Consider the following 288,358-nt stretch of genomic DNA (forward strand, 5'->3'; position numbering starts at 1 on the left):
CCCCTTTTCTTTAGCTGTGCTACTCCCTTTTATTCTATTGGCTTTTGAAAGCCAATAGAATAGACTCTCTTGAATAGAGTTTAATTCTATTGGCTTTCAAAAGCCAATAGGAATTGTCCAGACTGTCTCTGCCGTGCTGAGCCCGCCAAAAGTCCCATTCTGCAAACGGTGCTGCACCAGTTGAGTAGTCCTCGACTTACGACCGGTTGAGCAGTCCTCGACCTACGACCGGTTGGGGGTCACGGCATTAAAAAGGTTGAGAACCACTGTTCTAGAGTTTCAGAATCTTTATTGTATCATGATGACCAGAACTGGATGCAATATTCCAAGTGTGAGCTCACTAGTGCAGAACAGAGGAATACTATCAATTTTCGTGATCTTGACACTATCCCTCTGTTGATGGAGCCTGTGCATTGGCTTTTTGGCAGTTACAGCATACCGCTGGCTCATACTTAAGTGATGATCCACCAGGACACCTAGATCCCTCTCACAATTACTACTGTTGAGTCAGGTACTGCCTATTCTGTATCTGTGCATTTGGTTTTTCCTGCCTAAGGATCTTACTTTTCTCACCACTGATCTGCTTCTTGTTGGATAGCACAAAGAGTACTGTATATGCCGGCGTATTAGGCGATCCGGCGTATAAGATGACCCCCGTCTTTATCGCCAAGCTGCATTCCTAGAACGTCATCTTATACGCTGGAAACTACCAGTATTTCTGGCGTATAAGACGACTCAGCGTATAAGACAACCCCCGTCTTTGGCGCTGAGTTTAGCGCTTCCGGAAGTCATCTTATACGCCGGCATATACGGTAATATCAAACACTCTTAATTGCTTTCTGCTTGAAAGTACACTATAGGCAGTGGTGGGATTCAGCCAGTTCGCACCACTTCGGCAGAACCAGTAGCTAATTTTTTGTTGCCCAGGCCCAAAATGGACTTCCAGAAGCAGTATCCACACAGAGAATTGGTTGTTCACGTACTTGAATCCCACCACTGACTATAGGGTAGGTGCCATTTAAATGTGGTTGAGTCCTGAGGATTGTATGCTCAGTTGTTTGTACTTTGGCTTAACTTTATCAATTTGGCATAGATTTGCTTTCTGCTCTCATCTCTTGTCTCCAAGTTAGAACTGGAATCTCTTTATGCCACAATGTTTTTTATCCAGATAATTTGAAATCAACACAAGAAATCTCTGATGTCATGAATAAAAAAGACATTTTTTAATAATGATACAAATCTAATTGCTTATGTTCTAGCATTACATGAAGCTTGTGCTTTACATGCTTGAGAAGGACAGATTTTGTGTCATATTTTGGATCAACTGAGTCAGCTTCATTTAGTACATTAAGATACAGATGAAATGGCAGATGCTTAAGATTAGCCACTCTAATGTTGTTTTCTATTTTGTATGCAATTGCACTTTCCTTTAGATACTGGAGTCATAGTCACACTCAGTTACACCCTAGCTCTATCCACACATGAATAGAACAAAGAAGTCATTTTTACGTTGATTAACCAAGCTTATTGGGATGTATCAATAAAGATACATTTTGTTGGAAGAAACACGAAGAAGAAGCCTTGGTTTGCTCTGTTTTTAGTTTACTAATGTCTTTGTTTCCTGACATTCTTTGTATGGACAAAGCATGAATTCTCTGTTTTATATATAGTATTAAACTTGGTTAGCCAAATACAAAATTCATTAATAGTACCAATAAATTGTTGGCAGAAGATGACATGCCAGTAAAGTTGCCACTAAGCTGGTCTTATACCATGGCTTAGTTTGATGTGAAAATTTACCTATTGTCTCTCTTCTTTAATTGCCTTGATAGGTGCAATACTATCACTCTGTATAGTGTGTCTTTGCATGTGTGCAGTAGTCAGAGTAAAACCAATAGTTCAGACTGTATAGAAACAAGACTTGATAGACAAGGCTCTTAGTGTAAACATTTAAAAAATCAATTGTATATCTATTCATTTTGTAAATAGATCACTCACAAGCCTGATTCATAGAATATGCTAAACCCAGGTTAACAAAATATAGTAGTGTCATATAAGCTTATTCTGATTAAACAAACAAACCATATAATAGATTGATGATTTTTCTTGAATCACTTAGAATGCTAAGGCAATAGTTAGGTTCCCACCAAACCTTCAGTCTTAACTTAATGTATTGTTGGAGAGAGACTGGCAGAATCAGGGGGGAGGAGTCAAGCAGGGGATTAGTTTAGATTACAGTGATGGCAAACCTTTTAGAGACTAAGTGCCCAAACTGCAATCCAAAACCACTTATGTATCATCGTGTGCCAAGTGGGCGTGACTCATTGGGTGGGCTGGCCAATTGGGTGGGCATAGCCAATTGGGTGGGCGTGGCTGCAGTGGTAATGGCAGACTGGGTGGGACTAAAAGGTTCAATCAATCAATTCCAACTTTGTGAGATCTTTTTTTTCCCACGAGAACTTGAAATTGATTGATTGAATCTTTTTTTTTTTTTTGCACATGGCGGTGGAGGCCTAAAGTGAAAAGGTTTTATAAAACCCAGCTGAAGGCCTAGGACTGGGATGACGATGCGTGTTCCCACAGAGAGGGCTCTGCGTGCCACCTGTGGCATGCGTACCATAGGTTCGCCACCACGGGTTTAGAATCTCTGCAAGAGGGCAAAATCCAGCCTCCCCCATTGAATGCTATAGAAAAGATTCCTATACATAAGGCTTTAGCAATAAAACAGTAAACTGAACCCTTTATGGATGGACCTGTTGTTTGCACCTGACATCTACTCTGTTACTTGAATTCAGCCAATGTATATAAATATGACAAAGCCATTAATTCATTTTTGATGTGACTAATAAATACTCAGGTATAGGCTGACGATTATCATGATGACATTTAGCTGTAGCAGAAAGAAAGAAATGTAGTATAAAATAAAATGCAATTAAATGAATTTTTAATAATTTAATTTTGTACATTAAAAAAATCCATTTAAAAATCTACTTTGATTTCTTTTCTGAAAGAGACAAATGCCACCCCTTCATCCAGAAATTTTTCCTTTCCATTTTTGAACATTATCTTCTGAGTTAGTCAAACTTTGCATTTTGTTCATTAGTCTTAGTTCTGTTTTTGGTTAACTTGCTCTGCATAGTTGTATAACCGTGTGTGCAATTTGCAGCTTCGGAGCAGCTTTTCAAAGGCTGACCACATGGATAGTTCACCTTTTGGCAAGAATATTTCATACTTTCTGTAGTAGAGAAAAAGAAAGGTGGATTTAGTTCTGCCCATTGCTTTTGACTGAATTGTTAGAGATATTATTGCTTCTGACTATACAAAGCAAAACTGCATCCAATGATTTCTGTGGATCAAAGTGCTATTAAAGCCACAGAAGCGAGCATTTATTTAAGCAATTGGCAATTCTTTTCAGCCCAGCTGGTAGTCTTCTTCCATCTATTCAGGTGGGAACTGCATGTCCTGCCATTGATCTGCTTGCTGTCTGCATGTTATAACTAGAAACCAAGTCCCAAACATATCTGATTTGCAATTTTTATATGCTGTTAATTGAAAGCATTCCATTACATCCATACTATTATTGTTCATAGATTTTGCTTATTAGTTAATTGTGTTTCAGCTCCATGTTTAACACAGAAATCCTCTTGTAGCTGAATGTTCTTGGCATCAACATAACTGTTGGCTCTTCCTGAAGAATTTAAATACATTTCAGTTCACTGAAAGAGCTAATACAAATTTTGACTGATTTCCATTTCTGAATACCTGCTGATAATTGCAGTCAATTAAAATCAAACTGAATGAATATTAAAATCTAAGAGTTAGCTAGATGGTAAAAATGTGCATATATATATATATGTGTGTGTGTGTGTGTGTGTGTTTGCACATGCATGCTCTGAGGGAAATATGAAGTTTATTAGGTTTCTTTTCATTCTCTATCTATCTATCTATCTATCTATCTTCTATCTCTATCTTCTATTTATATATCTATACACACACACACACACACACACACACACACACACACACGCACACTGTATTTATGAATATACATGTACATACATACATACTAGTCAATTTTATTTTACTCTGTTCTGCTGTCTTATTTTCTAACAAAGAGGAAAGTGAAGAGCAGGAGAGGGCAAAATTCACCAAGGCAACATGCAACAGCTTCTTCTCATGCATGGAAGAGCTTGAATGAAACTATTTATCAAAGGAAATGTTCTCCTCGTGGAAGACCCACATTTTGACTTTCATGAGGCTGATAGTCACATGACTATAAAAGGGTATGCAAAAAATATTGCATCATGATGTTCTGCTGCTGGCAGTCAAAATACAAATGATCATGAAATTACAGAGCCAGATGGCCAATTAGAACCCTGTAGTGCAGTGGTTCTCAACCTTCCCAATGCCGCGACCCCAACCATGTGGTCGTAAGTCGAGGACTACCTGTATTTCCCTGCGGGCGGGGCAGGAGGAGCGTGCATGCTCCGCCTCCTCTCCTGCGGCTGCACGCAGGCCATCGCCCAGCAACTGCCTCAGCCCAGGAGCGCCGCGCATGCATGGTGCTGCCTCCTGCGCCAGCTGAGGCGTAGCTGGCAAGCGGCAGCGACGGCGCAGGCCGACCACCGGCTGGGCCACCAGCTGGCCCAGCCCAAGGGAGGTAAGCCACCTGCTGGGCCCCACACGCACCAGCAACCCTCCCTGCGCCCGCTGCTGTCCCGCTAGCCTTACCTTGGCCACCGCACGTTCGGTGCGGTGGCAGGCAGGCCCAGGCGCTCCTGGGCGGCCATGGCATGCGGTAGTGAGGGCGCAGGCCGACCACTGTCTGGGCCACCAGCTGGCCCAGCCCAAGGGAGGTAAGGCACCCGCCGGGCCCCACGCGTGCCAGCAACCCTCCCTGCGCCCGCCGGCCTCCCACCTCCCTCCCCTGGCCCTCTTTTACTTACTTTTAGTAGTTGCTCAGCAGGGAGGGAAGCTTTCCAGAAAGTTCGCCTTGTAGCACCGTTTGCAGAATGGGGCTTTTGGCAGGCTCAGCAGGGCAGAGACAGCCTGGACAATTCCTATTGGCTTTTAAAAGCCAATAGAATTAGACTCTATTCAAGAGAGTCTATTCTATTGGCTTTCAAAAGCCAATATAATAAGAGGGAGGAGCACAGCTAAAGAAAAGGGGAAAAATGGCGGATAGCCTTGTTTGGCGACCCCCGTGAAATGGTCGTTCGACCCCAAATGGGGTCGTGACCCATAGGTTGAGAACCACTGCTGTAGTGACTGACCTCTAAAGATTGTTCCTCTTCCCTGTGACTTAGAATGACCGTAAGGGAGATTTACTTCCATTTTCTTAAAGCCTTGCTTTTCAGGTGGAACACCTTCAACCCATTTCAGTTTGTCTTCTTCAGCATACTAGCAATGAGATAGTAGCTCTGGGAAAAGATAATTGTAGGGAGGCCTTCAAGCTACAGCAATGAGGTTGTGTAGATGAGCACAAACAAGAACACTCTAACTCTCTGTCTGCATCCCACTGCCCTAGTAAATTGTGCAGTGCTGAGACGCAACGCATCTGAAGTCACATCTTCACCACCATTAACATGTCTACTTGCTAAGAAAGCTTTTCTAGCTTCCTCTACAGTGTTATTCAGGAGTATTGGATGAAAATTCCCATATCAGTAGCTATCATACAGGAATTTACCATCCAATACATCCTGTTTGGAGAAGCCCATTGAAGAATTACTGACTGATGGAGCTAAAGATGCATAAATAAGTTGACTGGCTAGCATTATCATTACAACTCTAGTTACAGAGATAATAGTTATTCCTCCTTTGCTGCAGTCGCTAAATAGTCTTTTCCAGACTGAAAACATGTTACAGAGCCAGGATGTAGTGTAGTCATATTCTTGGACTTAGAAGTGAAAAAAGTGGGATGCAATCAACTATTCTTTCTTACAGAGACAGAGGCAAAGACTCTGGGATTGCTTGAGTAAATAGAACATAAAATTGCATGCCTGTGTGTGAAAGACAGAAAAGAGAAACAGCTGACATCCCCAATGCCTCAAAGCACTTTTTCCACTAGGGATTCTTGTTCTTGTAGACCCAACTCATCTGGGACAGATGTTAAGGAGCTGGAATGTCAACCACTACTTCACCCCTTTTCTAGCTGAGACTGGGTCATTAAGAAGCAGGAAAATAGGATCCAGAGAAAATCAGGATAAAAACATCAGCCATTTGCTTCTGAGGAATTCATAAGTAAACATTACTATTTAACAATGTGCAACAATCTGAAATATTGCCATGAATTTAACAGTGTTTATCACTGTATTGCTGATTTCTCTTTAAAATAAAACGAGTGTTTTATTGACCTAGAGTGACCTCTAGCGGCCATAAAACATCTTCCTATTTTACAACTCCAAACAAATTTTTCCATAGTCACAACTACTTTTAAATTTCAGTGATATTAATGACAAAATCTTCTTGGAATTGATTTTTGAATAAATACATGTATTTTAAATGATTTCATTTTTTAACCCAGAATGCATTAGGGTGCAAAGTCAACCCCAAAACCATAATGAGCGAACTGAGTTTTTGAGGGAGTTATTGTCACTGCAAAATTGTCACAACAGTGATATGGCACTTAGCCAACTCTGGCTGCTCTTGAAAAGTTCAGCAGAGGCAAGCTGCTTAGCACTTGGACAGGAAATATTGTAACTGACAAAAAATAATCTTGAGCAGGCATGGACAACTATAGTAACTTTAAGACCCGTGGACTTCACCTCCCAGAATTCTTGCGCCCAGCAAGAACAGGAGGAGGAACTGCAACCAAGGCATAACAGCCAGATAAAAGAAATCTAAGTCTGGACTTGAAATGTAATTTGAAAAAGCATTTCATATATGACCTTCCTAGTTCTCACGAAGATAAAGAAAGCGCATTCAGACTTGCAAGATTCTGTTATTATAACTTTATAATAAAAGTAGTATTGCCAGTCTTTGATTTTCAGATTTTGTCTACCTTGGTGGCCCCCCTAGAATTGTTCAGTTTACTTTTGAAATGATTTCTGATCTCCTCTCTTTGAAAGTGCTGAATATAAGTGACATATGAATTATTCATTAAATAAGTAGAACATAGTTTTCTAGGAAAAAGCTAGAGAAAGCTTAGTTAGATTAGATAATCAATATTATTCCCATAAAAGAAATTTACATAACTTCTTTTGTTACATAACAAGAATTTCTCATGTTTCTACTCATTGACTGATGGCAAATGGAGACTATTCCAAAAGAGGAGAATATTTGTAGTTTAAGGTTGAACTGTGAAGTCCTTGGTGCTCTGTGAACTTGGATGTTTTCTTATAGACATTTCATTACCCAACTAGGTAATGTCTTCAGTGTTGAAGATGAAATGTCTGCAAGTAAACAGTCAAAACAACCAAACTCAGAGAACACTAGGGACTCCATAGAGACTATTCTATTTACATGCTAATTTTTCTTGGTGTAAGGAATAGTTCTATCACTTCTTTTATTCATGACTTGTTTTCACCTCCTATACTACCGTACAAAGGAATATTGCCCCCAGATGCATGAGAATTTGAACTGTTTTCCAACATCCAGAACCCACAGCCAGTAAATTTAGGTTTTATGGATCTTAATGTTATTGTATATATAATGAGCATTGGGCCTTTTCCACACAGCACTCAGAAATCTGCTTAGTCTGCTATTTCTACTTTCCTATTATTGCAACTTATGCTCTATGATATTATGACATTTGATGCAAAACATGGTATATTTAAGTGTCAAAACATGGTATATTTAATTGTAAGTAGGAAATAGAATTGGAAACCATTATCACTGAAAGCTCATTTTCCTGTGTCAACAAGCATCATTCAAAGAGAGATTTAATTATACCCCATGGTCCTGAAGGTGGGGAAAATGAATCAAATTGCTTTACTAATATTTAAGTCAATGTTTCTGCATTTTAAAGGAAACTGTTCTAAGCTTATTGTCTTTGAAATCAACTTGCTATATTAATACCATTATTTGTTTTGTGCCTTCAGATCAGTGTTGACTCCAGCTGACAGTTTTTTTGATAGGATTTCCAAAGTAATAGTAATAGTAGTAAAGTTGGAAGGAACCTTGGAGGTCATCTAGTCCAACCCCCTGCTCAGGCAGGAAACCCTACACCATTTCGGACAAATGGCTGTCCAGTCTCTTCTTAAAAACTTCCAGTGTTGGAGCATTTACTGCTTCTGGAGGCAGGCTGTTCCACTGATTAATTGTTCTCACTGTCAAGAAGTTTCTCCTTAGTTCTAGGTTGCTTCTCTCCTTGATTAGTTTCCACCCGTTGCTTCTTGTCCTGCCTTCAGGTGCTTTGGAAAATAGCTTGATTCCCTCTTCTTTATGGCAGTCCCTGAGATATTGGAATACTGCTATCATGTCCCCCCTTGTCCTTCTCTTCGTTAAACTATACATACCCAATTCTAGCAACCGTTCCTTATATGTTTTAGCCTCCAGTTCCCTAATCATCTTTGTTGCTCTTCTCTGTACTCTTTCTAGAGTCTCAACATCTTTTTTACATCGTGGTGACCAAAACTGGATGCAGTATTCCAAGTGTGGCCTTACCAGGGCATTGAAGAGTGGTATTAATACTTCACATGATCTTGATTCTATCTCTTTGTTAATGCAGCCTAGCACTGTGTTGGCCTTTTTGGCAGCTGCAGCACACTGCTGGCTCATATTTAGGTGATTGTCTACTAGGACTCCGAGGTCCCTCTCACAGTTACTACTATTGAGCATGGTGCCACCTATGCTGTAGTTGTGCATTTGGTTTTTCTTGCCTAAATGTAGAACCTTGCTTTTTTCACCATTGAATTTCATTTTGTTAGTTAGTGCCCAGTGTTCAAATCTGTCCAGATCCTTCTGTATCTTAAGCCTGTCTTCTGGAGTGTTGGCTATTCCTGCCAGCTTGGTGTCGTCTGCAAATTTGATGAGTTCCCCATCTATCCCTTCATCCAAATTGTTGATGAAGATGTTGAAGAGCACTGGGCCCAGGACAGAGCTCTGGGGCACCCCACTACACACTTCCCTCCATATAGATGCAGTTCCATTGAGGACCACTCGCTGAGTACAGCCGGTCAGCCAGCTACGGATCCATCTGGTGGTGACTCTGTCTACCCCACATTTTTCTATCTTATCAAGTAGTAGGTTGTGATCTACATTAGTAGATCACAAAAGTGGTTTGCCATTGCCTTCTTTCTAGGGCTGAGAGAGAGTGACTGGCTTAAAGTCACCAGTTGGCTTTCTGCTTAAGGTAGGCCAGAACTCAGGGTCTTTTGAGTTCTAGCCTGGTGCCTTAACCACAATATTAAACTGACTCTCACAACAAGAATGGGTATTGTGATGTAGTAAATAATACTTTTACTTGAAAGCTACTGTAGTTACATGTGAGTTATCAGCATACTTCTGATTTTACCAAAATGGAATGGAAAAGTGGGAACCTAGTATCTATAGAACATGAAATAGAAAATGTGGGTTCTCAACACATTTACTCTAGCTGAGATCCTTTTACATTTAATTTCATCAAGCTTTTAATTACACTTATTTCAGATGTTTTGATTGTATTGTGGTTTATAGTTTGCCTTTTGGTTTATTTCTGTAAATTGGTTTGAAAGCTTGAATATACAGGTGGAAGATAAATGTGAATAATGATATAAATGTATGTAATGGGGATGATGATATGACAGCGGAAGAGGAGACTTAAAAATATATTTCTTCCTTTACTTTGTTCTAGCAGACTCCCAGCTCTTGAAAGATTCAAAGAAATAATTTGGTCTCTCCAAATTCTACCTTATTTCCCTACAGGCAGTTATTGCTAGAAATTATATACTTCAGCATTCTGTAAAGCTGTGTTCACATAATACACTAATCCAAAAAGCTTGATTAATGAACACAAGCACTGAGCCGTCTTATACTTCCCTTTATTGCTGCTGTTTAACCAAGGTTTGCAAAGTCATTCTGAAACCTGACTTGGTCTATGTTATCCTGGCCTAACCATTTGGGAGCTGAACGAATCAGACCTTTTAAACTTCATTATTGTTTGCCTGCAACTTGTATTAAAATGCAGATAGGTTGGTGAGATATAAACCCTAATTAACCAGGCTTTCTATGGCTCCATTTCACTTCCAAAATCAACAAGAATAATCGAATTTTGCCTGCACAAGAAGGAAATGTCTCTTTTTCATCCTGTTCTTCAGCTAACTCAGAACACAGGTAGTCCTTGACTTACAACCACAATTGAGCCCAAAATTTATGTTGCTGAGACAGTTAAGTGAATTTTGCTTCATTTTACAACTTTTCTTGCCACAGTTGTTAAGTGAAATAATGCAGTTATCTTAGTAACATGGTTGTTAAGTGAATCTGGCTTCCCCATTGACTTTGCTTGTCAGAAGGTCCCAAAAGCTAATCATATAGACCCAGGGACACTGGGCCAGTTGCCAAGCATCTGAATTTCTTCACCTGACCATGGGGATGATGCAATGATCATAAGTGTGAAAAATGATCATAAGTTACTTTTTTTCAGTGCCGTTGTTTCTTTGAATGGTCACTAAATGAAGTGTTGTAAGTCGAAAACTACCTGTACAAGAAAGAAGTAAATTTTTGATGTTATTCATATGTAAGACAGAACATGCTTTTTGGAAAGTCAGCTGGTTTAAAATGAATCTAACACACACAATTAAAATTAGACTTGTTTATTTAAATATGCTTCGTTTGAAGCCTTTATTTTTGATTTTAACCATACAGCCAAGGCTTTTGTTTTATTTTTTCCCTTTTTTTCTCAGTAGTTTACACTTCCTGTAGACATTAAGACAGAATCTCAATTGCATGGAACATATATTCTTCACACATCTAAAAAAAGGAAAACTATGTTGTCTAACGCACACATTGAAGATACCATAACTGCCTACATCTAGAAGTGACTGCGTACTGTCACTTTTAGGTTACACTAACAGCAAATGTTAACGTATTTACATTTCATCTAACCATGTTTCAAATTGTCTCTTAGAGACAAGATGTAAAATACGTACAAAAGAAACCTACAAATATCAAGAATTTTTGAGGTTTCAAAAGCCCCTCCTTTTATACTTCATTATGACCAAAACATTGGATTTGGGTAGACTGAAATTACTATTTTAAATTAGGGTTTTAGTGAACACTTGGGAGATTTCCACTAAACTTTAAAATAAAATTCTGAATTCCTAGTATATATGTTGGTGCAAATGTAACATAATACAACATACGTGCACCAAGCATGGGCTTCCTAGGTGATATCTTGCATAGAACATTGGTGCATATTCTATGCATTGCAGAACCCTTTGCTGTGTACACACATTTTAAAAAATTGATCCTTGAAAGTGATCTAAACAGAAGGCATCTTGAAGTTTTTTCCAAATTTACCTCCATGATTAAAAGGCCAAAAATTTCTTAGGTGCGCATTCAATAGCCTTGCTGCCTTTCATACAGTTCAGAAATGGCTAAAAAAAATGGTTTCCAATAAAGACCGCTGTTTTGAGCAAACAGACACACTGCAATTCTGAAAACATGTCATGATGCTTTGTATTCAGAAATAGATATAGGCAATCACAAACACCGGTACACTTTCTCCTGCTAGACATTGTAGGGTGCTCTTTACTACTTCAAGTTACTTTTTACCTTTCGGAGGGAAAGAGGCGTATCTTCAAATACAGATGTGAGCTACAAACCATGTATCACTAAATAAGCTCGTTGGCAGCCCAGCCTCTCATTTATTTATCCATTTTAAATTTAAAACAAATTCAGATGGATTGAAAGCCTGGAGAGGCACCTAATATCTCCAGGCACATTGGTATTGGTGGGGACAGGTAGTCCTCGACTTACAACAATTCATTTAGTGACCACAGTTACAGCAACAACAACAAAAAAGTGACTTATGGTCAGTCCTTGCACACAGCATTTCCATAATTTTATTATCAAAATTTGGGCATTTGGCAACCGGCATGTATTTATAAAGGTTGCAACATCCTGGGATCACACGATCGCCCTTTCCAGCTGTCTTCTGATGAGCAAAATTAATCAGGGAAGCAGGATTTGCTTAACGTCTACTTGATTCATTTAACAACTTCTGTGATTTGTTTTACAACCACAGCAAAAAAAGTTTGTAAAATTGGGTGCAACTCACTTAACAGACATCTTGCTTAGAACAGACAGTTTAGTCTCAATTCTGATTGTAAGCCAAGGGCTACCTCTACTAGGTTTCCTTCTCTTCCTCCAGATATTAAAGGGCTGAGCTTCTGCCTTCCAAATGCTTCTTAACCCCAATTCCTAGCTATGTAGCAATATGACCAATGGTGAGGAATGAATTGCAACACAGAGTACTCGTATAGTTGGCAAGCCTTGCTTTCTCAATCTCCACAGTGATGCAGCATCTGTTAGTGGCTTTCATCATCTGGCTGAGGTTTACAAGAACTGGGAGTCCAATATCAGCTGAACAGCCAAAGGTGTTCATTCCCCAGAATGGTTGTTCACATCTGGCCTTAGAAAGGGTGAGAAGCATTGGCTCAACTTTGCTAAACTATGGGCAATTATTTCTCTTAGATTTTATTGCAAAAGGAATAGACTATGTGGATAGAATAGGAAAACATTTCCTAGTCCTGGGAACTTCTAGATGTGCTTCTAGATTTCGATTCCCCAATTTCCCAGCAATGGCTGTGTTTTCTGGGAAATGCTGAGATCTGAAGTCCAGACAGCTAGAAGTTGCCAAGGTTGAAAAAACAGTATCACCTGCCCTACTCACTTTCCTCTGGATTACCAGAATTTTTCCAATATCTGAGTGCCCCAGTAGAATTAATTTGGACTGTGGCTATAATTGCAGAGGCAACAATTAAAGTGATAACAGTATTGGGGTTTTTAAAAAATGGCAGAGCAAAAAATTTAGTTTAAAGCTGAACTATTAATTGTACTGATTGTGGAGAAAAGCCAGAATTCCCCTTGGAAATCAGCATAAAACTTTTGCTTTGTATTTAAGATTTAATTTATTCCTATGGAAATAACTGGATAATATGGAGTACCAGTGCTACATGGAAACCTGGGAGGAGCTAAAGTTGCTTTTGAACAATTATGGTCAATAGTCTTTCTAACAAGTTATAGCAGACAGATTTATTGGTAGCTGGGAAAATTAAATGGTCACAAGGATGCAAAAAAAAACCAAAAAACCTGATCTGAGAAACCTATCTCTTCTTAAACTGGACACTTTTTACTGAAATGTTGGGCTAATGAACATGAGCCTAGCCAGGTCTAGCAAGCTTAAAGTATCAGTGCTTTATGCATACTAAACCAACCACATTAAAGCAGTCAACTGCAGAAAATCAATCAATTACATAATTTTGGTTTAAATCTTTTACATTTGCATAAAACTAATCCCAAATATTTTTATATGATGCATACATATCCTATCTGAAAAATGTGGAACACTGTTATTTTTTCCCCACCCATTTACTGAACAAATCAATTCCTTTGGGGCAGAAGGTTCTATGGTGACGAATTGGTAAGTACAAAAGTGAAATACATATACAGCGGCATGAAAATGTTTAGGCACTTCTGGTCAGATTTTATGTTTTCACTGAGGCTGAAAAAAACTTAAGAGGTTCAATAAGGTAAAGATCCAAACCAGGTCTCCAATTCAACATGACACTTTTTTTTAAAGAAACAGGTTTTGGAATGGCTTTCACCATTCTGAGGCTTGAACATTATTGAACATTTCTGGGGAGATCTGATACAAATAGTGCATATAAGAAAATCTAAGACATCTTCTGTTCTAGGAGGCTTCTGCAAAGAAGAATGGAAAAGAGATCCATAAGCAAGAACAGAAAGATGTCTATTGTCTTAACAACAGAAAATGTTTGGAAGCTGCTATTTCTGCTAGAAAAAATACTACAAAGTATAGAAAGGGAGATCCCAAAACAATGAATATGTCCCTGCCATATTCATTGTTTTGTTACTGAATCTATACAAATTGTGTATAAATAGTAGTATCTGTTCAAATTTGAAAAAAAGATGGTGTGCTTAACTTTGTATCATGGAAAGCTTTTTGTCAGCCTCAGTGTAATTAAGGATTCACTGAAATATACAATTTAACCAGAGGTGCCTCAACTTTTGCATGCAATTTTATAGTCTTTTTTCCTATTTCTTTTTAAAAAATCTTTATGATAGCCTTAAAGGTTAAGGGTACCTTTTTCTCCAAACATATTTGGTCTTGGCTTGATAGAACAAGACCTGTCAAGATCTAAGATTGTTTACTGCAAGAAACTACAAACTACTCTTCTATAGAGTAACTGCTCTCCCAGCAACTTTTTGTAAGCTTAAAAACACTGGCTAAGTTAAGAGGTAGTTTTTAATCCCCTCCACCCCTGCTTCCTATTCTCTTTAAACTTCAACAGCCTGTAACCTTTTTTTTTGACTCCTTAGCCTCCAGCATGAGTGGGAAACTGCAGAGGTCATGGGAGTATTTTCTTCAAAAGCAGAGCCAACTTTTAATGTACGGTACTTTCAACTCAAGCTAGGACCACACAAAAGAATAAGATAGCTTCCTCTGAACTGAAGTGACCTGGGGAACATCCTATTCAGTCCTCTTCAGAGCTGAATTGAACTTCTGATCCCTGGGATTTGACATAAATGGCAAATATCAACAAAATCAAGATTGATGTTCACAAAAATGCTACAGGATCATGAGTTCTTGGCTAGCTTCTGCTAGAGCAAAACTAAGATAGAACACTAAGCTTTCATTTCAGAATTACAACCTAGAATAAGCTGCTTCACAGAGGTAGCTGCAAAACCATGTATTTTTGTCTTAAATTCAATTAGAATAACATGTAGCCAAGCAGAATGTACATAGATACATTGGTATGTGCATCCGTGTACCATCATCAAGGAAGACAAAGAAATACACCCTTAATAGTGACATGAGGTTGGCATGAGACTACAGTAGAATGGTTCTTCAGCCACTATGAACATATTTCTATTCTACGCTTATAAATGAATATGCACTAACCTGAATACTTTAATGTTCAATTTTCACACTATTGCCTTTAATAGGAGAGATTAACATTATGCATGGCTCACTTACTGCAATCCTATATTCCTTACTTAGGAGTAAACTCCAAGAGATCTGAACTTCAGGAATATATGTCTAGCAGGGTGATCTATAAATACTTCATTTTGGACTGAGTGACAATATATAGCAACTAAGCACGGTCCACTACCCTGTCACCTGAGCTTGCAGACAAGGAAGCTATTCATCTATGATAATGCAGTTTGGAAGAAGAGCAGAGAATAAACTTTTCATATAGGCAAAAACTTTCCTAGACAGGGTGGGCAGATATGGAAAAGAAGTAAGATAGTGAAAGTTGAGGAGATTTGGGGGAAGAAGAAAAGATGATGATTCGAAACCAAAGTGGATTTTAGGCAGTTTGAATTGCTGAAGGCATGCTGGTTCCAGAAGAGTTTGGGGCAAGGGTTCTAAAGTGTTCCTGGGTGGAGTCCAGGCAAGACTACTGAAGAAGAGAGATAGCCAGTAAGGGATGCATCTTCTCAAGGCAGATGCAGTTAGTGCTGAAGAAGATCAAGTCCTGCCAGTTTGAGAGACCAGGCCAGCCAATGGAACGAACACTCTCTTATTCCTAACTGGGAAGGAGCTTGTTGTACATCTGAACAGCCTCAAGATTAAGCCAACTACCATTACTCTTAGAAAAATCAGTTAGCCGAGGATACACTGGCACAAGCAGTAATAAATCACCACCACATTCTTATTCCTTTATTAGCTGAAGCAGAGAAAGGAGGAAGGTGTGAGGGAGAAGAATTCATGCTTGTTTAACTGTCTTAATTGGATTCTGTGTAAATAGCTTTATGTGCCTGGAAATGAAGGTAAGAAATCAAAAGGAGATTTTGTGTGCCCTGTGCTGAATAATTTCCCATGGATCCAAAGCTCTTATGACAGACTGGATTGTGCCTTTGGAGATCAATTAAACTGAAAATATAGTTGTGCCATAAATCTATAATTAGTTTGTCTACTCTGCTTGCAGTGTTGCTGTTACTAACCAGTGTGGCTTAGAAGCTTTTGAATTCACAATAAATATTGTTAGTTCATTCCTACAATATAGAGAAGCTTCTGTTCAGAGAATAGTATGCTTATTATATATTATATTCTCTACAAAAATGTGCATCTTTGTTAGCACAGACTAAAATATGAACAATGACAAACTTTTCCTAAATCAACAATTGCCAAAATAATATATTTCCTGTATGACATTTGAAAATACTGCATAAATCTATTGTATTAATTTACCACTTTTACAAGTAAACGTTTTGCTTTTTCCTTCTCATGAACTGCAAATTGACATTTCCCATAGCCTAAGGACAAAATGAAAGCAAAGTTATAGTATATCAGCAATCCTAGAGAGTTTTTATTAATTTTCACATAGGTGCTCTTACATTTTTAATAGTAATAAAAACCATGTGACTATTGCATTTTATTAGGCTCTATGCACCCATAAATCTAAAGCAAGAGGTTTTTTTTTTCCTAATTAAGAACTGGTCATAAGTTAGAGTAGAAATTATTTAGTGTGCATTGCTTTAAAATAAATTTAGAACTATGATAAATTTCAATAAATTATAATACTGACTGACTGCTATATTATTATAGAAGCAACATAGTATACATCAGCTGTTTTGGACTGTAACTCCTATGGTTCCTTGTTGTATGCCATAATAAGAGTTGGAACCCAAAACCTTGGAGTAGAAGGCCACTAAATAGCCTATATTTGCTGTATAGTGTCGTTCAAAGAAGAGGAACATGTAACTCTTTTGATATTGGTGAGGTACAAATCTCAGCTCCACCAATCAATTTGGCCCGTGATCAAAGATTCTGGGAGTTACATTGATAGTGACAGGTTCTTTGGACAAAATAATCATTTAATTGACTGATGGTATTCAACAGGTCAAATTCAGTGAAGATTTTGCAGAACTGGGCAGTGTCAGCTTCCTGGTTCCTCCTCCTCCTCTGTTCCTACTCTTTTTTCAAAAACATTCCTGCAGGTCAAGATAACCTTTGGCATTATGCCATGGCACCAATGGGAAATTCAAGGAATTTGTTGATGAACTTTTTCATTTGTGCAAGGTATCTCTAAATCCAAATAATAGCATTAAGCATATTTCTTGTTTTTACTATGCCTGATTGAATATTCTGAGTTTGTAAAAATGCAGAGATTTGAAATATTGTCTATATGATATGGGTATGACTATTTTGTTTCAACAGAAATACCACATCTCAGGTCAAGCTCTTCTATTATCTCAGCCTGTTTTCTCGTTAAGCAGGAGCTTTTTCTCCAAGTGAAGACTGTAAATGTCTATCCTGTAACTATTTGAATGATGCCACTAATTCTGAATAACCATTTGTGCAGCGTGCATATTTTTGCCCTTCATTGACTAGGTGACTAGCCAAATTTGGCCTTTTAAAATATTTGACTGAATATAATATGTACTCTGTAATTGTTTACAGCTATTTTCCTGCTAGCAATGAATTTTCTCTTCCTCAGACATTAAAAACAGCTTTCAACAGACTGCAAATGAATACATTTGCTGGTTCCATTTACCTGTCTTTTTACCATGATTATTTTTCATAGCAATGCTGCATTTGCATTTCCATAACACAATTAAACCGTTTATTCCGGGCTATAAAAAAATCGGAAAGCTTTCTGAAGTCTCATATGCTTCAATGTTCTGAACAAGAAACAACACTGGAATAGGAAGTAGATTTCAGTCATTCATCTTTCTAATACTGATATTAGTGTGCTGTCAATATACTGATATTAATATGTTAAGCAGTGCAATCCTAGGAATATCTCCTAAAGGTTAGATCTACTGAATTCAGTGGGATTTATTCCCAAGTAAATAGGTTTTGCAGATCAGTGATTAACAGTCCTTTAACTCTTGCTTGACACTGTTCTGACGTACATATTTCCAAGATGTCTAGTTATGGCAATGACCCCCAATTCTTTTAGTCCTACTTTAATTTAACACATATAAAATATTAGTATCACAAAAGTGATGGATCTTACAAAGAGTCAACATTTTTTGATAGTTCTCAATAGTGATGGACAGAGTTGTGCAGATAAAGAATATAAATAGGTGTTGAGAATATCTATTCATTTCTAAAAGATTTTTAGTTTTAGTTGAGTTAATCTCATTTACAAATCAACTCATAAATAATGACAACTCGTATGCACAAATGCATCAGCAAGAACTTTCCAAATGGTCCTAAGTAAATGATTTTTACATTTTAATGATTCAGAGTAGTTCTGGTTTTATTTCTGAAGTTGCCTCTAGTGCAAAATTGCTTCATGTGCCTTAGCATATACAACAGAAACTTCAGGTTAGCTGACCTTGATATTCCTTCAAGAAATTAAAAACAAATCATAAAGAGATGCTATTGCTAGCAGTTTAAAACTAGTGCAGCGGATTGTTCCGTTACTCTACAAAAATCCTGATGGAAAGTCAGGACTTAATCAACAAAGGGAGTGAAAAAATACAATAGGTTTTCAATAATCTCATCTAGGGCCCTAGAGCTCAGTTATAATGGTAAAGAGCTGGGAGAAACTATTTTGTTACGGCCCTCAAAAATGCTGTAGCTAACACTTGCCTAAATTAACTGATTCTAGTTACAGCCACATAAGAGTTTGGACATGCATCTCCTACTAACCAGGTAAAACAAGATTATTTTTTAATTTGTAATTCTTATTCCACATACCTCAAAATTTAAGTACTATAGAGGTTTAGAAAGGTAAAAAATTAAAAAGAAAGCCATTTCACTTTTTGGTTTAGTATTTCCATTTTGCAGTATAACCATAGTTAATGACTCTGGTGCATTAGTTCATAATTTTACTTCATTTTATTTATTTAATTTCATTTTATTTTTGATTTTTTTAAAATAGGCCTTTAACTTGAAGATGCCTCTTCATTTTTATTCAAGCATGCAACAAAATAAAGATCGGGGAAGCATATTGTTATTTTTCTTTCATCACCCAAATAATCTGAAGCTAAAACTAGGAAACCCATCCCGTTTTAGACATTACGCAAAGACATAGCTCTCTGGAAAAAGTTTTAATGCTGGGATGGGGGAAGGAAAAAAAAGAAGAGGTCAACAGGACAAATGAGTGTACCGGTGGAACTGCTGAAGGACCAGGTTAGGGACAGATCATCATGGAGGAACTCTATCTATATAGTCTGCAAGAGTCAGTATCAACTTGATGGCATGTAATCATTCAATCAAAACTAGCAAACCTAATAGTATTTTGAGAATCTAAGTAATGTCTCTAAGAAGACATAACAAAGGCAAGAAACAAAGACATCAGAAGCAACTAATGCACACTTGGTATATCTTAATCCAGAGGTGGACAATTATGGCCTTATTATGACCTATGGACTTCAACTCCCAGAATTCTTGAGCCAGCCATGCTTTACAGGTTGTAAAAGGGCCATAGTTGCCCACCCCTGTGTTAATTCACTATATGAATTTCAAGTTACCCAACCACTTCAGGGATGGACTAAGCCACCTTCCCTATTGGCTCTGAGTTAATCCTCTATATACCAACGGAGAATGAAATAAGATTAAATAGCACGTCACAAATTATTAATCCTGGCAATGTCCAATTAATTAGAGCACCTTAATTAGAACATCTTTGTAGCAATCTAATGGGGCATTTTGACTCATGTTTCTATAGTTTTGATTCTAAATTACAGCCTGTAGACATGATCAATATTCCATATATTAACAAGTCTAATTTTATTTTCTTTTGGAAATATAATGCTATTTCAGTTCCTCAGTGATAGCATCCATTAATGCCTCTTCTGCTTGCAGAAAAATTCTACTGGATCCATCGTAAATCAGAATGCCTGGTCATGCTTCATAATTTGAATGACAGAAAGAAGTTACATTTTGAATGATGCAGCAAATAGCTCAAGGTCAGATACCATCACTGATTACAACAAAGTGTATCTTGTTACCCAAAGCCTTCTCAACCTTTCACTTTCCAGATGTTGGAACTGGAATTATGAGAACTGCAGCCCAACACATCTGGAGCTATCAATCTGCAGAAAGCTGATCATGAGATACGCAAATGATAGGCACACTGGAATTAAGCAGCCAGCTTGTACCAAACTCCATAGATTTTAAATTGCAGCTACTGTATATGCAGGCAACACTTACTACTAGGCCTGGCTTATGATGATTTAGATCATTAAATATTTAAATTGTAAAACTTGCTTGCTAATTTTTCTGTTTTGGAACAAAGCTTCACTGCTAATGAAAAAAGAAAAAAAATGCTCTACCTGTTTTTTTCACCAGTTTGGCACTAAGTTCCTATTTCAGTTTGCTGGCTTCATTAATATCCTAGCCTTATCCTCTAAATACCAAGTTTAGAAATGCTAAAGTCTTATATCAGAATCTTCTAAGCTAAAGATACATTTTATACCAGTTTTTGATGTCTGAATTGCACAGAGTTACGACCCTAAACTAGAAACAAGAATTAATTCAGCCCATCCAGAAACAAGAATTAATAAAGGGGACATTTTTCAATGAGCATGGACCTCAAAAGCTATCTACTGGCTAGATTTTTAAAAAGAAACAAAGATCATTCAGAGGCATGCACACAAACCTTAAAACATGGCAATGGAAAAGCTCAATTGTTTAATGCTAATGATATAGCAGGATGTATACTAACGGGAAGGGACAGTAGTTGCGGACCCATTGATACCTCCTTGTTTTGAGTCAACAACTACAAACTGTTAGCTACCTGCCTTTGTTCCTTTTGCAGTTTAACTAAGTTTTAACTAAGCAGGTATAGCAATATGAAGGAGACGATGCTAGAATGAATAGTCACACTGATGGCAATCCTATGCCAGTCTCAAGTCTCATATCTCAGCTGCCCAAATCCAAATGCAATTCTAAGCTATTATATGAAGACTAAGGGAATTGCAGACTCTGAAGCAGGAGTCACAGTCCTTTATAATTGAAGGATTTTCTAAGCTGAGATCATTAGAGATCTAGAAAATAAAAGAGATCCTTTTCATTAAAAAATAAAATAAATTGAATTGTTGACTTTTGTTTGCTGTGTTTAGCAAAAAGAGTGGTTTTTCTACTTTCGTTTTGGGATGTACAACTTTAACACTAATATACTTGCTACAAACGCCTACTGTGTTGAATGTAAAGGTTAAATGAAGAAGTTCACCAAGTGAGAGGCAGAGTGTGGTATTACTTTTCTCTTCCTTCCCCCCCTTTCTTTCTCTTTTTATTGTTCTTCTACTTTATTGCTGCTTTTGAACTTAACCACCATGACTGTAATGTTGTCAGGGCATCCCCTGTAAAAAGACTGGAGCACTATACTCTTGGCTCCAAAATGTGGCTCATCTAAACGTTCTTTGATGAACCGCACAGCTTCCTCATTACTGAAAGCATCCCAGAGCCCATCGGAAGCTAAGATCATGAACTCTGGCTGGAGTTTGTCCAGATCAAAGGTCAAGATATCTGGATCAGGGATGACAACATTCAGATTTTTCAGCGGGTAATCCCCAAGAGAACGAGACATGGCCAGGATCCCCTGAACACGCCAGGAACCATTGAAACTGATGAAGCCACCTGGAAGAGAGAAGGAGAGGAAAAAAATGATTAAATTGTGTTTATGGGAAATTGTTCTGAGAAGCTTCCATGACACTAGGTTATTAAATCAGTTAGGAAAACCAAGTAACTTCACCATGTTTTTTCTTAAGAAAACCCTTTCTTATAATGTACCAGTATGTCTGTTGCCAAGACATAGGAAGGAAATCTTGCTCATCAATTGATCCCTGTTTTTTTTCAACATAGGGAAAGGATTCCAAACTTAAGGCAAACATAGCCAGAAAACCATAACTACATGCCCCTGTCTACCTTAAAATCACTAGGTATTTTGAACCAGCAGATACATTTGAAATTTTGAGAGCATACCATGGTCACAAAAGACCCTTTTACCATGCAATAAACTGGTGAAACTGCTGTCTGCATCTCAAAACTACTAGGATTATAAGGGATCTGGAGACCATACCCTATGAGGAATGGTGAAGGAATTGACCAGATTTAGGTTACAAAAGAGAAGACTGAGAGATGAAAACAGTTTGCTTGTGTGTGTGTATATATATGCACCTACTTTCTATTCAGTCTGCTTTGACTCTTGATAACTACAAGGATTAGTCCATGTTATTATCTAGGCAACATTTTGATAAATGGCTTGCCATTATTGTCTTGGTTGGGCTAAAAGTTTAATGACTGGCCCAACATCACTATCTAAGGCTGGTGCCTATAAATATAAAAAAAAGAAAAACAGGAAGAGGAATCTGTTCTCTGATTGAAGTAAAGAAAGGGTTGAAATTAAAGGAGATGCAAGGTGAATATTATAAGGATTTTTTCCATATTTGTGTTGTAAAGGAATCATCTTTCTAAAATTGAACTTTGTCACAGGTGGTTTTTGAAAGGGGGCTAATTTTGAAACAAAAACTAAGTTGGGATGGTTTAGTGCAGGGATCCCCAACCCCCAGTCTGTGGACGGGCACCGGGCTGCAGCATGCCTGAAACCGGTCCGCATAAACAAGTAAAGCCCCATCCGTGAGATGCAGGCAGTACATGAAACCAGAAAAACCTCTCTCCACCGAATGGGTCCCTGGTGCTCAAAAGGTTGGGGACCTCTGGTTTAATGGATTTGTACACTGAGCAAAAGCTTAGATCTCACCCCTGAAAAACTCTATAAATCTCCCACATGTTATAATTTTAAATTTTAACAAATGGAACACAATAAATGAATTACCACCAAAAGCTTGACAGATGCTAAAGGAGATGTTATTGGACTCACTTGTATTGTATGTGACCCAGCTTACAATCCAGTGCTGAAGTAAATATGGGCTCTGCAGTGGGACTTCCACTTTCCAAAACTCTGGATCCTGATTTATCTATTTTCAGGAAGTTTGGAAAACACTCTGGCTTTTTAATTATATTTGGCCCACAATCCCTAGTGCTGGTGTTCCTTCCTATACTAATTTTGTCTCTGGGTCTTACATGCATACAGAGTAAAAAGAAAATGGCACTATTAGAAAAACAAAAACATATTCAGAACATATCCTTTTCTATCATGATACATTTTATGTTTTGAATCTTATACCTGATGCAGAAAGTACAGGAAATATCCAAACGTTGCCACAAGGAGTTAAGATTAAATCAATATCCTTGCTGTTGCTATTGAAATGGTAAGACACATGGATTTCCGTAGGCAAGTTCATCCATATATATGACAAATTGCTGATCAGGAAGAAAATTCAACCTTCATCTCTGTTGTTTGCAATATAAAGGACATTTTCTTTCCTGTGCTCAGGCAATCTCCCCCTCATTTTAATCATGCACTGTGTATCCCTCTGGGATAATTCAAGAAGAGGTACACACTCATTTGCAAAGATTTATAATGGAATTGGGATATCAGACCAGTCATATAAAAGTCAAAATCTCACTCCAGGGCATGAAAAAAAGAAAAGCGCATACAAGCAAAAACTTATCTTTCTCATCAAGAACATCTGGTTGAACAGGAACAGTAATGATTCAGAAAAAAAGCTCTTGTGAAAATAATTATCCTTCACTTTTGGATTCACAGGCAGAAATAGAAGAAACAGGTAAGGAAGAGCCACATTTCAAAGCAATGGGACAAAGTACTTTGGCTGGGTACCACTGAAATACTGTAAGAACAGTACCTGGGGTGAGAAGATTATTAGCAATACAGTCATCAATAATACCTTGCTCAATAGTAGTAACTGTGAGAGGGACCTCGGATTCCTAGTGAACAATCACCTAAATATGAGCCAGCAGTGTGCTGCAATTGCCAAAAAGGCCAACACAGTGCCGGGCTGCATTAACAAAGGGATAGAATCAAGATCACGTGAAGTGTTAATATCACTTTACAATGCCTTGGTAAGGCCACACTTGGAATACTGCATCCGGTTTTGGTCACCACGATGTAAAAAAGATGTTGAGACTCTAGAACAGTGTTTCACAACCTTGACAATTTTAAGGCATGTGGACTTCAACTCCCAGAATTCCACAGCCAGCGTTGCTGGCTGTGGAATTCTGGGAGTTGAAGTCCACATGCCTTAAAATTGTCAAGTTTGGGAAACACTGCTCTAGAAAGAGTACAGAGAAGAGCAAAAAAGATGATTAGGGGACTGGAGGACATGATAGCAGTGTTCCAATATCTCAGGGGCTGCCACAAAGAAGAGGGAGTCAAGCTATTTTCCAAAGCGCCTGAAGGCAGGACAAGAAGCAAAAGGTGGAAACTAACCAAGGAGAGAAGCAACCTAGAACTAAGGAGAAACTTCCTGACAGTTAGAACAATTAACCAGTGGAACAACCTGCCTCCAGAAGCGGTGAATGCTCCAACACTGGAAGTTTTTAAGAAGACTGGACAGCCATTTGTCCGAAATGGTATAGGGTTTCCTGCCTGAGCAGGGGGTTGGACTAGATGACATCATCATCATCATTATCATCATCATCATCATCATCATCATCATCATTATTATTATTATTATTATTATTATTATTATTATTAATATTTTCATCATCAGTTACTCAAGGAAGTTCCATCTAGCTCTGAAACACTCCAACCAGCACCTTTCTTAGGTATCAAAAGGAGAACAATAAATTCCCCTGGTACATTTTACAACTCTGTCTTAATTGCAAACAAAACAAAACAAAACAAAACAAAAACAAAACAAAACAATCTTGTGCGAACATTTCCGTAAACTTCAATCCAGTTCAAATTTTGAACTGGCCCTTGGAGCTCAATTGGAGTCTCTGAGCTTGTCTACTAATGCTCACATAGGTGGTCCTCATTTTAGCAACTGCTTCATAGAACGACCTTTCCTAGTTATGATGAAAGCATAACCGGAACTAAGTGTTGGTTTTCAGCAAAACCGTCATAAAATGCAGTCACATGTTGCCAAGAGCCCAAAGTGGTGTCATGTGACCACAGGGGGAGGCTGACTGTCAGAGCCTCATATCTGGGCCATGAATTACTTTTTTTAGGTAGGTTGTAACTTCAGTCACTAAGCAACCGTTATACCTGTAACAGATACTACCTGTACTTTGGTCCCATCTGCTGATTTATATCACCTAAAATAATGTTATATAAGGAAGAAGAAAAAAGAAAGGAAAAAAAAACCCCTTCTTAGCCCACTATGTAAAACAAGATATTTTGGCAGAGTTTTTGCTTCCAGCTCAGCTGGCCATTTCCACTTGCCTGCTGCCTTCATTGGGAGATAAAAGAAGTGAAGAGGCAAAAGCCTGAACCGATAGAATCTCCATTGTTCTACAGTGAGAAAAAGCTTTATTGTTTTTCTTAAAAAAATCTTTCATTCCTTTATTTCTTTCTTTCTCCCCTACAGTCCGGCCTGATGCTTATTTTCTGGGGGGTGGGGGGTGGTTGTATCGTCTTTTATTACTGGTCAATCTTCTTTTTCCCTTTTCTCTTTCGCTATAGATTAAAATGCATTTTTTTTTAAGTGGAAGGATTTACTGTCTCTGAGTAAAGGGTTAGGGTTCACCTCCTTTAGTGTATGGTAACAGAAAGGAATTAATGTTCATTTGTAAAGTGCAAATTAGTCTTCTACAATTATAACTTCTCAGAATTGGGTTCAACAGTTTCCCCAAGAACTTCACAGCAACACCACCCAACACACAAGGAAACTGAAGCAAGAACGAATTAGGGAAATGGAACAAGGTTGTTTCTTTTGCCAAACTTTTATTTATTATTTATTCATTTTAAACATGATTGCATTGCTTGCCATTAAAAGAATTATCATAGTAATTTACAATTAAACCCTTTTAAACTGGTAATTTGCTTTAAGAAAACTGACTTTAATTTTTTACTTTTGATTTTAATTGCACTGATTCTATTGTCCTTTTTATTTTGTATTCTAAAACTGTTGAAAGCTACCTTGAATGTTTATAGAAATGGAAAAGGGCAAAACCAAGGATAAATACAAATAAAAATAAACTGGGTATAATCTGCACTTCTATTTTTACAACTATGTAAGCTCTTATTATCCCTATGCTCTCAACTACCTTCCAAACCCACACATATTTTATTGAGCTTACTTTATGCTATTTTACATTAGTAAAATGCCACAATGCCTAAAGCCACAGAGTAAAGAACAATGGATGATGGCTGGATGATTTGATCTCAATAATGATCATAAAAATACAGACAAGTATAAGAGGAAAGGTATATACTTCCTTGTTCAGACTTTACAGTTTGCAAAAATATATTTGAATACATTTTCAAGCTGCACAAGCTCTGCTTTTTGTATTCCTTTTTCTCTCCTTGTATCATTTTTATAGAAAAGAGATGGCTGATGGAATCAACTCTATTATCCTAATCTTTGAGGCCAACAGATATTCCTAGGAAGGTGTTTTTCTGAAATCTTATAACTTAGAACAATGGCTCTCAACCTGTGCTCCGCAGACACCTGGGGGGGTTGCAATATCCCACAGGCAGTCTGCGTAGCCTTGAAGAAATATTATGATTTAAATCTTGAGTTTTTGATGGTCCATGGCCACGATCTGTAGCCACAAAAGGTATTTAAACGGGCTCCGTGGTGAAATAAAGGTTGAGAACCACTGACCTAGAAAATTTAGTGTTTCCTACTGCTGGATAAGAATAATTTTCTAAGATTAAAATGTACCCTCACAAATCACTTTAGAAAACACCCTACATATCTCAAGTATTCTTAAAAATTCTCATATTAAACAAATATTCTGTATGTTAAGATGCTGTTGAAGAAGGAATAATTTCTGATTTAGGCACAGCTGCATATTATAAAAGAGCTCAAGCTGAAAGTAAATGAAAGTTCTTCCTGAGTAAACTTAATTTATATAAGGAACAGACATTTTACAGCTCTAGAGCCTAGTAAGCTCTCAGTGAAATGGCTGCAATATATACTCAGAACTGAATAGAAAACCGCCTGTCCTGATTGTGTGTCTAAAAAAACATCACTAGAATATTGTAATTTTCTCTTTGGAGAAAACTAAAAATAACATGTCCTTCAATGTCCAGTACAACTTAAAATTGGAAATATTCCCTACTGGCTAATGTATTCAATCTAGCATTTCTATCTGGTGGCCAACTTTGTGGCTGAAAAAAGTACAACAGTTCTGAATTTTTCTGCTTTATTCACATCTCATTTTTGGGAACATTTTGCTTGATGAAGTGTTACGGAGAATTCCAAAACTTTTACATTATTTTGTGCCATTTTGGGTGGCCTCAACCAAAGGATGGATGGATTTTTCTAACTTAATCAAAAGATTGCTCATAACACCTTTCCAAATAGGAAAATATACATTTTCCAAAAAAAAACATTAAATTAATAGCACATTAAAATATACATGATTTTAGAATGAGAGATAGGTACTCTCCCCTATCTTTCAATACTATAAATTGGGATCATTCAATGACCTTGCTTCCAGTCAGGCTGTTCATCACTTGTAGAAATGGCCAATTTGGGTTACGAGATATTGTGAAGATGGCACTTAACATGAATTTTTAAAATGCAATAGGACCTGCGCAGAATATATTGTAGCCTAAAGAATTCCAGTCATCCCTTCATTCCAAGGCTACTGAATCTTAGACAGTTTGCATTAGTATTTTTATATTTCCATAAACCCATCTTCCTTCCTGTGTGTGGAAATTAGTATTGCTTTTTTGGGCCATGTAACAATTCAGACATTAAGACCTGAGTTACAATGCAGCAGATGAAGTCTTCAGTGTTTTAACACCCTGTTGCCTCTATTTAGGTCTACTATGCAGATCCTTTGATTGCATTTGTATGACTTGTATGATGTTGTACAACATGTTGAGGATGCAATACTAAATACTGATATTAGAGTTACCATGAGAATGAGGCTATGTTCAGAAACTGCAGATAATAAAGGCACCAGGAATTATGTATAGTGGATCTGTTGTCATGCCCAGCATATAATATGTATGTATGTATGTATATGTATACATACATACATACATACATACATACATACATACATATATAGGTGTCTTTGGTTATTCGGGTTTTCTCCCGCATAAAATTGGAAGTGTCTTGGCGACGTTTCGATATATATAAATGGAATGAATAAAGCGCGTTCACCAGGAGAGTTTAAAGTTAAAATACTTTAATTAAAGTATTTTACTATATTAAAAGGTTGCCAAGCTTTCGTTGGGAAAAATTCCCCAACATCTTCAGGGCTGAGAGACCGTTTCTAACAAGGTGATTGAAACGGGTTCCATAGACGTCTGCGCGTGGTTCCTAGACTGTGCTAGCATTCCCTGCTGAACAGCTGATAGGTGGGAGGGGGAATCAGAGTAAAGATTTCTTCCGTCGTTCTCTCGAGCACTTTTGTTCACATATCCGTCGACCTCAGGGGGTATTGTTAGTTATGTTCCGCCCTCTCCCGGCAGTACTGGCTCTCGTTGCAGTGGGGGGATTTAGTTTGATGTCATTGTGTATCCTACCATGGAGGCGGGGCTTCATCAACTGCAATTTAACATCTTTCCTCTGCTGCGTGCTCCCGTATTTATATTCGCTCACATGTACAAGCATCAACTGGATGTGGTATTTTTCAATGTTTGAATCATCCTCCTCCATCATGGTGTCCCCCATGCTCATCTTCCCTCGTAGGTTAATATTCAAGTTAAATCCCCCCCATTTCTGTGAGCAAAAGTCTGTTGGTATTTGGGCAGATTCCCCGCTCATGTTACTTTCCCTTTTATCAAGCGAACGGGTCGTCATCACATGTTTTTTCTCCCCTCTCTGTATGGGATATCCACCTTTATTATTATTATGGGTAGTGCTAAATTTAGTGGTTCTATCCTCAAATTTCTTAAGCGCTCCAATGTCATTGTTGTTGTTTTCTCCAATTAAAGGGGGTGTGGTTTCCCCTTGATATTGTTGGGAGGTTTCTGGGTAGTCTATATCAGATTGTTTCTGGTAGGGAGGAAGTGTAGCTCCTGGTTTAGAATGTTGTGGATGTTGATTGTAAGGTTTGTGATATAAAGGATGATGGTTTGAGTTCCATTTTCGTAGCGCTTGTTGTGCTGGGTGCAATGTGACGATTGATTGAGTTGTTATTCGAGAACCAGGCTTCTTTTAGCAGCCGACCTCCCTTCATGGCATCACTGGCTATGATAAGGGTGTTATTGAAGTCAAACTGATGGCCTTGTTGTGCCATATGCATCCAAAGTTGTGAGTGTAGTTCGCCTCGTTTTATGGCCAGTTTGTGTTCGTGGAGGCGAGTTTTCAAGCATTTGGCTGTTTCTCCCACATAGTTGCCTTCGCAGTTTTTGCAATTGATCTTATAAACAATAGAAGATTTCTCCATGGTAGGTAGGGGGTCCTTTGGACGCATAATTTTTGATCGTAGGGTTTGGTTAGGTTTGTGAGCTACTTCTATACCATGGGGTGCTAGTAGTCTGGCTGTGGCCTCTGAGATGTTACTTATGTATGGGAGGGAGATGCGTGTTTTTTGTAGGGGGGAATCCCTTCTTCGTTGGGTGGTCTGGTGCTGGAAAGTTGTACAATGTCGTTTGATAAATTTTAATGGATAACCGTTATATATGCACGTACGGAAGAGGTGTCTTCTCTCTTCTTTCTTATATTCATCCGTGCTGCAGTGGGAGTCAACGCGTTTAAATAACGTTTTTATGCAGCTGATTTTATGGGAAACAGGATGATTACTCTGATAATGGAGGATTCTATCCGTGTGGTTGGTTTACGGAATACCTTCGTATGTAGGTATCCATCTGGTTGACGGTGGATGGAAACATCTAAGAAGGCAAGAGAATTGTGTCTTTCTTCCTCTACAGTAAACTTTATGTCAGAGTAGATGGAATTTAATATTCCCATAAATGTAGTTACATGTTGTCTTTTGACAATGGCAAATGTATCGTCCACGTATCGAACCCAAAATTTGGGTTGGTATAAAGTCATAGCCTTATGTTCAAGCTGTTGAAGGACTACCTCAGCTATAATACTGGAAATGGGGGAGCCCATCGGGGTTCCTTTTATTTGTTCATAGATGGTACCTTGGAATGTGAAATAAGTCTGGAGACATATTTCTATCAATTTCACGAGGTCTTCCGTCTGAAGGGAATCTTGGTGATGACTTTCACTCATAGATGTCAAACGTTCTTTCAGGACAGAGATGGCTAAGTCCTGGGGAATGGAGGTGAAGAGAGAGGTGACATCGAACGACACCATCATCTCATCATCCTCCACCCTAAGGGTCTTAATTCTAGTTAAAAATTCTTCTGCAGATTTTTTTCCCAACGAAAGCTTGGCAACCTTTTAATATAGTAAAATACTTTAATTAAAGTATTTTAACTTTAAACTCTCCTGGTGAACGCGCTTTATTCATTCCATTCATAATTATGCCCGGGAGTCGCATTTTCACCATCATTATTGAATATATATATATACACACATATACATACAGACATACATACACACACACACACACACACACACACACACACACACACAAAACCAATCTATTGTTTTGAAGCTAACCCAACCCCTTTACCAATGAACCCTCATTCCCAGATTCCATTTCCTTTAGCATTTGGAGAGAAGCAGAGGCACCAGCACCAGGAAGAATCCAGCCTGATTTGTGGCACATGGTCGTCTGAAGATAAAACCCACATCCCATACACACAGCATCACTGGTGAGATTTAGATTGATCTATATTTGTTAATTGTTATGTCCCCTAGTAATGAAATACTGCTTATTTTGTATTTGGATTTTTATTATATATATTTCTATTTTTTCCCAGTTTCACCCATCCTGTTCCTTTAATAAAGCATTCATATCTATGAACACGGTCTGTTTTATTGGAGGATAGGTGGGTTTAGCTGCATGTCAAGCTGCACACACAGTAACGTGTAGTAAGGACAGAATAGTTACAGCTGATGGAAATCCATCAGCTTGACTTTGGAAGATGGAAAGACAAGGGTAGACATTATTTCCACCTTTGCTCACAACAATTTGTTTAATACTTTTTCCTCTCCTCTTCTATAGTGTTCATCTTTTATTTTGCCACAATTCTCCAGACAATTCATTACCATCACATTGCAATAAATAAAATGACGAAAGAATGGGGAAAAAATGAACAAATATAACATTCTGCCATAATGTAAAACAAAGAAACAAACCGCACATCCTATATTAGCAACTTACCAGCTCTTTTAATCCTCTTTCTTTCTTTCAGCTGATAAGGCTTGTGATCATGAGACAAAGGAATAGCATTTCCATCCTTATCGCACAAAACCCCCCTTGAATCTCCAACATTGGCCACTGTGAGCTCTTTATCGGACAGTAAAGCAATCAAACACGTTGTTCCTGAAAAGGAAAGAGGAAGACGGAAGACCTTTAAGACAACTGAGTGAAAAATCAGTACTGCTTCCCTTATATTCTTTTCCTCATCTACCTCATCTGCATTCGGGAGCAATCAAGAATGGCAGCTGCATTTGTATCTGAACAAAACATCTAGTACTAGGATGACAGACTATTTCATGACACTGATCAAATCTGACAGACAATTTCTTCTTTCCACAATATATTTTTTTCTGTATCTGATATTTGGTTGGCATTTCAGGGGCTGGTTCTCATCTAGCTTGTCGTTGAGAAAGCTTGCAAGAAAAAAAAAAAAGGCCTCCGGCGCCAATGGCATATATGGTATATATACATTCATCCTTATTCCATTTGTTTTCCTCCCACTACGAATAACATGATAAGTGCAAAAACGCTGGGTAAAACATACAAAGGGGAAGCCTTACTGTGCACAGCAAATGTCACTGAAAAGCAGATTCCATATTACAAACCACAAGAGGACTATATTCCCAGTGAAAAACTGATGTCGGTCTTCTCCCAATAGGCAAGAGTAATAAGGGAAAAATCTCCTATTGACCTATCAGTTTTCTTGTAGCTGTACATGACTGACAACAGTTTCTACTTTACAAGGTGTAGGAATGTTGTTTATCTGGAACAGATGTAACCCTTCATTTGTTATGAAGCAGACTGCAAATCCGGTTTTTAAAATTCAGATGAAAGTTTTCTATCATTATGAATTGTTAAATTATCACTGACAACTTATTTGCATGTGTTACACCCTGTCATGAAAACCTTTTACGGGCAATTCTCATATATGATTTATTTTAATTATTTACTGAATATGAGTAAAGATTAGTGGAGTTTTGACATTTGGTCAACATATGTACACAGATACATACAGTATATACACAGACAGAGGAACTGTTAACATGCGTGAAAGGCCAAAGAAAACTACACAGGCTGGAACAACTTTTCTTAGAAATAAAGTGAATATACAAAGAGTATGAAATTATACATGGTGTGCTGAAGTAGAAGAAGAAACGATTCTTTGGAAAGGTAGACATTGAACTGAAATTCAAATAGTTTGGCGACCAATTGAGAAGAGAGGAAAAGATCCTGCTGTTGGGAAAGACTAAAGGCAAAAGGAGAAGGGGATGGCAGAGCATGAGATGGTTAGATAGTGTCATTGATGCAGTGGGCATGAGTCTGGGCAGGCTCTGGAAGACAGTGGAGGACAGTGGAGGGTTGGTGTGCTATGGTCAGTAGTGGAATTCAGCCGATTCGCAGCACTTCAGCAGAACCGGTAGCTAATCTTTTGTTACCCAGTCCCAGAATGGATTTCCGGAAGCAGCATCCACACAGAGAACCGGTTGTTCACATATTTGAATCCCACCACTGGCTATGGTCCATGGGATCGCGAAGAGTCAGACACAACCTAGAAACTGAAAAACAACGATACCTCCAGGGCCAGAGAAAATGTGTTTCTTAATATGGATATGATTACATGGACCCTGTTCTGATAAAAAAATTAAGAACAGTCTTGATGGATCAAACTAGGGCTTAGCTTAGTCTGGCATCTTCTTCCTCTCAGAGGCCGTCCAGATGCCTTTGGGCTGTTCACAAGTAAGATATGGAGATATAATATCCATTGTTTCCCTGCAGCTAATATCTGAAGACAGGCTAACCCCCAACCTGAGGTATGAATTTATCTGATCCTATTTAAGTCCATCCTAATTACTGACTATCATTTTGCTTTGGGCTAATGAATTTCACAGGCTTATGTCTTGCATTTGAAGGCCCCTGGCTGGCCTTTATGGGAACTAAAAACAATTAATGGGCCTTCGAGTCTCATCCAGCATTAATTTTTTTGTGCCTACTATTACTGCAAAAGCAAGCACGTTCAAGCCTGAAGTATGGCAATGAACTTTATTTCTATCGGCAGAGAGCTATACTGTCAGAAATCCTGAAGTCTTTTTTTTTTTTCAAGTTGTTTAAGAGTTTCTGTTATGAAGTAGCAACACAATGTTTTAAAAAACTGTTAACTATTTCTAAGGAACTGAGCTGACATTTAACTTCTCCTATATGCTAAAATGAATTTATTTTTACATTACTGCAATTCATGTTCCAGTTTATCATTTAACGGTAAATAAAATTAATTTCATGCTTGCATTCTTTTCCTTTTAAGTGAGCCAGAGAAGTTCAAGGTAAATTTTCACCTCAGTTAGTTAATTTACATCTGATTATTCATAAGGTTGAAACATCTGCCTTCGCATATAATGGAGTTGGGGGGGATTATAAGTTAAATTAAAGAGTATTAAAGTCCTTATTAATGTATACTGATAAAATGAGAGAATCATAGTGGAAGAGCTGATCCTAAAATTCTGATGCCCTTCCAGGTTGTAACATGAAAGAGATGCCATTACAAGTTACACACCATGTAAACAGCAACAGATCTTAATGTTACCAAAACTGAGATAAAATAACCAGCTTCAATGCAGAAATTGTCATCCATAAATTAAAAAAAAAAGTAGGATGGCTTCAGTTTATCTCATCTACAGACTGCGGCTGATAACCAGAAAGTCTTGAGGGAAAATGTTTGTGTTGTTGACTACATCGCTATGGATGCTCCTGAACAATCACACCCTTACAGGTAGTCCTTGACTTACGACCATTCAATGACTGTTTGAAGTTACAACAGCCCATGGAAAAAAGTGTGTATGACTGGTTCTCACACTTATAATTACTACAGTGTCCCAAAGTCATGTGATCACCATTTGCAATCTTCTCAGAGGACTTCCAACAAAGGAAGTCAATGGAGAAGCTAATTTTGCTTAGTAACTGTGGCAAAAAGGCCATAAAATCGAGTGTAACTCACTTAATGCCCATCTCTTAGCAACAGAGGTTTTGGTCTCAACTGTGGACATTAATTGAGACTACATTCAGGGATTTATGATAACACAAAGGTGCCCACTTATGCTGGCTTTTCATTTAAATCTTCTACCTAATATGAAAAGAACTACAGAAACAACAAGGAAAGTATGGGATATTGGAGTACAAAAACAGCCATACGGACTTACTTCCCTTCCCCCTATTTTTGCTTTGGATTTACTTAGGGCCAATATACACCTTCTTCATAGGTTTTTTCAGCCTCTGTTTCTCAAATGTGATACCTGTGCAGCCACAAAATCTTCCCTGAGTACAATACAGAAACCTAGTCTGTTTGAGCCTTCTCTCCCTTTGGGGTTTGGAAAAGCAAGGGGACAAATGAATTTAATAGAACAGTTTTGATGTTCACTTTTTAATCATGGAAAGAGAGCTGTTTGAATAAACCCATGAATTAGCCAAATATAGCCAAATGTATTTAAACATAGCTTAAAAACTGAACAGATGAGTCTGCATCATTCAGAAATCATCTAGGCCAGTGGTGTCAAACTGGCAGCCCGCAAGCTAGATGCCATGCCCACCCTGGCTCTGCAAAGGCAAAAAACATCATGATATTTCACAATACACCACATGACATGATCAAGTTTGAACCTGTGATTTAGGCTAAAGACCAAACAGAAGTAGTAAGCACACCTGATTGCAAAGAGAGGAGCCCAGTCAATCTCTGCTCAGTTGCCTATGGTCTACATAGTAGACCCCTTTTCCTTTGAAAATGTCAGCCACAATTGCTGGCAAAATATCAGGTAATCTGTTGTCTAGACAATGGTCACTAAATTCTGAAGCCCAACACTGCCCAGCTAAACAGTTATAATTCAACATGCTTGGCTTACATCTACTGTCCTAGGCAGAAAAACTTGACAAAGTTAGGTCCTTCTAGCTACATCTAAATATGTATACATCTAAATATTTGTCAACATTGTCTAAACCTGTTGCAATTGCAGCTTTCAAAATTCCTGGTCAGCAAGAAAGTGGCATACTGGTGAATGTTGACATAGACCATAATGACATTTTTTTTATTTAACAAATCTGAAATTTTGGTCTAGGTCACAGGTGATTTGAGGGCTGGCAGCTGTATTATTACACTACTTTATTTTCCCATATTGTTATGAAAATGGAAGAGTTCAATTAGCACAACAGTAAAGAAAAAGTTTATACATCCCTTGCCTCAAAACTACAATTTTGACAAAATGAAAGCATTTCTCTTTGTTTCTAAATTGTTCAATTGCTATAGGAAATCTGACCTTAAAATGTCCTGTATCACGACTGCTTGGCCAGGGATATTGATTTAGCTGATACCACATGTATGATTGCCAATTTTCAGACTTCAGTCTCTACTAGGGCCACCAGAGCTAGACTGCAAAAATCTGGATGACTACTAAATGTCATTGTTTTTGGATATCTTTGCCACCATCTACCGGTAATAGTCATCTAGAATTTTGCATCCAAGACCTAAAAGCCCTAGTCTTTATTTGAAAATCTGAGGAGTGTCAAACTTGTCGGCTCTTGGAAAATGGACTTCCAGGGATTCTCAAGATTGTTAAGTTCAATAAAAATACTGAAAAAAAAATTGTTAAATTTATTTGCCACCTTTCTCACCATGGGACTACTTTAGATGGCTGACAACAATAAAAAGGAAAAAATGAAAAGAGTGTAAATAGAACAGAGGTAGGATATTAAAACAATAAAATAAACAATGAAAAAGAACACAATGAGAATAAAATGATATGATTATGAAAAAGAAAGATGAATGGGTGGAGGGAATATCCACAAAAGGCAATAATGACAAATATCATTGCCAAGAAAACTATATAGATATGTCTAGGAATCAAGCTTGACTTAAAATTTTATATTGGTGGATACAGTCTTCCAGCCTAATACTCTTATATCAAGGTCTTCTTAACCTGCATTCTCTCTTTAATTTCAGTTTTTTTTAAAGTATCCAGAAAAAGCTTGTCAAATTATAGAGAAATACCATTTCAGATGATATTCCAGAAAAATATGCAAGTTAATTAACACTGGTATTTATCGGAGCTTTTTTGTATTTACCTTAATTGCCTTCCACAAAATATTTACTTTTGATACTGAACCCATTTATTTTGCCTTTGTACAATACACTATTGCACAAGGTAACATACAGATAAGATCTACCTTCTGAACTTGCTAAGGCACAAAACTCAAAATTAAAATGAACACTAACACAGTATATCATTTTTACATAGTTTGTACTTGACCTATTTCTGTATAAAGCTCTTTACTTTTTAATGTAAGGTAAGTTTATTTTTATTTCTTTGCTCCTATGTACAAAAGGAAAAAAAATACAATAGTGGGATAATAATATCCAGTTTGATTTATGAAAATGTTGAAGCCACTGACCGCATCCGGCAGGCTGCCAACATACAAGGAAGCAAAACCTAATTCTCTTTGTCTTCACTGCTGTCTACTGTGATTTAATCCACTTAACCTTGTATAGGGGAAAAAAGGTTACTCTTCTCAATTGTCTCCACATTTGATGTTAGTATTCAACAGAAAATTCCAAAGATACAATGTACTGAAATTGAGAATACAACCCCAAATAAGTGCATACAAACTGATGGAAAAGAAGCCATTAGAAATTTCAATCAAACCACCAGCTAGCTAGCTAGCTAGGGAAAGGAACATTAAAAGAACAACAGTGTAGTTCAGTGTTTCTCAACCGTAGCAACTTTAAGATGTGTGGACTTCAACTCCTAGCCAGTTGAAGTCCACGTATCTTAAAGTTGCCAAGGTTGAGAAACACTGCTCTAGATCAGCTGGCTGAGGAATTCTGGGAGTTGAAGTCCACAAGTCTTAAAGTTGCCAAGTTTGAAGACCCCTGATCTAGATCAAGAAAATGCCTTGTGAATTTGCACAGGTGTAGAAAGCACTTTTTTTCCCATACTCATTGTAATGCACGTGATTGTGTATGAATATATGTGAATGTGTAAATGTGTATATCTATGTATCTTCATATTTACATTTGCAACGGTTGTAAATGTAACCTTTTGGACCACAATTACATGAAATTACAATCACACTAGGCTTCAGAATTAGGAACAATGACCTCTTACATAGAATGAAATTATAAACAGCAACATATAGACAATAGAGCTGAATGGCAGCCTCTAATACCTGGAACCAGACCTCTCCAATTTTATTAATTTAATTATCAATCAATTAATTATATTATACTTATTTTTTATTTATTTTAGATTTTTTATCATACCTTTATTACTTTTATAAATAATTCAAGGTGGCGAGCATACATAATACTCTTCACTTCTCCTATTTTCCTAAGAACAACCTTGTGAGGTGGGATGAGCTGAAAGGGACTGGCCTAAAGTCATCCAGCCAGCCTTCATGCCTTAAGGTGGAACTAGAACTCCCAGTTTCCCCCCACCTCACCTAATTGGTATATTATTAATTATTTAAAATATTCAGTTGCAGTGATTATATTTCTGTATCTCAATCTATATCCCCTTTTGCCCAAATCCTACATTCATCTGGTAAAGAAAAATACTATACTGACTTTCTAAAAGCTGGATGTTTTTGTCGTTATGGCAACAAAGACTCCATAAATTACTATGATCAATAGAATGCCAGCCGACTGAAATTACAAAGAGGGCTTTTCCAGTTTTTCTTTTTTGTGCTGTTGCTCAGAAATTGTCTTTTTAATTAGCAAGAATGTACAATCAGGAGGAAGAGATGGGGAAGGAAAATGTATTACTCAGGCCTGGGAAGGGAAATAAAACTAAGCTAAGGATGTTGCCAAGTTGTGCCAGCTAAAGAGTGAAGTCAGCTGCTACCAAATTAAGGTATTCTCTTTTTAATTTAGATTCAGCATCTTTGTGCAGTCATGTCTCATAAATATAATGGGACTTGGTCCTGATTTTGTGCTAGTCTCCACAGTCTATACAGAGTCAAAAGGAGCCTAATTAGTTGAGCTTCTAAATTGGTAAATTTCAGCTTGAAATTCAAACTATGTCATGAATATTACATGATTTTTTTTCATCTTTATGAAGGGGAACAGAACTTTATTTTTACATTATACCTAGAGTTCCTTGTTACATCAAAATCTGAGGAAAACACTGATTAAATTAAACCAGGAATGGAGGACCTGTGGTCTTACAAGGTAATGACTTACTTCTTGTGGAAGTACAACTCTGATCAATTCTCACCCTTAGTGATACCAAGCTTCTAGGACTGAGGAAGAGGACTAAATAGATCAGTGGTTCTCAACCTTTCTAATGCCGCGACCCCATAATACAGTTCCCCATGTTGTGGTGACCCCCAATCACTTATACATCACCGGGTACCAGGGGCGTGGCCAAAGAAAAGGGGAAAAAAATGGCGGACAGCCTTGTTTGGCGACCCCCATGAAATAGTCGTTCGACCCCAAATGGGGTCCCGACCCACAGGTTGAGAACCACTGAAATAGATTCTGCAAGAGGAAGAACCCTTTCCCTGTCTTTCCTTTGTCCTGAAGAGGAAGAAGTAATGATGGTGATCAGAGCCTCCGTGTTGAACCAGTTATCTGTCAGCCAGAGCAGCTATTAGGAAAGGGACTATTGCCTTCTTAGGGTTCAGGCTGATTGGTAATTTAAAAGATAAAAGATCCCAACCCAGGATGAATAACCAATGTCGTCTGTCTATGTTTGCCTTAGTTAGTATCACTAAGGGTGATGGTTTACATCTTCATTTGTATAGAGAAGAGAATAAAAGTTCTTCTTTATATCTATAATGTGTGTTTCTATTTCTCCACCGTCCTCCATATATCTTTCTTCTGTTTTCTTGTCTCTCCAGAAGCTCCTGATATCTCTCATTCAAGAGTAACCTGTGGAGTGGAGATTATAGCCTCTAGTCTCCTTACCTTGTGTTGTAGGAAGGCAACTAGTTTATACTTTTAACACATCTAGTTTTTGTTGCTTTCAGAGAAGAAAATAAACATGGTCTATCTCCTGCATGTATGACAGCATTGTCTTCTGTCTCCATGTTCCTCTGATAAACAGAAGAAACTCTTCGCATGTTTGCTTTCCCTGTTAATCCATTTAATTAGCATATTTTCTGGAAAAGTGGATTCCTTATATGCCTCCTGAAACTGGCTCAACAAGGTCAGCAGCAGACAGTATTCCAATCATATACAATGGGGAATCAGCAGTAATCAGCAATACAATAGGGAATCAGCTGCAGTAGAGAAATATCCAGCAACAACAGAATTTGCGGTTTCCACCTTCTTGCCACTGTGGGAAGTCAGCTCCCCAGAGAAGGAAATATTAAAAGGGCAGAAAAATATATTTCCTCAAAAAGGATTTTAAAAACAGAAGCCAACCCTGCTCCCAAGTCTCTCTGTCCCAAGCAGAAGCCAGCCCTATACAAATGCAGATTTAAACCATCAGAAAGGCCTCAGCTAGGAGATCAAGAAGACAAAGACCTAAAATCTGCATACCCCACCTGAGATGGGACATAATAGGACTAACCCATCACCATCAAGAATACCAGAGAGGCACACCTAGACTCAGGTCAGAATACCTGACACAGGAAATAGCTTCAAAGTTCATGCTATAGGAACAGGAAACTATTCCAAACAAAAGGCTTTCAGAGGGTATAAAAACCTATTATCCATGTGCTCAGCCTTTCTTTTCTCTGGTCCTTCCTGCAAGAACCATCTTTCTGGCTCTTCAATAAACTGCAACCTTCTTTCTAAAGAAGTCACCATGTTGTTTATTTATCCCTGCTTAGATGAACGAGGATGAAGACTTTTCTTTCGATACCACTTTTACTCTCCTCCTCCTCTTCTTCTTCTTCTTCTTCTTCTTCTTCTTCTTCTTCTTCTTCTTCTTCTTCTTCTTCTTCTTCTTCTTCTTCTTCTTCTTCTTCTTCTTCTTCTTCTTCCTCCTCCTCCTCCTCCTCTTCCTCCTCCTCCTCCTCCTCAGCTGAATCCTCTTGTCAAATTCCTGTTTACTCTCCTCTTCACTTGTTTACTGGACTGCAACGGTGGCAGAATGCAAAAACAGAATGCAAGAATTAAAGGATTTGGAGAACCTGCAATTTGACTAGGTAAAGTGCAATAGTGCAGAAATGGAAGTTTTGCAAAAAGCATTATTTATTCCCCAAACTGCTTCAAGTAATATAAATGGAAACTCTGCATCTGGATATAATCTGAAGGACAATATTCGAATGAAACAGACTATATAATAGGAAATACAAAACCGAGAAGTGCTATCTTGTCAGACAAGACATCTGCAATGATTATGGAACAGAAGGTGAGTTACTAACTAAAAATATACAGGTTAAATTTAGAAAATTAAAGAATAAGTATACCGCAAGATATATCCTGGAAAACACATACCAGAATATAAGGCCAATGTGTGGAACAGGTTTATGGTACACTTAACTTAGGCAAAAGAGGAAAGAAATAAGAAACATCAAGATCCCACATCTGAAAGTATTCCAAAAAATTTAGAGGAAAAGATCAAAAGGCTTTCAGAATAAGTTACTGTGATAGCCAGAGAAGTGTAAGCATCAAGAAGAATATATGGTTCAGTAGAGACTTTCAACATCAAACAAGAAAGGACAAAAGAATATATTTCCATCAAGAATAGCAACAAGAGGATAAACATAGCAAGAAAAGGAAAATGAAAATCAGAAAAATCAGAGAATGTTATAAACTAGGACTAGGATTATTAACGCAGTAGTTTTTCTAAAAATACAGTAAATGAAAACATACTGAAACTCTTTACAAATGGAATTGCAGAACATATGTGGAAAGAGAATATATTAAGGAACTGACTTCATTAGAAAGTATAACAGCAATAGGACAGCTGACAAAAAGAAAAATACTAGAGGAAAATGAAGTACCTTATTTAAAGGTAAAGGAACAGAGGCTTTTAAAGTGCCAACAGTTCCACAGGGACAAATTGAAAGAAGACTATGTGACATAAAGTCTGGAACATTTTATTTTAATTTCAGTGACAGAATAATTATGAAAGCTGGGAACCGAGAAACAGCAAAAGCAAGAAGATGCTTTTATATGGGATAACTCAATGCAATAAATGTTATCTGCCACTGTTTCTTCAATGGAAATAATGTTGAAGAAACAGTGGTAGATAATATTTACTGCATTGAGTTATCCCGTGTAAAATTGTCCTGCAATGAGTTGGCCGCAGCAAGATGGCCGTGGTGAATTCACCACAGCAAGATGGTCATGACAAGATGGCCAGAGTGAGATGTCCCATTCTTTTAAAAGTACCTAGAATGTACTTCTCCGTTACAATTTTCATACAGATCCTTGTGAATTTTATTTAGTGGAATGCATGATGTTCTGGATTACAGTTCCCATAAGGTAGTTACTGGTTATGTTGATTAGATTGGGTGAGATTTTCAGCTGATGACTTCTGGCTAACAACATGCTGGAGAAATACACACACATATTCACAGACACCTATGTATAATTTTATTTATTTATTTATATTCTGCTTTTATTATTTTTATAAATATCTCAAGGTGGTGAACATATCCAACATATCTTTCTTCTCTTATTTTCCCCACAACAACAACCCTGTGAGGTGAACTGGGCTGAGAGACAGGGACTGACCCCAGGTCACGCAGATGGCTTTCATGGCCAAGGCAGGATTTGAACTCACAATGTCTTGCTTTTTAGCCTGGCGCCTTAACAATTAGGCCTTCCCAGAATATATACCAGAAAGCATATATTGGCGCTTCCAACATATGCTTTCCTTTGCAATCACTCTTTAAAAAAAGGATGTAAACATGATTGGGTAGATGATTTAAAAATCTTGCCAAGAGAGAGAGAGAGAGAGAGAGAGAGAGATGAATGCATCCAAATCCAAATGTATTTAAAGGAAAAAAAAATGGTAAACTTCCTTTGGAACTAAAAAAATCTGAAATAATTCTGAGATCCACATAAAACAAAAATAAAAACAAAAATGTACATTTGTTTTCTCCCTACCTGCCTTTTATTGCTTCCTTCACTCTTCAAATGCCTGCAGAATGGGAAAGATACTGTGATAATGATTTTTCTTCTCCTGGTTGGCGGAAGCTGAATATTAATTACCACTGCTAACTGGGTAAGCAATACTTCCAGCTACATTGCCATCTTTTGCTATCATTACAGTGTTTCAAAACGCCTTTGGTGATTCTGCATAATTCATTTCCCTCTTCTGGTCTGACTTTTGAGCACTGCAAATTAGAAGCTAATAAAAAATGAGAGTTAATCTGTACAGTGCTACATGAGGAAGAACTGCTTGACTTTTTAATTCTGCTTCTTTGAAGATAGTATCATGGAGATTGAATATTTGCAATGAAAATCATGCAAGAAGTTTAATCATGCCTACATTCTTAGCTCACCCATGATCAAAAGAGACAGGCTGCAGGATGTTGGATCTATTGCTTTGGATCTGTTGTATCTCCCAATAAATTCCTCTCCTTCCAGACAAGGAAGTGGGAGTCAAAGTCCATTAAAATGAAAGAGAGGCCAGGGGGTCAGCTTGCATGTTGAAAAAACAATAAAAACGCCATGAAATATCAGAAGGATAAGGAAGGAATGTGGATACATGTGGATTTATAGTTGACAGATTAGAATAAAAAGCAAAAATGTAATGGGAAGTGGTACTAATTTATGGTCATAGACACATTCTGAGGCGGAAGAAATGTCTATCATAGTGCAATAAGAAACACAAAGATATTTCAGCAACAGACCAGAGTTTTCCAAGCAAGCAGTGACTGCTCTGAAAAACTAACTGGGCATAAAGACAGTGATTCTTCATTTCCCCATTTTGGCATTTAGAAGAATAATACACCTGGATTGAAATGTTTTATCTAGAAATCATTTCTTGATGCCAGTGACAGGCTTATTTATGAGGGAAGCCTGAAAATGTTGTACAGAGTTGATTTGGATGCAAAGTGAATTAATATGCATTTTCTGCATTAATATGCTGCAGATGTCAAAATCTGTGAAATTGTTTTTTGGCTTTAAAACACACACACACACAGACACACACATACAATGCATAGACATTTAAAAAAAAAACTCCTGATGAGATGTATTTATGGGAGAAGAAACAAAATTATCATGGATCATAAGCCTTCTCATCCTTCCAGCTTCTTATTTGGCTAAGTTTAATTACAAATGAACTATTAAGGAGGGGAAAAGATGCCAGTTATTTGTGCACCTTTCTCTTCATTAGTTTAATGAAGAGAAGGATGAGAGGGACATGATAGCAGTGTTCCAATATCTTAGGGGCTGCCACAAAGAAGAGGGAGTCAAGCTATTCTCCAAAGCACCTGAAGGCAGGACAAGAAGCAACGGATGGAAACTAATCAAAGAGAGAAGCAACCTAGAATTAAGGAGAAACTTCCTGGCAGTTAGAACAATTAACCAGTGGAACAACCTGCCTCCAGAAGCGGTGAATGCTCCAACACTGGAAGTGTTTAAGAAGAGACTGGACAGCCATTTGTTCGAAATGGTATAGGGTTTCCTGCCTGAACAGAGGGTAGAACTGCATGACCTCCAAGGTCACTTCCAACTGTTGTTGTTGTTGCTGTTGTTATTATTATTATACCAACCTGTTCTCACTTGCACACTCTTATTTCAAGTGTAAACACTGATGGGTGAAAGAGGGCTTGGAGCAGATGTTGATGCTTCCCTGATACTGTGCTTCTTTTACATTATATGGTTTGATGATTTCTATGGATTAGGCCAGAGATCTTGTTTATTACTTACTTAAAATGGTGTTTGAATTCATATAACACAATGAGTCATAATGTAGTTCTCTGTTCTTAGCTTAGCATATTGCATGAATTAAGATACTGGAGTGATTATCTTTTGATAGACAGATTCACACTAACGCTTCTAGGAATTTTGCAATGGTCTGATGCCAATTTTTCTAGTTTTGCAGGTCTGGAGAGTTGGGTCCTTTTTTTAAAAGACTCAAATCCATTTTAGGATTTGAGTTTTTTTTTTTAAAAAAAAACAAGCTTTTCTTGTGATTCCCACTTCAAGTGGTGGAGAAATAACCTTTGTATTTTTAGCAACTGGGTTGGAAAGAGTCCAGGAACTGTAAAAAGTAGATTTGGAGACTGCACATTATCCTGGGACCTCAAATTGTTTATTTTATTTTACCATTTACTATGAAAAATTAATCCAGCTGTATCTTCAATACCAAACTATAATGAATCAAACTATGGTCAGATATTTATTTATTTACAGTATTTGTTGGCCAACTCAATTGGTTTAAAATTCTGTGTAGTGAACAAGAAAGCATGAGTGTAAAAGTTAGTTAGGTTAAGTTAGTCAAAACTTGGCCACAGATTTCAGATAAGAATGGCTTCAAAGGAAATGGTATAACATTAGACTAAACAATATATAGAAACTAATTGAAGAAGCAGAGAAACCAAAACAGATCTTTAGCTGAAACAGAGTATTACAAGAAATACAAAAATTTCCCAAGCCACAAATTTCTTAGTGCCACAGTTATGCTGGTGGGCATAGTAGGAAGTTGTTTGTTCACCTTAAATTATTTCACAATTACACAATCTAACAGCCTAAGTTAGCACATTAGCTTAGTAAATTGATATTATGAAGAGGGAATTAGTACTGGCTCAAATGATTCATAACTCTGAAAAGAATGCAGTCTGCTTTCATAGGAAGTTGACTGGCCATCTGGTTTTGAAAGAAGGGAAGAAAATAAAACATATATATATATATATATATTTACAGAAACCAAATACATGCACATCTCATGACTGCATCCTGATTATTACATAGTTGCTAAGTAGCAGAAGTGCAACAATATCCCCCTCCAAACTCTTGACCGTATCTCCACAAAAAATAATACAGGATTGATTACACAACAGATGTGCATCTGAAGAGGGCAAACTGGACTGTAGATATATCTAATTTGGGAAAGCATGATACAATATAGGAAACTCTATTCCAACCAGTTAGCCATGCCCTCCATGAAGATATTCTATTCCGTTTCTCTCACATGTCTCTTTCTACAAATTAAAATATACCCTTTCTGGCAAACCCAATATCTCTTACAGAAATTTCAGTTGTTGGTACCATTCTGAAGCTACAAGAGAAAAAACAGTTATTGCTCCTTGATTAAAGATGAGACTTAAAAATAGCCAGAAGTTAATAAATTTAATTTTTCTTCATGAATTCCCTCCTATTGCTCTCCATCTCCTTTCAGTTTCTTTGAAATATCTTTTGCTATTTTGTCTGAATTGGAGAAAGACAACTTTCTCTGCAAATATAGTGCAGTTAGAAATGAGTTTTTAGTTTTAGATGTGGAGGCAACCAATGATTTTTCCATTTTGGCTTTAATAGCAAGCTATAGTTTTTCTGAACTCCAGGAAATTATGAGAAGGCAAAAAGGTACATGTGAATGGCCCTGATTCCTGAACTTAGGGCCTCTTTATCTGAGGGACCACCTATTTCAACATGAACTTTGGTGGACACCGAGAGCTGACCCACCCCTTGAAATAAGTCATCATTTCTCAAAATCTACTTGCAGGGCACATGGCCTTTTCTTGTTATACCTAAACAAGGGAATGTGCTTTCTCTTTCTCTTTCCATTTTTAGAAAAAAAGTCAAGCTCTTCAATTAATGTCAGCAGTGACTGTTAACTGCTTGGGACAAAGGAGATATATAAAATCATATAAATGACTCACCTGAGCTATATTCAGCTATATTAGCATCACTATATGAAAGTTTGAACTTGAATAGAGGACTGAACAATGCATGATGGTCATGTCCTTGCATCACAATTTCTGCTTTTGACACTGAGCAAGAATCTGAAGTAAAACAGTATTTGTAGTCACTTGCACTTGAGTACTGCTTTCGATAATATCTGAAGATTGTCTTGCATTGTGTCCATATAGTAACTAGGAACTAAATTTAACATTACTCGGTAAAGGTAATGTGGGTTTAGCTTTACCATTAAAGATACAAAAAATAACTGCAATTAGCAACTTTTTGGGGATGACATTAAGCATTAAAGCAAGGAAAATTAATCATTTTGTTTTAGTAATGCTTTCATCTTCTGTATTGTTCAGCACACTGCCTTCTGACAGAATGCCAAATATATAAAAAATATCATTGCACAACATCAAAGGAGAAATCAAAAGGAGGATAATTAATTATACTTTAATTTCTTTTTAATAAATATAATTCAAGATGGAGAAACTTAAGTTCAGTGATATTGCTTTTTGCAGTTTTTCTATCAGCCCAGATCTGTTGAAATTCTATAAGAATGTATGTATTTTCTTATATGTATTGGGATTGTAATTCCTAGAAGTTGCAGTCAATGTGATATGGGTTTGTTGAGAATTCTGGAAACTGGAACTTCAAACCTTTGAAATTTGGCAGGCTGAGAAAAACTAATAGAGAAAAAAAAATTAGAGGGAGAATATTGTGTTACTACCTCTGTTTCATTCTTAAAGTCCTTCCAAAATGCTCCAAAGGAAAATATTTGCTTAGTTAATTGGTGTGTTTTTTTTTAAAAAAAGAACCTTAGGCTTCTACAAAATGTTATTTTGCCTTTCCTTAATACTTCTGTGGCAATCAGCATGTTTGTTTGTAATTATTTGAATTATCAGATGTGCGGGTTAGAAAAATGGCTGTAAGCAAGAAGACAAGGTTATGTGTCATGTGTCAGCTGTTCCCAGATGGAAGTTAATGCATGTAATGATTTGCAGTGCTACCAGCACATCTGACAATCTGAATAATTACAAACAACATGTTGATTGCCACAAAAATATTAAGGAAAGGCAAAATAAAATTTTACAGAAGCTTAAGGACTTTTTTCATCACTTTAATAAACTAAGCCTGGAAAAACACAAACCAAAAACTGCATCCAGTTTTGGTCACGACAAGGTAAAAAAGATGCTGAGACTCTAGAAAGAGCACAGAGAAGAGCAACAAAGATGATTAGGGGACTGGAGGCTAAAACATATAAAGAATGGTTGCTGGAATTGGGTATGTCTAGTTTAACGAAGAGAAGGACAAAGGCGGATATGATAGCAGTGTTCCAATATCTCAGAGGCTGCCACAAAGAAAGCTCAGAGAATAGTTCAGCAGTTTGTGTTATTGCAGTTTATTATTATTTTTATTTCCTTCCTACTAATTTGGCTTTCTATAGCTGTTGGAACAAGAATGTAAAATAAATTCCAGCTGAAAGAAACAACAGGAATACAAGGTAAAAATACAATGAAAGTAGCAATAAAAGTCTTCTAATAATAGCTGAGTAGCAAAGTGAGGATATTGAAAATAAAAGCTTAATTGCACAAGGATTGGGGGGGGGAATAGGGCTTGGGGGGGCTTTTTTGCTGGGAGGGGAAGGAGAAGCTCCTAAAACCATTCTTCCTCTCAGCCATAATTACACTATGCAACATCTTGATAAAGCCTTTCTTTTAATAAAGCAAACTATAAATCCATCGTTTTATAAAAAAAGTTTGTATGAATTATTGCATGGCATTTACTTTCCAACAAAGACATCATCATCCAAACCAGAAAATGGAGATTAGGATCTTGCTGGGATACAGCTTCCTAACACACTAATTTCCCTGTTTCATGTCAGCCTGTCCATCTGTTATGGAGCAAGATGCATTATCATGTCTTTGTCTTTATGCTAAGCCTGTTAGACAGGGCTTTTCAACTTTTTCACCCATTGTACCACTTTTAGGATATGGCAATATCCGAATACCACCAGTCACCTAGCAAGGTGTCAAAAACTAGATGACCCTCCCCCAAAAGGAAAAAAGTGATAAAGTACAGGTAGTCCTCGACTTACAACAGTTCACTTAGTGACTCTTCGAAGTTACAATGGCACTGAAAAAAGTGCCCCCCCCAAGCCACAGCCGAGCAAGACACCTGCCTGCCCACCCAGCGGCGCTCTTCCTCCTGTCCGAGGTTTTCATTGTTGTGAGCATTTCTGTTGAGGATTGGCAGTGGAGGTGAGGTGGGGGAGTATTTGGATTTTATTCCCCCCATCTGCTGGGTGGTTGCAGCAGGTTTTGGTCACTTCACATGACCCTGGGACCGTCATAAATATGAATCAGTTGCCAAGCATCTGAATGTAAATCACAAGACCCTGAAGATGCTGCAACATTCCAGCTGATCGGTGTTTCTTCTGGGCTCAGAAGCGCGAGGATCAGCGCCGAACTCCAACTGGAGCCTGGCTCTGATCCTGGCGCATCCGTTGAGCACTGACCGCCCTGCAGCTTCAGCCATCTCTCGCTCAGGCTTGTGCGGTGCTGCTACTGGTTCAGCTCATTCCCCTCCCCCACTACCACTTTTCTAGGATGGTCACGTACCACCTGCCCGGTGCCAATGTACTACAGGTGGTACTCATACCACTGGTTGAAAAGCCTTGTATTAGACAATAGGTCAAAAAAACTCTACAAAGTTTTAATACGCAGGTGTTCCTATTTAATTCCTATTGGGAATATGTTTTATGAGAGTCCACGGAAATAATTTTTGTATTAGTATTTTCTATTTTGTAAACTCCCCCCTATAACCCCATACATGTCAGTGTGATACCGTTACATAATGCTGATTCTTTTTAATCTGATCATTAGGTACAGCTATACTGATAGAAGAGAATATTTGCTGCTCAGGATTGAACTGTAAGGTCCTTGGTACTCTCTGAGCTTGTTGGTTTTCTCGCAGACATTTCATTACCAAACTAGTAACCTCATCAGTCCTAGTTAGATGATGCTGTTACCTAGTTTGGTAATGAAATGTCTGTGACAATACCACCAAGTTCAGAGAGCACCAAGGACCCTATAGGTACAGCTAACCAAATTATGCTCTTGTTTATTCTCAAGTACCTGATTAGTTCAGTTCTTTTTATCTTCCCATACTTTTGCACTACTGCTTGGCAGATTACAGTCCTAAGTATTTCTCCTTATAGAAGTAAAACATCAGGAATCTGGTAGCACCTTTTCCGACTAACACATTTTATTAAAAGGAATCAGATACTGGGTTTTTCTTTTGATCCATACTGCACTGTGGCAGCGAAAATGATGGTGATTTTTATCTTTCATCCTGACATACAGTGTATATGCTCCTTTTTAGTTATTTGCCAATCTTAAATGAAATGATTTGGTGCGATATTTCTAGTCTGCCAAATCAGGTACAGAATTAAAATGATAATATCTTTCCATTCAAAAGAAGTTGCTCTTCTCTGACTTCCACTGATTATAATTCAGCTTTATAATTATAAAGCGTGATAGAACATAATCATTATCCATCACCATTATCCATCACAGGTACAGTGGTACCTCGGTACTCATCGTTAATTGGTTCTGGAGGCACGTTGAGTACCAAAAACAATGAGTCCTAAACAAATTTTTCCCATAAGGAATAATATAATGAATCACAAGACAGCCGATGTCGACAGGTTATAGCTTGTGCATTGAATACCAATAACAAGTACCACAACAAAATTTTGGGATCAAAATGTGTTAATTACCAAATTTGATGAATTTCAAAAGTCGAATACCACTGTATTTTGTTACACACTGTACCTTGAATAGGGACTAAAGCAGTTGTTCTCAACCTTTCTAATGCTGCGACCCCATAATACAGTTCCCCATGTTGGGGTGACCCCCCAACCACTTATACATCACCAGGTGCCAGGGGCGTGGCCAAAGAAAAGGGCGGAAAAATGGCGGACAGCCTTGTTTGGCGACCCCCGTGAAATGGTCGTTCGACCCCAAATGGGGTCCCGACCCACAGGTTGAGAACCACTGGACTAAAGGATCATGAAGAGGGAATGCCATATATTTCTCTGAAAAGTTCTTTTGTGGACAAGATTTAATATTATTAAAACACTACCTATATTCCTAAGATACAACTGAACCTATATAGTTGTAGCTAAGCATACAGGGCTCCTGCCAAATTTGGTGTCTTGTTCATTCAATGGAAGGAATACTTCCATCCAAACATTTGTTTTACGTGCAATCCCTTCCACTGAAAGAATATGTTTGCCAGCATGTGAGGTCTATATGCCTTTAAAAGCTCACTTCTTAGCTTTGCAAATTTTGAATCTGGTTATCCATCCATCTTTGTTTTGCTACATTTATAATTAATTATAAATATTAATTTATAATATTTTAAATTATATACAAAATTACTTTGGAATATATATTTGTAAATATGTTTTTTTCTCAAAATATTAATATTAACTTAAACTTATTTTTGGGTGGAAGCCTGACAGCTCTCTTGAAACAAATGGAAAACATGGAAATTAGTGGCTAACTATGTTTTGGGAAACAATAATCAAATTAATTTGTATCAATATTAACAAAACTTGAATTCTGTAAACATTCTTATTCAGGAGAATTCTGCATTCATGAAGATTAATTAATTAGGCTCGCATCACCAGATTCCTTATGACACCTCAGTAAGAGAGTATTTGTGGAATTGAAGTCAATGGATTTTTAATCTTTTTGAAATGATTACTAAGCAAAGAAAGACTATCTATATCCCCTATAAATTATCTTGTGCAACTATCTTATTATAAGATGTTCCAAGGTATATGAAAAGAAATCAGTGTAATGTTGGCTTAGGAAAAACTGGCTGCATTACCACAATTTCTAGATGACATTATGTAGTGGCTAAGATTGCAATTCTATAGACACTTTTCTGCGTACAATATCCACTGAATTCAATGGATGTCATTTCTAAGTGAATTACATGACATATGAAAGGTCCTATCAGAAAACTGTTGGGCAACTGTATTTGGGATAGCAGCTTTTCTACAAGGTCTGAAGTTTTTAGAAAGATATACCTAGAATATCTTCTGGACCATGCAAAATCTTGTATGTTCTATAACATATAACTTAGCATCATCTAGTGACAATGAACGATTCAGTCAAAGACTACTTGCACTTGTTTTGGAGGCTTCAGTTGATCTGTGTGCTGCAGTAACGGCATATATTGTAATAATTGGTTGGCTGTTTCCAATATGTTTTTAACTTATGGTCGAGTTATCCGTTTCATAGCTTGTATTGGTTGTGATATAGAGGGTTGAGTGGTCAGGCATTTTTGATAAAGTTGTTTGGGTGTTCATTTTACTGAAATATGTTGTATAGGCAGTCTGCTTCATTTTTGGGTATTCTGGATTATTGCAGTACTTTTGAATAATCAACACCCAATGAACAACTAAAAAACCCCATACAACAGTCACCATATAAATACTGCACATGAAAGTGCTCAAGGCACACACTCTGCTAGAGAGAAGTTCCCTGAAGATGGGCTCCAGCATGAGTCCAAAAGCTTGGAAGACTAAAACTCTGGTCCCAATGACCGATCCAGATTGGATCCTGCATCTTCTGTTTATTTATATTATTTTATGTTTTAATTTTAGTGTGATTGTGGATGTTTTAACTGTAATTGCATATTTTATCATGTTGCTAAGAGTCCTTTGGGGTTGTGGTGGGATGAAAATGTAAGGGATAAGTAAACAAATAAGTAAAATATGTGTGGCTGGATTGCAGGTAAAATTTCAGTACTGTTTAGGAAGTGACTGCTACTACTTGTTTCTTTTTAGAACATTTAGAACATTTCTGATCATAAATCATAGGACAAAGTCTAAAGATTTGTTAAATAAATAGGAACAAATAAATAGGAGCAGACAGTGAACATGACTGTGATAAAAATTTAACAGAATAGCTCTGGATTTGGGACCTTCTCAAAAAAAGACTTTGGAGTGTGTAAGCCTCACACAACACAACACCCATCCTCCCAAGATTCAAAAGGCAGCCTGTTGTGGAGCTCTTCCAAACTACAAAGGGAACATTGTAAACGTTATTGTTACCACTTGGGAGTCTCTTATCCTAATGTTTGCACACAAATAGCAGGACTTTAACCACAATTGCAAAAATATTCAAAACTTGTGTCTATGTTAATACTTAGCTTTTGCATCAATTTCATCAAAATGATGTCTAAGATCCTGGAAGGACTGGTAACACATAATAAAATACAAGATTATATTAGTTATTTGGAGCATGGCTATAGAAGGCAGAAAATGGCAGAAAATAATAAGGATTCAGATCCTACACTGGGATTTTTAGTATATAATAGTGTGTCATGTGTATATATCTATATATCATGTCTACTAGTAAAATTAGAAATCTGTAACCAATACAACTAAGTCATAAAGTTCATATTGGATGAGAAGCATATATCTATTATATGCTTAGTCATATAGACATTTATGGAAGGAATGTTCTTTCTTTACACATTTTGTAGAGTTGCTCCCAAATTATTTTATTCAAAATTAAATTGTTCTCCACGTTTCAATTTCTAGAGGAATTGCTATTATTTTTAGAAAACATACATAAAAATCTTATTACAAAGATATGTAAATAACTATAGGCTGTCATATGTTGTATTTTCTGGATAGAAGGTGTAGGGTTCCTGCCTGAGCAGGGGGTTGGACTCAATGACCTCCAAGGTCCCTCCCAACTTTATTATTATTATTATTATGGATCATCGCACAGTCAGCCAGATGTTCAGACTGGATTTGGCATTTTGTCTACATATCGAGTCCTTACCCAGGACCTGGGATAGGCAGATGTGGATGTTTGATGGTATTACAGATATCGTCGCAGGATGGAAGCAGTTCCTAGTAAGGCCGCCTTTTGCAATTGACTAATAGTGAATTTGTCAATGCCAATGGTGTTCAAGTGGTGCTCCAGTTGTTTTGGGATTGCACCCAAGGCACCTATGACTATTGGTACTACCCTTGCTTGCTTTTGCCACAGTCTTTCTATTTCTATTTGTAGGTCTTTGTATTTTGTTATCTTCTCCAGTTCTTTCTCGTCTATTCTGCTGTCTCCAGGCATTGTCACGTCCACTATCCAGACTTTTTTGTCTTTCTTATCGACAATCGTTAAGTCTGGGGTGTTATGTTATATTATTATTATTATTATTATTATTATTATTATTATTGAGACATGGGGAAGGAGGAAATTCAGGTTAAGAAATCACATACCCCTTCACTATCGACATATTTCCTCTTCTATATGACCCTCATAAATTATTATTCTCTGCATGGAATTCCAAACATTCACACATTGGCAATCTCTCCATGAGGAAGAATTTAGAGCAGCAAATTGTACAGGCTGTGAAAGAATTAACCATCACTCCTTCCTCATTTTTAATTGAAATAGTAATTTTCCATATTGAAAAGGAACCAATGTATCACAGCGATCTTTGTGTGTAACATGTAGCCTGTTCCTTTTTCTTTTAAAAAATAAGGATGATGCTGGGATTTACTTAAACAATGTCTTCAAAAGGTCTTTTTCATGAATAGCTGACTTCAACCAGTCTATCATGTAAAAAGGGTTGAACCCTAGAGTTCAAAATTCAAAAATCCCAAAGATTTGCCAAAGCCTAATAATAGGAAGTTCCTGCACTCTCAAAGAAAGTTAACATCAGATACACAGAAAAAGAAAACTCAATCCAACATCCAAGAAAATATTATTCCAAAGTATGAGTTTTAATCTCTCCATTCTGAAGTTTTTTATAGATAGTATGCAACAATGTGTTATAAAACAATCATACTAGCACTGAAATGAATGCTTCCTTGACATGGTTTATTTCAACTTCATTTCTGCCACTCTTCCTATTAATTCTGAGAATTATAGAATGCATAATCCAACAGCATATGGCACTATTTGCAGTCATAATAAGCACTTTCCTACTGTCTAAAAATCTGTCATCAACGCAGCTTAATAAACAAACGACAGATTCATTCTGTAATATAAAATGCATAGAGCCATAAATTAAGGAATGAAAAGAGAAATACAAACTGAAAATCTTACAACTTCAAACATTTTTTTTTGCATTTTATTTTTTGCTGAAGGATGGACTTCACACCTAGATACATTCTCAACAATTTGAAAAAAACTGAAGCAGCATCTGTTCCATAACTTCAAGATAAAATGAGTCCTATCCAAAGTTTTTGATGTTTGTTCCAAAATTCCTTATTCATTATTGAATTATGATGTCCATAATGTTAGAAGTGTCAAGTTATTACACACACACAGATTAATATGAAATGCATTTAATTAAGTTAATTTTAATGAAATGTAATTTTTTTTTTTGCCTTATTACCTTCTTTTTTACCTCACCCACTTTTCAAAGAACAGTGAACCCCTCTAGTTAAAAATTCAAGGGCCAATTTAGTTTTGTTTTTTTTAGTTTGGAGTCCTGGATTCAGGACCATAGAAAATGATGCATTGATAAGTTTGGTTTGTGCAAATTGAGTCCTGTGGATGCTTGATGATTGTAAACCTAGGCTTATGATTTAGTTTGACTTCTGAACACATTTGATGCAGTGGAGCAATTACAAGATTGAAGCTCCCAAAAGGCTTTTCTTTGGATTTTAAAACACAATAGCCATGGGAAATGGATGGCTGAATGTTTTCTATCTACAAAAAACAGATGAAAATACCAAGGACATGAAACAGGGTTAAGTTTTGGGAAGGTAGTGGTAATTTTTATCTCCGTTATTTCTCGTTACCTCCTTTTCACCCTCCCCACCCAAATCTTAAGTCATGAAAGTCATATAGATAATCATATAATAATTTTATTTAAATATAAATCTACAGAAAGAAGAAGTTATTACAAGGAGTCCTCAACTTACAACCACAACTGAGCCCCAAATTTCTGTTGTTAAGTGAATTTTCACCATTTTACAACCTTTCTTGTCACAGTTGTTAAATGAATCTTTGCAGTTGTTAAATTAGTAACCCGGTTATTAAGTGAATCTGGCTTCCCCATTGACTTTGCTTAACAGAAAGTTATAAAAAGTGATCACAGGACTCCAGGACACAGCAACCATCATAAACATGAACCCGTGGCCAAGTATTTAAATTTTGATCATGTGACCATGGTGGGGAAGCTGCAAAAGTTGCAACTGTGAAAAATGATCATAAGTCACTATTTCAGTGCTGTTGTAACTTTGAATGGTCACTAAATGAATTGCTGTAAGTCGAAGACTATCTGTATTTCATGGACGGAAGAGAAAGGCTTTTTAAAAGCCTCCTCATAACAGTAGTAATATGATTCGGACATCTATTCTCCAGGATACTACTTAGAATTCTAATTCTGACTTGATTTTAAAAGAGTTGATTTTGATTGCAGTTATAAAAATACCATGGCAGGCAGGCAAATGCAAGGGCAAACAAGTTATATTAGTGGGCAAATCCACAAGTATTTGCCTCATTAGAAAATCTGACTTGTTACCTATGTATAAGGAAAGAAGGGCACAGAAAAAATACACAGCTGGACCTTGCATATGGAATACTGGGAAAATAATACGTTAATGTATATAAGAGGCTACATGATGTAGGAGATGAGCAGGTTTAGCGGGAAGGTAGGGTTAAAAGTGTCATTGGTTTTGAGCTCCTGCAAGAGATTTAATTCTGTTGACCTTTATCTAGCACCAATTTAGCTTTGACTGTTAGTTGGCTAGATTCTTGTATATAGGTAGCAATAATCTTGTCAGTGCTTTGAACTCAGTGAGTGCTTCTGGTTCCTTGCTCTGACACATTGTTGTTGTACAGTAAGTCTTAAAATAAAAATGAGCTATCTCTCTTTTACATACTTTGTTCTTCTTAAACTGAGTATCAGTCCTGAAAAAGATGAGTCACATTGAAGCTGTCTTGAAACATAGGGCTGTAGCTGTAGAAAAAGGAATAGGTTGATAGAACAGTAACTGAGGCCTCTAAATATTTGTTATAAATGCTCTAAGAGAATTCCCTTAGTCCTCTTTCTGCCCCAGAGGCAGCCAACAAGTCTCCCCCTTCTTTCTTATCTTCTTAAGATGGTTGGAACACCATCTTAAGAAGATAAGAATTCTTTCCCGCTTTTGTTTCTGCTTGATTAAAAGAGCATTTTGGTCAAATTCTATGGAATGAATAAAAAGGCAAAGAAAAAAGGGTGAGATGAATGTAGAATACATTTGTAGAGTATGAGTCCGTGTGGTGTATTTGTGTGTGCACGTGCATGCATTTATGTCTATATAGGTATAAAGAAAAAAATATCCCTATATTTTTAGAACTCACCCCCCCCTTTTTTTTTTTAAAAAAAAAATCACCCTCTCAATCTTTATCCAACTTGTAGAATCAGACATTTAATTTTAGCTATATCACTAAACATCAGTATCATCTGAAATGGAGCTGGGAAAAAGCTTGGAGGACCTGGGCTTTGATCCTGCCCCAAATCATTGATATTTTTTATCAGGACATTTATGGTTACAGAAGTTGTAAAACTGAAGCCTAACTATGGCCATAGTGCTTGAAGAGAAAGATAAATATTAAAGTGGTCAAGAGGATTCTATGGTGCTGACACATTTGTTCTCCAGGCTTTCAATAAGCATCTCAAACAAGGTCTCAGCTGGTAAGTTCTTGAGTCAAGTTAAGGGATTTAATTAGCAGTTTCATCTCAAACAGTATAAATAAAGCCTCATTTGTAGTCTTTCAAGACATCTCTTGATTACTTAGTGAATTATAGGGTGAGCAGCACCCATCTGCTAGAAAAATCTCCTTCCATTTGGGATATCACATTTGACAAATTGTTTCAGCTACAGACACGCTATCCCTGGGCTCTGACAATCAGGCTTTATGAAGGACTAGCAGAAATCAAGCAACAAAGCCACCTATCAGATAAGCAACTAATTTCATTAGGGCAGTCATAAATAACTGTCCACTCTCCTACTGGCTTCAGGGCATTTTAATACAAAGGCTGCTTACATTAGGTCCTTAACAACTGGAGAAAAGCCTCCCATTAGTGTGTGAAATTGTTATAGAAGTTTCTAAACCAGAACTCTTTGAAAAGCAGAAGAAAACAATTTGGACTGTGTAATCTAATTCAGAAATGTGACAGAGCAAATCAAAGTCACAATAAAAGCAACGTTATTGCCATAATTGGCATCTGGGTTTGGGGTAGCTAAGGAGCTGCTCAAGGGCCTCCGTATCAAAAGGATCCATTTGCTCTGATGTTGCAGAGAGAAATCTGTTTGAAAAGAACAGGTTTTTGAAGGAGTTAAGCCATTCCATTCCATGCATTTACTGTCATCTTAAATTATCCAGAGTGCAATATCTGACTTTATGTCATGCTTTAGTCAAATCTGGAATAATATCTGGTATAACTTAAATGAGAGGGTGACTACAAAGAATGGATTAAATGCTGACTGGGGACATAGTGGTTGTTGGTTCAGCAATCCAAGAAGAAGGGGGACATTGGGTGTAAAGAAGACAATTAGGCATGTCTGTCAGGCACAAAGAATTGTGACCATTCATTAAATTGCAGTACAGAAGATTTAATCAAGTGTATATCCCAGAATTTAGTCCATTAAAATTCAGTACTAAATTGGTACCAGAGAAGGATCAATGGAATTCAAGAGGGGTTGGACTTGAATAGGTTGTGGCAACATAAGGACTCTAAACTGATGACACATTTAATTCCACTGCCTCAGTTCTGCCTGCTCTTCTTCCCCAGTGCCCTAGCAATCCTGGTCATTGCTTAAATATTGCCCCTATGTTGTGCTTGTACCATGGAAACCTTGATAGAACTGGGCTGAAAGAATATTGTTTGTAAATTAGTCTAGGGATTTCTTATCTATTCTGTCTATTTGCCCAACCCATTTGCAAAGGAAATGTAATGACATATTATATTAGTATCATTGTATGAAGACTATTGTGAAGCACTGTTAAGTTTCATAGCAAAACAGAATGTTTGTGAGAGAGATTTGCCTAGCTTTACATGGACTGAGATGGTAATCAATATTTTATTATTTCAATTTATCTTCTTCAACCAATCTGACCCTCATCTTTTCAACAAACAAGCTAGAATGTTATATAGTTCAATATTTTATATCTTGAAGGAAATGATATTAATATCCATTTTCTAGGATAAGACTCAGGAAAATTAAAAAATGTTTCCTTGAATTTGTGTGTGAAATAAATAATAAGCATAAATATTACAATAATAAAGTTAACAACTCCCTTGTTTTACTGAAGAAATGTACTTCTATAACAGGAAGAAAGCAAAACAGTGTCTCATGCAAACTATTTTTGCTTATGTTTCACAATTTCCTACCTGACCCAAAACAGATGTACTAATAAATTCTACCACTAACCAACATAACAACTATTGACACAAGATTAAAGATTGACACAAAATTAAACAGGAAAAAATATCTGATATCTGATTTCCTCCCCCTCCCTCAGACAAAATAGCTGAATCTTTGCCTTCTATTTTAATGGCCAGGATATAGACTAGTTTGCTTAAAGATCCAGTGACATCTTGTGTTTGATAGAGCTTCAAGAATATCCAATGCTCACTTTCTGCTGTAGTCCCACTACAGAACATCACTATCTAATATTAGATATGTCCAATTATACTGACATAGCTGGTGCTCTGGCAAACAAAATATCATGTAGGTGATTCATATCCTCCCTTGAGTCATTACCAAGCTTTACTAAATGCCAACCTGGGTCAGTTCATAACACAACAAAATTCCATAGGTCATTACATTGCAGTTAATAATATTCCTTTGCCAGAACAGAATCTCTCTAGATTGGGCAACAATCTATAATAATTTGGACATCAAAATGAACTTTCCTAAAAAAAAAAAAAGAAATCTAATGCCCTGTTTTTTTTTCTCGTAACTGCTTTAATCTTGAAGAAAGAAGCAGAATTTTATAATGTGGAAGGTGGTTAGATTGTTTATTTATTAGCCACCAAATTACAAATTAAAGATCTCATTATTTACTGCTTGATCAAAACTGTCATACTCAGTAAAAACCTTCCTTTTAATTTTGTTCTGCATGAATACCTATCCTTGCAATCTTACCTACAATTATTTATTCAACATCGTTTTTGATATCATAAAAGTACATCTAAACAATTTCTCATTTTTAATTCTAGCATTAATACAAATATATATATTTGATTCAGTAAGGTTGTTTGAGAAATCATAAGTGGGAAAAAACCTACAGTACTTGACATATTTAAAAACTTTTCTATCAGTGACTTTCATGTTATTCTTAAATTTAAATTGCATGCGATTTCAGGTAAGGCTGAAGGGTTAGAACAATGGTTCTCAACCTGTGGGTCGGGACCCCATTTGGGGTCGAATGACCATTTCACGGGGGTCACCAAACCACGCTGTCCACCATTTTTTTCCCTTTTCCCTAGCTGTCCTACTCCCTCTTATTGGTGGCCACACCCACTTGGGGGTCACCACAACATGGGGAACTGTATTATGGGGTCACGGCATTAGAAAGGTTGAGAACCACTGGGTTAGAATGAGGCAATAATCTGTGTATACTTTTACAAAAGTATATTTGATAGTTTATGATTGGATAATTTGCACTATAGGATCACATGTAGCCACTAAGACATTTTTCTCCTGGCTTCTGGAGGCATCTCTGACAATAAATTAGTAGGCATTTTTCTTCTACGGGTAGGGAACACATGTCAGTTGTGTTGTAATACAGTCTAAGAACATATCTCCCTCTTGAAAAAAAGAGAGAAATCTCAGAGGAGCATGATGTGACCTCTCTACTGTACAATACAGTCCTTGCCATGGTGGCAATTACTGATCTCCTAATTCTAAATATAATCTTTGGCCACCCAGCTTTTTCTATTCTTAGAGTTCTCAATGAGCAAACAGCACTGGTAGTTAGGAACATAAATAATCTTGGCAAAATATTATGAGAGTAAAATGAAATCAGAAGAGATAATGAATATTAAAAGGACAATGTCTGATCTAGTCCAGAAAAAAGGGGATGTATTTGGAATGGGTGATCAGAGTGAAACTCTCAAGTCACACACATAGTATTCAGCAGAGTGATTAACTAATGGTTCATGTGGATATGATTTATGTGAAAGTTATAAATGCCCATCAGATTTATAAACCACATAAATTAATTTCAAGTTCACTGATTAAAGAATCACTGAATGTTGCAGATCTAAATACACATTTAATTATAGTGGAAATTAAAGCATCATTGTTAAGTGGTGTGCAAACAAACCAGAAGGCATCCATGTCCAGGCTGACATAAAATAGACCTTCCCAAGGGTCTATTTTACAGGTGTGGGTACATGCTGTTATATAGTCTACAAGATCTAAATAAAGCCCAGTGCTTTTGGACCAGAATCTTAAGGACTCTGAAAGAACAGCTAAATGTGAACCTTTCCCAAGTTTGTGTGTTCCAAAGATATAGCTCTGCAATTCTAAAAAAAAGCTTAGAAATTTTGAAGTAGTAGATCCCACCTACCAAAAGTTGGTGAGAACTTCACTACTTTCATTACCTTCTCCAAAAGGAAGAACTATAGCTTTCCTTGGTGCTATCACTCCACCTGCATTCTCATCTGCAAACATTTTCTCCAGTGACAGAACCACTACTATAAGTTACCAATTACATACCATCCATTCCCCTTATAAATCTTTCTATAGGTGTAGATAGCTCCAGTAGCTGGTTGGGTAGGAAATCCATCTGCAACCTGAGTACTCCATGATTCCAGTGACTATAGGGTGCCCAGTGGTACAGTTAGCACTCTGGACAGTTAGGTATTTTAGACATAATAAAACAGCTGCAGTGAGAAGCAGATTAGCAGGGCTGTAATTTGGAAATGGCAGAATTGGCTCTCTATCATAGTCTATCACCCAGAGGTAGCATCTTTAATCTGCTTGATGAGGACAGTCTTGTTCTTATTTTAGAATTCTTCCATTTGGGGTTATTTATTTTTGAAGTGATGTCTCACTAAGCTAGCTTGAACAAACTGTCTGCAAAAAAAAAAAAAAAAAAAAAAGCCAGATGTATCAGCTCCAATGTTTTCTGATTCATTTTCCTCTCCATTTTTAAAGTTGGACCTTATTTTTGCTGAGAGCCCTTTGCTAATATCCATAGAGGTGGTGGGAATTGGGAGATGAATTTCCTCATCTACAAGGTTGACATCTGACCTTAACGTGTTTTCCACTCTCATTATTTCAACGATAATCTTACAGTGCTTCATAAATACCAAAGAGATCGATCTCCTTTGTGTATTTATAAAACCACTGTAAAGGTTATGGCCAACATAATCTTTGTATAAGTCACAAATGCTGCATAAAATTCAATCCATTCTAAATCTGGATTTGAATCTTTTAATGGCTGGAGATTAAGAAGAAGTTGTTGTTTTGTTTCCCCAATGTACAGATCTGCACATGGCTCACTGCATTGTACTGCATATATACCATGTTGCTCAGTTTGTGTCTGGTTTGGGGTAAACTACTGATATTCTAGAGCAGCATTGTTGAATGTGATGTATTTGCATTCAAAATGAATGAACAGTAGTAGAATCCATCTTCTTTTACAGAAGGCAGATGCAGAGCAACAATCCAGATGAAGAATTAGCATTAGAAAAAAAAACACCCCTTATGTAACTATTATACATATACATACATACATACATGTGTATGTGTGTGTGTGTGTATATACAGATATCTTCGTTTTTCATATATATATATATATATATATATATATATATATATATATATATATATATATATATATATATAAAATGTGAAATAAAATAAGGTCATCACCAGGATAAAATCATAAACACAAGTGTTTAATCTACAAAATCAAGCTTTCGTCGGCTATACTACCGACATCATCAAGGTTTGATGCATGCATGTTATTTCAGAGTCATAAATAAAAAACAAAATTTGAACATATTTTAATATAATAAAAAGGACTGATTAAATTGGGCAACACTTTTTTTAAAAGTTCCTTTTCTTTTTACAGAAACTGCAACTGGCAAATCCTGTGCTACAAGAAGCATCCTTGTCCATTCGTAGACAGATTAAACTGAAACTTCCATTATGAGTTTTGCAAAATATGTATCCAATCGATTGAAACAGTCCAATCCTTGCAGAACTGCACTTCTTTAGAGCAGCAGCAGATGCAAGAATGGTTTTTATAAAAGAGCATTAGGAAGGGGAGATAGGCATTAATATTCTTGTTAGATGAATTTTGTTCAAAAATGCAAAAGAGCAATCTTGTGTACAACTTTTTGGTGTAGGTCATAATCTAAAAGATGCTATCTAAAGCTTTCCTCTTTAGATATCTGCATGGCTAATTGTGGTATGCCTGGGAGTTAAGACAGAGGACAGATGGAAGGAAAAACTCAGTAAATCCTAGAGAACTTCTATATATTACAGATGAGCAAACCCAGCATGTTGAATTCATGAAAGAATATATTCCATGTGCTTCATTACCTCTACCTCTAAACCTGTTCATGCATATCTCCTTTTGGCTATGTGAACATATCTAGAATCTTGAAAATACCAATGAGACAAAGTTCCCTAATGCAGTCATTGATTTAATCTGGAGCAGCATTCAAAAGTTGTAAACCTCTGTTATTTCATATGTTATGTGGCTGTAAATTATAGTTTAGCTTTATGCACACAACGTGTGTGTACTCATGAACCTTCCAGGGCAACCACAAAATGAAAGAAAACATCCATTTTCATTTTTTAAGTAGGAATGGAGTGAACAAAAGATCCATTCACATACAATAATGGTATCCTGAGGTTGAACTCTATTTTACTGTTTATGCATGAATCCATGGATACTTGACTTTGATTGCTTCACTTGATTGCTGTCTTCCCTCCTAGGTCAAATTATCTTGAGAATGCCACTTGCAAAATGACAGGATTTAAGCAGATTTGAATCCATCTGTTATTCTTGGCCTGGAAAGCTTACTTACTTATAAAACTTGTCAACACATATGCCTATTTTTAGTGGAGCTCATTTTGCTGGATGGCTTTTTTTTTTTTTTTTTATTAATGGAAAAGATTGTCAAGAATGTGGAGGGTATTAAAGATATGGTATGGCTGTACAGCCAAGTTAATAAACAGAAAGGCATTATATAAAATGCTAAAAGACAGAAGAGAAATCTAACCAAAATAAAGTTATTCTATCAAGAGCTTGAAATTTTAATGAGTTAGAACTAATCTATATTATTTATATTATATGATACAGCCACATAGTTGTCCACAAAGTGATCAACTCTATTGGCATTTCCTTCAAAAAAATCTTATGCTTTAGATTATTTGTAATAGAAATATAGCCATTATTACAATAACCTTATATCATAGATGCACATTTTTCTTATGGATTTGAACTGTATATAGTTTTTTAATGCTGGATCTGGAACTGTATTCTCAAAAGTAAATAATCATAAAATGAGTGAGTTCAAACCAAAACTAATTTCACAAACATACACACAAACACACACACCTTTCAAAATCAATAATTCCCCTCAAGTTATATTATTCTCTCTTTTGAAATAAATTCTTTTAAAATCATGTATTTAGTAAAACTGTACAGAATAAAGTTCCTACTCTGTGTTCTTACTCAACCAAGGAAAAAGGACACCAGCAGGTGAACAGATTCTTAAGTGGCTTAATGGAAACTGCCTGGTAGAATAAACATAAGAGTTTTTTTCTGACTGTGAAAGCTAAGATAATATTTGGTTGTGTAACTTTCTTGTTTCGGTCAGAAACCAGACCAAGGACATGCAATGGAGGACACAGCAAATGAATGTGAAGTCTTAAAAGTCAGGATATACTGAAAAAGATAGCATGGTTCTTAAGATCTTTTATTATTGTCATTTTTTGAACTTTATTATTACCATCTGTATTGTCATGTTCACATTTCAATGAAATAATTTTCAGTCAATGATTGATTTTCAGGACCTAGGTGACACATGTGGAGATGTGAGGGTTGAGGCAGCTAGCAGCTCTGGCCCTTGAACACAGGGAGGCTGTGGTGAGCCCCATGGCAGAAAGACATACTTTGAAGAACTTTGCGGTGGGAAATCAGATTTGTTTTTCTATCAACAGCAGATTCACATGCCATATCACATCAGGTAATCCCTTTGGTTTCAAAATAATTTGCTTTAAGATACTTGTACATGCTGGTGGTTGCAACTATAATTGGGGAAATGGTATTTAAAAACTTGTGATTAAAATGTAATCTATGATTTGGTCCTTATTAAAGTCTGAACTGGATGTTACACAATGTGTGAAATTACACCATTATGAGAAAACTAGAAGGCTGAACTTCCACTCTGAGTAAGTTGTCTAATCCCACTGACTTCTACAACACAGTCACCCAAAATGTTTAGAGAGCAAAGCAGGGGAAGTTCAGGTTTTTGGGGGGAAATTGTGCCCAAATGCAACCAGTTTGGGGAGAACAGAAAGGAAAGGAACAGTATGTGTATGTGTGCTGGATACATAAATGGTCCCTCCCCCTCCACAATTTCTCATGGAACACCACCAATTTCTTTCATAACCCTATGATTCCATGGAACACAATCTAAAAAAACTAGATTAGAAACTCTCTCTGAGTAGTCTACTCTAATATTTAACAGTGAAGCAACTATTTTAGGGAGCATGTGTCGTGGACAAAAAGCAATGGCTCCTAGTTATTTATCTCTATAGAAAGCCAAGGTTGTGTTTACTGTTTGGCCTACTAAATTTGCCAGCTGCATCAAGGACCCTAGAAAAGACCAGTTGGATTTTATATATGGCACAATAAGTAATATGTAGCAAAATATGTCAGATTGCCTTGCTTTTCTACTTTCCTCTGGCAAAGCAAAACCTGGTCTCTGAGAAACATCTGTTAATCTTGACATTTTGTTGTATAACATGAGAATCAAATCTGAAATTTGTATCTGGAATCAAATCTAACCATTTACCATTCTGGATTTTTGATCAAGCCTAGCTATTTCCTACAACAGCAATTTTGCATCCGCATATCCTCGTGGGAACCACGTTGCAACACTGTCTGTAAGTTTCTAAAGCAAAAAATATCCAGTTTGCAAGACTTTAATGCTATCAGAAATGGGGTACCATTGCAGGCCATGTATGTGGTACTCTGCACAGCATAACATATCCTCACAGATGAGATTTTTGACTGGAACTCCAGCTGCTTGTGATTATAAATGTCAAGTATTTCAGAGGCAGCCTAAAGATGTGTACTTTTGTCATCCTGCTGATGCAAATGGAGTTATGCGGTCACCTGAAATAGCTATAATTTGCTCCATTTTAAAACAACGGCATCTCCTGCCCATCCTCAGTCATCTATCTATTCACAACCCAGATAGAGCTGAAACCGGTTTGACCTTCTCATTAAAATGAAAGGTGTTGATAAAGCACTGAAATCTACCATGACAGGAGGAAATGTTACCTTTGGAATTGCTGTGAAGCTGAATGATAGGAGATTTCAAATCATGAACATCTGCTGCAATTATTATTATCGTTATTATTTTAAAACACTCACTTCTTTGCACAGCAGTCGCAATCAGACCCTGTTCAGAACAGGTAGCACCATTATAGCTAAACAAGAGCTTTGATTAGAATGCCAAGCCTGTCATTCAGCCTCATTATGGATATAAATACAGGACTTCCATTCATAGTATATATACACCATATAATGGTGTTTTTTAAGTGCACAGCACAAATATATTTTTGTGTTTATTTTACAGTTGGTCTTCACTCATATTTGATTGCTTTACTTCAGCATTAAAAGCTACCTTTGTAGAAAAAAAAAATCTTTCACAAGTTTTCTATTGCACAAACATTTTTGAGTGAAGGCAAAAACATTCCTTCCCATGTTTAAATGTCATTCTTTATAATATAATAGATGTATAATTTTCCTTCTTCGTTCAAAACAGAGGAGTGGATAAAGGGACATACATAGTGTGCAAATTTAAAAAAGGTTTTTTATTATCAAAAAGAATAAACTAAATGTTTTTTGTTCCAAAACTTGAAAAACTTGTGGATATAGCTGGCCCTAGTTTAATGACCATTTGAAACTGTAATGGTGCTGAATGAGTGGTAGTTATAAATAATTCTCACGCTTATGATGGCTGTGGCAGCATTCCATGGTCATGTGATCCCCATTTGTGACCTTCACTTCCAGCTTCTGATAAGTAAAGTCAATGGAAAGCTGGCAGTAAGTTGCAAGTCACAGTCAGGTGAGACCCCTCACTTAATAACCCACCTGATCCCTGCTTAATGACAGCAATTGGAACTGCTGTTGCCAAGTGGTGCAGTCAAATTGTTTTTCATCTTACAACTGTATCACTTAACAATGGAGTTTCCAGTCCCAATTAGCGGTGTTAAATGAGAAATTCCTGTATCACTATTGAACTGACGAAAGAATTTGTACGTGCAAGAATGTTGTTGTAGGACATAGCATACTAGAGTGGTACTAAAAATTACATAGGTAAAATAGGAGAGGGAAAATAAGAATGCTAGTTTTGTGTATATCTTTCTTTAGCATTTTTATCTCCCTCATCATGTCCAGAATGAACTCCTGTCATGGAAGGAGTTTTATAGAAGATATTGTAGATTATATAGAACAGAATCCAGTTTCCCCAGCTGGAAGCAAAGATGGTTTGCAAGATTAGAAAGGTATAAAGAAATGTTGTGAATAATGTGTAAACAAGATTTCCTGTTTTATCCCCTTTGTCTTGCCTATATAATTTGTACTCTTTTTCAGGACTGGAAAGGAATAGGATGATGGGCATGTATGTATGTCGGTATATTTGAAATTCTGAAACATGCTATGAGTATTCACACAAACTCTCTGCCACAAATTGTGTGAACAATCATCTCAAAGGCAAATATTGAGAAGCAAAACAAGGTGGCTGCTTCCTGCCATTCCCTCAAACTTTTCAGGATATTATCTGCCATATCACATTATCCTTCTCTTTTTTTATGGGCAGGGCACAAAATATTTCAATATGGCATTGCTAGAAAAACAGAGTATTTTGTGGATGGTACTTTAGTTTGAGGCATATAATTTTCTCATTTTCTTATATTTAAAAAATCCAAAAATTCAACTGGGCAAATAATCTCACTATCATCCAGAGAGAATACTGTGGTGACTAATGAGGCAAAATTTCTTCAGAGTAAATTAATGTGAATTCTGAATATGCAGCACATTTTGCTCTGAATTAGCATATCCTTTTCAGTGTTGACTGAAGGAATTGACATTATAGGAAATGAACAAGATTTGGTTAAATGAAACAAGCAAAAAAGGTGGAGAATTCTACTGAAATCGCTATTTTTCTGCAATATGGAAAAACAATAATGACTATGCTAATGATGTGAAGAGTCAATCTCCTTTTTAAAAAGGAAGTATACTATTTAATTCATCATTCTATCTGCTTGGCTGAATATACCAGCCAATGCTTGGCCAAGATAATGTTAAAATAAAATAAAATATAGAATCATTAATACAATAATACTTCTGTTATATGACAATAATATAGAAAGGAGCATACTGTGTTGCATCATTAAAGCTAGTTTCAAAGAATACCTAGGTAAAGTATCTGTTATATGGAGCTAAGCCATAAAACTGTGGCCACACTTCCACTTAAGTTGTCAACCAACATACCTGCCTCATCATAGGATACAGTCAATTTTTCCAGCATTTCTCGGTCAACTGAGAGAATTTGTTGCTCCAGGATGGTTTGATAGGATAATACACTGTTCTCCTTATCTTTCTCATAATCTTGAAGGTGTTGCTTTAGGACTTCTGGTAAACGGGACTTCACATATTCGGCTGCTGACTACAGAGAAGAAAGAGGGGAGAAAGAAGAGAAAGAAACCAAAGTTGACTTTTATATGCCATATTTCCTTTTGTGTCATATACACAAAATACACAAAATACATAGATAGTTTTAGGATTTTAGAGGACATGAAATATGAGAATTTAAAAACCACAACCTATATATCTAATTTTTCTTTAATCACAGCCCATCTTAGGCATCCTCTTCAGGTTATTCTTGATTTCTTTCACTTGTCAGATTGAGAAATCAGATCCACAATGTCTAAAATATACTGAAGTAACTCCCAACATTGAAACTTTTCTATTTTATCAGCACAAAAGAGTTCCAACAAGAACAGGCTATAGAAAAGGTGGGTCTTTCTGGAAGAATGTCACAAAAACTGCCAAGTTACATCAAGAGAAGTGGACACAAGAAAAATTTTCACTCAGATTTTTCAAATGAAAATGTACAAATCAGCACACACAACAGAGAAAAGCATTCACAAAATTACATCTGCTCAGTGGAAAAAAGGACGTGCAAATATCACAAAGGAAAACTGTACAAAAAATAAGAATATTTCATGTATCTTTTCCACATGGTTTATGAATTATGGAACCAAATTATTTACAACTTTTAAAGACAAAATCCATGAAAGGGAAACAGATAGAATCTGCCATTTCTCAACAAATTATGACAATTGGCCAACTGAGAGACATCCACAGCACAGAATCACTCCTGCTACCCACAGGGGATCATGGCAATTTAAGAAAAAGTTATTTGATTTCCAGAAACTCCAGAAAAAGTATTTCAGGCTCATGGCAACTGTGCTGCTTACACTATTAGTCTTAATTCTCTGAGAAGACATGCTGCTATGGCAGATGGAAAGGGAAATAAAACACTGCAGGTGTCCAAGGCAACTTTTACTCTATATTTTTATTATATATTACAGTATTATAATATAAATGTTACCATGTTTACTATGTATTTTGCTATATTCTTCCTAGCAATAGAAGACATTAGTTTAGTTAGTTTGCATTATAATTGTTGGCCCTGAAATAGCTGTTACTCTATTTTTACATTTATAGTACTTTTCACATCTCTGGATCTGTTGTGAAGAATGGAAAATGGATCTATGTTTCCTTGTCAAGTCAGATAGGTTCCTTGCCTACTTGTGATGAAGGCTATACTTCATAGTCAATGAATTGGTATGCTTCTACTTGGTAAGATAGTACTGTACCTCAAGGCATAAACTGCTGCTGCCATATTGTACCTCTTGGCTGAAGTAATGGACCAGTTAAGAAGGTAGCCAATGAGAAATAATTCAATATAGCATTTAGATTAATTTCTCAATGTCCAAAATACATGAAATGTCATATATGAGATCTCACAAAAATTGTTTCCTGTAATCCAACTATAGCTAACTGAGTTAGCTCATGATATCACTAAAGCTGCATTCAATTTGTCTAGAGCTAGGCTAGGCTATACATAACAAAATTATTTCCTGAAATACAATATCCTGCAACATAACACAATAAATTTAATACTAGATTTTAAATAGTCATTTATTTCCAGCAGTGGAGAAAAGAAGATATACTACATAACCAATTTTATGCGTACAGTTTTATAACATAGAGAGCCAGTTTGGTCTAGTAGTTAAAGAACCAGGCTAGAAAGCAGAAGACTGTAAATTCAAGTTCCCCGTAGCCATTAAATCCAGCTGGGTGACCCAGGGCCAGTTCCTCTCTGTCAAACCAACCCACCTCATAGAGTTGTGGGGAAAATAGGAGGAGGAAGACGTATTGTTTGCGTTCGCTGCCTAGAGTTATTTGTAAAAATAATAAAGGTGGGATACAAATAAGTAAATACATAATAACAACCTTTACCAATCTGGTGTTCTCCATAGGTGTGGTGAACTAAAACCCAGTCCACATCATTTCTTACATCTTCTGGGAAGCCAGAAGATAATTTCTGGGTCTGCTAAATTGTGGTCTATGGCCTATAAAATTCACAGTTATGCAAAGGTGAAAAGCCAGTTTGGTCTGGAGTTAAGGTACCACACTAGAAATTAGAAGTTTATAAGTTCCATTCCCATCTGAGGCGTTAAAGTCAGCTGGGTGACTTCAATGGAAGAAATGCTGAACTATCTCCAATCTCTATAAAGTTTAAACATCTAAGCAATTAAAAAGGTCTTTCCTTAATGGAATTAAGATTGTGTGGGATTGATGAAACATTGTGTCAATGATACATCAAGACCTCAATCTATCAAAAGAGAGATATAGTTTGTTCAAGCCAAAAGGATGTCATTTACATCATTTATGCTATTTTTGTAATTATGTCTAGACTTGTTTGAATATTCTTGACTCTGTCTACTATTTGGAAAGGAGGCATAGGCACAAATTTTGTTCACTGCATTATAAATCCATTTCATTAAGGTTTATTGAAGCAAGGCACAAATTTTGTTCACTGTATTATAAGTCCATTTCATTAAGGTTTATTGAAGTAAGGCATTGTTATAATAATAATATTCTTATTATTACCCTATGAATATGTTAGTATGGCACAGTATTAAAGAGAGCATTCTCCCCAAACCCATCAATAGTGGAATTAATAAGGGCTAGTTTCAACCCCAAACAGCTAGGCTTGTGCTAGCTTAAACTAATGTTCCTCAATCAGCTGAGAAAATTAAGAGAGAGTTTATTTTCTCTTTCTGCTGCTGGAAATGATGGAGCGTTGTGAACAACCCTGCAAAAACAGGGGAAAAAAAGAGGAATATATATATTTCCCTGACTTGTCTGTTAAAGCCATGAGCCTCTCAGTCACTTTTCTCATGGTTGAGTTTTCTAGTAAGATTTCTAGTGGAGAACCAGTTTGCTCTACTGGTTAAGATACCAGACTAGAAACCATGAAATTGAGTTCTAGTCCTGCCTTAGGCATGAAAGCTGATTGGATGACCTTGGACCAATCAATCTCTCTCTCAGCCTAACCCACCTCCGAGAGTGGTGGTTGTTGAAAAAATAGGATGAAGGAGTATTAGTTATGTTTGCTACCTTGGATTGGAAGGAAGGACTTTTTGTATGCTTCTGAAGTTATTTAAAACAGAAACATTGGGAATTTGATGAAAAACAAGAAAGACATATTGATTGAAAGAAAATAGCATTCTTAACATAGCAGCATGGCAGCAACATTTAAAAACTCAACAACAGTATTTAAATATTAATATTTGATCACTTCAAAGGAAGGAAATCACATAAACTAATTTCAGTTAAGACATGTAAAGTTATCACTGGTTGCAAATAAAACTAAATACGATTGAAAATAGTTTTAGCAAAAAGGAGGTTATGGGATTTGTAAGATGTATGTATCAGATTCTAAATCTAATGAAACTGAGATTGCAACTTTTATTTGAAAAAGCAAAAGCAAGAGTGTTTCCAATTCCCTCTCATATATGGTTCTAAGCTGGCAGACTACAACATACTGATGAATGTCTGTTAATTTAATGGAAAACTATATAAAGATCCAATAGCCAATGTCTGCAACTCTATAAAGGCTGAAGTAAATCTATAATTTAGACAACTTTATATGCTACAGAGCTGTGAAAAGTTAGAGGTGTATTCTGTATATATTTCTAAGTTCAGCATATTTAAGAGTTCTCCGGAATTTGCTAATATCCTAAATTAAGCAAGGTCTGTCTAAAAATTCCAGAATGTTTTTTGGCACCTCTACGTCAAAACTTGAAATTCTTGGAAAATGCTTCACATTCCAGAGAAGTTTGGCTAGGAATTTCTACCGTAAGTGGAATTTGCTAACAATTTATACTATTTTTCTAGAGCAAGTTGAGTAAAATATTAAGATTCAACTCCCAAATTATTCTTAGAAGTGGAGAGACTTGGCTGTAAGGCAAAATGTTCTTGGTAATTTAAATCCATAGTTAAATAAGATTATTATACCATATACTGAATAATTTATCCTGTAATATTAGAGATTAAAATTTGGTAAGCTTTTTGAAGGGGCTTTAGGGATTCTACCCAATGTATATTTTAATCTCCTCTGGTCTAAATTATCATTTTATCAGACACACAGTGTGTTGTATATGCATGTTTTTATCTCTCTGGCTCTTTTACCAAGTTGTTTTATTGCATTCTGTAACACAATGTGTTATAGACCACTGGTAATAGTTGAGAATAAATTCCATCTCGTATAACTATTAAGACTGATGTCGATATTCATTAATGAACCATAACACCATTTTATAGGGATTTAATCTAAACTTATTTCCTCCCAACCTGCAAGCATTAATTCAAGATTTCTACTGAGGCTCTGGGTTGGCCCAGCATATTGATGACATCTCATTTAAAACTTCTAGATGACCTTTCTCGGTGGTTTCATATAGACATCAAATAACAGGAGACAACTCTAAGTCTTAAGGGATTCCACGTGGAGAACCCAAGGGATTAAAAACTTTTCCTACCATCACTGATTGGAACTAACTAATTAGAGTTTAGGTAAACTATAAACTCTTTAGGGGGGGGGGGGCAGTTGTGTATCCAGTAGCAGATGGCATTATACAAGTACACATACTTTCCCTCTCTTTCAATGGTTATCAGGAAGAAATGTAAATAGGTACAAGGGAAATGAAATGCAGAATTTAGAAGGTGTTAATTATACCAGCACAGCATACTTAATTTAGCAGGGAGAAATTGACTAACAGCTGTAGTGTCCCTATTCAAATGGTAGGAGATAGAGTAGTAATGAATTACAGTTCATCTTTTTAGCATAAAAATCTAGCTTCTTAAGGTCCCTGTTCACAAATTGCAAACTTAAAGACACGGCCAAACTTCTATTCATCCAATAAAACTGACTAGAGTTTTTGCAAATATTCTCTTCCAGAAATATCTGACATTCATTCTGGAATTAATTTTCTATTTTTTAGAAAAATACATATTCTCATTTAATAAGACTGTTGAAAAAAAAAAAAAAACTTCATCAGGATCCAGTCCAAGCCGGGAATAAACAAAATGGAGAGTGCTTTAGAGAAAAGGTTGTAGTTTAATTAAAAGCAGCACCATAAGACATGAGACTCTGAAGCAGCTGACCACAGGTTGCTGGGAGTGATGGGTTTTTATACCTTCTTGGGCTTTTGTGTTTGGAGTTGTTCCTGTTTGAGGCTTTGTATTTTGACCTGAGTTTGAGTGTGGCCTTTTGGTATTCTGATGGTGATGGGTTAACCCTATTATGTCCCAAACATCATATCCTATTTCTCTGGGACTGTGGCTGATGACTATGTCCTGTGTTGGATTTTTTGGGGGTGAGGGATTGCTGGTTCTAATTCTATCACTCTGCTATTGTTAGCTATCAGTTTTGCTGTAAGGGATATCAAAATATCCTGTCTTGAATGGGCTTCTGCCTGGTGGTATTTGCTCATGAATGGGGCTGAATGGGATTATCAAATCTGCATTTCTAAAAAGTGGTTTCCTGAGTTTCTACTGGGGGCTATTCAGAAAATTGGGCTTGCTTCTCTGCCTTTAATATTCTGCCTTTTTAATATTCCTCAAAATATTTCTTTCTGGGGGGGGGGGGGCTGACTTCCCACAAAACCATATGCTAGATTTGGTCTAATTTTTCATCACTAAATTAAATGGGATATAATAATAATGCTACTGAATGCATACATACAATTGAATTGTGTTGGGAATAGTCTTCTCTGATATTTTCCAGATTAGGAATTTATTAATTTATTCTTTATTTATTAAGAATAAACCCTTGGCTTGGAATTTTCTAGCAAAGATGAATATCATGAGATATTTTACGTAAACATTAATTCAAATCTATAGACACATAGAAATTCTAATTCTGATTTTAAAAAAAGCAAATAACACATCAAACTGAACACACAAGAAAGAGAGTTTCTAAAAGGGATACATTTTTTTTTTTATTATCTGAGGTCCACTTGGCTAGTAAAATATTGTCACTAAAAAGAAACATCTCCTTAGGAAGTTTACATTTCCATTGTCAGCTACTGTAAAATGTAACAAGTAAAAGGATTGGCAACAGTTGGAAGTGTAGAAAGATAAAAGAGGTAACAAATTTATTCAGTGTCATGGAACTGTCTGGCTTGCAAAGAAGTCTTGATTAGACTGACCCTTTGGTTTGAGCCAGAAATCTTAGGCTCATCTAACAACAATTTTAACATCCCTGTAGCAAAACATTATTCACTCCCAACAGAATTTATACAGCTGTAGAACTGGGTATGTGTAGGATGTATGCTATATTTTTGAGATGCAGATTTTGGACATAATTAACTGTAATATTTCACCCAACCATAAAAGGACCAAAAATGTATTCCTTGTAAAAAGAATACGCTTCTGAAAAAATGCATGTGACATGTTACTTAGGGTCTTCTATTTTTCAATACTACTTATAACACATCAAACTCTTCAATTTAATTTGGAAACCCCAGATTTTTTTTAAAACCCTGTAAAGAATGATTTGTTTTTGTTATTATTGTCCATTTCAACTCTAATTCTACAAAAATCTATGTGGAGCTTAAAATAGTTTGAAGTCAAATCTGAGGCATTATAACTTGGACTGGTGGATTAAATAAAATAACCATAATGATTAACTACTTGGAAAACAAGCACTCAAATATCTCAACGCTGCTGAAGTTCTGTGGAGGATATGTTTGATGACGACAAAGCTTACAACCTGTAATTCAGTTCAGAGAAATTTGTCTGTAGTTCAACATATTGAAATCATATATAGTACTGAATATATCTTGTAAAAGAATCGCTAACAAATTTATTACTGATTTTCAAAGAACACTAATTCTTCTTGAGTTCATAACAGAATCATTTTGGTCATCAAATCCACATCAGGTTAGAGACTGGCCAATAGTTATTTAAAATCATTAGAACAGATACAGGATTGGGATCTTCAGCTTTCTTCAAGTTTGTGGGCAGCTACCTCTCCCACACTGAAGTGTTTACAACTTCTCCAATGCAAGTGGTCAGCAGGATCCCAATCTACAGGTAGAATGCCAATCTAAAAAAACCTGATCCACACACTTGGCAGTGGACAATCTAGAAAAAATCCCACTTCCTGGAAGTTCATAGACCAAAAGGAATTCCAGATAACATATAAAAGACTCTGACAATGAGAAGTCAAGACTTTGATCAATCCAAGCAACTTTGTCAGCAAAATGCTGTGCAAACTGGTCACAGTGGCCAGGTGGAGATCTGACTCTCCTTAAATGTTTATAATCCTAAAGAAGGCAGCTGGACAACTACTGTATAACACAGGATACATAAAAAGAACTTTGCATCCCAAATCACTATGAAATAAATCTAAATATAAGCATATATCCATATTTGGTTGGATTTGTTTTCTGTCTTCTTCCGCTAGGCAACATTTCTGGAGCTTTATTTTCTGAAGTAAACAATGAGCCAGGGCACAAATGGGATTGGCATCCAGAAAAAGCCTTCTTGGGAGCAATCACCTCCAAAAGTACTGGGTTTGTCTCCTGTTGTCTGTGGCTCACCAAGCACCAAGATGAACTGTCCACTATTAAGCTGGGGAAATCCTCAAGTTCTGTGTGGAAACCAATTGCTGAACTATTATATCTACATCATTGCTATAATCAACTAAGAAAAGATCCCAATTTTTTTAAAAAGATATGTTTTAGTATGGGAAGATTTGCTCTTGAAAAATCCAAACTGACTTTTGTTCAGCAAATGCTGTCCAAAATGGTTAGAAAATCAGTTCTATGATTGCACTAGAATAATTTAGAGTATGGAAATACGTTGATGGCAAACTGATGTACAGTTTGCTGAATCTTCCTTTTGTTCCATTTTTGAGGATATGGACATTTGTACTGTTCAGTATCTCAACAGGTCTCTCATATTTCTCATAGATAATACATAGAGAATCAGTCAGAATATCAGTGCCTTAAATAATCTGCTTGTGGAAACTAATACTCATCTGAAGTGAATCTCTGAATGTGTTTCTATTACTCTTGGGCTTCAGTCGTGACTCTCTCTTCCGAGTAATTTCCTAGTGAAATGGTAGAACATATACATTTTTGTTGAAGAATGAACTAAAACAGGAGTTCAGAAGCTCTGCATTTTCTTAGTTAGCTTTTAGCATTTTGCTGTCTCCACAGAACTACTGGTATTTTGTTTTTCAAGCATAATTTAAGAAGCTCTTTTCGCTATTCTTAGCATTGTTCACTAAGTTCAATATATTTGCACTTTTTTCTTTAATTGCACAATTCTGGATGACCTGTCTGCACCCTCCTTTGACCTGGTTCTCACTCCATTCCTTGCAGGGGTCCTTTTTTTGTTAACTTCAGAACTTTAGTAAGTATTTTTAGTAGCCCTATTCCCCCCCCCCATTGTTCTCCAGTGTTTGTGTGTGTGAATATATATGAAATCAAAATTCATAGGAATATAAAATAACTGCAGTTTATACTCCAGTGAATGATGATAATGGAGGAAACCAAGGATGAATCTGGGGCAATGATCTAAAGAATTCTAACTTGGGGGAGGCAGGGGGATTCTGTTAGCTGATGAGAATAATTAGAGATATAAAAAGGGGTTCAAGGAATTTTAATTGAAATGTATGAGGTGACAGGGAACATTCAATGCAATGTATAATGTGATAACATTTATTGGTCATTTGTTTACTTAGATAAAGCCTATGATGAAGTGAATAAGCATGAATTATACAATGCTTTGTGTGATTACAGGTGGTCCCTGACTTACAACCAATCATAAGTTCTGGGGTACTCATGACCTGGGACTGCATGTGGGCAGTCTGGTCCACATTTACGGCCATTTGTAGCATCCCATGGCCATATGACCAAACTTTATGATGGCTTTGCCAAAAACTGGCATTTACTATGGGCAAAACTGGCCCTTAGCAAACTACTACCATTGTTTAAATTGCTACATTGTGGTTTACAATTCATTATTTATAGAAAAAAGATTGTAAAATCAGGCCAGTTTATGACCATCATGGCTTACAACCATAATGGGCAGGCTCCACGACAGTTGTAAATTGAAGACTACCCTTGTATGATAGAGCATGCTTAGTGAATAGTTCAAAACTGGGATGGAGTAAGGTAAGGATATGTGATTCTCCATTTATTTATGGATAACTATTTAACATGCTGATGGCAACATCAGAGGAGTACAATTAAAGACATAAATGTGCATGTGTAATGCAATGTGGCTGAATGAGGAATACAAATATGAAAGCTACCAATTTCACTACTTTTTTGATATACTAGACAAAGACAATTTGATTTTCTCAGATTTTAAAATCAGGTTTAGCTTTTATATTCTATTTTAGCCTGTGCTTTTTTTTGTTGTCCATCCTTTTTAGGGTTCTTTTTTTCTTGTTATATTTAATTCAATTTAACATATATTCATTTTATGTTACATTTGGAATGTTTTCTTTTAAAATCATTATAAGTGCCATATTTAGTTAATCGGCTAGAAAATATAGCAGCTATTCCTACTTCTAGATTTAAGAGCATAATTCCTATCTAATACACATATAAATAAAGAAATCACAATACAAATGTTTCAGCAGTCTTTTTGTCTACAGTCTACAATTAGACAATGTGCAAGAATGTAATAAATCACAGCTGTGAGGATAAACAACATAAGTACCCATCGGCATCAATGAGCAGTTGCAGTGCCATGTCCTCCCATGTGCCCATTAGCCTTTTTTTTCTTTTGATAGGAGGAATATCCATTGCTGTGATATTATGCTGCCCAGAGTCACTTCTTGAGATGGATAGTTATAGCAAGTAAATGAATGAATGAATATTGAACCAATTTCTTTATTTGATTTACAGTATATGGTTTCCCAACTCCAGCAATGCAACTGTGGGCTGCCTACAATAACACATACGCACACACACATATACCCCCCCAACATTTCATTAAATCAAAGCAAAACTTCAACAGGTGATTACGAACTCACTATAATATCTTGTCCCAGATGAAGATATCACTCACCCAGGACATAGCACTAGAAGAAAGAATCAGACTTTCTAAAGCAGTGGTTCTCAACCTGTGGGTCGGGACCCCATTTGGAGTCGAATGACCATTTCACGGGGGTCGCCAAACCACACTGTCCACCATTTTTTTCCCTTTTCCCTAGCTGTCCTACTCCCTCTTATTGATGGCCACACCCACTTGGGGGTCACCACAACATGGGGAACTGTATTATGGGGTCACGGTATTAGAAAGGTTGAGAACCACTGTTCTAAAGACTAGCAGGTTAGGAGTCAAACTTTCACAGAGGTGGAGGAAGATTGTTTAACAGAGCAGGTGCTGCAACAGAAGAAGAACATCTCCTGGGTCCAATCAGATGGCAATGTTTCAGAAAGGGAAAATTATTTCATAGAAAGATTAATCTTCTTAGCTTTTATTAAGTTTTTTTTAAAGAAATTTGCATGTTGGAAAGTAAAGCATTTGTCTCATAGACATCTTTAGAGAATAAAAATCTATTACTTTGTTTTTCCAGAAAAAAACACAGTGGGAAGCAAGGGTGATAGACAGCAGCAAAACAGCCTAATGGGAGTAGCGTGAAGCAGGATTGCCATTTCAGGCTTTTGTGATTGACATAACTATGGTGGCAACCATTTGGAGAATAGGGAAGTGCCTCTATGGCAGTCATTAGACCTCTATGTAACAATCCTAGATATGGAAGTGTCTATAACATGTCTACAAAATTCCCAATACACCCACTGGATCCAGACATCTGAGACAGTCATGCTATAAACTCTTGAACTATTAATTGGGATCATTTTGGAGGAAATAAGCAGATGCTGATGTCATTCCCAAAACTTGGCACGTAACTTGCATAATGCTTGCAACCGACTGTAACGTGTCAGTTGCTTCTTTGCAGCACAAACGAGTAAAAACAACCTTATGGTTACAGAATTATGTGTTTCCTTCAATTCATTTCAAATGAACCTATTATAAAAACCTCAAAGGAACATTCCATACTAGTTGCACAAGATAATTGCACCAGACCGAAAGATAATTAAATCTCCTTCAGCTACAGTTTATTTCCACATCAGACATTTTTATTTAATAAAAAATACTTATACTGTAGTCAAACTAAAGGAGCTAAAAAATATTTTGAATCATTGCTGCAGTCTAGCGTGCTTTGTGCAGCAAACCAACTGCACAACTAAAAGCACAGTTCCTTCATAAATCTATTGGAGGAGGAGAAACAGACAAATCATCTATATAAAAAAGAGAAATAGTACATTTTTACTAATAGTGATACCTGTTTTGGACTTCTCGTCATTGGTAATATGGACTTAAACAACATCTTTAATATAAATAATAATACAAAGTGCTTTAAGATCTTCTTGGTCACAATTATTTTCAATTTACACCTGGGAAACTGAAATGGAAAGCTCAACCTAGAAAAATATCCAGGACCGTTAGAGGGATACGTGGAGAATATTAAGGATCAATTTTTTAAAGAATGCAGACATAGGGAGATGCTGGAGACAGACAATTCTACGGACAAATTTAAATATAGCCCTTTGGAAGGAGAATATCTGATTTCAAATATTAACTGGTATAATGTGTACCTACATGTGAATGTGTGTGGATGCAGAACTTAGCATAGGAAGAACTGGCACCTGAGGCTTCAGAAAGTCCAAAAATATCAATGCACACACAGATGATTTAGTTCATATATATAGAAGGATTTCACCAAAAGGTTCTAATCACCTAAGAAGGGTAATTTAGAAATGTTGCTTTCAGGCATTCACTTACAACAGGGGTGTCAAACTGCCGGTCCGCGGGCCGGTTTCATCATAACAAAGCCGTGTCCACCCCATTGCCGGCAATGCAAAAAGAGTCACGATACGTCGTGACACATCATGTGACGAGTTTGACACCCATGACTTACAATATATGGAGACAAAGGAAAAGCTACCACCTCTTAGTCATTCTACTCATGCACACTTTTTTAGCTACTAGGCACCAACAACTCAAATGCCCAATAAAAATTTAGAATGTAAGAACATAAGAGATCTTTCAAAAAAACTTTTTAAATATATAACTATCTAAAGCAGTGTTTCTCAAAAATAATTTTTAGATGTGTGCACTTCCAGAATTCCACAGCCAGTGGAAAAAAAGAAAGAAAGCTTGTGAAGAAAGCTTGTTTGTATTTGCAATCTCATTGTCTCAGTTTTTTGCCTGGCCATTGAGCATGTCCAAGATGACTTCAGAGAATAACATATAAAAGTGGAGAAGAACCTCAAATAGACCAGATCCCCTGATCAAAAGGCTAAGAATTATGCAATGTCATTGCACAAATACCCTCATCCTTTCCACTGCATGAATTGGGGTGCAAGGGCTTAATGTGTCACGGAACCGCAACAAGTTCTCATGAAGTTCTGGAGTCTACAAAACAGTCTGAGAAAACACAGACTTATAGCATATTTTATTTATTCCATTTATATTCTGTCTTTGGATCAGCTGCATCTGATGTACATGTTACTATCTAATTTAATTTTATTTTATTCTTCTCAACCAATTTGAAAATAAGCAAGTAGTTAAATACAGAAGTAAGTATATTTTAATGTCATCTATAAAAATATTCTATGCATGGTTGAGGATGATAAAAATATCATTTTGAGGAGAAAAAACAAACTAAAACATTCTGGTTTTCTGCAGATATACATGAGAGAAAACCAAACATGATCTCAAGCTCATTCCCCTAAACAGGCTATTGCTCTTAATCACACAAACATACTGAAGTTACCCAGAAATAAACAGATCTACAAAGCCCTGATTTTTTGTAGTTTTTTTTAGCATAACATAAAGTCTTTAATGTAAGATAAGCCTGTCTTATGTAATGCAACTGAAAAAACTAATTAAACAGGTGAAGGGCATTATTTCAAAAGAAGACTTTTCTGCTTCAAAAGTTTATGACATTTACTGTTATTGGGTTAGCAACTTGTCCTGCAATGCATGCTTCTAGCAAGCGAATTAATTACAGCTAAAAATAACCCAGGTTTTTCTTATGTTCTAACCATTTTCCTGAACTATACAAAACAATTCCTGGCATTCTATGTCATCTATTTCAGAAAGATGTAATCAGACATTTAACTTGGTAATACAGAACCTCTTACTCACTCTCACCATTATCCAGTCAAATAGCCACCAAGAGTGGCATTGCAGAGTACAATGCTAGGACCAGTTAACGGCTTCTTCAAGCAAAGCTCGAAAAAATTCTTGAAATCCTAGCAAGCTTCTGCAGGTCAGTGTCAACAATACTGGGTTGGACAGATAAGACAAGATCATACTTTCCTGCTAGTCATAAAAAGTAATATTAGACTAGATGGGCCTCCACCTGTTCCTGGCATTTTCCCACAAGTACCAGATCATTTTTTTTCTGATCAACCAAGTGTTCATTCATTGGTTGTGACAGGAATTGACCGTCCAAACAGCTTGGCACCCAAGCCTGACGTCATGGGCTAATAGAGAGTAACTGACCCAAAGTAACACAGCTGGTTTTCATGCCTAAGGTGGGACTAGAACTCAGTCTCCTGCTTTCTAGCCTAGTGCCTTAACACTAGATCAAACTGACTCTAACTAGTCCAAATTAGACCAAATTGTTAGATGGGCTAACAATGTTCTTCTCTGTGTCAACTCTATAAATGAGCATGGCTGCAGCCATTTTTCCTGTTCATTTTCAGTTGCCACATAGAATGGTGGGAGGGGAGTTGCCAGGTGTTTCGCTAATCAAAATAATCTTTTGTCCCATGGGAACAAAGGTTCCCGAGTGCAGCCTGCACGTTGCATAAAAAGCCTGCCAAGCAGATGTATTTTAGTTGCTTGCATAGTTTTAGGGGTGGGATTTTTAACTTTGTATTGGGGAATTGTTTATGTTTGTCTCCAGACTTGGTTTCACTTTTGACGTGCCGATATGTTGTAACTAATAAACACATTTTTGAGGAATTTGCAAGCCTTAGAGTTCTGCTTTATTCGTCTCTATTGGAACCATGGCACTCTGTTTACTTCCTGTTAATCTCCATGGTTATAACTTGAATTTATTTTTGGCAACCCACTTTCCCCTTTTGTAGTCCTGATGTTCTGATTTTGCTGCCTTTTAAAGTCAGAGATTTATCAGAACCATCTAGGTCAGTGGTTCTCAACCTTTTTAATGCCGCGACCCCCAACCGGTCGTAAGTCGAGGACTACTCAACCAGTCGTAAGTCGAGGACTACTCAACTGGTGCAGCACCGTTTGCAGAATGGGACTTTTGGCAGGCTCAGCAGGGCAGAGACAGCCTGGACCATTCCTATTGGCTTTGAAAGCCAATAGAATTAGACTCTATTCAAGAGAGCTATTCTATTGGCTTCAAAAGCCAATAGAATAAAAGGGAGTAGCACAGCTAAGGAAAAGGGGAAAAAAATGGCGGACTGCGTTGTTTGGCGACCCCTGTGAAATGGTCATTCGACCCCAAATGGGGTCCCGACCCACAGGTTGAGAACCACTGATCTAGGTTAAATCCAGCATAGTCAGGGAATCATAAGTTACTCATATCTATTAGTGTAGATTATGTTCCCCTTTAAATGCATGAAAGAGGTTGCAATTTTTGCTCAATGGATAAACTTCCCTTACAGGGCTAAGAGTCCATTCCGCTGGCTTAAAAATTGCCTGGCAATGTCATACTGTAGATGAGAGGAACATGAGGTGTTCAAAAGGCTTAGCCAGCTAATGAGAGATGTTGTTATTTAACAACTTTTGTATGGTAACAAATCAGTTTTAGTGAACAAAAGTGTAGTACCACATTATTTTTTTGTCAAATTTCATTAGAATAAAAAGACAATGCAAACAGTAGAAAGCAAAGTTATCTTTAGGTTAGCTATGTTTTTAAATCTGCCATGTTGAGTTTCAGGTTTCATAATCTTGTGAATAAAATTAACTGTGTTCTACACTTATAAGACCTGGGATAATAGGATGGCTGTGAGTCATATTTCATAGTGGACAGTACTTGAATGGAAAAGCTGATAAAAGATGTGTCTCTGAAAAGATTTTCCATTTGAAGACCTTCAAGTTTGGTTTAAAGATAAATCAGAAAGGAGACTATGGGGAAAGGAGACTGAAGTGGGTCAGAAAGAAACCATGAGGTTAGCAGCAGGCCAAATATCTATTTTAGCTAAGATACTTTCTAAATTTGCATAAGGAGTATGCATATTTTATACAAATCTCAGTCGATTTGACATCTTTAGGAATGTTTAAATGACCACTCTACGGTATAATATAAAAGCTAGGTAAGAATGGGAGATACAGGAGAAGATTTCCATATGAAGCATGTGTCCAAACTTCCTGTCCAAGATCCAAATAGGATTTTCTGTGGAACCTAAATATAAGGGGGTCTTATTTTCTATTTTTAAAGTTTAGTTTATATTTTGTTATTAATAATTGACTTTGCTTATTAATTAAAGTTATGTTTATTCTGTATTTTGGGTTTCATGCTATTATTGGTGGGAATTATATTAGCAGGGTTTTTCTCCTCGCTTCAGAAGAGCAGGTAATTTTAATGCTAATTCCTGTAATATTAAAAAAAGAACATAACTGTTGGAAGATTCACAAGGGGAAGCATTAAAAAAAGGGAGGAACATTGACATTTTACTTTTTAAAAACAATTTTGCAGGAAAACCACTCATAATACGAATACTCTCGTTATACATCAAGTATTTTGGAGTTTCTTTTTTTTTTATACAATGTGACTTCTGCAAAAATAAATAGGATTTTCACAAGCATATATAAGTTGCCCAGAATTGTTTAAACTGTGAAGATGGATAGCATATAAATTAAATACATTCTTCTGCTATAGATTTCCCCAGACATATAATTCACAAGATTATGCCAGGACTAATAGAATTCCATGTTCTATTTGGCTAGGAGTTCTTCAAGGTAGAATCCCCAACCAAGGTAAAACACTAGTTGTAGGACTTCACCATGGTACTTGAGGAACACTAAATCCCAGTTTTGCTACAAAAATGCAATATAATACTATCCAGTATTATACTTGCTGATCAAGGTTCTTCCCTTCCAGTCTTCAGAGTATTAAAAAGCTCAACCTCAGAAATCAGCAGCTAGCAATTATTTCTTAATGTTTCATAAGGCTGAATGCTAAACATGAACCTTTCTGCAAAACAACCACTTCTATAGCAGCCAAAATATGGTATTTCTAGCGTTTTTATTCAAATAAAGTATCATATCCTCATGAGAAAATTAATTGGGTTTTTTAGAGATGTGAACTCTGAATTAGTATTCAAATTGAAGTGTCAAGGATATATTAAATCCATAATTACAGTAATCCACAGCTGCTGCAGTTATACAAAATAATGAGCTGGCCGGTGAGAGCTGGTGTCCATGAAACTGAAAGAAAATGCCATCTGGTCTAGATGATGCTCTAGCTTAATACTCTTAAGTACAAGAGGTCTTGATCTTCCTTGACAGGATCCATTTATGGATTTATGGTTATTATTTTTCCAAGATGAGAGCACTACAAGTCTGAAGCAAGGCTTTTTAAAAAAGGGGGAAAAAGGAATACAGGACATGCTTATCATACGTATATTCAAAAGATTCTATCATTCCTTTTTTTATAGAAGAATTTGTTGATTCAAAAAAAAATTGGATCCATAAATGTTAGTTAGTGTATTTTTTTTCTTGTGGTCAAAAAATCAGTTTAGATCATCAAAGTAATAACACAGAATGCACATGTTTATGCATCTGTACATTTTTTTCCAGGAAGATTAACCAGATTTGGCATATACAATCTAACAAAGAAGTCATGTTTTGAACTACAATGGCATCTTTCATCAAACACTGCAGCTATGTGAGATACTAATCCTGTGTGAAGTAGTTAACATTAAAATAACATAAAATTTAACAAAAGGGTAGATAAAAAATATAGCTGCACACCAAGATCCATGCAAATTAGTAGCATGATTAGGCCCCAAAATATTTTTTTCTTAATTTTTTGTATTTGACTTAAGCTGAGTTTTTTTGAAATTAAAAGTATTTTACTCTGTGTCTTTCTCTTTAACAAATGATTAAGATAGCTTTTATTAACTGCATTTAAAAGGAACTGATTTTTTTAAAAAATAGGAATGAATAACAAATTATAATAGAAAGGATGATATCTTAAAAAGATCTCAGCATTTAAGAGAATATAAAAAGCAATCAATCATTCCTGCCTCAAAGCTTTTAAAAGTCTTCAGGAAAGGTATGAGATTATAATTGATCCTGGACACCACTCAAAAGCAAATTATATTATTTCTAATAAGAAAGGGAACACAGAAGTGTAGAAAATTAGCATTATATGCAATGTTGCCTCAATTGTTTGTACAACTTATAAGTATTTGAATATTTTATAAATTTGAATAAACAAGCTATCTAATAGATACCAGTTCAGAAATGGCAGAAACTGAACTGAAATATGGTTTCTGTAATTTTAATGGAAGTTTTGTAGTCCACAGATATTGAGAAAGCTGAATATATCAGTGAATGCTATTTACACTGCAGACACACATTAATAATGTAATGGCACTAAGGTGGAAGTACCAAGTGTGTAATGAAATATAGTGTTCCTTGAAATGAATGAAAACAATGGATTTGCTCTTAAAATTATGCTGAATTATTACAATTACAATAGCTGTTGTTGTAATCTTAAAAATGCAAATGGGCTCTACATTGTTCAGTTTAAGATTAAATGAAAGATAGCTGCATACCATACTGCTATTCAAGCCATGAGAATACAATCCCTAGTAGATGTGCTGAAATTTTATTTCATGCACCAAAGGTTTTTTTTTTTTTGAGAACCAATCTAACTGAAATACACCCACTAATATTCACAGAAACACACACCAAGTTAATGATGCACTTCTTTTTATAACACAATACCTCAGGATGTTTTGATGATTGCTAATAAAGATACTTCAAAATAGACTAGAAACATTCATAATAGATAGGCTATTAGTGCCTATTATCTAGTAACATGGTGATTGCAATGTCCATCTTCATAATGATCAGATGCTGAGGCAAACATTAGCAAGGGTAGTTATTATCTCTCCCAGTTTGCAAGCTTTGCTGGGTCATTTGGCCGGACCATGCCTGACTGGTCAAAGAGATATATTGTGGGTTTCAACCAACAAGGTGATTAGTGCAGTCTCATGACAACAACAAATGTCATAGCATTTCTTCCTGGGCACCTGTGATCCCTTTTGTGGATGTCCTTGCATGAAGATTCAAAAGGCTTCTTTATTTTAATTTCTGTTCAGGTCATAAAACAGAAAAAAGGAGAGACTTAAGGAGCGTATAAGTGAAAAGAAACCACTTGAGATAGGATTTCTGTGTTTTGTAACCTTTTCAAAAATGTTTTGTAGTAATCTGGCATTTTATTAATATTAATACTACAGTACAGAACTGCAAGAGAGTTCATCAAACAGCAGGTGCTGACAGCAATTAAGGCTCATTAGGAATTACGTAATATATGGAAATTTGTGAATTTCAGACATGGCTGCCTATTGAGTTAAATAAAGAAAAAAACTAAGTTGCTTAGAAGAATAAAATAGAATGACGATTTTTCATTTTACTTATTCAGTCAATTTAGCTCAAAGTTAATTTAGTCTTCTTTGAGTGGTTTTTTGTTACACTAAAGTAACTTAATTATACATCAAAGACTTTAAAATGTCTTCAACATTTTTATTAATGACCTGGATTAGGAGCTTGAAGGAATGCTTAACAAATTTGCAAAAGGCAAAAAATTAGATGGGGTAACTAATAGTCTAGAACATTTTGTATCTAAAATTCAAAACTGTCTTGACAGTTTTGAATATGTTCCAATGTGTTCCAATATCTCAGGGGCTGCCACAAAGAAGAGGGAGTCAAGCTATTTTCCAAAGCGCCTGAAGGCAGGACAAGAAGCAAGGGATGGAAACTAACCAAAGAGAGAAGCAATCTAGAACTAAGGAAAAACTTTCTGACAGTTGGAACAATTAATCAGTGAAACAACCTGCCTCCAGAAGCGGTGAATGCTACAACACTGGAAGTTTTTAAGAAGAAACTGGACAGCCATTTGTCCAAAATGGTATAGGGTTTCCTGCCTGAGCAGGGGGTTGGACTAGATGACCTCCAAGGTCCCTTCCAACTTTATCATTATTATTATTATTATAAAAATGAATTGACAATATCAGAATAAACTATAGCAAAATTCTTCCTTAAGGAAGCAAATTGAAAGCATGGGGTGTGATGCTTAGTAATATTATTTATGAAATAGTAGTTGGTTGAAATATTAATCAACAGCATGAAGTGGTTGCCAAGCAAGAAAATGAAAATTTAGGTTGCATTCACAGAAACATGGTTCCAAGAAACATAAGCAAGGTAGAGAATTTGGGAGTCAATCATAACTTTTTATTTTATTAGTTCTGGACAGGGTCAGGGACCTGTTAGAACAGTGGTGGCGAACCTATGGCACAGGTGCCAGAGGCGGCACTCAGAGTGCTCTCTGTGGGCACGCACACCATCACCCCAGTCCTAGGCCTTCAGCTGGGTTTTATAAAACCTTTTTGCTTTAGGCCTCCGTCGTGTGCAAAAAAAAAAAGTTCAATCAATGAGTCTATTTCAATTTCTCGCGGGAAAAAAAAAGATCTTGCAAAATTGGAATTGATTGATTGAACTTTTTAATCCCACCCAGTCTGCCGTTACCACCGCAGCCACACCCAGCCAATGGGCCACACCCAGCCAATGGGCCACACCCACCCAGCACCCGACAATGCATAAGTGGGTTTGGGGTTGCAGTTTGGGCACTCAGTCTCTAAAAGTTTCGCCATCACTGTTAGAAGGAATACTCTGCTGTTTGATTTTCAATCCTGTGTTCTTTCTTATTTTTCAGTTAAACCTATTGGTGAGAGGTTCTTTTTTCATTTACATTTGATTTTACCAACATTGTCTCTTTCCTCACTAAGTTTGACCTGGTCTCTGTTGCCCATGTAATTGTTACCTCTAATGCAATTTTGTTAGAAACCTTTTCTACAAAATCTACAAGGTTCAGGATGTCCAAATTGATACGGCCAAGTTTCTTTTGGGTGTTTTTCATCAAGAACATGAGATAGTTTTTCTGGATCAACTGTCATGGTTTCCTGCTGCTTTCTGAGTCATATTCAAAGTGCTTATTTTAACAAATCAATCCCTATATGAACCTCACTTACCTCATTTATCACCAAGTTATCTCTCAGGAACTTTGTTCATACTAAGGAAATGCTCTGGGTACTATCTAGAAAGAAGACCTGGCCTTCTCAATGAACATCCCTATTTGGTAGAATTCCTTGCCCTCAAGATGTGGATTTTGTCCTCTCTCACTGATTTGAAGAAGAATCCATAACCTTACCTTTATAAGCAAAATTTTCTGTCCTAATTAGTATACTATAATTAATGTTTTATATGAATGCACGATATATATTTTATGTTGCATTACCAATATTATTTTTGTTGTATTATTTTATAAATTGTAGTACAGTACTTTCATGAACCTATTAGCCCAGCGGTTCTCAACCTATGGGTCGCGACCCCATTTGGAGTCGATCGCCCATTTTTCGGGGGTCGCCAAAGGTGGCGATCCGCCATTTTTCGTGGTGCCGTGCACGCGCGCCGCGCATAGGGGCGCCGCCGCGCACGCGCGCCGCGTGTGGGGGGGCCGTTGTGCATGTGCATCGCGCATGGGGGTGCTGCCACGCATGCGCGCCGCGCGTGGGGGGCCTGCCTCCATGCGCACGGCCCGGCGCATGCGCAGAACATTTGTGTGACGGGGGTCGCCGTCACACAAACATTGAGAAGCACTGTATTAGCCATTAGATTCCATAAGAATTTGGGTTATACTTTTCAGTTAACAAACAAAATGCCACTGCTGCTTTATTTTTGTTTCAGAAATTGCTACACTCATTCCAGGGATATGTGGCTATTAATTCCACAATAGTTCTACTCTATTCTGCTCTGATCAGACCATGGCAATTTAAGGTGCCACTCTTTAAGAAACATTCAGACAAATTGGAACAGATTCAGAGAAGATATTAAGGATGGTTAGTGAAGTAGAAACTATGTCCAATGATGAAAAATTGAAAGAAATGGGAAGGCTCAACCTTGAGAAGGGATGATCTGAAATGTCACCAAAACAAGGTTGAATTTTGTTCTCTGTCATCCCAAAGGCAGGATATGGAATAATGGATTAAAATGAAAGAAAAGGGGTATTGTCTTACCTGAACGCCTTTTCTCAGCACGGAGATGGAATAAGTTGGGTATAGCCAGGGCTGGCTCCCAACCGAAAGGACTGTCTCCGGGCGTAAGGGTTGACCCGTCTGTCGGTACATTTGATAAGATAATAATAATAATAATAATGATGATGATGATGATGATGATGATGTCCACGCAGTGACATTGACAGACTTTATCTACCAAGGCAAATAGGTGGGCATGGAATGCTACAAGTACATCAGATGGTTGAAGAAGAAAAAATGGCTTTGGAAGAATATCTGAAGAACAATGATGAAGATGCACTGAAATTAGTATATCAGGAAGGCTTACTAACTACTGGAGAGACCAAACTGGCCTACAAGAAAGACCAAATGAAGAACAGAATAGAGGCATGGGAAGACAAAGCACTACATGGCCAATACATTAAAAAAATAGCTGGGAAAGCAGATAATAATAAGACCTGGCAATGGCTAAGAGCAGGAAAATTGAAGAAAGAGACCGAGGGTCTAATTCTGGCTGCACAAGACCAAGCCTTAAGGACAAATGCATATAAAGTCAAAATTGAGAAGACAGCAACAGACAGTAAGTGCCGCCTATGCAAAAAAGCTGAAGAAACAGTGGACCACCTGGTAAGCTGTTGCAAGAAGATTGCACAGACTGACTACAAGCAGCAGCATGACAAAGTAGCAACAATGGTGCATTGGAAGATCTGGGGAATTGGGAGAGAAATAACCAACTCCACCCTGGGCACCTGCGACCTGACCTCGAGAGCCCACTCTACCGCCTGAGCAATTAGCACCTGAAGGCGGTCCTCAGGGGGAAGGGTGACCTGTTCGGCTGTCCTGAGTCCAGCGGCCATGGGAATAAAGGTGGATTCTGGAACCGGTCGCTGGGTTCATGGAACCGGTGGAGATTGATAGATATTGTGATCTGGACCAGGTGGAACTGTGGAAGTGAGAAGTTCTCCTGGTGACCAGACCAGGGAAGAGGTAGAAGGGCCCAGGGGTAAATCAAAAGGAGGGGCCTCGGCCTGTTCAGCCTCTACCCTGGCCTGCTTTTGTGCTTTGGAGAATTCTTTCTCCAGGGCCTGGTGTCTCCTGCTGGCATGCTTCTCTGCCGTTTTGGAGGTCTTCCCAGCAGAAATGGCCTTGGCCTTGGCTGAGATCCTGCCGGCTTCCTCCTGGTTGGAGGATCTGTGCCATTTCCGGCCCAAAGAGGTAGATAAGGTATCCTTGCTCATAGGGACTGAATTGTCCTCCATCTTGGCGAAATAAACACAGGTGCATGAGAAGGTACCTCTGGTTTGTTTGAGGAGGCATAGGTGGGAAGAAAGAAAGGGTGAAAAGAGCAGGGGATGTACTGGTCGTCCTGCTCCCCTGGTCACCAGACCGGTACTGCTTGAGTGACTGGTCGTGTCTGCGGCTGGGCGGTGTTACCAGGCCAGCTACTTGGAAAGATGGCAACATGGCTTACGCAACAGATGGGTCTGTAAGACAGTGAAGGCCCTGCCCGCAATGAGGTGACCAGGTCTGGAGACACCGGCTCAAGACCTTGAGGGAAAATTGGCAAGGAGAATATATATGCACTGCGCCTTTATTATTCTAGGCAAGAAGAAAAGGAAAGGTAAAAGGTGCTGCACCCTAGGGATCTGTGAGGAATCTCTTGATGTGGCCCACAGAAGACTTAAGGCCTTGAGGCCTGTATGTCAGCAAAGGCGCGGAGAATGTCTCCCAAAATGGCGGCAGTGATCTAGAGGCTGAACTCCTTTCTTTGAGGAGAGAATGCTGGAGACCGGGGGTGAATCTCCCCTTTTGGCCCGACTGACTCTGTCCACCCCTGAGGCAGATAAGCAAGGGGGTGAAGAAGAGCGGAAGAGGGAGCCCCCTCCTCTGCGTGCATCCCTCGGTCAATAAATCTGACGGCCACGTGGTCCGCAAAATGATGGCCGCATGAGGAGAATGTCACCCAAGCCTCAGATGTGGTAAAGAGGACAAGCCGGGTCATGCTGCCTTCAGAGAAGGTCACCAGCAAAAATGAAGTGTTCGCACCACCCAGAGGGCGGCTGCCGCGTCCTAAGGCTGGGAGGGGCTCATCCGAGCACCCTCCGAATGAGCACTGAGTCAAACAGCCGACTCTCAGCTGGCTTGAAAGCGGCCGATTCTCAGTTGGTGCGCGTGCATTTGGCTGCTGGAGCTGCAGCCACAGGCTCCACCGAATGTAAAAAAAAGAACTGAGGGACTTAACTGAGGAATTGAGAGGAGCTACAGCACTGATCCCAGTGCTGTTTGGGGAGAGAGAAGGTAAGCCTTTCGTTTTGAGGGAAAACAGAAAGCTTGGGGCGTTGCTGCCAAAGGAGAAGGGAAAGAACAGAAACCTCCATTCAATAATAGAAGGGGAAAAAAGGAATCTGGAGTATGAGCAGTCAGTCTGGAATAGTGCTTAATTCAGCATTGCCCAGGAGACTGGAGGAAAATGGAAAATCCACCAATGGTAGTCTACCTGCCTAAGAGCCAAACTTGCACGTCTGTCCTGGGCAAGATCAAATTGAGACTGGGACACCCTAGCCCAGGACAGGCATAGCACATTTGGCTGACTTGATCTGATTGGACAGGAACACAGTCTAAACCCATTGGTGGATTCTCCATCTCCTGTGCTGGAGAACAGACTCCTGCTCATTATTAAGAAAATGTTCCTAAAAGTAGGAGGAGCTTGTCTCTCTCCATAATTAATGGGCTAATTATGCAGAGAGATGTTGGGATTCTTTTACTTAATATATTCAATCAGGAGGCTGAAAAACAATCTCTCAAGGATGCTCTAATTTGGGGGTTCTCACATTTGAGATGATCAGCATCCTCCTTCTCACTCTGCATGGATGTAGGCAACATTTGCCAAGCTACAAGTCCTGTGAAAGGCCATGCGCAGGATACAAGTGCTGAAGCTCTTTACTTCTGGCTTTTGCACAAGATTCTCCATTTACCATTGACTTGGCTGGGATGAAGGCACTTGGCCTCATCTTATTTCTTTTCCAAGATGGCTTTTTTCTGGACTTCTTCCTGGATCCTGGCACTAAGACTGAATGCCAAGGCATATGCAGGGCCAACATGACAGCCCACGAAAAGCTGCCCTTGGTAGAAGGAGAAGATAAGACTAAGCAAGAGCACTTGATTCTGGCCAGATCATCTCAGAAGTGCTCAGAAGTGAATTGGGCTGAGGCAGGAAGTATGGTTGTAGGTACAAAGGTGATCAAAGCAAAGTCCTGGCCCTGGACCTAGTTCTGAAGTGATTTCAACTTTAGGCATGCAAGGGTAGTTTGCAAGATGCATTGCCTCCAGGCTGTGCTCTGTTGTGCCTAGACAAGTCAATGGTCGTCTTGTCCAGAAAGTGTGGTGGTTCTACCTGAGTGTAGTCTGATGGTTCTATTTCATAGGTGGGAGATGTCACGTAAATTCATTCATTATTTTAATTGTGGTCACAGCATCACAAATCCCTGTTTTAATTTGGATCCTATACTGAGCAAGAAACTGACTCAACCTAAATGATTTTCTTCCAATAATGAATAAATGTTACGTAATTTCAGTGATATCTCTAAAATGGATTGTATTTGATCTTATTAATATTGTTGCATCCTCTGAGATTATTAAATCTTCAGTGGGTACTCTAATTCCAGAACCAAAAAGAAGAAAGATGTACATATGAATCTGATGTGTTATAAAGAAAGACATAAAAGAAAATAGACAAGAAACTTAATATGTCAGAATCTTAACCCATGTGTGGTTTAAGACCTAATTTATTCTGAATATGATAATCACAGGATAAAAGGGGTTATATGGTTAATTGCATTCTGTGAGGAAGGAAGGAAGGAAGGAAGGAAGGAAGGAAGGAAGGAAGGAAGGAAGGAAGGAAGGAAGGAGGGAGGGAGGGAGGGAGGGAGGGAGGAAGGAAGGGTATTATAGGCTCTATCATAAAGGCTTTTGATTCGCTATATGCTTTTGATTTGTCTATATTACCAGCTGGTTCATGACACTCATTTCAGACTTACATTTTGAGGAAAAAAAGGGTCAAAATCAAGAAATGCAGTCTCTACTTTTCCAATAAGAGAAGTTCGGTCAAGGATTAAATTAAATGTGTCCACTATCATCCTGACTACAGGACTGAAAACATCTACTTTGTAAGCTCATCATAATCTTTGTCCACATCACCTCATCAATTTCAAGTTTAAACTTAAAAATAAAGCATCTTGATGTTTTTAAAAATAGGTGGAGAAAAATTGAAGGTGAGTGCCCCCACCATTAACAACAGTTCAATAATCAAAACCATCAGCATAAATATGGCTGGTTAGCAGCACAGCATTCAACTTAATATCTGGTAGTTGTCAACGCTTCCACAAAGTGCTAAGGGGGAAATAGATCAGATAACTGTGCTCTGTCTCTATCAAATTTCCCCAAAGGCCCAGAGGCATTTCCTTTTAGTGGTGCAAATGTGGATTAAATTTGTATGGGTAATGACATTTCAGATTCAGTGTGTTCTGCATAAATATCATTATAGTTTCTGCTCTGATACTCATTCTTCATTTCAGGTTTTTTTTTTCTTTTTAGAGAACATAGCTTCTGATTTCTGCTACCAAGGCTAGTGAAGCCCTTTTACCCTTGTTTCATTCTCTTTACCCCAAAGCAATGGGGCACAGCTTGCAAAGAAAATCTAAGCAAAGCTTTTCATATTTTTCTGCTTCTTCTCATTTATTTATGTAATTACTACTTTTGCAATTCCAAAATAAATGCAGCAGAGGAAGGAACATTTAATTTCAGCTTATACAAGAATGAGATGTCTCCCCTTCCTATTTCTTTTCCTGCAGCCAATATTAAAGCAGAATAATGCACAGGACTGAACACACTTGTTTTAGTGTATCCAGAATGGAGTTTTTCATCAGAAAATCAATCCAACTATTCATGTGAATGATCTCCATTAAACAAATCCTAACAAATAATTGAAATATCACACTGAAATGTATATGGGGAGAGCAAGAGAGAACATGCTATACCACCACTGTTGCAGCTTGCCTTATTTTCTCCAATTCTGCTGAAATATCCAAACCAATAGTGTTTCCTAAGAGAAATGGAGAATGGAAATTTTTCTAGCAGTAAAAATACTGTTCTTCTAGTATACCTTTACCTTTGCAGATAGGACTGATACTTCTGCCACTTTCTAACTTGCTTTTTGGGTTAGATTTGGAATCTTGTATTATCCTATTATTTTTTATTCCTTATTTTCATCTATTTACTGCTTCATCTTCTTTCTGTTCTATTTTCTTAGCCAGATGTAACTGAACTACAGCTCCTTTTCTTAACCCAGTTCCCTTTCAAACTGGCTGCAGAGCCAATTACTATAATGAGTAGAGAAAGAATAGAGTGTTACGTTTCAATAGATGGTATGTCTTCCTTATACCGGACAACTACTTCAAAAATTATCCCAGATCAGAGCTTCCGGTGGGAGGCGACGGCGATGGCGGCTAGCTTTTAGCCGTCCAGCTGGGGAAGTGTTAGAGCCGCGGAGCGCAGCGCGCATCAGCTGGCCCGCGGCTCGGAAATCCCTTCCCGGGCAAAGGGAAGGGATAGAGAACGCAAGAGTAGAGGTAGAACCCCTGAACCCCCTCTGGATTTATTTCTAGAGGGGGTGAAAGGAGTGTTCCCTCGGAGCTCTTGCTGATCTCCGCCTCCCAGCTGTTTTTGCTTCCTTGGAAGCAAAAGAAACCGCCGCTTCTATCTCCGTGTTTACAGCATTTTGGTGAGTAATTTTTAAACGGACGGAGCAGTTTAAAGGACTTTTTCTTATATTTTAGGTGTTTATTTTTTTATCTTTTGATTTTACTATTTTTCCTCCTTTTCTTTGTTATACTAGTGAAAGGACTTAAGATGGCGTTTTGAAAGTGTCGGAGTTTTTTTTTCCTTTCTCTTTTGTTTTACTTTCCCTTTTTAAGGATTGTTTTTTGCTTTTGCTTTTGGCTTAGAAAATTTTTTTTTTGAATTGTTTGCTCTTTTATTACTTATTCTTGGGATTTATTCTGGACTTTTAATGATTATAGTTTGTCTCTTTTTAAAAATTCTTTTTTTCTTTTTTTCCTCCTCCCTTTTTGGCTGGAGGGGAAAGGGAAGTGACAATTGTGCTTTTTAAAATGGCTTCAAAGAGGCAGCAGCCTTCCTCAGTACCTAAGGTTATTTCTTCTCCTATAACTTCCACTGCACAGCTACAACAACAATCTAAACATGCACCACCGGCTCAGCCACCACCCTCCCCTCCTCTACCTGGACTTTCAGTGCAAGAGGTTAGAGGCATAATGGGAGAGATTGTAGTTCAAATGAGAGAGGAAATGACTCAATTTGTTTCACAGATTAAATCAGAAATTAAATCTGATCTCAAAGAAGAGATAACGGGGATAAAGTCTAAATTGCAAGAAAATAATAATGAATTACGACAAGATATACTGGCAGCTGTTTCAGGTTTGGCTACTGTGGTGGTTAAGCTCGATGCAAGGCTTGAGGAAGTGGAAGACAAAGTTGACTCTTTAGATGACAAAATTCAAGACGTGGAAAGGAAGGTGGACTCCTCACAAGAAGATATTTTGATGTTTCAATACAGACAAATGGAGTATGCTCTGAGGATTAGAGGCCTCAAGGAAGATATGAATCAAGATTTGATGGAGGTGGTTCTTAGTGATCTGGCGCTGGCTTTGGATATGGATAAAGGAGAATTACAGAGAGAAGTAGAAAAAATTTATAGACTCAACTCCTGGATTGCTAAGCAGAAGAATTTGCCCAGAGATGTGGTGATTTACTTTACAAAGAAGTCCCTGCGGAATGAGATTATACAAGTTTTTTACAACAAAAGATTTCAGATTGCCGCCCAAGATGTCATCATTCTAAAGGAAATCCCATCTAAAATTTTAAGAAGTAGGAAAGACTTTGCTTTTTTAACCAATGAGCTTAAAGCTAGATCGATGCCATTCAGATGGGAAATTCCGATGGGTATCGTTTTGAGCCATGCTGGGACACGTTATAGATTGAACACAGTTGACAAAGCTAGAGATTTCTATACTTCGGTCCTGAGTGCAGGCTCAACTTCATCTGGTCGGAAATCTTTGAGTGCTAAGGAACCTGAGCAGCAATCTGAGGCATAGATTTGGTTTCCGCAGGGATGATAGAAGTGGCAAAGCAACGCCAAATGGAGGCTAAAGAGCAGAGGATGACTCGTGCAGCTTATAAGCGTAAAGAGAAAGAGCAACGTAAAAAAGAGCCCAAAGAGAATTCTCCTGGAAGTGCATCACCGCCGGTGGGAGGAGCAAGACCCAAGAGTTATGCAACACACGCAGCTCTGTCAGAGTTTGATGGTGTCTTCTCCAGGCTGCGTGCCAAGGGAGATGGCAAAGTTTTTGACCTGGAATGTTAATGGATTGAATTCTCCTCAGAAACGGAAAAAAATCTTTTATTATTTGAAACAACATACCAATGATGTTATTTGTTTACAGGAAACTCATATTCTACTTAAAGATCAGAAATATTTAGTTAATGCTCGTTTGGGATCTCATTTTATATCTCCTGCACCTGGGAAGAAAGGGGGAGTTGTTATATATGTCAAACAAAACCTGCCAGCTTGTCTGGTAGAATCAGATCCCCAGGGGAGATATGTGATGATTGAACTTGGTATTTATGGTAAGAAAGTACTTATAGTTGGACTTTATGCTCCAAATCAACAACAGGAACAATTTTATAAACAGTTACACCAAAAAATAACTTTGCTTGATTATAGATCGGTGGTATTAATGGGTGATTGGAATGGTGTCTTAGATACACAAAGGGATAAGAAAGGTTCCTCTCCTTTTCTTAAACAAGCAAGGCTACCTAAAGCCTTTTTTGATATGAAAGAAGACTGGGAATTAAGGGACTATTGGCGGGAACGTAATCAAGAGGAGAGAGACTTTACTTTTTTTTCTGACAGACACCAATCTTTTTCAAGAATTGACTTTTTCTTGATTACCACGGATTTGTATAATAAAGTAAAGAATGTAAAGATTTTTCCTAGATCACTGACGGATCATAGTCCAGTTTGGATGGAGTTGATTCAAGAGAAAGAGGAAAGAAGATCCTGGAGAGTTAATGAAAATTTGTTTAGACAAGAGAAGAATGTTCAAAAACTAAAGGAGTGTTTAAAGGACTATTTTGCTTTGAATATGTATAAGGGGACTTCAATGTCAATGGTATGGGATGCAGGTAAAGCATTTATGCGCGGTGTTTTGATAAAAATGAATAATTTTTATAAGCGAAATCAGACTCAGAAACGTAGAGAACTTGAAGATGAAATTAAACTAAAAGAAAGGGCTTTGATTCTAAATCCTTCTGATGAAAGTACTAAAGAATCTGTAAAGTTATTAAGGTCACAATTTAATATGTTGATAGCAGATCAAGCTGCAACCAATTTATTATTTATGAAACAAAATACATTTTGTAATGCTAATAAGCCGGGGAGATGGTTGGCTTATCAATTAAGAAAGAAACAGAGACTGAGAATAATAGAGAAAATAAATTATAAGGGTAAACTAGTTTCTCAGAAGGAATTAATTAAAAAATCTTTTTTGGATTATTATCAAAACCTATACAAATCTACTAATGTACAACTGTTAGATATAAATAAATATTTAGCTGAGGCAAGTTTTCCTAAACTGACTGAGGATCAGAAATATGAAATTAATGGTTTAATTACTAAGGAGGAAATCGCCTCAGCAATTCAACAATTGAAATTAGGGAAAGCACCGGGTACGGATGGGTTAACAGCTGTTTATTATAAAGCTTTAATGGAGGAGATGATTCAACCATTAAATGATCTTTTTAATGGTATCTTACAGGGTTTAGAGATTCCTCCTTCATGGCGTAGTGCTTTTATATCATTGATTCCAAAGGAGGATCAAGATCTTACTTTACCAAAAAACTATAGGCCTATATCTCTTTTAAACGTGGATTATAAGATATTTGTAAAAATTTTGGTAAATAGGCTTATGAGGGTGGTGCATCATCTTGTGCATAAAGATCAATCAGGGTTTATAACAGGAAGGTATATGAAAAACAATGTTAGACAAATTATTAACTTATTAGAATACTTAGATAAGAACAACCAAGTTCCTGCAGGGCTCATATTTTTAGATGCTGAAAAAGCATTTGACCAACTGAATTGGCATTTTATGCTAAGAGTAATGGAAGAAATGAATTTTGGTGAAAACATATTACAAGCCCTTAAGGTAATATATCAAAAACAAACAGCACAACTTATTGTTAATGGAGGTTTGTCGGAGGTTTTCACAATAGAGAAAGGTACTAGACAGGGGTGTCCTTTATCGCCATTGTTGTTTGTTTTAACATTGGAAATATTATTGATTAAAATTCGAGAGTCTCAGGAAATTAAAGGAATATATGTTAATAAAAAAGAATATAAGTTGAGAGCTTTTGCGGATGACTTGGTTGTTACTTTGTCGCAACCTGATTATTCTGTAGTAAACTTATTACAGTTGATTCACCATTATGGTTTGGTCTCGGGTTTTAAGATTAATGTAAATAAGACTAAAATTTTACCTAAAAATTTGTCGAGTCAGGAGAAGCAGATTTTGGTTAACTCGACGGGTTTTGAGATTGTTAATAAGGTAAAATATTTGGGGGTGATGCTGTCTGTTTCTAATGCAAAACTATTTAAAAATAATTATGAAAGGTTGTGGGTCGGGGTACAGAAAGACTTGAAGAATTGGGAAAAGCTGCAATTATCCCTCATGGGAAGAATTGCAGTGATAAAAATGAATATTCTACCCAAGTTTCTTTTTTTGTTTCAAATGTTACCAATTTTGAAAAATGAGATTAATTTAAATGAGTGGCAGAAGGGTTCAATAAATTTATTTGGGCAGGGAAAAAACCAAGGGTTAAGTTCAAAATTATGCAAGACTTCCGTGAGAGGGGCGGACTCAAGGTACCAAATTTGAAATTATATTATGATGCGGTGGTTTTAACATTAATTAGTGACTGGGTAAATTTGACAAATCTGAGATACTTTATCTAGAGGGATGGGATTTACTTTATGGGTGGCATGCCTATTTAATATTTAATAAAAAAATAGATTGGGCTTTTAAATCTCATATTTTAAGAATTTCTTTACTTAGGATTTGGAGAAAATATTATAAAAGTGATTTTAAAGTACCATTATGGGCTATACCTTGGCATGCGATAGAAGGAATAAAAAGAGGGGTTAAAATGGATATGGTGTCTTACAGACAGTTACTTAAATGGGATGGACAAAACTGGCAATTAAAATCACGGGAAGAATTAGCACAAGAAAATTTTACTTATTCTTGGTTCAATATAGGCAACTACTAGATAGATGGAAGATGGATTGTAAGGTGGGTTTCCTTAGAGAAGATGAAAATCTTATTAAGCAACTGAAGGATCAAAGACAAACCCACATTAAGAGAATTTATGGGGTTTTAGTTGAATTGGACTCAGAAACGGAACTAATTAAAGATTGTATGATTAGATGGGCGCAGAACTTTGGTGAGCCAGTTTCATTGGACACCTGGGAAACTATTTGGGTGAGAAATGTCAAATTTACTCAAGCACAGAATTTAAGGGAGAATTTTTATAAAATGTTTTATAGATGGCACCTTGATCCACAAAAAATGTCTTACATGTACCCTGACGTGCAACCTAAATGCTGGAGATGTGGTTATAAGGAGGCTTCCTATTATCATATTTGGTGGTCATGCAGAGAGATAAAAGCATTTTGGATCAAAATATGGTGGAATATCCAGAGAATTTTTAGAAGGAGGGTAAAATTTACTCCGCAATTATTTTTGTTAGGTATTGTTACAGATTGTGATACAAAGGAGGTTGTATTGATGTTAAATTTGATCACAGCCGCGAGGCTGTTAGTTGGACAATATTGGAAGAAGGAATCTTTGCCTACATTGCAGGAATGGTTTTTTAAAGTAGCTTATCTGGCGGAAATGGCAAAGATTTCGGCTTTCTTAAAGCAACAAACGCAAGAGAAGTTTTTTGCTATCTGGGACAAATGGATAAAATTTATACAATTTAGATTGGGTATACAAAAATATCATATAGCTTTTTCATAAGTTTTATTTTTATATATATTATAGATATCTTTTTTGTATATATAAATATAAAGTTTTTAATTTAATTTTTATTTTTTTTTATTGCTTAAGCCTATATTCTGCTCTGGGAAGCTCAGGGGGGGGGGAAGGGAGGGTTTTTGGGAGGGGTGTGGGGTGGGGTTTTTTTTTTATATGTATTGTTTAATTTTCTTTTTCTTCTGTATATGTTGTTTTTTGTTTTGTATTGTTCTTGTTTTTCTTGTAAAATTTATAAAACTTTTAATAAAAAAAAAAAAAAAAAAAATTATCCCAGATCAATCAGTCTTTCGGGATTTTATGACTCCAATCTAATGAAATAATACAATTGCATTATCTTTAAGAGATGTAATAATACAGTGATATGTAGATCAGCTTATCCAACTCAAGGCATCCAAATGTGTTGGGACTACAACTCCTAAAATTCGGAACTAAATCAGAAAATTGGGAAGAAGTAGCCTCAAAACATCAGAAATGTACCAGGATGGAAAAAGACAACCTAGATTATCTGGCCACATAGAGACCATTATGTCTATTACCTGGACCTTTTCAAATCAACTATATCTGAGTGCCCTGAAAATTATCAGTGATCAGTTACCTTCCAGTTACTTAATTTCTAGCTACTTAATCTACATAATTACCTAAATATCACTGACTCTGTAATTTACATTTACATGAAATGTAAATAATAAACTTTTTATATGTTTACAGTTCTCATTTACCAACATTCAACAACATTCTTCTAAGAGCCATGTTTCTTCTTTATCATCAATGTTGCTGTTTTTCTGCCAAATGTTTTCCACATTGGTACTGATAAAAACTCATTCATACCTATGCATTGATATTCTATTGTTTTTTCCAGTGGAAAGGAAAGGTAGTGCAAACAATGGAGTCAATTAAAGCTACATCGTTTACTCAAAAGTAAATCGAACTGTGTTGAATTGGATTTACTCCCAATTCCGTTCATATAATATTGCCAAACTGAAGCTGTATATTTTTTAGGAATAGATTGCAATAAATTCAAAATATGTATTTATGTATATGCTGAATTAGGAGAGTTCTACAAAATTAACAATTAATGTGATTTATAATTCAGGGAACACAGATATGTATTTTTTTAAAAAAGAATTTTGCTAGTTTTTATATAACAAACACTTTGAATAGGTGATCAAGTAGAAATGATTAATGAATAAAAAAGAAACAATTACTGTTTTGCTGTACAGCATAAGAAATGAAGCTTATATTTTATTTTCAATTATAGTTAACATTACAATTGATTTTTGAAAATAAATATTGCAAAGTAAGAAACAATTCTGCAATACGAATTATAACTTCCGCAGAATGCCAATTATGTATAACATAGCTAAGACTTACACTAAATCTGATTTTCCCATTCCAGGAAACAAATTATTTTAAATGTACCTGTAGTAAAACAAGAAATTTTGGGGGTCAAAAATGAATGTGTGATTAATGAATGTGAATTATAAAAGTGAGTGGCTACTATAAGAGAAGATCACTGAGACAATTTAGTCATACTGAAAGAATGAACTAGGACTGAATCAGAAAACAAAGAAAAGATGGAAAAAGTTGTTAGCTAGAACTAATGATTCTCAGAAAGAGAGAACCAAAAACTTTAAAGAACATCTAAAGAAGCTGTGTATGGAAATTGTGGAAGTAAAAATGATTTGCAAAAACAGAAAGATTTGGAGGCATAGTAGTTGGCATTATTCTTCATTTAAAGTTCTTCTCATAACCTGCTTTGCTTAATATTATTGTTTTCTGCAGTTTATATAGTGTTGCTTGCCCCAAAAACATTTATCTAATCTGGATGCTTCCAGAGAATAGGGAGAAAAACACTATTACAAAATAATTCCTAGTAATACCCAGGTTTTCACAGGAGTTCCAGTTGTTCTTTCTAAATTATAGTTAAGCTGAAGAGCAACATTGGACTCCACTTTAAAATCTATACCATTTAAGTACTATGTCCAATTCTGAACACCTGAATTCAAATATTTCTGAGAAATTAGAACTGGTGTTTTTAAAAAATAAAGTAATAAAAAAGGCTGAGGAACTGTAAATTAAACGCATAAATGAGATAAAGTGGTACCTCAGTACTCAACTGCTCTGAAACTTGTCAAATTCGGAACTCGATGCATTTTGGCATTTTGTCCCGGTACTCATCGTTTGTTTGGTACTCAATGCACAAGCTAGAACTTATCGATGTTGGTTGTCTCGTGACTAATACATTATTCCTTATGGGAAAAATCTGTTTGGTACTCGTCATTTTTGGTACTCCTCGCATCTCCTGGAACCAATTAATGACAAGTACGGAGGTTCCACTGTATTTTTTTTTAAAAAAAAGGCATTGAGAAAAGATATTTGAGAGAGGATATGGTAGTACCTGAAAAGATGATACACAGAAGGTCAGAATTTGTTCTTCCATGTTGACGAATACTGAAGCTACAGAATTTTCAGTTTACATTAAGAAAATTTTCCTAACAATAAGAAATTAATTATTAAAAAAGGGGCCGGCTGCTTTCTGTGCTAGAGAATTCTAATAAATGAACTGATGGTCTATTGGGGCTACTTTAACTAAATTGTTCCAATGAACACACAGTAGAATAGAAATCATTGATCTGAATGATCCTTTCAACCTCTATGATTTCAGATTTTCCAAGGATTATAGCAATCCTGCTAATACACTGAACATAGCACGTTACCTGATGGTTCTTAAAATATATTTGTTTTTATGTACATTCTTTGCTTGATACTTGGGGGGGGGGGAGAATTGCAAAGCAATTCTTTTTCCTTGGCTACACTTTCAAAAGTAATCAAATTCCATCTAATCCAGCCCATGGACCTTTGACCACTGGAGAACAACTAATTCATTCTGCCCAACTGCAGTGATTCTGAAACTCATGGATTAGTGAGTAATATGCTTACATCCATCATTAACTTTCCAAGTGGTTTTCTGTATGCAAAACCATAGCTCTGAAGTGGGTCTGACATCCATTAGGGCATGACAGACACCTAAGAAGATATTGATTTCTTTATAGCACAGATTTACCCAACTTTCTGGGCAACTGGGAGTTTATGGGCAATACTAAGCTTTAAAAGTAAAAACCAATTCAGTACTTTTTAAATATGGTGACTAAGCATTCTACTAGTGCTCATATCTGCTTAACACATTAATTTCTATGTTGCTAGCACATTGCCTAATATATATAATAGTTTGTACATAGCAAATCTGCATTAATTAGCACCTTTAACCTTATCATCTGGTATTTTTTTAGCATTTCTAATCTTGACGCCTCCGAAACTCACGTAGAAGTCAGTGTATCAAATCAATAGTAAGCTCAGTTTATTTTCCTCAAATAAAAACAAGCTAAACTCATAAAAAAATGAAATAAATGATTATTAACCAAGAACAAATCAGCACGACAAAATTAATTGAATTCAAGAATCTTTTTCCCTTTCAAAACTTGCTCTTTGAAGTCACATTTAATTTTACAGTTAACATGCTCAGTAAAATGTTGCAGCACAAATATAATAAGGAAAGACTGAGAAACTGCAATAAGTTTTTACAGGTTTCCATGTATATTGGAATACAGCTCATTTTTTAGTCATCAAAATGGTGTGACAGTAGACAAAAGAATTTTCTGCAGCTAAAAAAAAACGAATTTACTTTGTTGTGATTTTTATACTCATTGACATGGGCCTAAAACACAAATATTCATGGTATAAGCTTTTGTGGTTTTTACAAGAATTTGTATTAGGTTGAAACAGTCTGGCATATGTCCTAAGTCACAGACAATAACCAAAGTGACAGAGATTTCAGGAAATAAATGTACAACAACAAAAGTGAAGATATATAAAATACCTAATTTCATTCTACAAGAGAAGCAATTGCCTTTATTATCCTTAAACTAACCCAATCCCAAAAAACATAAATATTATAACTATTCAAATCTTTCTTTTCATTTGGAGCTGATAGAACAATATTAATTTTCTCACTATCAGAATCTTTCTGCTTCTACTGAATTCTTTTAAAGTCTTCATGCAGTTTTCATTTTCTACTTCAGAAATATAGTTTAAAGCAATCCTGAAGGATAGAAGAGATTAATCACGTGCATAAAATCTGTACATAGTAATTTGTATGTACAGAGTAAATTTAATCAGAATGACTAGAATTTAAATATAATATACCATCCCACTGTGATAAAGACAATGATACTAGCCAAATCAGCTTCAATTTACCACCAAGGTTTGTTCTTAATATAAAAGTGAACATGTCTTCTTTAAAGGAAATTGGGATAAAAATTCAGGGTAATAAAATTTTTATTCTATCTTTCCTCATGGAACCTCTACACAATATTATTCAAATTAGTATTCCTTTGTAAAGGAGGTTGTTTTGAAGAGTATGGTATTCATATTCCTATGGATGTTAGGGTGGGGTATAGCAATCAATATTTTTGTATGTTACTTAAGTGCTCTGCTAGCTCTCTCTTTCACTGAAGCAACCAACCCATTCTGAAGAATATGATGTTTTGAGCACAAAAAGTATACTCTACAATTCTTTGTACAGTGGTACCTTGGTACTCAGTTTCTTTGAAACTTATCGAATTTGGAGCTTGACGCATTTTGATGTGAAAATTTTGTCCCAAAATTTGTTGGTACTCAATGCACAAGCTAGAACCTGTCAGTGTCAGCTGCCTGATGACTCACTACATTATTCCTTAAGGGAAAAATTTGTTTGGTAATCATTGTTTTTGGTACTCATTACGCCTCCCGAAATCAATTAATGATGAGTACCCAGGTACCACTGTAGCAGTGGTTCTCAACCTTTTTAATGCCGCGACCCGCAACCGGTCGTAAGTTGAGGACTACTCAACCGGTCGTAAGTCAAGGACTACTCAACTGGTGCAGCACCGTTTGCAGAATGGGACTTTTGGCAGGCTCAGCAGGGCAGAGACTATTCTATTGGCTTTCAAAAGCCAATAGAATAAAAGGGAGTAGCACAGCTAAAGAAAAGGGGAAAAAATGGCGGACTGCGTTGTTTGGTGACGCCCGTGAAATGGTCGTTCGACCCCAAATGGGGTCCCAACCCACAGGTTGAGAACCACTGCACTGTAGTAACAAATATTCAGTAATATATCTGGTGTGTCTTTTTTCCTTTTATAGTAATATTTGGGATGGGGGATTTAAAGATAGTAAAAATTCTACAACAATCAATATAGTTGTTAAGGGGGGGGGAAGAAACCTACTGCAATAATAATGTTGTTTAATAGTCCTGAATTCCAAAGAAGCTTATCAACAGCAGTCCTTCAATCAACTTTGTTTGGATTGAATATTCTGAGTTAATATATGCAGATATTCTCCCAGGCTACACAGCCAAGTTTAAGATTCTCTGTTATAATGAACAGTAATAGGTGCATCAGCTCTTAAAAACTCTAATGGGATGCTTTCTACTGAGTTTATTTGCAAGAATTAAACAAAACTATTTTTATTAGATAAATATATAGATATGTTTGTGTGTGTATGTGAAATGGAGAGAGAGAGAATGAGATATATGAAAATGATTTTATAGAGTCAAGATATATAACAAGCATGTGATTTATTTGCACTACTGAATTGTCCTTTGAAAAAATCAAGTTGCATGTTTGTTTTTTTAAAAAAATGGCTATTTTGTTTTGTTTTCTATTTTCTCTTAAAAGACAAGCAAGAGACTAGCTATCCAAAGTCATTTCCCTTCTATTCATTGAGCTGACTTTAGCAGCTTCCTCATAAATAAGGGCTGAAAAACCTTTTCCACTTGAAGAATATCAAGAATATTAAACCTAATCTTTTTGGGATTGGGCTAGCAAGGATTTTATAATCTTTTGTCTCAAAATTGAAAACTAAAGATTTGTCAAGAGACTAACGTCTCAATGGAAATATTGTGTGTCACGGATGGAAGAAAAAAAGCTTAAAAATCAAAATTCAATTTGTTTTGCAGCAAAATAAGTGGTATTAGGAATAAAATTTATGTTCTGTAGAAAAACAATACAGTCATAGCTATTAAATACAATGATGATCTGATCAGAGCCTATCCTAATTATACACTAACAAGAATTCCACTATTTTTCTTGATGCAAATGCCATATCAACAACAACAAAACCCACAAACAAAACAAACCCGATTAAAATACAAAAAAAAGTACCTGAAATCAAAATTGGAATTCTCTTATTCAATAAATAGTTACCATGCCAAATAGTATTCAAATACACTACAGAGCATGGAAATTGTGATTGAAAAGCTTATTCAAAAAATACAAACAACTGGAGGAGATCCAACAACAGTCTTTGTTTTTCAAACTCAGTAGATTAGTGTAAGTCACTGATTTTTTTCACTCAGATGAGCCAAGAGGAAAAAACCCCAAGGATACATAAATCTTATATAGAATGTTGATTAGACTGTTTAAGCATGCACACATCTATGAAGACAGTTATTGCAAGGGAGAATTACTGATAATTACTGATAAGGATGAAATATAATAAGAAGGAGGAAAAGAGTGTCATTCAAAGTGTGAAATACTACTGTTATATTCTTTGAAGCAACCTTGATAAATGAGAAGTGTCAAGACCCTAATTGTAATTCTAATAAGCTGATCCTGTACTTAACTCCAGAAAGAATAGTGGTAAGAATTACACCCTTGAATCTATAGAATTTCATTATGGACCTCAATTCTATAAGCATCACCGTCACTGGCATAACACTGTTTAATTCTACAATTAAATGAACAATTTATGTATGCAAACTTTAGTTACATATGAAAATATGCATAGGTTTTTTTTTGTAGATTCTTATTTTGTTTTTCTTCACAGAAATTCAGTGCATCTGTATAATTACTAGAAGAACCTTGTGAGGAAAGAAGAAAAGAGGAGGCAATTTGCCTCTTTAATTTGAGGTGAAGAGATGGCAGAGATGAAAACAAATGAAGTTGCAAATAGAGTTTCAAGGTCAAATTCTCTTTCTCTGGGACAATAAGTTAATAATAATAATAATAATAGTAATAATAATAATAATAATAATAATAATAATAATAATAATAATAATAATAATAATAGGTTGGGCTGAGAGAGGGGGACTGGCCCTGGGTCACCCAGCGGGATTTAATGGCTAGAACTTGAATTTACATTCTTCTGCTTTCTAGCCTAGTTCCTTAACGACTAGACCTAATTGGCTCTCCATGTTATAAAACTGTACACGTAAAACTGGTTATGTAGTATATCTTCTTTCCTCCCTGTTGGAAATAAATGACTATTTAAAATCTAGTATTAAATGTATTGCATTATGTGGCAGGCTATTGTATTTCAGGAAATAATTTTGTTATGTATAGCCTAGCCTAGCTGTAGACAAATTGAATGCAGCTTTAGCAATATCATGAGCTAACTCAGTTAGCTATAGTTGGATTAAAGGAAACAATTTTTGTGAGATCTCATATATGACATTTCATGTATTTTGGACATTGAGAAATTAATCTAAATACTATATTGAATTATTTCTCATTGGCTACCTTCTTAACTGGTCCATTACTTCAGTCAAGAGGTACAATATGGCAGCAGCGTGTATGCCTTGAAGTACAGTACTATCTTACCAAGTAAGTACTTTAGAAGCATACCAATTGATAACAACAACAACAACAACTGGTAAGCTGTTGCAAGAAGATTGCACAGACTGACTATAAGCAGCGGCATGACAAAGTAGCAACAATGGTGCATTGGAAGATCTGCAAAAAATATCATTTGCCTGTAAGCAAAAACTGGTGGGATCATAAAATAGAGAAAGTCATAGAAAATGATAAAATTAAACTGCTCTGGGACTTCAGAATTCAAACAGACAAGCACCTGCAACATAACACCCCAGACTTAACAATTGTCGATAAGAAAGACAAAAAAGTCTGGATAGTGGACGTGGCAGTGCCTGGAGACAGCAGAATAGAAGAGAAAGAACTGGAGAAGATAACAAAATACAAAGACCTACAAATAGAAATAGAAAGACTGTGGCAAAAGCAAGCAAGGGTAGTACCAATAGTAATAGGCTCCCTGGGTGCAATCCCAAAACAACTGGAGCACCACTTGAACACCATTGGCATTGACAAATTCGCTATTAGTCAATTGCAAAAGGCTGCCTTACTAGGAACTGCTTCCATCCTGCGACGATACCTGTAATACCATCAAACATCCACATCTGCCTATCCCAGGTCCTGGGTAGGACTCGATAGGTAGACAAAATGCCAAATCCAGTCTGAACATCTGGCTGACGGTGTGATGATCCATAATAATAATAATAAAGTTGGAAGGGACCTTGGAGGTCATCTAGTCCAACCTCCTGCTCAGGCAGGAAACCCTATACCATTTTAGACAAATGGCTGTCCAGTCTCTTCTTAAAAATTTCCAGTGTTGGAGCATTCACCGCTTCTGGAGGAAGGTTGTTCCACTGGTTAATTGTTCTAACTGTCAGGAAGTTTCTCCAGAGTTCTAGGTTGCTTCTCTCTTTGACTAGTTTTCATCTGTTGCGTCTTGTCCTGCCTTCAGGCGCTTAGGAGACTAGTTTGACTCCTTCTTCTTTGTGGCAACCCCTGAGATATTGCAATACTGCTATCGTGTCACCCCTTGTCCTTTTCATTAAGTTTTAGAAGATTCTCGGAAACACCATGGATACCAAGAAAACAAACAAATGGATCATAGAAAAAATCAATTCACAGCTCAAAGCAAAAATGACAAGCCTCAAAATATCGAATTATGCAAAAGTCCAGTTTGCCTGAGAAATCCATAGATAATAGAAGAAAATAGAAGATGACCTGTAACAAGACGGACAGACTCAATTATACTTGTGATGGGTATATATAGTTAGAAGACCTGAAAAGTCACATTGTAAACAGATACTTCAAAAGAAGGTCTAACTATGTGATCACTAAAAATTGACATGGACTTCATGGTGTATAATTGATTGATTGATTGAGCAATCGATCATTCAATCAAAACAATTGACAATGAAAATTTCTGATTAAATTCAATCCAATAGATAAATCTGCACATTCTTTTTCCCCTGTACTAGAATCATTATAAAAATCAACAAACTATGTGGCTGCTATCCAGATATAAGACTAAATCAGATTTACACTGGAATATTAATTCAGTTAGGTCCATCAACTTATCACACTCCATTCTGACCTTTTGCAACATTTTCTCAAAGACAATGAGATTCATAACTATTTGCAAGGAGCAGGATTTCCTCCCCCCGAAAAAACTTCAGTTAAGAGATGATTAAATTCCAGAGTGGCTTAAACCTGCTTTACTTGTAAAGTATGGAAGCTAGTAATAACCCAAATGGACTTTGGAACTGAACTGTGATGGTAATTCTTTTTCTTTTAATGACCCTTAATTCCTTGCATCAGGGTGGAGTTGGGATGACTGAATGGAGCTGAGTGTTTATTGCAGTGGTTCTCAACCTGTGGGTCGGGACCCCATTTGGGGTTGAACGACCATTTCACGGGGGTCGCCAAACAACGCAGTCCGCCATTTTTTCCCCTTTTCCTTAGCTGTGCTACTCCCTTTTATTCTATTGGCTTTTGAAAGCCAATAGAATAGACTCTCTTGAATAGAGTCTAATTCTATTGGCTTTCAAAACCCAATAGGAATTGTCCAGGCTGTCTCTGCCCTGCTGAGCCCGCCAAAAGTCCCATTCTGCAAATGGTGCTGCACCAGTTGAGTAGTCCTCGACTTACAACTGGTTGAGTAGTCCTCGACTTATGACCGGTTGGGGGTTGTGGCATTAAAAAGGTTGAGAACCACTGGTTTATTGGCTGGATGCCTTTCCTGTTGTCTATGCAGAGCTCACAGCAGACATTTTCTCTTTGTGTCCAGAGAGAGAAAGATCTCCCGCTACCTAGAATCGAACTTTCAGCCTCCTTATTGTGAGGCAAGATCTCCACTTCTAGGCCACCATGCCACTCTGAACTGGGATGGTAATTAAGATATTGAATTAGGACTGGGAGATCTAGTTTCCAATCAGCCAAAGAAATTGATTGCATGATTGTGGGCCAATCACCTGTCCTAGGACAATCTGCTCCACAGGATTGCATTGTGTGTGAGGGGGAGAAATGAAAAGGGGTGGGGAAAGGGATTGGTGTCTTGAATTCCTGGAAAAAAGAAATCAATATTTGGCAATGCACGTTGTAAAAGGAAAGATAAAAATAAAGAATTCTGGTTTACAAGTTGAGAGGACTGGATTACTGCAGAAAACAGAATGTTCCAAAGACTGGCCATCTAATCATGAAAATAGATTCAAGAGAAGAAATCAACAACAACCCAAGCATTTATAATTTGTGAATAAAGAACTTTGCCTCATCATTCATAAAACTAGAAAAAACAGACCTTCTTGTATTCTACTGAGATAAAATGCAGTGCACTCTACCAGCTTTTACCCTTAAGAAATCTACAGGATAATAAGAACTCTTAGGAGACATTTCTGAGTCCCTTCCAAAACAATGCACATTTAAATCTCCAATACTAAAAACTGAACATAGTTGATTGTCTGGTTTTTTTTTAATATTGTTCTTTTGATTGCACTGCTTTTTCTAGAAGAGAAGAGATGGAAAAAGAGCTTTGAAATTGTTATTTTTTTTCCACTGCTCCAAAGTTTGTATTTGTTCAAGCTACTTGCTTGCAGTTGATTTGTTCCCTGTCTAAGCCCCCCAACCCTACACACACTGGAGAAACATATATTCTGTTCCATGACTGGGACAACAGAATAAAGCAAAACCTCATTCTCTAAGTGTGGCAGCAGAATTTTTGGTACTTCATTCCAATGGTTTTCATGCTGAAGCTGGGGCATGAGACTCCTGGGATGAGGTTTGAAGCTGATGAAGATATTTCCTTCAAGTGATCAAAGCAATGAGCCTCTCTCTTTAATTTTGCAAGAAAAAAAGACCTATGGCATTGATGATTTTATCATTAATTGTGCCTTCCACCAATTTACCTGAGACAGAAATTAAAGCTTAACTTAAAAAAAAAACAACCACACAAAAAAACCCTAGCATTATGCTGGCAACTTTTTAATGAGCTACACCAGCTGCCATACAACATTACCATTTTTTGCTGGAACCTTAAAAGCAAATCCACAGTGAATTGCCAAGAGTTCATTCTTAAATTGTCACTAAAATTTAAAACCTCTCTCTGCCATCATTATTTGGTTGAAGCACATTATTCTTGTGACATATTTTCTGGGGGAAAAAAAAATCAGTTCAGGAACAGGCCTCTACCCAGACACAAAAAATTACATTCAGCTTTTCTGTAATTGTCTGACCTTCCACAAGGTACTTCCATTAATCATCTTGTCATTGAATGATCCAGTGGCTTCCCTAGCTATCCTCCTATTTCTAAGGTGTTTAAATTCAATGTATTGTTGATTTTATTATTATTGATTATATTCTCATCAAAGTTTTTTTTTAGCATCCCTTACTGTAACCCTTTCTGGAAGGGTGAGGTTTTTTGTTTTTTGTTTTTGCATTGGCTTCATTTGGACAAGACCTCCATTTCTGAAAGAAGCTTGTCTCTATTATTTTTCTGAGCATCATTTATTAACCAGGCTGACATTTTCCTTGGACTATGTCATTCCTGATGCACATTGTTTCTGCTGAGGACCTGCAGTTGAGGTTTTCAAGAATTTTTCAATTCTTGGTTATAGAACTTTCCTTTGTGCCAAATCTATTATTTTATTTATTATATTTCCATAGCCACCTATCTCAACAAGAGGCTCTGGGTAGCATACATCATAAAAACACTAAAAACAAACAAACAAAATAAATAATAATAGCAATAGACTTAGAGTTATATACCACTTCACAATGCTTTTCAGCCCTCTCTAAGTGGTTTAAAGAGTCAGCCTGGGTCCTCATCTTACTGACCTTGAAGGATGGAAAGCTGAGTCAACCTTGAGAATCAAACTGTCAAACTGCAAGCAGCCGGCAGGGAGCAGAAGTAGCCTGCAGTACTGCATTTTAACAACTGCACCACCATGGTTCATAAATATACATGGCAGCCAAGTAAATTTATTACCATGGATGTTATATAGCCAAGAAATGGGGCCCTTAACATACTTGGGGCCTTAGGTCTGGGCCACTAAGCAAGACTTCATAGCCTTATGAAAGGCCATCAGAGAATGTTCTTAGGGGGCAGGGGCTACAGCAGAAAGGCACATCTGGTTCCTGTCAGCTTCCATTCTTGGCTGACAGACTCAGAACACCTCCAAGCTAACAATTTGGCAGAGTAATTTCCTCTAAGTCATTATCCAGAAAAGCAACATTTTATGGTAGTCAGAATACTCTTACTTAGTTGATATGATTTGAACCAATCTTTTATTCGTTAAGTATCCCTCTAGATATTTCTCTGATTTCATTCTCTGAAAACTTTTTCTCAGATCACCATAGGAAATGCATATAGAGATAATTAAGACACAAGAAAGGAATTCGTATCTACTCTTATCAGATATAGAAAAGTTAATCCTGGCGAAAATTTATCTAGGTAATTATTAAGAGCTGAAATGACTTGTTGACATATAAGCATCGGAGAGGTTAAAAACCCCAGCAAGGGGTGGAAATTTTGACTAATTACACAAGCCAGTTTTTAAATTTAATCTTGAATATGAGTACAACTCAACCAACATGCTTCTGTGAGCCCCTAAACCAATGGTTCTCAACCTTCCTAATGCCGTGACCCCCAAACACGTGGTCGTAAGTCGAGGACTACCTGTATTTCCCTGCAGGCAGGGCAGGAGGAGGCGCGCATGCTCCGCCTCTTCTCCTGTGGCTGGAGCGCACACTGGGCAGGCCGAGGGTGCATGCAGGCCGTCGCCCAGCAACTGCCTCGGTCCGGGAGCACCACGCATGCATGGTGCTGCCCCCTGTGCTGGCCGAGGCATAGCTGGCAAGTGGCAGCGATGGTGCAGGCCAACCCACCGGCTGGGCCACCAGCTGGCCCAGCCCAAGGGTCGTAAGCCACCCGCCAGCAACCCTGCCTGTGCCTGCCGCTGCCCCGCCAGCCTTACCTTGGCCACCGCATGTTCGGTGCGGCAGCAGGCAGGCGCAAGCGCTCCTGGGCAGCCATGGCACACGGCAGCGAGGGCACAGGGCGACCACCGGCTGGGCCACCAGCTGGCCCAGCCCAAGAGAGGTAAGGCACCCGCCAGGCCCCATGCATGCCAGCAACCCTCCCTGCGCCTGCCGCTAGCCTTACCTTGGCCACCGCACATTCGGTGCGGTGGCAGGCAGGCCCAAGCGCTCCTGGGCAGCCATGGCACACGGCAATGAGGGCGCAGGGCGACCACTGGCTGGGCCACCAGCTGGCCCAACCCAAGGGAGGTAAGGCACCCGCCGGGCCCCACGTGTGCCAGCAACCCTCCCTGTGCCCACCGGCCTCCCACTCCCTCCCCTGGCCTCTTTTACTTACATTTAGTAGTTGCTCAGCAGGGAGGGGTGGAAATGCCCAGAAAGCTCGCCTTAGCTGCAGACAACTTGCAGCACCGTTTGCAGACTGGGACTTTTGGCGGGCTCAGCAGGGCAGAGACAGCCTGGACAATTCCTATTTCCTTTTGAAAGCCAATAGAATTAGACTCTATTCAAGATTCTATTGGCTTTCGAACGCCAGTAGAATAGAGTCTCTTGTATAGAGTCTATTCTATTGGCTTTCAAAAGCCAATAGAATAAGAGGAAGTAGCACAGCTAAGGAAAAGGGGAAAAAATGGCGGACTGTGTTTTTTGTCGACCCCCGTGAAATGGTTGTTCGACCCCAAATAGAGTCGTGACCCACAGGTTGAGAACCGCTGCCCTAAACGCTTTAAAGCCCTTTCAGAATTTGACAGCAATTTTTCTTTCTAAACATGTTAAAGGGGGATATTATTAAATAAATGTGAAGTAAACAATTAAACTAGAATGAATAAATGTAATTAAATTAAAATAAAAGAACACTGATCTTTCATCATCATTGCTGAATCTTTTTTTTTTAAAAAAAAAACCTCTGGTGACTGTCTGGACTACTCCCTATGGTTCCTTGGCAAGATTGAGAAGTGGTTTACCATTGCCTCTTTCTTAAGGCTGAGAGAAAGTGACTTAACGCTTAAGAACTGTGGAAACGAAAGTCATAAAATGGGGCAAAGCTCACTTAGCAACTGCTTGCTTAGCAACAAAACTTTTGGGCTTAATTATGGTCATTAGTCAAAGACTACCTGCATATTAAAAAAAAACAGGTGGAACTTAGACCACACCGTTGCAACCACCTCTTGACTTTTTTGATCATACCATGCAAATATTCCTAGTTCTGACGGAGAACACAGGACCCAAATCATGCAACCTTTTAAAACAGAGACTTTAACTTACACACACATGAACAAACCAGATTAATATAAAGAAAACCAGGGAACTGAAATTACAGAAAGAGCAAATACTTAAGAGCAAAGTAGAACTTAGTTTGGATGGTTAGTTACCAAATTGTGAAAATATGGATAGGTGCATTTAAAACTAATGTTCATTCCTGATGTTGCAATTAAAACCATGGGGTCTTTACTATTATCAATATCTGTTTGAAACATTAACCAAACAATTTGAGATGAAGCGCCATCCTGACAGACTTCCTAAGTGGTTGATAGAAATGCCCAAGTGATTAGTAGATATACAATGATTAATTACCTCGTTATCTTTCCATTAGCAGGAAAGACAACATAGTGTATATGTATGCGTGTTTGTGTACGTGTGTTTTATATATACAGTATGTATATGTATGTGTGTGTGTGTGTGTGTGTGTGTGTGTGTGTGTGTGTATAAAATCAATTATTTACATTGCAGGATGAAAGCATCTTCCTCATGTTTCTAATTCATATGGTCCCGAACTTTCGTTTGCCAATTGGCCCTGCCATACTTGCTGATGTCGTCAATCCATCCTTGACTTACACAGTTCATTTAGTGACCGTTTGAAGTTACAATGGCACAGAAAAAAGTGACTTGTGGCCATTTTTCACACTCATGACCGTTGCAGCATCCCCAGAATCACGTAAATTACATTTGGATGTTTGACAGCTAACTCATATTTATGACGGTTGTAGTGTCCTGGTGTCATGTGATTTCCTTTTGCGACCTTCTGACAAACACAACCAACGGGGAAATCAGATTCACTCAACAACCATGTTACTAATTTAAGAACTGCTGTGGCGAGAAAAATTATAAAATGGGGCAAAACTGACTTAGCAAATTTCTCACTTAACAACATAAAATTTGGGCTCAATTGTGGTTGTAAATTGAGGGCAACCTGTATACATACACACATACACACAGAGTAGATATATATCATCATGAAAACATCAGTTATGAACAATTGCATTTTATTCAAAGTGACATTCCTCGATAGCTCTTGAATTGGAATATAGCAAGCTGCCAGGTACTGTATACATAGTTTAGCCCAGGAACAGGCAACCCGGTGAACTCCACATGTGTTCAATTACATTTTTTACAGTCCCTTGCTATTTCCATGGCTAGAAATAGTGGAATTGATTTCCAAAACATTTAGAGGACTCTAGTGTGTTCCCCTTATCTAACTCAATATTTTCTATTCAACAATTGCCTTCTGTCTTTATTATCAACTTACTATGTAATCAAATCACAAAGTGGGGAGGGTTCTTAGAGATCATTTAGTTTAATCTCTTGCTCAGAGCTGAGATCATCAGAGCTTCTTTGTCAGATAACTCTCCAGTGTCTGTTTGAACACCTCTGTATAAATAATCATTCCCTAATATTTAGGCTGAACTTACTTCATTATAGTTTTAACCTTTGGAGAACTGACTCTCATACTTCTAGTTGGGAGAGGGAGCTGATGAAGAAACTCCACTTGCTAGGTTTTATGGGGGATGTTCTGGAAGATTATGGTCTCAAGGACACCCAGTTTAGGGTAGTCCAACGGACATAGATTTGCAATACTTAAGAGCCAGAGCCAACAAAACCTGCTCCCCTTTGATCTTCAGCCATTCTAATAATTACGGATTGAGATTGGCTTCATATTTCTACACTCTAACCATCCCCAAGTATAGAAGAGTCTTTTCCCTAGCCCATTTCAATGTCTTGCCCTCAGCACTATTCGACGGGCGATTCAAGAGGCTCCTGTTTAGTGAGCGACTATGCCCCTGTGACAGGGCTGGAGTTGAAACTGTGGAGCATGTCTTATCATAGTGCCCTATGTATAACACAGCCAGAATTAAATTATTCTCTCTCCTTGGAATTGATCCCTCTTGTTCTAATGCTAGTAATTTGGTCTTATATTGTCTAGGGGATGGCTCCTCCTATATTAATTCTCAGGTTTCTAAACTTCTTTTGAGAGCTGTAACTATTAGAGGAGAACATTGTAATTCCCTTTAGCCAAGGCTTCTGGTGTTAATTGTTTGTGATTATATTTTTCTTGTGTTTTCTTTTGTTGCACTTGCATTTTGGTCTGTGACCGCAAAATAAAAATTATTATTATTATTAACCTTTGGAAAACAAATTTACTCTCTCTTCTAAATGACAACCTCTCAAATGTTTGAAGACTAATATCTCCCATAAGCCATATCTTTGAGAGGCTAGGCTTACTGAGATGCTTACTGTAATTCTATATGAGTGCTCTTTGTGGGGCTGCCCTTGAAGACCACCTAGAAGCTTCACTTGATCCAGAATTCAATGGCTTGAGCAGTGATTCCTTAGTATTCTCATGTAACACTTCTGCTTCAGGAGCTGCATTGGTTGCCAGTTAGCTTCCAAGTGTGATCATTACCTATAAAGCCTACATTGCCTAAGGCCCAGTTACCTGAGTTATCTGTCCCCAAAATATCTACCAGGTCAATTTGATCTTTCAGGGTTCCTTTGATTAAACAGAATCATCTATTACAGTGGTGACGAACCTATGGGAGGGGGGGCAGAGGTGGCACTCAGAGTGCTCTCTGTGGGCGCGCCGTCACCCCAGTCCTAGCCTTCATCTGGGTTTTATAAAACCTTTTCGCGTTAGGTCTCCGTCGCCGTGTGCAAAAAAAAAAAGGTTCAATCAATCAGTCAATTTCAACTTCTCGCGGGGAAAAAAAAAGATCTTGCAAAGTTGGAATTGATTGATTGAACTTTTTAGTCCCACCCAGTCTGCTGTTACCATCGCAGCCATGTCCACCCAATGGGCCACACCCACCCAATTGGCCACACCCAGCCAGCACCCGACGATGCATGTGGGTTTTGGGTTGCAGTTTGGGCACTCGGTCTCTAAAAGGTTCGCCATCACTGATCTATTAGGAACACAACCTTCTGGAATGAGGTTTCCCTGAGGTCCAGATGGCCCCACCTTGCTGTTGTTTAGGAAAATATTGCTCTTTATACAGGCATTTGGTGAGGAAGACTGAGACTCCCTGTTTCATTCCACCTGGTCTGTCCACATTTGTCATCTTTGATTGTTTTTATTGTAATTTCTTTAATTGTTGTGAGCTACCTAGAGTCATTGGGAGTTGTGTAACCAAGTTTAATAATTATCATTTTCTCATGGAATAGAATTTTGAGACCTATCATTACCGTATCTTGGTAGCCATAATCTGTCAAAGCCCCCTTTTAACTCTGATGGCCCCAGTATTCCACTAGGTGTCTGACTAAAACACAGAATCATGTAACAATTACTTCCTTTGTTTTGGATTCTATTATCCTGTTAATCCAATCCACGATGGCATTTGCTCTCTGAACAGCTGCATCAAAATGCTGGCTCATGATTTACGTCTGGTCAACAAGCACATATGGATCCTTTTCACACGGCTTACTACCAAGCCATTTAGCATTTATGCCTTTTCATACTAAGTTTGAAAATTATATTTTTCCCTTTTTATATTCAATTGTAGTTATTGCAACTCACTAATCAAGGCTGTTTTTATCTTTTTAAATTGTCTCTTCCTTCTTCTCTCCTCTAAAAATATTAGCCACTTCTCTTAGTTTTGTATCATTTGCATTTTTGATCAGTGTCTCCACAACTTTCTCATCCAAGTAATTGATAAAACTGTTGAATAGCATAGAGTTATTCAATAGGTCAGAGCCTGGTGGCATTCCACATAATCCTTCCTTCAAAGATGAAGTGACATCATTAATGAATACTCTCTAGTATGGTCATTCAGCCAGTTGTAAATCTATTTAACAGTAATTTACCATTTTATTCAGCAGAAGTTGTCAAAGGCTTTACAGAGATTTTGATGCATGATGTCTAAGGCATTCTTCTGACATTAAGTTAGTAATTCTAGTAATGTTAATCTGACATGATTGATTTGTGACAAACTTGTCTCTCCAGTTAATTGTTTAATAATCTGTTTGAAGACTGTGCCTAGTCAAGATGACAGATGTCAAACTGATGGATCTGTAAATTCCTCCTCCTTCCTTTTCTTGAAGTTACAGACTGCTGATCTCCTCTAGTCTTCTGAGATGGGGCGTTGACTTACCTGAACGCCTTTTCTCAGCATGGAGATGGATAATCCACTCAGTGGGTTGAGACTGTATTCCTGTCCAATCAGATCAGTCAGCCAAAGTTGCCACGCCTGTCCTGACCACGACTTCCCAGTCTTGACACAAGTGAAGTGACAGTAAGACGTTTTGGCTCAACTAAATATACCCTATTATCCTAGTCTATAAGGGTGGGTGTGGATTATCCATCTCCGTGCTGAGAAAAGGCATTCAGGTAAGTCAACGCCCCTTCTCCAGCACTGGAGATGGATAATCCACTCAGTGGGACATACCGAAGCCTATTTTCTCTTGGGTTGGGGAATAGACTGGTCCCGCGTGTAACTTTGGTCTAGAACCTGCTGGAGAACCCTCCTACCGAAGGAGGCCTCTGCAGAGGAGTACTTGTCGATTTTGTAATGGCGAATGAATGGAGAGGGCGAGGCCCAAGTGGCCGCCCTGCATACCTCTTCAATAGAAGCCTGCATGGCCCATGCTGCTGAGGTGGCAGCGCTCCTTGTGGAGTGGGCCGTGATATGCTTGGGGACTTGCAAGGACTCCGCCTGGTATGCCCCAGTGATGCATGCCCTAATCCACCTGCCAATGGTAGAGGACGAGACCTTCCGGCCCCTAGTGGCGGGGTGGAAGGATATGAAAAGTGCTTCCGAGCGTCGGAATTCCGCTGTGCGTGAAATGTAATATCTTAGTGCTCTTCGTACGTCCAAGGTGTGCCATTGTTGCTCCAGGGCATGAGCTGGGTTTGGACAGAAGTCTGGTAGGACTATTTCCTATGTTCTGTGAAAAAGGGAGTTGACCTTTGGAATGAAGGAAGGGTCTATTCTTAAGACTACCTTGTCCCTGTGAAAGTGACACAGGTCCTTCCTCGTTGAGAGAAAAGCTAACTCGGATATCCGTCAAGCTGACGTGATAGCTACTAAGAATGCTACCTTATGGGTCAGGTAGTGAATGTCACATGTTTTGAGTGGTTCGAAGGGCGCTCTGGTAAGAGCTTGTAATACTTGTGGTAGTTCCCATGATGGATACCTGTGCACGGTTGGCAGTCTGATGTTCGCAGCCCCCTTGAGGAAGGATCGTATTAAGGGATTCTTGCCCAAGGTTTCACCGGGGCTGGTTGAAAGTATAGTTGAGAGGGCGGCGATCTGCCTGCGCAGTGTGTTTGGCGAAAGGTCCCTCTCTAAGCCATCTAGTAGGAATTCTAGGATCTTGGGGACTGTGATCCCTTCGAGTAACAATTCCTGTTTAGAGCACCATGATTGGAAGCTTCTCCAAGTGGCCTCGTAGATACGGTTCGTGGAGGGGCGCCTTGATGCCTGTATGACCCTAATTACACCCTGTGAGCAAGACCCCTTGGCTAAAATTGACCGTTCAAGTGCCAGACGGCTAGTTGTAGCCATTGTGGCTCTGGGTGGGAGATCTCCCCCTGCTTGAGGGAGATCCTCTCCAGAGGAATCCGCCATGGATTCGTGCGGGAGAGACTCCTCAGGTCTGCGAACCAAGGTCTCCTTGGCCAATAAGGGGCCACAAGGATTACCTCGGCTCTTTCCCGCAGAATCTTGCGTACTACCGCCAGAAGGAGAGGTAAGGGTGGAAACGCGTAGAGGAGTTCCCTTGGCCATGGGCTCCATAACGCATTTGTCTGCTCTGCTCCCCTGGATGGGAATCGGGAGAAGAAGCGAGTTAGGTGGGCATTGGAAGGAGAGGCAAATAGGTAGTTGCCACTCCGAGTGATCTATTGTTGATCTGCTCAACAGATCTGCCTGGATGTTTGCCTCCCCCGATATGTGGTCAGCCTTTATGGAGGCCAGATTTTGTTCCGCCCAGGCCCCCAGTAGGAGGGCCTCGGCCGAGAGCGAGCGGGAGTGTGTGCCCCCCTGACGGTTTATGTGGGTCTTGGCTGTCACGTTGTCTGTCAGGACTAGTACGTGCCTGCCTTTTATGTTGCTCCGGAAATGTCTTAACGCTAGATGAATAGCTCGTAGCTCGAGCCAGTTTATGTTGTGTCGGAGGTCCACCGCTGACCAGCGGCCCTGTGTCCACTTGGTCCCCAAGTGAGCTCCCCAGCCGAATAAGCTCGCATCTGTCGTGACTACTATTCTGTCTGGTTCCCTGAAGGGAGACCCTCTGAGGAGGGCCGGGGATAGCCACCACCTGAGGGATTGTCGTACTCCCAGGGGTATGCCTACCCTTCTCCGGGATGCACTGAGTTGCTGTCTCTGAAACGGGAGCATGAACCACTGAGGTTCTCTTGAGTGCAGCCTTGCCCAAGGAACTATTGCTATGGTCGATATTATCTTCCCTAGCAGCTGGGAGAGGCAGACCAGCGTCACTGACTGACCGCGGCTTACCTGTTTTACAGTTTTCCTTATGCTGCTGAGGCGTTCCTGTGATAGATAAACCTTGCACTCCTTTGTGTCTATGACAGCTCCCAGATGGAGTATTCTTGTAGTTAGGGTTAGGTGGCTCTTTTGAAAGTTCACCAAGAAGCCGTGGTCCTGCAGCAGTTTTGTCACTAACTTTAGGTCCGCCTGAGACTGTTGGGCAGACGATGACTGGATTAGAATATCGTCCAGGTAGCACTGAACTCTGACTGGGACATTTCTTAGGTGTGCTGCCAGAACCGCCAGAATCTTGGTGAACACCTGGGCGCTGATGACAGGCCGAATGGAAGTGCCCTGTATTGGAAATGGTGCCCCCTGTAGGCGAACCGTAGAAAGCGGCGGTGAGCCAGAGAGATAGGGATGTGCAAGTTTGCCTCCGTGAGGTCGATCGATGCCAGAAAATCCCCTTTCCTTATATTTCCAAGGATGGAGCGTAGTGTCTGCATTTTGAATCTGCGGTATTTTGGGTAAAAATTTAGCCTTTTTAGATCCAGAATGGCTCTCCAACCCCCCGAGGGTTTTGGGACCACAAAGAGGATAGAATAAAACCCCTGGTCTCTCTGGTTCATAGGCACCGGTTCTACGGCCCGTATGTTTAGGAGGTGCTGAATGGCCTCGTTCATGAGCCTCCTCTTTGTTGGGTTCGTGGGACAGGGGCAGGGGCGGAAGCGTTTCGGGGGCTTTGAGAGAAATTCTAGGGATAGACCGTGACGTATGGTGTCCCTGACCCATACGTCCGTGGTGGTCTCTTCCCACTGGGGAGCAAACCCTGCTAGTCTGCCCCCTATGGGAAGGTCTGCGCGGGAGTCATCTGGTACGGCGGAAGGGGCGGTTGTTCCCCCGAAAGGGCCGTCTTCCCTGCGTCTGCCTATGTCTTGTGTTCTGTCTGTCCCCGTCTTTCCCTATCCTGCCTAGCTTGGAAGGGTTGGGAATTTTGAAAGTAGTTGACCCTGGTTTCCGTACGAAAGAATTGTTTCCTTCCCCAGGAGCCGGGTCTCTTGTCCTGTCTTTTGAGCATGTGTTTAAGGACCTTGCGCTTGTCCTTGTTCTCTGTTAGATATGGCGTTAGAGCCTCACCAAACAGCTTTGTCCCTTGGTACGGAGCCGAAGCCAATTTCCACTTAGATTTGATATCAGCCTGCCAGTTCTTTAGCCAGAGGAGGCGCCTGCTCGTGTTGTTTGCCGCCATTGCCTTGGCTGAAAACCTGGTCGCTAAGAGTGTCGCGTCCGACGCATATTCCGTGGCTGCTACCATTTTGCTGAGTTCCTGGTGAGTATGTACGTCCTCCATGGGAACCCAATCCTGTAACTCACGAAGCCAACAGAGTGTGGCTCTGGTGAAAAAGGATGTGGAGGTAGTCGCCCTGGTAGCCCAAGCTATTGCCTGGTGCGTTCTCCTGTAGTTGGACTCACTCTTTCGGTCCTCGGCTTTAAGAGCCTCAGCAAAATCGCCTGATATGGCCGTGTCTGATATCAGGGGTCCTATGGGCTCGTCCACCACCGGCACCTCCAAGGTTCCCTCTAGCTCCCTTGCTACGTTAAATAGCTTCCTCTCCGCATTGCTAGGAAGCGGTAGGGAGGTTGGCGCTGCCCACTGTTTCCTTAGTGTGTTTAGGAACATGGTCGGGCATGGTATGCGGTGTTGAGTGGTTATCTTTTCGGCAAACGTTGGCTCAGCCTCCGTGCTGACTGTGACAGGGTCCGCTATTGTCCCATGCCCAAGATGGGCTGTGGCCTCAGCCTTGCACAGAATGGTAACAAAAAGAGAAGGGTTAAACAGGCCGCTGAAGGACGGCCCTTGAGGTGAGGTGTCCTCCTCCTCCTCGGACATTTGAATCCCTTGTGATGTACCTGGCTGGTCCAGGTAAGCTTCCTCGGAGACCGACGAGTCTGAGAGGGAGGAGAGGTCCTGATGGTCCTCCGTTTCCTCCCGATGCCTCGTTCTAAGTCCTAGAGGCTTGGCTTTGGAGGTCTGAGCCCTGGCCTCAAATGCTCGGTCTACTGCCTGCGCTATTAGGGTAGCTAGCAGATCCCCCGTCAGTGCAGGAGGAGTAACCATTGCCTGCGACCCTGCTGGTGCTGTGGTTAGCGTGGTCCTCGGGGTTTCCTGTATCCTCTGTGGGGAGGGGGATCGGGAGAGCGATGAGAATTCGCCTGTCCTGCTCTCTGCCTGGGACTGTGATGAGTTCCCCATTGACCAAACGCCCCGTGGGGATGAAGAGAGTCCCAGCGGTAGTTCGGGGCCTATCCCCCCACTGCCTATTTTCAATTCTGGCCTTTTCTGGGCTCTGTTGAATTCTTTTTCTAGGGCTTGGTGTCTTCTGATTGCCTGCTTGTCAGCCTTCTTTGATGACTTCCTTGCAGCCTTTCTAGGGGCTGCAGAGGATTCTGAATCCTCTGAAGCGGGTGCTCCAGAGGATGAAGGCAGGGCTCCAGTGGAGGGAATGATTGCTTCCTCCATTCTCCACTAACGCCGGGCCACGATAGGGGGGACCCAAATAGTAGGAGAGCTCCAATTCTGAGTAAGGACAGGCGCACTACAGGGGGCATCTGGAACTCAGCAGCTGACTCTGCAAAATGGTCAGAGTTAGTCACTGTGCACGGATAATAACAGGCACGCTAATGGGAATGCCTGGAATCCGGCTTGACTATGATGGGTGAGGACAGGCACGCGACTGGGGATGCCTGGAACCCACCACTAAATCCGGAAGCATAGGGGCCACTAATGGGGGACCCAAAGTCCGGAAGGAGCCAAAGGCAAACTCTTCTTTCTTTTTTTTTTTGAAGGCACCAAGTCCTGGAGTACAGCTCTGAGAAAACGCCCTTTTAAGGGAGTTGTATCACTGCAAGGAGCTCTATTCTCCTGTGCAGAAGAGCTCCTTACCCTTAGGCCGTCCAAGAAGTGGTCTTTAATATCCTTATTCTATATCCTAATCCAAATCCCGGCCGTGCGTGCGCCCCTTCTGGCCGTCCACGCTTTATGGCTCTTTGTCTGTTTCTAAAGGGGCCCCCGTAGGCCGGTAGCTACTGAGCATGTGCTAAAATGGCTGCCGTGCATGCTCAGTAGCCCTCCTTGTTCGCAGAGCCATGTGCATGAGGAAGACAAAGGCCGCGCGTGCGCTGAGCTGCCCCTGCAATGGCAGCTCTTTTGACACCTCTCGGAGATCGCCCGGTGAGTTAAAAAGTGGCGACTCACTTCCCCAGCTGATTAGCACCGTCCACCAGCATCCCCGGAGTTTCCTCCCCGCGCGCGTGTCCTTTTCGCTCCCCGGTACTAACGTACGTTAAAAGGAAAACCCGTCCGACGTGGATAACCGAGGGGGAGGGAATTGGGACAGGGAAGGATTCTAAGAGCCTCCCTCCCTTCCTTACTAGGGAAAAAATCCCTTTTGGGGTCTAAATTTCAGTTCCCGCTCTAGGACAATTTAGAAAATTTTTAGAGTATTCAATTAAAATAACCTGTTTAATTCCAACTAGCTTAAGCTAAAAAACCTGGCTACAGTAGAAATAATCCCCCAATGGGAGAGACTATACCTGCCTAGGAGCCAAAGTTGAGACGTCTATCTTCTGGGCAAGATCAGTCAAGACTGGGAAGTCGTGGTCCAGGACAGGCGTGGCAACTTTGGCTGACTGATCTGATTGGGCAGGAATAGTCTCAACCCACTGAGTGGATTATCCATCTCCAGTGCTGGAGAACTCACTGGTTCTTGGAAGCTCTAAATATTACTGATAGTACTTGCATAATCACTGCATCAGTTTGTTCAGTACCTTAAACTATAATCCATTTGGCACTGGAAAAGTGTAATTGCTTAAATTAACGAAGTTCACTCTTATCTAATACTTGCCTATTCTACACTGCACTTCTTTCCTTTTCCCCTTGGCACAATCATGATGAGCCAAGCCCTCATTTCCATTCTGAGAGAAGACAGGAGCAAAACAGAACTGAAGAAGCTTCTTGGATGAATGCAAAATATTTTCAAAGGAAAAAAAAAACAAGAAAGAACAGTTGCCTTTTTCAAAAAAGAACACCTTCTGGACAACCACGATCTGAATCATTGAAAAGCTTCGTAGACATTTGAGCAAAACAGAAGTTAAGAAGTTCTGTCTTTTCAACACCGGGGTTCTCAACCTTGGCCACTTTAAGACTTGTGGACTTCAACTCCCAGAATTCCTCAGCGAGCTTTGCTGGCTGAGGAATTCTGGGAGTTGAAGTCCACAAGTCTTAAAATGGCCAAGGTTGAGAACCCCCATTTCAACATCACTCATTTTGCATCAGTCTGCAAAAATATGGATGAGAACTAGATGGCAGGGTAGAGTTAGATAACTCGCCTCAGTCTGATTCTTTAAATGTAAACTTGGAACCTTATGCTTGGGAAATATTTTTCCCAAAAGTAAGTTGTGGTATCTTCCTGTTGAGACTTGCTATCAAAATGCCACTTGTAATCTCAACTAAAGGGCATGTTAAGCAATTCCCCTATGGTTCACAAATCAGTCAGTAGCTCAGCTCAAGCAACTGAATGCAAACCACTCTGCAATAACACCATTGATTATCACCAGGCATACAGATTAGAATGATTCTCTTTCTGTATGTCAAATTATAATTATTAGCACAATTATATGTTTTGGCAATGCATACATAAACAATGAACAAAGAAATACAAATTTAGTGCCAATAAGATCCCTCTAGGGACTCCAAACATATAAGTAGCAGCCACTGCAGTTGGTATGTTATAAAAAGAAAGGAAAGACTTGCTTTCAATTCCCCAGCAATACATTAAATCTACTGGCTGACCTTGGTTTAGTCACTCTTCCTGAACTTGATGTATCTCATAGGCTTCTAGAAAAAAAAAAATGAAGGAAGGGGAGAGGAATAAGGAGAAGTAGCAGGATAAAGAAAAAAATAGATTCTTATAAGACTAAGTTTAGATATTTTAAATGCATTATGTAACATTATTCTCCGCTTTACCAAAAATTGCAACAATTGTAGAAAATCAGGTTAGGAGCATTTAATTACACTTTCAGTATAGTGAATTTTACTTTGATATCTCTGCCTGCAAAAGAGATACTGGATTACAGTGCTCTGTACCTCTTTCCTTATCCCACTGAAGTAATTCAAGCCTTGAGTCCATGTCCTAAACTAAAGCACAATTGGGATGTCAAAGTACAACTAATCTCCATTCCAATATTTAACTGTATTAAATATCATTGGTATTCATTTACTCCATGAAAAAAGTGGCCAGGTCAAACTGGTATTAGACCTAAAAGAACAGCATTAAATCCCAGACATTCCATTTTTTTCTTATCTCAACATAAAAATAAAATTAAAAAAACCAACCCACAATGGGGAACAGAGAATGACCCAACGGCAAATCTAAGCAACATTTCAGTTCACTCAGTCAGTTTCCAATTAACATTTGTTTATCATTTTGTAAGCAATTTTGGAAATGGTCAAGATGATCTCCTGAGATTTTTCTCTTAATTCAGGCAATGGGTAAAGCAAAATCTTTTAAGATTCAGCAAATGACATTGCCCAAGAGGTGAGCGAAGAAGAAAGAAGCAAATGAGATACATCTACAGAAAGAAACATCTGGACTAAACACTTTGATTCTCTGCAAGAAATCTCCTGAACTTTCCCAAATCTGTTGAAAGGATAGAGCACTCATTCAATCAGTATATAAATAAAATGTAACTATTAAAAACTCCATCAAATCCAGTGATAATTTTCCAAGAGGACATAATTCTGAGGAAATACTGATTTTTTTGGGATACATATCCATGACAGTATGTATCAAGGACCTGTTTGACTTAAAGAAGATAAGCTCTCTTTCATTCTTTTAAGAATGGGCATGAAAGAACGTCCTTATTTTAAATCGCCATCTTATCATGAATTACATCACTATAGTAGTACAGTCTGTTTGACTCTCTGAATTTAACAAATGGCTTGACTGTATCTTGAACTTGATAGAGAAGGTTATGTTATGTTGACATGCCACCATAAAAAGAAATATACAAGAACACTATTGTTCAGGTGATGACAATTCAGATCTTGGTTATGCTGCTATAATCATCATTTCTCCATTGTAAAACCACAATCAAGCACTGAAAGCTTTTCCTGGAAGAGGAGGAAACAGTAATTTTCAAGATATCTTCAAGGCCAGGACTTGTTTTGAAGCTGATTGCTGAGTGATTTTACAGAAAAGACAACTGGAAAATAAAATAGATTCCCAAAGGTTTATGCCAAACAATCTTTTTTTTTAAAACCTTCCAGAACAGACTCTGCTTCTCTCATTAACTCACTCCTGTTTGTAAAACGGAGAGAAAAGGTGATCTCAGTTCACCTGCCAGGGAACTTGATGTTGGTGAAAGATCTTCCCTTTTCCACTTTTATCTCAGCACAATGCCAGCATCCTGAAGGTCATTCCTAGGTTTTTAAGCATTGTCTTTCATGACCCACAATAGCTCAGTATGTGCTAAGTTTCATTTAGCTTAACTTTATTTACAGGCAACACTTAAGCCTACCTATTTTCTCGCTACAGTTCCAATCTTTGTAATTACAAATGCAGCTTTACTCCAAAGCAACTATAATTCTTTTCTATCATTCTGTGCTTCCAACAATACTGAATGGAGTTTCTCTTTAAAGCGCTTGGAACAGATCATCTTTCCCCAGGTCTTGAAAAGCAATTCGGGGATGGGCACTCAGCCACTAGACATCCTGAGTCAGTCTTATGGGCTGTTCTCCAAAGCTGCTGCTCCTAGATGCTCAGATCTATTTCTGCAATCTATACACGCTCTTTGGAAAGGGTCTTTACATAGCATTTGATGAAGATAAAAGACGTGCTGGCCATTTTTTCCACAGGGCTGGAAATCCAAGTTGGGTACAAACTGTTGTTTCCTGCTAGTGGCGTACTAATCTGAAGCACTGATTTAAACAGTCCATTTATACAGCAAGCAGAATCAGAAGGCAAAGCTTTCCTTGGATTGTAATACCTTGGATGAGTAGGAAGCTATAGGTTGCTATATGCCTCCATTAGTCTACTAAAATTTGTTTTGGAAATGTAAGTCCAAAACCTTTGGAAAAATCAAGAGTACAAAATGGTAGCATCAGGGAAGAAGAAGCACAGCATTAGCTTCTAGCATGAATAGCGACAAACCAGTTTAGAGGAAACAGAAAAAAAGGGTCTCTTTATACTGAAAATATTTATTTCTATTAATTAACAAATGTATTAGCTTGCATAAATGGATTTTCTTCTTCTACTAACAGTCATGAGTCCTGCAGCACACAAGAGATGCACAAGATTTTTTTCAATTACATTTTTTAAAAATGAGAACAATACAATTTCCTACCCAAATTAAAGAGTACAAATCCTGAACATTGGTTAGCTTTTTATTCAAGCTATTTGTGTAACCAGTTTTTTCCAATCTGTTATTTGCTAAACGTATTGGACTTCAAGTCCTAAATACCTACATCCAAGGGCCATGCTGGCTAAGAATTCCAAGAACTGAAGTCCACAGCTGGAAGGTGGCAGGTTGGAAAAATCTAAAGTTTTGGCATTTTGTTTATATATAGCATAAGTTTTGATTCTAAGTATACATTTACTGTATGTTGAGCATAAATGTGTGCCTCGCCTTTATGAATTAATATGAGAAGTTGCTCTTAGCCTCCTAGGATATCTTCTTGCTAATCCTAAAAAGATATGACTTAAGCTACCTTGGGAGAATTATTGAAAAGAACTTTCCATAACAAAATACAATTTTATTTATTTATTCAATTTCTATAGTTGCTCATCTTAAACAATGACTTTGGGCATCTTAGAATTGAAGAAAAATATACTATAATTAAAATAATAAAAACATCCACAATAAATATACACAGCAGCTGAATTTTTATGCCAGTTTAACAATAAAGCTAGGAAATGGGGCCTTTAGCATATTCAGCACTCCAGGCTTGGGATCACAGCCCGATTTCTAGAATTTTATGAAGGGTAAAGAGGGTTGGGCCATGCTCATCTCCAAGGGGAAGATATTCCACAAAGCAGGAGCTACTGCAGAAAAGGCCTGTCTTCTAGTTTGCCAGCTGACATTCTGGCTGATGGGGTCTGCAGCATATCCTGTCTGCTAGGCTAAATTGAATGAGTAGAGATTCTTGGAAAAAGGTGGTCCCTGACTTACATGTGAGTCTGATCCACTCAGCAGGTGGACCATCATGTTATGAGTTTACTGACTTCTACTCAATGCGATTAGATACTACAGGGATTGGGAATTCTACACGATTATGGCTTTGTGCTATAAAAAGCTGTGTAACAAGTTTCCCTAATGCATTATTTTCTAAATGCATGGGACTTCAATTCCTAAATTCCTTCATCCAAGGGTCATGTCTATGGAGATTCTGAATCACCCAGGTCATGGTTGTCCCAAAGGTGATTTTTCCAAAAGGCAACTGTACTTTCTTGATTTTTCCCCCTTGAAAATGTTTCACTTCTCATCCAAGAAGCTTCTTCAGTTCTCTGAGAATTTCTGACTAAAAATTTCAGGAACTGAAATCCACAGTTGGAAGGTAGATAGCTGGGAAAATGTCATATAACCTGGCATTTTCTTTATATATAAGGCATAGATTTTGATTGTGTCCATAAATGTGTGCCTGTGTTTATAATTTAATATGAGAAGTTGCTCTTCGCCTCCTGGGATATCTTCTTGCTAGTCCGGGAAAGAGATGACCTACGTTACCATGGGAGAGTTACTGAAAGAAACTTTCCATAACAAAGTACACTTCTCACTTACATGTGACCAAGAAACACACTGCATGTGGATCATCAAGCTAAGAGTTTACTCCTTTCTGCTCAGTTTCATTAGAGGCCAGAAACAGGAATTGGAAACCCCATAAGACTATGGCTCTTTCCTGGAAGGAAGAGGATTTGTCAATTTTAGGTGTATATACAAAGAAATCCTTACAATCATTCTGCAATTATAATATTTTATTAACTTGATTGGCAGGAATTGACTGCTCCATTAATAGTTAACATTTTCTTTTCTATAAACATATTCTGGAAATAATATTTGCCTTCTCTCTTTCCCAATGTGAGTTCACAAATTTGCCTACTATCACTCAGAGGTACAGGCCATAGGTGCTAGGATACAACCTCTGCAATGAAAAGGGAATATTTGTTTAAACCAAAATGGTGCAAAGATAGTGTCTCATGCCTGGAAATGAGGATCCACATATGAAATGCAGCTAAACTCCAGCTGTGTGATGTGTACTTTGGGATCCTTTGTCTATTATAGAGACCAGCAAGACTTCTGAGAAGAATGGAAAGAATGTTTTAATATGGCTTGATTTATATCTCTGGGAGTGCTCCATTTGTCAGGTTTCTATATATTTTAGCTTAGACCTCTTTTGTCCTGGTTTCTGTCTTTTCAAAAGCTATGTTATTTTGGACTGCATGTCAGGAGACAGGCCGTTTTGTAAGACATAAATTTCCTACTGCTGTTTAACAATCTACACATAAAATGGATAAAAATAATAATTAAGTGTCTTCGTTCAAAATCCACATAAGAAAAGCAACAACATTGCAATACAGACACAAACATACTATACCTACTGCAGAACATATACGTTGTTGAGGATTTGCAGACGAAGTGGTATCTACATTAGATTATTAAATAGAGGAAACAAACAGAAAAACATGGTATGACTAATAAGCATAAACAAATATGTCCTCACCAAGTTCTATATAAACAAATAAAGTCTAATTCAAATTTTAGTTTTTGAAAATGTTTTGGAATTAATTTTTTTGGAAGGGAAGGCAATCCTTATCATAGACTGAAGCCCCAAAATCTTTTAGCTTTGTAGAGAAACAGTTTCTTATGTGGATTTTGAACAAAGATGCTTAATTATTATATTTTATCCATTATATGTGTAGATTGTTAAATAGCAGTAAGAAATTAAAAAGCTCCCCCAGATTGGCAGAAGCTTCTTGGGCATACCAATCAGGTTTTTTAAAAAGCTTCATTTATGTAATACAGATAGTCTTCAGTTAATGATCTCTCATTCTGTGACTGTTCAAAGTTACAACAGTGCTGAATGAGTGGTGGTTATGACTGGTCCTCACACTTGCAGCATTACTGTGTCCACGGGGAATCCTAAGCATGATTATGAATCCTGTTAACCATTTACAATAACACAGACACTCAAAATTATTTCATTTTGTTTTGCCTTTATGTGTGTCTTCTATCATATACTCCTTTCCAGCACTTTTACCCAACTTTTGTATTGGGATATCTTGGCTGTACTGTCCATTCTAGAGCATGGACAGCATGAAACTCACCTGGAGGAAGATTGCTTTAAACATCTCCATTCTCCTCTATAGCTACCTAGATACTGCTTGGATTTACACATTATGCTACCTCACACCAGAATGAAGTTTATTTTGGTTTTAGTTTTCTGGGCTATGGAAACCAGGTTGCTATGTCTTAATCATCTGTAAGTTTTGCATTGAGGTGTACATGTTTTATAATCAACCTGAGTATGGTGGGCAGGTTGTAGAAAATAAAAAAATATGGTGAGATTCTGGATTCTGTACATTAGGGTCCATTAATCTAAATTACCGTATTTTCCAGCTTATAGGACGATTCGGCGTATAAGACGACCCCCGACTTCGGCGCCGAGTTGCATGCTTAGAAAGTCATCTTATACGCCGGAAACTACCGTAATTTACGGCGTATAAGACAACTCGGCATATAAGATGACCCCCGACTTCGGTGCTGATTTGTGTGCTTTAGAAAGTCGTCTTATACGCTGGAAAATACGGTAAGCCATTAAGGAAAATCGTACAGAATTCAAAATCAGTCACTAAGACAACTTAATACTTATGACATTTATTTCAGATTTCTCTGCAAATTCTTTCATATCACTTTTGCGATAATCAACTCATCTAGAAAATTAGATTTGACTATCTGTTAGGGATTTTGGAATAAAACTTTGGGCATATTAGGGTACTGTCAAAGCAAAAATAGCAACTAAAGAGGCACCTTCAGGAAGAAAATGGCAGCTATATCAATAAACATAAGTGAGAGATAAACACTCAGATTTAGCATTGTAATTTTCTATCAAAATAGGCTGCCTTGTACAAACATATCAAATATTATTTCCTTTCACTAAAAAGGATTTAGAAAAATAATTACAGAAAATGAAAAACAGAAGTTATATCCAAAGCACACCCAATAAGTTTCACATTATTTTTCAAAAGTTAATCCAATAACATCACAAGACTGTATTGTTAACTGTAAAAACCACATAACATTTCCCTTAAATAAACTATAACACCCCCCCACACACACACACATACATTTCTGCAGAGAAATGTAATGTATAATAAAGGAAAAACATGCCAAAGGCTTCTCAAGAGATTGTTCTAATACTGATTATAATGATCTGATAGCATGCAGAAGGTTTGGGGGATATTAATGATTCAGGGTGCTTAAATACAACTGCTTTTTAATTGCCTGCAATCATTTGGAATCATACAGAAGATTTAAATTTTAAAATCTTACATGCAGCTTGCTCTAACCACATGAAGCAATGGCACTTGAGAAGAAACCACACCACCCCTCCATGGAGCTGGACTTGAATTTACTTTCATTTCATGTTCCTTTCAGTCTTACATGTTAAATTCATTCATTTTTTTAGTGGTATCATTCAAGCTCCTTCATTTAGAGATGAGCTTTTAGAATATAGCTTTTGACATGCCACTCAAAAACTAGTGTTGCCTTTGCACTGATGTGCACTGAAGCAAATATTTCTGATTTTAAGAGTCTAACAGAGTATTTCAGGTTGGTTTCATTTTATACATCTTTGAACAACAAAAATATTCTAGAAGGTATATGACCATCATGGGAAACCTGAAATAAAATAAAATGAACACTATTTATTTGATCAGCTAAATAATCCTAAATTAAGAAAGCTACATTAAACAAAGTGTCAGGAAAATCAGGAGAATCAGGCATTAAAAAAATGAGAATAAGATTTATTGCAGACATAAACTCTAAAACAGGAGTCCCCAACTCCCGATCTGTGGACTGGTACTGGTCTGCGGCATGCCAGAAACTAGGCTGCGAAAACAAGCGAAGCCCCATCTGCAGGATGCAGGCAGCCCATGAAACCAGACCACCTCCAGTCTATGGAAAAACTTCTCTCCACAGAACTGGTCCCTAGTGCCCAAAAGGTTGTGGGCTGCTACTCTACAAGAATCTGAGCTACTAACAGTCAAGGGAAATTGGCGGGAAATAAGGAAGGCATTCAAGGCGAGCTGGACTTAGATCTCTTGTGGGTGCGCAGAGACTCATGACTGATGATGTATTTGACCCCCCCCTGTCGGGCTCAGTCTGGTCATTTCCTACATTTGATATCTGATTCATCGAGCACAGCACTGTCAATACTGGCCAAATTTCCTCCAATAATTCATTCATTCATTCATTTTAATGAAATAATATAGGCTCAAAATCATGTATATCTTAGCAAATTCTAACTTATAGTTTCAAATCACACAATGTATATTTTGAAATTTGTTTTCCTGAAACCAAGACTTATAATGGAACAGACAGATAACAACAGCTGCCCAGGTCACCTTATAGGGGAGAGGGGTGACATAAATATTAAATCAATAAATAAACCAATAAATAAATAAAATATCGGAATTGCAAAAGGAGGTGGTTAGCTAGTTATAATATGCATATTAATCCAACAAATTAATCTAGACCAGAACTATAAATATCAAAACTATTATTTATCTAATCTGTCTTCCATTATTCTTTAATCCTGCTCTGATCACACAAACTATGTCGAGTTTAACATAGTTTTCCCTAAAGGTATCTTGACAGGTTGTTGCACATTCATCTGACGTGTTCAGAAGTTTCTACAGAGCTTACTTCTTGCTGTATCTGTAATTGCATTAACCCTGCCTAATGATGGGCAACGATGCATTTAAATGTGAAATTCCATGGCAACTTTTCTTAAAGCATAAACCGAAACAAAACAGGTCTGTGTGCAAACATTTGTAGAATAATTTGTCTATCCTCCAATGTGTCATTTTTTTTCTTCTCTAACACAAATTTAAAAATAGCAGCAAATATCTTAAATCATGTACATTCCTAAATCATGTACATTTTAAAACCATATATGATTTAGGGAAAAAAACCTGACATAGTCAATTTTTCTCCAACAGAATGATCCAGCATAGCAGTGATAAGTAAATAAATACTGACTTCCAAGCAATCTAAATCTAAAATCCATTAATTTCCTGTCCATCCTTTTTATGACAAAATACACTTCAATGACATTTACACAGTGTTATAGTAATAAATGTGAAGTTCACTGCACTCTTTCCTGTTCTTATTTGTTTACCACAAGCACTCACTATTTCAAATCCCTCATATGTATCCTAGGGAAAACTTAAGCCATTACCCTGCCTGGGATATTTTCAGAGGCAAAAAAAAAAAAAAATCAGATCTTGTTCTAAAAGCTGATATAAGTTTTTTAAAAACTTGCCCCATTTCTTTCAGGGTTTGCATTGAATTTGGCACACTCTACACCCAAACCCCCAAGACTTAACTATTTGGACATTTTTGTCAAAGGGAGAGTTTAAATTGAATCTAGGCTTATGGGTGAACAACAAACAAAATATTTAACTTTCAAACATTACATTCCTTTTTTTTTTTTTTTAAAAAAAGATCAGAATGATTTTGCTTCTACTTTAAAAATTCTTCATGCCCATAAATTGCAATTACTTTACAATTGCAAGGTCACCTTTTGTTAGTTCCACTTAATCTGATTCTGACATCAGAGCAAAGTGTAAAATTGAGTGAACTTTTAGTAGAAGACTACCAGAAAAGTACAATAGATCTGGAAATAAAAGAGAATTCTCGGAGTTATATAGAGATTAAGAGAGAAAGCACAATTTGGAAGTTGCAAAGCAAAACATGGAAGGGTCATTATTGCTTCCAACAGACTATAGAAGTAAGTGCTAGAAAATTAAATGTTACAAGCTAGTAGATGTAGTAATTCTGGGAAGTCCACTTTAAGGACAATTCAGAAAAAAACAATCAATATTATCACAGTACTAGAAATTAAGACCTTTGAAGAGAGATCAAAGGAGCTGTAGTCTTCAGGGGGAAAAAAAGACTGAGCTGAGATATACGCTTCAACAATCTGAAAGGATGTCAACACCTGTCTTCTCTCATTCCAGATTTCAGGGCACAATTGGAATTACAGGAAGAAGAGCAGAAGAAAAAATATCGCAAGAATAAGAGGAATTCAACAATGGAACCAATTACTTCCCTTTCAGTAGTCCATGGTGCTTTCTTAGCTTGGTTGTTCTCTTGCAGATGTTTCATTATCCAAACTAGGATGTTAAAACAATCAAGCTCAGAGAGCACCAAGGGCCCCTCATTTCAACCCTGAACTACAAATATTCTGCTTTATTGCTTCCTTTTCATTTCAAATGGAGGCTAGAAAAATTATCTGGATGTTTTAATTTAGATTCCTGCATTGTGCAAAGAGTTAGATTTGAAGACTGGAAAGGCCCTGTGATAGACCTGCAATTGTCATGGCTTTGGAGATCACTTGTCAGATATAGTCATATCCATGCAGATTCTGGTGGAAACACTGGGAGAATAGCTTCAAAAACAGTTTGGCGGTAATATACTAGGAATCCTAACCTTAACTCACTCCTATGTTTTCTTAAGCATATTATTACTGAATTTAGACATTTTGCTATACACTAAGGCATACTGTATATATAACATTTACCTATGGTTGTCACCTCCGCAACAATATTAGTTCATCCGAAATAATTTTATTTAAGATTTTTCTGTCTGATTCTTTCTCCCTGTTGTTCTATAAGAAATCATCTATTATTAATATATAATAGTAGAATCTGGACACATTACACTTTTGGTGGTAATGAATTTCTACACTTCCAAAAAATTGATTTTTCTATGTTGCATCTGATATCTTTAAGTCTCTTCTGGACCAGTTTCATTAATTTCAGAAAAATAAAAAATAAAAATGTCTCCTAATTAACTTTAGGATTGCAATATTTATTGCTTAACACAGGTCCTAGCTCTCACTTAGAGTCTCAAGTAGGATAAAGAACTGAACTTCAGGAAAAGCAAAACTGTTTTAAAAAGAAAAATAAAACTGCTTATTGCAGCTTTCAGATCAGAACAACGATAATTAGGAAACTAAACATATCTAATTAAAAGCAAATGAGTACAAGTTGGAATAAGATTCTAGTATGACAACATTCTGCCTGGAGAAACTTCTTTATTGATTGTGGTTTCAGGTTTATGCAGAATTTTCTGGAGGAAGATTTCAATTAAATCAAGTAGCACTTCCTTTCATGAAAACAGGTATGTGATTTTGTTAAGAAATATTCAGAATGTGCTTTTTTAGAACTTCTAGTTTTAGACTTCAAAAATGAAGAAAACACTAGACGGTGAGAAAGAGTTAAAAGCTTTCTGTATCTTCTTTCCATGTAAGGGAAGGGTTAAGTGGAATCTTAACAGCTCTGATTTGTCTAGTTTTATGATTTTGATATAAGACATAGAAGATTTGCAGCGTAAAAAGAAAGTGATGTTTTCCTTACATCTACCTTTTGAATTAGGAAATTAGGAAAAGACAAAACAAAACAAAACAAAAAACACCTGGAAAAAATTTAAGACAGCAAGCAATTATGAACTCTGTCATTTCAACAGAAGTCAGCATCTACCAGGGCTTGTCTGGGCTTGGAAAATGAGAGGGATCAAGCCTAATGAGATGAGAAACCACTAGGTAATGTAAAGAGGGAAACAAAGGGCAAGAGCAAACTACTTCCATTGCAAAAAAAAACCCCACAATAGTTTTGTGCTCTTTAAAATATTTTTCATAGCATAAAGCCAGCCCTATACAGCCTGGTAGGACAGTATAAAGGGAAATTTTGGTACGCTGCAACCCTTTTAAAATCCTTTGTGTATTTTCCCCTCCTTTTTGTCATGTGAAAGTAGCCTCTCTCAACAGGCAGAGCAAGAAGATGCTAGTGAAGGTCAGCTGACAGAACACAGGGCACAAAGGGTCAGAAGGGCCTACATAGGAGAAGAGATAAGTGTGTAGGCTACCAAGTGTCCAAATTTTCATCTCATGATCGTAGGTGACCTGCAGCAAAGGTAACTGTGGGCATGAGTTGTAAGTCCCTTCATTCAGAGACTATGATAACATCAAACAAATATTTAATTAGATTATTCCTTATGAGAAAAATTTGTTTGGTACTTGTCATTTGTCAGGTCTGCCATCGTAAACGCTTCAGCCTGCTTTGCTTTGCTGGCATCCTGCTGTAGAATGTGGGAGGAGGGAGAATGGGAATGAAGGGGAGAAGGATGACAGGAAGACAAGAACCAGAGTTGCCAATCCGGAACAGATCAGTGTGTCCAAGGAAACGAGAACTGACTGAGAAACTATACCAAAGAGGTGCCAAATCTCAAAGCTGTTACCAAATCACCAAATTCGAATATTATTGGATACTCTACCTGGTTACCCCTCCATGGTGATGGAGGAAAAACATTTTTCTTAAGGAACCTGTAATTCTTTTTATTGTCAGTTGCATTTCCAAAAGCTGAGCACAATCACCAGTCTGAAAATGGTTTCCATTTTCCATGTTAAAGTCTGGAAGACATTGCAAATCACTCTTCCTTATCTCCAGGACTTCTTTTCCAAAGCAGATAATTTTCAATATTGGAAATCAGTTGGGAGAAAAGGATTTCACAGAATGGACTATGGATGTGAGAGAAGAATATGACTGAAGGATTTATCCCAGTAGTCCTCAACGTAGGAGTTATTTACAACCCAGATTCAAAGTTCCAACAGTCAAACACCTCCAAGTGCTCCTAATTGGACCGCATTTGCTGAATATTTACATAGTGAGCCATGGGTTTCCTTTTGGTAGGCACAAAAAAGATTGTAAAATCAAGCCAGTCATGTCACCAACCAGCTTTACAACTGTCATGACGTATGACTTTAATGGGCAAGCTCCATTACAGTCATAAGTCAAGAACTACCGTAGTTGTATACACCCAAATCATAACTGCAGCTCTTACATTCAGGATAAACTTATGTTTGTAGACATGGGCTAGTGATCCAGCAAACTTTTTATGCCAAACGCAACTTGTGTCAAAACCTGACTCTGACATTACCAAGAAAACCTCTGCACTTCTGAAGGATATAATGCTTCACTGGCTCTGAAGATATTTAAGCCTTATGTAATCTCTGAAAGTATTGTTTGATCAAGGCTCACTGAAGTGAGATTAGTAAAATGGAAGGCTGAATGGAAACACTGCAATCTGTTCCACAAAAATAGTTCAACCCAACGATCATAATTGCATAGTTTACTAAGGGATTTATGTAACTAACTCACATCAGGTCAGACTATTTACCATGTAGCCAAGGAATTGTTTACATTGGGCTGGCAAGAGTTTCCAGAAATAATCTTTCTACATTAGCTGTTAACTGGTCCTTTATTTAAAAAATAAAACTTAGATTTTATGATAGTTCTCAAGTTCTACCTTTAAGGATGCTACTTTGATCCTCCTCTAAAAAAAATAAAAACACCTAAAAAGACTTTTATGCAAATAGCACCAAGAGCAGATAAAAACAAGATTTCCTCTTTGCTAAAAACAAGCAAACAAAAAACTGTTTGACCCACCCAATTCCACTTCCTCTTTTATTACTTGGAGAAAACACAAGAAATGCTGTCTCAAAAGCTATCCATTCTATGCTTTGTAATGGAAGATTCTGAAGGGGGTTCCCCCAATGAATCTTTCTCTCTCCCATCCATCCATCGTCCTTCAAATAACTTATTATGAGATATCATTCAAAATCCTAGAATGTTTCAGGCAGACACACCAATATTTTAGGATATTTTGTATTCTGGTAAACTATTTCCAACATTTTCATTCTGGGCTTTTAAGTGGTTGCTTCCAAAAAGTTGATGAGTGAATGACAATGATTCTGAGGTCATACTGTGCTCCGACCTTATAGGAAACTTAATTAAAGAATCCCAGAGCCAGCACAATACAAACATTACTATTTTAGTTCGCCACCACAGGTCATCCTGCTAGGATGCATCTACTGATATTTACCAAGAGATACTTTGCCTAAAGATTCCTCAAATCTGGAACAAGATTGGACACACATAGTGTACAGTTCCCAAATACTATCCTAGCCCTTTGTAGAGCATCTTGTAAACATTAATATTTTAGATTCATCAATTTACTCTTGGATGAAAACCCTACAGAAGATCAACATACAGACTAATTCAAGAAAAAAATGATTTGTTTTGGGCAATTATGAGTGTGATGGTGGAAAGGTCAGTATAGATTAGTGGCAGAATTGGCTGTAGTGTATTTAGATCAAACATCAGTAAATGTTTTGAAGAGGAAAGCAGGTTCATATCACAATGGCAGAGAAAGCTAGTTGTGCAGCATAGTAATTCTAATTTTCTATGTGTATAATTTTGGTGGTAAAATATAAGCATGAATACATTCACATTAATTATTTCTGCACCATTACAGAAAAGGGAACCAGTCCTATAAATAATGAGTTTTCCTCAGCTTTCTTCAAAGCTCAATATTTCTGCCATTAAGCAAGAAACTGAAGGGTCATCTCATGAAACATTAAAGAAAGTATTGGATGTTTATAAAACAGATGCAGAGGGGGGAAAAAAGAAAAAAAAATTAAGCATAACCCTAATTAAGGATGTCATCATTTTAAGTATAATAACAGACTAGTAGGTACTTTTATTTTGTTGATTTCCAGTTCTTGAATGCCAGTCCTATGCTAATTTGCCAACTTTTGTTAGATTAAAAAAATAAAATAATGGTCATCAGCAAATTAAACAAGATAATATTTCAGTTGTGTTTTTGCAAAGATGAAGAGCAGCTTATATGTAAGCAAGTTGCCATTATCCATCTCACTCATGAACTCAAATTTTTCCTTCTACTTTCTCCTATGTTATTTGATATTTTTGTTTACAGAATATGGTTTAGTAAAACTTTAATTCAGAGTCCTAGTCCAGGGGTAGGCAACTTTGGCTCTTTTATGACTCGTGGACTTCAACTCCCAGAATTCCTGAGCCAGCCAGAATCAGGAATTCTGGGAGTTGAAGTCCACGAGTCATAAAACAGCCAAGGCTGCCTACCCCTGGACTAGTCATTCACTGATCATTAATCTAATCATCTTTGTTGTTCTTTTCTTTACCCTAGAAAGAGTGCAGAAAAGAGCACCAAAGATGATTGGAGGAGGCTAGAACATATGAAGAACGGTGCAGGAATTGGGTTTGTCCAGTCTAGATAAAAGAAGGACTAGGACTGACATGATAACAGTGTTTCAATATTTGAGGTGCTGCCACAAAGAAGGGCGGGGGGGTCAGCCTATTTTTGAAAGCACCAGAAGGCAAGACAAGAAACAATGGATAGAAACTAATCAAGGAGAGAAGCAACCTAGAACTACGGAGAAACTGCCCAACAGTGAGAACAATTAACCAGTGGAACAGCTTGCCTTCAGAAGTTGTGGGTGCTCCATCACTGGAGGCTTTCAAGAAGAGATCGGACAGCCACTTGTCTGGAATGGTAGGGTCTCTGCTTGAGCAGAGGATTGAACTAGAAGACCTCCAAGGTCCCTTCCATCTCTGTTATTTTGTTAAAGCCCTTCTATTTTCAAAGGTCTTTCCCCTTCATGCATTCCAATGCCACATGTTCTGAAAACAAATAATTATGTGACCTATGTTGTTGGGTTTTTTTTTTTGCAAACAACAACTAAAATTATTGCTGCACATGGCTCAGGTATAATTAATCCCAATCCTATACATTATTTGAAAATTAAGCCATTAAATTAATTATGGGCACTTTAACTTCATAAAGGTGGTCCTTAACCACAATTGGGACCCAAATTTTTGTTGCTAAGCGAGGGGGTTAAGTTGACCTCAAGTTCACGATCTTTTTTTGCCACAGTGGTTAAGTAATTTAATGCAGCTGTGAAGTGAATAATGCCTTCACTGACTTTGTTGGAAGCCAGGTGGGAAAGTTGCAGATGGTGTTCATATGATTCTGGGATGCTGCAACCATCATAAATACATACTGGTTGCCAAACACCTAAATTCTGATCATGTGATTGTGGGGATGTGTGATGGCTATAATTGTGAGACCAGCTGAAAGTAACTTTTTTCAATACTGTTATAACTTTGAATGGTTGCTAAACAAATTTAGTTCAGGACTACTTATATTGTTTCTATTTCTTTATAATCTCAGCCCTGCTGATCTTGAAATATTGAATATACTTAGGGAACATCATACACAAATCAGATGTAAAGATGGCCAATATGAGCTTCCAAAAGGATCACTCAATCAATGTCCTTGTCCTACAGTAACAGCAAAAGCACTTAGACTTATATATTGCTCCACAGTGCTTTATAGCACTATCTGAGTGGTTTACAATGTCAGCATATTACCCCCAACAATATAGGTCCTCATTTTACCAACCAAGGATGGAAGGCTGAGTCAACTTTGAGCCCCATCAGGATTGAAGTCCTGGCTTGAGCAGAGTTAACCTGCAATCTAAACACTGCCAAACAGGGTTAATCACAGATCTAGGGGCAACAAACTCTTCTCAATCCCACTCCTTCCAAAAGTTCAACATAGTAGAATAATAAAATAATACAGGAACAATAAAATATTGCAACATAACATAAATACATCCTTTTTGGGGTTTTTTTAGACACATTGTAACCGAGTTGAAAATAAAACTGGCTCAATTGCCAACACAACTGATGGAATGAGCTTCCTCAAGTTTTGGAGCTATTTTTGGAGCAGAGCAAAGACCTTGTGAGGAAGCACTCTGAGAATTAATTAACATTCAGGATTATAGCTTAAAATGCTTTTCATCCCTTGTCAGTACCTGCAGCTCCACAAGAACAAGTATCTGAACGCTTGAAAAGCAAAGAGGAAAATATTCTAGTTTTTGTCACAACTGAAATAGAACAGATGGCACTTTTCTCCTTGGAACAGCACAACTTTTAAGAGTCATCTCTTAGCTCTAATTTAGTTAGGTTGTACAGAAGAAGGTTATGCTACATTTGGTGCTAGCAACTGCAACAATTTTTCTCTTAGGACAGAATTTGTTATAGCCCAGGGAAATGTTAATGCAGTATTACCACATCAGAACCAGCTGCTGTTTCTTACGTCTTAAATGCTATGAACAAGAAACACATTTTCAAATGGATTTACATATCACACATTAAGTCACAATGCCATTTGTCTGGTTTTGATTTAGCAGAGATAATGTATGTTTATACGTCTGTTGTTGTTTATAAGCCAGTTAGTGGCCACTATATTATTTTTTCAACAAACTATTGTTAAACTTCAGACTTTAGCACAAGCACAAAGTGGTATGCTTTATTTTATTTTATTCTGTTTAATTTTGTCCAATTCTTGGACACTACTTAGACATGTCCCTGTAATTTGCTTGGGAACTTTTTCATAAGTGCTTACCATTGCCTTCTTCCTAAAGCCAAGAGAGAGTGTCTGGTCCAAGGTCACTCAGTTGGCTTTGGGCCTAAGGTGGGACTAGAACTCATGGTCTCCTGGTTTCTAGCCGAATGCCTTAACCACTACATCAAACTGGCTCTCAAGCCTTTATTAGTAAATTACAATTGGTTGGTACTGCATAATCTAAGCCAGAATCCAATGAGAGGATGGCTTAACAGGATGCGCAGACACAATCTTCAAATCTTGAAACTCATGTCTGACATCAGAACTTGTTTAACAAGCTGAAAGTCAATTGCAGTCATCATCATCACTATGCAATATAAAATAATGATAAGAAAAAAAGAGAAAGAAGAAAACCCAGGTTATAGTTCTTAGCTAAATAACTGATTTGAGGGCACTTCCTCTCAGACTTACAAGGTAGTCCAGACAAGAACTATACCCTGATGAACTAATCCTATTTTACTGTAACATTATTTTAACAGATTCTTGCAAGACGGAAAGTTCATTTTCCCCCTCCTCTCTTTTTAGTCTCTGAAAAACTAGACAGAGACCCTTCAGAAACACTTCCCAAGGCCCCCCCACCCACTATGGCATGGTATGCCTCTTATCAGGCTGTTGCCTAGGCTGCAGATCTTCTTCCTGTAATTCTCACATACTATTACACTTCCACATGTCATTAGCTTAATTCAGTAATTTCTCAGATTGTTTGAAGTCAGCAACATGATCAACTTCCTTGAACATCTTCCTTCTTTCAGGCTTCTAAATCCCAAAGGGATAGCTAGATTCCCCAAATGCCAGTCATGGCTCCCTCCAGCTTACTAATGAAAGAAAACTGCTATTCAGTGAGTGCCCCAACTCAATTTAGTATAGGGTATCAAACACCCCCAATTTCATGCCAAAAATGGAAATATACAAAATGTTATCATCTGTCCCAGCCTTGTTGCTCTGATGGGAAGTTAAGCATTTGCACTGTTTGCAAAAACAAACAAAACCAACTCTTGATATCTTTTCTTTGTAAAAGAAATGTAAAAGATAAAACGGCAGTCACACAGCAGTTTTGCTGCCAGGCACCTTCCCCAATATTATAATCATGGCAGTAAATAAGCTGAAGTAGGAGAAAATGGGAGTAAAATCAGTGCTTTCCACTCTAGGAAGAGAATGAAGAGTTGGGGGAAAGGGGAAAGAGTTAAGGCTCACTAGAACTCTGGATTTAAGAACAGGTCAAACAAGAACACAAACTACCATAGCACTGCAAGAAAAAGTTTTCCAGCTGTGCTCTGATTTCAAATAAACCAGCACAGTGCAACTCCTCTCTGTCCCCAATATCATCTCTAAAAATGAGCCAGTGTTATGCAATTGGATCACTGCTTCAAGTGTGTGCTGTGAAATGGCCACTTAAGGGAGAGCGAGATCTGTAGTAACAGCTGACTCAAACCATCAATATAGGGTGATTTGGACCTTTCTTTCAGATAAGGCTGATTCAGTATATCATACTTACATAATGATGCACTTGATAAATCATGCTTCATTCGTAGAGAGCCAGTTTGGTGTAGTGGTTAAGGCACTAGGCCAGTGTTTCTCAACCTTGACAATTTTATGGCACGTGGACTTCAACTCCCAGAATTCCACAGCCAGCAATACTGGCTGTGGAATTCTGGGAGTTGAAGTCCACCTGCCTTAAAATTGTCAAAGTTGAGAAACATTGCACTAGGCTATATATCAAGATACTGTAAGTTGTAATCCTGCCAGGCATGAAGCTATCTGGATGACTTTCAATCAGTCACTCTCTCTCGACCCTAAGAAAAAGGTAAAGGCAAACCACTTCCAAAATTCTTGCCACAGAACCTGGATTGACTAGCCTAGCCAACTACCAGGAGTCAACTCAAAGGTACTAAAACAATTCATTGATGTATTTTATGCATCAATGAGAATGATAGATATTTCATCCTGATTCCCTTTAAGTTCCCCAAGCAGAGAGATACAGATGTTACACTGTGTCATGAGTCCATGTATGGAGTATTATGTGACCCAGCCCCTACATCACTGAGCATCAGGATCTGGACAGCTCCTCAAATTAATGCACTCTATACAGTCATTTAAAGCAGCGGTCCAAATCTGTGCGGCTTGGGGGCCCAGCTGTGGAGGAGAAGAGGGGAACTGGGTTGCGTGAGCGGCAGCCTGGGGCGCACACAGGCAGGCAGCCCTCATGTAAGCAATGGGCTGGCGCATATGGGCGCGAATGCCCACCAACCCGCCGCTCACGCAAGTTGAATTGTGTGTGCACTCCGACTAGCCACTCGCACAGCCCAATTCCAAACAGGTCATGGCCCTGTAGCGGGCTGCACCCAGGGAGTTGGGGATCCCCCGGTGTAAAGTGCAAAGGCCTATGAGTTCAATTCCCAGTAGAGTAAATTATGTAGAATAGCATCTGGCTTCCTTCGTCTAAAGAATTCAATGTGTATAAGGGGAAAAAAAAACAGTTTAAAGAATATAGTAAAATGGAGCAAGGAGCAGTTAATATTCAGAGAGGCAAAGCAATCTGATAGAAATAAAACATTTTTCTGAAAGTAGAAAGAGGTGTAAACAAAGATCCTTAGCAGTTCATGGAATTAAAAACAAAAGTAATAAAATGACTGTCATGAAACTGAAATGAGAAAATCCTGGAAGGCATATGTTAGAATATTATATGAGATAGACATCACTTTTGACATGAAAATTAGAATCACATAGGGCCAATGTTAGGTTATTTCATACAAAGAGGAATATACAGTAGATCCAAATATTAGTGCATTGCAGATCCAAGTGGTTGTATCTGACAAGGAAAACAGACTATCCAATTGTAAGCCATGTGTAAGTAGCAAAAAACCCCAGAGCAAACAGGTAAATTTTTGTATCTTGATAGAATATTTACTAAAGATTGGTAAAGAGATGGATAAACTTTAAAGATGTTCAAATGCTGATGAAAATGCAATGAAAGTAGGTGGCCAGTTAGGAGGAATGAGTCTCTACAGAAAGAACCAAAATCAGCTGTGTTTGCCTCCTCTGTTATATGGAAGTAAGAGCTGGGCAGGAAATCCAAATAAGAAAAATAAGTATATAGCAATGTCACAACAGTTAAATAATTCTATTCTTACTTATTGATAAAAAATGTAGATGGGAACAAAAGTTTCTAGAGGAAAATGCAATCCAAAATGCAATGTGTTGCATTCATCTTACAACAGCACAATCTGAATACCAAAGCTAATTAATTAGTGGGAGAAAAAAACCCTTCAAATTTGTTGTTTTTATTTTATTAATTGCATGGTCAAGATTTTCAGCTCTCTCACAAGAAAAGCTGCTAATATAGAAAGATTGAGATATATATTACTATTAACCATCCTGCTCTCTAATTTTTGGAAGTGTGTTCCCAATTGGGCTTCAAAAGGCTACCACAATTTAATTAGTCTCTCTATATGTCAAATTGAAACATGCCTCTAAAATGAAATGATTAAACTGGTCATTTCTATAGCATCACCCCTTCCCTCCTGCATACAGCCATATATATAGTAAAAAGCATTCATATATTTATTTTCCCTATGATTTTATTTAATATGTATAAATTCCAGTTGGCTTCTCTTCCAGTTTACATCAGATTTAGAATTGGTTAACCTTATCTACAGAACTGTATACCTTCAGGCAATTAATAATAATAATAATAATAATAATAATAATAATAATAATAGTAAAGTTGGAAGGGACCTTGGAGGTCATCTAGTCCAACCCCCTGCTCAGGCAGGAAACCCTACACCATTTTGGACAAATGGCTGTCCAGTCTCTTCTTAAAAACGTCCAGTGTTGGAGCATTTACTGCTTCTTGAGGCAGGTTGTTCCACTGATTAATTGTTCTCACTGTCAGGAAGTTTCTCCTTAGTTCTAGGTTGCTTCTCTCCTTGATTAGTTTCCACCCGTTGCTTCTTGTCCTGCCTTCAGGTGCTTTGGAAAATAGCTTGATTCCCTCTTCTTTATGGCAGCCCCTGAGATATTGGAATACTGCTATCATGTCCCCCCTTGTCCTTCTCTTCGTTAAACTATACATACCCAATTCTAGCAACCGTTCCTTATATGTTTTAGCCTCCAATTAACTGAGTCCTGTTACTGGACTCATGATTTAAATCAGAAAAAAAAAATGATGTCAGTTCTATTGCAATCAGTCAGTCTAAACAAGTTCAGAGAGACAGTTTGGAGTAACTGTTAAGGCACCAGGCTATAAATTAGGGGACCATGAATTTAAATCCTAAAGGAAACCAACCCTGTTTTTACAAGGACAGATTCTGAAGCTGAAACTCAAATACCACGAGGAGAGCGGATTCGTGGGAAAAGATCCTGATATTGGAAAAGACTGAAGGCAAAAGGAGAAATGGATTGCAGAGGATGAGATAGATAGATAGTGTCATCAACTCAATGAACATTAATTTGGGCAAACTCAGGAGACAGGAGGGCTTGGCGTGCTAAGATCTAGGAGGCTGCAAAGAGTTGGACATAGGTTAGCAACTGAATAACCCACTTTAGCATGACTGGATAACTTTGGAACAGTTGTTCTTTCTAAGGAAGGAAGTAATGTCCCAAAGGTGCTTTTTTAAAGGGGCAACAGGACTTTCTGTTTTTCTTTGAAGACGTTTCGCTTCTCATCCAAGACACTTCTTCAGCTCTGACTAGATCAGGGGTTCTCAACCTTGGCAACTTTAAGACTTGTGGACTTCAATTCCCAGAATTCCTCAGCCAGCTTTGCTGGCTGAGGAATTCTGGGAATTGAAGTCCACAAGTCTTAAAGTTGCCAAGGTTGAGAACCCCTGGACTAGATGGTGGGGAATGGCAGGATTTATACTCCTTGCAGACAGCTGGTCATTTGCATTCTTTTAGTGAGTGGTTGAAGCCCCTGGAGGCTTTACCTCCTGCCATTCCCCATTCCCCTTGTTCAGAGCTGAACAAGCTTCTTGGATAAGAAGTGAAATGTATACAAAGAAAAACAAGAAAGTCCAGTTGCCTCGGGGAAAAAAGCACCTTTGGGACAACCATGACTTGGATGACTGAAAATCTCCACAGAAGAAGGAAGTAATGGCAAACCATTTCTGGGGGGGGGGGAAGCCTTGTGAAGAAAACTGCAGGGACTTGTCCAGGTAGTTGCTAGGAGTCAACACTGGCTGAAAGGCACAAATAATAAACAAGTTTACTCTAGGTATATCATTTACAATGTACTGTCTGTAAGACTTGATTTAAAATAATGATCAGGACTGTGAAGCTGGCAACTTCTTTTCGACTACATTTTCATTTATAGTCTTATTTAGAAAACAAGAAGTTGATTTTTTCCTTCCTAGCATTTTCCTGCAGGTGGAGGCTCCACTTTTCTCCGATCAACTGAGTGTTGATTCATTGGTTGCGACAGCAACAAGAATTCCCATCAAATATCTACTCTTTTTGCATCCAAGTTGTTTTGTTAGTGGAATGACAAATTCTCCCAGTGCTCCAAGGCAATATGTTAAGTCAATAAAGTGAGTTCCTGACTCTGCCCAGACGGTAGATAATCTCAGAAAAATCATATTTTACTGTAAACGCACTTGTTAATTTTTTTTATTTTAAATAAGAGACATGCTGGCTAGAGTAATACTCCAAGGAAATCGAGTTTTAAATCAAATTACAAAGTACGCTGTGAAAAATATTTTCTCTCTCTTAAGTTAAAGGAACCCTTTGGATATATATCTTCTTTTTTCTTTAACCCTCTCAGTCACTGGTAGTCCTTGACTTACAACAGTTTGTTTAGTGACCATTCAAAGTTACAACCACACTCAGCAAAGTGGCTTATGACTGTTTTTCACAGTTATGATCTTTGAAGCAGCCCCATGATCATGTGATCAAAATTCAAATGCTTGGCAACTGGTTCATATTTATGACTGTTGCTATGTCCCAAGGTCACACACAATCATCTTTTGTGACTTTCTGACATGCAAAGTTAATGGGGAAGCCAGATTCACTTAACAACTAACTTATCAACTGCAGTGATTCACTTAACAACTGTGGCAAGAAAGGTTGTAAAGTGGGACAAAATTCACTTAATAACTGTCTCACTTAACAACAGAAATTTTAGGCTCAATTATGATCATAAGTTGAAGACTACCTGTATTGTAATCATTTGGCTGGACCAAATGGAATTATACTTAGAGTATTAAAACAAAATAATTACCAATTAAAACATTATCAGTTTAGCTTACCTAAATTCATTTTTTTACTTTTTCCATTCTCAAACAAAATTTCATTCTTCTAAATTCACTGGTATTTTGGACAACTACTATTCTGCTATTACTATCTCACATAACATCCCTTAATTTTAAAACTTAAAACATTTTCACAATGGTTTTGATCCTAATGGCTCCCCTCACCCTGCTTTTAAATGGTCATAAATCTCCTATTATTGTACCATGGTAGCCACAGGACAGAATTAATGCTTGGACATCCTAATAGGAGCAAAGAGTTCAGGGTCCAGACAGATACCTAAATTATTCACCCATCCAACTATCTCTAATAGTACTATGTCCTTATTTATATTACTGCTTCTCTTCTGCTGAATTTAATTAATCATTTTATATAATGGATATAAATGGTTCTTAATATTTGACTAATCTTTGGGGATTTCATGCAAGTTAGGAAGATAAGATGATTTTTTTAAAAAATCCAGAAAAATAAATGCACCATCCAGATATTGTTCAAGGCTTAACATTCTTTGGTTAGTGAAATTTCCTAAATACATTATGAAAACACAGTAAGTGCATTTATCCATTCTTTTGGTTTACATATTCATTAAGGAACATAAAACAATTGAAACCTTTCAGTCACAGACATGAAACCATATTAAATATAAATCAGTTGCAGGGAAAATGGTATCCTATAGAAATAAAGGGTAAAGAGGTTGAGAAAGACTTGCAGTATTTTGAAAAGATTATTAAATTCTGAAACCGTTTGAAGAGGAATGAACAGCAGGACTTAAAATAATCATAACAACATAAAACATATATTGTTGAGTTTCTTTTTTTCTCTTGCTTGTAATACCTTATTCATGGAGGATGAAATATATTAAAAGTGAAAAGATCAGCAATATTCCTTCTACCAATAATGAAGTCATCAAGAAAATGCCCAGGGGAAAACACAGACCGTAGAAGAAAGAGATATTTAACTAGACTCCTTCCTTCCTTCCTTCCTTCCTTCCTTCCCAATATCTAGTGCATTTTTGCTTACAGCATTTTTGGCAAGGAATAGTTAAAAAAACAATTGTTCTTTCTATTGTAGAACATAACATCTGGATATTTCCTATTCTCTCACTAAAACTGACAAAAAGAATCAACTAATAGTCACAGAAAATAATTATCTTAATGAAACACCCTTTGAAATGGGTGGAGAGATGATGGATAGAAGGCAGAAGCAAAACAAACAAATAAGTATCTCACTTCATTGAATGTTTTTCTCATAAGCTAAAATTTGCAACAGCTGTTCCTATGGTATTTCTAAAAATTCCTGCTATGTGAACCATTTGTTCTTCAGACGAAGTTACTGTGGGAGTATCACTCCACATGGAATCAGTAATATATTAAGAAGCTTTTATCCAGCAGGCAAAATAAATGCAAAAATATGCTATTATTGAAAAAAACAGAGCTGTTTTATTATTCTCTGTTCTTGAAAGTTTTGAATGAATCCAATTTTAAAATACAAGTTATGATTGTCTTTCATGAAAATATATTTAGGTCAACCAAATCAAAACAGAGTCTGTTCTAAACTAGAGATGATCAGGGAAAACCTCTATTTATTAGGCTTAAAAATGCCATTTGTCATTAGCCTATTATTAAAGAAAATTGATCCATGGAACTCTGGAGAATGAAACTTCAAAAGTTAGACTTCAGTTTTAGGTCATAATGTGTGTGTGTGTTTGTCTGTTCATTTGTGCATGTATGTATGTATGTATATGTGTCTGTGTCTTTAAATTTATGGACATATTGAATGTAGATACTGCAGTCATTACAGAAAGGCACCTTTTAACTTGTGTCTGACTGCAAAATTTAGGTCAACAGTTCTCTAGATCAGTCAAAACTAAACTCAACAGGGAATACATATATATAAAATCTCACGGTTGTTTTCTTTAGATAAATGGTCTTGTTTCATGCATCTTCATACTCTCACCTTTTGTTTTACATAAAATTCCATGAGATTGTAGTTGTTCCTATAGTAACAATGGTCAATTAAATAATAATACAGAATTTGTATGTTCATGCATATTCCTGGAAAGTTTGATCCCATTTTTCTAGCCTCTATAGTAGTACTCTTAAAATCCCATGACTATTTATGCTGAACTGTGATTGTTCCAAATGAAAGAAGCATCTACTGAACTAGAAGGTCAGTGGAACACATTAATTTGACCTCAATATTACCTATGGCAAGAAAGCTGAGTTTGCACAGGTACAAATCATTTTTTTTCAGCAACGAAGTGGCTGTGCCTTTGGAATTGAATTGACATTTATTTTCATTATATTCTGATTTCAATATTAATTCTCATGCATAAAAAATGGAATGAGGTAGGAGGAGGAAGGGAGGAGGAGGAGGAAAGAAAGCATAATGAAGCACCAAATCTTTATCAAGCTGGTAAACATATTTTCTTCATGCTCAGTGAAGGAAATATGAGAGGCTAAGGCAATAAAAGTGGATTTCTCATCTTTTCATAGCAAACATACAGTAATATGAGTATACTATATCCAAAGGACTACTAAAACAATGGAGGCAAAGAGAAGCTTATTTCCTCCTTTTTATATGTGTGCATGCCCAATTTTTCTCACCATGATTACTTGTAGTAGCTCAGAGTAATTTAATAAGAAATTAATGCTTATAAGAGTCATTTATTACTTTCAGGTTACTTTATGCCAATATTTGCTGCTAATTTTTATCCATCAAAATAGAAAGGGATTAACAGAAAGCACTAACAGGCTTTTACAGTATACAGTGTGCAGCATCTTTTCAAATTACCAGCAAATTATAAATCAGATCTTTCTCCATCAACTGCACCATAAAAATCATGGTGATCTGAAGATAAGTATTAGGAAGAGGTTTGTTCATCTACATTTACACTTACTGAAGTTTATTAGATTCTGGGTTTTTCACTATTTCTCAGTCTACCTCCTTGTGAAGAAACATAGAGGAGGGACTATAGAGCTCCTTGGAGAAAAGTCAGAATATAGATTTAATAAATGCAACAAAAGAACGAAGTTCACTAGGAGAGACCCTTATACATTTTATGATTTTACAATGACTTTGCACACAGTTGTTGTTTGGTCACTTCCAATTCTTCACAACCAAATGGACATCAGATTGTCATTATTATCTGTCAGAAATTCCTTTTTTTGAGTGTGAATTACCCCAAAACTATCAAATTATATGTCACATCCATATTCATATATAACTTCTGTAATTTGATAGTAGATTTCTTAGCACTCTATGTAAAATGCATGAAGACCCATGTTTTATCCCCAAAGTTTAGTACCACACATTCTTATTTTTAGGAATGTGTTTTCCTTCCACAACTTTTGCATATTCTTTCTTTTAAAGTCTAGCACACTAGAAGTTGAGAAATCGAATTGTTGGTTTCAAAACCAGGCCCCTTAGAAATTTTAGTTTTTGATAGTGAGGCCTGGCAAATTCCATGTATTTCATGTTCAACCATTAAACATAACGGACTGTTCAAATAGAAATGTGTGTGTTGTATAAATATATATAGTGTGTAAATAAAATCCTGAAAATTTTTGCAAAAAAGTCTAGGAAAATGTGATTGATAAAAAATTAGTCAAATCAAGACAGAACAAAGAGGAGCAATGTTAAAAATTACGATTTGTTAACAATCTTTGAAGGTCTCTGGATAGTACATGGAATGTTTTGAGCATCACATTTAGCCTGCTCTCAAGCTGAAACATTTTGAATTTATTGAAATGTACTTTTTACTGTTCCTTTTCATGATTTACTAATCAATTTATCAGGATTTCTAATCCTAAAGAAGGATACATATTCACTTTAATTAACATATAACCAGTTTGAATTGATCATTTTATGGCCATAAAAAACCAAAAGCATTTTACAAGGGGTACAGAATCTCAGCAATATTTAACAACATTTTAAATCAGGTTTACGAAAACATTTATTACAGTAGAAGGACCTTCATCCTGGAAATAAATGAAGACAGGTACAGCTAAGATCACGGACAATTGCAGTTTACTCAGTTTCTGCTTCTCCAAAATATGATGGAGGAAGGATGGGTTGGTGGATGGTACAAATAAATTGAGGTGGCCAAACTTTATTAGGTGGGAGATTGTACTTTTTAAAATGACAATGTAAAGAAGAAATGCGATGAATATAGGGAAGAAATTTACAAAAAAATCTCAAACTGATGTACAAGAATTTGATTATTATGGGCTAAACATTCTGAAAGTAAAGGAAATGGCCACTAAACAACACTGCTGTCAATAAAGCTGTAGGAAATACCTGCAGAACTAATTAAAACCCCAGAAAAGGATGCAGTTAAAATGCTTGATTGTAAGCAGGTATGGAAAACACAGCAATGGCCAAAAAATGAAAAAGGTTAGTTTATATTCCAATTTCAAAAAAGGATATTGTTAAAGAACATTTAAACTATTTTTTATGTTGTGATCTTTAGCAGTTTATGAAATGAAAATTGGCAGATATATAAGGTAGATTTGAAAAAGGCAGGGGCATCTAAGATCACATTCCTAACTTCTGATGAATAACGGAAAAGACAAGAAAGTTCCAAAAAGACATCTAGTTTTGTTCTGTTTGTTATGCAAATGTTTTTGACTTTATAGACCATTACAATTTAATAAGCTGGCCCTTAAAAAGCTGGATGCACCAGGCCATCTCATCTCCCTGAGAAATAATTTCTATGATGATCTGGAAGCAACAGTTAAAATGGAATATGAATCAACTAAATGTCCCAAAGGTGCTTTTTTTAAAGGCAAACTGGACTTTCTGATTTTTCTTTGAGACGTTTCTCTTCTCATCCAAGAGGTTTCTTCAGTTCTAACTACAGGCAATGGAAGGGATGTAATCAACTAAATGGTTCAAAATTGGGAAAGAATTATACCAAGACTGCATACTGTTCTCTTTTATAAATTATATGCAGAACATGTCATGACAAATGTGGACTAGGAAAAATATAAATTAGAATTAAAATTGCAGAGATAGCCATTAACAAGCCCATCTATGCTGATACTACTCTAATGCCAGGAAGCAAGGAAAACTTATACTTCTTGTTGAATATACAAATAATGACAGTAATGATGGAAACAACAAGTTGAAGTAATAAGTTGAAGATAGTTGAAGGACTATCTTCCTAAGGTCAAAAATTTCCAGGGATGAAAAAGGAGGTATGCCTGCTTGGGAGAAATAGTATGTCCACTTTCATATAGCAGTTTTCTCCTGTCCATTCCCCACCACCACCTTCCTGGAACCAGATGGAAATCATATAGCCCTAATCTTGCTGCCACCAAAACACATCTCAGTCATGTGCTCAGAATGGGTTGTGCTTTGTAGCTGTCTTATAGCTTTAATGCACAACCTAAGGAATATGTTTGGTGGATCCCTTGGCTGAAATTCCAGCTCCACATAACAACATCCATCACACAAAGTTTTTATCAATTGGCTTAGTGGTTACTCCATTTTTTCTTCTCACTATATCATAAATCAATATAATTTTTTAATTCTTTGAAATTATAGGCAGATAAGTCAGCTGACTAACCTATCAACTACTAGACAGAAGCAAAGAAGTTCTGTATTTCTTAGCTTCCCTCCAGTGATTATCTGGACACTTACGTTGCATAAGTGTTGTTGAAAAGTTGGCGTTTGACAATGGGGATTTAGTTCTGGAGATTGGTAAAGGAGCTAAAGCTATCATAATAATACAACTCAAGAAGAAGAACTGAGAAGAAGATTCTTGAAAGGAACTGCCAGCTAGACAGGCTACAAAATAAGAGATGACTCCTTTCAATTCCACTTCCAATTATATACACAAACCCAGATGTAAGTGAGACAATTTCAGACCTTTGTAATCGTCAGTTCAACTAGTCAACCAATTAAAAAAGAGATAGTCAGAGTTTCAGTTTCTTTCATGGCCAAAAAGGAGTGAAAAAACAATGTGTAAGGATGAAAACTAGATGAAGATAATAAAAGACAATAATAAACCAACAGAGTTACTCACACATTTGCCACTATGGACCAGAGCATTTTAGGCTGCTTACTACCTACAGATTAATATGCCCTATATTGGCCACAATAGTGTTTGGGAGCAGGATGACAACACCCCGTTCACACTGGAGCATCTAAAAACATCTTTAGGCTATCTCACTGTGGCAGGATGGATGCAAATATTGTGTGCTGTGAAAAAGTTCTCTGGAAATGGTTAGCGAGCAGTCCCCACATCAGAACAAGGATCTTTTTGAATTTGCCCAATGACCCATCCATACAAAACACAGGTTTTGTCAGTTGCAAAATATGTCTGTGAAAGATAGACCAGAAGAAAGGCTACATAAAGTAAAATGGATATATTTGAATTGTGGTGCTAGAAAGAAAAAATTGAGAATTTAATGGACAGTGACCATCAGTGCAGTAGAAGCACTAATAATGAAGTTAAAAGTTTGAGTATTTTGAACTTATAGTGTAATGCAAAAGCAACAGTCACTTGAAGAGATCCAAGAGAAGACAAGGTGACTATGATCAATGACTCATGCCTGAGCTTACATGAATTCAAATAAGCTCTTACTCATAGACAATTTTGGTGAAATTATATTCATTAGTTGCACAGTCAGAAGTGACTGGATTGAACAATGCATGAATATTAATTTTACAAGACAGTTGACATTTTTTAAATTGTGTCACATTCACATCCCAACCACTAGCCATTATTTAAAACAAAATAAAACTTCAACACATCCTTTCCCAAAAGGCAGTATCATGCACAAAATTTGGAGAGGTGGCTTATTATTCTTAGAAGTAGAAATCAAATTAAATCAGATTTCAAAGCAGACTAAACTAAAACCTTAAGTGGTAGTATAAATCACAGCTTTAACAGGGATGACCATCATGTAATCTAAACCACCTCCAGAATTATCTACCATAATACATCCCCTCTTTTGTTTAAAGAGGCAGGCATTCAAAACAGACATTAGAAATATGGATCCCTTTACTACATGACATAAAAAGAAAGTGCAATTAACAAAGGCTATCCATCAACTTTTCTCCCTGTTCAATTTAAACATTTTCATTACATCCAACTTTCTTAAGCCTTGACTTTCACAGGAAGTTTGATTGAATATAGCATTCTAAACCCCAACTGAATAAGAATTAAAGTGGAAATACTGTAAGAAGTATCTTATAAAGAGCTTTTTAAATTAAAATCAGAGTGGAAGCTGAGGGGATAATGAATCCATTTTTAAAAGGTATTACAGCAGCTTTAGTGATTTCTCGAAAGAAGTGTAAGAGTGTGTGGGTTCAAAGTCTATTGCAGAGCCTTCTTCTGTAAATATCTCTATAGGAAACATTGTACCTTTTACTATTTAAATCTAAGAGAATACAATGTTATTTAAACAAAGAGTACCTAAGCAAAAGAAAGGATAATTGCTGACCTTTTTATACAGAAACTTAGGTAGTGATACCATTCAAAAAAGGTACAGCACAATGAAAACTTCTTGAACTGAACATTTGCCTTCTGCAATGGAAGTCTTGCTAAGTGGCTTAATTTACTTTTCATGAGTAGACTGCTGAGATGTACATAAAATCAATCTTTGTTGATTAGGTTTCTCTTCTCTCCTTCCAACACGTCTTATTCCTGGTGCATTAAAAAAAGAAGAAGCAGGATTTACATATATTTATATATTTGAGAACAGTGATATATTTGTTCTATTATCTACAGACCTACAGCCTCTTCATCAAATTAACAGATATCTATTTATAGCTGATTATACTATAGGAATGATCTAATAAAAAACTGACAGAATGATAAAGCACTGTCAGAATCTTTATTTTCTTCTTCCTCCCTTCTTTGGAAGGCTTTTTTTTTTTTTTTTGTACATGAAGCAGAAGAATGCCAGGGTTTAAATACTGCAAATATAAAACATAAGTTTCAGGGCATAAAATACTGTAGACTTTTAGGAAGGAATGCAACCCATCCAGCATTGCAAACAACAGAAAAAGGTACATCTTTCTCTCTCAACATTCTGTTGAAAATTTACCTTGCTTAAGCAATAAAGCAATACAGTAGATCTAATTAGGAACTGAATAATTACTCTAGTGATTTGGGAATAAATCAGGATTTGAAAAGATGGGCAAAAAGACCAAAGCACAGCAATGTATGAACAGTAAGCAAATAAATAAATAAATGGCTGGAGATAGCTTTCTGAAATTCTTCTAATTCCTAAGAATCCACCTCAGCCATGCTAATTTGTAACTGATCAAGGATTCATAATTTTCAAATTCCTTCTGTGTCCTTTTGATGATCCTCATATTTGCGATGCCAGATTTTGTATTTTGTCTCCAATGAGCTACTTTATCAAATCTTTTCCTTTCAATGCCAAAACACACAAAATTGTAAATCTTTAACGTGCCCAAGCAGGTGGAAGCCTTCAAATAACCTTGGCTATGCTTCAAAAACAAACAAACAAATAAAGCAAGGTCACATCTGGTTTGTCCTTGGATAAATTTCATCAGGAAATCTCAGGGCCACAGGCTTGATTGGAAGTCAAAATACTTCCTGGAAAACAGCAATGCTGCTAGGAAAACCACATGAATGTGTCTATGTGATCTCCAGGAGTTAAGTATAACTCAGAGAATTTTTATTTTTATTTTTTATTCAAGGTATTTTTCCACTCTACAACGAGTTCCTTCTGGCCTTTAAGTCTACAACTGCCCTTAATTTCAAACAACCCCTTTATTGGGCATCTGAGCAGAGTTACCCAAATAAAATTAATTGCATGCATATTTTTTTATTACTCTTCTTCTTGTTGATTCAAATGTTAAATGAAAACTGCAATAAGCCATATAAAGAGATTTACATGCAAAAGGGTCCTTCTATAAAATATGGAAAGCTTTCTCTGGATTGGAAAATGCAGATGTAAAATAGACACACATTCCTCTTCATCCTTACAATGCTACTTGGTAAACGAGTACAAACCTTGGGGAATTAATAGATAAGATTTTTTTTATGCTGACTGCTATGCTTTTTTCTACATTTTTATGGAATAAGAATGTTGTTCAAAGTAAACATCTGGAGACGTAATTATATATTTTTGCCAAAATATTATTTCCCAGATCATTTTTTCCAATGGCTTAAATTTCTTTATGGACAATTTTGTAAATAATATATATTTTATTTAAGGCCCCATTAAAGCCAATGGAGCAAAAGGACAGAATTCATTTTTTATTAATCACAGTTAATATGTAAACCAGTAATTTTGCAACAGATAAGGGGGAAAATGGCATTTATATCAAAATGTTACAACCTAACAGATGAATATTTTATCACCTAATTGATTTTTCAAGGAACAATAGGTCCCACAGGAGGAGTAGAAGTGAGAACATTTATAGAATAAGTGCTGTTATCATCTCAACATTTAGATAATATATATAAAACTGTATGGGCATATTTGGAAAACAGCTGACCTATTTGAAGCTCTAAGAAAATATTTACCTGCAAAACTTTCATAGGTAGTCCTCAATTTATGACCACAATTAACCCCAAAATTTCTGTTGTTAAGTGAATTTGGGCGTTTTACAACTTTTCTTGCCACAGTTGTTAAGTGAACCATTGCAGTTGTTAAGTTACTAACATGGTTAAGTGAATATATGGCTTCCCATTGACTTTGCTTGTGAAAATTGGCAAAACGTGATTACATGATCTTGGGATTCAGCAATGGTCATAAATATGAACCAGTTGACAAACATCTGAATTTTGATCACATGATCATGGGGATGCTGCAAAGGTTGTAACTCTGAAAAATGGTCATAAGTCACATATTTCAGTGCCATTATAACTTTGAACAGTCACTAAACAAATTCTTGTAAGTCAAGAAGTACCTGTATTATAATGTGCTATGTCCATGCAAAGCATTGACTGCCTTTGAATATCATATTATATCAGTTTTGCCAGCAATGACCATGAAATGGGATTATCTGAAAAAATCAACTGCTATTGGGTATTAGGAGATACTTCACAAAGTCAGAAGTTCAAGGATTCTACTTTATTGGAAATAATTAAATAAACAACAGCTAGCCATTTCTCCAGAATGCTGTACAATATACGCTAATTCCACATTTTGAATTAGGAATGATTGGACTAATGATTGCAACATAACTTCTAGCTGATTCTATGGTATGTACATCTTCAAATCTTCTACCAATATTCTTTAACTTTGGCCACTTTAAGATGTATGGACTTCAACTCCCAGAATTCTCCAACTAACATAGGGTATTCTGGGAACTGAAGTCTATACATTTTAAAGTTGCCAAATTTGAAAAAAAACTGTCCTATACAAAAGATTCTTTGCGACAGTTGTAGTTAACTGACTTAAGCATACTGTGTTTTTTCATGATTGGAGAGGAAAATGTTTATTTTCTCTAGCTTAAATAAATTACTTGTTTGCTGGGAAAAAATAGCCTAATTTAATCTGGAAAACTGTTGCTTGACCTTAACAGCATAAAACTATTTTACAACATTTATTTTTATTTAAGTTTTTTAATCATTTTAAATTTGTATCTCAGATATCTTTTTTTTACATGATTCTCCCAGAATATCTGATCTGAGGAAGTATAGGCAGTTGAGCAGAGCACATTAACCATGCCATCTGTTTATACCTTTCCCATGATATCTTATATTTGCCAACTCAGAAACAAGCCTAAGTGAGCTGAATATGACTTACTCCTTAGCATATGTGTAGAATAGAATCAAATATTCAGGTGGAAATTGTTTTCCCATGAATGAAAATCAAATTGTCAATTTTTTTTTTATTTTCTTATATGGCCACCCGCTCATTGTGTTCAGTTATGCAATACTACTTTTTCTTAAACCCTCATAGCACTGTTCTGTAACAGTAGAACAAAACTGAAATTCCCGTCTCATTTAACACAGGGATCAGTAATCTTTGTGAGACAAGTTTTACTGGAGCCAGCCTACAAAGACGCAGACGATTTCTTGAGCAAAGGAAACATGAGCAAACTTATTGCAAAGAAAAGAGAAACCTTATCACCTCACACCCAGCAATTTTCCTCCAGGTTGCTGCTTCACTACCATCACAATCTACTTTAGGATCACAAAGAGGGCATGAAGCATTCCTGCTACAAGTGACTTCACTGCACATCTGACAGCCTGCCACAGAAGAGACTGATGACTTGCGAGAAAGGGAGATAGGTAGCAAGAATTGCCAGACATGGCAGACATTACAGGAAGCTGCCTGGGATTATGAGATGCCCATCCATGATTTATCAGTTCCATTTTAACCTAAGAAAGTGTTTCTTGCCCTTGACAATTTTAAGATGCGTAGATTTTAAATAACAGGAATTCTGTGAATTGAAGTCCACACACCTTAAAGTTGTCAAGGGTGAGAAACAGGGACCTAAAAATTCTGTTGGACCATATATACATGACATTTAATCCAAAATCCTGTCTTCCATAATCACCATCCAGATGCCTCCATTGATCAGGCAAGAGTTTTTAATTGTCATTTGGGAATAATTACTGCAGTTAAAGCACATTATCATCAGCTCATGAAATCTATTTTTCTCTGTTCAGATGTCTCCGCAGCAACTGAGGAAGAATGGACCATGGAGGTTCCCTGAGTGCTGTCTCAGAGTGCTTTATAAAGAATACAGTCTTGACCATATTGTACATAAAATACTGCAATAAAACAAATATTCTGTTTGCTTATCTTATGGCTTGCTGCTTTATCAGTGTACAATATTTTACTATGTACATAAAATATCCAATAGAAACTGCTTTCAGAGAGCACATGGTTAAACTATGGAATTCACAAAAAGCTGCCAGCTTAGACAGCTTTAGAGAGGCAAGATTAGATATATACAAAGAGGATATAAATGATTACAAACTTTACTGCAGGTTAGCCAAGATTCGTTGTTATAAAGCAGCTCATTTTACAAGGTTGTACCACAATACCCATCCATCATTCACCTATGTTTTTCACATTTCCTCTGTACAGAACAGCAAAGCAGTACAGACAAAGCACATGGGGAAGCCATGTTCTATTGATGAGGAGATTAGAGACGCTTTTGCGATTTGCTGTCAGTGCCAGTGACTCCATCTATATGAAAGAGCTACCATAGAAAGCCATATCCACCAACATGTTTCTTCTCCAACCAGAGATTATGGAGTAAATCTGAGAAATATCTATTGCTTGTGATAACTTCTCTCTCTCTTTTTTTTACTGAAGAGAGATTGGTGTGGAAAACCAACAACAGGGAAGTGCAAACAAACTAATAATATTTGTTTTCTGAGGTTTTCGTGGGTGTTTGTATGTAGGTCTTTGGTTATTCGGGTTTTCTCTCCTTGATCCTAGAAGCATGAAGCCGAAAACACCAGCTTGAAGATGATGAATGAGACTTCGTCGAAATGTTGCCAAGACACTTCCAATTTGACGTGGGAGAAAACCCGAATAACCAAAGACCTACAAACTAATAATACAATATACCAACAATTGAAAAATTGGTCAGTTATTACAGGATTGAGTAAACAAGGGGAAAATCATAGAGCATGCACTTTTACTAAAGAGGTTCATCATTATTAATTGACATTGATCGATATTTACAAGTAGGGTATACAATCAAGCTTTTAGCAGACTTTTTCCACATTTCCAGCTCCATCAAGCATTTCAAATGCTGAATAGCCACAGACAATTAGAGGGAGTTATGAGTAAAAATGGAAAGTCTTAGCATGCTTGTTGGTATAAGATATATTGCAGGGTTGCCCAGCTCAATACCTAGTTCTTGCTGGGAATTCTGGGAACTGGAAAAAGGGAAGCTGGCATACGTATCCTTGGGTATGCCGGAATGATGTTAAATCTCTTCCTCTCCACATCAAAATCAACAATACTCTGCTTGACCTTTCTGCAGGTTTTGTCTAACTCTAACCCAATGTAGATAGGTAACAGTACTGTCAAACTGTCAAACAAAACAAATCATAGTACATACAGTAATTAAATTATTAACAATAGGAACATGGGAACTTAAGAAATTTAAACTAATATACAAGTAAAGTTGCTTTAAGTTAGGGATCAACTTTTAGTAACCTTCATGGATTTTTATCTTCTATCAGAATTTCAAGGTCAGTCAGGAAACAGACACCAAAAGGATTAATGTACTATGACTATTTTATTATTGCAGAGTATACATAGCAACAGAATGCTGGATCTTGAAAATCTCTAGAATTCCCCCCCCCCCCCAATACCAAAGAGAAATACGTCTGGTATCCCTGACTTGCTTTCTCATCCCATGCTCTCTTTTAGGATGTTTATGTAATTGCTTTGCATCCTTTATTTAACATTTATTTAACATTATGTTTGTATTTCACTATATTTTCTTGGAAACTGAGGTGGTTTATCACTGCCTTTTTGCAAGGTGTTCTCAGACTATCTAGTCTAGCTATACAACCATACTATTTGCTGGTTTTTTAACATTCAAATGCTAACCCCTTTGTAACTTCTGAGTCTATGTGAATTCAGCCAAGTGGTGTCACTGAACCCAAATTAAACAGTTGTCTTGACTGTACTAAGCAGATGGATTTCTAAGAATTGAAAGTGTGGCAATGTTGCTCAGCAAGCCAGTTGCATGCATTTTATTCTTTCCATGCTTAGGAAGATAAAGATAACGCTGAGATCATAATTAACAGTTGATGAAAATAATGGAGACCTAGGCCCACTGCCAGAAATGTGGTGGAAGAACCCAAGCATGTAGAATAAAAGCAGAGAAAAAACAGAGACTCAATGTGAAGCAACTGGTTCTAAATATAAAGGCACAGATGTGTCTCCAGCAGTTAACAATTTAATAAAATTGCAGGCTGCTAAGTTATTTTGCATTGTGTAGGATCCTGATACCATGCAGTTGGTTTTATTTCTGAAATGTAGACGTGAACAATGTCAGCAAATATCTGATATACTACCATAATGAAGAGAGTTACAAAAACAAAATAAAAAGGCGCCCTAGAATATTTCTGAGAGTGCAAAGACAATCCCTTTGCTATGACTTACTCCAACTCATATTTGCATATTAAAGACAAATACAGCAAGTTAATAGATTTTCTGTGTCTGAAAATACTATACTATGCAAGTTACTATATTTTGCCATGTTTCTTCACTGGTTGATGTTGTTTTTCTGTTGCAGTACTGAAAATTAAATAATACTTGAAAATACTGAGAATAATCCCTATGTTATTACCAGGAGGCCAAATACCTCCCTAAACGATGCTGATAATAGTTCAATACTTAAATATTAACAAAACAACACACACAGCTGCAATCCAACCAGACTGCCAGCCTCTTGTGAGTTTGTGTTCTTGCATGAGATCTAGCAGGATTTCAAAAATGAGTTTGCTGGAAAAAATGCCATTGTATAATTGGTATGATGCTTGTTGCAATTGTTTCAATTGTAAGTAACTCAGAAAACCCAACAGCTTTCCTGTTCTGTATATCTATTTATTTATTTATATTTGTAAAATTTATTGGCTGTCCTTCTTACCATAGGGTAACTCTGAGCAGCTTACAATCTAAACAGAACCTCAAGACTTTTCAGCCTAGGAAATACATAAACTTCCCAGCACCACTGAGATTAGCAACCACTTGACTTCTAGCTAATGTTTCCAAATAATAACATGAGATCCAGTTATTTATATTTGCAAAATGGGGGGGGGAGTTGATGCTGCACATTCAAGTACCATCAAGCCTTTGACTCCTTTACAAGATCAAGCACTGCCTGCTGAACTCTGAAATATATTTATACTTAGCATATTTTTTGAATATTTTTAATCTTTGAATTCTATTTTAATTGTGTTTGAAGGATTTTTCTTTTTCCCATGAGCAGTATTATAAATTGTAGCAACCTTTATTTTCACTTATTATTCCTTATTATGATTCTCAGATTATCAAACCTGTTCTGATTACTGATTTTCTTTCATTCACCCTCCTATGCCGTACAGGGGCTTCTGTAACATTCTGAAGAAATTAATTATTCCAGGTAGAATTATAGATGTTGGTGTAGTCCTTTCTCAATTTCAGACATATTTTAAGTATCAACCTACTGTAGTACTGCTAAAAATTGCATTAAAAATGATAAAATACATATACACTATTTCAATTTTTTCCTCTGAGAGAGAAAGAAATAGAAGCATAAGTTGATCCTTGACTGCATTAGGTTATTGATGTGATTGAAGATTAATCATGCACAAAAGTTACTGGTAAACATCTCGACAAACAGATTTCTTTGAAATTGTCAGACATTTAATCAGTGCATCTGGGTAGAATCTCTCTACTCTGTCTAGCTGTAACTTACATGGCCAGTGTTCAGAATAAAAATAAGGATAGCTCCTGGCACATTTAATTTACAGGAAAATGAGTTAGGATGGAAGCAGAGTTCCTGTTAACAGTGAAAGAATTGGGTATGTTCAAGGAGAAAAGGGGGGGAAAGCAGCAAGTAACTTGGCAGCTGGAAAGTCTTAAAATAAGTTTTTTTCCCTAGAGGTTATGCCATATTAGAAGTACGTGCACATACACATACCACTTGTGACAAATTCCCCCCCCCCCCCGTGCCCATAAGGTTAGAGTCTTACAGAACAGCCTTTTCCCCCTCTGGCCTGGTTAGAAAGTACCGTAGCTCTAGGAGGTATACTAAAGCTTCAGCTGTATAAACAATAAAATCAGAAGTATATTTGAAAAGTCCTAAGATCTCTCAGTAGGTTGCATTTATTGTTTACATTTCTACATATGGGATCAGAGGCAGAAAGATACTTGAAGTAGAAGAAAAATAAGATGTCCCTTAATGAGGAAAAGGGGCGTTGTCTTACCTGAACGCCTTTTCTCAGCACGGAGATGGAGAAGAGATACTTTATTATATTCCCATGTTTTCTGATTTTTAGAAAACACTGGGAGACAAACAAGCAGGGGTCTCCAGGAGATAGGAATGTCTGTAACATGGCTGGTTTCCCATTTGATCTTCTCATGACACAAAGCAATATAGCAAGATGCTCATACATAAGTGTGCACGTAAGACAGCCTTCTCAACCATGGCGAGAAAGCTAATTTGGTATAGTAGTTAAAGTCATTGAGGCAGAAACTAGGAGATTGTGGGTTCTTGTCCTGCCTTAGGCACAAATCCAGCTGGGTGACCTTGAGCCAGTCACTGTCTTTTAGCTCTAAGAAGAAGGCAATGAAAAAACATTTTTGAAAATGCTACCTAGAAAACTACAAATACTTGTCCATGTCGTTGCCAAGAGTCAAGACTGATCTAAGGGTACAAATAGTAATAATTTTTAAAAAGGGCAGCAGCAATAGTCAGTCCTGCAGGTGAAACTCCTATTTGCCATTCTGATAAAACATTCTTAATGCTTCTCTGTAGTTCCATGTTCAAGGAAACAGATGTGGCTCATCCATATTAAATTTTAAGAAAATTCTAAGACATTTCCATCTGCATTTCATCATGATGAAATCATAAGTCATATCACTCATTTTAATTTCTACTTTTTAAAATTTTGTCCTGTGGGCTGTATAGTTATTCACTTCAGAAATTTTAGAATAAAGGAAAAATATGTAAATAGTACCATGATGAAGAGTTGATTATTATTCTTATGCCTGAAAATGGAAATTTACATAGATATAATTATTTTTTCAGATATTGTAATGGACATGGAGAAATCAAAGGACTGACCGCCTAACGCTAAAGATAGAAGGTATATTCTTATCTCCTTAATATATTTGTATAAACCATGAATTTGTTTAAGGTTTCAAAAGTTAACTATGTAATAATTGTCTTATCATCTTCACCCATCTTCATCATCAGAATATTGATTTTTTTTCTCTATGTACTTTCTCAATATGCAAAGAAGAAAATGCAATAATTTGGCACTCTTTTCCTGAACTGCTATATAATATAGCACCAGCGGGAGGAAAATGAACTAGTTTTAGAACGATCACATTGGTTTTAAAGTAACACCATATAACATTGCAGACTTTTCATTTATTTTTGGTGGCCTTAGCAAGTATACATTGCTGATAATTTGACCATAAGCATGCTGGTTGAAAAGAGAAGAGGAAGGGAATTTGATATTTTTATGGTTTGTGGATTCTTCAGAGACAAAATCCTCAATTATACCTCCAGACAGGTTAAAAAAAAAACCCAATTGGATAAGAAGCTAATCAATGGGCTGACATTTAAGGCAAACTTCAAGCCTTTCAGTCTGTCCAAACATGCCTGCTTGGAGGCTCAAATCTCAGTTAAGATAATCAATCAGATTTATAGTACTGGATTTATAGTACTGGATGAATTGTAAAGATATGGACCTCATTCATAGAGGTGGTAGCTGTTGAATGGCTAGGAATAAAATTTGTCAGGAAGGCTCAAGAAGTGTGCAAAAGCGGACTGCTCTGAAAGATGGATATAAAGAAAAATAAAGTAAAGCATATTTATTTATCGCATTTTGAACTGCCCAGCTCCTTCTCAGAGGGACATGGGGGAGGAAGCAATAAGTACTTGATACAACTAGAGCAGTGGTTCTCAACCTGTGGGTCGGGACCCCATTTGGGGTCGAACGACCATTTCACGGGGGTCGCCAAACAAGGCTGTCCGCCATTTTTTCCCCCTTTTCTTTGGCCATGCCCCGGTGATGTATAAGTGGTTGGGGGTCACCACAACATGGGGAACTGTATTATGGGGTCGCGGCATTAGAAAGGTTGAGAACCACTGAACTAGAGGAACCATTTCCACCTACATTAGGCAAGGCATTCAAACATCACCCCTGGGGCGCCGCCCTGTAGAAATTTGTTCAGAACCAGGCTATACAAGTGGCAGGAGCGAATGCACACCTGCACGGTTCCATTTGCTCAAGCAGTGCATGTGAAAGCTCCATTTGTGCAAACACAGAACTATTTCTTCTTCCCTTGCCCACCGGTCTGCAAAGCCAGAAAGGTTGGGGACCACTTCTCTAAGGCCAAGATCATTAATAACTCCAATAGATTGGAGCCTATTTTTCTCTCTCATGCCTATGTTGGAAAAAACTTCTGCCACTTCCCACTGACTGGGAACATCATTCTATAATAAAATTTAGGACGAACAAGGAATATAGCAATGTTGTCAAGGCAGAAATCTAAATCCCTACTGTGTCAGAATGCCTGCTTGATTCAACAGGCAATTTCAATAACAGGAGTGGAAAAAATGGCTGGATGATCAATGTAATCCATAGTTTTTTTTCCCAAAACTGCAATGCAGGATTTGATTTTTGTATCGGGAGGAATTACTTAGCTCAGATGTGCTTTTATATCTGAATTCTGTCATGATTATCACTAGTTTAAATGAATTTAAATTCAATTTAGTTTCTTTTTGTAGTTTGCATGCATATTAGTTGATTATTCAAACAGGAAAAAAAGATTGACTCATTCTAGTGAATTATTTCACACTTTATAATTACAGTGAGAGGGAATACTAGGAATTATAATCTAACGTGTGTGAAAGCCACAAGACCAGATAAGCTGTTCTCTAAACATAATCTATTTGATTCATATCTTATACTAACCCATGAGTTTTAATTATGGGTTTATTAAGCCTTTACTAGGTGAAATCACACATTCCAAAGAATACTTTGTGGTCACTTCTCTAGCACATATCACACTTTTCCCCAAAACAATGCTAAAATTATATACAACTATTCTATGCTAAAAATCTGAATCTCATCTATATGCAGACATATTTTCTATTTTCCTTTATTTTACATACAGTATACAGAATGGTAAGAGACTTCATAGATACAGTTAATAACAATTTTCAGCATTGCTCTTTAAGGGATTTTAAATTGGAGACTAAGTCCACATTCACAGAACATGCTTAACCAGGCAAGTAAAGACCATCCACGTAATATGCGAGGGGGTGGGGAAATGATATATTTTGTATTCAGCTCTTTCTGTGGGGAGATGAGAAAGAGAAAGAGGAATATTTAAGTTTCCACAAGGAAACATTATGGTTTTCACCAGCAACTCAACTTCTGATAAGCTTGTTTGTTCCTTTATTTATTAGATTTAGATTTATTAGCCCTTGTACAAGAGCTCAAGCTGACATATGTAATACTCCCACTTCCTATTTTTTATTCCCAAAACAATCCTGCGAGGTAAGGTAACTGTTCCTCATCAATAACTTAACCACTAGAGAGAGATTCTAAATTAGAATCTCAAACAACCAATTATCTGCAGGAAAGCGTCACGCAATCTTGAAGCCCAAAGATTGCCATTTCTGCAGTAATGCACACACAACATGGCTAGTCCTGTGGGTCGGGAACATTCTCATCATGTTTCAGGGAACTATGGCTATCTGGATTCCTGATTTGTTCTCTTGGACTTTCAGTTTGGACCCATTGTCTAGGTGAACTTTTACAATCTAAAGTGGTCTTGCTTCATTTCCTCACTGCTTGTACAGAGACTCTGGGGCAGGATGTTTCCAAATGGCTGGAGTGCAAAATAAGATGTAAACTGCAACTGGGATCTTGGAGCTCATTCAATTTCAGCCCTTGCTAATGCAGAATCTATGATGCGTACTGCAACTATAGCATCTTTGACAGATGGCTTTCCAGCCATTGCCAAACAGCTCTTATCTTTATGAGCTTTTTTCCCCCTCCTGTTTAGCCAGAAATTGCCTCCCTCTAAATTTTTATCCACTGGTTTTCACATTGATGATAAATTTCTCCAGCAGAAGATGTGACTTACAGCAGGAATTGTTAAAAAATGTACACAAAATTAAATTGACCAAATGTTCCAAGAATAGTTAAAAGGTAATAATTTCTTATGATTTGTTCTCATTCACTCTCATTCTCACCTACATACTGACTATTTAAATCTGCTTTACTTGTAATCCTACTGCACTGCAGTCCAAATAAAACAAAACAGAGAACTTAAAATAGTTTCCATAATGCAAAAGCGGGGGCCACAATAAAGCCAAAAGCATTTTAGAGACTGAACAAAGTGAAATAATTAGTGTTACATTTCATTTCCAAATCATAACCTGCTCTGGTGCATCCAAGGCTTTTGAAGAAATGTCAATGCATTTCCATCTGTTATCATTCCTACAAGTGATTTAGTAGATCCTCAGTTCCTTAGCACAGAGAGGAATGAAATGTGACAATCACATATGAATTCCTGGTTTTATATTTGGAAGCGCATACACTGAATTGCTTGATGATGTTACAATAAACCAAAATATCCTTTTCTCCTGGAAAAGATTGTTTTATGTCGGAGATTAGTCACAAAATCATGCAATAAAGAAAGGCTGCCAACTGTGCACAGAGGCAGTGTGTTTTTTCATTCCTCCAATAGATGAGAGCATTTCCAAGCCACATGGTGAGAAAGTCCCTCCTGTTCTTTATTTAACTACAAAGCAGAGAAAGATTAAATATCAGAAAATTCTATTATAAGAGCTACACTTACCTGATTATATTCTTTTTATAATCTATGGATTATACTCTGATCTTGGATTTAGATGAGCACCTGTAAATAGAGACTAAAATGATCACACTTTGGGCACATTAGTTCCTCTGTATAAGTCTATAATGCTGGGAAAGATGGGAGGAAAAAGAAGACAAGGAAAAGCAAAAGCAAAATGAATAGATTTCTGGAAGATATGAAGGATCAGGTTAGGAACAGATCCTCCTGGAAAAAATCTATATGGATCCTAAGAGTTGGCATTGCCTTGATGGAACTTAATCAACTTAGGCAGTCACTACAATATTTCTCTCTGAGAACCGAAGTTACTTTGAACATTTGATGACTTGGCAATTCAGTAACCATGGATGTAAACTAGAAAGAAGTCAATATATTAAGAGAAGATGAACAATCTGTTGAATCAGGATCATAAGCAAGCTGTTTCACAAAGAGGGAAAGAGAGATGAAACTAAGAACATTATAATGAACAAATTCTAGGAAAGCCCTAGAAAGCCTCATTCAGTTTTTTCAACAATACATGTTTACATTTAAGCAGACTGTAATATATATAAAAAAGTGCTAAACTGTTATCTGCAAAATGTATTCAGCATGCCTTCTTCCATTTGTTCCTCCCTCCCATATGTTGGGCAAAGGTTGGAAAGACTGAAATTAATTTCACTGTTAAATCATCTCTGCAATGCCTTTTAATCTATTCTGCTGGAGAAAGCCATAACACTAATTCTTTTCGGGAAGATACCAGCTTTGAAAACAACAACAAATTATCCAAGTACAACCCACACAAATTGATGTGGATGGAACCTGAAATCCTTCACATACATTCCTCAAATACCACATCGTACACTCCCTCCTTCTCAGGTTATAAGTAAATAATGCAAATGTGAGGAATCTGAATAATCAGGTTTGGGAGAAAACTGGTATATAATGTAAACCATTGTCTGGAAAAAAAACTAAACCCTATCAGATGCTAAAACAAATAAGAAAGGGTTAACAGAATTGCGAACTGTGTAAGTACAAATGCAGCTTGTAAACTAGGCAAACAGCCAAGATCTGACATAAATAAACAGAATGACTTACTGAAGTTCAGATTGTGCTTAACCAGCCGATAAGATGCAAGCAGTTACCAGGGTCAAAAAAGGCCATGTAACATTGCAAACCAAGGCATAATCATCATTTCGAGATCAGTTTTTCCTATGCTCTCTATAGCTAAAGCACATATTTCAGCTATCATCCTAAAGTATCATCTGATAAATTAGGAATATGTGAAAAGGGGCGTTGACTTACCTGAACGCCTTTTCTCAGCACGGAGATGGATAATCCACGCAGTGGGTTGAGACTGTATTCCTGGCCAATCAGATCAGTCAGCCAAAGTTGCCACGCCCCGTCTTGGACCATGATCCTCCAGTCTTGACTCGAGCGCAGCCATTGACTGACAGTAAGACGTTTTGGCTCCACTAAATATACCCTATTATTCTAGTCTATAAGGGTGGGTGTGGATTATCCATCTCCGTGCTGAGAAAAGGCGTTCAGGTAAGTCAACGCCCCTTCTCCAGCACTGGAGATGGATAATCCACGCAGTGGGACATACCAAAGCCTATTGTCCCTTGGGTTGGGGAATAGACTGGTCCCGTGTGTAACTTTGGTCTAGCACCTGCTGGAGAACCCTCCTACCGAAGGAGGCCTCTGCAGAGGAGTACCTGTCGATTTTGTAATGACGAATGAATGGAGAGGGCGAGGCCCAAGTGGCTGCCCTGCATACCTCTTCAATAGAAGCCTGCATGGCCCATGCTGCTGAGGTGGCAGCACTCCTTGTGGAATGGGCCGTGATATGCTTGGGGACTTGCAAGGACTCCGCCTGGTATGCCCCCGTGATGCATGCCCTAATCCACCTACCGATGGTAGAGGACGAGACCTTCCGGCCCCTAGTAGCAGGGTTGAAGGATATGAAAAGCGCTTCCGAGCGTCGGAATTCCGCTGTGCGTGAAATGTAATGTCTTAGTGCCCTGCGTACGTCCAAGGTGTGCCATTGTTGCTCCAGGGGATGAGCTGGGTTTGGACAGAAGTCTGGTAGGACTATTTCCTGTGATCTGTGAAAAAGGGAGTTGACCTTTGGAATGAATGAAGGGTCTATTCTTAGGACTACCTTGTCCCTGTGAAAATGGCACAGGTCCTTCCTCATTGAGAGAGAAGCTAACTCGGATATCCGCCGAGCTGACGTGATGGCTACCAAGAATGCTACCTTATGGGTCAGATAGCGAATGTCACATGTTTTGAGTGGTTCGAAGGGCGCTCTGGTAAGAGCTTGTAGTACTCGTGGTAGTTCCCACGATGGATACCTATGCACGGTTGGCGGTCTGATGTTTGCAGCCCCCTTGAGGAAGGATCGTATTAAGGGATGCTTGCCCAAGGATTCACCGGGGCTGGCAGAAAGTATAGTTGAGAGGGCGGCGATTTGCCTGCGCAGTGTGTTTGGCGAGAGGTCCCTCTCTAGGCCATCTAGTAAAAATTCTAGGATCTTGGGAATTGTGATCCCTTCGAGTAACAATTCCTGTTTAGAGCACCATGATTGGAAGCTTCTCCACGTGGCCTCGTAGATACGGTTCGTGGAGGGGCGCCTTGATGCCTGTATGACCCTAATTACACCCTGTGAGCAAGCCCCCTTGGCTAAAATTGACCGTTCAAGAGCCAGACGGCTAGTTGTAGCCATTGTGGCTCTGGGTGGGAGATCTCCCCCTGCTTGAGGGAGATCCTCTCCGGAGGAATCCGCCATGGATTCGTGCGGGAGAGACTCCTCAAGTCTGCGAACCAAGGTCTCCTTGGCCAATAAGGGGCCACAAGGATTACCTCGGCCCTTTCCCGCAGAATCTTGCGTACTACCGCCGGAAGGAGAGGTAAGGGTGGAAACGCGTACAGGAGCCCCCTTGGCCATGGGCTCCGTAACGCGTCCGTCTGCTCTGCTCCCTTGGATGGGAATCGGGAGAAGAAGCGAGTTAGGTGGGCATTGGAAGGAGAGGCAAAAAGGTCCACCTGGGGAAGCCCGAAGCGGTGACAGACCTCCCTGAAGATCCTCGGGTGTAGTTGCCACTCCGAGTGATCTATTGTTGATCTGCTCAACAGATCTGCTTGGATGTTTGCCTCCCCCGATATGTGGTCGGCCTTTATGGAGGCCAGATTTTGTTCCGCCCAGGCCCCCAGTAGGAGGGCCTCGGCCGAGAGCGAGCGAGAGTGTGTGCCCCCCTGACGGTTTATGTGGGCCTTGGCTGTCACGTTGTCCGTCAGGACCAGTACGTGCCTGCCTTTTATGCTGCTGTGAAAATGCCTTAACGCTAGGTGAATAGCCCGCAGCTCGAGCCAGTTTATGTTGTGTCGGAGATCCACCGCTGACCAGCGGCCCTGTGTCCACTTGGTCCCCAAGTGGCCTCCCCAGCCGAATAAGCTCGCATCTGTTGTGACTACTACTCTGTCTGGTTCCCTGAAGGGGGACCCCCTGAGGAGAGCTGGAGATAGCCACCACCTGAGGGAGTGTCGTACTCTCAGAGGTATGCCTACCCTCTTCCGGGATGCACTGATTTGTTGTCTCTGAAACGGGAGCATGAACCATTGCAGTTCTCTTGAGTGCAGCCTTGCCCAAGGAACTATTGCTATGGTCGATATCATCTTCCCTAGCAGCTGGGAGAGGCAGACCAGCGTCACTGACTGACCGCGGCTTACCTGTTTTACGGCTTTCTTTATGCTGCTGAGGCGTTCCTGTGATAGGTACACCTTGCATTCCTTTGTGTCTATGACCGCTCCCAGGTGGAGTATTCTCGTAGTTGGGGTTAGATGGCTCTTTGGAAAGTTCACCGAGAAGCCGTGGTCCTGCAGCATTTTTATCACTAACTTTAGGTCCGCCCGAGACTGCTGGGCGGACGATGACTGGATTAGAATATCGTCCAGGTAGCACTGGACTCTGACTGGTACGTTTCTTAGTTGTGCTGCCAGAACCGCCAGAATCTTGGTGAACACCCTGGGCGCTGATGACAGGCCGAATGGAAGTGCCCTGTATTGAAAATGGTGCCCCCTGTAGGCAAACCGTAGAAAGCGGCGGTGAGCCAGAGAGATAGGGATGTGCAAGTATGCCTCCGTGAGGTCGATCGATGCCAGAAAATCCCCTTTCCTTACGCTTCCAAGGATGGAGCGTAGTGTCTGCATTTTGAATTTGCGGTATTTTATGTAGAAATTTAGCCTTTTCAAATCCAAAACGGCTCTCCAACCCCCCGAGGGTTTTGGGACCACGAAGAGGATAGAATAAAACCCCTGGTCTCTCTGGTTCATAGGCACCGGCTCTACGGCCCGTATGTTTAGAAGGTGCTGAACGGCCTCGTTCATGAGCCTTCTCTTTGTTGGGTTTGTGGGACAGGGGCACGGGCGGAAGCGGTTCGGGGGCTTTGAGAGAAATTCTAGAGATAGACCATGACGTATGGTGTTCCTGACCCATACGTCCGTGGTGGTCTCTTCCCACTGGGGAGCAAACCCTGCTAGTCTGCCCCCTATGGGAAGGTCTGGGCGGGAGTCATCTGGTACGGCGGAAGGGGCGGTTGTTCCCCCGAAAGGGCCGTCTTCCCTGTGTTTGCCTATGTCTTGTGTTCTGTCTGTCCCCCTGTCTTTCCCTATCCTGTCTAGCTTGGAAGGGTTGGGAATTTTGAAAGTAGTTGACCCTGGCTTCCGTACGAAAGGATTGTTTCCTTCCCCAGGAGCCGGGTCTCTTGTCCTGCCTTTTAAGCATGTGTTTAAGGACCTTGCGCTTGTCCTTGTTCTCTGTCAGGTATGGCGTTAGTGCCTCACCAAACAGCTTTGCCCCTTGGTACGGAGCCGAAGCCAATTTCCACTTGGATTTGGTATCCGCCTGCCAGTTCTTTAGCCAGAGGATGCGCCTGCTCGTGTTGTTTGCCGCCATTGCCTTGGCTGAAAACTTGGTCGCTAACAGTGTTGCGTCCGAGGCATATTCCGTGGCCGCTACCATTTTGCTGAGTTCCTGATGAGTGCGTATATCTTCCATGGGAACCCGGCCCTGTAGCTCACGGAGCCAACAAAGTGTGGCTCTGGTGAAAAAGGACGCGGAGGTAGACGCCCTGGTAGCCCAAGCTATTGCCTGGTGCGTTCTCCTGTAGTTGGACTCACTCTTTCGGTCCTCGGCTTTAAGAGCCTCAGCAAAATCTCCTGATATGGCCGTGTCCGATATCAGGGGACCTATGGGTTCGTCCACCACCGGCACCTCCAATGTTCCCTCTAGCTCCCTTGCTACGTTAAATAGCTTCCTCTCCGCATTGCTAGGAAGCGGTAGGGAGGTTGGCGCTGCCCACTGTTTCCTTATTGTGTTTAGGAACATGGTCGGGCATGGTATGCGGTGTTGAGTGGTTACCTTTTCGGCGAACGTCGGCTCAGCCTCCGTGTCAACTGTGACAGGCTCCGCTGGTGTCCCATGCCCCAGATGGGCTGTGGCCTCAGCCTTGCGCAGAATAGTAACAAAAAGAGAAGGGTTAAACAGGCCGCTGAAGGACGGCCCTTGAGGTGAGGTGTCCTCCTCCTCCTCAGACATTTGAATCCCTTGTGACGTACCTGGCTGGTCCAGGTAAGCTTCCTCAGAGACCGACGAGTCTGAGACGGAGGAGAGGTCCTGATGGTCCTCCGTTTCCTCCCGATGCCTCGTTCTAAGTCCTAGAGACTTGGCTTTTGAAGTTTGAGCCCTGGCCTCAAATGCACGGTCCACTGCCTGTGCTATTAGGGTAGCTAGCAGATCCCCCGTCAATGCAGGAGGAGTGACCATTGCCTGCGACCCTGCAGGTGCTGTGGTTAGCATGGTCCTCGGGGTTTCCTGTAACCTCCGTGGGGAGGGGGATCGGGAGAGCGATGAGAATTCGCCTATCCCACCCTCTGTTTGGGACTGTGATGAGCTCCCTAATGACCAAATGGCCCGTGGGGATGAAGGGAGACCCAGCGGTAGATCAGGACCTATTCCCCCATTCTGCCTATTTTCAATTCTGGCCCTTTTCTGGGCTCTGTCGAACTCTTTTTCTAGGGCTTGGTGTCTTCTGATTGCCTGTTTGTCAGCCTTCTTTGATGACTTCCTTGCAGCCTTTCTAGGGGCTGCAGAGGATTCCGAATCCTCTGAAGCAGGTGCTCCAGAGGATGAAGGCGGGGCTCCAGTGGAGGGAATGATTGCTTCCTCCATTCTCCACTAACGCTGGGCCGCGATAGGGGGGACCCAGGTAGTAGGAGAGCTCCAACTTTGAGTAAGGACAGGCGCACTACTGGGGGCGTCTGGAACTCAGGAGCAGACTCTGCCAAATTGTCAGAGTTAGTCACTGTGCACGGATAAGAACAGGCACGCTAATGGGAATGCCTGGAACCCGGCTTGACTATGGTGGGTAAGGACAGGCACGCGACTGGGGATGCCTGGAACCCACCACTAAATCCAGAGGCGTACGGGCCACTAATGGGGGACCCGAAGTCTGGAAGGAGCCAAAGGCAACTAAACACAGTTAGTTATGAAAGGTTCTTATTTACTTTAGGTAGAAGACACCAAGTCCTGGAACCAGTAGCTATGTGTCTGATTTGAATGTCTCTGAATGACTAATAGATGCTTTAGTACCCCAGTACTGCTTGCCTATTATTCACTCCAGCGGCTGAACCTAGCTTTCTTAAGGAACTTTAACTCCCCTGTTTGGACAAAAAATATGGCCGCCGCTGCCAGGAAACTACTGCGCATGTGTTAACAAGGCTGCCTATGCCACGTGCGGTTGTAACAAAGAGCTGCGCGTGCTTCCAGCTGTGCAGACAATGGCGCCTCGTTTAAAAAATCCTGAGCAGCCTGGAGTGAAAAGACTGCTCCTTCGCACGCCAGCTGTTTCCCTTAATCAATCTCCCTCCCAGCATGCGTCCCCTTTGTCCTCCGCTTCCCTCGCTAACTGCTTGCCTTTCTGTCTTTTTTTGTTTGTTTGTTTTAAACGCGAGGGGTTGCCCGAGCCTCCCCGTTTGTTTAAGGCGGCTGCTGGCTGCTGGAAGGTGGCTGGGGTTGGTTAGGGAGGGGAGTTAGGGATTTCCCCCTTTTAAGTGGGGGAGGTTTCCCCTGTAGGAATCTGACTTCCTGAGTTTTACAATTTAGCAAGGAAATTTTTGAGTGGTCAATTAAATTGAATTAAATTATCTCTAATTAACTTTTAAACTAAGCAATTTCAGCTACTAGAAAAAATCCCCCCTAATGGAAAGGAACTATACCTGCCCAGGAGCCAAAAGTTGTAGATGTCTCTTCATGGCAAGATCAGTCAAGACTGGAGGATCATGGTCCAAGACGGGGCGTGGCAACTTTGGCTGACTGATCTGATTGGCCAGGAATACAGTCTCAACCCACTGCGTGGATTATCCATCTCCAGTGCTGGAGAAATAGCTGTTACAAATTCATTCTAGGAAATCTTTCTTAGCTCTACTAAAATGACATTGGTTTTGTTTTTTTAATTGGAAAAAAGTATGAGCCCTTTGGTCAACTTTCTAAATGAGGTAAATAAAACTCCAAAATATATTGTAAATGCTATCTAGAATGCAATTAGCATTGATTCTACTGGAAGCAAAATATCTAAATCTACTTTCAGGATATTTTCAATTTTTTAAAAAAATCACTATTCTTGGGCACAATATTGGATCTTATACATGTTTTACCACTGACCAGGATTCCTCTTCTGTTCATTAGATGAAACTGAATTTTATTATAGTTAATCATTATCTAGCACAGGATACTTAGTCTTAGACAAAAAGCTGTATTGGCTGATTGATGCAACAACATTCCTGCCACAGAATTATGAGTCTGTCCAGACTCTGAAATTGAAGGATTTTTCTTTAGCAATAGCATTAGACTTATATACCGCTTCATAGTACTTTACAGCACTCTCTGAATGGTTTACAGAGTCAGCTTATTGGCCCCAACAATCTGGGTCCTCATTTTACCAACCTCAGAAAGATGGAAGGCTGAGTCAATGTTGAGCCGGTCAAGATTAAACTCCTGATAATGGGCAGAGTCAGCCTGCAATACCGCATTCTAACCACCGCGCCACCATGGCTCCTCCTTTACCCTTGCACTGAAACAATGATATTTTAGTGGGGACGTTGGTAAGAATGTTCAGGTCACGTATGAATCCACTGTGTGTTTCTTCATGACAATTAATTAATGATATTTTATTTTATTGCTTCCAAAGCTTTTGTGGCATTTCAAAAATGTCAGCTCTTTTATGCTGCTTGAATAATTTTAGTTTCACAAGAAGGAAAGTAATTAAGCCAGGACTGATGTTTACAATATGTCTTCTGGATCTTCTGCATGAAGTAGGAATGATTAAAGAATATGTAGGAATTCTTTTAAAGGTTTGATTTTTATAACCAAACAAAACCCACATGTCACCACAAGGTTCTACTTGGATTAACTGAACTTAATAATAATTTGCCTTATCCAATTGAGCAACTTGCCAGTCGATGCTAGAAAGGGACAGGATGATGGGAAGGCTTCTCGATGGGAATAGAAACATTTTTGCCTAGCAAAACAGGACAGCTTTTAGACCAGTCGCCTTCCAATTTCACATTGATACTACATTCTTTTACCCCAAGATGGGAAACCAGAGCCTGCATGCTATCATCAGCTCTTTCTGAAGCACTTAAATTCTCCTACATCTCACAACTGAAATCTGGCAGAAAGTACCTATTTTCAGTTTCACTGTTGTCCCCATTTTTGTCAAAGTAGCTGTAGGAAGAAACACATTAATTTTTTGTAAATTTATTCTGCATTAACCCCCAAGCCTGCTCCAATCCTAAAGTTGGAAATTTCAATGCTACTCACTCCAGGGAAAGCACTGTATTTATTATTAAATATGCTTGTTTGCCCTTGTAACTTCTCTTCTAATCCCCAATGCTTTTTTAGAGCTCGTGGATATAAAACAGTAGCTTACTCCTCTTTGTGCTCACTACATGAAATGAGCTTTTAACTTTTAAATCCTGGTTGAATATCTTATGGATACACTTTGGCATTTGTTTCATCTTTATATAATGCTTTGTAAATAGTATCTCCATTTTTTAAAAATGGAGTGTGCACTTATATTCAGAAAACATCCTCACTGCGTTGTAACAATTATTCAGTTACATAAATGTGCTGAGAGGTTCAGAGCAAAGGTGGCATGATTTTAATAAAAATAATAACTCCATTACTTGATTAGGTTTCCTCTGAAGGAATATACTTGTAACAATTTATAAATCATAATAAAAAGGTCAGAAAATTGAAAAGTAGAAAGAAGGCATTTTATTACTATGAAAAGGAGAACAGACATTGTTCAGTCTAGTAATATAGATATGGACAATTTTATGTTGATAACTATTATTAATAATGGGATTTGGGGGGGATATGGAGAACTAGGACATCTCCAAATAAGTGGAGATAACTGTGGCAACAGCCAAAGAACTGATGAGTGAACCAGATCTACAGAACCTCTTCAGATAAGGAGAGGATGGGATATTACCCACATGTGCTCAGGATGATTGCTCCTTGTGAGGAGACCATAGGACAACAGTCTCTCATGGGTTTGAACACAGGGAGACAAAGAGAAGGCATCATGCTCTCAACAGTGGTGGAGCTTTTTAAAGGACACGGGATTGCTAAACTCACTTTCTAATCCCATTCAGAAATTATTTATTTAGCTACCTTAAAACTATTAGAGATCTTTAAAATGACAAGTTTGAAAAGCAGGTGAGTTTACTTTCATTCTTGAATAAAAGAAAATTAACTAAAATTAATTTTATAGGTAAAATTTTTTATAGGTAAATATGACTGTGATCCAAGAAAGTGATGAACAAATTAAGAGACAAGACAATTTTTGAACATTAAGACTTTTGCTATAATATTTTGGAAATAATTAAAGAAATAGCCTTTCAAGAGAACTAAATTGCTTTGTCTAGCCTGAATCATAACAAGAATTAAAGACTTTTTGTTTTCTGAAATTGGATACTTATCAGTCTTCCCAGGTAAATCAGACAGGAAACACAAGCAGATGAACTAAGGCTATATTAAAGACGTTTCATTACCCAAACTAGGTAATATCATCAGAGCTAGTAAGGAGTAGAGTTTGCTGTCAGCTTTATGTTCTGGTGGCTTGCCTCTCAGTGTTGGTGGGGGTGGTCTTAGAGATTCTTAGCAATACCCTAATCAAGAAACTACCAAAGAAGCCAACAGCAAACAGCCCAACCAAAGAATCTCTAAGACCACCTCCACCAACACTGACAGGCAACCCACCAGAATATAAGGCTGCCAGCAAACTGCACTCCTTATTAGCACAGATGATGTTACCTAGTTTGGATAATGAAACATCTGCAAGAAAACAAGCAAGCTCAAAGAGCACCAAGGCCCCCTTCATGTCAATCCTGAGCTACAAATATTATCTTTAATCTTCAAAGTTTCAAAATACAATCTTCCTGCTGCCACTTTTAATTGCTTGATCCATTAGGTCAGTGGTTCTCAACCTTTTTAATGCCGCAACCCCCAACCGGTCGTAAGTCGAGGACTACCCAACCGGTCGTAAGTTGAGGACTTTCCCTGCCCGGGAGTGCCGCGCATGCATGGTGCCGCCCCCTGCTCCGGCCGAGGCATAGTTGGCAAGCGGCAGAGATGGCGCAGGCCGAACACTGGCTGGGCCACCAGCTGGCCCAGCCCACGGGAGGTAAGGCACCCGCTGGGCCCCACGCACGCCAGCAACCCTCCCTGCGCCCGCCAGCCTCCCACCTTCCATCCCTGGCCCTCTTTTACTTACATTTTTAGTAGTTGCTAGCAGGGAGGGGTGGAAGCTTCCAGACAGCTCACCTTCGCTACAGACAACTTGCAGCACCGTTTGCAGAATGGGACTTTTGGCGGGCTCAGCAGGGCAGAGACAGCCTGGACAATTCCTATTGGCTTTTGAAAGCCAATAGAATAAAAGGGAGTAGCACAGCTAAGGAAAAGGGGGAAAAAATGGCGGACTGCGTTGTTTGGCGACCCCCGTGAAATGGTCGTTCGACCCCAAATGGGGTCCTGACCCACAGGTTGAGAACCACTGCATTAGGTCAAGTACTCCTAAGTTTCTTTCTCTGACCACTAAGCTTCCTTCATATCTTGTCTCAGTGTTTCCTAGATAGCATCTTTTCCCCCAATTCCCCAAAGTCATCCATGTATTCCACTACAACACCAGGGGAATGGAATAAAACACCATAAGGGAATAAAAATTCCAGGCAGAAAAGGAAAAAAAAGTGAAATGTTTTTTACTTACAGGTAGTTGGCAGAGATATCACCCTGCCAACAAAAGTGCGTATAGTCCAGGCCATGGTTTTCCCAGTTGCAATGTATGGCTGTGAAAGTTGGACCATAAGAAAGGCTGAGCGCCAAAGAATTGAGGCCTTTGAACTATGGTGCTGGAGAAGACTCCTGCGAGTCCCTTGGACTGCAAGGCGTTCAAACCGGTCAGTCCTAGAAGAGATCAACCCTGACTGCTCTTTAGAAAGGCCAGATCCTGAAGTTGAAACTCAAATACTTTGGCCACCTAATGAGAAGGAAGGACTCACTGGAGAAGGGCCTAATTCTGGGAAAGATTGAGGGCAATAGAAGAAGGGGACGACAGAGAATGAGATGGCTGGATGGAGTCACTGAAGCAGTAGGTGTGAACTTAAATGGACTCCAGAAAATGGTAGAGGACAGGAAGACCTGGAGGAACGTTGTCCATGGGGTCGTGATGGGTTGGAAATGACTTCGCAATTAACAACAACAACAACAGTTCTGGATTTACGACTAGTCACTTAGTGACTGTTCAAAGTTACTACAGATCTCCCCAAAAACTATTTATGACTTAGTTCCCAAATTCCATAGTTGCATGTAGCCCTGTGATCACATAGCCATATTTTGGGTGCTTGTCCTTTACGGCTGGCATTCTATGTTCATTTGACCATAATTTATGATTTTCTTGCCAGTTTCCAGTCTTTTCAGTCAATTTCCAGAAAACCACACATAGGAACACATTGATTTGCTTAATGACCATGGAAATCACTTAATGACAACTGCAAAAATAATCATAATATTGGATCCAGTCAGATAGGAAACAACTTATGATCATCATGACTTACGACGGAAATTGCAGGCGCCATTTTTAAGTCAAAGACAGTAGACTGAAATTTGGAAATTAGTTAGTACTAGAATTTACACATTTATAAATGTTATGATATTTGAAATACTCCAGGAAATTTTTGAAGAATGGGGTCAGGAATTAGTACAATATCAGCAATGATGTCTTCTTCTATGGATAGACAAAAAATAGTAACTCAGGAATGACAGATGTGAAAAAAAATATTTTAAGAACTCTACATGATAAAGAGGTGAAACAAATTCTGTAGAAATATTACAACCAGAAATACTGGATTAAAAAAGTGTGGATTATAAAACAAAGAAAACTAAAATAGAAACATAAATGACAAGACAAGAGAATGACCTGGATAAGGGCTTTCTACTAGATACAGAAAAGTTGTTGGCTAAAGCCTTGAAAATTAAAGTAAAACACAAATGACACAAAAAGCGCTTGCTAAAGTCTTGAAGAGGCCTTTGGGAGTAAAGAAAAAAAAAGAACAGAGATTAAATCCTATGACAACAAACAAATTATAATGAAAACTGTTACAAGTAAAAGGAAGGACTATAAAGTTGGTTTGTTGGAATAAAAATGTTTCTATAAAGCTCTATTAACACTTTATGTACTTTCTGCTGACCCCAGAACTAAACAGTTGATGACGCATGGATTTGTATACCGATAAGGAAAAGGTTATAGGAAGAAGATATTTATTTGTAACCTTATGAGGTTTAGAGTTATAGGTTTGTTTGCATATGTTGTAACAAAGATCAGAAGCCACTTCTTTAAATATTAAAAGTTATTTTGCAATGTAGAAAGTCATGAGACATAACACCCAAAAACATGCATACACATACTTTTAATTATTAAATTTATTTATTTATTATCTGTTTTGTTACAAATAGAGCTTAGGGTAGCTAACAGTAAAGCATCAGTTTTATAATTCAATCAGGTTTTTAAATCGTACTCATGGGTTAAAATTTGTATCTACAAATATTTCAAAGCCCAAAATCCATCATCCATATGAAAAACATGCTTTGCTTGCTGTTGGAAAGACAACTTGGCAGGGAATTTGGGAAGTCCATGCCTCACAACGAATATTCAGTGTTCCTCTAATGATGGCAGGAGAGCCTTTCTGGAAGATCTTTAAAACCCAGTTAAGTGCTTCTGAGAGAATATCAAATGCCTTGGATACAAATCGTGTTGACTGTTACATCGTAAAAAGCATTTCAAATGTGGCCTGAAAAGGACTAGTAGGTGAGTTGTTTTTTTTGTTCCATTCAATTGTGTCCGATACTCAGAGACTGTCTATTTTTGGCAAGGTTTTTAAAAGTGGTTTGACACTGTTGACATCCTAGGGCTGAGAGAAAGTGACTGGCCCCAGATCACCCACTGGCTTTGTGCTTTAGGGTAGGACTAGAACTCCCAGTTTTTAACCTGATACCTTAACCACTATACCAAAGTGGCTTTAGAGCTTATTTAATAACAGCCATCTATAGAGTATAGAATGGGAGTTTCTATGCTCTGCAGTTGATAGAAAGAACTGAAGTTTGCAGACACTTTTCAGAATATGGTTGTGTGACATCCACAGGAGCAAACCTATGAAAATATGATTATGGCATTTTTTTTACATATGGGAAAATGGTAAACTAACAGTGTCTGTAAGAAGCATCCACAAATACCTCTATTTGTCAAAGTATGTGCTCTTTGTTGTATTGTGATGTTGTGTGATCAGTTTTGCCTTTAAGTGGATCTGGGAAAATTGGCTGTCTCCTCTGGAAGATATTCCCATCACAGACTTTGGGTTTTTATACTCAACGGTGGAAAAGTAATACCACCTCCTCTTAATTTTTCATAAGGGCTCTGCTGCTAGCTTTGTGTGTTATTATGCAAAATGTCTGATATTCTTGTCAAGCTACAACTTGTACTAGTACTGGAACTGAATGACTGACTGAGTTAGTTTTCAAATTTAAAGTTACAAGCAACACAAAATTTCTAATTTGTATTTAATTTAAACCTGCTTGTACAGTTACTGTATATCTTATCCTGGTTCGCTGATCTTTGTTTTGTTTTTTGTTAGAGTAAGAAAATGGACAATTTCCTATAGGCAGATTTTGTTTATAGTGCTCAATCTGGTATAAGCTTCATCTACCACAGTGGTTCTCAACCTGTGGGTCGGGACCCCGTTTGGGGTCGAACGACCATTTCACGGGGGTCGCCAAACAACGCAGTCCGCCATTTTCCCCCCCTTTTCCTTAGCTGTGCTACTCCCTTTTATTCTATTGGCTTTTGAAAGCCATAGAATAGACTCTCTTGAATAGAGTCTAATTCTATTGGCTTTCAAAAGCCAATAGGAATTGTCCAGGCTGTCTCTGCCCTGCTGAGCCCGCCAAAAGTCCCATTCTGCAAATGGTGCTGCACTAGTTGAGTAGTCCTCGACTTACGACTGGTTGAGTAGTCCTCGACTTATGACTGGTTGGGGGTCGCGGCATTAAAAAGGTTGAGAACCACTGATCTACTCTAAACAAAACAAATTCCACTTAGAAATCAGCTTCTATATAACTTTGGCAAAGAGTAATGCATGTTATATAAAACCATTTTTGATAGTTATCCAATTTCTGATATGTTTCATAATACTGAATTTGCCTGAAATGACAAATGTAAAGAGGTAATGGGGATTAAGCTTAGGAAAAGCCTAATTTCCTAAGTGCATAGAACACAATCCTATTGCATACAAAAATTATTTTCTTGTTATCTGAAGGAATGGCAGCCAATACCCACTTAAGTATCAAACTTCCTACAAAATATTCTTTTCATGATTAAGTATTTATATACTTGGGCTCACTACCAACATTAAATGCATTATCAACTTCAAGGTCAATTGCAAATAAGCATAGCAACCAATTCCATGCTGCTAAAACTTTTGCATGACAAAAATTACACTACAGAATAACAATCATTAAAGCTTTCAAGCTCCAATTTTGTATTTTTTAATGATCTAAATCTGGCAGTCTGGTCTACCTAATCCACAAAAACATGAAAGGGTATGAATCGACCATGACAGCTCTAGGCACACAGCAATAGTATGGCAATCACAGCTTACAACATTACTGTAGTCTCTTTTTAGCAGTGGGCAGCAAATAATTAACAACTGAAAATTTAGCTGACATTTTTTTTTCTACAGCCAGCCAATAAAGATAGCTTGAGAAGAATATCAAACTGGACATGGAAAATATTTTCTCTAGTAAGTCCTTGGTTAGACAGGAGAAATGGTAAATATTTTTACCCAATGTCTTCAGGTAGTAAGGGACTGGATGAGTTAAAAAAAAATTGAAACTGAATCCTAGCAAGGTAGATTTTTTTTCTGTCAAGAAGCCATCATATTTGTTGATGCCGCCTACAAAGTCTTGGGGCAGAGATCCACTCCCATGAAGGAACAGGTCCATGACTTTGGTGTTTTCCTGGAGTCGTGGTTTCCTCTTGATCAGCAAGAGCATTCTTTGCGCAGCTTCAGCTGGTATACCGCTTGTGGCCAATTTTAGACTGGGAAGCTATGGCAACACCCACTCATGCCCTTATTTCTGCAATCATTACAGCTGGGGATGACTGTGAAGAATACTTGAGAATTTCAACGTGTACAGAATGTGATATCTCACATGATGATAAATGAGAGTCATTACAGTAGTGCCAAACTATACTGTGACTATTACAATGACTGCTAGCATGTTTCTGAGTACAGCTGTCAAACTCCTCACAGCATGCGGGTTCAACCAAGCAAGAATTGCAAGACTTCAAGAAGGTGATTTAATACAAGGATTAGGGATTAAGCATCCCTCATCTGTGAATTATTAATGTCTAATGTTCTCCTATTTCTTTCTCAACCACCTCATACTCTCTCACAGTAAGTTAGAGTGATGTATTTGATTCTCACAGTTCTATACTTGGTTCCTTGTTACCTATGGGACCATCTTCTCCAAACAGAGACTGCTTACCAGATGCAATAATCCTGGGAAATGATGTGTTGGAGACTTTCCTTTTAGGATGTTAGAGAGGTGCAGACTTAGAAACAGAATCTTACTCTGGTGGTCCCATCACTCTGAAATACTATATCTACTAACATCCAATGGCCTTCTTCCTCAAATTCATCTCAGATCTATATTCTCCATGGTGCAAATTTTGAGTGATAAAACCAAATTCATCTTCCAAGCCAGAATCTAAATAAAACTCCTACCCAGAACTATTGGAAGGGGAGGAGAATGAGGAAAGTTATTGATAGGAAAAATGATGACATGAACTGCTTTAATCTAAAGCTTATCTTCAGTCCAACAAAATCAACCAGATTTGTAGAGCAGTGGTTCTCAATCTTTTTAATGCCGCAACCCCCAACCGGTCATAAGTCAAGGACTACTCAACCGGTCGTAAGTCGAGGACTACTCAACTGGTGCAGCACCGTTTGCAGACTGGGACTTTTGGCGGGCTCAGAAGGGCAGAGACAGCCTGGACAATTCCTATTGGCTTTTGAAAGCCAATCGAATTAGACTCTATTCAAGAGAGTCTATTCTATTGGCTTTCAAAAGCCAATAGAATAAAAGGGAGTAGCACAGCTAAGGAAAAGGGGAAAAAAATGGCAGACTACATTGTTTGGCGACCCCCGTGAAATGGTCGTTCGACCCCAAATGGGGTCCCGACCCACAGGTTGAGAATCACTGTTGTAGAGGGTTTCAGTGATTGAAAGAAAAAGGATTAACCCTGGCCTGCTCTCTCCCCCCCATCAAGTTCCTGGTGCAGTGAAACCTGCTGAAAGTTTTCTATGGAGGTTTTATGTTCAACTTTTGAGGATATCAGGTTTTTGAAGCAGTTTTGGGCTTTATCAAGCTGATCCTAGTCATCACTAATAAACAGCATATGGCAGGGATGTCAAACTGCCAGCTCGCGGGCCGGATGCATCATAGCGAAACCGCGCCCGCCCCATTGCCAGCAATGGCAAAAAAGTCATGATACATTGCAACACATCACATGGCATTGCGAGTTTGACACCCATGGCATATGGCTTCAGATACAAAGTTTTTCCTAGCTCTAATGAGGAAAAGCCTGGAAGGCTGATGCAGATACATCCCACGTTTTCATGCTATGTCCTTCTATCTCTCCCCCTGCCCAATAATTTATGCTAATTGCTGTTCTGATGTTGATCATGAAGTTTATTCTTATCATAGTAAGCAAGAAAAGGTGACCGAAAAGCGTACAGTAAATAAAACTTTAGGCAAAAGCATGTAAAAAAATAAATGCAAGAGTTACAGTATTACCTTTTCTCTTTACCTAGAACTGTACAATGATTCCTCTCTGGGGCCATTTAGCCAAAATGTTTGCCCCCCCCAAACCTTCACAGCTGTCCTTCTACTGTCCTGTTTTCAGCTTTAGTTGGGGTTTAAGGCAAAGATAGGTGCAGTAATACATGATCCCATTAGTCTTTCCCAGTATGGCCAAGGATAAAGGCAGTCCAACAGTAGCTGGAGGGCCACACATGGCCATCCCTGGTTTTAGGAAACCACAGTAGGCCACCAAAGTAGGCAAGTTGTCTTTCAATTCTGCTTCCCTTGATATAGTGTCCTTTCTCACTGGGTTATACAATGGCCACATTCATGGCTGTTTGTACACTATTCTTGATTAAATTAAAAGGGGATTCTGTAACTTACGTTCAATATCCCGCTGGAACTCAACCATTTAATTCAGTTAATTTAAAAGCAAACAAATCAAACTATGACTAGAATTGACTTTTTTTCAAGTAATACTATCTAAATATGGGTAGCCACAGTTTAAATAAATCCAGGTGTGTCAAATTGAGACATCCATGAATAATTATGGAACAAATGAACAAATCTTTATATAAATTCCAGGAAATGTTTACAAAAAGGCAGGAAGATCTCCCATTTCACCTCTATAAAACTAAGTAACAGAACATATACAAGCAGCTGGCCAGCTACAGTTATAGGCTTGCAATGCTCAAAAAGGGTTCTACCTAAAATATTGGAAACTCCCTTGTCAGTTCTAGCTAAAACAGGGGAATCTTCAGATTTCTGCATGACTGTCCTTTAGCTTGAAACAATCATAAAACCATTTATAAAACACTTTGCACTGACATGTTCATTCATTAGTGTCAGTGTGTGTGTGTGTCTGTGAGTTTCTGCAGGTAAAAATTGCAGTGGTTGAGTCAAAGCGTCAGAAAAAAAGGGAACCGTTCATTGCTATTCAGGCAAAGAAAGACAATAATGAGGGAGTGGGGCAGTCTGACCATTCATCATTAGTTATTTGGAGGAAACTGTAATTAAATGTACTGTAGATTCTGATTTATTGCCAGCATATGTGACTATTCCTTTTACCAGGTCAATTGGGAAATTACTACAAAATTTAATTGGTGCAGAACTTCTCTTCTATAAAATGACTAAAGTAATAGACCTAAAGGCCATTAGGACATCCCAACATGAATGTTGACGTGGGAGGGGCAAATAACATGTGTTATGAGATAAACGTTACCTTTTATCCATTTGTGTATGATGTACAAAGAATACAAAGAATGACGTATGCATTATGATATCATAATCTACATTTCAGATTTCAGTTTTTCCACTCAGACTACACTTGAGCAAAAAACACTTTCTTTATCTGGCACTTTTTGTGTGCTCCTAATGCAACTACAATCAGAACAAAGCTGGAAGGAACCTTGGAGGATTTTTAGTCTAACCCCCTGCTCAAGCAGAAGACTCTATCTCAGTGATGGCGAACCTTTTAGAGACCGAGTGCCCAAAAACTGACCCATCCCCCTGCCTGCCCCTGCCCCACCCGCTCCGCTCCTGCTCCACCCCACCACCCACCACCTCCACGGCCTGCCACAGCAGATCGCCCAGGCGGCCCTGCAACACCATGGCAGCCACGCCCTCTACCCACACCCCGCAACATCATCTGCATGCAACAGGGCGCAAGGGTGGAGTCTTGTCCCTGCTGCCCAGCTGCCATGCCCTTGGCTGCACTGCTCTGTGTGGGCCGCGCCAGGGGGCAACTCTCCTCCAGGGGGCTGCTGGTGAGGAGGGGGCTGTGGAGTGAGGTGGGGCTGGGACAATGGCATACTTGCCCACAGAGAGGGTTTTGAGTGCTTCCTCTGGCATGCCTGCCATAGGTTCACCACCATTGCCCTATCTACACCATTTCAGATAGGTGGCTGTTCAGTCTTTTCTTAAAAACCTCCAGTGATGAAGCAACTACAATTTCTGAATGCAAGCTGTTCCACTGGTTAATTGTTCCCACTGTTAGGAAGTTTCTCCTTAATTCCAGATTACTTATGTCCTTGATTAGTTTCCAACCAGTTTCCATCCATTCTGTCTAGTTCTATGGCTTTGACTTAGTGGCTCACTCCAACGACCATCTAAACCTTATCCTTAACAAAGTGCTAGTTAGAAGAAAATGCAGGTCTACACAGACCCCAATCAGATTTTATGTAAATCATTATAAACTTCAATGATCCCAGGTTTCTTTACAAACTCCAAAGCAACATTTCTCAACAACTTGGCTCTGCATTACCAGCAGATGGAGAACAAAACAATAAAGTTCAATCCCAACTCAAGTTGAACAGAGGTCTATGCCAGCAGTAGGCAGGAATAACTGTGAAAACCTTCAAATCATCCAGCTTTAAAAAAGCTACAAAAGGTTCATCCTGAGTCCAATATGGGAAAAGCTGTGAAAAGATTTTGCCATTTGGCACAGCATGACTGTGAATGAGGAGGCAAGCCTTTTAATGCAACTGTCATGCAAATCTACTTTTCTGTACCTCCACCATAATATTATTCTGCTTTTTTACAAGGAAGAATCTGTGTACATTTTACAATATATTTAGGGAAGCCAAAAAGGCAGCAAAAAACTAAACTTTATTTTAAAACATGTATTTTTAAGAAAAGACCAGAGCCCAATGGTACAGCACAGGATTTGCATGTCAAATGTCTGGAGCTTAATCCTCAGCCTCTCAATCATAACGCTGGCCTAAAATTCTGAAGAAACAGTTGATTATTAATATTAGGCTTGACAATTTCAGGTAGTGCCTGGGCTTATACATATTTATCTAGGTCATCTAGGTCAGCTGCATCATACATACTAACCTTGGTTAATTTTGTTGGCGGTGCTTGGGATGTTGGGCAAACCCAACCTTTAGCCTAATTTATAATTAAATATGCTGTGCAAACCTAAAAAAATGGATTACTTCAGTAATCAAGTTAAGTGTGTTGTCAAAATTCAGCTAATACATTACAGCTTCCTATCTGCCTATTTTAGAATATAGGTTAAGGTTGCTTAACTCTTGACTTCATACAGGATAAAACTCAACTCAACTCAACTCAACTGAACAGTGTAACAAATTAATATTAACTTCCAACATTCATAGATTCATTTTCCCAAACACCAGAAACCGTTCAATGATTAGACAGCTTATGATGCCTTGAACATAAGCATGGCAAAGGGCAAACAAGCTCAAGAAGCAGGCCAACCAAAGTCACCTGATGACTCATTCCTGGAGAGAGAGGAGAAAGATAAGAGAAACTAGGTCTTTCCTTTTGGGTGAAAGGGAAATGATATATGGACACCAATAGCAATATTTGTGTTACTATTTATAATTAGGATGGATTAGAGTCTATTAGTAGGAAAGAAATTGGAGATGTTGGGTACCAAGTAGTATCAGGTTATATTTCAGCTGTAAAAATAGTAGTATGATTTTTACTTGTTTTCTTTATCATTTTCATATAATATTTCTGAGGGGGATATAACCTCTAACCATCTTAGAGAAAGTGTTTTTTGTTTTTTGCATTATTTTGGCCCACAGCCCAGCAATAAGTGTACTTGTGCATACCAATAAAGTACATTATCTCCAAACATTTTGCTTCCTTATTTTAAGTAAGCATATTTCACACAACAATCTACTGTGACAGGGTTCCTAAATACAGATAATGTAAAGTGCAAGAAATCAGGAGACCAGGTAGTTCAAATGAATATAGATTTATTGTATGCTAATGCTCTCTATAAGAATCTGAACTACTAATAGCCAAAGCAAATTCGTGGTAGATAAGAGACATCGGGATTCAAAGTGGGCATGAAGGGACTTGAGACTGATGAGTCGTTTAACCCCTCTCAGGCTCAGCCTGGTCATCTCGTACCGATTATATAGAAAACCAATCAAGTTTAAAGGTTTTGCTAAAAAGGAAGATCATTTAGAATAACTTCATCTTGTATTAACTGGTAATCTATAATCTATAAGAAAATGTCTCTGTAGGTAGCAGGACATAGTGGGCTTCCAGACATTGATATTCTCATAACAAGATTGAAGGATAGAAGATGGTCTGCCATAATGCAAAGTAAGGTAAGATTTCACAACAGAGGATTAAAAGGCAAGAATTCCAGGCCATCCTTATAGTAAAAGCTATAAATTCTACATGCAGTCCCAAGTTGTCTGGAGACTCCAAATTTAGAAATCTTGTTCTTGGAATTTAAATTTTCAGTATCCAGGATTATGTGAACCCAGTCAAATGCTCATTTAAATGCAAGATATTTTCCCCTTCCTTTAATGAGAGTGCTGCTGCAGATCAAAGAAATACATTATAGGGCATGTATCTCTCCTTATCAGAAAAAAATTCTGAGTGCCCTTCAGCAGTTTTATAACTACTAGAAATGGAAAAGCTTTACTGGACAAAATATTGTTGGTAGAAAGAATCCAGCTTTGCAAAAGAGTCTCTGCTATTAAAAATGGATGCATAATATAATTAATGTTTCTTCCTAAGGCAATTACAAAAGAGAGAGAAAAAATATTTGCCCACATTATAACTTGGAAATGTGCAAAGCATAGCAAGAAACATAGACATAAATGAAAACAAATGTGCATTTCTCCAAGAGCCCTTGAAATATGATGAGATAGTACAATGGTTTAGTGGTTACAACATATCCTTGTATTGTCTCACTGAAGACAGTCAGCTGTTTATGAATCAGACAGAATCAGGGATGATGAGGACCAGTCATGCTTCAGCATAGTAATCAATGTATATCATAAATGGTATGATGGGTGCTCCATGCTCCATTCTCTTTTCTACCTACTCTATTTTATTCTGTTTAAAAATAACCTTGAGACTTTCCACTCCAAGTTAGTAGTTTTGTCCCATCTGGCTCAATTTTCTATTGAAATGCCTTCTTCAAATGCCTATGAAACAATGCATTCTAAATCAGCATCTTATGGCTTATACAGAATGCCAAAACCTACAGTCCTAGAACTAAATCTATTGTCCAATTCCAGACATGCAAATAAATAGATATACCTTTAAAAATAATGAAATATAGCAACAATGCTTGGCATCATCCAAGTATATGAACCTTTAATATCAGGTCTAGATTAGCCCGGCTAGAAACAGAAATCAGGAACCTGTGGCTTGCCAGACGTTATTGAAAAATAACACCCAGCCTTCTCAGGAAGCAGAGCTAATGTTGAGGGATACTGCAAGCTACTTCTCAGCAACATCTGGAATATTCTGGGTAAGGAAAACAATTATTTGAGGAAGAAGGAACTCCAGTTCTCTTCTCAAAGTGAAGAGAAAGGAGGCAAAAGAACCACAACTTGCTATTCAAATGTTACCTCTAGAAAATCCGTAGTCAATAAAGTCAAATACCTATTTAGACCACCATTCTATTTCTGTTAATTGTCAACAAGAATACTACAAGCAGAGCCTGATTAAGAATGACTCTCTTCCATAGCTGCTCCTCAGAAATTAGAACCTCTTCTAAATCCTACCTATGAGATGACCGCAAACACAATTCCTGATCAGATTGTTTAATTTCCTTTAATTGTTTAATTTCCTTTAGACATTTCCTGACTGTGCTGTGCTGAAGTGCAGCCTAACTATATTTCAGGTGGCAGAAAACTGTATTGACCTGAAATAATGAAATCTTCTATCTCCATTGCTAATCTCTATCCTACTTCTACTGCTTCTGTTTCAAGTCGCTGCTGTCATCTGATTGTCTCCCAAGAGAATATGACAAAACCTAACAGATTGGATATAACTTACAGTCACCGTTGGCTGCTGTAGAATAAGAAATTTAACACTGGAACAGCTAAAGACATTTCAAGCTGTCTCACTGGTAGGATACAGTAGAGATGACATGAGATGAGATGAAGGCAACAGTATGGGGACATGACAAGAAAAAAAGGGAATGAAGACAAGTTATGTCTGGCTGAGGTAGAAGTGAGGAAAGTCCTGTGTTAAAAGTAAATATGATGTAAATCCCCTAAATGAACCATGCATTGCTAAAATTTCCTTTGCACAATCCTTCCTTTTATCTTTGCTGTATTTTCTGCCATTTAATTTCCAAAAAATGTAATCATTTTTTTAAAAGTGCAGGCATCTGTCTTAAATTTTAGAATAAAATGTGGCCCAGTTTGAACTACTAAAAAAAAATAGTTATTTTGAGCCTAGTTTATAATGCAGCATCTAAGTATTTGATTTCATTGATTCATGTTTGCTTGGTGGCCATCAGTATAACTGCCCGGTTACTAAGGTCACAGGGTTTTATATATAAGCAAAATATCACCATTGAAAATATTTATGTTAGTGTAATACAAACATATTTCATTATCAACAACTAGAAAACATTTCTATAAATGGGAAAAGACCACTAGCATTCATGAACTCCTGTGTGTATTTGAGATTTCATGAAGGGTTATTAGCCAATGGAGCAAAATTCAAAGCCAATGTTTCAAATTTTCAGCACAAAAACCATATGACCTCCAAACTTTAGACTCCCTCATTAAAAAATAAGGAGCATAATACAAAAGGAAGAAATTCAAGTGGTGCAGTCTTCAATAAGACTATGCACATTAATCTATTTTAGTCTGCATCAATTTAATGTCTTCAGTTAGCATTCTGTTAAATCAGCTTAATCAGAATAGAGCTGGAAGGGACCTGATATTTTTATCATTCTACATTTTTTAAAAAACTAAGATTTACATCTTTCTCTAGTATACATACTTGTGCTTGCCTCTTTTACCCACAATAGTCACTCAACTTGGAGAAGATAATTACCTATTTTGCAAAAGATAATCGTGTCCCAAACTGGATATTATTCTGAAAAGTGTGTGTTTGATCACCTCACTTAAAATTATTAATTGCTCACCTACCTCAATATGTATTGGTTTCAGTGCTAGATTGCTGGCACATTTGCCTACATTTTTAATAGAGATGAAAAAGATATCTGGACAGACACCAAGTCTTTTTTTTTAAATATGTCAAGTACTGAATTCTTACATGTCCAAGCTAAGATTTGTTAAATAAGAGCGCAATAGCTGTAAACCTTTCCCAACTAGGATTGTCAGAGGTGTAAGTACCCATTTTTGACCATTGGTGAGAAATTTCACTGACTTTTTTTGCTGAAAATGTTTCTTCATAATAATGAATGGAAACAAACTGTACATTCAATTTGAGAAAAAGCTGGTAGCATCAAAGCTTCATTAATGTTTTTTTAAAATGGTTATCTCTAGAAATTATGTAAGGGAAACATGAATATGTGTTTGTATATACCCACAGAGTTACATAGAAAATGTTCCAATGACGTAGAAATTTTCCAGTATCAGCTCAACATAATCTACTTTTAGTGTTCTGGAGGACATTATTTTTCTATAAGTGGAAAATTACAGTCAATGTAGGCCAAGCATCATCTTGGTAACATCTTCTGCATTACATAAAAGTTATAAGATACTGTAAGCTTTTCCCAGTGGCTTTCTACTGGCTCAAACAGAATCAAGAGGAACATTCTCCATTCTTACATATGTCCCATGCAATTTGAGATTTCCATTCATAGTAGAAGGATCCAATATGGGAAAAGCTGACAAAACATGTTTTGAAAAATATTAAGATTGATACAATTACAAAACCTGCAGGTGAAATTTAGATGGCAGAACATCTAATACTTTTGATATCCACCCATTTTTCTTCTCCAATAGCTGAAGACCACAGAAGACTTACTGGTGATAACCCTAGAAGTTGGGGTTGTAATTTCAAAGATTTTTTTTATTGCTTTAGTACCTAAGTACTAAAAGTGTAATTCTACAGCTTGTGTTCTCAATAAGTAAAAAATTAATACTGTGATAATGTGACAGCTTGCTGCCAAATCTGTTGCAGCAGCAATGGGGCAGAGCACTCAGGTAGCCACCCACCAAAACATCAGGTCTGATAGGTTCATCGTTATATCAAAGTGGAGGAAGAAGACATCAACAGATGCAACTCTGTTTTACAGAGTTTTACAGCTCATGGTAACCTTTATGTATATAAAAAGATCTTCGCCTTGCCAATTATATCTTTAAAACTCAGCATTTCCAAGTATTCTTCATGACTTGGTACTTTTTTGATCTTTGGACTTAAAACTGAATAAACAAAGCCAAAAAAACCCACACTAAAACAACTCTCTACCAATAACAAGGTACTTCTAGCTTAAAAATATTTCTGCCCAAAAGCAAGTTTCTCTTCCAAACAAACTTTATATATAAAATATAATGTAGAATGGTTATTCAATTGCTCTTTGAAGTCAATAAAATCTAATAAGGAATAACCACTTCAATAGCAAACATTCATTCAAGTCTTGCAACACATTCTTCCACCTAATACTTAATCCTCATTTTTAAAATATTTCTTTCTGTGAAAACATTCAAAAGATATATAGAAATTCACTGAATGCTGGCCAAGTAAAAATATTTTTCTTTATAAGAAGAATTCACAGTGTTGTTTCTCCCACAGATAGTTAAAATACAGTTAGTTAAAATATGGATAGTTAAAATCATATTTAAATTGAAGGGCATAAAGTAATAACCATCATACCAAATATTTTAATCTCTGATTATTTATCTAGGCAAGCCTGCTTTATTTGTAAGTAGAAACCTAAATCAAAAACACTATTTACATATCTAGCTTCCTAAAAATCAAGCAAACACTTTATACTTATAGACAAGAAAAATCAACTACATGTAGTCTTTGACTTAAAACAGTTAGTTTAATGACCATACAAAGTTTAAAACGGCACTGAAAAAAGTGATTTATAACCATTTTTCACATCTACGACCATTGCAGCATCCCCCTAGTCATGTGATCAAAATTCAGACACCTGGCAACTGACTCATATTTATGATGGTTGCCGTGTTCTGGGGTCTTTTCATCACCTTTTGCAACCTTTGGACAAGTAAAGTCAATGGGGAAGCCATATTCACTTAACAACCATGTTACTAACTAAACAACCACAGTGTTTCACTTAACAACTGTGGCAAGAAAGGTCATAAAACGGGGCAAAACTCAGTTAACAAATGTTTTACTTAACAACAGAAATTTTGGGCTCAATTGTAGTCATAAATCGAAGACTATATGTACTAGCCTTTTTTATTTGAAAAATAGAAAAGTCATACTCAGATTAATATTTAACAAAATAAATTTATGAAAGACTTTGACAGATTTCTTTACTGACTTACTGACCATACAAACCAATTTTATATGGCCATCCTACCTTCACTGAAACAGAATAAGCTTACAGAATATGGGATTCAGAAACTAAATGCAAAATCATATATTCACATTCTCAAGAGTGTACTAGATTTCCACACCCATAATTCCTGGCAAGTAGAGCCACTGTTAAAGAATTATAGGGAAATTAAAGCCCAACACATTCAGAGGGCACCAACTCAACAATGAAAATTGCTGTGGTTAAGAAGAAGTGTCAGATTTAATTTCAATTCTTAGCAACAGCAATTGGTGCTATTTTGTTTCCCGAAAAATGCCACTGATCATACATTCCTACAACATAAAGTACATTAATTGCAGTGATGAGTGGACTCAGACAAGGTCATGTTACATATTAAACCCAGTAAGAGTCTCGCTAGAATCAACTCCTTTTACTCTTTCCCTCCCCCCCCCCAAAAAAGCTCTCAGATTATTCTGACTCATTAATAACTCTTTTTTCCACTGAAGTACAGCAGGTAAGCAGTCCAGACAACTGACTGAAAAAGCCCAACAGTCTTGAATATTACTGAATAAAATGAATTAAGTGCCACCACATTCCTCAAGGTGACAGCTGAAGGATGCTCTTGTTCAAAGCACTCATCAACATGGAATAAATTGCAGAGGTACATCAACCATTTTTGCAAGCGCTTTTAAGTACATCACAAGACATCTAAAGCTTTTCCATGACAGGTTGGAAGCAAAAACCTCCTCAGTTTAAAGAGACCACCAAAAAAAACGAAACAAAAAAAATCCATTTCTTTGTGGTGACATTTGCAGAACAGCTACCCGTGTAAGTTAAGGAAAGAATGAGAAGAAAATCACTTTCCTGTCTTATACATAAAAATAAGAGAAGCACACAATGATAAATCTGTGCATAGTCAACTATGGCTATTTATAACAACAACAAAAAAAAAAACAGCAGCAGCAGCAACAATAATAAATGTATACACTGCCCAACTCTCAGCGACTGTCATTGTAATTGTAAAAAATCACAATGCAAGTTTCAGCTAAAGAGAAACTTTTCAGCTCAGTGTGAAACAGATTCTTTTTTCCTTATGGGTAACCCAGTTTAGGAACAAATCCGCATTCCTACAAATAGCTGTGTCTCCCATTTTAGGCTAACTGTTGGGTTGAGATTTGCAATTTTAAGAGCGAAGTCTATGAAGAGGGTTAAAGATTAAATCTTCCCATCTCACTCCCTCCCAACGAATCACCTTTGGCACAATAATTAAAACTAACGTAGGACTTTTTAAAAAAGCAGAAGTTCCAAGAGAGTGGGAGAAGATTTTAGATCCAAAAGGTCAATATGACATCAAAATCCTAAGCACGTCAATGTTGCTTAGAATTATTTACAAATCCCAAATATAAACTAATATTGAGTAATTCAGGCATGTATGAGCTGCTCTCATGCACTGTTTAGGAAGACAACAGAATCTTCTAATACAGTATCAGTTCATATCATCTATTTTTTATTAATTTCAGCATCATATTAGAGGATTTTTTGGGCAGAAGCAATTACCCAAGCTGCTTGTAAAATTGATGCCACACACTTTCCATGTAGGAAACAGGTGCTTCACTTCAAAAAAGTTGATCTATGCCAGCAGCCCTCAACCTTTTGTACACTAGAGACCGGTTCCATGGAAAGAGTTTTTTACATGGACCGGATGGGATATGGTTTTGTGTACTGCCTGTATCCCATGGATGGGACTTTACTTGTTTGCGTGGACTGGTTTCTGGCATGCCGCAGACTGGTGCCGGTCCACGAACCGGGGCTTGGGAATCCCTGATCTATGCAACTGCATTTCTATCTGCCATTACCAAGTTTAGTGCTATAACCTTTTAAAAATACACTTAGATTAACAAGCAAATCAAAGTTGGATGTTAAAGAAGAAGAACGGAAAGAATACTGACGTTTTTGAACTTTAGGGTTGGAAAAGACTTTTGAAATACCACGGATAGCCAAGAAAACAAACAAATGAATTGTACAACAAATTAATCTAGCTAGCCTATTTACCTGAGGTACAAATGATCAGGCTCAAATTATAGCATTCTGCACACATTATGCAGACACAATGCAAGCTCCCTTAAAGAATCCAAAATGCTAGTAAAGGTAGAAAGGAAGAGAACAACCTGCAGCAATATGAATGGGTTTGATTGTAGTGGTATAGGGAAACTTGAAGAGTAAAGCTGAAAATGGGTAAACCTGGCTAAGGTTTAACTATATGGTCACTAAGAATCAACACCAACTTGATGGCATATAATCAAACAAATGTATTAAACAAATAAGCAACCTTGTACCTTTAATCTGGTTAGAAGCACAATGTGCTGGTTAAAGATTATTCAATTTAAGTAGTTAGAAATATTTTGTTCAGTATTAATAAGTATCCATTAAAACAAAGAAATGCATATTACACTGTGCCTGCCAACATATGCTCTAAATGTATTGTGAAATCTTTCATAGATTTTTTTAAAACAATGGTTTAATAGCTAAAAAATTGCTTATTAATGCTACACTTAAATACTTACAAATGCTACATTTAAATTTCTAACTACAATAGACACTCTATCACATTTTAAGAGACTGTTTTAGATGTGGCTAAGCTAATGATTTAGAAGGATGGGAGGATGGCTGTAGTACATGAGGAACAACCAAACAGCTTGCCAAGTTATCAAATCTATTTTAATCATAGTTCAAACTGCTGACAGCAGACACAGAATATCTAATATGATGAAGAAGCAGGAAGGGGACACAGGTAAAAAGCAGAGTTTCTTCCCAGAGGATACTGCACTTGACAGGACGATGTTATCCTTCAAGAATTTCTCCCAAGCAAAGGTGAATGGGACTTACAGTAGAATGCTGCTTACACATTTCAAATGATGGCACACAATCTCTTCCATACTTTCATCAACCTCAAACCCTTATTCCAAAAGGTCAACTAACAAGAAAAAGTACATTTAATCTCAACCACAGATTAGATGGCCTAATCACAGCTTTCAACAATAACATGATTTAGTATTAGGCTCTCTCTCATATTGGTTAGCAGTATGAATAACAAAGATTTCAAAAGATAATAAGCCAAGAACTGCTCATTTTGAATAGGGCAGAGGGAGCAACTGCTCATCCTACTCTACCCTGATTTCACCCCCAACATCCTACACAACTCCAGTGTCCATAACTGCTATCAGGATGCCAATTTCCCCATCCTGTGACTTTGGAGATCCATGTAGAATATGAAGAGTGATTCCGACTACGCTCCAATCAAACTGCTTCTCATTAAGCCCACACAGAGAGAAAAGGCCACTCACTAACCACCCAATCTCCTTATCTGACAAACAAACAGAAGATTATCAAGAGCCACAACATATCCCATTATAGGAACAGCTGCTCTCTCCAGGAGGCTCAATTTCCTTCTGATCACCATCAGAGCTTTTCCAACAAGTTTGATTTATCAGAACAGCTGTAGGAAATGCAGACCCTTGATAAAAAAAAAATACAGAAGCAAATAAAAACAAATCTGCCAATTACTTCAGCTAGTGTGAATATTTAACTTCCACGTGAGACCACCTCCTTATCCATTCACAGCCACCCTCTGCATTCAAGTGAAATACAATGAAGCTTCTTTCTAATATGTGGCTAATGAACAGACATTCAATTAGAGTCATTATCCAAATAAACCTGGCTTAGCTTCTCCTATACAACTGCAAAAAAAACTACAGCCATTCTTCTGCGCATATGCTGCAGAGAGGCACATGGCATTTATTTTCACTTCTATTCTAGGCAAGCAGCTCATCTCAGTGAGTAAAAAAAGGATACAGAAAACACTGTAAATAAAGTCATAATGAAGAGATGCTGCAAAAATGGTAAAGTTTGTCAGTGCATTCCTCAGTCAGCAATCTCCTGATAGCGTTTACTTTATAGTCATACATTTATGCTTTATTAAAACAAAGGTAGCTAATTGCAGATATCATCAATGAAGGCCAGTTTGATTCTAAAAGCTTATTCCAAACATATGAACGAACACAATCATTGTTCCTAAGGTTCTGGGTCTACAATTTCAATTCACTGAAGATTCAGCTATGGCCCCTTTTTCCAATGAGACTCATGGAATTGATTTTGAGCAAATCAAAGACTGTTACAACGGCACAAATCAACTTTGCTGCTAACTTACAAAGCCCCCTATGATCACTGCCCAACTTCCCAAACATCTAAACACACAACAATAGCAAATCCGTATCACCCAAACAGCCTGAAACTTGCCTCTCCGCCGTGTCCATCAAATATCCCAAATATGGATGGATGAGTCTTGTTCACCAGATCCGTGATCACTTCAAACCTGTCTTCCATGTGGTCTCTCCGGCCTTGGATAGAATAAACAGCCACATTGTGGTTCTTAAACTCCCAGGTCTTGGAAAACTCTGCATCCAGAACATCCAGACCCCCAAGTTGGTCATTTTGCATAATTTCTGCTACCTTGCCCTTCACCATTTTCACTGCATCCCTGCTGGACTTGACAATGGTTTTCACTTCATCTGTATGGAAGAAGTAGCTCCATAGGGCCAGGCTGATGCATAGCAGGAACAGCGTCTCTGGTCTCAGTAAGAAGTAACGCATGATCCGACCCAGCAAAGAGAGCAAAGTCATTGTATCCTCTATCATTTATTACAGAGGCAGTAGATCTTCCCTCCCACACACACCATATACCACACACCCTGATGGTTGGGATGGGTCTAAAAGCAAAGCAGCAAATCACTGCATGTTCCTGTAATGCAAACACACGGAGGGCAGGGTCAGTGCTGCTAAAAGTGCCTCCTCTTTCTCCTCCGTTCTTCTGTGCAACTGCTTCAGGGCGCGTAGTCCCAGATGGCAAGAGTACTCCGATGTCAAGTTGCAGAGATCAGCATGCACGCTTGGGAGTCGGAAGGCACCCTTATCCTTCTCCACTTCTCACTCCTACAGCTGCCAAAGAGCATGCAGCAGCTCCTGGAGAAACGACGTTGGGAGATCAGCTGCAAGACAGCAAAGGATCAGTGCAGGAGCTGCTAGAGGCACTACCAGCAGCACAAGACCTATCTGGGTCTGCCGCAGATCGTCCCTGTGCTCATTGTGGCTTTTCAGCCAGGCCAGAGGCAAGAAGAAAAAAGCATTTGGCGCAAGAGGACCCTCTTCCTCCCTCCCTTACAGTTTCCCTGGGCATTCACTCTTGCTGCCCAAGGGCAGTCAATCAATTCATATTCCCCAACACAATTCCTACTCCCATTCTGGGTGCAGCAATAACCCAGGGCAGTTGCTAGCCCAAAGGAGCATGGCAGAGGGAAAGAGGACCCCAAGTCAAAAGCACAATACCGTGTAACTGTAGGATGAGAAAGGGGAACAATAGCAGCAATCAGTGTGGCGGCTTTTTAGAGGCAGGCAAGTTAGCCCCAATAGATCCAAGCAAAAGGGAAGAGTAACCCAAGAGGGTTCAGGGAGATTGAGATAGCCGATAGAAATACAGTACAAAGGGTTTGGTGGGTAGAGATGGACTGACCATTATAGGGAGAAAGTGGGGTAGAACAACAACAACAAAAACCCAGGCTGACTCTACCATAAGGTATGTCCATCATGTCCCTGTTTCTAAAACAAGGAACAAGACTTTAAAACCAGGACAATCTTGGCTGACAAACAATCCTTCGTAGACTCTTCTAAAGCGGCGCTTTTAACCGTTGCTGCTCAGCCTTTTCCTTCTAACATTCCATATACCTTGACTGGCAGCCCCCGGCTATGCCACCATCATCTTAAAAGATATTTCCAACTTTTAGGGAAGGTGACTGTCTCACTTTGGGAAAGACCTCTGCACCGCGGGCACAGGCTGGGAACGTGGATCGGGGGATAAGGGATCACAAAGGGGGATTATTAGCGGCGTGGGCTTCGTCCACCAGACCCCACCTGCTCTTCCGCTGCCGCTCTTCCTAACGGAGGAGTGCAGAGCAGTACACGCTAAAGCCGGCCCCTCCAAGAAAAGAAAGCAGCCCACCTCATGCTCCTTTCCCCGTTGCTGCAAAAGGCTGATCGCTCACTTGCCCCAGCGGCAATCCAGGGCTGGCCAATCGGCGACTCGCTTCTCCACCTTGTGGCTTCCAATGCACCCACAGCCCTTGCCCGGGCCTCCTCTTTCTTCGACGCTGAGTCTGTCCCCCTACTTTGCATGCCCTCCCCCGACCCTGCCCTCGGCTGCTGTCACCTGCAGGGCCGATCGCAAAGTACCTGTCTCCCCTTTCTTGCCGAGCCTGTCCCTCCCACTGGGCTGGGTCGAGGGTTCCCAAGTTACCTCGCCGGAGACAGCGATGCCTACAAATCCCGGCAGCCTTAGCGCCAAGGCGCGGTTCCACGATTGGCAGGAACCCCGCTAAGGGCTTCTGGAGCCTGAAGTCCACGAATTTTCACAGCCAGCCTTGCTCTCTCGCGCCCTCTACCAATAAATATAATGATGCACCCATAAACGCACACAAATACCCATATCGGAGTCATGCCGTTCCCTTTTTTTTGTGAGTATTTAAGCAACACTAGCAAAGCACAGAACGGGAGTGAAATTACGCGTAAATTAGCGACATGTAATAAAAAACGGAATGCAGTATAAAGAATACCAGTTTACCTTTCTTTTATTGGGTTTCTATTTTTTTAACCGGTTAAAGAACTCAACATTGCCGTTTGTTCCCTAAATTTTTTCTTGGAAGAACTCTCCAATTCCCTCCAACCACGACCATCCGTCTTTTTCTGTTACATTTAGTTTATTGTTTATTTATTTAGTAAATAAACACTACCTATCTCACTATTAAGCGAGCTTGGTTGTTTTCTTGCAGATGTTTCGTTACACAAACTAGGTAATGTCATCAGTACTAGCCTGGAAACAACCAAGCTCAGATAGCACCACCAAAGACCTCTCATTTCAAACGTGAGCTATAAATATTCTTCTCTACCAGTAACATTATAGTTTGCAATCATCCACTTCATTTTCTCAAAAAAACAAAAACAAAAACAAAAAAACCTACTTGGGCTTTTGGTACTTTACGGATCCATTCTCTTCTTGTATCATATAATCTATTTAATATTCACCAAAGTTGTGTACTAGTGCATCTTGAAAAACATGGTACTTTGGCAGAGATTAAATTGGATAGATTCTATTACCTCCAGGCTTTAATGAAAGTTTTGTTTGCCTGGTTGTCTTCTGTTTTCCTTTTGCCATGGGGCTTTAGACAGACAATCTGAAATATACCGTATATGCCGGCGTATTAGGCGACCCGGCGTATAAGACGACACCCGTCTTTATAGCCGGGCCGCATTCCTAGAACGTCGTCTTATACGCCGGAAACTACCAGTATTTCCGGCGTATAAGACGACTCGGTGTATAAGACGACTCGGCGTATAAGACGACCCCCGTCTTTGGCGCTGATTTCAGCGCTCGCGGAAGTCGTCTTATATGCTGGCATTTACGGTATTATTCTTACAAATCTAGTGATAAGATTTATTAGATGTGCCCTATAGTGCAGTGGTTCTCAACCTTCCTAATGCTGCGACCCTTTAATATAGTTCCTCATGTTGTGGTGATCCCCAACCATAAAATTATTTTCGTTGCTACTTCATACTGTAATTTTGCTACTGTTATGAATCGTAAATATCTGATATGCAGGATGTCTTTTCATTGTTACAAATTGAACATAATTAAAGCATAGGGATTAATCACAAAAACAATGTTATTATATATTGTGAAATATTTATTTCTAATTACAAATAAATGAAATTTTGTCTTGAAGCGTGGTGTAGCATGGGTAACAGTCTTAATATAACAACAGTAAACTAATTGCTACATTTTGCGACAGTATGCGTAAAAAGCCAACGTCAGTGCGAAGGTTGAGATTGCTTCTTTCTCACCTAGAAGGAGGAAAGTGCAGTGTGGGAAATCATTTTTTGTTTTTTAAAAGTACCTCAATTTTTCATAAAGTTTGAAGGGCCTTTCCTCTTCCGTTCCCTATTCTGTAACTCGTTCTCGACGGTCCTTTTTTCGGACTATGGAAAAAACCGGGGCGAATTTGAAACTTTTCTCCCCGAATACAGAGTGATTCCCAATCTGCTCTGAGAAGGGTGTATGTCCATTCTTTCCTGCTCTTCATTTAGCTATGTTTGAGGGCTGCGAGTGGAAGGAAGGGGGGAGGGCAGAAAAAAGCGCAAAAGTGATTCCTATCTTTAGCAGCGAAAAAGATGGCGGTTGGGGGGGATGGAGCAGATTCCACTTTGCAGCTTGCATTTTCAGAGACAAAGTAGATGTCCAAAAGAAAAGAAAAACTAATATCTTAAATGAAAAGTTATTTTCTGCGGCAGAGGAGTAAATGCTGTACTTACTGCATCCCGCAACAAACGTTTTACTTGACTAAACAAGGACCAATAAGAAGCCGCTTTATCTGCTTTTTCAAGCCAGGTTTCAGGCTTCTTTTCATGCCAATTACGATCAAAACCTCTGTCTGAAGCACTTTTTCTCTGAGCATCCTACACACCTGTTGCTTTTAGCTATGAAGGTAGAGTTACTATGATTTTTTTTTTAGTTTACTCATTTCCTGGAGATGAGCTTTTTTTTCCTCTCCCTCCCAAAAACTCTCTCCACCCATCGGAGAAAAAAAGTGGCGCGTCCAACTTTCTGTAGAGTCCCAGGACCTTCTTATGGTGGTAAGCGGTGTCTTAAACACCACACCGACAATTGCCAGCTTTTTCAGACTTTACTTTTTTGCCGGTTGGAGTGCACAGCAGAAAAGACTAGCAGATTTTTAGCAGACACTTTCCAAGTAGGGAAGGACATGGGGAGGGAGAGAGCAGATGGTGGATGCCCTTAAATCCCGCCGCTTGTACAACATGTGAGGAAGCAGCAAAGTAGCAACTTTCCAGAGTTTGCTCCTCGTGGGTTTTGTGAGTAACAAAATCTCCTCTGTGCAAACTTCCTTGTGCGATTGCCATGAGAAGAGCGGTGTCTCGGTTCCTAAGACCATCGGAAATACGTATTTTCTGATGGTCTTAGGTGACTCCTGTGAAAGGGTCGTTTGACCCCCAAAGGGGTCGCGACCCACAGGTTGAGAACTGCTGCTATAGTGGCATATAGCCTACAGTGGAAAAGAAGTTACTGAACTGACATTAAAGGTTAATGTCTTCCAAGTCAAGCTTGATTGTTGGTGTTTTCATGGACAATCTTTGTAGTTTTCTTATTAACAGTACAAAATGGTTTGCCACTGCCTCCTTCTGGATTGTTTTTTCCCAAAATTTCTAACTGTAATTACATCAATACAGATGATTGTGCTGAATTTCCTAGAGAAGATTGACATTTGGATTATACATGGAAGGATTTATACACATGAATATAAAATAGTGGACAAAGTTATGACTGATTTGAACAGAAATGAGCCATAGTGAGGACTGTAGTTATGGATTTGACTTGGAGGTGGTCAAATCAAGCAGATTATTCCTCTTTGGGTGCAAATCATTATAGGCACCTGATGGATAGGATGGTTGCTTACAACCTCTCTTGAATTGCCCTCTAGCTGAATAGGGGGCTAAGGGAGGGGTTCTGTTATCTCTGTTTGTCCAAGCTTTTCACAGGCTTTACAAGGGTGAATGAAGTTCCTTTAGATTGTTGGATGGTTCTTTTTTCCTGGTTTTGTCATTTGCCTTTGCCTTTACCCCTGAAGAAATTGCCCAGGGTTATATAAGATGGGCAATCGTATAAATATTGATAGTTAAGTAATTAAATAAAATCACTGCTAGATCCAAAGGTTTTGGATAATTTCCAACCATTTGCTAACCTCCCCTGTGGGGGGAAAGTTGTGGAGAAAGTATTGCCCTGGTTCTCCATCTTTCTCTGCGATCAGTTGGAGTTAGCCTCACTAGGTAGACCAGACCAAAAATTAACTCCACAGGAAGATTAGAACTTTATTGACATAGGCTGTAATAAAAGAAACTTGCAAGTCTGCTTGTACTTTACCTCCCTTCTTTTTTATTATCTAAGTGAATCAGAGAGGTGTTGCCTGAGTTGCTTTCAAATATTATCTTGTTCCTAACACTTTCAGTTCTCTGTTCTTAGGTTGTTGCATATTTCTGACAGAATCACCATCCTCACTCTCTGCATGTAGTGATGGGAGAGATGGAGCCAAAGGCTTGATACATTCTCCACTCCTATTTAACCTCTCTACAATGCCACTGGCAAAGTAATCTTCATCTGCCAGAAGAATGCGGCTGGAAAAAAATGCTCAGGATCCAGAGATAAAGAGTATGCCCATAGCAGTCTCCAAGGGCAAAAGAAGCTGGGCAGAATCCTGCCTCTCACTGCATTAGGAGCAGCAAAATTGTGAAGGTGTCATAGAACTTTTGAATGGCCAGACGTGTATCGGAAGAAAAGGCAAAATGCTACTTCAAGACTGCAACAAAAACTCTATTCTGCCTTTGCCACATCTGTTTTTCTCTCCAAGATTATCTCTGTGGTCTCTGTGGTTACTGCACTGCAGTAATTCAGATGGCTAATAGGTAATCTTATCTTGATCAAAAGTGGCACAGATGAACCGCATTGCACAGCTAGTGCTAAAAGATAAAGCAAAATATCACTTTTGAACTGGAGCAGGTAAACGGAGGATGACTTAACAGTGATATAATCCATTTAGTCCTCTAACTATAGTTGCTGAATTATCCCTGATCTGTGGCTAATGGTCCATGTGGATTAATTCCTAGTCTTCTTCTGTAACACTAGGAAGGAAAATGAGCAAAGGCACTATGGAAGTTTAATGTAATATAGGTAGTGCTCGAGTTATGAACACAGTTGAGCCCAAAATTTCTGTTGCTAGGTGAAACATTTGTTAAGTGAGTTTTGCCCCATTTTACGATCTTTCTTGCCAAAGTTGTTAAGCGAATCACTGCAGTTAAGTTGGTAACATAGTTGTTAACTGAATCTGGCTTTCCCATTGATTTTGCTTGTCAGAAGATTGCAAAAGGTGATCACATGACCCTGAGACATTGCAACCACAGAAATGCTGCAACAGTCATAAGTGTGAAAAATGCTCATAAGTCACTTTTTTCAGTGCTGTTGTAACTTTGAACAGTCACTAAATGAACTGTTGTAAGCTGAGGACTACCTGTGGTCCTTAAATATACTCTTTCAGTGCTTCCCAAGGACCAGCTGGTGGTCTACAAAGTACAGGTAATTCCTGATTTACAATCATTCATTTTCTAAGGGCATTGTACAAAATTACAATGACCTTAGCAAAAGTGACTTACAACCTGTACTCACACTTATGACTATTACATCTCCTCTATTGCACCAACCCATGATCACAATTTGTATACTTGGCAACCAGCTCATATTTACAACCCATCCTGTTGTCATGTGACTCCTTTCTTACTGATTTCCAATGAAAAACATGCACTGGGGAAGTGGATTCGCTTAATGACATAACAATTTGCTTAATGACCATCATAAAAAAATTATAAAATGGTTCCAACTCAGTGATGGCAAACCGTTTAGAGACCGAGTGCCCAAACTGCAACCCAAAACCCACTTATGTATCATTGGGTGCCGGGTGGGTGTGGCCCATTGGGTGGGCGTGGCTCATTGGGAGGGCATGGCTACGATAGTAACGGCAGACTGGGTGGGACTAAAAAGTTCAACCAATCAATTCCAACTTTGCAAGATCTTTTTTTTCCCTGCGAGAATTTGAAATTGATTGATTGAACCTTTTTTTTTTGCACACAGCGGCAGAGGCCTAAAGCGAAAAGGTTTTATAAAACCCAGCTGAAGACCTAGGATTGGGGCGATAGTGCGCATGCCCACAGAGAGGGCTCTGCATGCCACCTGTGGCACGCGTGCCATAGGTTTGCTACCACTGGTCCAACTCATCTTATGATAGTGAAAAGTCTGGTCCCAGTTGTGATCCAAAGCTGAGGAATACCTGTACTGCAATACATGTGTAAATCAAATTTCCACAGTGCTGATGTTTCTCCTCAAAATCTCAGAAGAATTCAAGTGAGAACACCAAAAAGTTCTTGAATCATCCAAGTCATCCAAGACTTAAAAAAAAAAAAAAGCCTTTTAATTTGGGGCTCTGTGGATACAATGAAGATGCACATTCCATGTTGCCTACAGGCTCCACTCTGCTGAGACTTGGCCTATGTGGCAATCCACATTACGAAAACAGCTGGGAATTGGTCTACACACCTATACTTGACTTTGGCATGAAGAAAAACCAGCACTAACTTTCTAAATACATAAAATTAAATGGTAAACCACAGTGCAGAAAAGCAAATCATCAACATGTTCTACAGCATTTGGTTTTTAAAAAACAGTCTTGGATATTTTCTCTTTATGAAGAAGCAGTTTATTTCCATATTCTAGATTGATGCTGGATATTGTGCAGAGTAAATTTTATTGAACTGTTTATTTTATTACTTTCTGTTTAGTCATATATAAGGTGCCTGCATCTCTTACAGCAAGATTTCTCCCAGAATGATTGTATTTGTTTGCTTATACTTTTAAAAATAGCTATTGCCTTTGTGGCTACTCTTGGAAATATATAACTGAGTTAAGATCTATATTCAACAGAATCGTTAATCAAACCTATTCTAAATATGGAGAGCAATGTCCAGAACTGCTAAGCAATTCATTATTTATGCATTCTCTGTTGCAGTAAAATATCTACAGTACTCATGCAGTATTGTGAGGCTGCCTCTAAAGGGAAGGAAGAAATCAAGGAGGAAGTTATGTGAATCATGTTTTCTGTGGAAAAATTTGTTGGTCTGGGTAATTTACATTTCTGATCCTTATGGATAAAATTCAAGGTAGCATTTTCATGTTCCAGGACTGGACAAGATGTTCTTGCCTTATCAGAGAGTCCATTCCAATTCTGGAACTTTTCAGTTCAGGATTTGTTTTTAATCTAGTTCAGGGGTGTCAAACTCAATTTCATTGAGGGCTGCATCAGCATTGCGGTTGCTCTCGGGGTGGGTGGGTGGGTGTGGTCAGGGTGGGCGGGTGGGTGTGGTCAAGGTGGGTGCAGCCTACTGGGTGGGCATGGATGGAGTGGATGTGGCCTACTGAGTGGGCATGGCCAGCTCTACATCGTTCGCGTCAAGGGTGCCTGTGGGGGCCTGGGACAGATCTGGGACAGATCTGAGGGTCTCTGACAGAAGGGGGTGGGACTGGGGCAAGCGCCAAGGCATAGTCCATTTATTCATTCCTCACAAAGGGTGACACTTCCCCAGCATGCACCCAGGGGGCAGGGCCAACATGGCAGGGGCTGACTCCTCGCTGTTTCTAGATGGTCTTGTGGAGCTAAGACTGAATGTGTTTCATCATAGATGGCCACCACAAAATTGTACATTGGCTCCCGGCCAGCCTGGGCCAGGGCCAAGGCAGCGGAGGCTGTTCCCTCACTGTTTCCAGATGGCTTTGCGGGCCACATGAAACCACTTCGCAGGCGCATCCGGCCCCCGGGCCTTGTGTTTGACATGTCTGATCTAGTTAATGTTAAGCAATATCTGTTAAATGTCTATGGAGATTCTCAGTCATCCAGGTCATGGTTGTCCCAAAGATGCTTTTTTCACAAGGCAACTGGACTTTCTTGTTTTTCTTTGAAGACATTTTACTTCTCATCCAAGAGCTGAAGAACCTTCTTGGATTCAAAGTGAAACATTTTCAAAGAAAAACAAAAAAGTCCAGTTGTCTCATGAAAAAAGCACCTTTGGGACAATATCTGTTAAATGCTGAAAAAACAAAAACAAAACCAATGATAACTGGTGGTATGTTTTAGTATGTTTAGCATAGCCTAAGAAGACTTGATGATGACTACAGAAGACTAATCAATCTATCACAGATAAAGAGACGATGAGAACAAGGATTGTGTGTGTAGCAGGAAAATAGGCTATGCTGGAACTGGCTCAAGAAAACAAACAGCTGACTCTAATGTGCAGGCAAGCCCCAAGGTAATGGATACAAGAATTTATTAGATTGTTTTTGCTTACTTCTTAGAAATGAAATTTATTTAATATTTAATTCCAGGTAGACATTATGGTAAAAAGAGGGAGATGGGTGGTTAAGAAATATGAAAGATGATAGATAAATAGATAGATAGATAGATAGATAGATAGATAGATAGATAGATAGATAGATAGAAAAGGAAAATTGCCTGAATGTACACATGTGCAAGGCACATACAAGGCACATGCAAGGCACATGTTTGCGTTCGTGCATGCTTGCGCCATTTAATGAACCTCTTTTGGTGCTTCTATTTTATTTATTTGTTTCTTTATGTAGGTATGCATTTGTTCCATTCTAGGTGCACCCCCCCCATAACTGTTACACCATCACAAATTAAACAGTTGAAGCTTCTGGAGACTCTTCAAGAGCAGCCCAATGTAGAGTCTGTTATAATAGTCCATAGGTCTACTCAAAACTATTCCTTAGAAGACATCGATGCTTTTGGATATTCTAAAGAGTCAACACTAAAGTGGCAAAGGGGAGATTGCTATGACTGAAATAAAAACAGAATTTATTTTCATGACATAATGGGCACATGACAGAGAACATGTTCATATAACCCCATTAAAATTAAAAAGCTATTCTCTTCTCAAGACAAAAATATTACTTACCTTGACAAGGGTAACTTAGCAAAAATGCATGTGTTCTATTGAAATTGGAGACTCCACCTAAACCCCTAAACATCTCCGTCCTCAGTACAAAAACACAATAAACATTTCTAATGCTGCTCCTACCTCTAAAAATATTTTTAAAAAAAAACAATAAAGCAGCATGTTTTACCTGGACAAAACTTTCCCATTATCCTGACAGCACCTAAGAGCCCTAAAAATTCCCATTCCACAGTTCAAAAATCCTAAAAAAGATGTATTCTATCACTTTTTTATATATTAGAGAACAGTTATAGATTGTTCCAAAAATTTGGGAAATGACAACATTTTAAAATATTGAACTTGCTTGGTAAACCTGGTATAGCACAGATCAATGAAAAGTATCCAATTCTTGAGAGATTCCATATTTCCTTATCACACCTGATTCAAAATCACTGAAGTTTTCTAATCGTCTTCCTTCAAAATGATGTGTTAATTTCCTTTCCCTAAAATAATGTCCTTCCTGCAAATAAGGTGAGATTGGATAATCTCACCTTATTTGCAGGAAGGACATTATTTATGTTAAAAGACTGAAGTTCAGATTACTTACTACTGCAGAAAAGGGGTTAAGTGAGATGGAAAATTGCTAAGTATATGATTACTAGAGCATAGCAAAATTTGGATTATACAATATATTCAAAATGGCCACTTATGCAAGACAACTGATACTTATTTAGAATGCTTTATATCCTGAGCTTCATTGCAAAATAAAATCTCTCTCTCTCTCTCTCTCTCTCTCTCTCTCTCTCTCTCTCTCACACACACACACACACACACACACACACAAACACACAATTATATAAACCAAAGGAGAGAGACAAATGAAATCCTGAGTGCAATCATATTAAAATGTAATAGAACACATATATAGAATTCTACCAAAACAGAGATCTAGTGAAGGGGAAAGAAGGAAAATGAAATTATTATTATGGTTCATTGCAGAGTCAGCCAGATGTTCAGACAGGATTTGGCATTTTAATCACCTATCGAATACTTTCTAAGAACCTGGGATAGGCAGATGTTGATGTTTATCATACTAGAGGTATTCTCGCAGGATGTAAGCTGTTCCACATAAATCTGCCTTTTGCAATTGACTGTTGGTGGATTTGTCAATGATTGTGTTGTTTACAAGGTACTCCAGTTATTATGATTAAATTTATTTGCCATATGTCTCACCGTGGGGTTACTCTAAGTGTCCTACAACAATGAAAAAGAAAGAAAAAAGAAGTTTAAACAAAGCAAAAGTAAAATAGAACTGTTGAAAGAAAAGTTTGTATTATGGTTCAGTCCAAGCCGGAGATAAACAACATGGCAACTGCTTTAGAAAGAAGGTTGCAGTTTATTGAAGAGGAGAGCCAGACAGAAAGATGGCTCTGGCAAGAAAAAGCAAACACATGTAGGGAGTGGGTTTTTATACCCTCTGGAGGCTTTTGTTTGTGGAGTTGTTCCTGTGGCATGAACTTTGATCTGAGTCTGAGAGTGTCCTTTGGTATCTCTGTGTTAATCCTATTATGTCCTGTCTTAGAGTTTGGGTGGGTTATGTAGATTTTAGGTGTCTTTGTCTTCTTGATCTTCTAGCTGGGGCCTCCATCTGCATTTTTACAGACCTGGTTTCTGCTTGGGGGCTATTAAGAAAAACTGGGTATGCTTTCCTGCCTCTTTAAGATCCTTTGAGGAAATATATTTTCCTGTCCTTTTAATATTTCCTTCTCTTTCCTTCCTACAGAACAATAATATAAAAAATACAAAGAAAATACATGAATATGACTAGTAAAAAATGGGTGAGTGGGAAGTGGAGAATGGTGGGGGGAGGGAGGAGAGTCTGCTGTCAATTTAGAGCCACCTCCAGAGTAGAACTCACCCATTGGGTCCCCATTTAGCTCAGATGGCAATGAAAGTATTAAAACTACCCAGACTGACACTGGTTCCTACTTTTTCTATCCTTTTCTTGGTAAGGAGAAGCAGTAGCAGAGGCAGGAAGAAAAAGCTTTTTCTTTGCTCATCCATTCAGTTGCAATCTTCCTTTCTTTTCTGTTTCTTTGTCCTCCATTTACCAAGGCCCTTTGACAAAACAAAGGAAGAAAATAGAAGAGGCGTGTGTAACCTCTTTCAGAATGAGCATTTGAAAGATGCATGTGCTGTGATCAGAATACAAGTATCCACTTTAGAAATGACTGTGTGGGAGCCATTTATGGTAGAGGTTTCAAAGTTTTATGGAAATGACATCCTGAAACTTTCATTTCATCTCTTGCCTTCAAAAATTCTAAAAAAATAAAATAAAGTGCCCATAAAAAAGCTGGAAATACTGCTCCACCTTTTTACAGCATTGTTAAGTATGCCCTAGGCCAGTGGTGATGACCCTATGGCACGCGTACCAGAGGCGGCACTCAGAGGTCTCTCTGTGGGCATGCGCGCCATGCCCTGGAGATACCAACCGTCCCTTTTCAAGCAGCCGCCCGCTAACTCACTGAGGTCCTACATGGCCAGATGCATCCCAGCATGTCTGGTTTCCCTTCCCCCCATCCTGTCCCTCCTGGCCTCGCACGCTCTCCTTTTCCCAGGCACGACCCACTGCATCGCCTCCTCAGCTGTTGGCTGGCCGTTGAGCTGAGAGGCAGCTTCTCTGAATTGTTGGCAGTGGGCTGCGGGGCCCCAGAGTGTGCCGGTTGAGGGGCTGGCAGGCTGTGGCTGCTGACGGACACAGTCGGCCCCCATGCACTCGCTGGCCTCTGTGTGCGGGGGCCGATGGTATCAGACAGCAGCTGCCCTGGCCCCTGCCTCATCTTGCCCTGTGGCAATGGCAACCCTGCCCTGCCTTGCCTCCCCTCACCCCAAGGATGAGCTCCTGCCCACCACCCCGCCCACCAGTGACCCCTGGATCTCCTCCAACCCTGCCCGGCCCCCACAGGAGTCCCTTCCCATGAGCAACATCGAAGTGACCATGCCCACCTTGGCCACACCCACCCATTCTGCCATGACCACCACAGCCACGCCCACCCAGTGGGCCATGCCACCTGGCATCTAGTGATAAATAAGTGGGTTTTGGGTTGCAGTTTGGGCACTTGGTCTCTAAAAGTTTTGCCATCATGAACTGCCCTAGGCTATTAGCTATAAAGAAACAATGCTAGATTTTGTAACAGTAGCGAATTATAGCAATTTGAGACTGTGCTGAAAACTGTCCTGGAAATTTCAATCAATAGTGATTTCATGTCAACCAATAGTGATTTCATCAAACATTAATAGTAGTTTGATTTCTTTTTCATATTGCACATTTTTGTTTTTATATATTGTTCTTACTAATTCTTGTTTGCTAATCAGTGTCACCTTGGGTGAGATGGGTGGCTATATAAATTTGATTAATTAATAATGAATCCTTCCTCGTTCCCATCTCATAAATGGGGCACATGACAGAGGTATATACTCTATATACACTAGTCTTACATTCATAAAAGGGGAAACTGCTTTAATCTAGAAGAGACCATTTTAAAAATGGCCACATTTTCTTCTGCTTCAAAGAATGGTCCATGCTCCCACTGAAGGAAGCTGTGACTTTTCTATATGTCAGCTCCTTGGTTTATTACACAGCAGCTGTGTGAAATTGTAGTTTTCTGAGGATCATAGAGCAGAGCTTTTCAACCAGTGGTACAGGTACCACCTGTGGTACGTTGGCACCTGGCAGGTGGTACGTGACCATCCTAGAAAAGTGGTAGCGGGGGAGGAGAATGAGCTGAACCAGTGGCAGCACCGCACAAGCCTGAGCGAAAGATGGCTGGAGCTACAGGGCTGTCAGGGCTCAATGGAAACACCAGGATCAGCACCAGGCTCCAGCTGGAGCTCGGCGCTGATCCTGGCACTTCTGCTGAGCCCAGAAGAAGTGCCGATCAGCTGGAATGTTGCAGCTTCTCCAGGGTCTTGTGATTTACATTCAGATGCTTGGCAACTGATTCATATTTATGATTGTTACAGTGTCCCAGGGTCATGTGAAGTGACCAAAACCTGCTGCAACCACCCAGCAGATGGGGGGAATAAAAACCAAACACTCCCAACCCCACCCCCGCTGCTAATCCTTAACAGAAATGCTCACAACAATGAAAACCTCGGACAGGAGGAAGAGTGCTGCTGGGTAGGCAGGCAGGTGTCTTGCTCGGCTGTGGCTTGGGGGGCACTTTTTCAGTGCCATTGTAACTTCGAACAGTCACTAAGAGAACTGTTGTAAATCGAGGACTACCTGTACTTTATCACTTCAAGTTTTTGACACCTAGCTATGCGACTGGTGGTACTCGGATGTTGCCATATCTTAAAAGTGATACAATGGGTGAAAAAGTTGAAAAGCCCTATATAGAGCATGTTATTAAACCTCATAAACTTCAAATATTACCCATCTCTGATGAACAGTTTTCCATTGAAAGGCTCCAAATCTTTTAATTGTGTATGAATCTTGGCATTTTAAGTTCTGCACTGTATCTTACTTGCCTAGCAAATTACTGGGTTACTCGCCTGCAACAAGAAAGCTATGGAAAATCGATGAAAATCAGAAGAAATATGTTAAAGCCTTGGAGCTCTGTGAGTTACAATCTCAACACATCTGGATGGTGCCACATTAAAGGAAATTTATCAAGAAAGGAACATGTTTTTATTCATCCAGAATGACTCACAATCATCCCTTTGCACATATTTTCTTTGCATGGCTGTTCCAGCTGTGAGGACTAATAAAACATGACAATAAGAAAAATACTCCTACACGGAGGTCATGGTCACGTATGTGCTAAAGAAGAAAATTCCACATATTGCTATCAAAGCTAATAGTATTCTTTCTAGCCAGTCTTCATTAGCATTTCAAAACTGAATTGGAAACTTCTTTTTGTCAAGGCACTTTTGAAAAGACATAAATACAGTAATGGGAGTTTCTTGCATTTATTAATAAAATCCCCAAAGGTCTAAAAATAGATATTTTCATTGGAAATAGACTCAAATTGCATGGTCCTGATTTGAAGCTATGTAATCACATATATAGGATTTAAGACATTTCTTAATTTTGAAGTACTATGATTCCATTCTTGATGCTATTTTTAATAAACTATTTTCTTGGCCTTTTAGCTAAGATCAAGTGTAGTAACTAACAATAAACTATTTGGAAACTTCAAAGTGTAAAGAGCACAAGTTCTAACTTATTAAATCTTATGATCAGAGTCTTCAGTTCTGCTCTTCATATATTCCTTTTTCCACAAAAACCATCATGCCACATGAATTTTAATTTTAATTCATGCCATATGATTTTTTAAAAAATACATTTTAATATATCACCATCTTTCAATATAGGCTGATAGCTACTGAAAAGGTCTTCTCTGCAGTGACTCTCAAACCATGAAAATTTTTCACAGACATAAGGTTCATTTAGACATTTCACCAAATCATGGTTTGTTTAACTATAGTTTGTTAAACAATCCATAATTTATTTGGTTCACAAACATATCACCAGATCAGAACTAGTAAAGCAAAGGGCTAGTTTGTGTAGCTTTGTGTAGTCATTTCTGTTAAGTTTTATGCAGCTAGCAAAATTGGTTTTGCCCTTTAAATGGGATCTATCTCATTTTCAACTACTTTCAAACTTTTTAACCTGTACCCATTGCTGTTTTTAATTCAGGACTTTTATTGATTGACTTGGATGCATTTTATTGTCAAGGTAAACTGCTTAGTGCTGTTTGTGCCAAAGAGATAGGAGAGAAATGTCATAAATTAAAAGAAATAGATGCATTATTTAAAATTTCTATTCCGGTTTACTGCTAATCCAGTTATAAAAATACCCTCAATCAATAGAAATGTAATGCTTGTCCCCTTGTGTTGTTTCTTTTTGCTCACAGTAATGGATACAGAATATTTGTTCAAGCTTTTTTGCTACAATTGATTTTGAATGTGCATTCAGCAGAAATCTTTTATGAAAACCAGATGGAAAATATCACTGTCTTGCATCACAAGCATTTAATCACTTACCCATCCCAATATCACACAGATGAATACATGTCACAACATAGTTTTTTTTTCTATTTAGTGTAAATACAAAGTAATGAACACTCATTATGATTTGTAAACCGTGGTATATACTTGTATGTACATAGTCAAGTGTGGTTTATTCAGTAAATTTTGAATAGGCAAATTGGGCTACATGAATTCAGTCAGAGCATGTAATTCTTTTATATTGTTCTGTTTTTTTTTCTTGATTTCTGAATCATTTCTCTCACTTGGATAGAATCACACATTAAACTATGACAATGGAGAATTAATTTAAAGTTCATTACATCCAGGAATGCTAACTAAATGACTTGTGGTCAATCAGTTTAAGACCAACTTACATGTACACTCAATATGAAGACATTTGGTTTTTCCCCAAATAATTGCCTATGAGTTGTAAAAGTCATCTAATATTTCTGAGGATAGAAAAAGTTGAAAGCAAATGAGCAATAAATGTAGTCCCTGAGATGCCTTTGAAATTTAACTTCGACTATGACCTGCTAAAAGGACTCAATTCATTTTTGCTGCTAATGAATTTTAACTGTTTTTCTAATGCCTTTCCTCAATGGGTCTACTTTCTTACTTTTTAATGAGGTAGGTATATTGTACAGTACTTTGCATAGAAAATTGAAATCAACTGCTATTTTTCCTCTTTATCATCATTGTTGCCAATTAATTGACTTGAATGAAGGATTAGAAAATACAAGGAGCAAATCGTCAACATGATTTTGACAAGATGGAACAATGGACAAAACCCAGAAAGATGAATTTCAGCAGGACAAATTACCTATGCAAATAGCCTGCAAGACTGACAATTTCTTAAACTAGGAAGGAAAAATAAATACAGGGTAGCAATACATGTGGAAAAGTTCTGTTTTGGTGGATCATAAACTGAACAAATAATTGTTTCTCTACATTCTGCATAGGTCAGATATATTTAGAATATAGTGTTCTGTTCTGGGTGCCACATTTTTTGAAAGACATTGTGACAAACTAGGACATGCCCAGATAATAAGTGTCCCAGAAAGAAAAAAAAAATATTGCTGGAAGTGCTGGATAAGTTTAGTTTGGAGACGAGAAGATTGTGGGAAGATATGATAGCTCTTGTCAAGCTCCTGAAGATACGTCAGACATGTTCAAAATTGTTACAGAAAAAAAGCAAGGAATTTAATTTCTAAGGATGCAGATTTCACTTGGACATCCAGAAAAAAACATTCCTGACAGTAAGAGAAAAAAACATTCCTGACAGTAAGAGCTATTCAACTGTGGTACAGACTTTCTTAAGGGGTGATGGACTCTTCTGCACTGGAGGTATGGCTAGAAGGACATTTTTCAGGGAAGCTGAGGTGGGCAGTCATGATGTGGAAAGGGGGTTGGACTAGATGCTTAGAAAGGCCCCATCCTACATTTACATTAAATGATTCTAGGAGCTGCTTGCTTGCCAAATGAAACATCAAATAGATTTTTCTAATTAATATTAATTCTTCTCTCCAAACACTGAGCAGTACTATACTTAATGTAAGTATATTCACAGTGCTAAATTAAAAAGGAGGCAAGAAAATCACATTCCTGTAAAATAACACCAAACTTTCTTTTATTTACTATTAATCTTTTCAACTGAACAAAGAAGAAACAAATTGTGGAAGAAGTAAGAACTGTTCAATACTCATTCACAAGCAGGATTCCTTACAAATTTATGAACCATTATTCATTTAAGTTTGAAAACCCTTTTCCTCCATTTGGCACTCGCATCATTTGTCAATTTACCAAATGATCATAAAAATGTTCCATGCACTGACACGCCAAAGGGACTCATGATTCAGATGTACGGCAGACTCATATTGTAGCTCATTTCACGTTTCATAAATTTTTAGATCAAGTGCTTGTCCCTGACATGCCTTTTCAATTTGATTGACATACTAGAACTTCTTTTAAAGCTGAGTGAAAATTTCTTCCGGAACTACACATTATGAATCAAGTTCCCTTCATGCTTTGCTCCTGAAGGTGAATGGAGATGAACTCACACTACTTTTTTCCAAAGACATTTATTTTTTCCCCACATTAAAAAGTGGATCTTGCACTTGCGGGGAAACAATAGGAAGAAAAAAAATTAACCAACATTTGCACAATTAGTCATATGAGTGTACACAAGTCCTTGTTTGCTTTTGCATGGCATTAGATTGGGGAGAAAAACAGAACAAAGCAGAAGCTATTCAGTATTCCCACATGTTGAAAAGAAAGCATAACATATAATGCATATTATATTATGTTCCTATTTAAGAAAACATGTATATGGATTTTTAAAATATTTACAGCTTGCCAATTAAAACAAGTGAATATGCCAAGTAGAGAACCATGTACAGGTAATACTGGGCTTACAAACACAATTGAATCCAAAATTGCCAAGTGAGACAATTGTTAAGTGAGATTTGCCCCATTTTATGACCTTTCTTGCCATATTGTCAGAGTAAGTGAATCGCTGCAGTTGTTAAGTTAGTGACATGGTTATTAAGGAATCTGGCTTCCCCACTGACTTTGTTTGTCAGAAGGTCACAAAAGGGGATCACATGACCCAGGGACATTGCAGCTGCCATAAATACATGCCAGTTGTCAAACGTCTGAATTTTTATCACATGACCATGGGGATACTGCAATGGTCATAAGTGTGAAAAATGGTCATAAGTCACTTTTTTCAGTTCCATTGTAACTTTGAATGGTCATTAAACAAACTATTGTGAATCAAAGACTATCTGTAATGTAATTCTAAAGGGGAACAAATAGTAAAAGTTTGTTTGTAATTGCTGTAAAGAAAATCGGAAGCCAGTTTTAAATAATTTTTTTTGTCTCACAGAATAGAGAAATGGTGTGACTTAGGGCATGCTAAGCAAATAGCCAACACAAAAGCATTGTTTTCTATATGTATCTCTATCACATGCTTGTTTATTCTCCTATGTTCTCTTTCGTTATTTCTATACAAAGATCATTTTCTTTTTCTCAAGTAAGGCTATTTCATAAAGAAATTTGGGGAGGGGGCAATAACAATATTTTCTTGCTCCCTGTCCAAAGCTCACCCATCTGCCTAGGGCAGGTCAGGGAATATTTTCCAAACACCAAGCAACAATTCACCACAAGCTCATGGAAGGCTCTCTCATAAGGATATAGATATATCAAAATATAGTTTCCAAGACAACTAGAGGTATATGAAATTAAGAGTCCCTCTTGTTTTGCACAAAGGGGGGGGGGAATTGTGGGAAGAATGGCCATGCCGGCTGTCAGTAAACTCCAGGTCACAAAACAAAGAACCACTTCAGCATTTCTGCTCATACTGAGTCTTGGGCTGAACTGTCTAAGTGCATCTCTCACTAGGAAATTGGCAAATATCAGCAACTCAATTAAACCATAAGTAATCCTTCAGGACACAGTTCCCCAAACTTTCTGGCTTTGCAGCCAAGTCGGGAGGGGAAAGAGATGGTTCTGCGCAAGCAGCGGGCAAGTGTGCGTGCTAGCGCAAGTGGGGATGTGGTGCACATGCACTCTCACCCAGCGCTTCTGCAGCCTGGTTCCGAAGGGCTCAAGGCCTGGTAGTGGGGACCTCTGTTTCAGGACATGGAAATCCTTTACACATACAGAGGATAAAACTAGCCAAAGGTTCCAGCCATTCAGGTAAACATTCCTTTCAGGATACCAGAGTTTATGCCAACTAATAAACAAAAGATCCTTTCCTCTGACTGCCACCTCCAGCCTAAATATTAATTAAGCAGCCAATTAATATGGTAAATGAATGTGTGTGGGGGAGGAAATCCTACAACCTCAGTCTATCCCCTTTTTGGCTATCCAGTTAATTGCAGCTCCCAATAATTCCTAGAGGGCAGGCTCTGTTCCTAGGGAGGGAACACTTGAGAGTTGTAACTTCTGTTGCAACCTTCAGTTGCTGTATGCCGTTTAATAAACTTTGCCTCTGCTCCAAGTGACTTGCCTTGTGTGTGCTATGGAGAACCTGGTTACATTGGAACCTGGAATTTTGTTCTAACAAGTTCAACATCAAAAAGGAACTGAAATCCAAATTACAATAAATATTATATCTTCCTCAGTTTTGTTTTGATTTTTAATAAACCCCATAGCTTCTGCAGGTGGTTTCAAGCATAAACAGCAACCCAGAAGAAGAGTCTGATGAATTGTAATTTTTCTACCAGCCACTTTCTGCTCAAATTGCCTGTACTGTATTCATAGTTGATTTTTCCTTCTCTCTACTTTTCAGGGAAGAAAAAAAAAAAGATGTTTGCAAAAACTTAAATTTCAGACCCTTTTGCAGAAAAAAGAATAACAATGTGGGTCTCTCTTAATGCTGAGAGCCAAATTATCAATGTATTTGTTCCCCTCCCCATGGATATCTCTCTGTGTATATTTTTTTTCTCAGAAGTAGCCAAACTTGTCAATATGACCAAAAATAAAGGTAGCAGCGATAACAAAGAATCAGAGCAGAGTGCATGGGATGCAATCAGCTGCTGAACTGGGGATTTTTAAATTCAATTTTAAGTGGGATTTATTTGCCTTCTCTTCTTAACTTTAATGTTTAGTTAATTGTATTGTGATATGAAATGGGAAAAAAGAACAGTTTTTTCTTCTTTCCACAGCATCATTCCAAAGGTTGGACCTAGTGCAGGAAAGAGTAATTAATCAAAAATGTAAACAAATTATTTGCCAATTTTGCAATGTGTTTTCTATATATGAAAAACTACAAGAAATTGTTGCTTCAGTTCTATGAGAGTGATAAAAAGCTGATGCAACCCATTAGCTACATTTCTTTACAAAGCATGTACATTAAAGAGGATCAATTTTCCACTAATGTTTTATTTTTTTTAGGTAAAAAAAATGGTAGTCCTTGACTTACAACAGTTTATTTAGTGACCGTTCAAAGTTACAATGACACTGAAAAAAGTGACTTATGACCCTTTTCACACTTACAACTGTTGTAGCACTCCCATGGTCATGTAATCAAAATTCAGATGTTTGGCAACTGACTCATATTTATGACGGTTGCAGTGTCTCAGGATCATGTGATCACCGTTTGTGACCTTTTGACAAGCAAAGTCAATGTGGAAGCCAGATTCACTTAACAACTGAAGTGATTCACTTAACAACTATGGCAAAAAAGGTCATAAAATTGGGCAAAAAAAATCACTTAACTATCTCATTTAGCAACAGAATTTTGGACCCAATTGCGGTTGTAACTTGAAGACTATCTATATTTAAAAAGTAAGATTTCTTTGCTTAGAAAAAGTTAAAGACATCTCCCTTCCTCTTTCATTTTTCAAGTCCATTTCTCTGATGTCTACAAAAATATATGGAACCTCTAGGGAGGTACTATGAATTAGAAAGCCAATTAATATGAATAAAAATGTACACTGTAGATTACAGTTATTATCTCTAATTGGAGAGAAAGAATAGTAAAAGAAGCAAAAAGCAAGAATAACACTGAATAGGTTGCAGTGAACAAAATGGAAAAATAGCAGAGCTAGCTGGCTAGTCTTATTGGTAAGATGAATGTGGTTGATAGTGCCACATGACTGGACATTACAGTACATACAGAGAGAGACTTGAACAATTTTTTGAGACAAATGAGCATGGCTGATAACAATTGCTTCTGAGTGGTGCAGGAATGATATAGGAAGCAACCCTGTCTTACAATGTGACTCACAATTTAGCTTTGTGCCTGACCATTATTGTTTGTATTGAATTCATAATTCATAAGCACAAACAGAAATAGGGAGTGAATAGAAGTGCAAGGAGCTGAACTTAAAAAGCTATCTGAATCTTGTGATGAGGGGCTCAATAATACAATGAAAGACTGGACTGTTTCTCGAATTTGGGGAAAAAAATTAACAGAGGCACATTTAGTAATTAAGAGAGATCATAAAATTGCTACTTTCATGGAAACTGCTGCTAGAGGTTCTACAGAGCTTCTATCAAAAAGAAAAACAATGTGAAAAAGCTTTCAGTAGTACACAGAGAGCAACAGGTCAAAACAAATAGTGTTATTATTGTGGCAGACCTCTGCATCTTTTCAATTCAAATTTAAAGACAAAACCTATAGAAGTGGGATACATTGAGATAAAGTTTCACTCAGGGAAAAGTCGTTTACTACAAACAAATAATCAAGCTGTTACATTAAAATAGTTCCTGCTATAGGTGAAGAATTTGCTGATGGAAGTGAAGTAGGTACAGCTTAACTGGAAATGTGTAGCATAAAAGGTAAAATGCCTTTAGCAATATGACTCCTATGATGAGAGTTGGACACCCCCTCCCCAGCCCAACCAAGAAATAATCTAGGAACACCCCAACTAAACTGGGTCAACAGCAGCCTGAGGCTAAATGGCAAACACTTGACACACACAATGAGGAACCAGCTAGCAACAATCAGGACACAACAATAAAGTAATTAACACCTTTCAGGCAGGATTAACAAAGAAATTTAACCAACAATAGTCACTGACCAACAAATCAGAAAAGGCAGATTCAAACTCACCAATTAGAAATGATAAGTTTGTTACCAATCAGAAATGACAAGTTTGGAAACCACAAAAGGGTATAAAAACCCCTATTTAAAGATCACTCTGTCTAGCTAGCCGGGGACTCGAGCTGAATTGTCACTCAACGCTGATCCTCGAAATTAAACCTCTTTCTGGTAGCTGGCTTCATGATCTATTTTTTCTGCACTGCGCCATCAAAGGGAATCCCGGCTGGAAGAACCGAACGGGGGAGTTCCTCCCAACACCTACCAGTAGTGAATGATAAAACAATATCAATGTAACTGCTGAACAAATAGTCAGTAAATGAGGACTATCTTGTAAGTTCTAACCCCCCCCCCACACTTCATTATGAATGGTCTATTTTTATGTAGAAGAGGATACTAACACATTTGTGGAAAATCAATAATTTGTTCCTACTGCAACATTTAATGGTTGACGTAATGAAGATAAAATCTTTTGAAACTCTTACTTCATAGTAGTCTAGTCTCCTTAAATGTTTCCTGGAATAAAGTACAACATGAAAAGAATTGTAGAAACAGGGGAGCATACTGAGAGATTTGACATAATTTTTTGAAGAGCTATTTATTTATGGGTCCCCTTTATTATTTTTATAAATAACTCAAGATGGCGAACACATACAATACTCCTTTTTCCTACTATTTTTCCCATCATGATCACACTGGGAGGTAAGTTGGACTGAGAGAAAGTGACTGTGATAGCTGTTTTTCATGCTTAAAGCAAGACTAGAACTCAAAATCTCTTAGTTTCTAATCCAGTGTCTTAACCACTAGACCAGGCATGTCAAACTTGCGAGGTCATTATTTTTTCATACTTGGTGGCAATACAGCCCAATAATTTTGGAAAATTTGAAACAAATTTTGAAAGCTTAATTCCCTCTGTGACCAGAGATATTTCTATTATGTATTACTGAACTATATGTTCCTTAAAAGTATACTGCACTAGCTTAATATATACTAGCTGCAGCAAAGATATTATATGCTTCTAGAAAAGATATTCAAGCCCTTCCTTGAACAAATAGCTAATTAAATAATGGGACTATGTTTTGATGTCCACATTAATATCACGTTTAAAAAGTAAATCTGATGTATAATTCAGTTCTACCTGGAAACCATTATTGGATTATTAACCATTCCATGGATTTATACTACATTCTAAATTTCTGTTTTTTTCTTTAGAGTTTTTACTTCAATTTTATAAGAAATTAAATTCCTAGCATTGACCTAGTTTTTTTTTATAGCCTATAATTCTTGTTTGTGATCTGGACAGTGTCAAACAAGTTATTTTAGTCTGCAACTTAACTTTCCTTTAATCAATGATATAACACATGTCACAACTTTTCAGATAACTGCAGATATATCAAAAAATGACAAGCTCCATGACATTTAACCCCCACATTTATATAATTATATAATATGTAATGTTATAAAACTTTTAGACTAGTATTTCCCTGATATGGTATATATATTGTTAATAATTTATTTCTGTTTTTCATGACTTATTTTTAAATTTCCATATGTTGCCTTGAGTTACTTGCAACTAGGTATCTTATACATTAAATGAAACAAATGCATAAATTAAAAATACAGCCTCTAGCATAGAAACATCAAAGCATTTTTAATGATCAGTTTAGCCATGTCCCCTTTTTCCACTTTGCTGTCTAATTTTGAAGCTCTTTTGCTGACAGCAAGAGTTGCTTTCCATCTAGCAAAACAGGAGTTTTGAAAGCCATATCCATTTCCGTAGATTAAATTACTAGTTGCATCAATTAGAGCTTTTCCATAGTCAGCTTCCTAATTTTTTTCTGTGTCAACACATTTCTCCCTGGCAGTTTTACTCCTCTGCTCCCTTTAATGTATTGATTCTATTGTCTCTCCTTTAGTCACCGCTTCTGGAATGTGGTTTAGCTTGTTTTGCACTAGCAACAAGGGGGGGGGCTTTTAATCTGACTAGCTTTTGAATTGGTGCAGAGATAACATCTTGTCTCTCTGCTTGGTTTTAAATGCAAATTTTCTATTCTCTGCTAATTTCTTCTCAACACCTCTACATGTATTAAAAGCTTCATCACTAATTACATGTTTTCATCTTCTCAATTTCTAGAGCAACTTTGGCAACTTTAAAGACTTGTGGAATTCAGCTTGCAGAATTCCCCAGCCAGCATTCATTTCTTCAAAGAAGTTCCATAGGTTGTTTAATATTAATCCAGTTAAGACCACTTCATGTTCTCATGGGGTTATCAACTGGCATAATAACTCTAGCATTTTATTATCATACATAGATAGCCACAGTTTTTCATTCATCCTCTTTGTGTAGTACATTATACGCTATTATATAATGTCTTCAGCATTTATTCATCTCCTTTGCATTTCTGTTTATTCCTTAAATGAATCAAAACCAAATTGCTTACTACTAGAAAAATAATTCTAGTTGTTTTTTCATCAGCTCTATCCAAGAGTTCTATCTGTAACAAAGGGCGTAAACTGCTGTTGATTTCTTGGCTTCTCAAAAACATGTCCATTTTAAAGAACCACTCGTCAGATTCAGGTCCTTCCAGTTTCTCACTAAACTGAAATTTCAATCCCATTTCTTTGCCAAACTCTCTCTTAAATCTCTTTAATTGTCTATCAAATTTATATGGCTGCTTGTCTCACAAAAAGTGACTCTGGGCAATATACAACAATTAATTAAAACAATAGATATGTAAAAACAGTCATTATTACAAAATGCAAAAAAAAAAAAAAACCTCACTAGGCACAAGTGAGAATGAATGTTAACTACAGAAATGGATCAAGATCTCACTGGTTCCCTGGGACCCCAGACTACTGACATAGCAAGATCTGGATGGACTTTTGAAACATTAACAATGGACCTAACCTTTATTAACCACCTTTAAATTAGTTAAATTGAATTCTTTCAATGAACCATTTTTCCTAGAAAAAAACTAACAAACTGGAGGTATAAACCATCATTTTATTAGTCCAAAGCTAGCTTATGCTGAGTTTGTTGCACCAATAAATGTCAATAGCAAGACCCACAAGATTACTTACTACACAGGTCTAATACAGCCAGTTGCTCAGAGGCAGACTTAGCACGTATTTGAAATAGCAGAAGATTCCAAATAATGAAAGAATTGCTTTACAAATGAGAAGGAAAGAAGACAACTATAATCATAGGTTGATAAAACAGGATTTCATGGCATGAAACCATTACAGAAACATTGCTAAAAATGCAGTGAAGCAGTTTTGATAGGTAAGTTGTATCAAGGTCCTAATTATTATTCTAACAAGCAGGAAGAGATAGCCAGCACATATCCTTGACTTCTGCCTGCTCTTTAGATGTGACTAACAAGCACAGATTAACCTAGTAATAAACATTCCATTCTTAAGAACGCTACATGAGAGGTATAGAGAAGATACCTATGAACTTAACAACAATATTTGTTCCCCTCCCCATAGATATCTCTCTGTGTATATTTTTTTTCTCAGAAGTAGCCAAACTTGTCAATATGACCAAAAATAAAGGTAGCAGCGATAACAAAGAATCAGAGCAGAGTGCATGGGATGCAATCAGCTGCTGAACTGGGGATTTTTAAATTCAATTTTAAGTGGGATTTATTTGCCTTCTCTTCTTAACTTTAATGTTTAGTTAATTGTATTGTGATATGAAATGGGAAAAAAGAACAGTTTTTTCTTCTTTCCACAGCATCATTCCAAAGGTTGGACCTAGTGCAGGAAAGAGTAATTAATCAAAAATGTAAACAAATTATTTGCCAATTTTGCAATGTGTTTTCTATATATGAAAAACTACAAGAAATTGTTGCTTCAGTTCTATGAGAGTGATAAAAAGCTGATGCAACCCATTAGCTACATTTCTTTACAAAGCATGTACATTAAAGAGGATCAATTGATTTAACCTGAGCTTTTTATTTCAAACCAGCACAACCGTGGCTAAAATCTTCCAGTTGATCTATTGGGATTTGGAATAAAATCCCATTCAGATTCTGTTTAAACAACTCATCACATCACAAGGTAGCTTGTTTCAGCTTTTTCTCTCAGGATTTTTTTTTTCTTGATGAACAGTTGAAAATTACTTCCTTGCAATTTAAATTCATTAATTCATTTATTCATTATTTCACCCACCTCCTTCAAATCTTCATTTTTTTTGTCTTTTGTGATAAATCAGAATAATTTGTGATATTTTTTTTTACACAAATTAAAGATTTTATATTTTTCCTTGCTGAAATTATCTCTTGTTGGTTTCTGTTTGTTGTTCAAGCTTAATCAGTTCTTTCGATTCCTATTTTTAAGGTATTTGTTATTCCCTCTGCTTTGCATTAGCTGCAAATGGGATGATCCTGTTTTCAAATATCTCATTTAAGTGATTTATGATTATCTTGGGCAGCGAAACACTATGTCCATCACATACTTGTCATTAACTAAACTGGTCACTTTGTTAAAAAAAGAAAGTAAGGAAAAGAACATTGAGATAATTTTTTCTGGATAAGATCATTCTAGCTGTTTCAAGGAATTCCTTTCTGTCTAAATACTATTATCAATATGCAATTACTTGGGTTTGCTTTTGAATACAGGAATAACATTTGGCCCCTTGGACCTCAGTCTTTAGGACCAGGTTTCTTAAAAATCCCAGAAAGGTGCTTCAATATTGTATTGCAAACTCTTTCCACACTTTTGGGTGTCATTGTTCTAATCCTGAAGGCTTAAACTCATAATAATAAAGTGCTCTCCAACTACTTCATTACTTATTGGATTGATCCTCCTTTTTAGCAATTATTCCGCTTAAGGCAGTCTGAATGAAATGGAGCAAAGTATGAATTTGAAGGCTTGGTGCTTTAATGCCAACTAATGAGATAGCTGGTTATGTTACAGATTACTCCATATTTGTGTTAAAATTTAGCCACCTGAGTCTGACGAACTAAGAAGCATGCCATGTACTAAATTTTAGCAACAAAACTAAAGCTTCCAAGTAGAATTGATAATGTTACCCACAGATAAGAATTAGTAATGATACTTGCTAGAAACTGCTAAAGCCCCTAGACCACACATATAGAGGGTATTAATTTGATGAAGAGATGTGGTTGATAAACAGTTGCAAGTTGCAGTTACTGGGAAGTAATGTGATACTCACCTTATAGGTATGGGCAAAACCTGGGCACGGGTCTGGAGGTAAGCAAAAGTTCAACATTATGTTATAGGGTCTCCTGCTTGAGCAGGGGGTTGGACTAGAAGACCTCCAAGGTCCCTACCAAATCTGTTATTTTATCATTCTGTTACCCCTAAGTATTTAAACAAGCAACTTAGGGATCATACTAAGAATATTATGGGCTGGAAAATGTTACATAGGATTGCTTGTGGAGTCAGTATGCCCAGAAAGTGATAAAAAAAACCAATGTCTGAGATTGTAACATTGTGCTTCTTTGCAAAAAGTATAAAAGTTTAATGTAAAGCTGATTCTTGGGTCCTCTTTCTTTTCACAGTAGAGGTGCCATCTTCGCTTCTGTGCAGAAATAAAGTGTTTCAATTCCACTTTCCTTGACTCTGTGTAAATAATTGGTAAATGAACCACAAAAGTGGCTCTTGGCCATCAGGTTGAGGAGTTCTGCCCAGTTCTGGTAATCTATTACTATTCTATCTTTTTCTAAAAGGAGGTGCAGTGTTTATTTTTCTTGCTGATACAGCACTAACAACACCCATGGGTGCTTTCTGCTTTAGCCTTTCTGCAAATATTAACTACTTGCTGGCATACTGATTCATATTTCTTCTCTTGTGCACCTCCTTTTAAAGTCTTAGCTCAATCTAACACTCTCAATGTAGCAACTATCTGTAGATGTTCCCATTTACTTTGGAATGGTGTGCAATTGTACTTCTATCACTTACTTTGGACAGATTCTTAAATGTCCTGCAGATTCCTTGACCTGAGAATTTGTGTTCACAGAACAAGTCCTATGTACAGGACAAGAGGTCCTAAATTTATTGGAATTGGCTTTACTGAAACCTACTGTGAATGTACAGTTTCTCTTTCTATAGTACTTTATACCCCTAAGGCACTACTCTAATTTCCTACAATTCATATAGTTTTTATCTCTTTAACCAGCTCTTTCCTACAGATTATGTATGTATGCATGTATATAATAATAATAATAATAATAATAATAATAATAATAATAATAATAAAGTTGGAAGGGACCTTGGAGGTCATATAGTCCAACCCCCTGCTCAGGCAGGAAACCCTACACCATTTCAGACAAATGGCTGTCCAGTCGCTTCTTAAAAACTTCCAGTGTTGGAGCATTCACTGGTTCTGGGGGCAGGTTGTTCCACTGGTTAATTGTTCTAACTGTTAGGAAGTTTCTCCTTAGTTCTAGATTTCTTCTCTCCTTGATTAGTTTCTATCCTTTGCTTCTTGTCCTGCCTTCAGGCGCTTTGGAAGATAGCTTCACTCCCTCTTCTTTGTGGCAGCCCCTGACATATTGGAACACTGCTATCGTGTCCCTCCTGGTCCTTCTCTTCATTAAACTAGACATACCCAATTCCAGCAACCGTTCCTTACATGTTTTAGCCTCCAGTCCCCTAATCATCTTTGTTGCTCTTCTCTGTACTCTTTCTAGAGTTATTATTTTGATAAATAACACAAGGTGGCAAACATACCTAATACTCCTTCCTGCTCCTATTTTCTCCACAACAAACTTGAGAGGTGGGTTGGACTGGGAGAATCACCTGGCCCAAGGTCACCCAGCTGGCTTTCATGCTTAAGGTGGGACTAGAACTCATGGCCTCCCAATTTCTAGCTTTAATCACTAGATCAAGCCAATTAGTAGGAAATAAAACAGTCAGCAAGAACAAGAGGAATGTGTGATCAGTCTTGACTGAATTGGTTTTCTAACTAATTTTCTAATCAAATTATTATCTTAATTTATATATTTGACAAATTTATATAAGCATTTTTCTCATATGTATCTCTGAGCTTATTACTAAATCTCTCTGCCATGAAAATTGTGTAATCTGTCCCTGAAGGGCATTATTTTATTATTTTGATTTTCTGCCGTCTTTTTCTTTCTTTCTTCTTTCTTTCTTTCTTTCTTTCTTTCTTTCTTTCTTTCTTTCTTTCTTTCTTTCTTTCTTTCTTTCTCCCCCCTCTCTCTCCTTCTCTCTCTCTCTCTCTTTCTTTTCTGCCTTTATTACTTTTACAAATAACTCAAAGTGGCATATCCCTACAATAATACTTTTGTATTACTACAGTAATACTTTTGTCGCTTTTCCTTTTTTGTATTCTCATCCAAATGTGTATTCTCATACAACTCTTGTGCTTAAACTTTTGGATTTCATGTTTGGCCTTCCTCCACATATAACATCCCCTTCTTTCTTTTTTGTCTTATCCTTCAGTCATTTCATGCCAGTCATATGCTTCTTCCCAACAGGTTCCGGCAATGCCTGTATCATGTTCGCCTTTCTGCAGTAGTTCTTCCTGTTTGTTCCTATATTCGGTGCCTTTGTATACCAACAATGGAATCCTTGGATTACTTAATTGGACCAATTATTTCTTGTATTTGTTTGTTCCTCATTGAGTGCTTTATACTATGCATTCCACTCTTAGCTCTGCCCCTTGCTCTTGTCACTGACAACTTTTTTGGGCTCTCTTCCCCCTTCTCTATTGTGACATGTTTCCAACCAGCTCAATGGCTCATAGTTGAGTTTATTATATGGGTATCTATGATGCTTAAGATTGGCATGATTTATTTTAATTGTTTATTTTTGGTTTTAATTTTTTGTTTTGACCTTGTATTTGCTATGGCAAATGAAATGGAATATAAAATGATAAAGGAAGAAATAAACTGAGAGCCCATTCAGTGGAGTGATGAAGATGCTGTCCTAGAAACTAGGAGACTGTGAGTTCCAGTCCCACCTTAGCCATGAAAGCCGGCTGGGTGACTTTGGGCTAGTCATTCTCTCTCTCAGCCCAAATCACTTCACAGGGTTGTTTGTTGTTGTGGGGAAAATGGAGGAGAAAGGAATATTGGTATGTTTACTGCCTTGAGTTGTATATATAAAAAAGGAAGGATTAAAAAAGAACAACAAATAGTTTGATGTGGTAAAAGTGTTGATACAAATAATCAATTTTCCAATATGTTCTATTGAAGATTGATGAGACAACTGATTTGGGGTGAAAAGGTAGCAACTGTGCTATATTACGATTGAAAATCTAATATTTCTCAAGGATGACAAGGATAGCTATTTTTCATTAAATGCTGTTCAGACTTCCAAAATTAGGTTATCAGGTAAGAGAAATATACATACTTGTAATAAATAAATAAATAAATGCTGGATAATTTACCCAACCTGTTAAAATACAGATTGCTGAACAGTGCCGCTGTCTTTTAAGAATGCAGTTAAGGAATCTGAGCTATAGGTATTTGTAGCTAGCCCCATTGATAAGAAAAACAATAACAGAACAGAATACAGAGTAGAAGGGATCTTGGAAGTTTTCTAGTCCAACCCCCTGCTCAGGCAGGAAACCCTATATTATTTCAGACAAATAGTTGTCCAGTCTCTTCTTTAAAACTTCCAGTGTTCACAACTTCTGGAGGCAAGTTGTTCCACTGATTAATTGTTCTGTCACAAATTTTTTTCCCAGTTCTAGGTTGCTTCTCTCTTTGATTAGTTTCCATCCATTGCTTCTTGTCCTGCCCTCAGGTGCTTTAGAGAATAGCTTGACTCCCTCTTCTTTGTGGCAACCCCTGAGATATTGGAACACTGCTATCATGTGACCCCTAGTCCTTTTTTTCACTAAACTAGACATACCCAATTCCAACAATTGTTCTATGTTTTAGCCTCCAGTCTCCTAATCATCTTTGTTGCTCTTTTCTGCACTCTTTCTAGAGTCTCAACATCTTTTTTACATTGTGGCAACCAAAACTGGATGCAGTATTCCAAGTGTGATCTTACCAAGGCATTATAAAATGGTATTAACACTTCATGTGATCTTGGTTCTATCTTCCTGTTAATGCAGCCTTGAACTGTGTGGGCTTCTTTTGGCAGCTTCAGCACACTGCTGGTTCATATTTAAGTGATTGTTCATTATGATGCCAAGGTCCCTCTCACAATTACTACCACCTATATTATACCTGTGTATTTGGTTTTTGGTGATGATACAGTAATGTGACACAAATGTTACCTTTACTTACTTGCAACCAGATGTTGAAGGCAAACAACATTAAGTCATGGTATTGTGTCATAATGTAAAAATCGCTTGTTATTGTTTTATTTTCATTGTTTTATTTTTTTAGACTTTTATTGATTATAGCTTTTATTGATTATAGCTTGTACCATAATCCTGAATGGCTCATAAAACAATGATTAAAAACATCAAAAAGAAAACACCATAACAAAAATTCCCGGTGCTCAAGGGCGACATTGCTCTCTATATCAGCACTCCATTTTAATGGACTCAGCCTTAGAATAGAATAGAGCTGGAAAGGACCTTGGAGGTCTTCTGATCCATCCCCCTGCTCGAGCAGGAGAACCTATACCATCTCAGACAAGTGACTATCCAGTCTTTTCTTAAAAATCTCCAGTGATGGAGCGCCCACGATTTCTGGAAGCAAGCTGTTCCACTGGTTAATTGTCCTGTTAGGAAGTTTCTCCTTAATTTCAGGTTGCTTCTCTCTTTGGTCAGTTTCCAATCATTGTTTACTCTACCTCAGTTCTTGCAGGAACAGCCAGGTTTTTAAGGCCTCCTCAGAGGCTAGGACTCAGCTCTCTGGAAAAGGCTGTAGGGCTGGAAAAGGTGGAAGGAAAGAGAAGACCAGCAACAAGTAGATAAACTTAGTTACAGTTGTGATTGGGGGTACATTGGAAATGCCGAAGGACCAGGTTAGGGACAGATCATCATGGAGAAAATCAATCTCTGATTGCACTAAGAGTTGAAAATGACTTAATGGCACATAATCAATCAATCAATCAATCAGGAGAAAAGGGCGCTCTCAGAGGAAAGTGTGTTCCACAGGGTGGGGATCACTATGAAGTCACAATTCCTAGGTCCCACTAGATGACAACATTTACGGGAAAAGACCTGGAGCACACCTATCCTATTAAAACTACTGGAATGGGCAGATACTTTCAAGCCATGATTTTCACCTAAAGCAGGGTTTCCCAATCTTGGCAAGTTTAAGTTGCCAAGGCTGGAAAAACCTGACCTGAAGTGATATGCAAAAGTAATAAAAGTCTCCAAATATCCTAAAAGCAATTCAGGATTTGAATAAATAAGAAATTTCCAATATGATGGGACACATATTTTCTTGCACACATGCACTTGTTCTAACTGCCTGGAATCTTTTTAAGGGTTGATAAAAACAATTAAAGAACAATTAGACAAATAATGTTTATCATCCACACAAAGATGTAAGGTTAATCAATGGGTGGATGGTTTATAAAAGCTTACAGTTATCAACTAGGACATAGTTTATGAATAAGGGGGCAAGAACATAATGGAAAAATGAAGTGGTAAAGCCACTGAGGTGGAACAATTATAATATCGTAGCAGAGAATCCAAAAGAATTCAACACCATGACTGTCAATGTGTATAGTGGAGTGCATTAACATGGAGAGCAGACAGGATAAACTTGATAACTTAATGCAGGAGTGCTTGTACAAGTGTCAATAGAAATTACTGTAATGAAGTAATCATCAAAACTGCACTATAGAAATTGAAAGCATTCTTTCTTCAAAAGATGTTTCAAAGGAGAGAAGGGATACATATGTGCATAAAGGAATGCATACATATAGATAGAAATTATTTAACAAAGTTCTATTAGACAGAAAAAAGTGGGGCAAACTTATGATACCCTATTTAATATCTCCAAGCAATCAAAAGAATGAACTTTCAGGTTAGGTCTACTCTGAAGAAACACTATCTATTACTTCTCAGTTTGCCCCAAGTGAAGAATTCTTTACCTGGCAGAGATTAGAAACAAAGGAACAGTATTATCTTTTTGCTGGCAAAGCCGAATAGTAATTTTGGATGTTACATTATATAAAAGTAAGGTGTTGACTTGTATAGTGTAGTATAATGTATTTCATATAATATTGGATTGTATAACATAAAATAATCTACTAATTGTTTAAAATATGGTTAAAGTAACTGTAAAAGATGTCAAACATGCACAAATTCAGTTTTGCTATTTTGCTAAAGCAATACGAAATGTAAGAACAATTGGTGGGTTGACTGACAATGATAAGGTTACCAGTTCCCACCTCTTGCATGTGGAGACAACATACTTAGAGTACAGGTAGTCCTCAACTCACAACAGGTTATTTAGTGACTGTTTGAAATTACGACAGACTCCCCAAAAGTCTGGGTTTACAACTGGGTTTCAAAGTTATGGTGGCTGCAGCACCCCCATAATCATTTGCCCTTTGGACCACTGCAGGGATGCTATATCACTCACCCATCCATCTCACTCTGCTGGTTGCCTGCAGCCAGTTATCCACTCAAGGGAGATCAGGAAGCTATAGAGGCATGAATTACCTCTTTTTTGTCTGTTAAGGAGGAGCTCCCGCTAGGTCTTTTTGGGGGGATTTGGACAAAGACGAGAACAGTAAACAAAGCAATGTAGTCATTCCATATGTTGCAGGAATAACTGAAAAGCTCAGGAGGATTTTCAACTAGGATAGCATACATACATACATACTTTAAACTCTACAATATACTAAGGCAGAAACTTGTCCACCCAAGGATAAAACACCCAAACACAAACTGAGCAATGTAGTACAATGCAATGAGACATGCAAATCTGTACTTTGAGAAACAAAACAACCACTTCACTAATGCATGGCACAACATAGGAGAACAAATCCATCAGGACAAGATTCAGCAGTACAGCTGCATTTGAAAGACAAAGGCCACATTCTGGACATAGAGGACCACTGATTTGAAAGAGGGGTCAAAGAGATCATCCATGATAAAATTGAACAGTCCTCTCTCAATGGGGGGGGGATACAAAACCACCTATCTCCTATTTACAACACAGTCCTTTCAGCAGTTTCAAGAAGGTTCCACACCCATTTGCATATGACTCTGAGACCACAGATAAACCTCCAAGTGACCTCAATGCTTTCAGAGAGAGTGCTAATGACCAGATGACTGCAAGGAATATACTTCCTTCCATTCTCCACTATTCAGTCAGAACTGAAGAAGTTTATTGGCTGAGACACGAAACATCTTCAAAAAAAACAAAGAAAGTTTTTGTTTGGAAAAGCATCTTTGGGACATCCATGACCTGGATGACTGAAAATCTCCATAGATATTTTACCTTGCTAGTTGTGACCAATTCTAGGGGGTGGTGCTCATCTCCATTTCTTAAGCCAAAGAGCCAGCATTGCCTGAAGATGTTTTTGTGCTTGTAGCTGGCACGACATCATGGCGCAGCACAAAGTGTATGGTGAAACATGTAAAGCTGTTACCTTCCCACATACTTATATGCGGTGTTGTGTCCTGAGCCTGCAAAAGCAGGCTCGGGATGTTGCATTGGTCCCGGGCATTCCAAAAGCTGCCCGGGACCAGACTGAGCTGCGCCGGCCTTGTGCACATGCGCAAGGCACAAAAACGCCCTGTTACTTTGTTTGCCACTGTCCAGGTCTTCGGACAATAAAAGAGGCCTGCGTGCCTGTTGCTGTTCGTTCGGGTGTTGATTAATGAGGAATAAAGAACAGTTGAACTTCGCCATGTTTATTCATCATTCGCAAGCGAACGGAGTATTCAACACTGGCGACAAAGGTGGGATCTTTTGCAAACTAAAGAGAAAGTTTTAAGGACTTACCCAGGAAGTCCTGAAGAGGGAAGACAGCATTTGAATCAGTATCCCAGCCTGCCAGTATAGCGTCGCTGGAGGGTGAGCTCGGCTAAAGGACCCTTTCCCCAAACAGAAGTTTGCAGAGGAGCGAGTGGTGAAAGTAGTAAAGATTTGATGGCGAAAATTGGTCGTTTGTCTGATTTTGATGTATCACACCCAGAGAGATGAAACTCCTACGTTGCAAGGGTGGAGAACTATTTCAGAGTAAATCATATTAGAGAGGATGGCTTGAAGACTGCAACCCTTTTGTGTGTCTGTGGACAGGAAGCTTTTGAAATCACAGAGAATCTGGTGGCCCAGATTCTGGAGTCAGTAACGTATACTGATTTGAAGGAAATGTTAAAGGAACACTTTCAGCCAAAGTTATCTGTTATTGCTTGGAGGCACGCATTCGAGCAGAGGGACCAGAGGCCGGGTGAATCTGCTACGGATTTTATTGCGGCCTTAAGGCAAGCAGCCAGACCATGTGAGTTTAAGGATCTGGAAAAGAGACTGCAAGATCGCTTCGTATCCGGTTTAAGGAACAGAGACTTACAGCAGAAGATTTTTGCTAAAGAAAATGTCTCTTTCCAGGATGCGCTACAAGAGGTGACAGCGGAGGAAGCAGCAGGCGGGGCTGTGAAGACCCTACGGCCCACCAAGAGCCCTCCAGAGTCAGCTACCGTCCATCAAGAGGACGCTAGAAAAGAATTGGAAGCGGATCCTGAAGAAGAGGTGGATAGACTTCACCAGCCAGCTGGAAGGAGGCAGAAGGAACGTCCAGACAAGGCCCCAGCATCTCTTCAATGCTTCGGGTGCAGAGGACGCCACAAGCGAGCTGATTGCAGGTTCCGCTCTGCCATTTGCAGAGCATGTGGCATGCAAGGCCACATTGCATCCATCTGTTTGGGTTGCCAGAAGGTCCAACCTCATGAAGAATTGCGTCTGAAAGGTACCAGGGTCCCCAGCCAACATAGGGTGGGTTTCTGTGCACCGCGCAGGAGTATTTTAAGTACAGAGACACATAAGCCCCTTAAGAAGAAGCTGTCAATCAACTTAAGGCTGCAAGGGGTTCCCTTATCAATAGAGTTGGACACTGGGTCCACTCTCTCCATTATTTCTATTAACACATTCAAAAGGATATGCAGCTGCAGTGGCCTTCGAGTTAAACTAAGGCCATCCAATCTAATACTTACAGATTTTCATAATTCTATGGTGTGTGTTAAGGGGGAGGCCATCCTTAGAGTACAGCATAAGGATTTTGAAGGTCCCCTAGATGTGGTGGTTGTTGGGGGTGAATGTACGAGTCTTATTGGACTCGATTGGTCCAAGGCCATGGGAATCCAGGTAACTGGGCTGCACCATTTGCAAACATTAAGCCTTGCAGAAGTCTGCAACGAGTTTGCAGATGTGTTTAGTTCAAAGCTAGGATCCTACAAGGGGCCCCCAATTTCACTACGGTTAGACCCAACCATCACGGCCATCAGGGTTAAGCCTAGGAGAGTACCTTTTGCCCTCAAAGGCAAGATTGATGCTGACCTGGACAAACTGCTCCAGCAGGGCATTTTAGAACCTGTAGATTCTAGTCTGTGGGAAACCCCCATAGTAACACCTCTAAAAGCTAATGGGGACATACGTATATGTGCAGACTACAAGTGTACACTGAATAAGGCGCTGCAACAGTACGCTTATCCAGTGCCTGTGGTAAGTCACATTCTGGCCTCCCTCATGGGGGGGCACATTTTTGTGAAGCTTGAGCTGGCACAGGCCTATCAACAGCTACCTGTTGATGAGGCAGCTGCTGAGGCCCAGACTATTGTAACTCACAGGGGAGCCTTCAAGGTCAAGAAACTGCAATTTGGGGTAAATGTAGCCCCTGGCATATTCCAAAGTGTCATGGAGAGCACACTTCGAGGTATTCCTGGGGTCTGTCCCTACTTCGATGATGTCCTCATTGTTTGGGAATCATCTCAAAATTTAGCAGAGAGATTAAGGGCTGTCTTGCTTTGTTTTCGAAAAGCAGGCCTTAAACTAAAGAAGGATAAGTGTAAGATAGGAGTCACTTCTTAGGATTCAGGATAGATGCTCAAGGCATTCACCCTGCTGAAACTAAATTGCAAGCTATCCAGCACGCCCCAAGCTCTAAGTCTAAGAGTGAGTTGCAAGCCTTCTTGGGGCTATTAAATTTTTACCATGCATTTCTCCAACATAAAGCTGCAGTGGCAGAGCCATTACACCGGCTCTTAGACAAGCAGGCTTCTTGGCAGTGGACCAAAGTACATGAAAAGAGTTTCAATGAGGTTAAAGCCTTGTTCACTTCTAATGCTGTTTTAACGCATTTCAATGAGCAACTGTCTGTTTGCATCGCATGCAATGCATCTCCTTATGGGGTTGGAGCTGTACTCAGTCATCTGAAGGCTGATGGGACGCAGGTCCCTGTGGCCTATTATTCAAGGACTCTGTCTTCTGCAGAGCGGAATTATGCTCAGATTGACAGAGAAGCCTTGGCCATAGTGGCTGGCATTAAGAAATTTCATGATTTCTTATATGTCCGCCATTTCACGGTCTATACTGACCATAAGCCTCTGTTGGGGCTGTTTACCACTAACAAACAGACCCCACATATCATTTCTCCTCGTATGCTGAGATGGTTCATTTTCCTGTCAGCATATGACTATACATTGGTCCACAAACCAGGAAAAGAAATGGGCCATGCTGATGGCCTGAGCAGATTACCTTTGAACCAATTAGAGCCAGATCTAGCTCCAGCCATTAATATTCTCTCCATCCAGGAATTACCGGAGTCTCCCCTAAATGCTAGGGATGTAGCTGCAGAAACTGCCACTGATCACATGCTTACACGCGTGCTGACATGGGTGCTGTCAGGATTGCCTGACAAGTGCCCAGATACTGAGTTCCAAAGCTTCTGGCACAAGAAGCACGAGTTTTCCACTTTCAAGGGTTGCCTGTTATGGGGTAGCAAGGTAGTGATCCCAGCCTCATTGAGGTCTAGAATCTTGCTCTCTCTGCATGAGGGACATCCTGGTATAGTAAGGATTAAAGCACTTGCGTGGTGGCCTGGGTTCGATAAAGCCATTGAGGCCCAAGTGCACGGGTGCCAAGTGTGCCAAAAGTCTAGGCCTGAAATGCCTCAGGCACCAGTACATAGGTGGGAGGAAACTCAAACCCCTTGGTCTAGGGTGCATATAGATTACGCTGGGCCTTTCAGGGGCAATTCTTCCTGGTTGTTGTTGATAGCCATTCCAAGTGGCTAGAGGTTGTTCCTGTTTCATCCACTACTACTGCCAGGACCATCCAGGTCCTGAGAGGAATTTTTGCATCACATGGTCTTCCAGATATTCTGGTTTCAAATAATGGCCCTCAATTTACATCTTCTGAGTTCCAGGCTTTTCTTCAGGCCAATCTGATCCAGCATGCAACATCGGCTCCCTTCCACCCATCCTCCAACGGACTGGCAAAGAGAATGGTGCGCACCACCAAAGATGCCCTCAAGAAACTGACTTACAGTAACTGGCATCACAGGTTAGCAGATTTCCTTCTTGCACACCGCACCACACCATGCACTGCTACAGGGAAGAGCCCTGCTGAACTCCGCTGGGGTCGCCGCCTCATCGCTAAACTGGACAGGTTGCACCCAGACCAGGTGGCTTCACAGGTGTCACAACCACGGGCACCTAGGAGACTCCAAGTGGGTGATCCGGTCTGGGCATGGAACTATGGGCCTGGTCATTTCTGGGTCACAGCTGTGGTCTGCAAGGTCTCTGGGCCGCTGTCATACGAAGTTGCCTTGGGAGACGGCTGCGTTCTTCGCAGACACATAGACCAACTGCGTTGGAGACTGGATTCTCACCCTTCCGCTTCTGGCTCTGCTCTGGGGGGGGGGGACTATAACATACATTCTGAAGTTCAGTTTCATAGGCCTAACAGGCCATCACTAGCCACTACTGAGGCTATTTGGGATTCATTCCAAGGTTCCGCAAGTGCTCCTAACAGGAATTCACCGGATAGGGGGTCATCCCACACATTCATAAGTGCTCCAGACAGGGAGACTGACTGGGGGTATCCACACAAATCACAAACAGCAAGAGAACAAGAATTCCAGCAGGGGTGCTGGCCCAATTCCGCAATTGCTCTCAGAAGGCAAAACTCTTGGCAAAACCTACCCATTTATTGTTCTCTTTGAAGAAGCTAAAATTACCATCATTTTTTTCAATAGGCAAGGAATAAGGATTTCATGTTTTCTTTCTATCCAGGTTTGTTTATTATTTAGCAGAAGTAAAAACTCCATGCACACTGTCAAATTTTCTGGAATTGGCCATTCAATATGTTAAAAATAATAGATTCAAGTTTGCTGGATGCAGAGAAAAAATTAAACCAAATTAGTCTTTTTTATATTGGCCATGTCTAACCAGACGTTGATATATTACAGTCAGGTCACTTGTGCCATAGAAGATGCATGAATTTTGATTATGAACCGAGTTTTTCAGAATGATTTAATTAGCTGTTATTAAATGTGGATGGCGAAACAGTAAAAAGGGGTGGAGTTCTGCAGCATATATTATGTTAGGTATTGGGAACAATTAGCAAAACTCTCACTGCAGTATAACATTAAACAGTTCATCAGGTTGAGGACAGAACCTTGGTCTATTTTATGACAGCAATTTCTAACAGGTAAGTTTCTTTGTTATTGTAGGAGATGGTGCAATTTTTTTTCTGCTAAAAGATTGTTGGTTTTTTGCTATTTATATTATAAAATATTGCATGCTTTTTAAAACAAAACAAAACAAAAACTTAAGCTAAAACAAATGCTTACTATACAGGATGGAATTGAAGAAAAAAATTACAAATGAAATTGAGTAGGCTTATAACAAAAAGACAAGTTCTTACATTTATATTTTCATCAGAATTTTTAATGCAATAAAAGTATTTATTCAAAGTTTAGGAGAAATCTTCACATGCATGAAGTTCGCATTTGAAAAATGCTTTAATTTCTGTGAAAATGATTTTTTTAAAATACTTTTTTTAAAAGTATCCCATCTGTATGCTATTACTATAATTATTGAACTCACAATAAGCAATATAAATAATATATAAATATGACCATCTACTTCAAACAAAATAAAATAAATAAACTACCTAGAACTGACCATGTTTTAAATTATATATTTCATCTTCTGATCTACTTTGTGCAGTTTAAGCAAGTGAGACTCAAATTATATGAAATGACATTGACAGGGTCAACACTTTTATATAAAACCAAATATTAAAAGATGACAATTAGCAAGACTAAGTAAATTTTCAGAAGTGTTGCAAATATGCAGTAACAGAACATGGGGCAGTGATCCACTGCATGCTCTATGTACTTATGGTGGGTTACACTTTAAGATTGCAGTTATGTTCCGTTTTATTAACTACTTTCTATTTTTTTAGAAAAAAATGTGAAAAACTTACTGATAGCTCTAATGTACCATGAACTGTTATAATCATATTTATGCAGGGTTTGCTAAGACCTGAAAATTATTTCAAGGGTACTTCCCAAGTAAAAAAGATGATAAATGAGGCTATTATAATAGAATCTTGCAAGGTTGACTACTTTTCCTTTCCCTCCATTTTATATTCCAGGGAGCAGTCAGTCAGGAATCTTCCCATTTCATATTCTATTTCCTGAGCTCAATGCATGTTTTACACATGGGATATAACCATCTCTGAATAATTTCTGCAAGATTGTCTTAGTGGTGATGACCATATTCTGAATCAAGTCTATAAGCCTACTGGTAATGAATACAATGCCTTTGGTGGGATTATTCCAACAGTATTCTTGGTATGATCGCTTGTACCAGCTGTAGCATCCAGGTTGTCTCCAAAGACAGCTCCAATTACAGCACATTGCAGAAGTCCAACTGGATCTTCATCAGCATGAAGTGTGTTATTGTGGTCAGAGTATATTGATTCAGACAGGGTTGCAATTGGCATATCAGCTAAAATTCAATGAAGGCTCCTCTGACTTGATGCTCAAGTACATGACCTTTCCCACTAGTTTTCCTTGTACAACATGGGTGAGAACTTTGTCATAAGTGTAGATTCAAACATGAGACAAGTTGTCGGGGAACTCCCACTGCTTTGTCTATGAAAAGGATGCAGTAAAAAAGTGGTAAAAAGTGAAAAACCTACATGTGTTTTGTAGAATCTCTTCCCTATATTCTATTGCTATTTCTATATCACTATGCTAATTACTATATTATACTATTCAATTACTATTACAATATTTCCTCTATACAGATAGTCCTCGACTTACAACGGTTCATTTAGTGACCGTTTGAAGTTACAACAGCTCTGAAAAAAGTGACTTATGACCATTTTTCACACTTATGACCATTAGCATTCCCATGGTCAAGTGATTTAAATTTGGATGCTGGACAATTGACTCACATTTATGATGGTTGTAGGGTTCCTGAGTCACGCGATCCCATTTTGTGACCTTCTGACAAGCAAAGCCAATTGGGGAAACCAGACTCACTTAACAACCATGTTACTAATTTAACAACTGCAGTGATTCACTTAACAACTGTGGCAAAAAAGTCATAAAAATGGGGCAAAACTGACTTAACAAATTTCTAACTTAACAACACAAATTTTGGACTCAATTATGGTTGTAACTTGACGACTACCTGTACTGTATTCTATAGTACAACTGTTCTATTATTACATTTCCTCTTTACTAGCAATGTTTTCTTCTTACAAATCCTGTTGTGTCTTCTGCCTTAATCCCCTCTCTCTCTGGGATTCCTTCTTTTTTTTTCTTCTCTGTTAATGGCTACCATACTCCTTTTTGCTTTGCCTTGCTTTACTTGTTCTGCCTGTATCCTTTTTCCTTTGAACCCTTTGGAAAAAAAAAAACCCTTTTTCGATTCAGCTTTGCACTATTTACTATTGCTGGTGGCTGCAGAGCTTCTAAAACACACATCTCTTCCCATGCCTCTTTCTAGGTTGCAGCTTTATTGACAATTCCACTGTGCTGACACTGGGAAAAAGGCTCAAATGGGAGGGGTGGGAGGCAGCAAAAGTGCCTGCAATTTTTCTAAAAAGCCTGCTCTTCCACATACTCCTTTAAGAAAAAAAATATTTCTTTTTAAATTAGGTTAATGTAATCTTACTGTCTTTACCATACCACAGTTAGAATTTCTGAGAGTAATAATGTTTTGCTGTCCAGCTTGATGTATGATATTAAATTGGTACATTGTACTGTCCGATGCCATCTGATCAGTCATGCATTAATATCTTTCATAGTTGATGGCCAATTATCACAGAATTTCTGACCTCAAAGATATACTCACAGAGCATTGATTGCCCATTTTAGCTTGCATGCTGCTTTTTCAATTGTTCTGTATTATATTTCTTGGGAAAAGTTTCTTTGTAAATACCCCAGGATCTGCAGTACACATCTGCATGAAAGACATTGTCCTATAGGGTAGTGTGCTTTTCTCTCTCCCTTAAGCTACAAATCCTAGAGTGTCTAGTCTCTGAGGATTCAAGCTATAGGCCTCAAAGGCCTGGAACTTCAGGAGCAGTCAGTCTGAGGGGGTAGAAAGAGTGCGTGACCTACAACAATCTCAGGGTAGCAAGGCAAACTTCAGACACACTAGAAGCAGGAATAGAGGAAGGTAAAAGACAAGCTGGAAGGTGGTCAACCCTGCCAAGGGAGGCATGATCCACAACTAAAAGTTGAATGGCTAGGACTGGAGGGTTAGTTCTGGCTGGGGCCACTAAGAGGAATAAGCAGCTGCAAAGAGCCAGGGCAGTATAGCTTCAAGAGGCAAGCAATGTCCTTTCTAATTAGCAAGGCCTGAGGGTGGCCCTTCTCCTCACCCTCCAAGAGGATGTTTCTACCTTTCTGAGGATGGGGGTGGTGAAAGGAAGCTTCAGGACAGGAGGCTTTTATGACCAAATGATTACTCTTGTGGGTATAATGGAATTGTTGTAACAACCCTGCTCAGATGTACAGAGCCTTAACTTAATGATTTTTTTTTTCCACGGAAGTCTGTCAAGTCAGCTCCCTGCCCCATCCTTCTGAGAGGAGGGAACAGATAAAAAATAAATGGGATGGCTTCAGAGGCCATGTAATAAAGAGGTGGAATTTCCCTCTTGATCATATAGCTGGGGAGCAAGTGATTCTTGTAAAGATTATTTCTTCATTCCATTGGCAATTCATGGCAGCTAATGGTGTTGACAAAACTGAATATAAAGGGAAATGATACAGTAATAAAACAGTAAAATAAAGTATATGTCTAGGGGCCAGAATACAAGTCATATAGTACAACAAGCTCATCTACAATCCTGGGCCTGCATCTCGGAGAGGAGGCAGGAATTCAGCCTTCTGAGGGCTGGCAGAGTTGGGGCCAATCAAATGTTGAGGGAAGCTTTTCAGTAGGCAAGTCAAGCATGTTTCAGGACCTATAATGCTTAATTGATATGTCATGGAACAAACCAATTCTGTTAGATCATATAGATGAAAAGAGTTAATTGGAGACAAACTGTCCTACAAATATGGAGTCTCTGTGCCAGGAAGGGGAATATGAGCTACAACTACACTCAACAAATATTGATGGCTGTGTATACCAAATGTTGTATACATAAACACACAACTCAGTTCTCATGTTCATTGAACCTCTTGTCAATATTTCTATATCAGATCAGATTTTTCTTAACTTAGCTATTAATAGTACAAAGGCTCAACACTCTCTAAGATTTGTATGATCCATGACAGCCAATTTGCTGTAGGCACCAGACTAAACACAGGAAGACTGAGTTCTAATTCTTACCTCAGGTCCCAAGCCTTTAGCCCAAGTCTCTCTCTCTTAGCCCCAGGAAGATGACAATGATAAATCACTTCTGAAAAATTCTGCCATGAAAACTGCAAGGACTAGTTCAGGCAGTTATCAGGAGTCAACATGAATTTAAAGACACTCCTTGTCCCCAAAAAACCTCAACCACTTTGATATTGCAGGTTGCTTTTAACATTAGTACATTTATTTTGCTTTCCAAAGTTGGACATATAACTGGTTACTGATCTAAGTAGTGAGAAGATAAAAGTGTTGAGAAATTGAGCAAATCCAGGAAAGCAAACTTTATTTTCCATTATACAGACATAGTCTATAGACTATAAATCAAAAGGCACTTTAAGAATTAGATGCTGGGACTGTATGGCATGAGTCTTAGTACTCTCAGAAAAAATGTCTAAGCTGTAGACATGAGCCCACTTATGAATAATTAACACTCTTTATTATTAATTATTAATCTTTTTGCTTTCATCTTTTGCCCTTTGTAGTTCTGCATATTTTCTTTGTACTGCTGTGTCCATTCCCTTAAAAGATCAAGAATACAAGCATAGAAGGAAGCTTCAGTGATAAACTACTTCGCCCACCAAATACGTAATTATTATTTAAATTTCCCCCTTCCTTCATTTCCTTCCTTCCTTCCTTCTCCCAACCAATATGTAAATACTATTTAAATTTCTTCCCTCAGAGTAAGACAGCTCTAAAGCAATAAGTGAAAAACTGCTATTACTTGTCTAGAAGCTCTATGCAGCTGTTTTGTTTATTTGTGTGTAATCCTATGCCATCCATGCTACTTAGTAGAATTGAAGAATAAGCTATACTTATTTTCCCTTTAAGTTTTATATTCTCTGTATATTTTTCTTTATATTCTTTATATGTACCCAGATAAATTTGGATATAACCACCTCATGTTTAGTTGTAATGTTTACAGCTTTCACAACCACAAGAGTGCAGCTCTGTTCATATAATGTGTGATTTACAATAAAAATTCCCAGTATTAGTCTTGTAGAATTAATGACCAATCAAATCAAATGCCATTTACCAGTCTTGATTAATGCCTTGCTAGTTGTTGATAACCTTTCAGCTGCAAGCAGACAGTTAAGAATAAAAAATAGATCAGGTATTTGATGGTCACTATAGATTATGTGATTCAACTACCGGTAGCTAGCAAGTTCTGTATGTAATTCAAGCCTAAATAGTTTTGTTTTGTATGACAATTACAGTATGTCATTTGTGTGAAAGGTGTATGACAATTACATTATGTTTAATGTAAAACAAGTGGGGAGGAAGAGGTAAACTACAATCCAGACAAAAACTTTTTACAAATAATTTTATTAAGTTTTAGAAAAGATAAATGATAAAAAGACAGGACTGGGGAAAAGAAAAGTTAAAGAAGAACCAGGTGTGCAAAGAGAAAGAAAAAAAATAAAAAAGGGGGAAAGGATAAAATAATTTCCCACTTTCTTTGGTACAGGTACAGATATAAAATACATTAAACCTCTTACTTTAAAATCAACAATAACAGTATTCCTATGATCATAAACAATTCTGATCACCAAATCCCCAAAATTAAGTTTTCATTTCTTTCAGTTCCTAGCAAGAAGTCCAACAGTGATTTCCAAATCGACATAAAGGTAGAAAAAGACTTTTCTTTAATCAGAGTGGTCAATTTAGCCTTATTAGCTAATTCCATTAACTTTACCATCCTTTTTCTGTGATAGTAATTTGTATGTCCCTCCATTTTTGTGCATACAAGAGTCTTGCTGCTGCTGTCATATATAGAAACAAACTCCCATATTTCCTTTTAATCTGTTTATCCATCAAACATAAAAGGGAAACCTCTAGTTTCAGTTGCATATTTATCATAAGAATTTTATGGATTAAGATACATATCTGGTCCCAGTATTTCCTAGCTTTGTTAACTATCTACCAAAACTAGTAAAAATACATCCATACAAATATTGAACTATATACCAGTGGTGGCAAACCTATGGAACGGGTGCCAGAGGCGGCACTCACAGCCCTCTCTGTGGGCACGTGCACTATCACTCCAGTCCTAGGGCTTCAGCTGGGTTTTATAAAACCTTTTTGCTTTAGGCCTCCGCGGCTGTGTGCAAAAAAAAAAAAAAAAAAAAAAAAGGTTAAATAAGGTTCAATCAGTCAGTCAATTTCAACTTCTCGCAGGAAAAAAAAAGATCTTCAAGATTGGAATTAATTGATTGAACTTTTTAGTCCCACCCAGTCTGCCGTTACCACTGAGCCACGCCCACCCAATGGGCCACACCCACCTGGCACTCGATGATGCATAAATGGGTTTTGGGTTGCAGTTTGGGCACTCGGTCTCTAAAAGGTTCACCATCACTGCTATATACTATAGTACTTTTAAAAATTATATTCCAATCTAGAAGAACTGAAGTATAAGAGATCAATTATTCTTAGATTGGTTTAGACTTCCATCTGCAGCTTTTCCTTTCTTTTGCTTGAATATTCTGAAGTGGCAAGCAACTTGCTTTGCATAGGCTTGTAGCAATTCTTAGCTTTTACTGTAAAAAAGTATCTTGGAGTTAAATAAAAAAGCAGCATGATTAATTTTATTCTCGATATGGGACAATACTAATTTGTAAGTCTTATAGTGCTTTTTTGCCACATTCCCACCACTAGATGGTGATCAAGTGACTAACAAATATTCTTGGAATAAAGTTTGAATCACATGAAAGTGTATTAAAAATCCATTCCAAAGGCAAGAAAATAATAAAACCTGTCACCAATGTTATCAGCTAAAAATACTCAGACCTCTTTTTTTGCTTCTAATCTTTCCTGGTTGCCAAATTAAGATGTTCTCCATCCATTTTGAAATCATCAGAAAACTACTGGAATTAAATTTGCTATCACAACTGCTAATCTCAGAAATGAGGCAGAGAAGCAACCTCAACTTTATCTTTTCTAGGTAAGCTCCAATAAGAGCTAACTTGGGATGGGGAAATTTTTTTCTCATCTTGAATGAAAACAGCAGAGACAGCAAGTGCTTTAGAAATGTTCTGAGAGTAAACCGAAACAGGAAAAAATAGGAAGAAAAAAATAGAAACAAAAGGAGACTAGTGGAGTCACGCAGACACTAAAAGTTTTTGCACTCCCCCTCCCATCCCCGATACACACACACAATTGCTTTTCTTGGTGAAAGGGACTGTGCTTTTCTTTTGGGCCCTATTTGAGTTTTTGTCCTCCACTTCACCTCCCTTATCTCCATGACCTCAAAGGAGATTGGTAGGCCTATGATTGATTGATTATGTGTTGACTCTTAGCAACCCATAGATTGTTTTCTGACTTAGGCCTATAAACAACCCTTTTCTTCCAGCAGATATTTCAGACAAGCAGGACTGCACTTTTATTTTGTGTTCGCAAAATAATAAAATCATAGGACTGGAAGGACTTGTGGTTCAACCTCCTGCCCAAGGCATATTTTCTTATTCCATCCCAGACAAATGGTTGTCTAATGTTTTTTCTTCTTCTCTCTCTCAGCATCTAGGAATTTGGAAGTGGATGCATTACTCAAAGTGTGGCCTCTCCAGTGCAGTATAGTATTACTTCTTGTGATCTTGATGCTGTCCCTCTATTGATACAGCCTATGATTGCATTGGCTTTTTTGCACCTAATCCTTGTCACAAGTACTGCCTATTCTGTATCTGTGTGGTCCTTCCTCTTCACAGGAAATACAGTTGTTGAGAATTTTTTTATTTCTTCAAATCAGGGTTTTTTTGGGGGGAGGGGGACTCCTGGGATGACTATGGAGTAGAGCAGAGGGACCGGCACCACAGCTCACCTTCCCCCACCGCTGCCTCCACCAGCGCGAGTATGGGCTGCACAGCTTTGCTTCCAGATCTGCTGCTGGCCGGCTTGGCGATGCAGAGATTACCGCCACCGCCTCCTGCTTTCCTGTGTGGTTGGCCAGTCAAAGGGCTCAGAGCAACAGGAGGAGCAGCAGTCGCCGCCTCCGTCAGAGCCACCTTGTAGACAGGGCCCTATCTGAGGACTCCTTTCTGGCCATCCAGGAGCTGTCTCCGCCCACACCGATGGGGCTGCCATGATGTAGGACAGCCAGCAGGCGGTAGCTGCTGACAGACATTGTTGGTCCCCATGCGCTCGCTGGCCTCTGTGTGCGTGGGGACCGATGGTGTCAGGCAGCAGCTGCTCCGGCCCCTGCCCCGTCTTGCTTTGCCCCACAGCAATTCGCACAGCCATCCTGCCTCACCTCACCTCACCCTGCAGGATGAGCCTCTGGCCCACCACTCCACCTCCCAGAGACCCCCTGGATCTCCCCCAACTCTGCCCAGCCCCCACAGGTGTCCCTCCCAAGCATCATCGAGGTAGCCATATTCACTGCGGCCATGCCCACCTAGTCGGCTGGGACCACTGTGGCCACACCTACCCAGTCGGTCACGCCTACCCAGCACATGGTGATAAATAAATGGGGTTTGGGTTGCAGTTTGGACACTCGGTCTCTAAAAGTTTCGCTATCACTGCTATAGAACAATTGTTTGTTTTTTCCCTTTTCTGAGAGGGATGACTGGATGACAGGGAATACAACAATTACAGTATATGAAAATATCATGCAACACTGCCCGGCCTTGTTTGCTGAGTTGCAGTAAAAGTTTATGTTGACATAAGTTTTTGCTGACTGAAGACAGTAAGAAAAAAATGCAGTTGTTTTGATGGAGAGTCTAGGGTTATGTAGAGCATACTGAACTAAGCCATTAGTTAACCCACTGGCTTTGTTGCATTTCCCCTTTCTCAACATCACATCCTAGAGCAGTGGTTCTCAACCTGTGGGTTGGGACCCCATTTGGGGTCGAACGACCATTTCATGGGGGTCGCCAAACAACACAGTCCGCCATTTTTTTCCCCCTTTTCCTTAGCTGTGCTACTCCCTTTTATTCTATTGGCTTTTGAAAGCCAATAGAATAGACTCTCTTGAATAGAGTCTAATTCTATTGGCTTTCAAAAGCCAATAGGAATTGTCCAGGCTGTCTCTGCCCTGCTGAGCCCACCAAAAGTCACATTCTGCAAACGGTGCTGCACCAGTTGAGTAGTCCTTGACTTACGACCGGTTGAGTAGTCCTCGACTTACGACCGGTTGGGGGGGGTCGTGGCATTAAAAAGGTTGAGAACCACTGTCCTAGAGAAAAACCAGCTGCCAATCCCAACATTGCTATTTTGATAGATGGTTTTGACAGGTGGCTAGACTCATGGTTCTCCTTTACTGGGGAGCCTTACCCCATTCTACTGAACGGATCAGCTGCCAAAGCCATAGCAACCACCAATGGCAAAGTAGGCTGGAGGTTCCATTAAACTCTCTGCCCATAGATCAGCATGAGCAATCACTTTTAACTGCTTTTAGCACTTTTAACTGTGGTAAGAGGCAAGTCATGAGAGGCCCTAAGAAGGCTTTCTGTTGTAATTCCACCAGATGTTTTTCTGATGGTTTGAAGCTGAAAGGAGTACTTCAGCAGGAGTACAAGATATAATGTTTCAAATAATCTAGTTTTCAGTTATGTGGTGCTTTATCAATTATAATCAACCAGTCAGGCTCTGGTTACTCTGCTCTGATTTTGCTATATATTCTAAACATTGTTCAGAAGTATTATCAGGTAGAGCAGCAGTCCCCAACCTTTCCAGCTGGGCAACCTGGCCTGGCGCTGGGGGGGGGGAGGCTTGTGAGTGGCAGGCGCATGCACGTGAGCAAGCTCCCATGGAGTGGAGCTTTGTGTGTGCATGCTTGCCCATTTCTCTATGGTCCAGTTTCAAACAGGTCGTGGCCTGGTATTGGGCCACGGCCCAGGGGTTGGGGACCCCTGAGGTAGAGCATTTTGTAATAATTTGACACGATATAATAGTCTTTATCAGTGTGGCAAGATCTGACATTTCTTAAAACAGGCTCAGGTATAAATATTAATTTTGCTGCTGCTAGATTATCCTAGAGAAAATGAATCTTGGGATAGTCTTCACAGCTATAATCCTATTTCTTGATTTGCCTTTCAAATCATAAGAGTGTCTCTGCTTTGTCTGAACATGTTTCCCTCCTCCCTGATTTTATCTTAATGCCAGTTTGGGAGAGGCTTGTCTGTTGTTGGTTGCCTTAATACTGGATTTTCTCACAGTGTGAGAAGATTCCTTATGCTATCTACATCTGTTTCATCAATCTTTTAACTCGTAGCTGAATTTATTTTAATGATATTTAATTTAAATGTACTTCCTATTTTAATAGATTTTAAATTTTATTTCTTTGCCTTATAATCTGAAATTTGTAATTGATGAAGGTCAGGCAGGAAAGATATCAATTCAACTAATTACCTTGGGGAAGAGGGATATGATAGAAGGCAATGAAAAGATTCCTGCACAAACAGAATATAAATCTGTAAAGGAGCCTTTTCCCAACAAAGAAATATAGACTAAATTTATTTTTATCCTGTCTTTGTTATTTTAAAAAATAACTCAAGACGGTGAATGTATCTACTAGTCCTTCTTCCTCCTATTTCCTGCCTTGTGAGGCGAGTCCCAAATGTGCTTTTCAGGAGGCAACTGGACTTACTTGTTTTTGTTTGAAGATATTTCGCTTCTCATCCAAGAAGCTTCTTCAGCTCTGACTACATGGTAGGGAGTGGAAGGATTTATATTGCTTTCAGACAGCTGATCATTTGCATTCTTTTAGGCTCCACACATATTTGTTCCTGTGGCATGAACTTTGATCTGAGTCTGAGTATGCCCTTTGGCATCTGGGGTTAATCCTATTATGTCCTGTCTTAGAGTTTGGGTGGGGTAGGTAGATTTTAGGTGTCTTTGTCTTCTTAATCTTCTAGCTTCAACTTTCCTGAATGGTTTACATCTGCATTTCTACAGAGCTGGTTTCTGCTTGAGGGAGGGAAACTTGGGATATTAAAAAAAACTGGGCATGCTTTTCTGCCTCTTTAAGATCCTTTGAGGAACTATATTTTTCTGCCCTTTTAATATTTCTTTCTCTGGGGGCTGACTTCCCACAGAATCTTGGTATAGTCTTCACAGTTATAATCCCTATTTCTTGATTTGCCTTGTCAAATCATAAGAGTGTCTCTGCTTTGTTTGGGTTTCAGCTTCACTGCTTTCATTACCAACATCACATGCTAGTTTAAGATGTTGGATTTTGGGGGAAAGGGATAAGGAAAGGTGAGAATGAGCAGTAATTTCATATTGAATCTTTATCTTTTCTCAAATGAACTCTTCCTAGAACTTTTTGTGCATATTAAATAATGTGAGGAACAAGATGAACGTTTAGGGAATATTACAAGCAGCCATAATATCAAGAACAAATTTCCAGAGATTATTTTCTGAAGCTACCCTCCCAAGAATAGGAACGGTCACTGAAAAATTCCAGCAGATTTACTTTTCTACCTTTTACAGCCACATATCCAAAAACCTTTCTACCCCATGATGCCATATATTTAAAACAGGATAGAATAGCTGGTGAAGAATAGATTGCTGCAGAGTCTCCATCTTCAGGTCTAATGTGATGCTACGTTGTGAATCCAGGAGGATATGAGACTTTCTTTGTCTCATCTTTTCAATTCTCAGACAAGGTCAGCAGACTGAATTCCTGGATAGTTTTCTCATTCACCAGCATTCATTGATCAGTAGTACCTTTCTCAACAGTGGCCACAGGATTGGAAAAGGCCAGTTTACATTCCAATTCCAAAGAAAGGCAATGCCAAAGAATGTTCAAACTGTCGCACCATTGCACTCATTTCACATAGTAAAATTATGCTTAGTAGAGTTATGCTTAAAATCCTACAAGCTAGACTCCAGCAGTATGTGGATCGAGAACTACCAGAAGTACAGGCAGGATTTTGAAGAGGCAGAGGAACTAGAGATCAAATTGCCAACATACGCTGAATCATGGAGAAAGCTAGGGAGTTCCAGAAAACATCTACTTCTGCTTCATTGACTATGCTAAAGCCTTTGATTGTGTGGATCACAACAAATTGTGGCAAGTTCTTAAAGAGATGGGAGTACCAGACCATCTTATTTGTCTCTTGAGAAACCTATATGCGGGTCAAGAAGCAACAGTGAGAACTGGACACGGAACCACTGGACACGGAACCAAAATTGGGAAAGGAGTACGGCAAGGCTGTATTCTGTCGCTCTGCCTATTTAATTTATATGCAGAGCACATCATGAGAAAGGCAGGCTAGATGAATCAAAAGTTGGAATTAAGATTGCCAGGAGAAATATCAACAACCTAAGATATGCAGATGATACCACTCTAATGCCAGAAAGTGAAGAGGAACTAAAGAACCTCTTGATGCGGGTGAAGAAGGATAGTGCAAAAGTTAGCTTGAAACTAAACATTAAGAAAACCAAGATCATGGCATCCGGCCCTCTCAATTCCTGGCAAATAGATGGGGAAGAAATGGAAGTAGTGACAGATTTTATTTTCCTGGGCTCCAAGATAACCCCAAATGGGGACTGCAGCCAAGAAATTAAAAGATGCTTGCTCCTGGGGAGGAAAGCTATGGCAAATCTAGACAGCATATTAAAAAGCAGAGACATCATCCTGCCAACAAAAGTGCGTATAGTCCAGGCCATGGTTTTCCCACTTGCAATGTATGACTGTGAAAGTTGGACCATAAGAAAGGTTGAGCGCCAAAGAATTGAGGCCTTTGAACTATGGTGCTGGAGAAGACTCCTGCGAGTCCCCTGGACTGCAAGGTGATCAAACCAGTCAGTTATAGAGGAGATCAACCGTGACTGCTCTTTAGAAGGCCAGATCCTGAAGTTGAAACTCAAGTACTTTGGCCACCTAATGAAAAGTAAGGACTCACTGGAGAAGAGTCTGATGCTGGGAAAGATTGAGGGCAATAGAACAAGGGGACAACAGAGAATGAGGCGGCTGGAGTCACTGAAGCAGTAGGTGTGAGCTTAAATGGACTTCAGAAGATGGTAGAGGGCAGGAAGACCTGGAGGAACGTTGTCCATGGGGTTGCGATGGATTGGACATGACTTTGCAACTAACAACAACAACAAACTTTCTCACAGGAAAGACTGTTAGTAAAACCATTGTCGATATTTAAATGAGGCCACAATCTAATAACAACCAACAGCATTCCTTCTTCCTGCAATAATCTGACCATTGTACTAGTCCTTGCCCATTAATATCCCAGCAAACATTTTCTCATTCCACCTGTCCCTGTAATTTTTAAATATCTTTTCTGCTTATTAGACAATAAGCACTTTGCTTAGAAATTAATTTCCAAGTTGCTTGTGTGGCATAGAATGTTGGTCTCTTATTAAAATGTATTAGGAAATTCTAAGCAGGCACTGGCAAAGTACTTCTAAAATATTTGGGAGAACCACAGTACAACTTACTATAAATACATAAATTTAGAATTAAATATGAATGGGATGGGTTGGAATAAGATTATAGTATTAACATAATCTAATAAAACATGCTTTCATCACAGAAATGCTTATGCTACGCTAATGAAGTTTAATGTTAACATGCAAAGAAAGGTGTCAGTGAAAGAATCAAGTGAACAAAAATGGGTGTTAGCACATTAACCTACCAAAATATTTAATTATTTATTTTATTCTTTAAATTCTTCATTTATATCCTTTACTATTTTTACAAATGCAAGAAGTCAAGGTGGCAAACATCCCCATACTAGTTTGGTATAAGCTGCCATCAAGTTATAAAAGATAGAAAAAAAAATAAAGATTTGTAAATAAATGAAATTTTGGGTTGGTTAAATTGTAGGGCTGGAAAGGTCTGCTTAGGACATTCCCTCTCTTCTGTGCAGCATTCCATAGTAAACATCCCAGAAAGGTACTAGCTAGCCTCTGCTTGAACATATCCAGTAAAGGAAAGACCACCATCACTCTGCATAATTGATTCCTATTGTTCGTTAAGAATTTATATTTCTATAACAAGATGAATATACAGTAGAGGTGACAAATAGATTTAAGGAATTAGATCTGATAGACAGAGTGCCTGAAGAACTATGGACGGAGGTTCGCAACATTGTACAAGAGATAGCAACTAAAATCATCCCAAAGAAAAAGAAATGCAAGAAAGCAAAATGGCTGTCTGAGGAAGCTTTGCAAATAGCTGAGGAAAAAAGAGAGGCAAAAGGCAAGAGAGAAAGAGAAAGATACACCCAATTGAATGAAGAATTCCAGAGAGTAGCTAGAAGAGATAAGAATGCCATCTTAAACGAACAGTGCAAAGAAATAGAAGAAAACAATAGAATAGGGAGAACCAGAGATCTCTTCAAGAAAATTGGAGACATGAAGGGAATGTTTCATGCAAAGATGGGCATGATAAAAGGACCAAAATGGCAGGGACCTAACAGAGACAGAAGAGATTAAGAAGAGGTGGCAAAATTACACAGAAGAACTATACAAGAATGAGCTTAGCATCCCTGATAACCACAATGGGGTGATCACTGACTTCGAGCCAGACATCCTAGAATGTGAAGTGAAATGAGCTTTAGGAAAGCTGAGCAACAAAAGAGCTAGTGGAGGTGACGGTATTCCAGCTGATCTATTCAAAATCTTAAAAGACGATGCAGTAAAAGTGCTATACTCAATTTGCCAGCAAATTTGGAAAACTCAACAGTGGCCACAGGATTGCAAAAGATCAGTTTACATTCCATTTCCAAAGAAAGGCAATGCCAAAGAATGTTCAAACTATCGCACCATTGCACTCATTTCACATAGTAAAATTATGATTAGAAAGTTATGCTTAAAATCCTACAAGCTAGACTCCAGCAGTATGTGGATCGAGAACTACCAGAAGTATAGGCAGGATTTTGAAGAGGCAGAGGAACTAGAGATCAAATTGCCAACATACGCTGAATCATGGAGAAAGCTAGGGAGTTCCAGAAAAACATCTACTTCTGCTTCATTGACTATGCTAAAGCCTTTGATTGTGTGGATCACAACAAATAGTGGCAAGTTCTTAAAGAGATGGGAGTACCAGACCATCTTATTTGTCTCTTGAGAAACCTATATGCGGGTCAAGAAGCAACAGTGAGAACTGGACACGGAACCACTGATTGATTCAAAATTGTGAAAGGAGTCTGGCAAGGCTGTATTCTGTCACCCTGCCTATTTAATTTATATGCAGAGCACATCATGAGAAAGGCAAGGCTAGATGAATCAAAAGTTGGAATTAAGATTGCCGGGAGAAATATCAACAGCCCAAGATATGCAGATGATACCACTCTAATGCCAGAAAGTGAAGAGGAACTAAAGAGCCTCTTGATGCAGGTGAAGAAGGAGAGTGCAAAAGTTGGCTTGAAACTAAACCAAGATCATGGCATCCGGCCCTCTCAATTCCTGGCAAATAGATGGGGAAGAAATGGAGGTAGTGACAGATGTTATCTTCCTGGGCTCCAAGATCACCTCATATAGGGACTGCAGCCAAGAAATTAAAAGATACTTGCTCCTGGGGAGGAAAGCTATAGCAAATCTAGACAGCATACTAAAAAGCAGAGACATCACCCTGCCAACAAAAGTATGTATAGTCAAGGCCATGGTTTTCCCACTTGCAATGTATGACTGTGAAAGTTGGACCATAAGAAAGGTTGAGCGCCAAAGAATTGAGGCCTTTGAACTATGGTGCTGGAGAAGACTCCTGCGAGTCCCCTGAATTGCAAGGTGATCAAACTGGTCAGAGGAGATCAACCCTGACTGCTCTTTAGAAGGCCAGATCCTGAAGTTGAAACTCAAGTACTTTGGCCACCTAATGAGATGGAAGGACTCACTGGAGAATAGCCTAATGCTGGGAAAGATTGAGGGCAATAGAAGAAGGGGACAACAGAGTTTCAGGTGGTTGGATGGAGTCACTGAAGCAGTAGGTGTGAACTTAAATGGGCTCCAGAAGATGGTAGAGGACAGGAAGGCCTGGAGGAATGTTGTCCATGGGATTGTGATGGGTTTGACACGACTTCGCAACTAACAACAATAAACAAGACTACCATTTCATGTGCTGGGAAGGACATGAGGGAGAAGAGGTATTGATCTCTGTGACTTCCTTTCAGGTACTTGGATAGTACTGTCATTTCTTTCCCAGTCTACTTTTCTCAGGACTAGAACTACTTCCCTCCTTCACTTTTTCATTATAAAACTTAGTTTCTAATCCCCTTCTGACTTTGTTGCCATTTTCTAATCTGTTGGAATTCTTGCTTTTAGCATAAAGTAATGTAAGTAGTATAAAGTGGAATGATTACTTACTGTGATTTGGAAATTACACTTGGGAGAATCAATTCTCACAAGAAACAAAAAGGCTGGAACCACATTTGCCTACTCAAAAACAAGGATCAATGAAAATCACATAAACCATTTCAAAAGAGAGTAGCATTAAACCTTATTTGAGGTGTGGTAGCGCAATTGTTAAAAATGCAGTATGGTAGACTAATTGTGCTGACTGCCAGCAGTTTGATTCTGACTGGCAAGGTCAGTAAATAAGGACCCAGATTTTTGGGGCAATATGCTGACTCTGCAAACTGCTTAAAGAGGGCTGTAAAGCACTGTGAAAGGGTATATAAGTTTAGGTGCTATTGCTATTGTACAAAATCCTTTTTAAATACAAAAAGGACAAGAATTTAAACTCTGATTTCATTATAAATGGGACCAGCATTTGATAACAGTAATTCCTGAAATATTTTTCTAACAGCTTCATTAATTTTTGTATAATAAATTCAGTTATCAGAACTTGGTATCCATGAATACCTGTTTGTATTTGCTTTTTGTCTAGAGTTGTTGAGAAGAGACTACAGTGCTTCTGTTGACACAGTCTAAAATTGCATTTCTATTCTTTGCTATCATATCATACCCTTTTTTTTGTTTTATAATCAACCACTGTTCTAATTCTTCTACAAAAACAGGAAGGTCCCAACTTACAGTATAGCTGTACATTTGAATGTTCCTAAGTGAAAAATTTTGCAGTTGTCTTATTAATTTTTTTTCTTTTTTACTTTCAATCCATTTCTCCAACCTATCAAAATTTGTTTTGAACTACATTACTATCTTCTAAAGCACCGATTCCCAACCTGTATCCATGGTCCCCTTGGGGGAGGGTCTGCAAAGGGTTGGAGAAATGTTATTTAAATCTTGAGTTAAGTCTTGGTGGTCTATGACACACAAAAGGTATTTAAAGAGCGTCTGTGGTAAAGAAAGGGATGAGAACCACTGTTCTATAGTATTAGTGGTCACCTACAATTCTATATAATCTGCACATTTGATAAGCATTTTCTCTATTTTTTTCATCCAAATCATTAATGAAATTATTGAAAATTAGAGAACCCAAGATTGACAATTGTAATAGCCTATATTCTTTCAGTTGATAACTGGAACCATTGATGAGTACTCGTTGAGTCTGAATTTTGAGCTACTGTGTATCCATATCTATCAGGGTGTTCATTTTATACTTAACTACAGTGTGATAAACACATCATGAGGTAGTTTGTCAAATATTTTGCTGATGTCCAGGTATACATTTCTCACAAACCATTGAGGAAATTTTCTGATTAAAAATGAATTATGGGTAAGATTTGTTCTTGATAAATCCAAGCTAAATTCTGGTAATTATCACATTATTCTCAATCTGTTTATTAAAATGGATACAATGGTAACATTATGGGCTAAAAACTGGCCTTGTGTAGTTTATTATAGGGTGTAATCATAACCTTCTCAAAAACCCCATAATAAAATGAATTGCTGACTAGGAAACATAGAGTGTATGTTCTCATATACGTTACATATCTCTCATCTCTAATTTTTCTGAATTTTCATCTAATATATTTTTGCTTTCATAAATATGTTGACTAAATCATTTTAAAAGTCTTTTTTTTTTACTGTTAGGTTTATCATCTGGACATTGCTAAGACAATGATGGATATCAAACAAATGATCAACAATTTCCACTGGTTCTACTGGCAATTTCAACTGATTACAATGACACATATGATGGATTCCTTTGAATGGTGGCTTTTCCACTCCCTTTTGTTTTTTACAGTGATGCTGGTAGTATTTATTTTTTATGTCATTGTGCCTGTGCAAATCCACTTGGCTCTAGAGACTGTTTGTCATATATTTGGTTTACAGTGCAAAAGTAACAGACCAGCCATCATATGAATTTTCTACATCTCACAGGGACTGTGTGATTGTGTGGATAGTTTTTTCTGGCTTATATTGTTGAGTTTTCAAAGCAACTTTTGGAGACTTTCTGGGATATACAAATTATTATTATTTTTTGGGATCCATGAAAGAAGTCTTGAAAAAAAATCACAACAATTGCATCCAGCAAGTGCCCAAACACTGCTTATCTGTATGTGTAACCTATTTGATAAGTGGCATGTCATATACAAATTTTAATTTTTCCAAAGAAGCTTATCTCTTATATTTTTAGATTGTTTAGGAGCTTCATCAGATGTTCATTTCCTATTATTTTTATATACTTGTTATTATTAGACTTTTATTGCAATTTATTATGTAGAAATAACTCTGTAACAAACTGTAAAATAATAATAAAATTGAAAAAGTAAAAAGGCCAATGAAAAAAGTTTTGTCTGTCGTATATCACAAAATGTTTAAATTCTGCATTACTGAATATAAATAAACCAGGATTAGGAATTAATACTTTGCCTATATTTTAAATATTATCCCTCTTCTGAGGGAATATGTATAGTTTAATATAATTACAATATCTGTATAGTTTAATTAGTTCTGTTGTATATCAGCACAGACTGGAGAGGCCTGGTTTTGTGTGCTGTCTGCATTCCGTTGATGGGGCTTTGCTTGTTTGCTCAGCCCAGTTTCTGGCATGCTGCAGACCAGTGCCAGTCCATGGATCGGGGGTTGGGGACCCTTTCTGTACACAATACCGGCCTTGCAACAGGTTCACAAGCACTCAATAGCAGTGGAGAAACATTTCAATGTTAATTTGTATTAGTTGCATACTCAGAAATCACATATTATATTTAAGTATATATAAAAGCCTGATATTTTCCAGGCTATCAATAAGAATTTAGAAAATATCTTATTTTATCAACCAAGTCCATGACTTTTAGAACATCATGGAATGATTTTCCATCCTATTATTACTCTTATAAACTCTACTTGCTTGGTTTTCTGATCTTCTCATTATATCAAAGTTAACCTCATAAGTGTTTTAACTTGCAATTATAAATGAAGCGTTTGACATGGTCACGACGATGTAAAAAAGACTCTAGAAAGAGTACAGAGAAAAGCAACAAAGATGATTAGGGGACTGGAGCCTAAAGCATATAAGGAAAGGTTGCTGGAATTGGGTACGTCTAGTTTAATGAAGAGAAGGACAAGGGGGGACATGATAGCAGTATTCCAATATCTCAGGGGCTGCCACAAAGAAGAGGGAGTCAAGCTATTTTCCAAGCACCTGAAGGCAGGACAAGAAGCAACGGATGGAAGCTAATCAAGGAGAGAAGCAACCTAAAACTAAGGAGAAACTTCCTGATAGTTAGAACAATTAACCAGTGGAACAACCTGCTTCCATAAGTGGTCAATGCTCCAACACTGGAAATTTTTAAGAAGAGACAGGACAGCCATTTGTCTGAAATGGTGTAGGGTTTCCTGCCTGAGCAGGGGGTTGGACTAGATGACCTCCAAGGTCCCTTCCAACTTTATTATTATTATTATAGTCCACTAGTAAAGATCAAAAGTCATTGCACTTTATCTGTCTTCTTCATCCTTGCTACATATGAAAAAACTTGCAGTTCAGGCCTACATCTTGGAAGTGTATTATTTAGTATATTCCAAGACCTACGAGTGTATACTGTCTTAATTCAGTTTCCATTCAATCCTCATTCCCAGCAACATCTTGCAATGATTAAATAGTATTGCATTACATAGATTCATTGTTTTGTATGACAAATTAAGTGATTTACATAGCAAAAATGTACTGGGCATGTTTGCACACAATTATGTCGGAACTCGTGTATTATGAATTGTTTGCTGCTGTGTGCAAATTTTTGCTCTTCTACTTACCCCGAGCTGAAGTGGTTAAGTTAATCCAATAAAAATAACTTACTGTGTCATCCAAACTGGGAGCTCTCACTCTTCCTAGCTTGAAGCAATCAAGGAAAGGCAAGTGAACAAACCTTATTTGTGATTTTGCATCAGATGGAGCACATGTGGTTGAATCAACATTAAAAGCTTTTTTCTTAGTTTTGAAGTCAAGTGGAATAAAAGAACTGCTAGTGTCTGCCCCAGTGTGTACAAATCAAGAAATCAACTCTACAAGAAGACTGCAACTACTTTTAATATTAGCTACAGTAACAGAATCTTGCAGGTGTCCCGCTTATTATCATATAAATTAGGGAAATACCTGCCTGATTTGTTTTTGCATATTGTCTGCTTGTTTGGGATTTAAGCCATGTATTTCCCCTTATGGTTTTGGTAACAGATCAGCTACTCTCTGAAGCTAATACTTTACTTGTGAATGATACAGGACTTTCTGATGTTTTCTACAGCTATTATGTTTTTTCATATTTGAATATATTGAAATAATGTGGCAATGGGTAAAAGTACATATGCTAAAAGTTGTATGTATGCCAACTAACACAAAGACTTGGCTAGATTCATATAGATAGCCCTTGACTTACAACCATTTGTTTAGTAACTATTTGAAGTTACAATGGCTCTGATAATAGTGACTTATGACCGGTTTTCACACTTGTGACTGTTGCAGCATCCCCGTGGTCACATGAACAAAATTTGAGCGCTTGGCAACTAATATGTATTTATGGCAGTTGCACTGTCCCAGGGTCATGTGATCATCATTTGTAACTTCCCAGCTGGCTGCCGACAAGTTAAGTCAGTGGGGAAAGCTGGATTCACGTAAAGACCATGTGATTCACTTAACAATTGCAATGATTTGCTTAACAACTGTGGCCAGAAAGATTGTAAAATAGGGCATAAGTCACTAACAAATTTCAAGTACAAATTTAATCAATGGATTTATAATAATTGTATGTACGAATTATGCATTTATTTTATAGATCAAACATATGTCTATAAGCGAATTAAATTATAGATAATATAAATATAAAAATTACACACACACACACATATATATATAATTCAATTTTCACCAAAATAACTAGATTTTTTTTTTAAAATGGATTTTACTTCCCTGTTACTGAAAATTTTATGGAGATTTTATATCTGTAGCTCACATGACAAGTTCACATTTAGCTCTAAGCCAAATTCTTATGACTGAAGACAATGTATGAATTGTCTTGGCTTCGCTACAGAAAATTGTATGCAGCACCTGCCTTCCGATTGTGTTTAGCATAACAAAAAGTCAAAGTATCATAACAAATTGGGAGAAAACAGAATCAATGTATTTGAATGATAATTTGTCTGCTGGTATATATTTTTATAAACAGGAGAATGGCCATAATTCAGAGTTAAAAATGTAAAAATAAGGTCCAGAATTGAGACCCTGCCACAGGATAGTGGGAAACATAACTTACTGAAGTTCTTGAGAACTACTGAGATAGAACCACTTATTGATCTGATTTTGAAAAAGGTTGTCACATTAAATGAGTGAATAAAATAACATACAGATCTGGCAAGTGCCTCATCTAAACAGTCCATTAGAATCCTTTAGGACACAGGTCCCAACCATGGGATACTACCGGGCCGTGGCCTGTTTGGAAGTGGGATGCACGAGCGGCTGGCTGTATGAGCAGTAGATTGGCACACACGTATGCAGCTTGACTTGTGTGAGCTGTGGGCCAGCATGTACACACACGTGCCGGCCCACTGCTTGCGTAGGCCATTTCCCCTCTCCCCCTCCGCGGCCAGGCCTCGAAGCCCTAAGAATGCTATTCTAGAATTTTCTGAGATGCCACACTAAGTACTGGGAAGTTTGTCAAGCAGAATAGTTATCCTAAAAAACTTGTCCATAAAGAAGAATAAATGAGACTAAATTATACTGATACTAAATTTATTTCTTCTTTCTTCTTTCATTATTTTTTTGTCCAGAATTATCAGGGAAAGGAATTATCCAATATAATATACATGACAATTGTAATTCTATTGCAAACTGTATGAGATTTTGTAGGGCTGGAATCAGAATCAATAAAGGAGATGGAATGAGAATTGTTGACATTCAACCAAACGGCTGACAAACATGTTTTGGATTGAAAGATTGTTTCCATCAAATGAAACTTAGAGCAAAAATCAAGAATTGCTTCAAGTCTGGATGTCAATAGAAATCTATGGTATTCATTTGAGAGAATAATGACGTAGGTTCTTTTTTAAACCATGTCCAATTAGTTTGACCCAGATTCAAGAGAAACACAAAAGCCCTGGATCCTGGATGGGTGTTGCTTATCTCTCTATAAAGATTGGGGAGAGGTTTATATTGACAATGTTTATACTATTACTTATTACTCTACTACTTATTAGTCTATTACAATAAACTATATACTATGCTGTACTGCTATTATCCTAGTGTAGTACATTAGAGTATATTATGCTCTGTGCTATGCTCTTAGCACATTGTATAAAAATATATTTAATATAGGTAAAAAGCTGCACATGGATTAGAGAACAAACGAAAGTATACAATATAATCAAGAGAGTGAAAAAATTGAAATGGAAATGGTGATCAAGAAGAACTGATGGCAGGTGGACCAAGGAAGTCAAAGAATGGATCCCACGATAAAAAGTATCCACAAAAGAGACCTAAAACAAGATGGATTGGTAACATCAGCCAGTATAGCCAGCCAATTTGGCAAAAGAAAGTTTAGGACCATATTGTTTGGAAACATGCGGATGAGGCCTTCATCCTGCAGTGGATAGACAATGGCTAAAATGATGATGATTATAGTATTCTCATTCTTTTTCTAAGATTTTGTTGACCTATCTTTTCACTTTTCACAGACCTTGATAAATAGTTTATCCATGGGAGTGCGATAAGGTGTGTATTGCAAGGAAGACTTTTTAGATAAGTGTGTTCTCAGAAAAGTTAGAGAAGGAAGGAAGGAAGGAAGGAAGGAAGGAAGGAAGGAAGGAAGGAAGGAAGGAAGGAAGGAAGGAAGGAAGGAAGGAAGGTCCTCCTGATATGGGAAATGGGTGACTGGTAAGTATTTAATTGGAAGGTTGATTGTAATGTAGATAATGTGCTGGAAGGAAGGGGTCTCTACAGCAGTCCACTGAACAGCTTATTGTTAATTCTCTTGGGTGTAGAGTAAAGAACAATTTCATGCAATTACCTCTTGTTTCTTTGATCCCAGCTCAGAAACAGATTTGGTAAGGAATGAAATTTCAGCACTAGTATGTATCAACATTTCTTTTTTAAGCGTCTTCTATCTTAAGTCCTCTCTCTTCTTTTTCTATTAAAAGCCAACAGGTTGTACCTTTTTTATGTTGTGTTTTGTCTTGCTGTGCTGATATACTACTTTTCCTCTCTTTAGGACCCTCAACTCTTTCTGAAGACATTCCCCCCCCCCCTCTATTGTTTGGCTGTTATACTCTGTTTGCTGGTGGCTGCAGAGCTCTAAAATTCAGGTCTCTTCCTGTCTCCTCCCACACTTGTGTCAAGATTGCAGGTTTATTGGCAACTCTGCTAGGCTGATGGGATGGGAAGGCTCAGATGGGAGGGAAAGAAGGCAACCCAGGTACCTGCAACTTTTTTTTCAAGCAGTCTGTTTTTCCACAAATAAGAACAGGTTGGGCAAAGAGGGCATTTTCCAGGACAGTAAGATGGGAACAGGATTGGCAAGGAAGCTGTCAAATGGAAGAACCTGAAAGAAGTAAGCAAATCAACATTTCTCACAGAGGTGTGGCAAGGATATGATGTATAGCAGTCCAGTTTTCTGAGACATTAACCCACACACTTTCTCTTGTGATAGAATATCTCAGGAAGATACAATCTGTTCCACCACAATATTTTATGACTGAATTTTCTGTATAATTGGCAAACTCTTGTCAATTCAACCCTGGTAATCCTCCCAAATATTATTCAGTTACAAGTCTTGTCATTACTGTCAACTTGTTCTGACTGGAACCAAAATCCAACTGTTTCTGGGCTCTGGTTCCCCTTTCTGCTGTTCCTTCCCAATATTTTGCAACCCATTAAAAGGTTGTAATTTCATATTAGAGTTAGCAAGTCCAGTCTTGAGAGAAGAAATATGTAAGAAATATCACCTTTTAATAATGGATTCTACTTAAAATGTTGCTTTTTTTGAAACTTCCAAAACTACAGGGGACCTCACAGGAGGTCTATTTAAATCAAAATTAGACACTTTTATCATGGTAGCTTTAGTTTTGCTCAAATGTAGGAGATACTGAGGTAAGTTAGCCCAGAAAAGGAAATATTAAAAAGGCAGAAAAATATTTTTCCTCAAAGGGACTTTTTAAAAGCAGAAACCAAACCTGGCCCCAAAGTAGTAGCCAGCCCTATACAAATGCAAATGTAAAACCATCAGGAAGGTTGGAGCCAGGGAACTCAAGACAAAGAAACTCTTAAGAGTCATTAGCCCAGCCCCAGGGAAGCAGGAGATGACTTTTGCGATATAATAGGACTAACCCATTACCATCAAGTATACCATAGAGGCACACCTAAACTCAGGTCAGAATACATGACACAGGAAATAGCCTCAAAATTCATGCCACAGGAACAGGAAACTATTCCAAACAAAAGGCTAGAGGGGGTATAAAAACCCCAAGTCCATGTGCTCAGCCCTTCTCTCCTCTGCTCTTTCTGCTTCTTCAATAAACTGTATCCATCTTCCCAAAGCAGTCGCCATGTTGCTTATTTATTCCCGGCTTGGATGAACCAGGATGAAGACTTACTTCTAATAATGTGGAATAAGAACAATCACTAGAATAATGATGTGTCTGCATAATTACTGGAATAATGCTGTGTTAGTAGTATGTGACTAACCTAATGCGCATTGCACTTGGATACAATGTATGTAGCAAACTCTCTCCATTGTATACCCGTGAGAAACGAACCTAGGAAATATGTAGCCCTGTTAGTTATAATCGATACCTATTCAGGGTGGATTGAGGCCTTTCCGACTGTAAATAAGAAAGCTATACAGGTTGCCAGAATCTTTCTTAAAGAAATTATTCCTAGATTTGGTTGCCCTTCTAGGATTTCATCAGATAATGGCCCTGAGTTTGTACACCAAATTAATAAGGCTTTAGCCCAGGCATTAGGAATTAAGTGGAGATTTCATTGTGCTTTTCACCCCCAATCGGCTGATAGGGTGGAATGTGCTCATCGCACGATTAAAACCCTTATTACCAAATTTTGTTTGGAAACTCATCTCCATTGGCCAGACGTTTTGCCTATGGTTTTGTATGCAATCGGACTGCCCCCCGCACTAAATTACAACTTAGCCCTTATGAGCTCATGTTTGGCCGTCCCCCTTGTCTATTTAAACCTGACCGTCAGGGCTGGCCGGACTTGGCTCATAAGGAGGGAATAGAATTGTTACATCAGTTACAGCTTCATAATTTAGCTGTTTCAAATTTGCGCCATTATATGATGGAACAACAACCCTCTCCAGTGGTTACGGCAACACATGGGTTCAAACCAGGAGATAGAGTAAGGGTAAAACACTGGAATTCATATCCCTTGAGCCCAAGATGGAAAGGACCATATACTGCTGTCATGTATTCTCCTTTGGCAGTGAAAACCTTGGAGGGAAAGTCCTGGGTCCACTGGAGTAGATTGAAAGCAGCTGCACCTGCCGATCCAGTAACTTACAAGGTGGATAAAACTGACAAACCTTTAGTGTTAAAATTTACAAGAAATACACCCTGTCGAACCCTACCAGCAACGGGTTCTCAACACACGGTGTGAACATCAGACCTTGCTGAGACACTCCGGAAGCTGTCTCTCTATGCACGGTGGAAGACATGAGGATTCTACAGCTCATAATATCTGTTAGTTATTTAATATTGGGAATATACGCACACATTCCAACACAAATCAGTGCAATGGCTACACGAGAGGTCATACCGCAGAAACCCTCTAATAGAAAACTATTGAGTAGTACACACAAAGAAAGAACAAAAACACAGGGATACCAGGATTGTCAAAACTGCATCAAGATTACAAAACAAGGAAGCCAGATAACTAAGACTTTGGTTTATCATACAATGAAACCAGAAGGGTGCCAAGATAGCTCCCCTAGCTCCTGTACATACAATAGAACTACATATAAAGTTTGTAGAAAAGGGGTCCAAGATCAGTGTTATAACCTGAAGTCTAATTCTGATAGTTGGGCTTTACAAATCCGAACCCATAGAACAGATAGGAGCTCTAGGGACCAGGCACTATTAGGGATCTCTCAATGGAAATCCAACCCACACTCCAGTTTTAGCGTCACCTTTGATGTTTGTAAAGCAGCTAATTATTGGGCTGCAATAGATGGTTGTGGAGGAATCAGTCAAATCCACAACTAAATCCCAAACCATAAGTATCTGTGCCCACCGGATGGGTGTGCAGTCTCCACAGTCAGATGTAAATGGTGGTCACTTATTAAGTGGCATACCCAAGACCCAAAGGAGATGGAGCACATCTTGTTTGAAAAGAATAATACAAAAGTAGACTCCTGTGGAAGGGATAACTGTAATTTGGTGACTCTAACAATCAAGAATGGCAGTTGGTTCCTGGAACAAAATAAATGGGAAAGACAAAATTGGATGTTTGGGATAGGAATAGATGCCAACGGCTATGACCCAATATCAGAGGTAGAAATCAAAATTATAGCTGCAACCAAAAGATTAGAACAAAAATCATTATTTTGGTCATATTATGAGGAAATGGAGAAACTAAATATTCCTGACATACCTAGACATGTAGTCAATACCTTTGTTAAGTTAGCTGAAGATATTGCCCATACTTTAGACGTGTCCAACTGTTTTGTGTGTGGTGGAACAAATATGGGAGAAAAATGGCCATGGGAGGTACAAGAGTTAAATTATACCAAGGTACTAGAAATGTCTGAGAATAGTAGTTTAACCTATACAAGCAGGAAAGATGGTGATTGGACTCTCACTTCCAACCTGGTAGGACATGTATGTTACTCAAGGAACAAAACAGAATCTTGCATAGCAGTAGGTAACCTCCTATGCACAGGGACTTGGGAAAATGGTAAATGGTGGTCTGGAACCAACAAAACCACTACTATGGATTATTATGCCTGTACTAATGTATCTGGGATGCCATATCTAAAAGACTCCACAAATACCAGTCTCCTTTGGCTAGCCCCAGATGGAATGTACTGGATTTGTGGAAAAATGGCATACGGACAACTACCTAAGAACTGGTGTGGATCTTGTGTATTGGGAATAATTCGACCAGGATTTTTCCTGTTACCATTAAAAACTAAGCAAGTTCTTGGAGTTCCCATCTATGATGAAGTTGGCAATATAAGACAAAGGGAACTAAGTGCACACACTCAATTCACAGGAGTCACTTGGCAAGAACATGAATGGCCACCTTGCCGCATTATCCTAGTTTAAGGTCTGGCGACTTGGGCTGAGGATGAAATGTATGGATACCGTACCCCTATTTATATGCTCAACAGGCTCATTAGGTTACAAGCGGTGGTAGAGTTTTTCACTAATGAGACTGTGAAGGGACTAACTAAATTGGCCAAAGAAAATGTGAAATCCAGGACATATATTATGCAAAATAGGTTAGCCTTGGACTATCTGTTGGCCAAAGAAGGAGGGGTATGTGGAAAATTCAACCTAACAAACTGTTGCATCGAAATAGATGAAAGTGGAAAAGTGTTGAAGGACATAACAGACAAAATGGTCAAACTAGCTCACATTCCGGTGCAAACCTGGAAAGGATTTAATTTGGAGGACATATTTTCAGGATGGTGGCCAAAGTTACCAGGCCTACAAACCATCATAGTTATAGCAGTCTTGTTAATTCTAGGATGTATTTTGATTCCCTGCTTACTCCCCTGTGTTGTAGCAATGATTCGAAGAATCTTAGAAAGTACAGCCCAATTAACTGCAAAACATGAAACAATGTTAGCTTTATGGGAATATAAAATGTTGCCCCCTAAAGATCCTGAATTGGAGATAGAATGATGGAAGTTTAAGTAGGAAAACCTCCAAAGGGGGGAATAATGTGGAATAAGAACAATCACTAGAATAATGATGTGTCTGCATAATTACTGGAATAATGCCGGGTTAGTAGTATGTGACTAACCTAATGCGCATTGCATTTGGATACAATGTATGTAGCAAACTCTCTCCATTGTATACCCGTGAGAAATGAACCTAATGTATTACAATGTGTATTACAATGTGTATTCCTTTGTTCCTGAGAAAAAGAAAGTATAAAACTGAAGTCTGAACCTGCCTTTGGGGTTCAGAATTGCTAGTTGCTATTGCTTCTGAACCTGCGCAATAAATCTCTCTGCTAAAACCCTCTGGAATTCGTAAGAGTCCTTTCATTTTCCACAAGATTTCTGGCGACTCCGCCGGGGCTCTTAGGAAGAGGCCGTTGACCTTCCAGACAGACTGCCCTGGTGGGTAGCCCCTCTCCTAATGACTCCTCCTCCAAGCCGGCTCTTGTCTACAGGGAGACCTCGAAAGGACAGGAGGGGAACTCACCCGCCAGCGAAGCACTCCAGTCAAGGATCCACCGAAGGTAGCAGACGGGTCTTTAATCCGCGGAAGGGTCTGGAACGCCTGCAGGCAAGTATTATAAAAGGGGATATCTGATCCCATTTGGATCGGAAGAGGGGATTGATCACCCCCTAGAAGACAAGGCGGCGTCCTTAAGTCTTCAATAGGTAGGATTGTGTGGGTGGTTAAAACATCACATTTCCTGAAGAGTGACCGTTGGAACATCCGGCATTCCAGGTTGGTGGTAATGTGTTAGGGAGAAATGGGAGGAAACCAGACTAAGAAGGGCGTTGGTCAGACACCGCTTCAGTGTATGTTAGGAAATTTCAAAAAGGGTTTTTCTAGGGATTATGGGGACCCACGACCAAATCCAGCCATGTTAAAAAGATTCTGTGAATCTGAATGGATTACCTTTGGCGTAGGGTGGCCCAAAGAGGGATTGGCGAATCCCAAACTTATGGCACGGGTTCATCAAATTGTGACTGGAAGTGGTCATTGGGACCAATATCCTTATATAGACTAATGGCAGATCAATATTGAAGAAAAGCCTCGATGGTTAGCAAAGTGTCAGATAGAATGTGCTAAAATATATTTGGCAAACCAAAAAGCCAAACCTCAGACAAAAGCTAAGATTTTGAGCCAGGAAGAAAGGGAGGAGGTTGCCAGGCCCCCGCCCTATGTTCCTAGAAGAGAAGAAGGGGGGATACATCAGCAAATTCCACCCCCTCCGGTTGAAAGAAATGAAGTCCACCTTCAATCAGAAGCCGGTGTGAAAAGAAAGATAAAAAAAGATAGAACTGTTCAGAAGAAAGATCAGGACATGGATAGCAATGACAGCAAAACATCAGTTTCTAGTAGAACTAGAAGTAAAACGAGGGTAAAAACAGAATAAATGATGGTGCTTGATGATAGTGACAGAAGAAGTAGAAGGTACTAAGTGGCTACAATTTAATGTCCCACTCCTGTGGGCAGTGGATAACCCCCCCTGGATTTGCGAAATATGCCATTCCCGTTATGGTGGAACTAAAACCACAAGCATATCCTGCTAGAGTGCCTCAACGATATTGTACTTCAGAGGCTGCTACTGCCATTCAAGAATTAATCCAAAAATACTTGATAGCAAAAATCATTAGAAAAATTCAGTCACCCTGGAATATTGCAATTCTACCTGTTCGTAAGCCCGATGGACAGTGGAGACCAGTGCAGGATCTCCGCCCCGTTAATAAATTGACCTTAACTCTACACACGACTGTTCCTAATCCATATATTCTTTTAAGTACAATACCTGCATCCGCTAAATGGTTTTCAGTTGTGGACTTAAAGGATGCGTTTTTCACCATACCTTTAGCTGAGAATTGTCAGCCGATCTTTGCATTTGAATGGGCTAATCCAAAGACACAAGTTAAGACTTAATATACCTGGACTAGACTACCACAAGGCTTTAAGAATTCACCTACGTGTTTTGGTCAAGCTTTAGCCCAAGATCTTGCATATTTGAAGTTAGTCAGACAAGAGGACTGTTGCTTTCAATATGTGGATGATGTTCTGATAACTGGACAAAACAGGGAGGATTGCTTTGAAAACACATCCAGACTGCTCCAAATGTTACAAGACTGTGGCTACAGAGTGTCCAAAAGGAAAGCACAATTAGTTCAAATGACTGTAATGTATTTAGGCTATGAACTATCACAAGGACAAAGAAATCTGGGCCCCCAAAGAAAGCACTTAACACTGGTGAGGTTAGCAAAAATGTTTAAAAACATATCTAGCAACTGTTGGAAATGTAGACAAAAACCAGGCACTTATTACTATCTTTGGTGGACATTCCCCAAAGCCAGAAGATTCTGGTCAAGAATACACATATGGTTAGAGAAAATTACTAAAAAAACCATATAGATTTTAATCCAGAATTATTTTTGTTAGGCATAATTGTAGGAAACTATGAGAAAGAGTATGTATATGTATATGTATATGTATATGTGTGTGTATATATATATATATATATATATATATATATATATATATATATATATATATATATATATATATTTTCTGAGGTTTTCGCGGGTGTTTGTATGTAGGTCTTTGGTTGTTCGGGTTTTCTCCCGCGTAAAATTGGAAGTGTCTTGGCGACGTTTCGACGAAGTCCCATTCGTCATCTTCAGGCTGGTGTTTTCAGCTTCCTGCTTTGAGCAGCAATGTGTGGTCTTAGCTGTTTCTTCCTTTTAACTGCCAGTGGGGGTATGAACTGATTGGGTGGGAGCTTGGCTGTGTTCTGATTGGGTGGAGGTGTGTTCTGAATGGTTAGGGGCTTGGCTGTGCTCTGATTGGCTGGGGGAGTGTTCTGTTTGGTTGTGCTCAGGTTAGTCTGAGTTGCAGAGGGGTTTAAGATTTTGGGCTGCCTTGCTATTTTTTGGCTTCGCGTTCGTGGTCGTGCTTCCTCTTCATGGAGGGTGTCAGTTTGCTTCATGTATGGATTGGAGGGGTTTAAAGTGGCTAATGATGCAGCTGTGGTCTGGCTTCTGGTTTGTGGTCGTGCCTCATCATCGGTGTGGCTTTGGGTTTGTTTTTTGCGTGGATGTGTGGTGGTGACATCCTGTGTGGTTTTTGTGAGTGTGGGTCTGGTATCATTTTTTGTGTTAGGGAGTCGTTTGTCAATAAGGGCGGGTTTCCAAATGGCTGGTAGGCGGGAGGTATCATCTCGCTTGTTCATGCTGTGTGGGCGTTTTTCTATCTCGATGGCTTCTCTGATTATTCTGTTATTAAAATGTTCACTTTTGGCAATGGTTCTGGTATTTTTAAAGTCAATTTCATGTCCTGTGGCTTTAAGGTGTTGGACCAGGGAAGATGTTGGTTCCTCTTTTTTGACTGAGTTCTTATGTTCTTCAATGCGTGCACTTATTCTTCTGTTGGTTTGTCCGATGTATGTGGTGGGACAAGTGGTGCATGGGATTTCGTATACTCCTTGATTTTCTAATTCAATTTTATCTTTGGGGTTTCTAAGGATGGTGGATATTTTTCTGTTTGTGCAGAATGCTGTTTTGATGTTGTGTTTATGGAGGATCTTACTGATTCTGTCTGTGGTGCCTTTTATGTATGGGAGGAGGGCTTTGCCGTTTTCTTGTTCTTTGTCTTGGATTTTAGTGGGGGTTTCTTTTTGGATTAGGTTTGTAATCTTATTTCTATGGAATCCATTGGATGTTAGTACATTGGTGAGAGTGTGTAGTTCGGGTTTTAGGTGTTGTTCGTCAGCTAAGCGTTTTGTTCTGGAGATGAGTGTCTTGGCTACAGAGTTGATCTGTGCTGGGTGGTGGTGTGAGAGAGCGTGCAGATAGCGGTTTGTGTGTGTTTTCTTCTGGTAGATGGTGTGTCCTAGGGAGCCATTGGATTTCTTGTAGACTAAGACATCCAGGAAGGGAAGTTGGTTGTTAGCTTCTGTTTCCATGGTGAACTGTATTTTGGGGTGTAGGCTGTTGAGGTGTGTGAGGAAGTTGTCCAGTTTTTCTTTCCCATGTGGCCAGATTATGAAGGTGTCATCTACGTATCTGAGCCAGAGTTTGGGTTTGTGATCCGATTTTTCTAAAGCTTGGGTTTCAAAGTGTTCCATGTAGAGGTTGGCAATGACAGGTGAGAGGGGTGATCCCATGGGTGCTCCTTCTGTTTGTTTGTATTTTTGTCCATTATAGATGAAGTATGTGTTGGATAGGCAGTGGTTGGTCAGATCTAAGATGTGTTTGGGGGGGGGTTATATTTGTTTTGGATAGCTGTCAATCTCAGAAAGGTATGTCTGGTTGAAAAGAGCTAAAGAGTTCGAAATAGCTATTCCAGTTCTCCCTTAATTCTTTGCTAGCAATCCAAATTTTAGAAATGTATATGATGTCACAGTTGTGACTGCTGCCTGTGGATGGCTCTAGTTTGAGCTGATACAAGGCAAAAGATTTCTCTCTCCCATATTTGGGCAACAGGGTGTAACATACAGCATTCTAGATAACTCCTCCCCTGTTTCTTCCCTCCCTAACACAGCTGGCAAAAGTGAGACAGAACCTGTGGCCTAGAGTTTAATACAGCTGCCTAACATGCAGACAGCCCGGGTTCGAATCTCAGAAGGGTATGTCTGGTTGAAAAGAGCTAAAGAGTTCAAAATAGCTATTCCAGTTCTCCCTTAATTCTTTGCTAGCAATCCAAATTTTAGAAATGTATATGATGTCACAGTTGTGACTGCTGCCTGTGGATGGCTCTAGTTTGAGCTGATACAAGGCAAAAGATTTCTCTCTCCCATATTTGGGCAACAGGGTGTAACATACAGCATTCTATATATATAGAATGCTTTTATTCATATATATATGAATAAAAGAATAAAATACAATAACCGGGAGGGGGTTGAAGTAAGAATACTTTACTAAAAATATACTTATACTAAAAAGTTGCCAAGCTTTCGCTGGGGGAACTCCCCAGCATCGCCAGGGCTAAAAGACCATTACAATAAAGGTGGTTTAAGTAGGTTCAAGTAACGTTTGCGCACGGCTCCTAGACCGTGTTACTGGCCCTGATTGGCCAGCTGATAACCAAGATGTGTCTATAACGTTATGTTCTTTTCTTCGGATGCCCTTCCCTATCCCTCCACTATTGGTCTTTGGAGGCGTTAGTAATCTTGCATCCCCTCCTCTTCCGATAATACCAATGCCTGCCGTATCGGGGGGAGGATTCAATCTGATGTTTTCTTGTGTCTTATGATGGGGATAGGGTTCCACTAACTGTGGGTTAATATCCCTTCCCAATTGTATACCTCTCTCCTCCTTTGTTGTGTCAACAGCTCTTATCTGAGTATGGTATGCCTCAGCAATCATGTCTTTATTCCCCACCCCAGTCCTCCTTACATCTGTTCCCTCCCGTTGTTTGGCACTCAAACCGCTCTCATTACTCCTCCCCTTACTGATCGAGCGGGTTGTCATTCTATGCTTTCTCTCCCTTCTCCATGTGGGACGCTCCTCCTCGTTGCTATGGGCAACCGCACACTCCGAGATTTTAACAAGTCTTTTAGGTGTTCCGGCTCCACTGGTATCGCTTCCTCCCTCCTGGGGGGGTATGAGCCTCACATGGGGTTGTTGGGCGGTGCGTAGATCATCCATATCGGGCGCCCCTCCCTTTTTTTCTCCGTGCGCGGGGAGTCCGTGGCCTCTATTCCAGCGTCCACATGTTGGGGTGGGAGACTCTCTTGCTGCACGATCCGGCGCCGGTCACCTGGCAAGGGAGTGTTGATGGTATAGTTATTTACGTCCGTATGCAGGCGTTCCCGGCGGTGGGGGGATGCGGCTTCCTATCCATAATGCCGCAAGTGTTGGTATGATCGCTTGCGATGTAATGAGTGATGATTTGTGTCCCATTTCCGCAGCGCTTGTTGCGCTGGATGCAAGCCAATGCAATGATTAATTGAGCTGTCATTTGAGAACCAGGCCTCTTTCAGTAGCCGGCCTCCCTTCGTGGCATCACTAGCTACGATACAGGTATTAGCAAAATCAAATCGGTGGCCCTCTTGCGCCATATGCATCCAAAGTTGTGAATGCTGCTCGCCCCGTTTTATAGCCAATTGGTGTTCATGGAGACGAGTCTTCAGATGTTTGGCTGTTTCCCCCACATAGTTGCCTTGGCAATTCCTGCAATTGATCTTATAGACAACAGATGATTTCTCCATAGGAGGTAGGGGGTCTTTTGGGTGCATGACTTTAGACCGTAGAGTTTGGTTTGGCTTGTGAGCCACCTCTATTCCATGGGGGGCCAGCAATCTGGCCGTGGCCTCTGAGATATTGTTAATGTATGGGAGGGAGATGCATGTTCTCTGTAAGGAGGGTTCTTCTCTACGTTGGTTGGCCCGAAGATGGGTTGTTAACGCTATGCCGTCTGATGAATCTTAATGGGTAACTGTTATAACGGCATATGCGAAAGAGGTGTCTCCTCTCTTCATTCCTATACTCATCCGTACTGCAGTGGGAGTCAATGCGCTTAAATAACGTTTTAATGCAGCTGATTTTATGGGAAACTGGATGATTACTCTGATAATGGAGGATCCTGTCCGTGTAAGTTGGTTTACGGAACACTTTTGTATGTAAGGATCCATCCAATTGGCGATGGATGGATACATCCAAGAAGGCGAGGGTGTTATGTTTTTCCTCCTCCACAGTAAATTTTATATCAGAGTAGATGGAATTCAATATTCCCATAAATGCAGCTACATGTTGTCTTTTGACAACAGCGAACGTGTCGTCCACGTACCTCACCCAAAACTTGGGTTGGTATAAAGCCATAGCCTTATGTTCAAGTTGCTGGAGGACCACCTCAGCCACAATACTAGAGATGGGGGAGCCCATCGGAGTTCCCTTGATCTGTTCATAGATGGAGCCCTGAAATGTAAAATGGGTTTGGAGGCATATTTCTATAAGTTTCACGAGGTCCTCTGTCTGCAGGGAGTCCTGATGGTGCCCTCCTCCCATGCACGTCAACCGTTCTCTCAGGACTGAGATGGCTAAGTCCTGGGGAATGGAGGTGAAGAGGAAGGTGACGTCGAATGAGACCATTGTCTCGTCATCCTCCACTCTGAGAGTCTTGATTCTAGTTAAAAACACTTCCGCAGACCTGACCATCGTGCTGCTCCCATCTACGAGATGGTTGATACGGGTACTAAGCCATTTGGCTAGTCCCGAGATGGGGGTGCCCCTGAACGATACAATGAGGCGAAGGGGGATACCTCCCTTGTGAATTTTTGGTAGCCCATAAAAACGGGCGAGAGCCATGTCACAAGGGCATATCCTCCTCAAGATGTCATCCCCAATCTTCTTACTGCGCTGTAAGCTGTCTAGCAATTTGTTGATTTTATTTTTGAGTGTTACCGTGGGGTCTTTCTCAACTATTCTATAAGCTGATTTATCACCCAGGAGTTCTAATGCCTTAGTTGTATATAGCTCTCTATCCATTACAACAGTCACTCTACCTTTGTCTGCGGGAAGTACGACGATGGTATCATCCCTCTTGAGTTATATGAGGGCTTCAGTTTCTTCCCTGGACAGGGTGTGATGGTACCTATGGCTAGTAAGCAGCTAGTAACCCACAGTTAGTGGAACCCTATCCCCATCATAAGACACAAGAAAACATCAGATTGAATCCTCCCCCCGATACGGCAGGCGTTGGTATTATCGGAAGAGGAGGGGATGCAAGGTTACTAACGCCTCCAAAGACCAATAGTGGAGGGATAGGGAAGGGCATCCGAAGAAAAGAACATAACGTTATAGACTCATCTTGGTTATCAGCTGGCCAATCAGGGCTAGTAACATGGTCTAGGAGCCGTGTGCAAACGTTCTTGAACCTACTTAAACCACCTTTATTGTAATGGCCTTTTAGCCCTGACGATGCTGGGGAGTTCCCCCAGCGAAAGCTTGGCAACTTTTTAGTATAAGTATATTTTTAGTAAAGTATTCTTACTTCAACCCTCCCGGTGATCGTATTTTATTCTTTTATTCATCATTATGCCTGGGAGTCGCATTTTTACCAATATTCTTGAATATATATATATATATATATATATATATGTGTGTGTGTGTGTGTGTGTGTATTATTAAGAATATTAAAAACAAAACAATGACAAAACAAAACAATCACCCCCATTGAAGAGAAAATAGAAAGGGGAGTTAATAAAGTGATACGAAGGATCGGAAAACAGGATGATGTAAACACAATGGAATCTTGGGCTACAGAGACAAACAATGAGGATATAGTTTTGAAAGAGGATCGTAAACAAAGAAATAGGGGGAGAAGAGAAATAGGGAGTACCAAGAAGGAGGATGAGGAGAATAAACAACATAAACACAGACAGTGCGCATCTAATTACGTGGAATTAAGGAGTCCCCCCCGACTTACAGTTATGCAAAGAAGGGAGGAAGAGCTGCGGTACCAGCACAAGTAAGGAAAGTGAGGAAATTACAGCTTGCAACACAGAAACTACGATCAAAACGCAGGTGCATTGGCTGGGACCCATGACGAGGTCAAGAAGCCGGGCGCAAAGAACGCCACATCTATAAATAGCTTCTCCCATCGACTGGAGACTACCCTGATGATGCTGGCAGATGCCAGCGAAAGCTTGGTTTTATTCTGGTTTTATTAAAACTTTTTATAGTTTTATAACTTCCTGGTGTTCGTATGTTTAAAACATACTAACTAACCTGAGCACAACCAAACAGAACACTCCCCCAGCCAATCAGAGCACAGCCAAGCCCCTAACCATTCAGAACACACCTCCACCCAATCAGAACACAGCCAAGCTCCCACCCAATCAGTTCACACCTCCACTGGCAGTTAAAAGGAAGAAACAGCTAAGACACACATTGCTGCTCAAAGCACGAAGCTGAAAACACCAGCCTGAATATGACGAATAGGACTTCGTCGAAACGTTGCCAATACAAATAAAATACGAACACCAGGAGAGTATAAATATAAAAATATACTTTACTAAAAGCTGCCAAGCTTTCGTTTGGAAACTCCAAACATCATCAGGGCTAAGGAGCTAGTAAACAATGATGACTTAAATGGGTTTTGCCGGCATCTGCACCCGGCTCATGGACCGCGTCACCGGTCCCGGCCGGTTAATTAGTGTTCCAGATGTTTCTTTATTACTCTCCTTACGCTTCCTTCTATGGTTCTTCCGGATCATTCCTTCCACTATCTCATTACTGGTATTCATCTCCTCCACCACCCCTTTATCCTTATTTCCTTCCATAGCACTGACCCTCCTCCCCTTTTTGTTTTCATTCTCCACCCTGGGGGCATCTGTTTCTCCTCTATCAGTGTTACAAGCTTCCCTGGGCTCACCGACGCTCCCCCACACACACGCTTTTCCCAATCCCTGCTCCACACCCTTTCTTCTCACTCTTCCACTGTCATGAGTAACTTTCATACGGGTGTTACATATTTGGGGGTCTATGCCCTCCTCCTCTGTCCTGGCAATCTTCGTGTCGACAGTTCTCCACCGTTCCATTTGTTTGCTGCGTGATCGGGTGCTTACCCCGTCTCTCAATTCATCCCTCCTCCCTATCGCACGCTCTTCCCCATTGCTGATAGGAACGGTATTCAGGCGGACACCAGGTCTCCAGATCTCTGCATTCTGATTCCCTGCGTTCTCACTCCCCTCTTCTGTGCTCGTCTTTGGGGGGACTTCAAAGTGTTCGTCCCGGGAGGGGGCTGTATTGTTGGTGGGGGTATTCCTTGTCTGCAGGGAATCCAGGCAGAATTCCGTGTCTCTCCCTTTCACCGTATGCCTAGGCAATCGAGCCATGCTTTCGTTCTTCTTCTCCCCTCTACCCACAGCGTCAGGCTGCAGGCTCCTCATGCTGGATCTTCCACACTCTCCACAGTTGTTGTTAAGTTCTGGGGGTGGGGGTCTATCATGATGATATTGGGGGAGGGGGAGGTCTTCCATCGGTGGATGATTACGTGTGTTTGACAGTGGTAGCCTCCTCAGACGTTCATTAGAGTGGTATTGGTGTTGATCGGGCGAAACGGGGGTGTCCCTGGAGTGTAGAGGGTTGGCCAAAGTTCCATCTATCTGTTTAGGATGGAGGCCAGGTATCCCGTCACGTTTACAGCTGTGCAAGCATTGTTCAGGCCGCTTATAATAATTGGCATGGTGTTTAAAATCCCATTTCCTCAATGCTTGTTGAGCTGGATGTAAGTCAATGTGACGATTAACCGCATCTTTGTTGGAATACCACGCCTCTTTCAATAGCCGGCCTCCCTTAGTGCATCCTCAGACATAATGCAAACATTCACAAAGTCAAACTGGTGGCCATGTTGTGCCATATGCATCCACAATTGAGAATGCTGCTCGCCCCTTCTTATAGCTAACTGATGTTCATGCAAGCGAGATCTTAAACGCTTAGCTGTTTCACCCACATAGTTGCCATCGCAGTTCTTGCAATTGATTTTATAGATTACTGCTGATCTATCCATGGCAGGGAGTGGGTCCTTGGGGCGAACGACTTTGTAATCTGCTCCTTTCCAATGATTGCAAATACAAACAATTTCTCTTGTTTATAGAGATTCTTAGTCATCCAGGTCATAGTTATTCCAAAGATGTTTTTCTATGAGGCAACTGGCCTTTCTTCTTGTTTTTTTTTTTTTTGAAGACATTTCACTTCTTATTCAAGAAGCTTCTTCAGCTGAATTAATTTCCCATGATGATTATCCCCAAGCTGGGTGACGATCCCAAAGGGTTATAAGATTTACTCTTCCTTCCCAGCTTCCTGGTGAATCAAGTTCCAGAACATGAACATTCCCCACCATTATGGATCACTTGGATGACTGGGGTCATATCCTCCTGATGTTATAAGTATTTAGAGATAATTTTTTAAAATAAATCTTTAAATAGTTTATTAAAATCCTGACATCCCTCTTGATATTCTTTCATATCCATCCTGCAAATTCTAAATTAAGTTGACATGCAGATTAACAGAAACAGAAGTAGAGCTATTTTTGCAATTGATTGATGGTGATTTTGACAATGTTTGATGGTGTTCAAGTGGTGTTCCAAATGTTTTAAGATTGCACCCAAGGCACCTATTACGATTTGTATTATCCTTGCTTTCTTTTGACACAGTCATTCTACTTATATTTTCAGATTCATCTCTTCTATTCTGCTTCTCCAGGTACTTCAACATCCACTCTCCAGACTTTTTTGTCTTATCAGCGGGTATTAAATAGGGTATTATGTGGCAGATGCTGGTCTGTTAAATTCGAAAATCCCAGAGCGCTTTAGCTTCTGCATTTTCTATTACTTTGTCTACTTTTGTGGTCTGTCCAGTTCTTGCTTGCAAGTAAACTGTATTTCTTGCAGGTTTTCCAATGCACTATTATTGTTACACTGTATGCTATTGTTTGTGGTCGGTCTGTGTGATCTTCTTACAGCAGCTAACTAGGTGGCTGACTGTTTCTTCAACTTCTTTGCAGAAGTGGCAGTTGCTGTCTATGATTGTCTTTTCAATTCTGGCTTTGTATGCATTTCCTCTTAAGGCTTGGTCTTATGCTGCCAGAATCAGCTCCTCTGTCTCTTTCTTAATTTTTCTGTTCTTAAGCCATTGCCAAGTCTTATTGTTATCTCTTTTGCCTGCTAGTTTTTTTTTAATGTACTATGCCTTGCCATATTTTTTCTATTCTTTCCAAATGGACCCAGTGTGCAACCTGGGGGGTGGGGTTCTCATGGACTCATGGCTCCTGCTCAAAAAGCAGATGGCAGTCATGGCTAAGAGGACCTTTGCACAGCTTCATATTGTCTGACAATTGACTCATGCCCTAATCACCTTCCAATTGGACTAATCTGCTCTACATGGGGCTGCCCTTAAAGTCTATTGGGAAGTTTCAGCTGGTGCACTCCTAGAGCAGCACATGTTACACATATGTTCACTAAGCTGCATTGTTTGCCAGTCTGATTCTAAGTCTAATTCAAGGAGCTGTTTCTGACCTTTAAATCCCTCCATGGCTGGGTTATTTGAGGGACTACCTGTGACTCATTATATTTATTGGTCCCATCAGATCTGCAGAAGAGGCATTCTATGGGTCCCATGTGCTAAGGAGCTACACTTGGCAGGACCCAATAGGCAAGCCTTCTCTGCCATGGTGCTTGCCTTCTGGAAGATCGTCCTGCTTGAAATGAGGCTGGCTCTATCCCTGTTGATTTTCTGGAATTCCCTCAAAACCTGGCTATATCATCAGGATCGAGGACCTCAGAGGACTGGCACGATATGAGTGATCATTTTTGTTAACATGTATGGTCCTCTCAATACCCAAGTGGCTTCCCTAAACAGGATCTACCCAGTAGATCTTACCCTTCTCAAAATCTCATCCCTTGTAATTATTTTAAGAAATCTAACATGTACATCCCTGGGAACTTTATTTCTTCTAGCATAGTTTGAGTTGACTCAATAAATTTGGTCTAATTCTCCTTTCATTTGCTGTTTCCCAGTTCCTAATGCATCTACCAATAATTTGGTTATCAAGCCTAGGACAGCCTCTTCCTTATCTTCCATTATATTTTGAAATCTTAAAAAGTATGAGACTCTTTCCATCTCTATCCCAGCTACCAAGTCTTCTAGTTCTTCATTTATTTGGATCAACTTCTGATTTTCATCTTTTAAAACTTCTAGTTTTTTGTCAACCTCTGTTGATTTATTTTTTGAATTCTTTGTTGATTATCTGTGATCATCTGTTTAAAATTTTCAAATTGAGAATCCATATTGTTAATTTTTTGATTCATTTTATCAAAATCACTTTTCAACTCCTCATGGTTTCTCGATGTGACTGCCATGTGAATAGCGATTGCCTCTTGAAATGCTTGTAGGGTCTCTTGAGTGAGATTTTGGGTTAAAATATATTTATGGTTGGAGAAAATGATTAAAAAACAAATAAACTTTAAACCAGAATTATTTTTGTTAGGAATAATAGGAGCTAATTATAGAAATATTGCAGATATTTAATATTACATGTACTAACGGCAGCAAGAATTGTATTTGCCCAACATTGGAAAAATGAAAATTTACCAGCTGAAGAAGTACTAATTAAGAAAATTCTAGAATGTGCAGAAATGGATAGATTGACTTTAAAGATAAAAGAGAAAGAAGACTCAGTGTACTTTAGAACATGGGATACAGTGGGGCAAAAAAGTATTTAGTCAGCCACCAATTGTGCAAGTTCTCCCACTTAAAAAGATGAGAGAGGCCTGTAATTGTCATCATAGGTAGACCTTAACTATGAGAGACAAAATGAGAAAACAAATCCAGACAGTAATTTCTATCAATGGCTAGAAAAATGAGTTAGAGAGAAAGGTATATGATATGTAATTTTGAATATATATTAGCAAGAAGAAGGCTATTGAGTGATTAATTAACATATTGTTTATGATAATTAACTATTATCTATTATTGTTTGTTAAACACATGAACCCAGATATCATGGTGTTTGCTAAATATTGAGAATGTTATTTGGAAAAACCCCAACCCCAACCCCAACCCCAACTCTAACCCTAATCCTAAATCTAACCCAAATCCCAACCCCAACCCGACCCCACCTTATTCCTAAACCTATAAAAACTAATAAAATCTATATAAAAAAAATCTGCAGTGCAGTGTGGCCATATAGATAGACTAGTTTTCTGTCCTCTTAGTCACAGGGGAATCCAAAGAAGCTGACTGAAATGGTAAAAGGCTGAAATATTTCACACTTCAGGACCTGCTGTGATTTATTTGTTAACATTCTTCAATTACAGTTAATCCTTACAATTGAGCCCAAAATTTCTATTGCTAAGTGAGACATTTATTAAGTGAATTTTGCCACATTTCATGACTTATCTTTCCACATTTCTTAAGTGAATCACTGCAGTTGTTAAGTTAGTAGCATGATTGTTAAGTAAATCATTTAGCCATTTTAGCCTTGTTTTAATTCCCACAGATTTTGGATGGAATCTGTGCCATGAAAGTAATAAGTATGATCCTGTAATTATTTAGGTATTTCTATCTGAAACTTTGTTCTGAGTCATTTGTTTATTTGCTTCCAATGGTCTGGTTCATGGCTAATAGGTGCATTCTAAGACAAAGTAAGCTACATTTACACAAACCCTCTGGGGTGTTATTCAGAAATTACAACATCCATCTCTACTTCTCCTCATCATGAAAATCCTAGAACATAGCACCCTTGAACAAGTTGATAATCTTGATAGTACTCTAAATTAAGGAAAAATTAAACGCAAACTTAAGGTGAAAGCTAGATAATGTCCTGTACATCCTGTCTAGAAAGAGCAGGTTCATGATTTAGGATTGCTTTAAAATCCCCAGGTGTCTTTGGACCTGCAAATTCAAATTCAAGTCTCAACTCAATTTAAGTTGAGGAAACAATGACTAAAAAGTCAACTGCAACCGTTTGTGAGCTAGTTAAACAAAGCAATAGTTATTCATGACTGTCTAAAGTGTTGCAACCCACTTTAAAAGGGGCTGCTCCTTGAAAAATTTGAGAAAATTATAGTTGGTAGAAAATGCTGCTAACCACTATGAGGCACAGTAATTGCAAGATGCGCACACACACATACACACACACACACACACACACACACTATTCAACTCTGATCAGCTCATCCTGCTGTTTATGGTTCCTGGTGCCTGACATTGACAGATATCTATCTATCTATCTATCTATCTATCTATCTATCTATCTATCTATCTATCTATCTATCTATCTATCTATCTATCTATCTTTCTTTCTTTCTTTCTTTCTTTCTTTCTTTCTTTCTTTCTTTCTTTCTACCTACCTACCTACCTACCTACCTCTATCTCTATCTCTCTATCTATCTCTAGATATCTGTCAATGTCAGGCACCAGGAACCATAAACAGCAGGATGAGCTGATCAGAGTGGAATCTTTATTGTTGCTTGCCTAAAGACAGGAATCTCACCAAACTATAACACTCACTACTTGACAAATACAGTGAAGTTAAGGGAGGATCTTCCTTCAGCTGCTTCATTCCTACAAGCAACTTAAGGCTAGTTTCATACCTCCCCTCAACTCAGTGTCAGATCCCAACACAGTCAATTACTTACTTAGCATATGTAGCACAGGGCATGACTATTAAAGCTGTTAATGACTTGGGGCATTGGTTCTCAACCTTTTCTTCACCACAGACCTCGTTTAAATACCTTTTGTGGCCATGGATCCCCTCAAGTCTTAACTCAAGATTTAAATCATAACATTTCTTCAAGCTTTAGCAGACTGCTTGTGACATTGCGGCCCCTCAGGGGTCCGCACCACAGGTTGAGAACCACTGATTTAGGACATTAAAGGTGTAGAGACTTTCTAAAGAAAAAACATATTTTACAGTACATGATCATATTTAACTTCTTAAGTCAACAGGAGAAGCCCTCTTGAAGAATTAACTTCCAACCCCATTGCCAGAAGATTATCTGGCAGTTAGAGGGAGTTCTGCTATAGAAAAACATCTTGCCCAAGGATGTGCACTTCACCACTGCATATTGTATTCAAGGAGGAAAGCAAAACATTCAACTCTAGTTAGCCCTATAGAGCTGGGTTTTTCAACCGGTGGTATGCGTAAAGAAACACCCCCCCCCCGGAGTTTATGTGTTTCTTTATTTTGTGAGCCTTTCTTGCTTTGCACTTGATTCCTGTGTCTTTAAGGGTACAGGGAAGGGATTGGGATGTGTGTGTGCATTCTTACTACACTGTGGAAGGAGGGCTAAGAAGGGCCGACCAGCTAGCTCAGGGGTCTACAAACTTAGCAACCTTAAGACCTGTGGACTTCAACTCCCAGAATTCCTCATCCAGCCATGATGGCTGAGGAATTCTGGGAGTTGAAGTCTATAAGTCTTAAAAGTGCCGAGTTTGAAGACCCCCTGAGCTAGTTGGTAGTGGTACATATTAGCAAACATGGATAAATTCATCATACATTTGTCAGTGCAAAAAGGAAGTGATTCAGCAAAGGAACAGCCACCAAAGAAATTAAAACTGGTACTTTTTTCCTACAGTTTGTAATATTTTAGTAGATTATAGAATAAAATACAAAAATACAAAAGCAAATAGTAGGACACAGTGGGGAGGAAAAAGCGGGAAAAAGTGAGGGCGAGAAGAGAAAAAGAACAGAATTCCTCTGTTGCAGTAGAAAAAAGCATTAACATTGAACCTCAACTTTTTTACTTTTCCATAATATTATAAACTAGCCATTTCTATAACACAAATGAATCTAATCAGTAAAACCCAACCCCCCTTTTAGTCATCATGTTTTTGACACCTTGCTAAGCACTGGTGGTACTCATATATTGCCATGTCCTAAAAGTGGTACAATCTGTGATAAGGTTGAAAAGCCCTGCTATAAAGTATACCAGATTAGGAAATCAGTGCCATATATGTCTAAACAAACAAACAAATAAATAATAAATATTTCATTGGAATAGCTATAGTAACAGAATCTTACAAATCTGAATATGTTTCACTCTTCCTTGATTTTATCTTAATGCCAGTTTGGGAGAGGCTTGTCTGTTATTGGTTGCCTTAATACTGGATTTTCTCACAGTGTAAGAAGATTCCTTATGCCATCTACATCTGTTTCAGCAATCTTTTAACTCTTAGCTGAATTTATTTTAATGATATTTAATTTAAATGTACTTCCTATTTTAATAGATTTTAAATTTTATTTCTTTGCCTTATAATTTGTAATTGATGAAGGTCATGTAGGAAAGATATCAATTCAACTAATTACCTTGGGGAAGAGGGATATGATAGAAGGCAATGAAAAGATTCCTGCACAAACAGAATATAAATCTGTAAAGGAGCCTTTTCCCAACAAAGAAATATAGACTAAATTTATTTTTATCCTATCTTTGTTATTTTAAAAAATAACTCAAGATGGTGAATGTATCCAATAGTCCTTCTTCCTCCTATTTCCTGCCTTGTGAGGCAAGTTGGACTGAGACAGATCCCAAATGTGCTTTTCAGGAGGCAACTGGACTTACTTGTTTTTGTTTGAAGACATTTCGCTTCTCATCCAAGAAGCTTCTTCAGCTCTGACTACATGGTGGGGAGTAGAAGGATTAATATTGCTTGCAGACAGCTGATCATTTACATTCTTTTAGGCTCCACACATATTTGCACTATTCAGATGACCCTGAGGACACAGGTAAACCTCCAAATGGCCCCAACAACTCGCTAAAAAAAATGCAAATGACCAGCTGTCTAAAGTGGGATGAGAACTCACTGTCTCCTGCTTTCTAACCTGGTGCCTTAACCACAAGACCAAACTGGCTTTTAATGTTTATACTGGCTGTTAATGTCTCTTGTAGCACTAGTCCATACAAGAAAATATTGAGCATTCCTATTATTGTAATAGCAAATGATACCGTCACTGACATGTCAAAATCTACCAGACTTTTCCTAGCTGCCACAAATTCCATCTAATTTTCCATATCTCTTTTTCTTGAAAAATGGGAAAGGGAATGGAGAGATAGTATCTATTGCAGTGATGGCGAACCTTTTAGAGACCAAGTATCCAAAAACGGCCCCTACCCCCCGCTCCACCCCCTACCCTGCTCCCACCCCATCTGCCTGCAGGGCCACTCACCACCTCCAGGACCCGCCGCAGATCACCCAGGCAGCCCAGCAGCACCATTGCGGCCATGCCCTCTGCCCATACCCCGCAGCATCAACTGTGCATGATGGGATGTGAGGGCAGAGTCTTGTCTATGTTGCCTGGTTGCCATGTCCTTGGCTGCGCTGCTCCGCGCAGGCCATGCTCGGGGGCAACTCTCTTCCAGGGGGTCTGCTGGTGAGGAGGGGTCACGGGGGGAGGTAAGGCTGGGGCAACGGCATGTGTGTCTACAGAGAGGGCTCTGAGTGCTGTGTCTGGCATGTGTACCATAGGTTCGCCACCACTGATCTACTGGGTTTCTCAGCATCCCCTGGTGGTCTCTTGGAAAATTTCAGCACGTTTGACATTTCTGCTTAAAAATCAATGAGTAATTCATAGTGTAAATGATTATTGAAACAGAGCACTATCCATCAAGTTGAGTTAGATAGTCTCACCATAATTATCTATTTAGATTCATTCATCTTCTCCGAAATATGCTAAAAAGTTAAGATTCCAGGAGCTGAGCTCAACTTTTAGCGACTATATTCTTGATAATAATGCAGAAATGGTTTGCCACCAGTATTGCCTTTTTCCTGAATGTTTTTTCTACTACCCACTGTAGAATTTATCTGTCAGATTTCCTGGTAGTCTCTTTATCCATTTCTGAAGGAATTTATCAAATGAGTGGTTGCTTCTGATTAATGCCCAAAGAAAGTCATCTGGTGTGACAACATTTGCAATAGGGGTGAATATCTGTAGCTCAGGTGTAGGATGAGAGTGAAGGTTCATTCTCTGAAGATGTTACCTAGCTTGGTAACGAAACGTTCGGAAACCAACCCACAAGCTTGGAGAACGAACCTTCACCCTCAACATCTGCAATGTTCTCTTTATCTAATTATTGAGATAAAGCAATAATACATAGTGTGGATACTTTCACTTTGAATAGTTAGAAGATGAGGCCTCTTGGTTCCTTTGCTCTGATATGGAACATTAGCTCAAGATATTTCCATCATTTTAAAGAACTATTTTACTTTTTTTCCTG

The 288,358-nt window shown here is 38.4% G+C and overlaps 1 protein-coding gene and 1 long non-coding RNA gene across 4 annotated transcripts; one reads left to right on the forward strand and one right to left on the reverse strand.

Moving 5' to 3' along the window:
• Positions 1-10,714: 10,714 nt before the first annotated feature.
• On the reverse strand, positions 10,715-202,799 carry PPM1L (protein phosphatase, Mg2+/Mn2+ dependent 1L). 3 transcript variants are annotated; one of them, XM_039361092.1, is made up of 5 exons: positions 202,778-202,799; positions 200,792-201,540; positions 67,973-68,147; positions 31,358-31,519; positions 10,715-21,703 (listed from the first exon to the last, which is right to left on the reverse strand). In XM_039361092.1, the coding sequence occupies exons 2-5, from the start codon at positions 201,188-201,190 to the stop codon at positions 21,357-21,359; spliced, it is 1,083 nt and encodes a 360-aa protein (XP_039217026.1). In that variant the 5' UTR covers positions 201,191-201,540; positions 202,778-202,799; the 3' UTR covers positions 10,715-21,356. The 3 variants fall into 3 exon arrangements, with proteins under 3 accessions (XP_039217026.1, XP_039217024.1, XP_039217025.1); XM_039361090.1 differs by lacking the exon at positions 202,778-202,799 and adding an exon at positions 202,548-202,771; XM_039361091.1 differs by lacking the exon at positions 202,778-202,799 and adding an exon at positions 202,460-202,771.
• A 41,220-nt stretch (positions 202,800-244,019) lies between these two features.
• On the forward strand, positions 244,020-259,812 carry LOC120316003. Its single transcript, XR_005558839.1, has 3 exons — positions 244,020-244,302; positions 245,967-246,069; positions 259,366-259,812. It is a non-coding gene; the product is annotated as an uncharacterized LOC120316003 (long non-coding RNA).
• Positions 259,813-288,358: the final 28,546 nt, after the last annotated feature.

This window comes from Crotalus tigris, unplaced genomic scaffold (assembly GCF_016545835.1).
Source record: "Crotalus tigris isolate CLP2741 ecotype Arizona unplaced genomic scaffold, ASM1654583v1 scf7180000019200.1136910, whole genome shotgun sequence".
Lineage (NCBI taxonomy): Eukaryota > Metazoa > Chordata > Lepidosauria > Squamata > Viperidae > Crotalus > Crotalus tigris.

Bases quoted from the DNA above. Each gene is read 5' to 3' on its own strand.
- PPM1L (XM_039361092.1), bottom strand. From the start codon at position 201,190: ATGATAGAGGATACAATGACTTTGCTCTCTTTGCTGGGTCGGATCATG. The intron at 68,148-200,791 runs GCAAGTTTCAGG...TCTTCTCTGTAG, and splicing joins TTGATGGACACGGCGGAGAG to TCAGCAGCCGAATATGTGAA. The intron at 31,520-67,972 runs GTATGTTGGTTG...TTTCCTTTTCAG, and splicing joins TGTATCCTATGATGAGGCAG to GAACAACGTGTTTGATTGCT.